The sequence below is a fragment of the Misgurnus anguillicaudatus genome, chromosome 13 (genome assembly GCF_027580225.2).
Source record: "Misgurnus anguillicaudatus chromosome 13, ASM2758022v2, whole genome shotgun sequence".
Classification (NCBI taxonomy): domain Eukaryota; kingdom Metazoa; phylum Chordata; class Actinopteri; order Cypriniformes; family Cobitidae; genus Misgurnus; species Misgurnus anguillicaudatus.
Genome location: NC_073349.2, coordinates 15,666,981 through 15,910,773, shown reverse-complemented (window position 1 = coordinate 15,910,773; position 243,793 = coordinate 15,666,981). Strand labels below are relative to the sequence as shown.

Here is a 243,793-nt window from a genome sequence, read left to right as displayed (position 1 = left end):
TAAAGAAATACTGCAAAACTTTAGTAGTATGAAATGTCATATATTTCCAAAACAGCAATTACAAATTTAGGGAAGTGAAGGATGCCATTCTTAAGGATCTGGAAGGAATTCATTTTTTGCAGCAAAAATATATGCATTAAATAATTACTTTTAAATATGCGTTATGTGTATAGTAAATGTTTGAGAATTAAATGTCAAAGCCATAAAAAGGACAATTAATTGTCTCGGCAAAGTCCTAAAACAGGTATTTAACAGTCATCCGAATTTCATAACTGTGACAGCCCTCTATTGATGATTGACCTCTATAGTAGAAAAACAAATACTAAGAAAGTCAATGGGTACCATCGTCAACTGTGTTGTTCACATCATTTATCAAAATATATTCATTTCTTTCAACAAAATAAAGAAACTCATACAACTTTAGGGTGAGTAAATAAAGACAGAATTTTAGGAAGAACTATCCCTTTAAGATGAATGCTCTGAAATATTACTGATGACCAGTTTGCTTAACTGCAGATTTTATTATCTTCATCAATACATTTTAAAAACAATGGTAGCAAAGAAAAGACAATAAAAGCAAGAAAACGTTTTCAACTTTATTCACTAACACACTAAGTGCTCCCATTACAGAATAAAATCACTTTTACTGTAATGTTTTTTTTTTCGGAGTTTAACAAAGTAGAAAGAATACAGAGTGTATGTATGTTCTACAAGGTGTACACCAGAAGTCTGCCAAAACATAAAAAATAAAATAAAAAAAACTATGTGCAAGTTCCTGAACCTCAACCCAAACAGACACTAGAGAGGCAAAGGGATATCCCCACTGGGAGAGGTGGAGTTCAATAAACAGAACAACTCGCTTTAAGACCTTGGCCATGAAAAGGTTTTAATTTGAACAAAACCCATCAGCAGGTGACATCAAGCCAAGGCAGTATTTGGGGGAAAAAAGCAATGAACTGTACGTTTACTGTATGTATCTGTCAATATTTTATTCAATGTGTTCGAACACAAAGCAAGATGGTGCCCACAAAGTGTATCATGAGGGCAGGAAGTGTGTAAAAGATGACTGATAATCAGTTTACAGATATATTCATATTCATTCACTGAAGCCGTGTGGTTAGAATGACCAGTTTAAATAAGTTAGTCAAAAAAGTTCACATGCTCCCCATCAATATTTATTGTTTATTTCTAAAGTTATCCAGCCTAAGATTGAACCAGACCCTAGAGCGCTCAACCAATAGGAAAGAGGGGTGTTCGAAATATAATACTTGTATTATCCAGTAACTGATTAAAAAAATACCATCACCCCTCTTGTTGATTTTTCTTTGGGTTCTCCAAACATACAGATGCTTTCCATTTTGCTTTGAATTCCCAGTGAGCCCCCTATCGCTCCTCCAGCCTGTCCCTCCCGTCCCCAAGAACCTTATCAGCGGATAGTGTATCTGACATAGGGCACCTCTACATCCTCTTCTGTGTCGTCATTGCAGCAGAGCTCAAAAACTAGTGCTTTAACATGCTTTCCCAGTTTCTTCTTGGACACCTTGGTCACGATCTCAGTCATCCTATGAAAAACAACAGAAGTTATGTTACTACTACAAACATCCACATTTCATGACAGATCTCATCAATTCGCCTCTGATTAGAAGTCGTTTTGTTCCGCAAAAATTCAAATGAAAGACTTACGGAAGCTCCAGCCTTTCTTTCAGCTTTGCTGCAGGCATGAAGAACGAGTAGAGCATGGAAACTCCCTGAGATAGCATAGTGATCTCCAGTTTGTGTTCATTCTGAAGGGAGAAGAGAACAGATTGGAGGCTGTTTTATTGACACAAAGGGGCATTTTCAACCAACAACTAGAAACGTTTTAAATGTTTTGGGGTCCTGAAAACACAAATTTAAGGAAATGACGCTGTTGTCGTTTTTGTGAAAATCCATGAAATATAGATATATAGGCTGTTGTTTACATCAGATTTCACGTGAACGTCTTGTAATAGAATATGATATAGAATCTGAGGACACTGTATGAGATGGAGCCGCAGCGGTCATGTCAGCTGGGGGTTCAGGTTTTTTTTCAGTAAGTTTCACATTCTTGTGCCGGCTTGCTAGGTGTTTGCTGGGTGGTAATTTTTCGCTGTAGATAAAAGTTTTATTCCCATGCAGAGTGTACAGCGGACGCTGATGTTTTTGTCACCTTTAACTGGGTTAAACTCAAAGTAATGTTGGTACTTCCAAGCATTAAACGCTGCATAGTCTTGTTCTCTTCCGCACTCTATGTTGTCTCTTCATGTTCAACACTACACTGACTGACGGCGCTCACAACGTCATTGTCACTCGACTCGCGTCACAAACCGAGGTTAAATATCGCAGTAACGCAGCCTGCTTACGGGGGAGTAACAGTAATCGAATTACTGTTTTTGCAATTGTAATCCCTTACTGCACTTGTTACTTGAAAAAAGTAATCGGATTACAGTAACGCGTTACTGCCCATCACTGTTAATAAGGTTCATCTGAATGTCAGTCAGTGATAAATGCTGTAATGCAGGGATCTCAAACTAATGGATCATTTTATTAACAAGTTCTCAGACACAGTATTAACTTTCATAGTTCCATAATTTTAATCCATCGACTATGGTAGTAATATGTGGAAAAACATTATTAAATAAGTGAAAGTGACCCTAAAACTTTTGAATGGTAGTAGGCTATTTAAAGGAACAGTATGTAAGAAATTTATATCAATTAATCATAAAATGGCCCTAGACATTGTAAGATTAAAAATATAGGAATGTATTACTTGGTCACAACTTGTCACAACCCCCTGTGCTGATAGTGATCAAAGACTATTGTCACAGCTGTTTATTCAATACAGTGGGGGTTAAAGGTGGTCTTCTGATTGGTCAGTTTGAATGTGTGAATCTCTTTCTTCTAAACTTTCTTTCTCTGTTCTCTATCTTATCAGGTAATATCTCACATACATTGGAAACAGTCAATTGTTTGTATTATTTACCATTTCATGCATTTATAGTGTAACCATTTCAATTGTAACTTTAAGTCAGTACTGTAATTAAACCTTTTCATTTACAAATCTGTTGTTTAGTTTAGATTTAAGGTTAATACTTAAACGCTCCATATTGCAATACAATATATTCGTACTCTAGCAACGCATATTGTGTCCGAAACCCGGGAACGATTGCAGTTTTGTAATCCTTCCGAAACCTGAGATCCCTTACAACATTAAAAATCATTTTCATTTCAAATACTTATATCACTGACAACAGTGGTCTGGCCAGGATATTGTCATTTGAAAAGTGGAGTTGCAGCCCTCAACTGATGTTTATGTTGTCATTTTGTGTATTGGCCACCAGTTGTGTGATTGCAGTACCAGTTTTAGCCACAATCCTACATACTGTTCCTTTAATGACACATAAGATAGTTGGACAGAAACATTTATATCAAAGCTCTATTTGTAATTGCATAGCAAGCTAGAGTTCTCAACGGGCCTGAAAATTACAACCCGACCCGGCCCGTGGCTTTTAAAGCCCGGACCCGATGTAACCCGACACATCAACGTGAATTATCTGTCCGAACCCGACCCGCGGCCCGACGCCCCCGACCCCCCCCTGCCTTTTTTTCACATACACGTAGGCTATTATCATGACCAGCAGACGGAAATTCAAACCAAGCTTTAATGTTCACGCCTTTTAACAATACAAACAACTGAAACAATAAACTTTAAATATAGGCTATATAAATATGCCTAAAACTCACACAATAATAAATAAAAAGAACTCAAACATGTACCCAGCCAGCGGCTTCTCCTCCTGTAGTAGCAAGCAACGGTGAATTCACCTGCGGCAAGTTTACTTTTCTCCATCTCTTCTTCTCCAGGCAACAGGCGTGCACGCAGTGATAGCAATAAGCTCTGGGGCGGATCCGCAACGGATCTGCTCTGAAGCGGATCCGCAACGGATCTGCTCTGAAGCGGATCCGCTCTGAAGCCGGCAGCTCCGGTCTGGATCCGTTGCTGATCCACCCCGGAGCTTATTGCTATCCCCCGCCCCTCTCTGTGATGCATGTTGCAGCAGCCAGACCAGACTTTCTTTACGGTGAACAACAGTGATGATTAATAATTTTTTTCACGGAGCGTAAAAGATTAAGCCCGAGGTCCGACCCGACCCGACTCAGTTGCTTATATTTTTGACCCGAACCCGGCCCGAATTCGCGGGTCCCGTCGGGTTTGTCGGGCCTGCCCGACCCGTTGAGAACTCTATAGCAATCTACATAAATCATATATTAAATACTAGCATACTACATCATATACATACTCATTATGAGACCAATAGCTGCCTACATACTTTTATCTATTGCACGTTTCTTTTCCCCTTTTTTAACACGTGAACCTGATTTTTCTAATCCGTAGTTCAGTTTGTGTTGCATTACATCTCCTGTTCTCTCTCCCTATATGGTGTCACTATTGGAAGCTGTGACTTGACGCAAACTAACCCCGCAGCTCCCCCGCAGTATTCTGTGTGACAGCTCTTCTCTGGGCGAACACCAGATTCACTGATCGCATAATAACAATGATATAATTCGACATGTGACCGATTTAAATCTGATCAGGCATTACGTTTTCCGGAATGTGCGGCTCATGGTTGCATAGCTGCGAAAGACGGCACGTGCTTTGAAGGAAGAAGTGCATTGACTGGCGTTTAACACGTGTTTTTGTGACGTGCAAACGGCCATGGGACGCTGTAATGTATAGAAATATTGGAAATGTGTTTAGAAGCCATATCAGTTATTGATCAAATACATACCACAACATAAATCGATATTGAATTATTGTTCAGCCCTACATAATGGTGACGTCTACTCACAAAAAGTCAATGGTGCTCAAAAACGGTTTAGTTGCAAATGCTGCTTAAAATATCTTCCTTTGTGTTCAGCAGAAAAAAGAAATGTATACAGGCTTGAGGGTGGGTAAATGACAAAATTTTTATTTTCACTATATTTGGCTGCAGTATGACCAAAGCCAATGAGCATCGAACATAACTTACCTTGAAATAATCCAAGAACTGTCGCAGTGTCATTTCTTCTCCATTGGATTGTATTCCTTTCACTTCGAAACGGTCCCAAAGTGTCCAATCAATGTCATAGTACTGCAAAAAAATGTTAAAAGGTTAAAATAATTCTGCAAATACTGCTGCAGTGGCCACCATATTAAATGTCACTCTGTACCTTGTGCTTAGGGGCAGCTATGGGCTCAGAGAAAGCGAAGAAAGGCAGAGCAAGGTTCATGAAGCCATTCTTGTACGATTCAACCTTCTTGTGGCCCTGAACGATTTTCAGCAGCTCTAGACAGACGAGACCCACAACGGCGGCTGTTGTCGTGGCGATGGCTGGAATGATTTTTCCAGCAATGAGTTTACTCTGAAATTAGGAAAAATAAAATCAAGATCTGCAATGGTGGGAATTTAAGTGTAATGCAGTTAAGACAAACAGTTTCAAGGACTCGCACCTTGTGTTTATCTGCAGGAGGAATGTCGTAGTTCTCCGCTCTCAGATTGGAAGCCGCTACAATGAAGTCCATGTGGAAGTTTGTGTCATCGTCCTGAGCAAGAAAATTATTGGCATTATTACTACAAAGTTCAAGAAAGCTCTACTGGCTTGGAGACTTGGGCTGCAAGTGGTACCTTTTCAAATTCAATGGCACAGAGTTTGAACTGAGAAGTCTTTTCTGGGGAAGGCAATATTGTCTTTAGTTCTTCAAGTCTGGAGTCATCTAGAAATAAACCATTTGGGATTATCACCAAGATGCATTCAGCAAATACCATTAATAACTATAATGAGCGATGCGAGGTGAGTCAAAACTTGCAGTGCTTAGCAGAACAAACTAACAAAACTAACCAACTCAGCAAGTGTTCAATATTAAATTGTTCCCCACTTACCAACAGATGCATGGGCACTCTGCAGCTCCTGATCGGAAACGTGGATTTTGACTCCTGACCTTGGGGTGAATTCAGGCACTTTGATTTGCTGCAGCAGCTTGGCCAGAGCTACCCGGTCTGTGGAGCCTTCCATGCCATACGACTTTGCATACAAGTTAGCCGCCGCCAAAACGTAGTCCATGTGAAGATCCTGTGAATCAATCACATATTCAAAATTCATCTCCAGTTTGCCTTGTGCATTATGCTTTTATAAAGAGAGTCGCGGTGATAACTTACATTGTCAGTGCTGAACTCTAAAGCATGAGGACATCTTTTTGGACCAGACCAGAACGGTGCCCCAGAGCTAGTAAGCTGTGAAGAAATTAACGAAATTGAATAAACGTATGCATTTATGTTTTTAATGTGTGCATGGTCTTTCCATTGGGGCACTATACATTTGCATTATAAAGCTGAAAAGAACCAGAACCAGGACATTAATTGATAACTCAGATTCTGTTTTTGGCTGAAAGAAAGTCACACCTAAGATGGCTTAAAGGATTAGTCCATTTTCTAAAAAAAAAAAATCCAGATAATATACTCACCACCATGTCATCCAAATGTTGATGTCTTTCTTTGTTCAGTCCAGAAGAAATTATGTGTTTTGAGGAAAAAAATCCAGGATTTTTCTCATTTTAATGGACTTTAATGGACCCCAACACTTATCAGTTCCAATGCAGTCCAAAATTGCAGTTTCGAAGGACTCTAAACGTTCTCAAACGAGGCATAAGGGTCTTATCTAGCGAAACGTGTCGTCATTTTTGGCAAGAAAAATAAAAAATATGCACTTCTAAACCACAACCTCTCCTCCTCCTCCGGCCGTGTGACGAGCCAGTGCGACCTCACGCAATTGGGTAATGACGTGGAAAGGTCACGTGTTACATATATGAAACGCACATTTGCGGACCATTTTAAAGAATAAACTGACACAAAGACATTGATTACTATGATTCCACATACAACAACGTCTGAACGGTCCTCTTTCTCCACACTTGTAAACACTGGGGCATAGTTTCGCATACGCCATATCCGTGACCTCTTGATGTGATGACGCATTACGTGAGGTCGTGCTGGCACGTCAAAGGACCGAAGAAAGACGAGAAGTTGTGGTTTAAAAGTGTATACATTTAATTTTTCTTGCTAAAAATGACAATTGTTTCACTAGATCAGACCCTTATACCTCGTTTGGGATCGTTTAGAGTCCTTTGAAACTGCAATTTTAAACTGCATTAAAAAAACTGTTAAGTGTTGGGGTCTAGGGCTGCAACGATTCGTCGACGTTGTCGACAAAAATCGATTAACAGAAATATGAATATCATTGTCGACGTTGTCGCCAGACATGAGTCGCACATGCGCATTAGCTTCTCTGCTCAGCGATAACACACAGAAATGGCAGCGTCCAACGCAGCAGATGCGCGTACCAAAACATCTGAGGTTTGGGAGCATTTTAGCCTGGATAAGGTGAATAAAAAGATTACCTGCATGGTTTTCAAAGCAGTCTTTGCATTTCACGGCAGCACCTCGGTCAAGCACGAACATTTAAAGAGAAAGCACGTCGGACAGTTGAATTAAACAGAGTTTGACTTGCCTCGGTAAGATTTAAATAACATGGAAGCCAATACGTTTTGTTTTGGATGTACATTGTACATTTTATATGCGTATTTTCGCTTTAAAATAAATAAATAAAGGATTTAACGTTATGCCCGACTGTGCCTGACAAAATTTTAAATTAAATGCATGCAGTCTGATGTTTTTTTTATTTTTCAGAAATCTCGTTTTTTGGTTGTGCATTCAAATGAATATCAATTCAACTGCAGTTGGTTTGTTTTGATTTATACCTTCAAAACTTAAAAAATACAGCATATATATATATATTTATATATATATATAAATATTAGGGCTGTCAAAATAAACGCGTTAACGCAAATTCATTTTAATGGCACAAATTTTATTAACGCGCGATTAACGCAACACGCAATTTCTGTTTGACCCACAGCTGGATGAATTGAGAAGCAGCAAGTAACCGGCGCTGTCTGAGTCGGAGCTTTTCATAAAAATAAGAACATTAAGCTCTCGTCTAGCGAATTCAATGCTCTAAATGGTCATTAAACATCTAAAATTATCTTTATCTGCACGTTTCCTGAGAGGTGTACCGTCTCAAATCCATATAAAGCAAAGATGCGTCTTCTTTCACTTTTTAGTTTCGTTTTTAAAGCATTCAGAAATGATAGAAAATAGACTGCAGGACTTACTTGATGTTAAAATAATTATTAAGAGAGATAAAGTTCGGGACCTGATTGATGTTAAAAGAGTTATTAAGAGTGACAAGGCTCAAAAGCGATGTCTGACGCGCATGCACACAAACATGCGAGTGCGCGACCCAGATATATATAGACATCTTACACAAAATTACAGTTTTAAAAATATCTGTTTTGACAAGAATTCACGCAGGTATGACCTATAATCTGTTATATCTGAAGTGAATGTTTGGTTAACTGTTAAGGAAAAGTATCTGTTGTGTCATTATATTAAACCCTTGCATTAGCCTACAGGATCTTAAAGCGGTCTGTCTCAATGTCAAAATTAAACAATAAAAGAAAAACATATGTAACATATATTGATATTGTTTTTGCTCTGCGTAAACAGGTGTAGTTATGTCATGCTTTATCAGATTCCAACAATTGTTCCAATGGTTTTGAAGTTTTTTAATAGAGAATGTTAAAATAATTTGCTCATCCCAACTCAATTTGCCAGCACAGGTCACAAATGATGCAGCAGCAAACAGAAATGGAGAAAGAACAAGGTCTTCTAAAGGGAAAATCATGTATAAAACTATGGCTGATGGTTCTGTTGAAAATGTAAACAGGCTGTTGTAGACATACATTTTCATATAGCATATATATTGACCAAATCCATGCTGATTAGAGCATTAATAACTTGAAAGTGTTACATTTAGGTAAATTTAGAAAAGATAAAAATAATTTATTGACAGCACTAATAAATAAAATAGCTGAAATACATAACTTCCTTTTGGTAAAATCATAGTAGCTAGCTGCAATTATTAAAAATGTAAAACTTGTTTTCATTAAATGTAAAAAAAGTTCATTGAACTACCCCCTTCTTTCTTGTTTACTATCATTTTCCACAGAATTAAAGCAATCTCATGCTTAATTTTAGAAAAAAAATATTATTATTCGATTAGTCGACTAATCGTTTCAATAGTTGGTGACTAGTCGACTATTAAAATAGTCGTTAGTTGCAGCCCTATTGGGGTCCATTAAAATGAGAAAAATCCTGGAATGTTTACCTCAAAAAACATGATTTCTTCTCGAATGAACAAAGAAAGACATCAACATTTTGCATTATTATCTGGATTTTTATTTCAAGAAAATGGACTAATCCTTTTAAAGCCAAGTAAAATATGCGCTAATTTTCATTTTGGGATAAACTATCCCTTTAATGGAGCATACACACCAAACGCAAGTTCAACAATTTGCGCGACTAGATTCCATACAAAGTTAAAGACGCGATCAGACGTATCCTTGCTCGGGGCGATGCGAATGACGCGAATTGGGCGGCGCGATTGCCGCGAAAACACGTGCTATTCGCCTCAAACGCGCAAGTTAAAAATATTCAACTCAAGCGAAAAACTCGCATGACACAATTTAAATCACGCGGGTAATCTAGAGCGAGCAACGCGATGCTATGCGTTTGGTGTGTACGTAGCATAAGGCTTAATAAAGATCCTATTCTATACAGGATAGGCAAAACACCATCTCTTATGACAAAATAAACAGTCTAATGATAAATCACGTAAAGAGCAATACAGGTAACTCTTACCTGTTCTGGAGGGAAGTTGTGCAGTAGCTGACGGATGTTGTTGTTATATTGACACTGCCAGTGGTTGCGGGCCCAGGCCACGCAGTCCTCCCAGTTTCGTGGCTTATCTGTCACCAGGCTTTTATACACGGCCTCCAGTACCTCCAGAGGCTGAGCTCCAGGCAGTTTCAGAGTGCGCTCCATAAATTTCGGGTCTCTGGTGAGATATGATGATGATGATGATGATGTATATACAGCTTGATAACTAAAACTGGAAAGTTCTGGGGGTTGTTTAGGCTGCAGAAAACTTACGACAGATACTGCTGGGCGTTTTCAGCAGGCTGTTTAAAAAGTCCCTCGAACTCATCACGCGCCCACTGTGGAAGAGGAGGTGGAGAAACATTAAGGGTCAGCAGCTCTTTAAATCCATCTAAAGGTTTAAGCAATGTTAACCGTTTGAGAATTTCCACCACTGAATTAAACACACACCCTTACCAAATTCCCATCTTTCAAAAGACATGGAAACAGAGCTGTGGCAAAACAGCATAACCATGAAGTAAAATTTTTTTGTAAAAATATCTAACGGCTTATGAGTGAACTGAATGACAGACAGGCTGTTAAATAAAATCATTCTGCGTGTTATTCACCTGGAGATAAAAACAAGACTGCAACACTCCAAAGAAACAAGTACATAAAAATAATGATTGTTACCTGAAGGGTGTGCTCAATCGCATTAGGGAAGTTTTTGAGAGTGCAGATAGGAATAGATTTCTCCGGAGGATCCTGACTGGAGCTGTATGACTCTGTGAGGAAGGGAATGACCACCTGAACATTCCCCTTAGTGCCTAAAGTGCCAGACTCCAGCAATGGCTTACGGTAGTACACGCATCTCCGGTCCATATACATACCTAATAAAGGAGGAATTATGTCATCGAACCTTTCATTTTAGCTGCATCTATACAATTTTTATTTATGCATACAGAACAGACATCTACTACAATGTAAAGCTACAGTATTCTAGAACACCATGCAGAAACAGACCAGCATTTGAAAAGCATGGCCTTTATGGTTGCAATTTAAGATCTACTCATACCGGCTATGCAGAGATAACTGTGTGCTTCTTGACTAAACACTTCTGTGGTGGTGTTCTGAAATTTCACTTACGGGCATCGACGTTGTCAAGAGCGTTTGCCACTCCGTCTAGGGTATCGAAGAAGTCATCATCATAGACCTTCTCTGTGTCAGGTCCTACACGGTTCTGATGGCTTGTGACACGGACTGACGGGTTCATCTGCTTCACGGCTGCAGCGGCCGTATCGCTCTTCATCTTCTGCTCAGTAAAGAGACATCGTAATTGTGAGTCACTTGGTTATAGAAGTCACAGCACCAACATTCATGATAAAAATCAGACAAAATCATTCTGCATTCAATGTTTCACTAGACCCGTGGTTCTCAAACTTTTTCAGCGTGCGGCCCCCTTTGTGTACGGTGCATTTCTTCGCGCCCCCCCCAAAGAAAATTTATGACAAAAAACTTCTAAAACATCACATTTTAATTAAACAAACATTAAATGATACAAAGTTGTGCTGCCTTATTTAAATTTTTTAGGTTTAATTTCACAGAAATCATGATAAATTAATGTATTTTATAAAATGTCATAAAACTGGGGCCTCCCTGGCACCATCTCGCAGCCCCCGGATTGGGAACCACTGCACTAGACAGATCTGCACCAACAAACAGGAGTAGCATGATATTAAGGAAAATATAATAGCAATAACTTTCTAAATAATACTATATGCAATATGATAATGCTTCAAGTTGGTATTATTAGGGGTGAAAATAATACATCGCTCTCGGTCCTGCCAGTCTCTCTGCATTGACTTTACATATATGTTTTTGGCTGGATCGGACATCGGATCGAGGACTGACAACATGACCGATCCAATTCCGATATGTGCATTAGCCGTGGTTGTTACTGACAAGCTATTAAAAGGATAAAGTATTATAAAAGCACCATAAACGTTTTATGCACTATATTCAAAGTCTTTTAGTACACTCAATAGCTTCATGCGAAGGAACAAACGAACATTTAAAGATATTTAAGTTCACAGAAACACTGTAAATTACTCGCAAACTGGTTAATCCATCGGTGAAGCGGACGGATGAAACGCGTCTTTCACACACGCACACAAGTCTTAGTAAGCCGTTGGAGGGATGCAATTCACTATGTGCCGAGCACACGATGCATCTATTCTCGGTTATAAACTTTCCATTGCGGTGCGAGGATTCCCATGAGAGGATGCTTCAAGGGCATCAATTCTGCGCCCAGAATGTGCATAAAAAGTCCGGTCAAAGTAACGCATAATTCCCAAAATACCCATCTGCACACCTAAGCTTTTTTGACTATGACAGTTTTACGCAATTAAGGAAAAAATATTTAGAATACATAATTGATCAAACATCCAATGTGTTTTCCTAAACACTGTCATGATTATTATTTACGAATGTTTCCTGTTACTTGTAAATCATTTTAAATGATTGATTTTAACATTTAAAATGATACTAGATGATACTAGCAGAAAGCACTATACACATTTAATTACAATAGTATTGGGCAGATATCGGCATCGGCTGATATACGGAATTCTGGTATCGGAAATAAAAAAAGTGGGATCGGGACATGCCTATTGTAAACCATACTGATATTGCACATCATATCATAGCAGTAGTAGTTTATATTAATTGCACATCAATTAACAGTTTTTGATTGAGTCTGTTTCTGTCGTTTCATCTTGTGTTATAAATCCAGCGTGAGTCAATCATCTGTACATCTCACTCCCTCTCTCAGATACAAAATAGCTTTATTGGCATGGTAAAAATAGTCCTCTCTCGCACGTGCAGGGAGCTGCGCTCTTACATTTGTTTGTAGTAAGCCTTTTTTTATTTGTAAAGTAGACCCCTCAATAAGCAACACTGACATCAGTGTCTACCAAAGGAAATAACCATCAAAATCACAATCAATTCACACGTTATTTGTAGTAACATTAGACAACACTCACTGAGACATCCCATGGCCTGAAGAGAAACTGACGATTGAGGTTTGACTTCTCTATGGTGTCCATGTCTGTCACTATCACCTCCCCACCACCACTTGCAAGGCCCATCATAGCAAAGTTTTTTAGCAGCTCACAGCCAATGGCACCAGCACCGACCTGAACACAGAAAAAGATATAAAAACTCAGCAGAAAGTAAAAGGGCTATTTAAAGGTACTGAAACAGTGTAAATGTGATTTATAGCAGTTAAAAAAAGCTATTTGACTCTTTGTAACAATCACCTATTTTGATAAACAGCTTTAATTCCTTACCAGAAAGTATCGCTGTTTGGCTAACAACTCTTGGACCTTGGAACCAAAGACAGCAATCTGACCATCATACCGGCAGTTCCTCTATAAAAACAAAAACAGACCAATAAACAAAACTTTCTCATACTATTAAACCTATAGTACAACCCATAAATCCATACATCATACTCTTAACCATCTTGAGTGGGCTAAAGTGTGAAAGTAGCTCTACTGAAAAAGCACTTGAAGATGTATGTAAATGTATTAAATGTGTGTTAGAGGAACTCACAGGTGCACACTCTTCCTCTGTAAGAGCAGCTTCTTCAGCTTCAGGTAAACACTCCAAAGCATCAAAATACAGCCACTGATTGATGGGCATAAACTTCCCAGTGCAAGCCTGTGCATGTGAGAGTAGCAATAAATAAAAGGCAATGACAGAACATGTGTAACAACTTTTCAGATTTAGTATAGGTAAGGTTAATGCAATAACAGGACACTGTATTACCTTCATAACTTCCTGGGCAGCGAGCCCACCAATGAAAGCATTGACAGGTGCCAGGTCTCCAGCAGCCACACAGGCCAGCTTTTTGATAACTGCCTGGTCTAATTGCTCCTGCTTGGCAGATCCGGTCTGTGCAGTATTCACCTCCTCGGCCAGAGTCACAAGCTCGTCCGCATCAGCCTGCAGTACACGGAAAATACGGAATTAAAAGTTAAATATGAGCTTGATTCTCCAAGTCACAAGTCTGGCTTTATAAGATTTACAATTGACCAAGACCTTGCGTCCAATATTTACTTTTTTGCATTTGGCAAATACACAGATGCTGTTTTCAGTCAAGTTTCTACCGTTTCTAGTGCTCAGCCTGATTCCAGGGCTTTGGTTGACGTCCGTGTTTCTTCTCAAACGCATGTAATGCCTGAAAGCCCAAATGCAGTTGGCCTGGACGATCGAATTTGGCAAAATCAGTCATCAGAAACTCCGGATCAGCCAAGGAAGAGGGAAGGGATTTCTAGGAGACAAAGCAAGCAAATTAATTAAACAGAGTATTCACTTAAAAAAAAAAAAATTCAGCACATTAGTCAGGCATCAACTTACAAATGGAAACTTCTTGGGCATCTTGACCTGTGTGACAATACCGCCTCTCACATAGTCTGAGAAGGAGCTTGTGTCACAGATGCTGAAGGTGTAAGGACCTGATGACAGAAAACATTAGTCACACACAGCTTTCAAGACTTGGGCCTGGTTTCACAGACAAGGCTTAGCTAAAGCCAGGACTAAGCCTTAGTTAAATTAGGATATTTAAGTAAATTAAGTGTGAAAAAACTAAACATATAAAAATGTGCACATTTTCAAAGATGATGTCACTATCTACCTAAAAAGTTCAGAGCTTATTAATCTCATCACAATGTCTACAGCTAAGATGTTTTATTCATCTTCGTGCCACCTATTGGGGGTGCAAGAAAATATTAGGGATGCATAACGATTAATCGCGATTAATCGTGAATAGACATTTTAATATTTATGTATAATTTATATTCTATACAAATATAAATACTTAATATAATGTGTGCATATTTATATATACATACATAATTATTATACACTGTTCACACAAACATGATTTAAACAAAAACATTTATTCTGCTATGGATTAATCACGATTAATCATTATGCACCACCAATTGATATATGCAAGTATCGTGATATTTTATTGGCAATACGGTTTCGACCATCAAAAAATGCAATAGATTCATAGCAGTTGTTTCGTTTGGTCATTTCGTTGTAACATCCCGACCACGTTAGCATTCTTTTTATCTCTGAACTTAAACAGTGACAGAAAGTACTTGCATTGGGCCAACTACAAGTGATGTCTTCTAAATGACAATATTTCACCTTGCTTTATAGTACCGTAAGTCCACAACACATCGCATTGCAATGCGTGTATTATGATACGTATCGTATTGTGAGATTTTTGCTGATATACAGCCCTACTACCTATACGTAGTAAGAATAATTCAAACAACTCACCCAGTGTTTTGATCTCAATTGGAGCATGGTTGTTTAGCTCCGTCATGCCCTGCACTTCTGTGAATGTCACATGGTCCCCACTCTCGAACCCATGCCGTGCTTCATCCAGACATGTGACCACACCAGCACTGTCCTTTACACGTGAACACAGCAAAAGATTCAGATGACCAGGTGTTAAAAAAAAAGTATTTTTCAAGCCACCATGACTCAGTGTAACTTGGCACAGTCTTTTGGCTCATGTTACCTTTGTGATCATTGAGATCATAGCGCTCAGAGGCTGCTCTCCATTGGTGTCCAGCACAATCATTTCCTCTCCAAAATCACAAAAGAGTTGCCTATTTGATAAAAGTATGAAAATCACAAAAGACTGCATAATTGGGTTAATGATAATATTATGTAATACAGTTAGGAGCATGTCTTACCCAAACAGCCCACGTGTGTCTGCCACTATTAACTTGATGTTGTTACTGTGGCAGAACTCCCCGATGCGCATCTGCTCTTCAAGACTGCAGCTGGTAAGCACCACAACCTGGCCGATCAAACATACGCCAACCAAGTTAAACCCAATTAATCATTAACCATCACAAAGCAATTTGTGTGTTACTTTGTGTGTAGTTAGGGGGGATTCGATAACTACAGTACCTGAAACTGGGTCAAGTAGTCATTGGTGAGGTTGCCAGTGTAGGCGGTTACAGGTACATAGCTGTTCAGTTCTGCTAGTCGACTCTGGCTGGCCTCTGCACGGTTCTTCCCAAGATCTTCCTCACGCAAGTAAAACTAACATAAAACACAAACAATAGGTTGGTTAAATTTTAAACTGTATGTTGTAATTTGGTTAAGTCAAAGCCTAATCAAGCTATATTGTGCAGCCGCACAAGGCACGTTGTTTTTTTTGCTTTAGTCAAAGACATTTTTTGGCATACTTGCAAAGTTTAAAATTAACACTGTGCATTTATGGTTATGACTTCTAACCAATCACTAACCTGTGAAGAAAGGTCTCTCCACTCAGCCACGCCCTGATCGTGGACGGTCACAGTCTTGACTCCGCCCAGAATTACATTCTTTGCAATCTCTACACCCAATCCTCGCAGCCCTGAGATCAGAACATTGGAGTTCTGCATGCGCTTCATAGCTTCATGGCCCAGTACGTACCTGAGAGATGAACGATAAATTTAGCAGCCACTCACGTGATCATTCCTCTGTTATATACAAGAAAAGAATAATGAAATGAATCAAAAGGAGATGAGGAAACTCACAGCTGTCGGGAATACAGGCCCTCGTCAATCTCCGCATCATTTCCATTCTTAGCCATGCCCTACAGAGACCAGAACAACAGCAAATGCACTTTAGATAAAGAGATGCACATAATAACAGTTACCACCCTTTACCTAGAATTAAAATCATTTTGGAAACAAGAGTTATGAAAAAAAAAACATACATTAGGCAAAATATAATTGTGTCACAAAACCAATTTAAAAGCCTTGATCATTTCAGTCAAGCGATCCTGAACATTTGACTGGTAGCGTATATGGTTTGATTTAGGCGAACATACGTTAGCTGGTGTGTGAGACAGTTCGGTTCTGACAGAGTTAGAGGAGGAGCAGTGGGATCCCGTCTTCGTCTCTGATCCTGACACGCGACGCTTCTTGGACAGCGGCGAGCTGGACATCTAGAAGGTATAACAAAACTCAACCTCAGTCTTGTCCAAATAAACAGATTGAGCTTGTTGATTTATTATTGTATACAAACGCTGCAGATCACAGAGTATTGCCTATAGACTAGGGATGCACAGAGACAGATTTCTTTTCGACACTGCTTTTTACTCCATGTTTAAAAATATTATGTTGTGAAATCCTAGAAGTGCATCGGGTGCATTTTTCCACTCCTTTTGATTACCAGCAGGAATTGATTTGCTGTTCTGATCATCAGCCGTTTTTGAATAATCGACCGATGGCAGATAAGTGGGAGAACTTGATTTTACCTTGAGATACAGATTATAGGCTGAATTATTGGTGCGTCCCTACTACAGACGCATCATAAAAACCATCTTATTTTGGGTTCAAGCCGTAATGCGTTTTCTGAATAAAAACAAATCAATAAACATTTTAATGGAGGCTTAACAGCAGTTTACAAGAATTTGCTCTGCATTTGATTTTGCTCTAGGACTTGGCAAAACCTATGCCACAAACATAGAAAAAGTTGTCATGCAAATAAACTAAAATAGCAAAATCAAATATCTCCTGGATGAATACAGGTGTACTTCCGATGTTTTCCGGTCGGTACACAAACAATATTAAACCGCTTTGTTATTAATATTAACACGCATCTAAAGGTGTTTTTGCTGGATCGGGTATCGGACTAATAATCGCTTATGAACTGCGCCCTGGAAGCGCAAAAGCGAAAAGGACAGGATGATTTAGAGGATTAGTCCATTTTCTTAAAACAAATCCAGATAATTTACTCACCATCATGCTATTCAAAATGTTGATGTCTTTCTTTGTTCAGTCGAGAAAAAAAAATGTTTTTTTTTTTGAGGAAAACAATTCAGGATTTTTCTCATTTTAATGGACCCCAACACGTGAAAGTTTTAATGCAGTTTAAACTTGCAGTTTCAACGGAGTTTCAAAGGACTCTAAATGATCCCAAACGAGGCATAAGGGTCTTACCTAGCAAAACGATTGTCATTTTTGACAAGACAAATAAAAAATATGCACTTTTAAACCACAACTTCTCGTCTATCTCTGGTCCTGTGACACGCTAGGGCGACCTCGCGTAATACGTCATCATTTCAAGAGGTCACGGATGACGAATGTGTAACTACGCCCCAGTGTTTACTAGGGGGAAGAAAGAAGACTGTTGCGACGTTGTTGTATGTCGAATGATACTAATTAATGTCTTTGTGTCAGTTTATTGTTAAAAATGGTCCACAAATGTGCGTTTCATACATGTAACACGTGACCTATTGTCACTACGCAATTACGTGAGGTCGCGCTGGCATGTGATAGGACTGGAGATAGACGAGAAGTTATGGTTTGAAAGTGCATATTTTTTATTTTTCTTGTAAAAAATGACAATCGTTTCGCTAGATAAGACCCTTATGCCTTATTTGGGATTGTTTATAGTCCTTTGAAACTCTGTTGAAATTGCAAGTTTAAACTGCATTAAACCTGTTACGTCCATTAAAATGATAAAAATCCTGAAATGTTTTCCTCAAAAAAACATAATTTCTTCTCGACTGAACAAAGAAAGACATCAACATTTTGGATGACGTGGTGGTGAGTAAATTATCTGGATTTTTTTTTAAGAAAATGGACCAATCCTTTAAGCTCAGACTGAAAAGATCATGTGTTAAAATAACATTTAATACACATCTACCACACTGCTGAAATCAGGGTTTCTGCTAATATCACCAAGTCATATTGAAGACTTTTAAAGACCTTCTTGAAACCATTATGAATTGACCTCAAAAAAAGTTGCAGTGGTCTTATTTGTTGTCATAAGGAAGCTAATTATATTTAGACTAGTAAAAGAAGAAACATTTTAATGAGGATTACATGGAAATAGAAAAATTAAGATTTTTTTAATGATCTAAGAACTAGAACACAATACTTTTTTCACACTTAAAAAATAAATACAGAAACCCTGTGAAATATGCTCTTATATAAATGAGTTATTTCAGCACTGGACAGTTCCTTGAATAAAGAATATAAAATAAATTGTACCAAGAAGTCATTGCATTTCATTTCAAGTCTATTAAACAAAGACTAAAAATACACAAAAAGAGGAAATGAACATTCTCAGATTGCCAAAAGTCACCGATGATGGCTGACACTTACAAAAACCATCAAGAGAAAATAAAATTCTTGTAAAAGCACCAAGCTGCTTTCAGATAAAAGTATATACGTTTAAAAATCCTGCGTTTTTTCCTAATAGTGGAATTAAAATAAGACAATGTTCCTTTCATGCATACAGTGAAAGAGATTTCTGCTGCAAGATGAAGCTCTTTAGCTATAAATAGCTCACGGACAGAAGTGTTGTTTTTATTGTGGAAAGCTCGTTCACCCACTGGCTTAACAAAACCGCTGATTCATTAAAACACAACTGCAGTGTAGTGTTTTTACAAACACAAGCTCTATTCAGCTCGTCATCCATATTGTTATTAATATATGATATGATATTAAAAAGGAGTGGTGCGCCTAAGCACACATCTGATGAAATATTTACAAGATCCACTATTTTTAGTAGTGGGCAGGAGTCAGAAGAAGGAGATCCACAAAAAAATCTCAAGTAACTTATCATTTTTCCGGATTCAGTTCAGCTGTATGCGAAACAGACAGTAGATTCTAGAAACACTACCACTCACGAGCTGCCATTAAGCGGAAATACCGCATACAGGTGCGATCGTGCATATCACGTTTGCATTATAACCATGGTACAGGATACTTGTCATTTATACCTTACTAACAAAGTTAGATTACATACGTGTCGTGATCGTATAGTGAACTTATTATACTGACATATTCTGCCACATCAATGACTTCTCCTGTCATAACAGCGAAGACTTTGTTAACGTTCAGATATCGTTAATCATTTGTATCGTGTAAAATATGACACTTTCAAGCAGAATATAAAAATAAAAATACATTACTCATCGCAAAAGAAATGTCTATGATTTATAAATATTAACTTCACTTTTCAAGCCTGGAATAAAACACTTCCTATAATGACCATGGCCTTTAAATTAAATCTCGCAGACTGAGCATTCAGTTACCCACCTCTACCGAGTGAAACCGAAACGAATAAATCCGTGCCTGATATTATTCAAAATATAACGACTACGAGAACAAATAGATCTACATCAGCTGTTACACCCGTTTTGTGCGTTTCGTCAATTCACTTCCCTAGCGATAAAAAAGAGAAACATCACCTGCAGTGTCAAAGCATCAAATATAACGATTACATTAAACAGAGGGACAGCTGCTAACATGATTAACGTTACCCGGATGATCTGATTTACCCGGAGCATATACAATAACATTTCTTAAACACACACCGGACTACTAGCTAACCTGCTAAGTTATATGCCTTGTAATAGTTGATGTATGCAGTTTGCAGTGGCTGGTCTGAGGCCTAGCGCACTACAGTCACAAGTTCGCATGCTAATCAGTGAATGAAACAACTCAACGCTTTAACAAACGACACGATTTAATCCATTCCGATTATACACCATGTAATAATACTGTGTCTACGCTAGTATTGACGATGAAATACGCCCTAAAACACACATTAGTGTAGGCAGCTGCTTGTACTGAGTGTTAGCATGCTGAGAGGAATGATTCGGCTCTTACCAATAATCCTTCTCAGTCCACGCTCAGTGTCAGCAAACCGCTCCTCGTGTGAAACTAACTTAGATGGTGCGGATTTCAGGCTGATTTAGATGAGAAGGAAACGACAACAGCACGAACAGCGCTGGGCGAGATGCTGCGAGTACCTGTCACTATCCTGCCGAGTCACTGTCGTCCGGTCTGCACCCTGTCTGTATCGCGTTTCTGGTTTTGTTTCAGCCAACGGAACAAAACCAAAATGGCAGCTGTGGCAGAGGGGCGGGGCCTTTCGGATAAAAGGAACAGGAAAAGGCGGTGCTGCAGAGAGTACTGCAATCCTTTGCAATCTCTCATCGGCTGCCCTGCCTATGACACTCGATAAACCCCGCCCCTTTTAAGTACGCACTGAATAAAGCCGGGACATCAGAGTTCTAGAACTGACGCACTGGTGCTTATCGAAATGAACCATATACATTCAGCTACGTATAAAAGTATTAGCCCATAAGGATGTAGGATATTTGCAATTTACATGCTTTACCCTCAAACCACCCCCATGACAAAATATGGTACTATACTTTAATATTTCTGTAATAAAAAGTAGTAAAATTCCAGGATGCTTTACAGTTTTGAACCTTACCATAGTAAATAAAGTATGCATGCTACAAAATATGCTACACTTTATCAATTCAATATAATTAATGCTACAGAATACTATAGTATATATTAACAAAGTGATTACTTAAAATGTAATTACTGTAATATACTACACAGGGCTCCAGACTAACTTTTTTCACTATGAGCACAGTGGCCCCCAACTGAAAATGTTATGGGCGCAACCAGAAAATTTAGGGGCACAAACTGTAAATCAACATGCTATCCAAATATTCAGATTTCTATTAATTTTCACTGTATACTAATAAATACTTTAATGATAAATTCAGAAAGTACAATGTGCTGTTTTCCAATTCAGTGTCACATCACAAAAAAAGGTAAAACACAATTTACTATTTTCAGTTTATGCATAAAGTAGGCTACAGTATTTTTATGTGTGCAATTACAGTCATAACCCTGTGGTAAACAAACACTGCATTTGTGTACATTGTTTACTCTAAAGAAACTAATGCTGATTTAAGAAAGAATGCAAAGGTCCAGGTTGTCTTGACAAACAAAGTGCATCACCTGCAAAACTTTGATAATTTTCTCTACAATCAATCAATAGCTAAACTAAATACACATAAGGGTTTGGTTATAACCATATGTTCTTTGTTATTAACAGCCTGTTGTGCAGATATACTGGCAGCATGTTTAGTCATCTTATGGCATGGCAAACCTCACACCAACTTGCAAAAAATCATGCAAATATGCAGAATGAGACAGCAAATGAGAACATCTTATTTGATAAACAGATGTTTATAAGACATTCACTGAACAAAACCAACAAAGCAGATATTGCACTATAGTACTCTACAGAAAAGAGTATTAAAGGGATAGTTTACCCAAAAATTAAAAATACTGTCATCATTTACTCACCCTCACGTTGTTACAAGCCCGTATACATTTATTTTTTCTAACATGCACGAAGAAAGATATTTTGAGGAATATTTGTAACCAAACCGCTCTTGAGCCCCATTCATTTCCATAGTATTTATTTTTTTCTACTATGTAACTAAATGGGGCTCCAGAACGATTTGGTTACAAACTTTCCTTAAATATCTTCATCTTAATCAGAAAAAATAAATTTATACAGGTTTGTAATAACATGAGAGTGAAAAAATTATTCAACAATTTTTATTTTTGGGTGAACTGTCCCTTTAGGGCTGTTTGATTGTTAACATTACCATGAAGAAAACCATTCAACCTGCTGACTTTGTAAAGAGCAGACATGCAGGGGTTCACCCATGGTTGTTGGTGACAGGCATAGTGGTTTAATAAATATCTGTAAAACTCACTTATCTAATGTTAAATAAGTACCACCTTAACGTAAAGATACTTCTGTAATATTCCTCATAAGACAGAAGACCTCTATGCTACGTCTTAAAGCCCCACGTGTAAGATCTTACCTGTTATACAACACTGCATCAATAACCAGCAAAAACAGTGCTTTTTCAAGGCAATGGCTGCTAAATTATGGGTTAGGCATGGGCTTTCTTCTTGTAAATGAGAGGAATAACCGTTGGGGGATGGGATGATCTGACAAAGGCCCAAGTGGGCCGCTTATTCTCGTCTGTGATGCATTCAAGGAGCAAATGTGAGAGATCTCACCCTGCCTGTGTTACCTTTACAGAAGGTACATATAATGTAAACAACCCACAACGCATGGCATCTTTCTTCCGCCAAGGCACCTGCACCTTGAGAGTGGAAATAGATCAGCCTGTTGTGTGAGCCACTGTAAAACACCACCTTAAGATAAAACTACCAAATAGCAATTTTGCACGCTTTTATAATAGAGCATGGCGGCATTTCAAAAAGCGTCAGCTACCTACACAGCAAATCGTTTTACAGCACAGACTTGCAGAGACTACTAATGCACAAGGCCAAATAAACTCGCTGAGGTTTAAGGATAACTGATCTAGCCGGAGAAGAAACAACGCAGTGACTGAGTACCCCAAATTCAGGCAAGTTTGATGAAAATTTCGCTGTATTTTCCAAGTTAAAAGCTTGAATGGTTGTCTTTCTGATTAGTCTGAAGATTGGCGACAAGCATGAATACTAAGTGTCAGATTATCTGCCTATCTATTAAAGCTGCTAGCTTTGGGGGGAACGATGCGAGGAAGCAACACGGACATGCCGTAAACGTTTCGCGAGGCTCCACTGATAACATTAGCCTGTGAAAACGAAGCTCGTTAGCTTAGCACATTCTTCATCCACTGCATGAAGGAAATCTGAAAAATAACCGAAACCATATGACGCGAGAACTCGCCAACTTTGTGCGCAAAGATAATTCTTATCTTTTAACCCTGACTCATAATGCAAGCATGGGGCGCATTGTCTCGTGCATGCCGTAAGCTTGCTCTTCCTTAAGTAGCCAGTATAGATTTACAGACAAATTGTGGCGTCCGACTAACTGGCTAGTGGTAAAAAAAAACTTGGCTGTTGGTAGCGGCAGTAGTTTTCTTACGGACACGTTAGCTATTTAGCATTAGCTAGGCACATAAGTATGCAGAACTCACCACATCCGATATTACTTGGCCTCTCCACGGTACTGAATAAAGAAATACCTCGCAGGCAAAAGATAAACAACAAAAAGCGTCAAATCAAACCGTTTCGGTAACTTTATCACTGGAAGTGGCGGGAGCTCCGTGACTTTCCAGTCTTAGGGGAGGCTGGACGGTTGCCTAACCGGCTATTCCCTGTACCGTTAACAGTACTCTCTCAGTTCAGCAAGTGTTCTTCAGTTCAACAGCATAGTACCAACATGTGCAGAGTTTGAGTTAGGAATGTACTACTATTCAAGATACGGGGAAACAACACAAACAAGGTTTTATCTTTCACAGTGTAATACATGCACTCGGTAGATAAAAACATGCTGCAAGTTAATAAAAATATATGTAAAACAACCAAATTTGGTAAAAAGTCAACATTTTTATATAGGTAATGAAAGACCACAATAACGGCTTTACAATTCCCCCCATGAAGTATCCCAATAGGCTGGCCCAGCATGTGGCTCACGCTGTACACTATGGGAAACGTAGTTTTTTAGACGTTCTCGTTACAAAGTGTATAAAGCATTCGACTTTTAATTTGTATATCATTAAATACCTGTTCACACAACACGTTAAGTTTAACTTAGTCAGTTAAGATTTCGCAGAACATACAAAACTCTATGGATGTAAATCAACAAGTATCGTGTTAGCCCTTTGCACGGTGTCTTGAGAATTTTTAGCATACTTGACCCTGCTAAAAAATAAATAAAACCATTACAGAAAATTCTAATGGTTTTATTGGGAATTTTATCGGTTCTAATGGAATATGGCCCAAAACACACAGTGTATTGGTTTTTGTTGGTCACTAATGGTATGTATTGGTTCTATGTATTGGTTCTAATAGAATATGTATTGGTTCTAATGGAATATGGCCCAAAACACACTACAGTGTATTGATTTTTGTTGGTCTCTAATGGTATGAATTGGTTCTATGTATTGGTTCTAATGGAATATGTATTGGTTCTAATGGAATATGGCCCAAAACACACTACAGTGTATTGGTTTTTGTTGCTCTCTAATGGTATGAATTGGTTCTATGTATTGGTTCTAATGGAATATGTATTGGTTCTAATGGAATATGGCCCAAAACACACTACAGTGTATTGATTTTTGTTGGTCTCTAATGGTATGAATTGGTTCTATGTATTGGTTCTAATGGAATATGTATTGGTTCTAATGGAATATGGCCCAAAACACACTACAGTGTATTGGTTTTTGTTGCTCTCTAATGGTATGAATTGGTTCTATGTATTGGTTCTAATGGAATATGTATTGGTTCTAATGGAATATGGCCCAAAACACACTACAGTGTATTTGTTTTTGTTGGTCTCTAATGGTATGAATTGGTTCTATGTATTGGTTCTAATGGAATATGTATTGGTTCTAATGGAATATGGGCCAAAACACACTACAGTGTATTGGTTTTTGTTGGTCTCTATGTATTGGTTCTATGTATTGGTTCTAATGGAATATGTATTGGTTCTAATGAAATATGGCCCAAAACACACTACAGTGTATTGGTTTTTGTTGGTCTCTAATGGTATGTATTGGTTCTATGTATTGGTTCTAATGGAATATGTATTGGTTCTAATGGAATATTGCCCAAAACATACTAAAGTGTAGTGTTTTTTGTTGGTCTCTAATGGTATGTATTGGTTCTATTGGATCTATGTATTGGTTCTAATGGAATATGGCCCAAAACACACTACAGTCTATTGTTTTTTGTTGGTCTCTAATGTATTGGTTATATGTATTTGTTCTAATGGAATATGTATTGGTTCTAATGGAATATGGCCCAAAACACACTACAGTCTATTGTTTTTTGTTGGTCTCTAATGTATTGGTTCTAATGGAATATGTATTGGTTCTAATGGAATATGGCCCAAAACACACTACAGTGTATTGGTTTTTGTTGGTCTCTAATGGTATGTATTGGTTCTATGTATTGGTTCTAATGGTTCTATGTATTTGTTCTAATGGAATATGTATTGGTTCTAATGAAATATGGCCCAACACACTACAGTGTATTGGTTTTTGTTGGTCTCTAATGGTATGTATTGGTTCTAATGGAATATGTATTGGTTCTAATGGAATATGGCCCAAAACACACTACAGTGTATTGGTTTTTGTTGGTCTCTAATGGTATGTATTGGTTCTATGTATTGGTTCTAATGGAATATGTATTGGTTCTAATGGAATATGGCCCAAAACACACTACAGTGTAGTGGTTTTAATGGTAAAAGCTAATGGTTCCTATTGGTATTTTAATGGAAGCCATTAGAATTTTCTGTAATGGTTTTATTGTTTTTTTCAGCAGGGGATGAAAGGGTGGTGTTGTTTTTTATTTCTTTTTTGACAGTTTTAGTTGTTTACAGTTATGTTTGAATAGACTTCGAGTTTACAAAAGAACAGTCTATTAAACAAGATGGTTTGATTTAAATTTTATTGAAATTTTCACATAGAGTGCAAAAAATAGCTTGGAAGAATATTCACATCACCAAAACTATATAATATTTGGGAAAGTGGAAGCCACAGGTACATTTCAAACACATTTGCGAGGACTTTACATACAGCTTTTAGATATTTTAGGATAGATTAGCAAAATTATTGTACAATGCATTATCATCATAATTTGAGAAAAGATAGCAAGGGGATGAAAATTAAACATATATATGGACACATATAAATAAATAGACAAATAATAAATATATAAATATTAGTCTAATATAAGTTATGACCAGTTCTTGTTTTCTTGTTCTGTCTGTATTTTAATGAAATATACTGTATGGCAAAGAAAGATCTGTACAACTTTAGAATATACAATATGAAAGATAAATAGTCTGTTGAATTGTCTGTTGAAATAGTAAATAGCTAAATCATCAATAAATCATCGACACATGCACTGCTTCACAATCTTAGAGCAGAAATCCAAGATGGATGAAGTGATGAAAATAAAAACATCCCTCAAAGTCACTACTTGGCAAATGCTGTGATTCTCTCGACACAGGACATGATGCCAACTTTTTTGAAATTTAAATGTAATTTGATGTCAAGTTCAATTGATTTTGCATCCATGTAAACCATATGAAATTGCTTGCGTTCTCCACAAGACATTACAGTTATGCAGTCATTACTTGCTATGATCTTGTTATTTACAGCCATTGAAAGTGTCCTTAACTGTCAGATATCTTAGTAGCTTGGTCTAATAATACAAAATATAGTTCCCTTTTGTTTGCATTAAACCTGAAATCCACTTTACACACTAGAAAAGCTGCTTATCATTCCAATACAATCGGTAAAATATCTCGGCTTCAACCCTAAAACATCACTGTGCAGCCCCCAAAGATATGCTCTAATTCCTCAGCCAAAAAAAATTGTTTTAGTTGGTTGACCTACTTCAGTCGTGAACCTACACGTTCTCCTGACTTACATATTTACAGCCCTTTTCCTGACACACTTCCCCTTGGTGATTGGCCAGACCGCATTGTATCCCTCTGGCCGTCACTGTTAGCCTCATCAGGAGTCGGATGGCTGTGACCCTGGACATGACTGGGTGGGGATGGTGGTGGATAAGAGGGAGGAGGGATGGTTAAATGTGGTAGGGAAGGCATCGCTGGGCGTGGTGTGGTGGGTAGAGGTGGAGGGGTTGAATGATGATGTGATCGAGGACGGGGTGAGGGTGAAGAGCAGGCACTCTTAGCTTTCGGGAGGGTCTCGGGATGGTCGCTGATCTGCTCTAGCAATGAAGGCATGTCTCCCTCAATCTTCTCAAGCACGGCAGCCATTTGCTTTTCAATTTGTTCAATCACACTGTCCATCTGCCAATCAGAACTGGCTCCGCCCCCTGCTTCATATGCAGCCGCGCCACTAACAGAATATGTTGGACAATACGGCTTCCCGTATCCAGAGGCACCACGGACCGTCTCCTTATGATCCTGCATGAATACGGTTTTATCACGGCCGAGACTTGAAGATCCGAATCCCCCGTATGTACACTGAGTTTTCACGGATTGGCTACTTTTGTCTGTTTTTCCTTTCTTTAGCTCTTTGCTTTTAGGGATAACCTCTCCGGTAGCTCCTATCTCTACTGGCTTCTCTGCTACGGCCTCTGGAAGCTGTGTTTGACACCAGCTACTCGTAGTTACATCCTGCATCGCGTTTTTAACAGGCTGTTCCTTTCCGATCGATACTGTACCAGTTTTAGCATCAAAGCCACGGTCCAATGAAAGATTTGCAGCCATCTTACGTCGATTTGGAGTGTCAGGAAAAGATGATGATTTCTTCTCAACCGGTTTGGGCTCTATAGGAACAGTGTTCTCTTTGCTCTCCGAGGTTTTGATGGATTCGGTAGGTGCTCGTTTTTGACTCACTTCTGCTGATGGTTTCTTCTGGCCCGCAACAAGTTTCTTTTCTTGCGTTCCTTCTGCAGTTTCTTTCTTGTTCTGCTCCTCTCTTTGTTTTAAATTTAAATTCGATTTGGACTCTGCAAGTTCTTCCTTTTCTGCTTGTCTGTGTCCTGCTTCTTGATTCTCCATGGGTCTGCTTTCAACTGTCACTTCATGGGACACGTTCGCAGCTGAAACTCCACTTGCGTCTATCTGTGTTGCTTTGCCATCAAACCCATCCGCTTTGACCCCTTCACCATGGCCTTTTACTGCTCCATCCGCTGATAACATTTCAGAAGCTCTGAGACGCTGCATGAACGTGGTGACACGAATCGCTTTCTGTAAGCGAAATGAAGAAACAGCAAACACTTAGTAACCAATAAAGTATAAGTAACAGGAGGTCTTCTTTGCTATGGAGGTCCAATGCATTGTTAACAGTTCTGGTAGTAATTTTCACTCGCTATCTCGACAAATTTTGCATTTAGCTCATTTGTCTACACAAATTCTTGACACATGATATAGTGGATGGATTGTTCCTATAGTTTAACAGTTAGAGCAAGCATGAGTTAAAGGGATAGTTCATCCAAAATTGAAAATTCGGTCATCATTTACTCACTCGCAGGTTGTTACAAACCTGTATAAATTTCCAAAATGCTTTTTTGCATAGTTGTGTTTGACACATGAAAACGTCTAGGGTTACGTATGCAACTGTTGTTCCCTGAGAATTGAACAAGGCGCTGCGTCTCCCTTGCCATACTTCCTGCATCCCTGTAACGCCGTCTTTGGCAATATTTTAGATAGCGATATACTTCCTGGCTCCCGCGTCACCCTGTCTTTGTCGTTAAGCTAACCATTGGTTGAATTTGATATACACATTCAGACGCACTTACCCTATGGAGGGGTCCCCAAAGTGTCACCGCAGTGACGCAGCGCTAGTTCCCTCAAAAGGGAACTTTAACAATGTATCTTAAAAGGTAACACAATGTAACCTTGCTCTTACTTGAAATGTGTCCCCACATTTAGTCCTTGAATTTGATGGTATTGGACCTGGAAAGTTCTTGAAAGGTCCTTGAATTTGAAGTTAACTAAGGTGTGGGATTTTAAGCAATGTTTGTAACCAACCTGTTTTTGAGCACCATTGACTTCCATAGTATTTTTCTCTCCTACTATGGAAGTCAGTGGTGCTCCTGATTACAAATATCTTCCTTTGTGTTCAGCAAAACACAGAAATTGATACAAGTTTGTAACAACCTGAGGGTGAGAATTGCCGCATACACACCAAACAGAAGCATTGTGTTCCTAACTCTAGAATAATCGTGGGATTTAACTTTGTGTCATGCAAATTTTTTCCTCAAGTTGAATATTTTCAACTTGCATGTAAGACGTGTTTGAAGCGAATAGAGCGTGTTCGCGGCAATCGCGCTGCCCAGTTTGCATCATTTCTGTGCAAGTTTGCATCTATTCGTGTCTTTGCATTGATTTTGTATGTATTCTTCTCGATAGTAGAATAGTTGAATTCGCTTCTGGTGTGTATGCTCCGTAAATGATGACAGAATTTTAGTTTTTTGGGTGAACTATCCTTTTAAATTCCCAGGGAATGCACACGTACTAATAAAATGTATACTTGGAATGCACCGTAGGGATAAATGTGTGTGCCAAATGCATAAATGTAAATGTAATGGTTTTGGCTGTTACATTGCATATAGCACATAGAGACACGAGGGCTGCAATTTTAAGACAGCGTGCTTAAAGTTAACACCTTAAAAATGTGTCTGAAGACCCTGCACCTGAAATAAAACTTAATCTATTTGACATAAAATGCAATCAAAACGCTGTTCGTTGGATCTCAAGGTATTCAATAAAAAAAAATGTATAGCATTTTTCACAGTTTTGCATCATAGCAAAGCAGCTTTACAGTTAATCCAGATTAGTATAGACAAATATATAAAAATGAAATGAAGATACAAATGATACAAAATACAAGTGCATTTGCTGTACCAACTGCAAAAACAAAAAAATTGACTGTTATATTTTTCATAGTGCTATCAAACAATCCCTTGTATTAACATTTCCTAAAAAATTTTTACATTCGCAGTAGGCTACTAACTGTAAAAAAAGTAGAAATGCAATAAAAAGGTAGGATTATCATCAGACACAAACACAAGGACAACTCTTCATACGCACATGTGACACTACTACAATGAATAATCAATCGAAATATTTGTCTGAGTGAATGAAAGCCTAACTGGAACTCCAGCTGGAATATTGAGGACACTGTGAGTAGAAGCCAGACAGCGTATGACTGAATGCACATGGGACCAGCTGGGCAGTGATACATTTGTTAGTTACTGGTGTGCAGATACAGGGAGGCTTAAGTACAGGCAGAGTCTTTCCAACAATCAGACTTGAACTACATATTTCCTGCATGTTGTATGAGGAAACAGGCCAGGCCATGAGACACTGAAGCCATGTACTGTCACATAAGAGGAATGGGCTATAGAGGAAATATGAGTGGCCAAGTCAAAAATTGCTCTATGTGAAAAGAATCGCTGCTGCCCGAGATTAACAGTACCTTCAAATCCTGGGTATCATGCAAGGAAAAAGCAAACATGAATATAAAAACGATCAGAAATTATTGGTACTACCATCTTTACAGTTAAAGCCCAGTCTCTTATCCAGTCTCTTATCCATGATTTGTTTGCAAAAAAGTGATATTATAAGGAACGTAAAAAGTGTGTGATGTTAGATTTATCTTACCCTCCATTTGGCCTTTGCAAAGTTTTTCTCAAATTGAGCACACACGCCTTCTTTCAGATTCTTTTCTGAAGCCCCATTTCCGGCGATCCTGTTTTAGAATACAAGCAAAAAACATTTAGCTGTCACATTTTCTCTGTCACAAAGTTGTTGTGTTTGTGAGCCTACTTGTTTGTACAATAAATGTATGTGGAAATCACATATCAATCACTTTGGGATGAGTTGCAATGCAATATGAAAGTGTGACACACAAATATCACTGCCTGACCTCACCAATCTACTAAATAGCCGTGATTGATGTATCTATGTCTATAAAAGGTACAAAAAGGGTATAAAAGGAATTTTCTGTCACTGGGGTGGTAGCCACAAAGGTTCATTTTGTACCTTTAAGGGTATTTATCATATGGCAATGTTGTACCTTTTGGGGATCAATTATACCCTAAGGACCTATTGTGTACCTTAAGGAACAATTTTGTACGAGTCAAAATTTTAGGGGTACAAAACAGTAAAGGTACACAATAGATCTTTAGGAGACATTTCACAAGGCTTTTTTAAGATGTGAAATAAATCGTCGGTGTCCCTAGAGTACATATGTGATGTTTTAGCTTAAAGATGCAATTTGTATTATCTGCGCGCTAGATGCTGCCAGATCAAATCAATAACAATGGCGTTGTTTAATGACGCTCTGAAGCAGCATGGAATTATGGGATTTGTAGTCTTTAACTCAACCGCTGATGGCCATCAATCAGACGCGAACGAGAAATCACGTTGACGCATAAGGTAATCAAGTCTTATAAATGTTGCGTTTGATGACATTGTTTATTTCATTACGTAAGTGATGTTCAAAACTAAATTGTTAGTCATAGATGTTACAGTATTAGTCCAAATTCGATGGTTAACACAGCACAGAATTAAGTTTTCAACTTACAATCTACAATGATTTTTCACATAATGTATTGACAGTACAAATCTTAATGTTAAGTGTCTTAAAATGACCATTTATATTGCTGTACAATACCTCTTGATGTGCATATCGTCCGCGGGAAGACGCGCTGATTACAATCTAAGTTACACACTAATGTTGTGATCAATATAATAGCATACGTTTTTTGAAGGTTTACGAATCAAAACAACTCACCCATCGCGTAAAACACAAGCAGGATCAGAATCTCTGTCTAGTTAAATGTTGTCGCAAAGCTCTCTCTATCCAGATGCAACACCAAATTGATCCTCATTCTTTCTCTCGTTTTGTTCCAAACTCATCTTGGGTCATTTGGTTCGCCCGTACGCTTACGGGAGCTGTCTTTGCTGACAGACGGTAAAGAGTAATCCATAGTCCATATGGCAAGCACGTAGCCCGACAGGCGCTAACGCATAGTTCCGCATAGTTCCGCATTTGTCCACGAAACTGGCTGCATCCGAAAACTCAAGGCTTGTTGAGCTGCCTCATGAGGAAATGAGCTCAGAGAAAGGCTTTTGGACGCACTTCAAAGGCAGCATGTTTGAAATATAAACAGAGAGCGCCTTTGTGATAACTAATCACATATTTGAAAACTACAATACTAATTTTGTCGCTAGAAATGCAATTAAAATGTGTAAAAATACGTTTATTTACACAAAATTTGTGCTCCAGTCGCTTCCTTGGCCGCCATTTTATTTTTTCGAACTCGACCACTGTTGTCATGTGGTTTTTACGTCAGTAAAGGCGGTGACAAAGGGTCACATGTATATTAACGTCATTGACAGGAGACTGCACTGCCCCGTGTCAATGTTTTGAATGGAATTTTCTCACGATTTACAAGTAGTTGAAAACATTACAGATATTGATAGTAATCAGCTGGACAAAATATATAACACTGGCCTAGTGGTTTTTGGACATTTTACTGCAAATATCTTACCAATTGCACCTTTTAAAAATATCATATAGATAATTTATTATAGCATGTTAAAATTTTGTATGTGTAAGCAAAAATGTGCAGTTTTTGGGTGTGTCCTTCTAAATGCAAATGAGTTGATCTCTGCACTAAATGGCAGTGGCTGGATAGTGCAGATTAAGGGGCGGTATTATCCCCTTCTGACATCACAGGGGGAGCCAAATTTCATTTACCTATTTTTTCACATGTTTGTAGAGAATGGTTTAACAAAACTAAGTTACTGGGTTGATCTTTTTCACATTTTTTGGGTTTATAGAAGCACTGGGGACCCAATTATAGCACTTAAACGTGGAAAAGTCTGGTTTTCATCATGATATGTCCCCTTTAAGGTACCGTAATAGAAGGTATGCATTGACGTCACTGTTGAGTGGCAAACGTTCAACAAAATGGCTGGTTTTCATAGTGGCTGCTGCGAAAATGCCAGTAAAACTGACTATTATCAGCTTAATTTGAATTTAATTGGCCTTGATAGCAGAGGTGGAAAATACTTGAATTATATTAGTTACATTTTCCAAGCATCTGTGCTTTATTAGGGTGTTTGTATTGGGAAAAATGTTACTTACTACATTCTAAAGCATTTAATCATACTGTGTATTCTTTAATATTGCATATTTAAATTTATTTAATACCTAATTACATTTAAATTGTGTAATTTTACTTGAGTAAAAGTACAATAATGTACTTAAATATTAAATGTAAAACAAAAACTTGTATTTATGAAATGTAGAGTAAAAATTATGATAATATGCTTTGCAATGTATTTTTTTTCAAAGAAAAACACTGATAAAATATAAATACCTAAAAAAATACATTTAAGTATAAAGTAAAACCTCTACTTGATAGTGACCCTAGCAACTTATCAACCCACCTGTGGTCAGTGGACGTTGGAATGAACGATCAATTTAATTCTCCTTTCTGTGTTTTTTGTCAGTCTGTAAAACGAAAGCTCCGAATTCTTGTTAATCTGTTAGTACAGTCTATCGTACAACAGCTTTTTCCCATTTAGACACATTTTCACTGTGTTTTCATTGATTTCACACTGTACACTAATTCTGCCGCTCTGTCTTTTGCCACTCAGTGGGCGTAACCAGAGTCATTTTCGCCAAAGGTGACGTCACGTGCATACCCTCTAAACACCAACGTTGTATTATGTTTAGTATACCTGTAAAGGTACAAAACGGAACCTTAGGGTACCACCCCAGCGACAGAAAAGGTAAAGTTTTGTACCTTTCTTTCTGACAGTGTATGGTCCACGTGCTTTAAGCCATGTAGTGTATTTGTGTCTTTACCATTCATGCAAAAGCGCTTGTTGTGCCGTAATTCTCAACATCTGGTCGACCTCCATCAGTCTGCATACCAGCTCTTTTGCTGTGTGACATGACAGAAACAGATTCACGTTTTATAGCACAAAAATGATCTTTTAGACAGGATAGGATTTTCTCAGATCTTGATCTCAGTACCAGCAGGTGAGATGTCGTCCCAATACGGCGAATCGAATTCGAATTCTCCAGCAACAATACGGCAGAAGATGATCCTGTTGTGCATGTCGGTGTTCTCCTCCTCAGTTTCATCATAGAAAGGGGGGTTTCCAGACAGCCTAAAAATTAGTTAATTAGTTATGTGATTTGTATTGTGTCCTGCTGTTTTGCATTACACATCCTCACAGGCATCATTAAAGTGGTATTTATATCAATCAAGAGGTGCAAATTTATAGAAGCAATCAAGAGGTGCAAATTTAAAAGTTAATTCAAAATACATAATGGAAATAAAAATCACTGATAATTCAGTCTCAAAATGGTATATAGTGCAGTAACTTACAATATGTACATAATGACCCCAACAGCCCAACAATCAACCGGCCTTCCATACCGATGACGAGCCACCACTTCAGGAGCTAAAAGGTCAAAATGAGAAACAGATATACAGTATACATATAAATATAAAAAATCAGATTTGATCATATATAAAGATCATTTAATAAATAATCAATAAATAGATACCCAAGTACTCAGGTGTTCCGCAAGGCTCCGTGATCGAGCCGTTCTCAAACCTGGACAGGTAGAAATCCCGCAACACAACTTTGTTGTGGTTACTCTCTCTATAATACATTAGGTTTTCCAGCTACAATGACAAAGAAGCGCAGCATAAAAAAATGATGGTTATGAAAAAAAAAACAATATTTCATATACAAGTAATAACAAGAATGACAGGGTGCTAAGCCAAAATATGATTACATTTTTACTCTTGGATGTGCATAAGAGACCACAGAACATCTTTTACCTGTTCACAATGTGAAAAATGAGCTCTATTATAACTGTATCATCCCTGAAAAACACTGACAAGCTTTTACAATAAATATGCCGTGTTTGTTTTATTTTTAGCCAAAAAATACCTTGCTATTGATTTAACACTATCTTAGTAACATCTGCAAGAATCTAGGGTAACACTTTACAGTAAGTGTTTTTATTAAGCATTTATTAATTCTTGTTAATGTTAATGCAGTTATTCTTGTTAGTCCATGGTTCATTTATTACCGGTGTTAACAGTTACAATGCTTGATTTTATAAATATATTAGTAAATGTCGAAATTAACATGAACTACACAAAAAAATATTAATTTAATTTACTCAATTTTTTTAAGGTAATTGGTCGCAATCAATTTATTTAAGTTACATTTAAACAAAAAAATTAGACAAACAAAACAAAACAAAAAACTTTTGTTTAAATGTAGCTTAAATAAATTGATTTATATAAAATCCACCCCCTAGTTTGATAACCACTGTCTTAACATCCAGCACATTTCAGATGCTAAGTGCTGCAAGAATTGCAATATGTGCACTAGATGGCACTACAAACACATGATGTGAAATGACAAACAGTCTTATAACTTTAATGACTTTTGTATGAAGCATTAGAACCACAGGAGAATGCAATAGTGTTTATTTCTTTCATATTTGTTTTGCACATTAAGGACACCCACAGGGAGAATCTGCAATATTACATTCGTACAGTGTTATGAGTCAAAGAGGACTTGGCGTTTGATTAATAAAACTGATTATCATTTAATAGTCTGTAGATCAGCACGCGCACACGTACACGTACAAAAACATCCCGAGTACGCACATAAACATTAACATATGGAAATGGTTAACATCGAGTTACAGCCTTTGAATCTCATTTTCATGTTTCTTTGAATTAAGCAGGGAAATATTGCAAATGCATTGCACATCTTTTCTGTTTAATTTACACACCCAGTTGTAGTTCAGTGAATGGCTTTTCGAGCACAAGCAAGATTATAATATAACTGCAAACTTACCTTTAGGTTCCTGTGGACTATGTTGAGCGAGTGAAGATAAGCCACAGCTTCTAAGACCTGACGGATTACATTGGCCGCATCTCTCTCTGTGTAGTTTCCTTGATCTAAGATCCAATCAAACACATCCCCACCTGTGGCCCTGTCACAAACACACAGTCAAATAATGTTGATAAAAACATAAATTATATGAACGAAAAATTATTCCACATTTTGTGCATTATTTATGTTAGAATAGTTACAAAACCGAAAGTGTCTTTTCTTCATACTTTTTTTTTGTGGAAATAGATTTGAGAAAAATGGTCCCAGTTGTGCCTGGGGAAGTAACAGTACACCCTAAAAAGGTCTTAATATGTACCATGTACAGATATGCATACATTTGGTACCAGTGTGTATCTCTGAGGTACAACCACTAAATGGTTTCTAAATGGCATCGCTGCAAAGATTACCCTTTAAAACCTAAAATGCCCAAATGTGCCTCTTTCAAGAAGCAATAAAAAGTGTGCAGTTTGCATGACACATATATTTGTTAATGGTATATGGTCATAAATATTTTAGTAAATCTACATTTTACATCGAATTTAAAACTAAATCTAAAAAGTATTAAATGTGAATATGGAGCTGAATATTTAGGTGAATTGTACAAATGTGAAACACAGTTTAAATTCTGCATGTGAAGAGCAAACGCACCAGCGCAACAGCTGACAGAACTGTGATGCTCTAAAACTGTCAAGATATTCTGTTTTCAGAAAAACACCTGTCTTCCCCAAAGAATACCTACTATATTAAAAGTGTGCACCTGATTTCTTGTGCTTTAAAACACAAGCTTTATACAATATAGTGGTTCTTGAATCTTGCACCATAGGATCCAAAGTGTACATGTTAAATGTACAAACAGTATGCGGAGCTCAGATGCAAAAGCATAACGCTACCTCCATCAAAAATGAGTAAATTATATTACCTGAATGCTCTCAGCATGTACCCTATTATATGTTCATCAAATACTTTCGCTTCAAATCTGCTTTTGCTTAATCCTGGCCTAAGGCCATTAAGGGGCGGTTTCCCGGACAGGGATTAGACTAGTCCTAGACTTAAACACTTTTAAGAGCTCTCCAAACTGAAAACAACTTGCACTGACATATCTTAAAATACATCAGTGCCCTTTGTTTTACCTCAAAATGCACACAGGAAATGTTTTTAGTAAGGCATGTTTATTAAAACTAGTTATATTTCCTAATTAAACTAAGGCCTAGTCTTGGATTAAGCTAATCCTGGTCCGGGAAACCGCCCCTATAGGATTAGTCAATTTTCTTAAAAAACTCCAGATAATTTACTCACCACCATGTCATCCAAAATGTTGATGTTTTTCTTTGTTCAGTCGAGAAGAAATTATGTTTTTTGAGGAAAACATTTAAGGATTTTTCTCAATTTTAATGGGCTTTAATGGACCCCAACACTTAACACTTAACTCAACACTTAACAGTTTTTTTCAACGGAGTTTCAAATGACTCTTAACAATCACAAACGAGGCATAAAGGTCTTATCTTGCGAAACGATTGTCATTTTTGACAAGAAAAATAAAAAATATGCACTTTTAAACCGCAACTTCTCTTCTTCCTCCGGCCGTGCGACCTCGCGTGATTGCGTAATGACGTCGAAAGGTTACGTGTTACATATATGAAACGCACATTTGCGGTTCATTTTAAACAATACACTGACACAAAGACATTAATTAGTATCATTCGACATACAACAACGTCAGAACGGTCCTCTTTCTCCACACTTGTAAACACTGGGGCGTAGTTTCGATACGTCATCCTTAACCTCTTGACTTGATGACGTATTGCGTGAGGTCATGCAGGCGCATCACAGGACCGGAGATAGATGAGAAGTTGTGGTTTAAAAGTGCATATTTTTTATTTTTCTTGTCAAAAATGACAATCGTTTCGCTAGATAAGACCCTTATGCCTCATTTAGGATCGTTTAGAGTCCTTTGAAACTCCGTTGAAAAAAATCTGTCAAGTGTTGAGTTAAATCAGGATAGACAGGAATTATCTAAAAAAAAAAACTTTTTTACAAATTTGTTTAAACTGTCTTTATATATCAATACATAAGTAAAATGTAAGTACTCTCAAAAAGAGAGTATAAAAATCGAGTGTCTGTAGACCTCTCAACACAGCTCATTTTTCCATTCACTCCACCCCCTCCCTTCTGGGTTTCTTCTAAAGCCACGCCCCTAAAACACATGAACGTATCCTATTATCCACAATCACCTAACTTTATCACTATGAACATACAGTGTTTTGCATGGAAGAGTTTCCGTGATGAAAGCATTGTTGACTCTGATGAGGATTACACACCGGAGACAATACCGCTACAGCATCGTCGACTCGAGGGAAAGCCACGCGATATTTACTCTCGTTTGATTTTTTCGTTTAATCCCTTTTTTTCCTTGTTTACCTTCGCTGACTGCATATGCAGGTACTGTGAGTTCTGAATGCACTTTCTCTGCCGTACTTTTGCTCTTCATAGAGTCCCTCATGCACGTTCAAATCAATCGGGTGTGCGCATGTCTGGGCAGATCCCGTAGCAACAGGGGTGGTGCCATGGTCGCGCGAAAGAGTGATAGTCGCGCAAGCCAATCATTTGTTTCGTCCCGAATGGAAATAATAAGCGGTGTTTAAAACAGTCGTGAGAGGTCTACAGACACTCGAGTTTTATACTCTCTTTTTCAGAGTACTTACATTTTAATTATGTAATGGTATATAAAGACAGTTTAAACAAATTTGTTAAAAAGTTTTTTAGATAATTCCTGCCTATCCTGCCTTTAAGTGTTGAGTGTTGGGGTCCATTAAAGTCCATTAAAGTGAGGGAAATCCTGGAATGTTTTCCTCGGGAAACGTAATTTGTTCTTGACTGAACGGGGAGGGACATCGACACTTTGGATGACATGGTGGTGAGTGAATTATCTGGATTTTTATTTTAAGAAAATGGACTAATCCTTTAAGAAATACCTGTTGAAAGAATCTATTAAGAGTTTAATATGAGAGAGAGAGAGAGAGAGAGAGAGAGAGAGAGAGAGAGAGAGAGAGAGTCCTTGGCCTCTTGAATGGCACTGTAGAAACATGACTGATCACAGCAAACAGAGGTCAGACTCACAGCTCTTGTATGATGAAGAACTCTTTCCTGGTCTCGAATGCATCAATCAGTTGGAGAATGTTTGGATGTTTGACCCTGAAATAAAAACATCACGGCAAAGGTTTGAATAGAAATTTTTCTCTCAAATTAATACTGAAAAGTACTTACAAAACAGTGAGAAAGGACAGAGAAAAATCACGCCAAGGGCAGAACATACAGTACAGTGTCTCAAACCTTCTTTCTCCCTATTTCTCCCGCTTTTACTCTTAAACATCATGTTTTGTTTTGATTGAATACACTGATTTTAAATTTGTGGTCCCAGAGACTCCAATGGTGCGTGTAAAAACAATAACTGTAATTAGTATTGTTCCATCCAAGTCTTCTAATAAGTTCAGCTGACTTAATCAAAACCCAGCAGGTTAAAATTATTGAACATTTTCCCCACTGTTTGCCATGAAGAATATTTTTGAATAAATGTGATTATTAAGTGACATTATTTTTCTTCGGGGTCAATGTTTTTTTTTTACTGATCTAATAGATATCTGAACATTAAAATACCAAATATAAACACCCTTTAAGTCATCTCAGATGGTTTGGGACGCATACAGGACACGACTCGCCCAAGTGTAAATGCATCTGGTTGTTCAGGCGGGAAGAATAGATCAGGTTTTTTCCATTTCACAGAATCACAAAATTGCAATCCGATCAATCAACATGCATGAAGTGACTATTGCAAATACGCCCAATTTTAATCCAGAAAAGAAAGATGGCATGGAAAATATAGTCAAAATAAACAACAGGAGTATATAAAGGATGTATTTAAAGGAAGACACCACAGTTTTTCAATATTTTTATATGTTCTCACCTCAACTTAGATGAATTAATACATACCTATCTTTTATCAATGCGTGCATTTTTAATCTTCGTACAGCGCTTCGTGAATGTGTTAGCATTTAGCCTAGCCCCATTCATTCCTTAGGATCCAAACAAAAGTTTTATTTTATGCCACCATACTTACTCGTGTAACTACTCATGTGTCTTTAAATAGGGAAAACTTGTAAGTGTTTGGTGGCTTCTAAATTCATCCCTGTTTGGATCCTAAGGAATGAATGGGGCTAGGCTAAATGCTAACACATTCACAATGCGCTGTACAAAGATTAAAAGTGCACGCATTGAAAAAAGATCAGTATGTATTAATTTGTCTAAGTTGATGTAAGAACATAGTCAAATATTCAAAAACTGTGATGTTTTTCTTTAAACATTGTAAACACTGACCACAACAGGAGAAAATACAGAATGACATTTTTTATATCTATTGTCTCTGAGACCCCAAACAGATTAGCAAAACTCATAAAGTATCAACCAGACGCTTTAATGATAAACATATTAAAATGGCCTTGAGGTCCGTCGGACCCAGGACACAACATAAAAGGTTAAAATCTCTCTCATATGAGCCTTCTCGCAAGGTCTACATCATCTGCCGATGCTTTGAGTCACCGCGTACATTTTTAAGATCATGATCTCGTTCTTGGCAGCCTTCCGCACTTTCCTGCCATCCTTCTTGAGGAATTTCTTGCACACGTAGACCTTGTCCGTCTGCCGTTCTTTGACCAGACACAGCTCACAAAACTCTTTCCTGCGGAGAGAAATTACACCGAGTGACGCATTTTGCACTCCGGTAAATGTCAGCGATTTCTACCCATGTAAATGGCTCCCATTAAGTCCAGTGTAATGTCAAACACCTCTGAATGTGGAGATGTGCGTTGCAAATGAGTGTTTAATGAGGTCTGTAAATTGTCTGTGATTGATAGATTGGCTTTTTATTAAGGATATAATGACAGATCCATGCACACTCACGCCTTGAGGACCTGTCCAATCTCGTATTTGTCGGTGATGTCAGACAGGCTGCTGTATGTCCGCCCATCCCGCAGAGCAAGGCACCTAAATGGCATGACAGCATCCACCTGTCCAGAGGAGAAAAAGAAGCACGTACAGATCAGTTTTGATAAAACTAATGCCATTCAGTCTAGATGAGGACAGGTCCTTACACTCTCCTTTCCTCGCCAGGACAGAATTTTAGAAAAATGTTACTATTTAAAGGATGTTATATAAGCTACAGCATTGTCACTAAAATCTAAAAACAATTTACCTGTTAACTGGCACTGTCCCTTGAGCGGTACACCTGAGTTTACTTCAATGTTTTTCATGTAAATGAAATGAAATGAAATTTATCACGACAAACTATTGTTCATATTTCAAATCCTTTAAGCAGTAATAATAATGCAGTAACTGTAATTTATTAATTTGTGACAAGAGTATGCAGCAAACCTCATTTTTGTGATCATTTTATTCATTATAATAAACTGATATAAAAAAAATTAAATAATTGTTATTAAATATTTTCACCTCCAGACACTTCTTTAAAAAACTTTAAAGTGTCTTCTTTGAAACAAGACCAAAATTAGGCTTCTAGACCAAAAAAATGCCTGAATTATAACAATTTGAAGGGGAACATCAAGGGTTAAACTAATCTATAAATATGCGAATGAGTCCCCGCTTCTGATCAATCCCACAGCTCAAACAATAGATATGAATATGCAAATTAGTCTCCACTCATTCACACCAGCTTGGACCATAGATATATGTACATAGATGCAACATTTGTCAGTTTCAGACACATAACTGCTAAGTCCGGTTTCACACAATGCATACATCAGGGCTAATCAACCAATCTGGCCCGCAGGTCATCTTTGTCTGATTTAAAATCAGTGTAGATTATTTAAAGAAAACTTTTCACTGTAGCTACACAACAAATGATGGCCGATAAACCGGAAGGAGAGTCGCAAAAGAGCTGTTTGGGGTGTCAACCATCTGCGAGCGCGTAATTTTCGGATCCGATTTCAGCTTTGGATGCATTAAAAAATAAACTTGCAGACACGCAGACCGGAAGTGAAGTATTTCAGTGTGTTCCAATCACTGTGTGCCAGGTAAAAATGATTAATAATTATTAATCCTTTTTTGTTTAACTTTATCAGTAACTGTTTATTGTTTCATTCATTTGCATTCATTTATTTATTCCACACTATGGTGAATATTCGAAAATTTGAATATTCGTAGACTATCGACAATTGGCCAACAGTTATATATAAAATAGTCGACTGTCATGGCGATAGGGGAGAGTGGGGGCGAAAGTAAAATTTTTCCGAAAAACCTAATTTTAAAAGATGTTTTAGACAGAGATATATTTTTGCTGTGTTCAATAACTCACAATTGTGGTATATCAATACAAGGTGAAATGAAAAAAAAACAAGGTAAAAATGTAAAACAACTTCAGTATAATTTCACTTAGTAGTGAGACAATAAGTAGTGAATTGTTACTTTCGACCCCACCTGCAGGAACGAAAGTAACACACAGGTGAGGTAACACAACAAAATAAGATAGATTTTTGTGTTACAAGTGTTTTTATTAAATATACATGACTATGACTTAATATGTAACTGCAAACATATTTTGTAATTTATCTTTGTAAAAAATGATGGAATTACATTTTCGTTTTAAATTTCAGTTTTATCAATTGTTTCAAAAGCAACCAACAGTACAAACATAAATGGTTGAGAATAAAACATTTTTTCAACAGTTTGAACACTGTGATAATGAAATTAAATCAAATAAGAATAATATCCATTTTTAATATATACAAAAGTATTAGCTGCGGGACAAAAGTAACAAGTGTTACTTTCGTCCGACAGGATCTCCTCACATTTAAACACGATTTACTTTTATTTTGTAAAACTCAAAGAAGTCAAACTTTAGGATGTGTTAGAGCACTAAATAACCTGTAGATTGATCAGTAATGTAACATATGAAACGAGAAACACAGCGCATTTACAGCCCAGTCTCATGAAATTTCGTTATATAGTCACGTAATTTTTTGATTCTTTTTTCGTGATATTATCACGAATTTTCGCGTTTTTTCGTGATCGTATGGGGAGTTCCGGTTTTTGTGTGATTGTCACGTGTTGGTTGCTCAACTGCTTTGTCCTATCTTCTTGCCATTGTCGCTTCGGTTTAGGGTTAGATTTACATAAAATGACATCCCTACTCAAACCCAACTCTAACCCTAACGCCAGGTGACATATAAAAAAACAAATCAGAAAAAATAGTATAAACTAATACATAAAGTGACATTCTAATGCAAGCACCAAATCTAACCCTAAACCGAAGCGACAATGGTTTGAAAATAGGAAAAAAACAATACGTGATAATCACACGAAGACAGGAATTCGTTATACGATCGCAATTTTTTTTTCCTATTTATATCATATTTGTAAAAAAGGCATTCAGGAAAATATCTAAATAATATATAAATAAAAACCTAAGCAACAAACAAAATAAAATAAAATGTTTGTGTCAGATTCTTCAAAATTGATCTGTATGACAGTCAAGTGAAAATACTTCAACAGATGGTTGAGAGGATTGATTTCTCTCTCCTGGGAAGATCTTTAAGACTCAAATGCTGATGGTATCAGTGAGAAAGAGCCTGATAGAAGTGATGAAGTTCATGAGAATACAGAGCACTGAACTGCCGGCTGTGTAATCCAACTCCTGCCTAATCTCTAATCCCTCACATGGGTCTATGCAAAGGAAACGACAGAATACAGACGGAGAGGTTTGGGTAAAATATTACATAACGACAACATTGTGAACATGCTGAATTAATGCTGAGGTCTATCCTATGCGAAGCCATGAATGTTTTCTCTCTTTGTGATAAGAAGAGAAAGCGAAGGCAAAATACTTAGCCAGCTGTTCATCCTGAAGCAATAGCAACAAGGCGTTCACATAACAACAACTTATTTGTTGTTTTGCAAAGCTATTTCTGCTACCTGCCTTCTGTAAGCACAAAAACAACCTGATAAAAGACAATTAAACTGATGCCAATATTTTCCGAATGTGACAGGCGTGTAAGATATAAAAATTTTAATAAATCAAACATAACAGCCAAAAACACATTACAGCAGAGTCCTGACGATGATGTGGCTCTTGACTAAATTAAGATTGCCACATGGAACATAATGTTTTGCGATTATAAATCTACATGGTAATAATTCCTGTAAGTATAGCAACAATAAAAATGAAAATATAATAAACTGCTATGAGGTTTACATTCTTAAACAGACAAACGCAGAGTAAATCACATTTTTAAACCGCCAGGGCTCTTACTTTCCACCTATAGGCACATTTTAATACTTTATCCATATTGCATGAAGATGCTTGCTGACAGAGGTGTTTAAAACGAGATGGCTTCCCTCCGAATATGCATGCAAATACAGGTGGTGACATGCTTACATTAGGATATTAGAAGATGGGAGTTTGGGATTGGATCGGACGAAAGCTATTATTTGTTAGTTACAAACGCGTGCACTGCCTTATGGGACTCAGGTGTAAGATAAACACAAGATCAACTGACATCATTCTCTCAAGTGAATCTTGTAGGCAAATTTTCATTAATGACTCATTTCAGTATGTGCACACATGCAACAAGGGAACGAAGAATAATGAGCGATCTAAATTTCTCACATTAGATCCGGCAAAAATGTATGTGGTTTAAATTGGGGGCCCATGCATATTCATTATGGCTATTTTTAAACATCTAACACATGCCCAACCCTTACGTGCACACACCCATGTTTCACTTTGAAATTAAAATTACAACATTTTTTAAAGCTAGAGTCACTTTAAGTGAGAAAAATGTCCAAGATATTTAAAACGTGGAAATAAAAAAGCCCCTCTGGACAGCTCTTCAGTTTTTGTAACCTTTTGATATTTAATAATCATTTGTGAATCTACTTTCTAATATAGGTTTGGATAACGTAGTGATAATTTTAACTAAGTACTTTAATTGAAGTGTTTGACTTACATGGACAACGTATCCTTACCAACTACCAAGCTTCTGTCAGTTAACATTAAATGTAAAACCCCTGTGCAGACACACATACACTGTAAAAAATACTTCATGTCAACAAAGATGAGTTGTCACAACTTATAAAATATAGTTGAGAAAAGTCAACTTAATTTTATAAGTTATAACAACTCACCTGTAGTTATAACAACTCATCTCTAGTCAAGATAAATAATAGTACGTTGAAATGACTTGTAAATCCAAGTTCATTCAACAAAAAAAATTTAAGGCAGCAAAGTATTTTTTACAGTGTACAGACTAAAGGGTAACAATTTACTCTAAGGGGTGTTCATAAGACTGACATGACACTTTCATAATCATGACATGACAGGTGCTATGAACACGAAGGAGATTTTATACATGTTCATTCACTTTTTTTAATGCAAAGATGACATTGTTTGAGATGTCTTTGTTATGACAACTTGACCTTAACCAATACATCATAACTTGTTATGACAACTTGACATTACCGGGACAACATTACTGACCACTTTTTACCACTGATACAAATTAAATTTATCATTAAGTCTTAATACTCTGTCATATAGTTTTATAACAGCGTCATAAATATTTTTCTTGACCTCAACTACAGTGGAATAAATAGAATTTGTCATTAAAATGTCATTAAGTGTTAATACTCTGTCAAACAGTTTTATAACAGCATCATGAATATTTTTCTTGACCTCAACTACAGTGGAATAAATAGAATTTGTCATTAAAATGTCATTAAGTGTTAATACTCTGTCAAACAGTTTTATAACAGCATCATGAATATTTTTCTTGACCTCAACTACAGTGGAATAAATATAATTTGTCATTAAAATGTCATTAAGTGTTAATACTCTGTCATATAGTTTTATAACAGCTTCATTAATATTTTTCTTGACCTCAACTACGTGGTACAAATATATTTTGTCATTAAAATTTCATTAAGTGTTAATACTCTGTCGAATAGTTTTATAACAGCGTCATGAATATTTTTCTTGACCTCAACTACGTGGTACAAATATATTTTGTCATTAAAATTTCATTAAGTGTTAATACTCTGTCAAACAGTTTTATAACAGCATCATGATTTTTTTTACGTTTCCTCCAGGTGTTAGAGAAATAAAATCAATTATTCAATAATAATAATAATAATAATAATAAAAATTATAATTAAAATTGATAAAATTATATTTTTATAGAGACCGATTCACCTAAAATTAAATGAAAACAGTAAAATAAAGGGTTAAGCCATGCAGCGTTGGGTCTATATCCCTGAAAAACATATCGCACAAAACCAGTTACTTACATTAAATTATTTCAATGTTTTTTAGTTTTTTCTATGTCAGAAAATTTCAGAATCCTCTGTGTGAGGAAGAAAAAATATTTTTTAGTTGTCAGTTTTATTTATGTATTGTGCACTTACATAAAATATAATATTTTGACATGTCTGTTGCATTTTGTTAAGGTATTTAAATTTATTTGACATGGTACTTACACTTATGACAATTTAATGACAAGTTCAATTTGTACCACTGTAGTTGAGGTCAAGAAAAATATTCATGATGCTGTTATAAACTAATGTAATTTTAATGACATTCAAATGACAGTTGCAGCCCAGTCTCACGAAATTGTGTTATGTAGTCACGTAATATTTTGATTATTTTTTCGTGATATTGTAACGAATTTCCAAGTTTTTTCCTGATCGTATCACGAATTTCTGTTTACGTGTAATTGTCACATATTGGTTACTCAACTGTTTTGTCCTATTTTCTTACCATTGTCGCTTCGGTTTAGGGTTAGATTTACATAAAATGACATCCTTACCCAAACCCAACTCTAGCCCTAATGCCAGGCGACAATGGTTGAAAAATCGGAAAATATAAAAAATACTTCAGAATTTTTTTTATAAACTTAAACTTAAAATTGTACTTAAAGTGACATCCTAACGCAAACACCAAATCTAACCCTAAACCAAAGCGACAATGGTTTGAAAATAGGAAAAAGTAGTTGAGTAACCAATACGTGACAATTACATGTAGACAGAAATTCGTGACACGGTCACAAAAAAAACCCACGGAAATCTATGACAACATCACGAAAAAAGAATCAAAAAGTCACGTGACTATATCATAACACTTTGTGAGACTGGTTAGACAGTTTAACGTAATGTTAACCCATAAAGCTACGTAGTTTCTTAAGTTTGATAATTATTCTGCTATGTCATGTTTATGACAGATTTATGACAAGTGATGTTGTATTGGTTTTAAGTTGTCACAACAAAGACATCCCAAACAACGTCATTTTTGCATTAAAAATTACGTAACTAAACAAATTACACTTTATGACAGTTGTCATAAACATGCATAAAATCTCTTATGTTCATGACACGTGTCATGATTATGAAGGTGTCAAGTTAGTCTTATGAACACCACTTCAAGTAAAGTGTTACCGACTAAAGATATGTGATTGTTACTTTTGGGGCTACTGCAAAATCACAAACCAAGTATTTTTTAACGATTCTTATACCAACTGTTCAATGTGTAATGTATCTGCTATGTTGTCTTATTTTGTATTTTTGTTAATGATGTCACTTCCTGTTGTAGTCCCTATCCATATTCTTTTGTAGTTCTGTCCTTGTACACGATGATTGATTATGTTATGTATATATAATCCAGTGTTTCATGCATCTCTTGTTGGTTATTGTTTGTATTGTGTGTTGTGTTGGGGCAGCATTCATTTCATGTTTATGTATTGGATTTATTGACTGTGTTACACTTTTTGATTTGTTAAACGTCCCGTTACAGATACGTTTTATGTTTCTACATTATTAACTGTGAAAAATATGCCCTCATAAAAGCAAAAATGCCTCTAAAAACAATTCCAGGAAGAAAAAATGAATAAAAGATGTAGTCTGAAGGCAACACATCCACCAGGGACTAGGTTCAAGAAAGAAATGGAGACAAAGAAAGTACCAGTTCCTAAGACTTTTCTACAAAGACCTGCTGCTCTCAACAGATGCCTCCCTCCATCATTAAAGACCATAAGAGGGGAGACAGGTATCCTCACCATCACACGTCCCCAGGATGCTTCTCTATAATGGCCCTTTCTTCTCTCTCCTGTCGGTTCTGTTCTTATTAAAGCAATGAATCTTCATCTCCAGAGACACACACATTAAACACCAGAACCAATCCCACAGGATAAATGAGAGGAGTCTCACTATTCAGAAACCGTAACCACATCCACACAAACCTGAAGAGCAACAAGCTGCTGAAGTTCAAAAGTCACAAAAAGGGAAGATTTCCCTTCTTCTTCCTCTTGTTTAATCTGGTGCTAAATTACAGCATGTGGTCCTGCTTTCTTCACCTCACCATAGTGACAAACACCATAATCATTATCATCCTGCTGGCTTCATTATGCATTTAGTGTCCTGTAACAGAATCTTGGCACTAGATGAAGAAATATTTGCCAGGGCTTTGGATAAAATCCTGAAAACATTAAGACACTAAATTAGTAAGGCATTGCATTCAGCTTCTTAATTATTGCAGATATATGCAATGTTTACATGCACTTTGATGTCCATGACACATTGTGTATATATTACCAGTTTTTGTCTGATCTGATTACAAGTGCTGGTCAGTGTAAAAAAAAGCAAACCGGGTCTCACACCACTACCGACGAGGTATTCAGCATAAACGCAACACTGAACGACATCAGAGCAAACTATTCACCCATACATCAATCCATTTAGCTAAAACAATGCTTTTAAACTTTGCTGGTTATGTGGAAAAGTCAATACAAACGCATAACCAAGACAGAAGACAATCCAAAATCAATAACATTTTTCACCGCATTCCCGATTTCTTGGAATTAACCATGGTGTAAATGTACAGTAAATGGGCCAGGATCAACCCCACCCAGCCTGAGTCAGTCCAGCTGGGTTTGTGCTAAGAGCAGCTGGATGCTTCACAGACCAGAGAAGGGTGGAGGGGAGACGGGCTCTCATTCACAGACAAGATGCTCATCCGAACTGTCTGCTCCTCAGGAGGGAGGCTCAGAAAATCTGGTGCTGATGCAAAAGGACAGCATCCACACAGGGCACCGAAGGCCTGCATTAAATCAATCTTCTACCCTTCAGGTAGAATGCTAGGAATTGAATAAAACTGATGGCTAAAATTTTGATTTTTGGCTCTTTATGCAGGTCATACATGATGTATGTGACCAGACTGTGTGTGTGTGTTGCCCGAGCTGAAGAGTCACCGAAGCATATGTGGTCAGCCTTAAAACAGGAGAATAGATAAAAAAAGAAACACTGTTAGGTTGGAAAAACACATACACTCACCTAAAAGATTATTAGGAACACCATACTAATACTGTGTTTGACCCCCTTTCGCCTTCAGAACTGCCTTAATTCTACGTGGCATTGATTCAACAAGGTGCTGAATGCATTCTCTAGGAATGTTGGCCCATATTGATAGGATAGCATCTTGCAGTTGATGGAGATTTGTGGGATGCACATCCAGGGCACGAAGCTCCCGTTCCACCATATCCCAAAGATGCTCTATTGGGTTGAGATCTGGTGACTGTGGGGGTCATTTTAGTACAGTGAACTCGTTGTCATGTTCAAGAAACCAATTTGAAATGATTCAAGCTTTGTGACATGGTGCATTATCCTGCTGGAAGTAGCCATCAGAGGATGGGTACATGGTGGTCATAACGGGATGGACATGGTCAGAAACAATGCTCAGGTAGACCGTGGCATTTAAATGATGCCCAATTGGCACTAAGGGGCCTAAAGTGTGCCAGGAAAACATCCCCCAGACCATTACACCACCACCAGCAGCCTGCACAGTGGTAACAAGGCATGATGGATCCAAGTTCTCATTCTGTTTACACCAAATTCTGACTTTACCATCTGAATGTCTCAACAGAAATCTAGACTCATGCGACCAGGCACATTTTTCCAGTCTTCAACTGTCCAATTTTGGTGAGCTCGTGCAAATTGTAGCCTGTTTTTCCTATTTGTAGTGGAGATGAGTGGTACCCAGTGGGGTCTTCTGCTGTTGTAGCCCATCCGCCTCAAGGTTGTGCGTGTTGTGGCTTCACAAATGCTTTGCTGCATACCTCGGTTATAACGAGTGGTTATTTCAGTCAAAGTTGCTCTTCTATCAGTTTAATCAGTCGGCCCCTCTGACCTCTAGCATCAACAATGCATTTTCGGCCACAGGACTGCCGCATACTGGATGTTTTTCCCTTTTCACATCATTCTTTGTAAACCCTAGAAATGGTTGTGCGTGAAAATCCCAGTAATTGATCAGATTGTGAAATACTCAGACCGGCCCGTCTGGCACCAACAACCATGCCACACTCAAAATTGCTTAAATCGCCTTTTTTTCCACATTCTGACATTCAGTTTGGAGTTCAGGAGATTGTCTTGACCAGGACCACACCCTTAAATGCATTGAAGCAACTGCCATGTGATTGGTTGATTAGATAATTGCATTAATGAGAAACTAAACAGGTGTTCCTAATAATCCTTTAGGTGAGTGTATATTATTCAAATAGCACTTCACATACTTTACAAAAACACATACTCTGTTTTACAAGTTTTTATATCATGTAGGCGACGGAGAGGTATAGTTATTATTAAATTACAGCAGGTACAACACTGTGATGTGGCATTTTATTCACTGTAGACAGAAGCCATCAAAGATTTCATTCATCTTTCAGCTTGGGATTTCTACTCTGGTCTCATTAACTTTAACTTTTACCCATGATGACACAAACACGTTTCATTGTCGCGTTGGCACAATTTATAATAAGGCACTCCTGTGGCCCTGTCCTCTCTTCTGCTCTATGCAAATGTCCCTTTTTTGAGCTATTTGTCTACTCGCTGCATGAGAACATGCCCCGCCCAATTATAATCACTGATCTCTGCACAGCTCACAGATCCCTCATCACTAAGCCATCCGCGAGCATAAAATACATCCGCATTTTATAATAAGCAGACTTTGCTCACCGCAGCAATATAAATGTACAGCATCGTCTGCAGGTCCACATTTTTGGCAGAATTATGGACATGTTTTGAAATCTAGCTACGAAAAAATGCAAATTAAGCCCTGTGGATAGCAAACTAAAATTCACCGAAACCCGTACCGCTTGCGTCATAGAGGAGACCCCGAGCTGTGAATAAGCCAAAGTTTTTTACTCACATTAAACCCATCAAATGTAACCAAACCCATTAAAAAGCTAGACAATAGACTTTTCTCCACCCTAGTACAGCGGGAGACATGACTGTTGCACCGATTTGGAGTATAATGAGTTTTTAAAGCATGCTGACACCCTGGTAAAACGGCCCTTCATGAGACCCTTCTTCCAGCAATTCTGGTGCTTTTTTTACCACGGATGCCCGTGTCCTAGCAGAATCTAAATGAGGTCCCTAGGGTCCCGCTCAGCCAGGGCCTGATACAAGACATCCGCATCATTACTTTTCCCTGTCTCTCTTCAGGCGGCTCTTTGGCTATAGATGCCATACAGTATATCTCCCAGTGGGAACACCGTGGAGCTAAAACAGGAGTTTGAGTGTGTAACCTTTGGTCAATAGACACCTGCGGATAAAAGCAGGCACTGACTGAGTAAAGGGAGAAGCAAAAATCAATTGTGACTAGTAAGCAAGCAATTGCCAAAGACAAAGATATTACCGCATGAAAGCTACAAATGCATGCTGCAGAAAACATTTAGCAAACCGGTAGCTTGATGAATAACTGGCGTATTTACTTTTGATGAATTATGAAAGAAGACACAAACAGGTTTGATGAAGTGCTGGTTGGGTAAATGTGTGTTTGCTTGCGATTGTTTATGATTTATGCAGCAGTATTGAGTCGATTACGGCTGTGCGGCGATAACTCAAGCTTGCGTGTCATGATGAGAAAATTATTAAGGTTACCTACACTTGCATACCAACTAACTTGACTTTGGGGGTGTTTACTCCTGGTATTAAGAAGCATTTTGGTTGATCGGATCACAAGTTGGTAAATACAGGTGTAAAACGTTTAGAAGCACAGATTGCTTTTGTGGTTACGTCGCTTATTTGGTCGAATGTGTTCGAACAGCCACAAAAGGCTGCCTACTCTTTGCCTATTGATTTAATGTAATGAAAAGAGCACAATGTTTTCACATCAGTCGAGTGAAAGTGAAGGTACAGCACAACAATACTGTATATACACTCACCTAAAGGATTATTAGGAACACCATACTAATACTGTGTTTGACCCTTTTTTGCCTTCAGAACTGCCTTAATTCTACATGGCATTGATTCAACAAGGTGCTGAAAGCATTCTTTAGAAATGTTGGCCCATATTATAGCATATTGCAGTTGATGGAGATTTGTGGGATGCACATCCAGAGCACGAAGCTCCCGTTCCACCACATCCCAAAGATGCTCTATTGGGTTGAGATCTGGTGACTGTGGGGGCCATTTTAGTACAGTGAACTCATTGTCATGTTCAAGAAACCAATTTGAAATGATTCGAGCTTCGTGACATAGTGGATTATCCTGCTGGAAGTAACCATCAGAGGATGAGTACATGGTGGTCATAAAGGGATGGACATGGTCAGAAACAATGCTCAGGTAGGCTGTGGCATTTAAACGATGCCCAATTGCCCCTAAGGGGCCTAAAGTGAGCCAAGAAAACATCCCCCACACCATTACACCACCACCACCAACCTGTACAGTGGTAACAAGGCATGATGGATCCATGTTCTCATTCTGTTTACGCCAAATTCTGACTTTACCATCTGAATGTCTCAACAGAAATCGAGACTCATGCTACCAGGCACATTTTTCCAGTCTTTAACTGTCCAATTTTGGTGAGCTCGTGCAAATTGTAGCCTCTTTGTCCTATTTGTAGTGGAGATGAGTGGAACCCAGTGGGGTCTTCTGCTGTTGTAGCCCATCCGCCTCAAGGTTGTGCGTGTTGTGGCTTCACAAATGCTTTGCTGCATACCTCGGTTGTAACGAGTGGTTATTTCAGTCAAAGTTGCTCTTCTATCAGCTTGAATCAGTCGACCCATTCTCCTCTGACCTCTAACATCAACAAGGCATTTTCGCCCACAGGACTGCCGCATACTGGATATTTTTCCCTTTTCACACCATTCTTTGTAAACCTAGAAATGGTTGTGCGTGAAAATCCCAGTAACTTAGCAGATTGTGAAATACTCAGACTGGCCCGTTTGGCACCAATAACCATACCACGCTCAAAATTGCTTAAATCACCTTTCTTTCCCATTCTGACATTCAGTTTGGAGTTCAGGAGATTGTCTTGACCAGAGCCATACACCTTAATGCATTGAAGCAACTGCCATGTGATTGGTTGATTAGATAATTGCATTAATGAGAAATTAAACAGATGTTCCTAATAATCCTTTAGGTGAGTGTTCAGTACAATACACATTCAGACGCATGGTTACTCATGATTTAAAAGTCTATTGTTTTGTGTTTTTGAGTATGGGGTGCATTGTATGACTCAGAAATTAAAACCACCCACATATTTAGAGTATTAATATTGTTCATTATCATATTATTTTTTAGCCTTTAGCGACCCAACAATATATAACACAGTTGGATCTCTAAACTGCCCCATTAGTAGAAAGCTGTCCTGATATTATATTAACAATAACAAAATAATGCAATAAAGAATGTTTTGTTGTATTTTTGACATTTTATGTGGTATCAAATAAAATCTGCACTAAATCAGACACTATAATAGTCAAAAGCACTATAAAATGTCTAAATCTTTCTGTCGCCATAACAAAAGAAAAATCATTAAAATATTTCATATTTATGTAATTAACATAATTTTATTATCTAGAATTTTAACTTCTTGAAATACTACCTTGTAGGAACACTAACAAGTTGGAGGTCCCCTTTAAAACAAATGAATGATGAGGAGGGCATGAATGACAACCGAGTTGCTGAAGACCCAAGGTGCGCATTTAACAGTAAAACCTGTAATGTTCCTTTCATATAAACCTAAATTACTAGTTTCAATCCTACCAACAAGCATCCAATCAGAATCAAGTATTCCAGACAGCAGTGTAATAGTCAGACATTATGACTCTTGCTAGCACCATGTGCCAATATTCCTTCTAAAAAAAAACAACGTATGGCGTAACACATCTGCTTACAAACGCATGCATGTGAACACGGGCCCTTCGGCTGTGCTCCACTCACTTTATTGGTCATTTCAGAGCTTATAAAATTGGCCTGCCATCTGATATATTTAATGGCAGATCGGGGAAACTTATGGTGTAATAATTATTGATTGTCTCTGATTTATAAGTACCCTCTCTGAAACGTAATGCCGAGGCTGATCGAGCTGCTATAGCATAAGTGCATGTAAAACATTTAAACTACCTACAGGCATTCACATGCATTGCAATACACAGACAAACACACACACAGACAGACACACACGCTTCTGGCACTCTCTTTCACCAGCTGTGATACTAAACTAACACTGCAGACTGTTCAAGATTCTGTTTGAAAAACGTCTTAGCTATTCATCTCTCTAGTACCTTATTACTGTACACTTGTGCAAAATTAACCATTGAAGAAGTAGCAAAACCTTTTCCTCCCAAATCTGAGTGAAATGAATGAATGCAATTTAAACAGTTTGTGTGCATACTGTATTCCTCTCTATCTCAAAGCTTTGATCATTTACACTTTATTTCCCCAGCTCTCCCTCTCCTTTGTTTTCAAATCAAGAACAGGCACAAGCACAATTTTCAGATTCAAATCAGCACTGGACAAAGGCTTTGTTTTAAAACGAAGGTTGTTATACAAGGCGAATTTGGCAACAGAAATGGACAGCATCTGTTATGCACGACCAATTAAAAACTGTTATGTCATTCATTGTTCGCCACAGTCACAAAAATGCAAATTGAAACATTCAACTAAAAGACATGCTGAATATTTAACAGCACAAAGGTGTAAAATGACCACAAATTAGATTTCTTTAATATCACAATTATTTCTCCTAGACATCAATGAGATTAAACAGAGAGCAGATGAAAACTTTTGCTCAAGTCTCCTGCAAAGAAATTTCACCTGAGAAAAATGTGTCTATTATAGTTTCAGATCTCAACAATGTCACAAACTGAACCCAGATGAAAGTCAACATTTTTAAAGATTTCAATATAAACTAATTTCTCATCAAATGTAGCCAAATCCAGATTATATTTTTTCTTAACTCATTCACCGCCATTGACGAGTTATCTCGTCATTTATGAGTTCATATTTAAGTAATAAATATGCCTTTCTGGACGAATTTCAAAGTGAAAGTGTAATACCGCTTTTATCCACCAGATGGCTCCAAACCGAATTAATCAAAAACGGAAGTTAAAAAGATTTAATGATTTATTTTAACTGCCTTTATGTTTGATAGTCATTCTGAGTCTGATGTCTAACATAAATTCCTTTACAAAAACGCAATTTTTTAAGCTTTTTGCTCAAAATGTTGTATTTTTGAAGAGAAATAGTTAAAAAAAAGAAGTAGAAAAAGTAAATATATAATGAAACGTTTTTTCCCCATTTTGTTTGTTTGTTTGTTTGTTTATTGTTTGTTTGAAAGCAGAGGGTGTGTTCTTTAATTTGATATAATTTGTATGTTTATATATTTATAGAAAATAATTTTTGGTGGGCAACTTTTCTCAAAAAGGCTGGCGGTGAATGAGTTAAAAGTGGGGTGCACGATCTCTGAAAGCCAATGTTGATATTTGAAATCACCTAAACAAACACGCCCCTACTCCAATAGAATCTGGACCTTTTTTGATAGACCCGCCCACCACATACGCAACCCAGACAACGATATCAGTTAGTAGACATGCCCCTTACGGACGGTACATTCACATGGGGCGAAAGCGTTTATGCTTCACAGAAGGCATGTCTGAAGGATGGGCAACAGCCAATCACAGTGGCCGCAACACATGCTCCGGTCTTCCATAAACGTAATTCCATAAAATTGAATGGGAAGCGTTAACACTTACCTTGGGTTCACATCAACCGCGTTTGAGGTGTCAAAATATGCTTGTACCGCGTCTAGTTTGCCGCTTGAACATTTTGAGTTTACTCGCTTCATTCGTGTGTGAAAGCCTCGCGTCATATTCAATTCATTGAGACATTCACGCAGAAATCCGCGTCATGGGAGGGCCTTCCATAGGCTTCTTCTACGCTTGCTTTCTGTAATCACATCACTACTAGAGCAAGCTTCTGAAATCGCTGTTAACCCGGTGCTTTTTTCCGCCAAAGTTCAAATTTTTCAACTTGCGCGTCTCCAGCGGCAACGCTCAATTAGCGCCATTCGCACAAACTAGACGTGTGAATGAGGCGGAATCGCGTCTACTGCGCAGCGCTCAACGCCTTATTTGCGCTGCGAGACCTCCAGACGCGTGTCAATTAGGGCTGGGTTTCGATTCAAATTTCAAGAATCGATTCGATTCCGATTCTCAAGATCTTGAATCGATTATCATCATTCGATTCGATTCGATCTGATTCGATCTTCGAGATTTAGATAAGTGTTTTTGAAAAAAGCCAGAAATGGTGCCAGATAGGGGTGGGGGGAATGACCAAAAATCGATTCCACGGAATGAGTCATTTTATTTCACGGTAACGGTATATTTCATGGTATACATGTTTTTCAGTTTATATTGGTTTTGGATTATAAAAATGTGCAGTTATTTGCCACTCACTATAGCTTTTAACTGCTCACCACAGTTTTAAAATATGGACAATTTAAAGTAAATAATGTTACAGTGAAAATGCCCAGATGATAACAACAGAGTCTTGAGTTATTAATTTTATAGACTATTGAAGATATAGTATGCATTGTATTTTGTATTTATGCATACATTACATTAAAAATAGGCAATATGTAAAATCAATAGGTATAAATATATGCATAAACCTACAGACAGGATAAATACCTGTATATGAGAGACGGATCTCTAGATATAGATATTATACATATGACAGGTGATATGATGTGATGAAGTCTGTTTTAAGGTCTTGACGCTCTTTACTTTCTATTAGACCTTAACATTTGCGTCTCTTTCTCGTCTTTCTGATCAAAGATATTTGTACTATAAGCGATTTAGGCGTCAAACTATATCGCTCCAGCAGCGCACGTGTCACTGATATAAACGTGAGTTTTGTCTTAGCTTGCTTAAAGTTCAGAAAACTTTACAACTATTAGCATTATGTGCGAGAAGAACTCTTTATTTGGCGACCCGATGCGCGCGCCTCAAGAAACCTCTGCCCGTCAGAGACCGGCTGCATGAGCACAGAGGGAGGGAGAGAGAGAGAGTTTCGCTGGAGACACGCGGTGGATTCACTGGCGCTTATTATAAAAATAACACAAATAACTCGTTCATTTGTTATGAGTGGATTATTTTACATATAGATCGCAGCTTTGAGGGTTTCTGGAGTTTTCAAAACAACCACTTGCTTAACGTTACTGACCGCCATGTTCGTTGTTTTAATGTCCTCCAACCTCGCGCGCATGCGTGAATTCAATGATGCAGCAAGTTTAAGTTATTATTAAATCGATCCTCTGAGTTACGGATCGATCTTTAGAAATTAACATGAAAATCGATTCAGAATCGGTGAATCAATTTTTTTTAACACAGCCCTAGTGTCAATGCGTCTTTACATTGACTTACCATTGAAATCACTCGCGCTTGACGCCTCTACCACGGCTGGTCTGAATGCAGCATTACACCGCGGGTGTGCATTATTTTCCAAATAAGTTAAAGGACCGGAGTCATTATTACGCTTATACCACCATAACCACAAACACTGCTCTGGTGCTTATTTTTTTTTTATAAGTTGGACAAGTTACGTTTGCCGTTTACAGAAAAATAATCAACACCCATGAAACATTTCTTAACCAATCAGAAAAAAGCATTTCAACAGCCCTGTGGTATAATTGCATTTATCCCTTTTATCAGAAGAGACATTGGATGAAGCCGAGCAGACGAGAAGCGGTGCTCTACATTACACTTCATCTATTAATCCAACAGGATCTTATGAAAAGAGCCAATGGAAGAACTTGCCAACAAACGAGAGCAACTGATCTAATTCACACCCGAAACAAACTTTTAAGCTTCAGACACCTTGATGCAGTTGCAGCGAATTCAAAAATAGCTTTGCGCCATTTAATGAAGTTAAAGCTATATGGACATACCACATGATAAATAAACAACACATTTTCATACACGTCGAGAGGTGAAAATCTGGGATAGGAAAGATCTTATAATGCGAGTTTTAAAAACATAAAGTTTGTGTGTGCGTGCCCATTTGAGTACAGCCATGTCTTCTGAGGAGAATTGGGTCAGGCAGACTCCTGGGAGAATCAGAGGGAAACGAGACAGAATGAACAAGAACAAGCAAGTCAAAAGAAGACAGCGGGCATGAGGGACGGAGTGAACAGCGTAGAAGGTTATAAGTGAAGGATAAATGAGAGAGAGGAAGAGAGAGAGGAAGAGCAAGCGAGAGAGAGGTGGATGATACCAAGGGAACAACAACAGCTCGGCATCAGTTGCAATGCTTTATGTGTTAAATGCTTTGAGGCTGAATCTCACTGACAGTACAAAAACAATCGGGGTGAATGTGGAAGTGTCGTATCTATCTCTGCAAACCAGAATCAGAAAAGTGGCAAAAAGTTGCTTTTTGGCCACACTACACGCAGAATGAAAACATTTACTAGGCATCATAAGATTTTTACTGGCCATGAAACTACATTTTTGTTTTATATGTCTCATGTGTGTCTATGAAAATGCACAGATGTACTATGTGTCTGTGAAAATGCCCCTATTTGGCTGAGAGTTTTTATGTGTGTACTTTTAAATGCAAATGAGCTACAGCTCCTCACTCCCTTACCAACAGACAGTGAACGCTTTTGGTTAAAAATAGATCTGATTCCTGTGAACACAGTCTGAGACAATAGTATCTTTAGCCACATTAGTGCTACAACGTGCTAAGAACATTTGTGGGTGGGGCTTTGTTTGTGTGACATCACATTAACCAGAGAATCAAAACAGCATGTCTAATAAGAATGCTTTGGTTTAATGGGGATAAAAAATTAGAAAGGAGGTGGATTTTTTTCATTGCAGGGTTGTTGTGTTCACACAGTGCCAACACACATTTATGTCCAAAATTTTTCATAGTAAAGCTGCAATTTTAAACTTTTGCCTCTCTATCGCCATCTCTGTTTGAAAAGGTTACTTTGCATACTCATACGTGTATTAAAAACAACGGACATTTTCCACAAAATCCAACACGATATCTCAACTTACAAATGAATATTAAAAACTTACTGTTGTAAATCGGTTGAACGTAAGGAAATATAGTTTTCAACCGGTGTGCCTTATAAGTCTTAAAAAGTGAAGCCTCTGGCTCTTTGATCGCCTTCTGGTGGCTGGCTGTAGTACAAGTCATAAACCCCGCCCTCCCCATTCAAACGCATGGGACTCTGCTCTAAATAAAAAAAATTTACACTTCCAATAAAAGATGGTTTTGGTCCTTTCAGGTAGTTGTTATCACGCTGATATATGTTCTAGTGTTAAATTTTGTGTTGAGTTTCATTTTAGCTAGTAATTTAATGTTATAGAAACAGGGCGTGTCGTTATGATTGACGTGGTTGAATTGGGCGCGCGAGCGTTTGGACGGAAGTTTGATACCGCGGCTCTGCCTCCTGGCTCCACGGACGATTCCTTCTGCGCATGTCTTGGCTCCAAACTGCCGTTTTTACGTAACATGGCGGCGACCATGGTCGGACATTTTTGGCTTTAATTCATTACAATGGAGGGAGGCGACAACGCGTCGTCCATCTTTTTTTACAGTCTATGTTTTCAACACAGATTTATGATGTAAGTGCTCAGTAAAAATGTTTTGTTTATTTTTAATTGCAGATTTAAAAGTAGTTTGTGTCTGTATTTCATTTGAATTATTATCTTTGTCTACATTGCATTATTTTTGTGTCATTGGTGCCATCCTAACCGGTCAACCGGTGCCTGTTACAGAATCTTGAATTTGTTTCTGGTGATTTAAATTCAGCAGCTAAATTACAAGAATATGTAACCACATTGATATTTGGAGTTATGACAATACACTAAAACAATGGTGCACCATCTGTACTATTTTTTTTATTTCATTGGTTCACATCCCTATATGTGTAAGCCATGTGTTATTTAACAATTATACAAATGTTACTGCCAACTGGATAGCAAGTCTGTTTAAGTTACTTGCCAAGCCTGTTTGTACTTACATTTGGAGAGTGCTCATTTCGAACCCTGGATCTAAAGACCAAAAATGATTCAAAAGTGTCGTACAATAAATACAATAAAGACTCCACCGACACGACATACAGCTCTCCAACTCAATTCAAACAGTAGGTCCAATTCCAAATCGCATACTTATGCACTACAGTATCCCATTTTATAGTATAAATACTAGTGCAAGTAGTGTGTTCACATTGGATATAAAAAAACTGTACAATTTAAGTACCCGAATGATGCACCATTCAATTGAATAAATTAAGTTTGTAAAGCTGGATGTTTCACATACTCAATGGTTGCAGTTTTGCATACGTGACGGAAGAGAGGTGGGGCTATTAGAAGCAGTGAAAGGAAACTTCACCTGTGGAGACGATTATACTTTAGTATACTTAAGTGCAAAGCAGATAACACTGGCATTAAAAGAACAATGTAATAGATTTTTATTGACTTGTATTATAAACTATACGTATGACATCATTTGTGCTCATCTGTGAAACCGCTTATACTTTCGCATTGTAAAAAACATTAATTGTTCCATTTGGGATGACACTACTCTTTAAAAATTCATACACCAGATGGTTGACTACATAGTGCATAGTTTAAGTGCATAGTGTATGACTTGTCATTTAGGACACAGCTAGTGTTGTGTTGCCCAGCCAAACCCTCCACACCTCAATGATTATAAAATAAGATTACATTTCTGTCCCTATACTGTAGACTTTGACACTACTGGGGTAATTAGTTTGTGGCTGGAATAGATTAAATATTTAGGTATGAAATATTTAGGGCCCTCCAGTGGGACTGAACTTCAAATGGAAATCTCGCTGACCTTCCGGAAATGTGCTAAGTAGAGAAACTAGGAATGCATGTTAATATGTCCAGCCCTCATTTCAGTGCATGTCCACAACAACAAATAGACGATAGATATCTTGGGCTCAGATGCAAAAGCAGCTAAACGCCACCTCTGTCAAAAATTATATAATGATTTTGACCGAATGCTCTCGGCACATATAATACGTTTACAAAATACTTTCGCTTCAATTTTCGCTTAATCCCGCCCTCAGGCCATTCAGAAATACCGCTTTCTTGGCAGTTAAAGGAATATTCTACTCATTTTCAATATTAAACTATGTTATTACCTTAACTAAGAATTGTTGATACATCCCTCTATCATCTGTGTGCGTGCACGTAAGTGCTGGAGCGCGCTGCGACACTTCGATAGCATTTAGGTTAGTCCCATTCATTCAATGGTACCATTTAGAGATAAAGTTAGAAGTGACCAAACACATCAATGTTTTTCCTATTTAAGACGAGTAGTTATACGAGCAAGTTTGGTGGTACAAAAGAAAACGTAGCGCTTTTCTAAGCGGATTTAAAAGAGGAACTATATTTTATGGCGTAATAGCACTTTTGGGAGTACTTCAACTCGGCGCAGTAACACCCTCCCTCTCCCATTATGAGAGTGAGAAGGGGAGCTGACTTTTCAGGCGAGTCGAAGTACTCCTAAAAGTGCTACCACACCACAAAATATAGCTCCTCCTCCAAATCCGCCCAGAAAAGCGCCACGTTCCACTCTGTACCACCAAACTTGCCCGTACAACCACTCGTCCCAAACAGGAAAAACGTTGATGTGCTTGGTCACTTCTAACTTTATCTCTGATTGGTACCATTGAATGAATGGGGCTAAGCTAAATGCTATCGAAGTGTCGCAGCGCGCTCCAGCACTTACGTGCACGCACACAGATGATAGAGGGATCTATCAACAATTCTTAGTTAAGGTAATAACATAGTTTAATATTGAAAATGAGTAGACTATTCCTTTAAATCCGTTAAACGGCACAACGATTTTTCTGTAAAGTTTTGTAAACTCCGAAGACTTTTTTTACACAAATTTGTTAAAAAATGACAGTAAAGGGTGACTGGAGACTTTTTATAAGTGGAGAGATTTGCATGCACTTAGAGGGTTTTGCAGCTAAAGACATTCAAAATGTGTTAAATACCAATGATACCATTCAATACCATTTCAATTATTGACTAATGCGACTTTCACATAGGACGCGGTGTGCGCTCGCTATGAAACCCATTCATTTCAATGGCTTGCGCCATGCCAGGGCGGTTTGTTGTTGCGTCAAGCAAAGCGCGAGCTCTGTGACGATTACCTGCGCGGCCAGTAGAAACGGGGCATCCAAACAAGCACCAAACTCAAAATGGACGAAAAACTTATACTGTTTGTTTCGGAATTCCCAGAGCTTTATAATACAAGTTTACGCTCCTACAGAGACATCGGAAGGAAAGCCGTGTCATGGAAACAAGTAGCAATTCAAGTTGGCATGCCAGGTGTGTTTTAAGTCAGGTAGCTTGATGTAGGTAAGCAGCTTAAAGTTACGTGAAATGGAGACGGGCAACATCAGTCTCTGTATTCCTCATCCACTATTTAACCCAAATATAAACACTGTAATAATTTACTGAAAACTCCGCCTACTTCGGTCTGGCCAGCAGAGCGCTAATCGCTAAACCCAGTGGCAAGCACAGCGCACACCGCGTCCTATGTGAAAGCCGCATGATAGTCAAGGTCAGATGCACTTAGAGGGCTTCACACCTATTCATTTTTACATATGCCGTATAAAAATGACGATCAACAGGCTGCCATTCCTGCAACAAAATTTCTAAGCTGAGGTTTCACATATCACATATTTTTATTATTCAGTGTATCTTGTCATTAAAAAAGCTTTTAAAGCAATGCATGAACATTTATTATTAAAATTATGAAAATATTTTACAAAAAGAAATATTGAATATAAAAGGCCGTCAACTGTAACACAGAATACTCAGTTTTAGATATGAATGATTTTCTATGGAGGGACATGTTGGTACGGTCTACAGCATCAACATCAGAGGCCGCGAAAAAGCAGCAGAGCGGGGAAATGAAAGGAGGAGAGAGCAGAAAGGCAAGTGTGAAATATTCAGCACTGAACTCTGCTCCCGGTGAAGAAAGAGCGAGAGCGAGAATGATTGAAATAAAGATAATGCGGCCACGTTACACAAACTCTCCGTCTCATTTATCCTCTTTGTGCCCACAGAGAAATTAACCATTGCGCTGATAACTTTCCCACACTGTCTTAAAGGATACTGAACAAGTCATTAGCTTTTTGTTATACAGATTCTGATGTTTGCCCCCTGTTGTTTGAATTATGAAAACTGTCCTGCTTTATGGGCATCCCATATGCAAATGATCATGTCACAGCACTGCGTCGATGAGAAGAAACACATTGACTGGAAGTCACAAGTGTGGACCAAAGAGGAAAATGAATCAGCAGGCGCAGACGAATGGCCAAAGTCACATTCACTGCAAGTGCCCATCTGGAGAGTTTGGCTGTCTGCTCTCACTGTAAACTGTGATGGAGCCAAAGATGCCTCTGCCACATCGACACACAAAAACTAACAGATTACCCTCATCTCTGCTACTCAAACCACAACGGGAAAAAAAATCAGACTTATGAATCGCATGAATGACGATTCTGTGTTTTAAGTAGGTGGATTTCTGAATATAGGTCAGTCGAAGACATTGCGGTCTCCGTTCCATCTACTTCCCGTTGTATGCACTTGATACTCCAATAATCTGTTGCGCAATACGTCTCCTCTCTGTTAGAGAACATTGCAATCTATCGTCTCTGCTTTCTCCATACCCAGACCATTAGATCAGACATCAAAGGTTTGGTTATTTAAAGTACACCCAGAGAGGGACAGCACACAGCAGTGTGTGTGCGTCGACGGATGAATGGGTTTTAAACAGAATACATTAACAACAGAGAGTGTGCGTGTGTGTGTGTGTGCGTGTGCATACCACGCTACAACAGTTGACATGACATCAGGTAAGGATAAATGCTTTCGTCCTAACTGTGTTCCTCAAGGTGGTTAGAAAGGACAAGATAAGAGTTATAAAAAGACCTGTATGAGGGCTAAAAACATGACTCTGATTCTGAATGAAACAAAACATGATTTGACCGTGCATGCACAGAAACTGTATATTAAAAGCATCAATCATTTCATTTCACAGTTGAAAGAAAAATCGTTTTCAATCATTTTCTTTGATTTTTTGCCTCTACCTAAGATCATTAAGTCAATGTAATTTTTAAAGGGCACAAAGTCTAATGTACCGCTGCTGAATTATTTAAAATGCTACTGAGAGCTTGAAAGTAACTAAGTTATAAGCAGCAATTCAAAGGACACAGTCTTGAAATAAGACAGGTTCACCATTTTTTCCACTTGTCCAGTGTTTTTAACATTTACCTATTGACATCTTAATTTTTTTCACATAAAGATGACCTAAATATGCAACTTAAGTGAACGATGGGCAAATATCTGTACACCCTAAAAAAATACTGGTTATTTTCAAAAAGAGACGAACTCAACCCAAGGGGTTGTAATTTAAAGGTATAGCGGAAGATTTTCGTTTTCCGGGTGAATCACCTCTGATTCATTCTGATTATATGTTGACGTATAACCGTCGTACGTGCTCGCCTCTAGGTTCGCTTTCTGCACATGCGCACTTCCACGTGTATGTGTGTTGTGCTACGGTTTCAACCATTCATTGAAGGTCGCGTTCTCACTGTGTTTTTTTTTCAAAATGTCTGAGGGTCGCAAGAGAAAAAGTGTCTACGAATTGTATGACAAGAAGAAAGGACTATAAAGAAAGAAACAAGACCAGAGTGTTTATGGGAGGCTATTTCACACGCTGGCTGCTGGCGTGAGCTAAAAGGACAGGTTGGGCTTCCCACGCGAAGTTTCTACTGGAAAGGTACATTTTGTCATGCTATTTGGAGAAATCCATTTAAAATCACTGCTAGTAAAAGTTGATGTAAGCTATGATTAGCGATGCTAGCCCTGGCACGAGTCACGAACCGCACAGACACGGTAAACATGCCGACAGCAACTTGTAAACAGAGCGAAGAGAAGAACTAAGCTCATGCATGCTCTCTCTCTGTCTCGTGCACACGTTTAACAGGCGTTCCCTCTCGGGAGGAGGGAGAGTGTTGCGTGTGCATTTTTTTTTTTTAAATATGGATGGACTGTTCTTTTAAATAATTCTGGAAAATCTTCCGCTATACCTTTAATTTAACTTATTACACGGCTCTCTGGAATGCTTGATTCTGATTGGTCAGTTGAGACATTTGCAGGTTCGTTCTTTTCAAATAATAACCGCTCCAAATTGATAACGCATAGCCGGACTACTTGCACGAGTGAAATCGCTCCGCGCCAATAAAGATCAATAAAGATTACTGTCTGTTTGGCGCCATCTTGTGACAAACACTGGACAACCACGACAAGACACAGACAACTTGAGACTGAACCTGACAAAATAGAGCATGACAGCTACGAAGCCAACACACACAAAAATACAGAATGGGGATTAAAACTTCTCAAAGACTGGCTAAAAGAGAAGAAATGGAGACAGACAAGTATGAAGCAGCGGATCTTAATAAGGTATTACGATCATTTTATGCATCTGTGCAAAGTTTCGCGGAAGGACAAAAATGTTAATTTAAAACAAATATGCCAATAAAATGTTTAAAATTCATATTCATGTCCAGTTTTTTTTCTTATGTGGCAAGTAGCCGTGTAATAAGCGGGATAATGTAGAGGCAGCCGGTAGTTATTGGGAAATAAGCCCCTTCAGTGTGATACAAGACCCTCCGCTTCGCGTCGGGTCCTGATCACACTGTCGGGGCTTATTTCCCAATAACTACCGGCTGCCTCTACATTATCCCTTACTTATGCGAGGTTGTTTCAACGCAAAATGCTGGGTTGTTAAACCATTTGGTTAAATAGACGTTTTTAGCAGTAACAACATTAACAAAGGCTTTTGTGGAACTCCGCTAAGAATCAATAACAACAAAGTCCTTTTAGAGTAGTTTATTTCTGATAACAAGCAAAATAAAGTAGATCACCTAACGGTACTTTCTGGACTATAAGCCGCATCATTAAAAAATGCATCATTAAGACGAAATAACACATATAGGTCACAGTAGACTATACGTCGCGTTTATTTAGAAAATTATTTCACAAAATCCAAGCCGAAGAACAGACATTTAATCTGGAAAGGCAAGTGGTTCAACTAAACAATAGCAGACAGAACAGCAGGCTGAATAGATGAACGTTAAAAGTAATATTATCAGTTACTTAAACGATAAACCATAGCATACAGAACTTACCTGGAAGGTTGAATAGGCTAAATTAACCGAACAAGCCAACTAGGGTGAAGTTTGCATACTCGTCATTCCGCATCACTGAATCTATTGAATTACATAAATACAGAAGCAGCATATGGTGAACTCTCGCGGCTATAGACGGTAATGTTGTCTCTTGCCTCATAAATGTCTAAATTAATTCATACTGATTTACAAGGCACACCTGACTATAAGACGCAGCACCAGCCAAGTTATGAAAAAAAAAACGCGGTTTATAGACCAAAAAATATGGTAGTTGATATTTCATAGCTAAAGCGTATAAAAAAACGACAGTGAGCTAACGTCGCTGTGTAAATTTTCAACATGGTAAATGCTAAAACTAGTTGTTCAGATAGAAAGAGATGTTTTCCATTTTGCGGGTGGTAAAACTCCTGTGGTCATCTTTCAAATTCATTGAAATTTCACGTTCACTTGTAGTTTAGCAATTAAACTAAATGTCTATTACAATTTTAAGAATGTTTTTACTGTGCACGTCACCTGAGGAAATCCAAAGTTGCGTCGAGCAGAACCAAGATGGCAGCCACGACAGCGGAGATAGTTGCGTACCTACTATAATGTTTACAATGTTAACTACAAACCGGCTGCCAAACCTGCCTTCTCGTAGCGGTGATCCATGATGTCTTTAGGAAACCAAAACATTGTTATTTTCGATGAGGTATTTGATCCAGAGTTCAGTTTAACCACTAGTCAGACCATTAAACAAACAGAAAACAGAAGTAGGGGTGTGACGGTTATTATATAACCGTGAGACCGACGGTTATAGTTGAACACCGTCATTAGAACTCTATAACCGGCAAAACCGTGTTATTAAAATATTAAAAAATATATATCATAAAGAATGTTTAAAAACTAATTAAAAACAATTGTCAACAGTATGTGTTAACTTACACGCTCCACCATGTTATCACATCACGCAATGAAAAATACAGAGCGGAGCAGACACTGACAACGCGCTGACATACAGGAGAGACCAGTGCACTTTTTGGTTACTTTTGAGATTAAACAATATTAAACAAAGTCTCACCTTTCAAATAATCTCTTCCTTCTATTTAATTTATAGAATCAAATAAACATGAACGACCATAATATGTTTTATCCGCGGAAAGCCTCCGCCCCGCTTTTCAAGTTCAAATCCTCCCATGTTAATCTAACTCTCCTGAAAGCACATTCACTGCTAGTTGTCTTGCTGTTAATTGTAAATAAACGTAACGCAAGTAGCTAATCAGTGTCTAGTTTATTCAAATGCTGGTTTCACATCGCAAGCATGAGCACTGAGCAGCGCGTATGCGGAGAGCGTTTGCCGCGCGTGGCCATTGTGCTTTTACATCGGCTGAGTTTGCAGCGCATATGGCGCAGTTTAATAACAGTATAACAATCTCAAGTTCACATTACTTTATTTTACATGCATTTATGGGCAAAACCTCTTCAAGACGCTTTTTAATCCACATTGTTTTCGTGCTGTTCTGGTCCGTGTAATGACAGATATAGACACAATTATAGACATTAAAAGCCCATGGCACAAATCTGTTTCTCTGAAGATTATTATGATAGATAGAGGATTCATTTATGCTGGGCAAAGAGTGACAGCGCAGTCTTCTGGCAACAGTGTGTTTTTTAAATATTTAATTGCTTTCTGATAAATTTCTCAAAGTCATTGTTTAAAACACATTGGCATCACATTCATGATTTTATGGTAAAATGACACTTTCGCGTCAATCCACGAGCATTTAAACAAGCAAATTCCCCCCCTGGACGGTTATGTGACGAACCGTCACATTTGACTCAGGTCATAACCGTCATCACCAATTCTGAAACCGGCACAGCCCTAAACAGAAGTAATGTTCCGACCAGACACGTAACCACACAACGCACGTGCCTCCGATGATATTAACATTTTCTGGGTTAATTTAACTCAACTGCTGTGTTTTCCCTTTTTTGACCCCACGCTCGGTTGAAAATAATCCACCACTTTTCAAAGTATACAAAGATATTGGTTATAACAAAAGCAATTCTATTACTATAAATAAGGGACAATGCAGCACTCAATATGGCTGCTCTGGTGACAGAAGTCCCGCCTTCAAGTTAAAACATCAAATCATCAATCGATAAAGAGTGGTGATTCTCTGAGGAAAGGGCTCTATACAGAGTGTAAACACATTGTTTTCTATGAGTATATGAACACCGTTGCCGACAGGTGGCGCCTGTCCGCGGCGCCCAGCTTTGACTTAGGAAGTTGCTCAAATCCCTGTCGCGCCACAGAGCACCACTCACATAGTTTAACATTAAATAACATCATATTTGTCCCAAATCATTAAAGATTAACATTGGCTGCTAACGTATATTTTGCATTTTGAAGTAGACGCTATCTGACTAAGCTCGCAGTATTTAATGTGCACTTCCGGTTTACGATACCTCAGAGTTGTCCTAGACGCGACTCAAAGCGGCACTGAGCTAAGCTGCGCGTCAGGTGTGCGACCCCCTTGAGGCACTTGCCAATCTGTATGCAGGCGCAGTAGCTGAAACGACTCTGATAAAGGTGCTTAAGGATCTCTTCACAGAAATGCAATATAATATAAAAATATTTTTAACACTGTTTTGTGTGGCGGTTTTGAATTCATGAATGTCAATTTTTTTTGACATTTGAAGGTGCATTGTGTAACTTATAGAAGGATTGCTTGACAGAAATGCAATAACTATATTATCAATGGTGTATAAAGACCTCACGTAATGTACTGTATTGTTTTTATTACCTTAGAATTAGCTGTTTTATCTACAAACAATACGGGTCTCCTCTCCTTACATGAAAGTCACCGTCATGTTTCTACAGTAGCCCTAAACGGACAAACTGCTTTACAGAGCGTGTTTTGTCCTGACATTGTCTCAGACGACGACATGTTTATCCTGTGGTAGCTTCTCTTTGCATTTGCAGATTAAATTGTTGGTCAGAAATATGTTATTTAAATGTGAATTTAGCAATTCAATTTATAACTTACTGAAGTCCTTGCGAATATGGCCACCTAGTGACTCCCATTAAGGCACTTTGATGTATATAAAAATTGCTATTAAAATCAATACAATGTTTGAGATTATAAAGACGTTTAGCCTACTAAAGTTTTCAGGTTTATTAAAGGTGTAATGTGTTTTTTTTAGTGGCATCTAGCAGTGAGATTGCAGATTGAAACCAACCTCAATTTCGAAACACAATAGCTGCTACATAACAAGCATGTCGTCGTCTGAGACAACGTAGTGACAAACACGCTCTGTAAAGTAGTTTGTCCATTTAGGGCTACTGTAGAAACATGGCAGGGACTTCTATGTAAGAGGACCCGTGGTGTATGTATATAAAACCAGCTCATTTTAAGGTAATAAAAGCAATACAGTTCATTGTGTAAGGGTTTTATACGTATATTACATTGGATTTCCTTCAAGAAATCCTTTTAAAAGTTACACAATGCACATTTAAATGTAAAAAAAAAAAAATGATTTCATGAATTCAACACTGCCACACAAAACCGTGGTTAAAAATAATGTCCTAAGACTGTATTTCCTACTTGTATGCCAATTGTTTTTAAAACATCTATTACCACCCAGAAAATATTTACAGATGATAAAGTATTGTAGAGCCTTTAGCTGTGCATAAGCTTAAATGGATTATAATGAAACTGCGGAGACTATTTATTGTCGCTCGTGTGAATCACAGATGGAATTAGACTGGCAGACATTTATATTATAAAGGCGAAAACAACAGCAGTAATTTAATTTTAAATATTGCAGTGTTTCTTTCATTTCCTCCTTAAATAAATAAACAAGAAACAAGAAGATTATTGTTGAGTGATGCTAAAATAACAAGCACCTTGATAGCAATGCTTTCATAATGAGGATGAAGATGGCAAAAGCTTCATCGCTCTCTATTCCCCATCTCATTCTCCATTCTTTTTCTCATCCGCCTCTCCGTATCCTCAAGCTGAGAGTTACGGGGGACAAAACAGGGGAAGAGTCCTCATCTCTGATTTATGTTTGTTTCTCTGTCCCACTTGCATTTACAACACTATGAATGCAACAGAAAGCGTAGCTCATCACAAAAGCACACACAAGGACTTTCATTATGATGCGGAACGCCTCAACTTGCATGTCTCGATTACAAAGCCTTGTTTCCTGACCACCCCCACCTTATCGCTTTATTGTTTTGTATTGTATCATGGTGGGATAAGTGGATGCCGCTTCTATTGTCACATGCAATCGGAAACAAAATTATGCGGGGGAAAGGTGGCCGAGCCGGTGGAAAGCTCCTCTGCTCGGATCTTCCTCACCCAATTGGCAAAAATTATAGGAGGCAGATGATTAAAAGTAATTTGACCAAAAGAAAGTGCCAACTCGGATGTGCTTGCGTGAGAGAGATGGAGTGTGTGTGTTAAGACGGAAGGTGAATGACCCTCGTAATGGCTTAGCTGTCCGCGTATCTCAATTACACCGTAATTGCCGCTCGGTCCTCACATAATTTTCACTAATTTCTGTTGAAGGGGCAGTCGTAACACTAACTTGCATGTGCTGTGCTGGTATTAAGGGACGACTCATAATCTGTCTCCACGTCTGTATATATTAGTAAAAAATAATTATATTACATTATCTTTCCATAATATGTTTGTCAAGAGCGCTACAGGGGGTGGAAATGATTATCAACATTGTTACAGTGTCGACTTATGGCATCTCAGCAGTGCTGTAATCTCAAAAATAATCATCTGGAGAGAGTTCACACAAAGGCTGCGGAGATCAACCTCGGCTCCTTTCTCTTTATTTATCTCTTTAATTCATACTAATATTACCTATACTGAATATGTATCATACTAATACATATTTTCTCTTTTATACATGATACAGATGCATGCTGTACACTCTCAGGAATAAAGGTACAAAAGCAGTCACTGGTGCTACCCCACGAGTGCATATTAATACCTTAAAGTTACATATTTGGTACCAAATATACAAATATCTGTACTTATAAAGTACATATTAGGACCTTTTTTATCGGGTGACAGCCATCACAGTGACAGCTTTTGTACCATATTTCTAAGTGTGAATACACCAGGGGTCTCCAACATGGTGCCCGCAGGCACCAGGTTGCCCACACGAAGTCTGTGAGTTGCCCGCCAAAGCACATTGGATTAATAGCCTCAATTTAATATATTTTTTCATATGTTTTGAGGGTATACAGTACACATATATGGCCCTGTTTGTGAAATCCATGCTAAAGTCTCATCATCTTATTATAAGAAGAGCATCAAAGTTTGATTTCAACAATTGATTTAACTATGTTTTCAATATTTAAAAAGACCTTAGTCAATATTACAGTTATCAAGGTTATATTTCCACAGAAAGCTCTTTAGGATACTGTACTGTCTTTTATAAAACAGTTATTAAATGTGTCTGCTTGACTCATATAGTCCTAAAATGGTTGGCTACAAGCTCCTTGTCTGTATATGTTTTTACAAATACATTTTTCTAATTTTATTTTATTTGTCATATGGGAAAGTGTTTATGCAGATTACACAAATCCATCTAAGAGATCATTAGTCGAATGCTGATGTGATTAACAAGTGTTTACTTCATTTGTCTAAACTGCACATCTGAGCTTATTAAAGAATATTGGGCAAGATATATATACACCTAAGGTACAGTTAGTATGAATCTAACTTAAAAGTGTGTATCTATAAGCTCAAAAAAATTTGTTCAATCAACTTAATTTAATTAAGGAAAACATTCTCACAAAATTAGTTTAGGCTTGTTTAACAAGAATAGATTAACTAAGGGACATTATGATATTATGCAGTGCCCGAATATAGTCCTCTGAAAGTTACCAAGGGGACTATTTTCAGGCGCTGCGTAATATCATTGCGCCTGCCCTGCTGCAGCTAATCAAGCCATCAAAGTGCTTGATTATACGCCAGAATAAGAGTATAGTTTCTAGTCATATCGGACTAGAAAATCGCAACTTTTAATTTTCTGTCAGTCTTAGTACATGCTAGCCTGGGTGCCAGACGATCTTAGCCCCGCCCACCACATTTGAAATACGGGGGAAGATCGTTCTGGGGATTCACCGTTGAGGAGCTACTATGCGAATACCAAAACCGGCCGACGAATCCAATTGTGAGGGCGGGCTTTATACGATGATGGACAGATGATCAACAGTAACGTATCAACCACGTCACCAAAGAGCGCGTGTGTTGAATGGCTGCCGCTGTAGAGTTCAGGGGCCTCATGTATAAAGCATGCGTACGCCCAAAACAGGGCTGGAAACGTGCGTACGCCAGTTCTCACGCAAAGGTTGTGATTTATAAAAAAATAAACTTGATGGGAGAATGGGATTGCAAGGTTGGATATTAGGATGATTCATGTACACACACTTGCATGTGATCTGTGATTTATAAAGGGAACATCGCTTTGTTTTATAAGTCTTCATAATTTTTGGTGTATGCCATTTTTGGCTTTTGTGCGTACGTAGACTTTTAGTAAGAATCCCACGCACAGTTTTATACATGAGGCCCCAGATGTGTGGATTCTGACATTGAGTCTGTTCTAAAAGATATCGACAGAGCATTGATTTTAAAAGAGGAACAGTCTAACTCAGACTTAGTATAATTACAATGATGTTAGTATCATTGTAGCGAAATTACTAGCATTTCGGTCAGGCTGCTAAAGACGCCATTTCAACATCACACACTCCGTTGCTCTGATTGGTCGTATGTGTATTCAATTGAGTGCAGAGGCATTTTTCGGTTGAGACACGCCTCATAATTTTAGCTCAATGGAGCGGTATCAGACTCAAATTCTGACTAGAATTGAGTATGACAACGTCAGGCTAAGTACATGCTACAGAAGAGTCAAGTTTTAAATAGGAAAAAAATCGAACTCTTTGGTTATTTTTGAGCGTGATGCTAATGGTCTAAACAGATTCAATGGATTATGCTATGCTATGCTAAAAGTTGTACTGCCAGACCCGGAGATCTGCTGAATGGATTCCAAAATGGTAAAAATCAAATATTTAACTTTAGGGAAGCTGGAATATGTTTTTTTAGTGTAATATGCGCCCTTTTAGGAACAAATGTGTACTTTTTACAAAGGTACCACCCTCCCCATTAACAGCTTTTATACCTTTAATTCTGAGAGTTTAGTTGATACCAAATTCCTGCAGTTTCTGTTGCTTATTGAAAGCATTGTATTAGCAATGCAAAGGTTATAGGTTCGAATCCCAGTATGCATGTAATTGGTAAAAAGATCTGCAAAATGCATAAACGTAATACTTTTGAAACGTCAACATGCTCTGTAATGCTATTTTAAACAAAATGTTCAACAAAAAGTGTTGTCTTTTCGACGGCACATGTATGCATAATTTCACTGAATATTTTTCAGAAGAATAGCTTTGTGATGAGTCTCCAAAATTAAATTACATAAATGGCACCATTCAAGAGGTGAAAAGTGTTGTGTGACACGGTGTTAATGGGCATGTCTATAAATAACCAATTCCATATAGACAGTCCACATTGAATATGACTCATTGGTTGTGATTTCCCTCCACTATTGTTATGGTGAAATGTAATATATTTATAGCATTTATTCCACACTGTGATAACAGGCTTTTCGAGAAATGTGAACGTGGCAGGATGCTTTAGCCGAGTTTCTCCACTGTCTCGCTCATGGCTGCCTGAACTTTCTCTCATAAGTGGTATAATTTGTTGAGTATATGGGGTGATAGAATAAGAGGGTTTGAGAGCTGTATTGATTTAGAGTTTTTTCCAGTAGGAGCGCAGATAATGATGCTGACATTCGCGTCGAGTGTCGCCTTCAATTCACATCGGTTACTTATATAATGACAAGGACGTTACAGTTCTCTTGATCAAATGTCACTTTGTACCAAAGTTGTCTTTCAGAGTAAAAGCTATAAAAGAGTGAAATTTCATGGCCATCATACTGTACCTCAGCTGGGATTTGGGTACAAGCAATAACCACGACTGTGTGCAAACCAGAATAAATGTAAAGAGGTAACCAATGATGAGATTTTATTGCTACCTTTGTAAGATCAGACCAGACATAAGCCCCCCAAAAGTTGATTTACTGAAGGGGGATAAAATTTTCTTTTTGTTGCTGCTGCATTTTTGTAATTCTCTGTTTTTTTTCTTGTAATGCAGTTCTTGTAATCCTATATTCATACTAGTAACTTTTATTGGATTTATCCACCGTTTATTTTCTCTCTCGCTCAATATTTTGGCAAATTCGAAATGGGGTCCATCACAGCCATTAACCATTTATAACAGATCTGTTGTAGAGACTTAGCATTTGTGAAATGTTGTTAATGAGTGTGAGCTGGGAAATCCTGCATCATGCTCCAACGTGATAAAAGGATGTGCAATATTTCAGTCGGGTTCACAGCTCACCTGTGGGTGCGTCTATCACATTCACAAACACCTCTTTGGCTGCAAATACTCTTTAAAGGGATAGTTCACCCAAAAATGGAAATTCTGTCATCATTAACACACCCTTATGTAGTTCTAAACCTGTACACATTTATTCTGTTGAAAACAAAAGAAGATATTTTCATAAAAGAAGGAAAAATAAATACTATGGAAGTCAATGGGTACCGCCAACTGTGCACGTACCCTTCATTTCATCAAAATATCTTTTTTTCGTGTTAAACATGCATAATAAAGAAACGTTTACAGGTTTAAAACAACACGAGAGTGAGTATGACAGAATTTTCATTTTGGGGTGGGTGAACTATCCCTTTAAGTGTGGCATGGGGTAAACAATCTCTGTTCAGCAGCTACGCAGCTAAAACATCTAGAAGATTCTTCTGCGATTTTGACATGCAAATAATCCAGATTGTTCTCAACAGACACATCCTCACACAAAAAGTGCTAGACTGACTAAACAAAAACTGTCATCAATGTGTCACAGCAGCAATAAAGCATTAAAATGAATGTTAAAACACAATAATGAATAATAAAGAGCAAAAGATGTGTCATACTTCAATATAGTGTTGATTTAAGTGTTATAAAACTCACGTCAAACCTATATTACTTTAATTTATTTAAATATAAACTACTAAACACAACTTATAAGAGTTCACAAAATAAGTGCAGCTATTTGAAATGTAATATTTCTTAATGTGTGTTAATATTTATATATGCGTTCCCCACTAACACAATACTCACGCACGCACAACCTTGCTGTGGGGTTTATTGACCCTGAATTTCTCTCCATCCTAAAACATATTCTCTCGAGTTAAGCCTACTTGTAAACAAACTGTTGAATGGCCGAGCAATGAGAAGGACAGCATAACAAAAACAAAATGTTTCCAGATCACTCATGTTGGGTGATCTCACATTTAAGAGCAAAAAAAAAAAAAACATTAATATGCCCATGATATGTCAAAATTACAATATTACAAAATGGTTACTTCACAAAATAAAATACTGTAGCATATAGTACATAATAGAAAATGGTACAAAAGCTGTCACTATGGCACCATTTGGATCTACTATGTGCCGTTTATGTACCTCTGGGGTACCAGTATGTACCTTTGAGGTACTAGTGTGCACCCTTTACGCACAAATGTTTACTTTTTTAAAGGGTGGTGCCCCATTGACACCTTTTGAACCTGAGAGCGTAGTAAATTGTTGTCCAAATGTTATATTATATAGTAATGACCTCACTTTGTTAATGTATGCTGTAGTAGTCTGTAGTAATAACTGTAGTGAAGCGATACTATGTAGGGAATACAGTAGTATACTATAATATTTACTATGGTAAGGTTCAAAAACACTACCTAAACATTTTACAGCAGTTTACTAATTAATTACTTTATAATGCATACTAAGAATATTTTTCACCTAAGACTGCATACATCACAGTGTAAAACCATTCAACTTTTTAAATATTTTTAAAATAATATTTTCTCAATAAGAGTTGCAAAGCAAAGTGATTTTTCTCCATTCAAACTCAGAATGGTACAAAAACTGGTTTCAAAAAGTACTACTACTAACGTTACTCAAAGAGTCCACATTAGTAGGCTACGTATATATTGGTAAAAAAATAGGACCTTGATTTCTGAGAGTGTACATCTTATTTCTTTGTTTTAGTCATAAGGTATCATGTTAAACAACTTTTAGCTGTAGACTAAATACGGTCAATGGATTTATAATTACTTCAGGAATAATTGGAAAATACAACACTCGGGGCAATCGTTCTTCAGACAGAGCATCTCTTTACCTAACCACCCATTTCCCAATGCCTCATTAACCTGCAAATAAATATAGGCTAAATATAACAGCAAACAATAATAAGAATATTGGAAAAAGCGTCTGCTTAATTCCTTAATGTAGGCTAAGGTGAATATGCTCGACAGGTTAGGTTTTATAACGCATCTTCACGACCGCTTGTTCAACTCTAACCAGTGAACTTAACTGACGGCTTCATTCAAATAAACGTCCAAAAAGGGCTTATTTTTAGCGATAGGCTACTATAAAAGAACCATTTTGGGTTTTCCAGAGAACCTTTTATGCAATCTTTTAGTAACGTATTTTTAAGCGTGTAACTTACGTAGTTCTCAAATAAACAAACAATAACGTGTTTGTCTCAAATGTACGTCCGGCCTGTTTTACCGCGCTATTTTTTATTCAGGTTTAGAAAAGACATAAGAATGACTACGGCGTAGCAAAATATGTAAAGTTGGTTTACCTGCTCGGGTTGACACAGAGTACTCGCGGGCAGTGTAACAAAATCCAAACTTTGAAGACTGAGAGCCCAAGATCGGCTGTTAACGGCTCGTGAATGACAGACGCATTAGATGAGCGCAGATCTGACAGGACTGTCGGCGCTCAGTCCTTCCCTCTCTCTCTCTCTCTCTCTCTCTCTCTCTCTCTCTCTCTCTCTCTCTCTCTCTCTCTCTCTCTCTCTCTCTCTCTCTCTCTCTCTCTCTCAACCCCAGAGAAATAAATAATCTCTGCTTTCATCTGGATCACCGAATCTCTCTCTTTCCCTCCCCTTCTCTCTCACATTCACACACACATTTTTACTGTACACACACAATAGGAATTTAATGATCGCACTGTCTAAAACGCACACAAGCAGGTGTGTAAAAACTACATGATGCTCTGAACACCTCCCAGTACTGCGTTCTTGTATAGACTATCTTACTTGCTAGCAACGCAAAGACCATGGGTTCGATCCCAAATGTAAAGAGTGAGTGCACTATATATGCTACTGTTTAAAGAGCATGTCGATTATGTTTTAACAGGTTTGTCATGCACTTCGGCTTTTGGTATTGTTTAGTTTGCCAGTATCTCCACAGGCGGTGAATTGCAGTGACTAGCAGATTGCGAGCGACGGGATTACGACATCGGATTAAAGCGCAACAAACATCATTTCATTATCTGCGCATCATTTGAAAAGCATGGCGCAGTAATGAAAAGCTCTCACTCGAGTCGAGTGTCCAGTTTTGTTTTTTATAAACACTCCATCACCCCATAGGCCACAGTGGGCGACTTTAGTCTATTAATGTGCGGTAACAATCGACAAAGAGTTTCTTAATGACCCATTGTTTTTATGGTGTCATTAAAGCTTCAGACATACAGTAGTCATCCACAAATGAAATAATACTCTCAGCATGCAAAGGCCATGGTTTCAGCCCATTATGGAGTTGATCAGTCAACAGAGGAAAGAAGTCGTCGCTCTTTCTTATAGCCATTATTGTGTTTCGAAAAGCTGTGGTCTTCTTAATGGGATGAACCATTGGACCACACAGAGATCAGGGCAGCAATGCTGTACAGGGTCTTTAGTGTGCCAATGGGATATGGACAGATGGCTGTGTAATTACGCAGGAACTAACCCCTGTGTCCTTTCTGCTTTTGAACACGGATACGCTCAATTATTGTTGTTTTCTATTTGAAATACATAGAAATAAAAAAACACATCACTCTTTGGTACATACTGATCTAACAACTTTAAAGATAACTTTCTTATATTTACGCATTTGGCAGATGCTGTATGCAACTTTCAATGCATACAATGTATAGATTTTTTAAGAGTATATGTGTGTTCCCTGGACATAACTCCAATATAACTTAATGATGTTGAGGAATTAAGCTTGGGTGAAGATTTCTCCATGCTACAAAATGTGGTTTGCTTTCATATGTCAGAAATAAAATATAACAATGCTTTGTTAAGGCAGGGTTGCTTTGACCCGTGGTCCATAAAATCAAAAGCTCTATAAATAGCAGTTGGATTTTAAGAGGGGAGAAAATGGCCTCAATGGCAGGCCTGTGTGAGACAACCTATAATTGGACCGCAGGCACACCCATTGAGCCCACAATACAGTGTCCTTAATTCTAATAATTAAATTGCTCAAATGAAGTTGCAATACAATCGAAGTAAGAGATACCAAGTTAAATATGCAGGTTAATATGTGATAAATGTCATCTATATATTAGGAATGAATGATTTACAAACATTCACCAATGTGTTCATGTATTTCTGAATTAGGGATCAAAGGACATTGGCAGTCTAACAGCATTCATCATGCATTTTTCCCGCATTGCTGCTAACACGCATCTGTCTTTTTTCAGATAGACTTTCAGGGTGAAATTTGACTTTCGCCTACACAAGTTCATACAGCGGCCTTGGGTTTGTGTGACAAAGCCATCTTTTTAGAAAAATTATATCCTTCAAAAATAATACAACTCTGCAGTAACTCTGAATATATGCGCTGTGAATGTGTGTTAAAGATTGATAGGTTAAAACGGTTTCTATGAGACAAATAGCAAAATGGACCTTATATATATACAGATTTAGATATAAGAAGCTGTTGCCTCGCTACGGTGAATGTAAAATATATTAAAATCAAAACAATTGATAATTTTACTTTCTTATAGTCTTATACAGGATTTCTGATTAAACTGAATTGTTGAATGTTATCATTCTCAGGCTAATGGGTTATTGGTCACGTGTACTGGATGACCTTAATTATGAAGCTATATTGGAATGGGGATGTAGGGCAGGGATTACGCTTACATTAATGGAGTACAGAGGTAAGTCATAAAAGGAAACATCCAGTGTCACTTTGATGTTGAGATCTATGCTGTAAGATCATCCCTGATCCAATAACCGACACATTCACACAGTGTCTTCTTTGTGTTACTTTAAAGTTCGTAATTGGGCTGTTCAGTAAACCTGGTTTGAGCGTCTCTAACCCAGCACGTATTGATTGAAGCGAGCTGTGCAGGTTCATTAATCATTTGGACATATAGCTGAAAAAGTCTCAGATATATGGGACACTGCGTGATGGCTGATATTTTGGAAAAGGTGAAATTTATTTTGAAGACTTATTCAAATTTACGAGCTATTTTCAGACTTTCATGTGCAAAGCTGTCTAACAATCTTACAGACAGAGGTCTCCAATTAAACTCTCTCCTCTTATTCTTAGTCTTATTCTGTACAAAATAGTGGGTACATTTTTGGACATATGCAGGCATATTCAACCAGAAAGACATACATTTGATTTACTTTTGTTTTGTTGAATGAAAAAATGTACGTGTCCTGTAAATGGAGCACTGTTGCTTTTGCTTACATTCACATTAAGTCTCCAGTAGGCATGGGCCGGTACGAGATTTTGGCGGTATGATTGATAACCTTAAAGGATTAGTCCATTTTCCCAAAAAAAATCCAGATAATTCACTCACCACCATGTCATCCAAAATGCCGATGTCCCTCCCTGTTCAGTCGAGAAGAAATAATGTTTTCCCGAGGAAAACATTCCAGGATTTTTCTCACTTTAATGGCTTTAATGGACACCAACACATAACAGTTTTAATCCAGTTTAAAATTGCAGTTTCAAAGGACTCTAAACGATCCCAAACGAGGCATAAGGGTCTTATCTAGCGAAACGATTGTCATTTTGGCAAGAAAAATAAAAAAGATGTACTTTTAAACCACAACTTCTCGTCTTCCTCCGGCTGTGTGACACGCTAGCACGAACTCACATAATTGACGTCGAAAGGTCACTTGTTACATGAAATGCACTTTTGCGGACCATTTTAAACAATAAACTGACATAAAGACATTAATTAGTATCATTCGACATACAACAACGTCGGAACGGTCCTCTTTCTCACACTTGTAAACACTGGGGCGTAGTTTCGCATATGTCAACCGTGACCTCTTGACGTGACGACGCACCACGTGAGGCCGCGCTGGCGTGTCACACAGCGGGAGGAAGACGAGAAGTATTTTTTATTTTTCTTGTCAAAAATGACAATCGTTTCGCTAGATAAGACCCTTATGCGTCATTTGGGATCATTTAAGGTCCTTTGAAACTACGTTGAAACTACATTTTTAAACTGCATTAAAACTGTTAGTGTTGGGGTCCATTAAAGTCCATTAAAATGAGAAAAATCCTGGAATGTTTTCATCAAAAAACATAATTTCTTCTCGACTGAACAAAGAAAGACATCAACATTTTGGATGACATGGTGGTGAGTAAATTATCTGGATTTTTTTTTTTTTAAGAAAATTGACTAACTCGTTATACATTGAAACTGGTAACCGGCCCATGCCTAGTCAGCAGTAATTGAAGTTTTTTAGGAGCATCAAATCTTTGACATGGTCTTCTCAGTCAATAATAAAGATATCAAGATTATTTTCACTGAATGTTATTTACATCATATAGGATGATTTAATGTAGAAAACAGTAAATCCTAAAAAATGATATTAACTGTGTTTTGACATAAAGGGTCACATTTGATCCTGGCATATCCTAAATATATAATAAGATTCAAGAATTTACTAAACCTGTTTTAGAGAAACCTTATGCTTTTGCAAAGACATGTAGAAGACACAAATTGTGAATAAATGCATATAAAATCAATGTCTCTTTACACAGAGAAGTCTCTCCCCTAGGTTTTAATAGTCACTAATAAAAAGAAGTTTACCCTTAAGAAAGAGAACCCACAAACTGGGTCAGAGTGAAGATACTTCAACTGTGGTGCTTTGGCAAAGACTGTCTCATTCATGCACTATTAAAAAAAGGAGGCAAATAGGAATGTAAGTTCATGGTCATAACTGGAACGAGTCACATTAAATCAATTGGCCACTTTTTTCACACTTGTAAAGGTTGAAGAGTTAAAAATAGCACAGTGAATTTTCTTACCTCCGGCTCTTTAGATATCTATCTATCTATCTATCTATCTATCTATCTATCTATCTATCTATCTATCTATCTATCTATCTATCTATCTATCTATCTATCTATCTATCTATCTATCTATCTATCTATCTATCTATCTATCTATCTATATACATTATCTAAAATCATTGTTATTTTATCTCAGGCGTCAGTCTTCTTTATATTACACCTCAAATCAATTTGCCTGTAACAGGTTTCTGCATAAAAACATTTCCTTCACACACGTCCCACTCAAGGTTCTTGTTTTGTATCCAGTTTGGCTCATCAATTTTATTTTGCGAGAAATGTCAGCGCTAACCTTTCACTCTCACGCACACATGCACACCATCGGCGCCTTCTTTAGTGTTGACTGAGACTACGGTGCATCCTTTTGTATGTTGTTTCCTTCAAACTATTCTGCTGACCTTGAGCTTGTATTATCAGGGGAATAAAAGCTCTGCTGAAGAAGATCAGAGTCATGGTACGGCTGTATGAGGGCCACTGATTGAAATCGGTTTCTATCAAGCATCGTGCTTTAACTAGATTTGATATCAAGCAAAAGAGACCGAATAAGAGAAAGTCTCATTTATATTACTGTTTTTGGACTGAGGCCTTGAATACCAAACTGTCCCTGAAGTGAATGTGCCGCAACTCACCACAGATAAAATCGTCTGGAAAATAAAAAGTGAAGTGGGCATAAAGATCTGAAAGATATGGAACCTATCAGCAGGTCTTAAGTTACAGACAGAATTTTGCATAATGCGCAGAAGATGTGAAGACTCGGTCGAAAATAATTCATATTTCAAAAGTCAGGCCTAAATAAATTAATTTTTCATTACGCATGGAAAAAGTTCTAGTCAGCTAGACCGTCGCCAAACTGCACGGAGATCAGATCCCATCAGCGGTTATGAAATCGACAATACCATTTCAATCCTTTGCCCTCTTTAAGAATGATGTGCAATGAATAGTCAATAGGCTTGAATTTAATTAACTGAATTATTGATCTACCTCCATAAATAAAAAATGGACTGGTTTCCAATATGCATAAGAATATTGAGATATATATTTTAGCAGGTAAAGTGATAAACAGACCATGTTTATGGTTCAAGCCATTGGGACAGAGCAGGGCACAGATTGCTTTTGTGGCCAAGGACCAAAACAGAAGCTGAGTGAAGAATGATCCAACTGTGCATCGGTCCGACCCACTGAGATGACCCTTACATAAGCATTGAGGAAGACCTGCAGTATATTACACCATTAATTGAACTTATTGCATCACCCTTATCCCATGTAATCCAGCTTTGGCACATAACAGTGAGAAGCTGGAATTAATTTTTTGTAATATCTATAGCAGATACTTACAAGTTGTTAAATTCAACGACATAAAAGATGGCATGAAATCTCGTCAAGAGTGCAGGTTACCCTTCTGTGTTAAAGGGATAGTTCACTTTAAAATGACAACTCTGTCTTCATTTACTCATCCTCATGTTGTTCTAAACCTGTATGAATTTCTTTTTTCTGATGAACACAAAAAAGATATTTTTGAGAAATGATGGTAAACACACAGCAGTAAGTGACCATAGACTTCCATAGTAGGAATAATAAAATATGATGGAATTTAATGTTTACTGTCAACTGTGTGCTTACCATCATTTATCAAAATATTTTCTTAGTCATTTATCACAATACTTTCAAAATATTTTTTTCCTACTATGGAAATCAATGGTCACTTACTGCTGTGTGTTTACCATCATTTCTCAAATCTTCTTTTGGTTTTATTAGAAAAAAGAAATTCATACAGGTTTGGAACAACATGAGGATGAGTGAATGATGACAGAGTTTTCATTTTAAAGTGAACTATCTCTTTAACGTATTTCCTGTTAAGTGACAGAGAAGCAATCTTTTCTCTTTTTATTTTTGCTATGTTCTAAAAAAAGAGAAGGTCTGCAAATAAATAGCATGTAGGTTAACATCTTGAACGTTAGGGGAAACAAAACTTTCAGGGCTATAAAAAACTGTTTCTGAATATTGGGGGGGGGGGCATGCCCCCCTCACTATTTATTGTGGTTATGGCCCTGGGTTAAATGCTACAAACCTCCACTTTTGAATTGATGTGTGAACCAGCAGATGTTTCTTTAATGAGATGAGGCAACCAGCAGATATATTTCACCACCAGGTTTTTTTCAGAGGTATTTTCACTCCCTGTGTTATTTTTGGCATTAGTTTTCAGGCCAAACTTTCATTGCAGAAACATCTCATCGTTGGCCCCACACGACACCCTTTTTATAACACTGCCATCTAGTGATGATAGACGACTACTTCTTCTTAAATCTACGATTTTTTTTTATCTCAAACCAAATTGAGTGCCATTTAAATTACTGGAGAAGCTAAACTTCACATACATTTGTTCATACATATGTGACCTTGTCTGTAAAAAAACATTTAAGTCATTAAGTTTTGATTAATTGTTTTTCCTATTTATTCTTTTTAACACATTTTAAACTTTTTTTAATTTATTAAAATCACATTTATTTTCTTTTAATTGTTATTTTAAATTCTCATGTATCCTTGCTTTAATTGTGATTATAAATGTTTCTTATTTTTACACAGATTATTTATATGTAAAGTAGTGCTGGGCAGATATTAATCACGATCAATCGCATACAAAATAAGTGATTTTTGGCATAATATATTTGTGTGTAATTACTGTAAAAAAATTGCTGTAATTTTGCAGCTGGTTCCCAGTAACTTACTGTAGAAGATGAAGACTGAAAATATTTCATCTTCATTTAACTTTGAACAAACTGTTGCCACTAAATAACATAAATGTAAAATCTACAGTAAGTTACTGGCAGCTAGTTGCCAGTAATAGACAGTAATACTGTAATTTCTACAGAAATTTTTACAGTGTATTTAACCACACACACATGCATATATTTATTTCAGAATTTTTTTATTTATATATCTTTTACATATATATTTTATATATATCACTTTTATTTTGTATGCGATTAATCGCGATTAATATTTGCCCAGCACTAAAAGCACTTTGAATTACTATTGTGTATGAAATGTGCTATACAAATAAACTTCCCTTGCCTTTTCTACATAAGATCATCCTACAAAATATAAAGGACATTCTGTAAAAATATACCTTTATATTGACTATTAAAGGCCATAAAAATTTGATGCTCCTAATCTTACAATTAAATTATGAGACTATAGCCTTTATTTCACACACAGAGTCATACACTCTAAAAAATTTGCTGTAATTTTGCAGCTGGTTGCCAGTAACTTACTGTAGAAGATAAAGTCAAAAAATGTTTCATGTTCATTTAACTTTGAACAAAATGTTGCCAGTTTGAACAAAATGTTGCTAGTAAATAACATAAATGTAAAATCTACAGTAAGTTACTGGCAGCTAGTTGCCAGTAATACCCATTAATACTGTAATTTCTACAGACATTTTTTACAGTGTATGTGTTAGCAAATGTTTAGTCATTATATCAAGCAACATACAGCAGAAAATGCAAATACGTACCCTAAATCCACAATATTGATAAGGTCCTGTGTGACTATGTTAACAACAAATAATTCAACTAATCTGTATTTCACAAATCCTATAACACAGAACCTCAATGACCTTAACTACACAATCAGAGACTCAGATGTTGACTGAGACCCAAACATAAGCCAGCTTCAGCACCTTTGAGGGAAACTTTAAACAGTTGGGCAGCTGGAGAAACCTTTGAGTTCATGTAAGACCTTGAATGATTTCAATAGACATTTTTTGCATTCAGTTTATGCTGTGTGCTGCTGCTTTTGTGTGCCTGACCATGACCATAGGACTCCACTTCAATAAACATGCTCCTAAGGCCAGGGTTAATGTTTTCAAAAACCTAACAGAGCTATATATTCATTTGAGCATCTGTATGCCTGTCTTCTTCAGAACTATACTGTAAAGCACAAGGATAAGGATGTGTTAGCATCCCATACAGAAAAAAAAAGAAAACATTTCTCCTGCCAAAAATATATTTTAAATATATGCTAAATACATTTTGTAGAATGTTATGCTCAATTTAATATATTTTTAAATTTGGAAATATATTTAGTTTAACCTTTATATATAAACATATATTTCAAAATGTATTTGAAGGGCAAACAAAAAGCCTATATTTCAAATTTTACATCCCATATGGCAAAAAAGTATTTTTGTGCCTAAATATATTTTAAATATATGCTTAATACAAGTTAATTTTATAAAGTATATTTTTGAAGTTAAAAATATATTTAATTTTAACCTTTTTAAAGCTGTTATGTTTACAGGTTCGTAACATAAAGTTTACAGGTTCGTAACATAAAGTTTTCTTCCAATGCGACGTGAATATATTTCCTTGGATTGAAATATAAATATATTTTTAATGCTTTAAAATGTACTTTTTAAAATATATTTCAAAATATAAAAAAATTGGCCAAAAAATATATCAGTGAAAAATATATTTTTGAAAACATATTCCAAAATATTTTTCAGCGAATATATATATATTTTTGGCCATTTTTTTTATATTTTGAAATATCTTTGAAAATATATATTTTTTGCCGTATGTGATAAAATATTAATGATTGGTGTGGATGACATAGTTAAGTACACATAGCTGTCATATGTTCGATCATAATAGGGATAAAACTCTCCAAAACGGCATACCAGCAAGACCAGCATATGTTGTGTTTTGGTGCTGTTGACCACCAGCTAAACCAGCATAGACCAGCATAATTCCCATGCTGGTCCATGCTGGTTTGATGCTGTTTTTTCAGCAGGGCAGTTTATGATCTGACAGACAGCAAACTACATTTCCCATCATTCTCTGTTGCCATAGTGATAACTGAGGTGTGAAATGAACCTACGCAAGTTCTTTTACCAAAATACTTACAATTTCTTTCAGTTTCCCATCCGTCCCTTTAGCTCTTTTATATGTGCTTTTTGCATTCCTTAAAATCTTCGTTTTGTTACAGCTACGTAAATAAGTCTCTCTCTCCACAGGAAGCAGAGCGGGAAGGGGCAAAGCTTCTCTCTCCCTGTAGGGGGCAGTAGAAAATCAACCCAAACTGTCTCCTCTGTCCTCTTCTTTTAGTCAGACTCGGTTCCCATCCCCCATTTTGATTCTGCTATGCGGACAAGCACAGGCCTCCATCAGCCTCTCATGTTAGTATACACTTGTAAAAATAAAGGTGCTCTACGGTGCCATAGAAGGAACATTTTGGCTAAATGGTTTCATAACAAAACCTTTACCATCCAAAAAACCTCTATGTTTCACAAAAGGTTTTCTGTGGTGAAAGAATTTAAAAAGCTAAGAAAGAATTGGTCTTTTAAAAACCTATGACTGAATGGTTCTTTTGGGAACCAAAGTAGGGGATCTCTGTGAAAAACATTTTAAGCACCAAGTTTAGGGACAATAAAGAGACTGTTGGAGAAGAAAAGTCAGACTTCTGTATAGAGTAGCTGCTGCTTAAATAAAACCCCATTGACTGTAAATGGTCCATGAGATTTCAAGTTTTAAAAATTAAAGTTGGCACATTATTACCTCATCATAACTCAAAATATTACACATCATTAAAATGGCTTCATTTCATTATACATTTATTTCTCTTCTCCACCAGAACTAATGCTAATAGTCTGGGGTACCCAAACTGGTTCCTGGAGGGTCGATGTTCTGCAGAGTTTAGTTCCGACCCTAATCAAACACAACTGAAGCAGCCCATTAGAAACTCACAGTGCTAAAGCAAGCTGGAGCAAAACTCTGCAGGCCCTCCAGGACCAAGTTTGGGTACCGCTGCAATAAAACAATAACAGACTTATAGACCTTTACCACTTACAACAGAAAGAGCACTACAGGTAGCACAGTCCTCTAACATAGCAATAGCAATTATATTTTACTCTGAGGTAAAAAAAAATCATTTTGCAATTAAACTTACACTTACATTTTACATACTCCTAGAATAAACGTGTATTGTTTTCATTTACAAATTTATTTTGGTGAGTCTAGACTAAATAAAGTTTATATCCATCTAGGTGGAACTTAAAATAAAAGTTTGTGAACCCCTGCTCTAACATACAGGAATCAGGGTTCCCACACCTTAGTTAACTTCAAATTCAAGGCCCTTTGAAGGACTTTCCAGGTCCAATACCCTCAAATTCAAGGACGAAATGTGGGGACACATTTCAAATGAGAGTAAGGTTACATCGTCTTACCTTTTAATATACATTGTTAAAGTTCCCTTTTGAGGGAACTCGCGCTGCGTCACTGCGGTGACACTTTGGGGATGCCTCCAGGGGTAAGTGCGTCTGAATGTGTACATTAAATTCAACCAATGGTGAGGTTTAATGACAAAGACAGAGTGACGCGGGAGCCAGGAAGTATATCGCTATCTGAAATATTGCCATAGTCGGCGTTACAGGGACGCAGGAAGTATGGCAAGGGAGACGCAGCGTCTCGTTTCCTTCTCAGGGAACAACAGTTACATACGTAACCAGAGATGTTTTCGTGTGTCAAACACAACTATGCAAAAAAGCATTTTGGTATGAATCAACATTCGCATACAGAAGATGTAAGCATTTAAAGCAAACAGTTTAGCACGTGTGCTTAAAAAGTCTAGAATTTTTATGACATTATCCTACACTACACAGGGAATAATATAGACTTTTTTCCAGAAAACTTCTAGCATGAAATAGATTCAAGCACTTTTCATGACCTGTATCTATGTGTATATTTTCAACTTTCGTGGGAACCCTGAGGAATCCTTGTGTCCAAATGCTGTGAGGGTTATTGAGACATGGACGCTCAAATTTTATTAAAGTCAAAGCAGAAATTGCAAGATGTAATTACCAGATTACTCAAATAATAAATGAAGTCATCCTTATGAAAGAAAAGACAAAGACACTAGAGTCTGGCCCGGGTTAGAAGCATTGTGAAAAGGACAACACAATAGAGTTTATTCAGAAATGCTTACAGTGACAAAAACAGAATAAATGGGAAAAACGAAACATAAACTGGAGGTCACATATTTAAACATACACAAAATTAAAGTGAATACCAAGGGTCCATCTTGATAAAGAAAGTGTAACTGTTGAAAGAGGAAAAAAATTGCATTCAGCAGAAGCTGAACCAAACACAGTTTAGTCTATTTAACACAATGCTACAGTGGTCAATCAAATTGCCGCTCTCTCTGAGGTTAGGCCAGGCGTAGATGAAAGCTGCACTTAACGTAAAACACAGGTTGATAAATATATTTATAAAAAAGATACTTCAATTATAAACAGGCAAAAGAAAAGCAAGAGATTATGCTCTTTTTCAAATTGCATTTTTATACTTATATATATATATTTTTTTAGCAAAATGCTATACATTTTTTTAAATAAACGTAAACAGCCACCAAAGCCACATCCATTGTCACATCCGATGTGAACCAATGTAGAACATAAGACTGTTAAGTGTGAGCACAAAAAAGTATAACCATTTTTTTTAATAAGCGGGAACACCTACACATCTCCTTAAAACACTGTACAAATATACACTACCTTTTCTTTATGTTAACATACCTGTGGCATTAATAAACACATTAGTGACATAAATGTTTCTGCTTACGTTAAAGAAACTAAAGGCAGATCATGTTTGGTGCATGTTCGGTATTTTCCTTCCCTATGGAGCGCCCACCCCCTGGCTTCAGAATTGAAATGTTCATACTTAACAACTGCAAAATATGACTTTTTGCCTTTCAAATGGCTTTAAGATATGAGGAAGGAATATATCCTTACAGCTACCATCTGTAACCAAGGTCCAAAAGTTCAATGAGGCAGCGTCGTTGGTGTAAGTTAAAAATTATGCAAAAGTATACGTAGATGTGCATTTTAAAAACCCTGTCCTGGGATTAGACCTGTTGCTTGGTTCTCTGATTTCGATTGTTCAAGCTTGTATGTGATACCTGACTGGCGTTCTCCTTTTTGCCATCTATCGGCCCATAACCGTTTTCGGCGTGGGTTTTGTCTTTGATGTCAGAGTCACTCCCATCCACTGTATTATCGATCTGTGTTTCTTCACTACTACCTGACTGTTTAACAGCATTTTCATTATCACTGTCCGAGTCCACAGCGATTGCTTCTGAATCGACAAGTGCTCCTGGTTTTAAGGTGCTCTTTGTTAAATCATTTCCGTTTGCGTAAAGCGAGGCTTTGGCAGCCATCCTTGTTAACGTCTGCTTTTGTTGCGGGTCACCATTGGCTGTAGCTCTTTGTTTCAAGCGAATGGCATTCGCAGATCGCCCTATGCGAGTTCTAGAAGTTCGACTACTCCGTTCATGTTCGTGGCCCTTAAAATACCACTTTGAGTCAAAGTTCATGGGATGTTGCGAACGTATAACCTCTTCCATTTTAAACCCAAGTAAGACGCGAACGTTTAGTGTCTCGCAGTTAAACGTGCATCTTCTCCGACGATTCGAGAAGTGGCTTGCGATGTCAGATTTCCAAAGCCAGAGGCTGGACGCAAGCTTCTCTATCTCTTGTCGAGTCGGGTACGGTTGCCTGTTGAAGTACTGAGTAAGGAAAGCTTTACGTGCTTCGTATGATTCATTCTCATGACCCTTTGGGTCCAAGGCGAAGACTACGGTGTCTTCTTGTTTGTCAGCTGATGTTGGCGGGCTCTGCTTAGGCTGGTCATCTGTCTCCACTCTTTTTTTCTTTGGCTCAGTTTGGTCATAGTTTGCTAAACCCGCCCTTTTGAGTCCAGCGCCTTGGGCCTGCATAACTCTGGGGGACGGAGAGGGTCGGCCGTTTTGACTTTTGCTTACCCCGCGGCAATGCACTAGATGCAAGGTGATCGTGGAAGCGGTCATGTTACTAGTGTAGACACCGAGGCAATGGATGCACTTGTAGGTCAATTTCTTTTCCACGGGATGAACCGTCTGTATAACTTGATGCCGTTCACGTAAATGGTGAGCTAGAGAATCGGAGATAGGTCCTTTAAGAATAGAAAAACAAAGAGGACAAAGCGTTTTTCCGACATCTTTCTTGTAAGGTACAGCAGTTTGGGTCATAGTCCGTGTTGGTATGACGTCTATTGAGGCATCTTGAGGCATCTTTGGGACGTTATTTACTTCAGAAGTTGGCGACGCGTTGTTTTGGGCGTGAAATGCCACGGATTCTTCGGGAGCATCTCGCATGTTATAAGTGGTGACGATCAGCTGGACGTTTTTTGGATTACCCTGCTGAAGTGTGAGGTCGAAAGTAAGGGGAGAGTCCGTACGTGGCCCCACGGATTCGTTGGGATGCGCCGCTCGCATGTGCGTCACCAATTTTTCAACATCATTGAACGTGGCTCTGCAGTGTGGGCAGGATAGGCCATGAATCAGCATGTGGTTAAGAAGTGTGTCGCTGGTTAAGTATCGGTTGCAGTATAAGCACTTGCTAGTGAAATTGTGTATTTTCATTATGTAGTTGGCCACCGCCGGCACCTTTTCAGCTTTGTGCTCCTTTTCGAAATGTGAGCTGTAGACGTTTTCCGGAAAGAGCTCATTGCAGATGGTGCAGATCTTCCATTTTTGAGTATAAGATGTGCCAATGACGGAGTTGCCTTTCTTAGAGGTAACAGATGATGATACGGTTGTAGCCGCTGCCTGAACGCGCGAGTTCAGCTGAGGAATCTTCAGTATAGCGGTGGAGGGTGATGCGGAGACGGCGCTGCGCAGACTGCTGGCAGTAATTTGAGGTTTGTGTGTTTGAGACTGCTGAGGCATTGGCACCTTTTGTCCTACGATGTTCTGGCCTGGCTTAAGACCAAACGCACCCTGTTTCATGTGAACACCTGACAGGAGCCCAGTTGAGTTCAAACTTCCTTTTGGAATGATAATTCGACTCAGTTGCTGAGCGGATAAAGGTCTCACTCCGGGTGTCACTACTGCACCCTTTGCCATTAAACCAATGACGCCTTTCTCCCCCTGAACCTTAGGAGACATCATAATTACAGGCTTTGCCCGAGGTACCACTACATTGGTATGTCCAATCATGGCAGTCACCTGATAGCCAATGCGTTCATGGTCTTCAATGACGTGCTGCACAAGTGCTTCATAAGTGCGTGGTATAAAGAGGCATCGTTTGCAGTGGATGGCGTTGCTTGTGCTGTTGGCACCACCAGTAGAGCTGTTGGAACTGGCATTGCTCCCTGTCCCCGTACCAGAACCTGCTGTTTTCCCATTGGGTGGTGTCGCCTTCTCACCTGGCCTAAACAGGTATGGTGCCGCTACGTGTTGGAAATGTTCCCGGTAGATATGTTTCCGGACGACATTATATAGTGGGTCCCTGTAAGTGCATTTCTTACAATAGTACACCGCCTGTTCTACATTATCACGCTTTTTATCCAGGCGTGCACCGTCCTTCAAGCCGACCCCCACAAGTCCTCCTGCATTCTGCCGAACCACATTAGGCATATGAAACAGTCTAATATGCGTCTCCAAAGTCTTTTTGTTTCCATTGTAAGTGCAATACGGGCAGTTCAGGAGAATGCGATTTTCAAAGTCCTCGCTGTGCACATTACGAAAGTGACTCTTGTAGGCGGAAAAAAATTTCGAGGAGAATGTACATCCTGAACAACAGAATGGCTTCGAGCGGTACTCCTGAGAAGACAAAGACGACAATGAGTCAGGAAAACTGACAAAACAGAAAAGATTCTGCTTTGATTTAGTATGATTTTAGAAATTACTCACTTGTGATTTGGTCATCGAGGGATCCCACATGCACACATCGTCCCATGTGGTGTTCTTAATGTAGAACTCATTGGGAACAAAGTCTTTATAGTCCTGAGAGAGAAAAGCAGCAGCACAGAGTGAAAATAAACATGGTATGATGTCTCATTACAAAAAGATCAAAAGCTACATAAAAGTCTTATTTTATTTATAAAAAGAGATAATTTACAAAGAGACATTGCAAGCATATTTTAAAAAATTAGTGCAACTCCATATAAATCTAGAAAACATTTTTCTAAATCTAAGATTTCTCGAAGAAGTAAGATTCTCAATATAGGTTTGCCCTGACAAAAGTTTAAAAGCTTCAACCAAACAGTCATTTTGCCTAATACAGCACTAGCCTTAAGTACATTTAAGGCATTTAACGGTACATTTAACTTGTGTAGCCCAAAAATCTGATATACTTACATCAATATGCTCCTTGCAAAACTCAAAGCCAATGTCGCCCAGCACTTTTTTCACATTTTTTCTAGCTTTCCTTAGACTGGTGAGGTTGTTGGCTGGGAGTTGAAACATTCTGCCCACCTAGAAACAAATTAATAAATTAATTCATTTGGATCCTCATATATGCATCAAATATAATTCATGATAATTACAATGTTATTACCATATTGTTATATGTTAACGTCACTGTTGTTAGGGCTGTCACAATTATTAAATAATCGTCTCATCGCAAATGTTCAACCTCATCGCGGTGATTTCAGATCACCGCGATGATTGCACATCTCTCTAAAAAACACAAGGGGAGCCGTATCTGAGACCGTATCTGATGGCGCTCTTAACTGACAGTGTAACGCGATACATTGCAAAGCCATTCAATCCAGTGGAAGAAACGCCATTTAAAGAATTGCTGCAAAACTTTGATAAGCAGTATGAACTGCCAGGAAAAAACATTCATTTCCAAAACAGCAATTCCAAATTCAAGGAACCGAAGGATGCTATTCTTAAGGATATGTAACGAATTGATTTTTTTGCAGCCACTACAGACATGTGGTCTAATATGGCCTTAGTAGAATTGGCTATTATTTAAAGGTGTAGTGTGTAAATTTTAGCGGCATCTAGTGGCGAGGTTGCGAATTGCAACCAACGGATTAGTCCACGGCTCACCCCTCGCTTTTGAAACACATAGAGAAGCTACGATAGCCGCCACCGGACAAACATGTCATCGCTAGAGACAACTTAGTAAAAAAGTTTGTCCGTTAAGAGCTTCTGTAAAAACATGGTGGCACAAAATGGCGACTTCTATGTAAGGGGACCCTCTGTGCATGTAGATAAAATGTCTAATTCTAAGGTAATAAACACATAATGGTTCATTATGAAAGGTCTTTATACACCCCTGATAATAAAGTTTTGTATATTATTTTGCATTTCTGTCAAGAGATCCTTCTGAAAATTACACACTGCACCTTTAAGGCCGGTTCTGGTTAAGTTATTTTGATTGCATTTTTATTTTCAGTTATTTTTCATATACTTTATTATGTTTTACTTCTTATGAAGAATTTTCAGTTTTTAAAAAAATATATGCATTAAATAATAACTTTTAAAATATGTGTTATGTGTATTACTATTTACTGCCATGTGTACCTTATTTAAATTAAATATTGTGCAATCACAACAAAGTGTGAAAATTAATTCATGAACAAACAAAAAATATGAGAAAAATTAAAATGGCAAAGCAATAAAACGGACAATTAATCGTCATAACCTTTAAAGCCCTAAAACAGGCAATTAATCGCCACAATTTATTAGGCAATTAACCGTCAGCCAAATTTCATAATCGTGACAGCCCTAACTGTTGTTCAACATATATCTCATATATGACCCGTTTTGAATTGCAATCATCTGAATGAACCCCCAGATAATTTTTTTATGTGGTGTAGTATCTAGATCTAGTAATTCATTTTACTATGATCCTATCAGACTGGCCATTAACTGGCAACCAAATCCATAGCATGAACATACTGTCTGTAGTATTTAGTCCCTAGTTTATCATCACATGCTTAAATGGTCACTAAGGTGAGGTAATGGCCTAAAGCAAAACAAACAAGTCAAGTACCTCTTTACAGCCTGGGCTAATGAGTTGCATACTAAATATAGAATAGAAAAGCTAGCTTACTAATGCTTTTTAAAAATGATCATAAAACCGAAAAACTAACACACATCCAGTTAAGCTGTGTCTAAGAGGCCTAAATCTTTCTTTTTCACATCAAAACTCACTGCAAACCACTGTATTGAGGTCAGAGATCATCAAAGGTCATGAGGCAGATGCTGGCTGTACCAATGACAAGCAAACCCTGCATAAACAAGGATCAGCAATGGGTGCTCTCTCACTTTGGGTAAGGCGTTCCTCATCTTCTCCCTGACTCTATAGATGGCGCTAGAGGACAGTTCACCCTCCATGTTATATAAGCCTCTCCCTGTACTGCCTGCCCTTTCCCGCTCCCTTTTTTGTGCTGTCTTCTGCATTATAGCCCTGGAATGGCGCCTCCTATTGAGGTAGCAGCAGAGGCCCGAGTGTGAAAGCTACATCTGCAGTCTGCTTTTGGTGGAGCTGATTCCTTACTATAAAGATGTGTTTGTGTACGGACAAATGAAATCTACAAATATGAGATAAACAATTCATTTTAAACAGAATGCCAGAGATGAAAGCCTGTCTTGAAATGAAACCCCCTTTCAGGATCTCAATGCAATCTGCTCATCCCTAACCAAACAAACGGTTACATCTGAAAAAGTAGTATTGTATGAGTTATACTTGTGGACAAAATACAACATGATAAATATAAGGAAGGTGTCCAACACAAGCAATACAATTCCACTGGCTTTGAGTTCGAATCATGCCATAAAAATGATTCATTATTTCTATACTGCAACTACCTGAATGCAAAGGATAAATGTTGGCAAATATATAAAAACAGCACTGTCTGTTTACAAAGGCATAATCACCTATTATGATAAATTACACAATGCAACAACAAATCAGGTGGGGACAACACAACGATGAGAAAAACAACACAGATCAGATGACCATTTAGTGAGCAATGAGTCGCACGTTGGTCTATTGACATGATCTGGGCAGTGTTTGTCAAGCAGGGGTCCAGAGCCCACTGAGGGCCTCAAAAAACCTCCATGGGGTCCACATGAAAACCACTAAAGTATACTTTAGTAGCATTTACCACAGTAACCTGTAGTAAATTGTGGCACTGTAATGTATTATAGAAATAACAACACTTTACTAAAGTGATTTGATAAATTGTAGTACATTCTATAGTATACTAAAGTAGTATACTAGCTGTATACTAGTGTACTATAGTAAACACTAAAGTATACTACAGTATTTTTTCAAGTGGAGGGCATTAAATTATTAAAATGGCATTAAATAGCATTAAAGAGCTAAAAAGCAAGATATTTATTAGTGTTTGGTTATTTTTATAATAAATAATACATCTTTCTAGCCATGCCAAGCTCTTGAATATTTTACTAGGTAGAAACAGTGAGTAGGGTCCTTAAAATATTGTTGTGGACAAAGATTAATAAAGTCAAAAAGGTTGAGATCCACTGAATAAAAACCTAGTAAAAAGTGCAAAATGAATAAACATTATTATTATTAAAACAGCACGCGCTGAGCTGATAGCAGCACTACGTTTTAGTTGACAATGAACCCTTATTGAGCCTCACTGTCAAAACAATCCAAGTCTGTGGATGATAAAGACCACCGCCTGTCTCAAAGCCTCTCAGTTACACTAAACTGTCCAAACATCAAGGAAACTTTCCTTTAATCTGCGACCTGCTGCAGCGTCCAGCCTGCATCGCATCAACGTGCAGCAACTGCATGACACACGCGACCAGCTAGATTTCTCCACCTGAGGTCTGCTGTTAACTGGTTAGCCTGCTTATTGTTTACTCTGGTTCGGTTTACACGCTGCTGGAAAAGACTTTACCTGACCCGGGCTCCCGCTTTGTGCTAGCGCGATCTCACTTCCCTTCTTCGCGCTCCAAGCGTCTCGTCGTCCGCTCTACGGGCGGACACACCACGCCGAAAGAGGGAGCTCGACTCCTGTCACGGGCCGACCCAGAGCTGTCTGTCTGGCGGGGATGAACTGCTGCATCTAGCGGCTCCTGTAGTGGCTTTGGTTGAGAGCGGGTATTAACATAGAGAAAGGGAGCGAGACACCGAGCGCCCGCTGGGTTCACGATGGATGCACGGACGCGCAATGACGATATAATTGACAACAATTAACGTAATCCGCCATCCACTTATAACAATACGACCCGGTCCAGTACCTACACGATCCAAAATGGCGTGTGAAAACGGGCGGAAGTGACATGCGTGTTTGATTAGCATAAAAAAGCTTTGTGCCGACAGACATATTTTGGGTCTGGGAATTTGTGGGGAGAGGTACCGGGCGACCATCAAATCAATTTGTAGTCATAAAGTAATTTAATTGCTTACCTGAATTTCACAGAGACTCCCACAAGGGTGTCTATTTGCGCATATGGTGTTTTATTCAATTGTGCTGTAATAGTTACCTAAATGACACCAATAGGGGGCGCCACCTGGTGAAAGTTGATTGGATGGAGGCGTCTGCGTCAATTCTGCATCTGGTATCTAACCCCGCAGAGAGTCGGATGTATACAGTGCCTCAGTACCCACTGAGCAGTAGTATGTGCTCAGGTGGTGGCGCTGTAACTCACCGGGACTACTTCTGGATGTGAAGTGCTGGGGTTGCAGACTGAGCAATGGTGATTTCCCCACCCACTGGCCCTTGAGCACTGATAAACATTCAACCCAGCCTCTGGCCCATGAGCTCTGGAGTTGTTGCCCCACCCTGCATGTCCCTGTGCACTCAACTTGATGACCAGGGCATTGAACTCATTTTGAGAAGTGTCTTATATACTAGTCTAGTGTGTTCTGCACACTGTATACCAATGGAGAAGAGGAAACAATTTTTTCTTTTGGAAATATCATTAGGGGTTAATGTCAACCACGCGGAAATGACTCATAGGTATACCGTATGGTTTTCCAGTGACTGGACGAATTTCAGTGCATTTTACTAAGCAGCATTGGTTTGCATCTGTTATTATCAACACACGATGTCCCAAATCTTATGTAGCTAGATTAACTGCATAATCCAAAAGATGTTGAAAGACATTTTATTGCACTATATAAAGGTATAAAAATGTTTCTAAAGCGGTGTTTGGGCTTTCCAAAAAATACGGATATCTCACAATGTAAAACACAAATGTATTAACTTTTTTTAACATCTATGATGTTTATTTCAAAATATAAACCAAAATGATCCAAGACACAAATAAAGCAGTCAAAGCAAAATATCCATACAAAAGCTCTTGTTCTTAACATCTAACCATGTGTGCTTTCATATCTGTGGATTTTGTGGCAAAAAGCCACAGAAATGCAACTAACATTTTGTCATTAATTCCTCAGAGAGCATGAATGTCAGGTGCATTGCAATGATGATAAGCACTGATCATACATTAGAATGCTAAACAAAACCAAATGAGGTCAAAGGTCATGTAGTGGCAAACAGTGTGAGCAATCCTTTCACAAACGACACGATTTCATTTCCACCTAACTTGGACTCTCCATAAACGCGATCCACAAATGAAATAGGAACCTGTGTGACAGATACATAAAACATCAATTCAGTAAAGCATATAATAAAAGACTAGGTACTACAAATAGTTAATACATGCACAAACTAATAACAGAACAGATGTTATAGTAATTGTGCAAAATTGCCTTATTCTTATGTAATTACACATTAATAAGCAAATTATAAAAACAAGATGATCATGACTTTTACAAAAAAAATAGGAAATGACAGAAGTATGCTGACCTCTCCAATTGTATAGCCCAGTTGTCTAGCACGGATAATCATCTCCATTTGAAAAACATAGCCTTTTGACACACACTGCTCTACCAGTTTTTCCAGTACCTCTTTCTTATAGAGCCTAAAACACATAAAAGACAGTTTAATAACAATATAATAAACAATTCATTCATTTAATGGAATATTTCACTTTCATAAAAAAATCGGATAATTTAATCACCCCCATATCATCCAAGATGTTTATGTCTTTTTTTTTGTTCAGTCGAGAAGAAGTTTTTTAGGAAAACATTCCAGGATTTTTTCCATATAGTGGACTTCAACAGTTTACAGTTTCAATGCAGTTTAAAATTCAGTTTTAAATGAGGCATAAGGGTCTTATCTAACAAAACTATCATCATTTTCGTCAAGTATTTTTTAAGCACAACTCCTCGTCTTGCACTAGCGGTGTGACCCGCCAGTGTGACCTTAAAGGAACACGCCCACACTCTGGGAGTTCAGCCCACTCACCGCATCCCCCAGAGCTCGACAATACATACCCTTTTCATCTCCGTGCGCTCTGCAACTCTGTCTGACGCAGCCCCTGCTAGCTTAGCTTAGCACAAAGACTGGAAGTGAATAGCTCCAGCTAGCAAACTGTTCCCAATAAGTGACAAAATAACACGAACATTTTCCTATTTATGTGTTGTGATTTGTATAGTCACACCGTGTACAAATAACAAGGTCATATGAGACACAGCCATCTTTTAACAGTATACATACTGGGATCCAAGTAGTAGTGCTTCGCCTTCTGAGAATATAGTTCCCAGTATGTATACTGTTAAAAGATCGCTGCGTCCCATGACCTTGCCATCTGCACACGGTGCGACCACACAAATCACAACACACAAGTAGGAAAATGTTTCCGCCATTTGGCACCCATTGGGAGCAGTATGCCAGCTGGAGCCATTCACATCCCGTCCCTGCGCCAAGCCAAGCCAGGGGGGCTGCGCAAGACAGCCACAGCACGCACGGAGATGAGAAAGGCATGCATGGACCCATCCAACTCCGGGAGATACGGTGAACAAGCCAAACTCCCAAAATGTGGGCGTGTTCCTCCAAGTATTATGTAATCACGGTGAAAGGTCGCGTATGGCGTATGCGAAAGTACCACTCCAGTGTTTACAAGTGTGGAGAAAGTTGACCGTTCCAACATTGTTGTATGTGGAACGATACTAATTAATGTCTTTGTGCAGTTTATTGTTGCAAATTATCCACAAATATGAGTTTCACATATGCAACTTGTGACCTTTTGGTGTGATAACCTAATAATATGTAAAGTCATGGAGAAAATTCTGGAATATTTTCCTCAAAAAAATAAATTTATTTTCAACTGGAGAAAAAAACGACATAATCATCTTGAATGACACGGGGGTGAGTAAATTATCAGGATTTTTTTTTTTATATAAGTCGAGTAATCTTTTAACATGTCTAAAGCCCTATTCTGACGGGATTAGTTTTACGGGGGTAGATGGCGTGATGTAATTTTACGACAGGACGTCTGTATTATTGATGGTCAATTTGCACTGGATTGGAAATCTCAGTAAAACAGTTTGAAGTGGGAGGGGTAACTCGATTACGCAGCATGTCACCTCTCACTTCGTCACGTGCACAATACCTTGCTTCCTGATATCACATGTGCAAACAAAATGACACAGACGAGGAAAACTCAAAACACACTGTTTAATTTCAGCTTGGGGAGAACGTCAGTTTCAGAAACAGTTCTGTGCTTTTTTTAACGCCTGTGTCCTGGTATTCAGGAACTGACTTGCCACTGACTTGTTTTTTGACCTAAAACGCAAGTAAATGCTTCTTTAAGCGCTTTTATATTTGAAAGAAACCCGCAAAATAACAGGAAATGACGAAATTTATGTGTATATTTATAGCCGGCCTATTCGCACTGGATTAGTATTAGAGGTAATTTCTCCCGGCCTTTTTACAAAAAGTAAAAGTCGCCGTAATGATTACTGACATGGAGCATTCAGAAAGGACTAAAATCACTGAGAAGCTTCGATAAAAATTGCTTTACCCCACCTCCCTATGGTAAAACTCTGAATAGTACTTAAAACTTACCTAAAACTCCCTGTAAGATCAGATGCTCCTGGTCTGAGTAGCACTTGTGTGATGAAGTTTGCTCCTCGACTAGAAATAAAACAATAGTCATTAGATTTTTCTCAAAGAAGGTAATTTAATGCGAAAAAGCACTCGCAATAAACCTTTTCACACACTGGCTTCTGTTACGCATAATAATTGAAGTTCAACATCATTTATAGATTTGTGTTTGTCAAATTTGCAATGCCTGTATTGTTCCTCAATTCCAAATTGTAGACCATGGTGTTATCAAAGCTTTAAGAGAATACATGAACTGATAAAATATCAACCACACCCCCTTAAATGTTGTGTGTCCAACATTCTAGATATACAGATGAAAATAAGATGGGTAAGAATTGCATCAATCTCCTAAGTTTAAAGCCACACACCTGATTAGTTTTCTGCGCAGGTCCCAACCATAGACTCCACCATCTCCTCTGTATCTTGTACCGGACACCAGGTCATATCCACCTTCTCTTTGTTTTCTGAACAGTCAACACATGCATAGGATTGGATGGTGTTAGAACTGAATTTATGAATACATTTGGGGTAAAGATCACTTTCATTTTTAATTTGTGTGCCCTAGTGTCCAGAAGGCAGTGACATTCCACTTTTTTTTGAAAATATGCTAATTTTCCAGCTCCCCCAGAGTTAAACATTTCATCTCCACCGTTTTAGAGTCCATTCAGCTGATTGTTGCGCTTAAAAATAACCAAACAGGATATTTTTCCTATTTAATATGCCTAATTCTGGCAAAATAATCAAGGACTTTGCTGATGTAACATGGCTGCAGCAGGTGTAATGGTATTATGCACTGCCCAAAATAGTTATGCCAGAATGAGAGTATAATTCCTAGCCATATCGGCCTAGAAAATCACAACTTTTAATTTTCTCTCAGTCTAAGTACACGATGTAACTACAGAAGAGTCAAGTTTTAAATAGGAAAAATATTGAAACTCTTTAGTTATTTTTAGCGCAATGCTAATGGTCTAATCAGATTCAATGAATTATGCTATGCTAAAAGTGGTAGCGCAAGACCCAAAGATCAGCTGAATGGATTCCAAAATGGTAAAAATCAAATGTTGAACTTTTTTTTAAGGGGAGTGTCCCTTTAAGATGGTACCTTTTTAAGGCACTTGATCATTTTTGCCTGTTTGTCAATCACTTGGAGGTACATAGGGCTGTTTCTGGAGTATTTCATTAATTTGATAAAGACCCTTTGTGCTTGAAACAACATCTTTAAGAAGTCTAATAACAAATGTATAGGTTTGGGAGCTGTGGTGTGCCGACCTCATCTAGTTTTATTCTGATATACGATTAGATCTGGTAATAATATTCATGCAAAGCTACACTAAACAATATCACAGCAAAAGCAAAAGGTAATGTAAGTTACTGTTACTGTAAGGTAAATGTTACTTACTCAATAAATTCTGGAATAAATTTTGGCTGTAAAAAAGAAAAACAAACGCATTGTGTACACAGATGATCCACAAAGTTGTTACTTACTAAATGCTGCTACAGATTTATTTTAATTCAAAGCAATATAAAAAAATATAAATTGCAGCTTACATGATGTGAAAGATCTGCATCCATGATAATAACAAAGTTTCCTGTAGCATGTTTAATGCCATGAATGTAAGCAGTTCCTGAAATGATATTAATGTGTGAGTAACTTTACAACTTTCTCTTTAGGAAGTACTAAATAAACAAACATTAGCCAACATACCTAATCCAAGTTTTTGTGCTCGAGGTTTCAAGACCTAAAAAAGTATCAAGTTTAGCCAAACTTCATTATACTAACAATAAGTTTGCAAAAGTGTGTAAATTTAGGCACAACTCACAATCTTATCAGATCCGTAAATCTTTTGCAACTGCTCAGCGATCTGCAGCGTCCCGTCTGGACTGCCATCATCAATGACTATAATCTCGTAGTTGTAGCCACTGCATTACAACATACAAGTGATGAGACTTTTATTCGTGATATAAAAGATAAAAAATAATGTTTTATGAATCAACCAAATATGTGCTTTTCTTTTATAATAAGTTTAGAGTAATCAGGTGGTTCGGTTGTCATGGTGTTGACACTGACAGCTCATCATTTAGAAGCGACGTTACAATCTGTCCACTGAACTTGATTTTACCGAGGAACTCTCTCATAGACGAATAACAACAGAATTACCTCTCGCCAAAGTACTTCACCAACAACCATACAATCAATGGCAGGTTTTCTCGTTCATTGTAGGTCGGCAGCAGAACAGAATATTTATCAGCCTGCTCCCGGGTCTTCGTTTTGCCTCTCCGGTTCGCCATGTTGGCGTCTATGACGTCATATAAACACCGGATGTTTTCCTTAAAATGTCCGTGGAAATCGCCTACTCAACTATTTGGTTCCGCAGCAGATATAGCAAAGGACAACAACTAAATATACGATACGGTTTTATAGTTATTTAACTAATACTAGTACTGCGAGTAAAAAAATATGTTTATAATAAAATTATTTAATTACGACTTTGCTACAAATAGGGATAAAATGATGATGTTTTAAAGGGGACATATCACCAAATGTTGACTTTTTTCATGTTTAAGTGCTATAATTGGGTCCCCAGTGTTTCTGTTAACCTAGAAAATGTGAAAAAGAACAACCCAGTAACTTAGTTTTGGTAAATCATTCTCTGCAATGATATGTGAAAATCAGAAGGGGATAATATACCGCCCCTTAATCTGCACTATCCAACCACGACACTGCCATTTAGTGCAGAAATCAGCTAATTTGCATTTAAAAGGACACACACACACACACACACACACAAATGGCACATTTTTGCTCACACCTACAAAGTGGAAATTGTAATATATAATAAATTGTCTATATGGTATTTTGAGCTAAAACTTCACATACATACTCTGGGGACACCAAAGACTTGTTTGACATCTTAAAAATGTCTTGTGAAATGTCCTCTTTAAAATAATTAAATTGTTGGATAGTTTGCCAAAAAAATGAAAATTCTGTCATCATTTACACACCCTTATGTAGTTTTAAACCTGTATGAGTTTCTTGATTCTCTTAACAAATAAAAAAAAATGACGGTAAGCAGACAGTTGATGGTACCCATTAACTTCCATAGTTTTGATTCTCCTACTATGGAAGTCAATGAGTACCGTCAACAGTGTGCTTACCATCATTTATCAAATTTTTATTTTTTCTTTTGTGGGCGAACAAATAATAACAAATTCAAAATAAAGCAAAGCAAATTAATTAATTTGTCTTTATTGAAGAGATATTTAGGCTATTAGAAATGTTTGGCTCACACTGCACAGATATCCAGTTAAATTTCCGTTGTGTACATTTCATTACTTTATATTATTTTGTAGTAAATTTAAAGTGTTATGATTTTTACTGGCACAACCATGGACAGAAATTACCTCAAACCACAGTTTTTTTCAATCTCAGTTCAATTTCATACAATCTGTACATGAACACTAAACAATTAGTAAATAAACAAACAAACAATTCACGTGTATGATTAAATAAAATAATGTGGACAGCATATATGTAGAAAAGACAAATAATATAAAATCACAGTGTATTTCATAATAGCATACTGCTTTGGCAAAATATAGCATATTTTCTATAAAAAAAATACTTAAAAACATACAGAGATTAAAAAACTGGAATGGAAAGTATTTAAACCAATATGCCTTCAACAATATACATTTAAAACACATGTAGTGCATTAAATACAATAATATACAAAAAGTACAATATTCTTAGTGCGGATTCTAGCTGTTATTCAGTAACACACAAGTTACTCGTCTGGTAACCGAAATGTCTACCTCTATAAAACAGAGTCTGAGTGTGTTGTGACCTCATCATCTTCGAGCAGAACATCAGTGCAGTTCTGCACAAGAATCTGCTGTTGTCCTGTAGCAGCGGATCAGACTGAATACCAAGTAACACAAACAGGAGTCAAGAATGATCCGTGCTTTCTTTGATGATCTCAGTATGGGTGTAAGATCAGTTATCATTTAGGGACAGACTCAATGTTCAGGCTCATTTAAAGTCATCCCCTGGCAGAATCGGCTTATATGTTACATCCCCACAATGCCTTTTCCGAAAACATGGGGAAAGATGATTGTGGCAGTGCTGAAATAACACCCAAGTAGCTTCACTGATTTCTCAACTCAAGGCTGGTATCCAAAGTATGGATCCTCTGTGCAATGAAAAAAAAACAGTATTATACCCACAGGTAGCTTTTTCAGATTTGCATTGTGGTTGCAATGAAAAGTATTTAAATATACCTGCAGCAGGAGCTCCTCGATAACATCCACTGTTGTCACATGTACCAGGAGGGCCCATTTCACCTTGCTGCCCCGGTGCTCCTGGAATACCTGGAGGTCCTGCTTTACCATCTTCTCCTTTGGGGCCTGGTTCACCTGTTTTGCTTTCACCTGGAGGTCCTAATTAATTACAAAAACAGCGATGAGGTAAATACTTCACTGTTTAAAGCAATCCTGCAAAGTAGTAGGAGTGCAAAAGGTCATGGGAAAACATGGGTGATTCTCACAAAACCATTGAAACACCACGGCACTAATGATTTTAGCTTTAAAATGTGTAATATAGTAACATTAAAAAGCATCAGAATTAACACAATACTGTGTTCTACCTTGCACAATGTGTGATTTCAACATAAGAATTTATAATTGTAAATTTTATCTCATTTTCTGCTGAGATTCTCATTACCGTAATGTGTCCGGCTGTGTTGAACATGCGTTATGTTGCAATTTAATCAAATGAACACAAAAATATTAAGAAAAAAAATAAATGGATGTTTTGCTAGACTACTTTATATGACAGAAAAAATATTTACAGAATATTCATGTATAATAATAATGAAGAAAAATTAGGAAAATGATGTGTCCATGCCTGATGTTCTCATCCTCCGCAACACTTTTTGAGAACAGTTTAAGCACACATACAGAATTTTAATGAAGTTTGATTTTGAGTGACCAAGCACATGGACCAGTTACTTCAAGATGGCTACCAGGTAAGATCATTTTTTTTACAGTTAATTTGAAATATTGTCTTGTCAGAATGCTTACACAACATTTTGATTATCATTACCGCAACAGATGCTTATTAAATGTTAATATAATTAATAGAAGCATAATACTTTGATTTTAAATGCATGTGCAGAATCTCCAAATTATGTTCTTTCAGGTTTGTCATGTCATTTTGAAAATATGTCAGTGTTGATGTTTTCTGACTGTTGTGGTAATGAGATTTTTTAGGACTAATTTTTAAAATTATGTTACAAAAAGTGTTAAATGATAAGTAAAAGTTTTTAAATTAATGTTCCCATTTACTCCAGACTTTGTTTTTCGATGTCTGGTGGGAAAAAAAAGTAAATTTAAGCAATTTTTACATTTTCATGCTTGACATTTTTAAAACCAAGTTTTCGTGAGAATCACCCACATATGCTGAAAGAAATTAATAAAAAGCATCTACCAAATGCATAAATGTAAATAGGACTGTTTTGAGTGTGTGTTTAAATACATTACCTGCAAGTCCTTTTATTCCTTGTGGTCCCAAGACATTGGACCCCGGAGAGCCCTTCTCACCAGGCATACCTCTGCGCCCTAGAAGTTATGCAGAATAAAAAAAAATTTAAGGTAATATGTCTTATCACAACAACACATCACATATCTTAAGTTAGCCTAGCAGAAACTAAAGCACAAGGCTTACCCTGTTCACCAGGGTATCCAGGTTTCCCAGGCCCCCCTCTGGCTCCTTGTCTTCCCTGAGATCCGCGTGATCCAGGCGGTCCTCTTCCCCCCGGTATGCCTGGCTCTCCTGGTGGTGCTACTGGTTCCTGGATGGGCACTGGCTGTCGATTGATCTCATTCAGAAATGCATCCAACTTCAGCACCTCACCTAAAACACGATCAGCTATTATTACTCTGATTAGATGAAAAGAGATAAAAATGGGCAGAATTTCCTACATACTGTGTACAAGCTTTTCACAGGCTTGTGTAACAAGTTGATAGATCATGGCAAGAGACTGTGGCTCTCCCTAATGAAAGAAACAATTATTGAAACGCAAAGGTTAAGTTTTCACAAATGGCATGTAATTGAATGAAAAACATCAACCCACCTTCTCTCCTCTTTCACCTTTGCTTCCAGGAAGCCCCTACAAAAATGATGCATTAAACTCTTTAATCTGGAACATCAATTCAAAACATTTTCTACCAAATATGTGGAGGAGTTGTACTAACCGTGGGCCCTACAAGACCAAATGGCCCTCTCTCTCCCGCTGGTCCTGGATGGCCAGGCATACCTTGAAATCCCTAAGAATGATTCACACAGAGATATAAGTGACAGGGTTCCCACACCTTAGTTAACTTCAAAATTTAAGGACCTTTCAAGGACTTTCCAGGTCCAATACCCTCAAATTCAAGGACTTAATGTGGGGACACATTTCAAGTGAGAGCAAGGTTACATCGTGTTACCTTTAAAGATAAATTGTTACTCGCACTGCGGTGACACTTTGTGGACGCCTCCAGGGGTAAGTGGGTCTGAATGTGTATATCAAATTCAACCAATGGTGAGGCTTAACAACAAAGACAGGGTGACGTGGGAGCCAGTAAGTATATCGCTATCTGAAACATTGCCAAAAATGGAATTACAGGGACGCAGGAAGTATGGCAAGGGAGACGCAGCGTCTCGTTTCCTTCTCTGGAAACAACAGTTACATACATAACCCGAGACATTTTCATGTGTCAGACACAACTATGCAAAAAAGCATTTTGGTATGAATCAACATTCGCATACAGAAGTTATAAGTATTTAAAGCGAACAGTTTAGCACGTGTGCTTAAAAAGTCTAGAATTTTTATGACATTATCCTACAATACACAGAGAATAATATGGATTTTTTCCCCAGAAAACTTCTTGCATAAAGTAGATTCAATGACCTGTATTTATGTATCTAGATTTTCAAAAACTTCCCAGGGCCTTGATTTTTTTCCCCCCAGATTCACAAAAGTTTCAAGGATTTCAAGGACCCGTGGGAACCCTGAAAATGCTATAAAGCCTGCAAAAGTGTGTAAGTAATGCTGTCTTACTCTTGGCCCTGTAATTCCTGGAGGACCGATGTTACCCTCCAATCCTCTGGTACCCTGCAGGGGATATATGAAGAGGAAAAATAATGACATGACTGAACATAATGCAAAAGATGATGCTAGCAAAATCAAAGTCATGGGTTTCGATTCCCAGAGAACAAAAAAATCAGACAAAATGCATTGCTTGAATTCATAACAAGCTGGTTTGTATAAACGCAACTGGCAAATGCACAAATGTACTGTAAAATATCATTAGTTTAAAATGCCTTAAGGTAATACCTTAGGACCAGGGCTGCCCTCTTCGCCTTTTGGACCAGGAGGCCCTGGTAAACCCTGCAGATAAAACAGAAAGAGTAGGTAAGAATACTATTAAAATAACAATACTGCTATAAATAATTTTTTTTACAATAATACAGACATATTGTCTTTACCGTTTGTTAAATCAATATTTACTATCATACATTTAGACATAAAACAATGTTTCCTTTTTCTGTTTCATCTGTGTTGAAAGTTTTTCTGTAAAGATGCTTTGCAACAATGCACAATATGAAAAGCTCTATAGAAATAAAATTGATTTAATAGGAAAGAGAAGATGGATATTAAAGCCTACCTGACTACCAGGCCTTCCAACCTCTCCTTTTTCACCTCTCGCTCCCGGCGGACCCTTTGCACGGATAAAGAATAAGAGTTTTAATCTGCTCACATGCATTATGGATTAAATACTTTAAGACCTAATATAGACTCTATATATTAAATCTCTTTATAAAAAACATACCACTTTTCCCATTACTGCTATTCCTCGTGGACCAGCGGCTCCAACAGAGCCAAAGTTGCCCTCAGGTCCTGGTTTTCCCGGTGGGCCAATTTCACCCTGGTGAGAGGCATAGAACAAATACTTTGTGCATTAACCCTGCACTAACCAAAACATGACCAATTACTTATAACAACTGTTTGTATGACAATTATTTATCAAAAACAGATTAGCCAAATCTTATTCTCATAACAGCGAAAGCTCTACCATACCTTCTGTCCCAGGTCTCCTTTCTCTCCCTTCTCTCCCCGAGGACCAGGTTTCCCCTGAAGAACAAGGATTGGGCTCAGTTTATATAGCAGGCATCGGACCTCAAAAAGGTTTTTATTGTCTCTTTAAGGGGGGTGTAACCATATATCCACTGTTTTATTAACAAAATTTACAAACACAAAACTTTAAAATAAATATATGAACAATGAACACAAAACACAACTGTTTTAGGGGATTTAAAGCTATTTTATCCATTCATATATATTAACACTGTTTTACGGTACATTCACAAAGGGCAAAGCGTTACCACTTGACAGAAGGCTTGTCTGAAGCGTGGCCAACAGCCAATCACAATGGCCGCAACACATGCTCCGGTCTTGCATAAACGTAATTGGCTGGCTCGCACTAGGTTATTTGCATAAGGCAATCTGATTGCCTGACGCACGCATTGGTGCTTAAAAAGTTGAGAAATGTTAAACTTCTGCCATAAGCAATGGCAATGACGCGAGGTTGACAGATACACAATTTAGTTGCATGACGTCACCCTTTAAAGGATTAGTTAATTTTCTTTAAAAAAATCCAGGTAATTTACTCACCACCATGTCATCCAAAATGTTGATGTCTTTCTTTGTTCAGTTGAGAAGAAATTGTGTTTTTTAAGGAAAACATTCCAGGATTTTTCTCATTGAATGGACTTTAATGGACCCCATCACTTAACAGTTTTAATGCAGTTTAAAATTGCAGTTTCAAAGGACTCTAAATGATCTCAAACGAGGCATAAGGGTCTTATCTAGCGAAACTTTTGGCAAGAAAAATTAAAAATATGCACTTCTAAACCACAACTTCAAGTTTACAAGTGTGGAGAAAGAGGACCGAATGATAGTAAATAATGTCTTTGTGTCAGTGTATTGTTTAAAATGGTCCGAAAATGTGCATTTCATATATGTAACACTTGACCTTTCGACGTCATTACGCAATTACGTGAGTTCGCGCTGGCGCCTCACACATCTGGAGGAAGAAGAGAAGTTGTGGTTTAAAAGTGCATATTTTTAATGTTTCTTGCAAAAAATGACAATCGTTTCGCTAGATAAGACCCTTATGCCTCATTTGGGATTGTTTAGAGTCTGCAATTTTAAACTGCATTAACTGTTAAGTGTTGGGGTCCATTAAAGTCCATTAAAATGAGAAAAATCCTGGAATGTTTTCCTAAAAAAACATAATTTCTTCTCAACTGAACAAAGAAAGACATCAACATTTTGGATGACATGGTGGTGAGTAAAACATCAGGATTTTTTTGTTGAAAATGGACTAATCCTTTAACATGAGATAAGCAGAAACATTGTGTGTTATGTGAGCTTTAAAATGTATTGTGTATAAGTGTCATAGACTCACAGGTGGACCTGTATCTCCAGGTGCTCCGGGAACATTGCTGGTGCAGGTGCACGCGTAAGCAGGTTCTGGACAGCTCTCCTCATCCCTCTGGAAGACAGAGAATGACAAAAGACCAAAAACATAAACTCAAAATATGTGTTTTTCATGAATCGATATGATTCATAATCGATTAAGCCTAAATTATTGATGTACCTGTGAGGGCAGATCACAGCAGTCATCTTCTGATGGCCAGGTAGTGTTGCAGACTATTTCAAAAGACTGCAGCTGAAACTACAGTAAAACACAATGTAAAAGGCTTGAAAAAGGTCATTAGTACTGTATGTGTACAATAAAGTGATGAACGTTTCTGATGAGGATATCAGACTCACAGCTGCAGATCCACTGTGAGGTCCGCGTGTCCTCACTAGCTTGCCCAGCATTTCAAAACCATCAGTGGGCACAGTTCCCAGTGGACGGGCAGGTCTCTCACCCACCCGCTGACAATCTACAGACAGTGATACGCTCACCTGATTGACGGACAAATGAATCTGCCAATCACATGGAATAAACAGAACGGATCAGGAAAAACTGACTTCCTAAAAATATTAGTTTTAGAAAAAATATACAATTACATGCATTAGGCTGGGGTTCGTCTGACACCAACATGCAACGATAAAGATCTCACACAAACCTTATGAAAGCTGCCGTAAAAGACAGAATGAACTTGTGGCTGGTCAAAGGTCAGTTCTTGTATCTCCCCTCTATAGTCCAGACTAAAATACAGCAACGACTTCTTTACAGCTGAAAAACAGAATGAAGAAAACTGCATCTCATGAACTTGGCAATGGATATCACTACAGCATCAAAAAATCAGCTATGCCATCCATAAGCTGTACTGTTTTTGGATTCAGTACTTGCATCCAATTAATTATTCTTAACTTACGGTCCAGCACCACTCCCATCTTAGGTTGAAAGTCATTGTCGGTGAGCTGCCAGAGGGCGAAGGGCTCCTTCGGTGAATCCTGCAGCAGTCTGAAGGCCATGCTGATGGTGTGTTCTGGAGAAAAGCCAGCCGGGTGAATGAAGCTGAGACACAGATGTACACAAACAGAAGCCGTGAGCTGTGACTAAAGCTGTTTATTAATACGTGTATGTTTAGGCGTACGTGTCCCTGTGTTTCTCACCCAGTGCTTTGGGTCAGTTGTACGTCTCTATAGAGGGTGTAACTTGGTAAGGTGTTGAAGATGAATGGTTCAGCTGCAACCCCTTCAACGGTGGAGTGAGCTCGCTGAGTCAGACCAAATGACTCCATCATGTTAAAACCTAAAACATGCACAATGCACAATAGAGTTTTTTTTATTTTATGCAAAAATTAAAATATGTATCTGCAAATTTACCTGCAGATCTTACCTTTAACTACATGATTTCTGACTACCATCTCAGGACACACTGAGAGAGAAAGAGAGAGAGAGAGAGAGAGAGAGAGATGCATTGTTTCATTTAAAACCTCTCTCATTTTTGATATTCATAGTACGGTTGTAATTGTGTATGGTGTAAATAAGTGTCAACATATTTCATTTCAAATCTTACCCTCCCTTTGTATAGGATGCAGTCTAGGGGGAACCTGAATCCTCACTGGAGCGGTTGCTTTATGAGAGAATAAAATGCAATTATACAACTGAGAAAAAATAACAGCATTTTTATGTTTGGCTGATTTATTGATTCTAACCTGTGGGGTGAAGAATAGTGACACCAGCGCCCTCTACTGTTCCCAGACGAGAATGAACACTGATGCGATACACTGTTTCAGGCTGTAGCTCAGAGAAACAGTGACTGCTGCTTGAGGCGTCCACTGTCTCCTCCTTAGTCTGTTTATCTGAGGCCAAACATACGGAGAATGTAAAAATAGACACAAACTAAAATATGTTTTTGGTCTAAATCACACATTGGGGTGCAAAGTTTAAGACGTGTTTTTGTAGCTCAACCAAAGGCGGAGTTTCGCGTTTGTGCTTGGGATCGTCTAGTGGCAAACACGGGTACTGCAATACATTAAGATTAGAGAGAGAGTGAGTCTTCATGGTTTTTAAATCGTTTAAAAAATGTAAACTATCTTAGCCTTAAGTTACTCAGTCTACTCATTAAAATTGGACATACTCATACTTCATACTCATTAAGATTAGACAAATAAAATATGAATTGTCATATTTCTATTTCATTAATAGCTCCGACAAAATCATAATTGGCTCTGGTCTGCCCATTACCACATTATAATGATAAGATTGAAAATCAACTCTGGAAATAAATACTTTAAAAAACCAAATGTTTAGCTTGATATAAAAAATAAATTATTTCAAATTCTGCACCATTTCTGCACAATTTCTGATATTGTTATTATATACACACACACACACACACACACACACACACACACACACACACACACACACACACACACACACACACACACACACAAACAAACAATGAGTCTCATTCACTAAGCATGCGTACGCATGAATTTGTTTGTGAAATGTGCGTATGGACGTTTTAACTAACAAATCATAAATCAACAAAAACGTTCATATTAAAATTTATTTTAAATGTTTGCAATAACGCAAGAACAACTAAGACCACACGTAAAAATAATCCTATAATACTTATCTGTGTTATATATTTTTTTCCTTGTTCATGATTATTGGGTACGTGTGTTCTAAGTTTTTGCATACATTTAAAATACATTTTAGTATAAAAGTGATCATGATTCGATCGTTAAAACGCCTGTATGCACATTTCACGAACAAATTTGTGCGTACGCATGCTTACTAAATGAGACCCAATGTCCTTTAGACCATTTTCTAAACTGAGATTTGGACAAAAATACAGATATGAGTTTTTACAGCATGGTATGAGTAATTTTATTTCATGATAACAGTATAAACATATCACAATGTTCATCTTTCTCCATGATTTTTGTCTCACATGCAGCATCGTGATTTTTAGGTAATAACGCGTTGCACTCTGTCTCTATGCACAAAACAGAAAAATATATTGTGGTGGACATTTTATTTTGTTGCAACGATATATACTATCATACCGTCCAGCCCAATTGAGACATTCTGAAATTATTTCAATCCATCTTTTTACTCAATTTTTTAAGCAGATAACAAAATTTGTAATGATAAATAAGAAAATCAGCAAAAGATGAAAAGCGATTTTTGTCATGTTTTGTCGTGTTTGTGGTACCTCTGAGGGCCTGGATGACTATGCGATAATGGCTGACAGCAGGTACAGGCCTCCAGGAAACGCAGATACTTGAGTGATCGGACCGCACGACACTGACGCTGCTCACCCGCAGACTAGCTGTTGTTCGGAAAGATAAATGTACAATGTTAATGTCATCATTTATTACAGTGGTAAAGTTTTTGATGTGTGATTGTGTGACATACTGGTCCTCCCCTGAGCTGTGGCACTCCCGCCCTCCCTGTTACGGTACTCGGCAGTCACCAGGATACTGTAACGCGTGTCGGGCTGCAGATTCTGCAGCAGGATGCGCTTCTCGCTGCCTGGCAATGACACCTAGAAACAGACAATCATCTACTAGCTGAGCTTTCCTGTAGCTTAAGTGATAAAAGCAGAACCAATGCAAAAGTCATGGGTTTGATTCCCAGGGTGTGCACACATTCATGTATAGCATACATGCACTGTAAGTTGCTTTGAACAAAGGCATCACCTATATGTGTAAATGCATTTTATTATTGCTAAAAATTTAATGCATCTGCAATGGTTTCCAATTATAATAAACAAGCTGGTGTAATAAAACACTCACTGTGTTCTCCTTTGCGTCCCCGGTGAGGGGGGTGTACGACACACGATACTGCAGAGCGTGAGCATTGGGGGGAACCCAGGTGACCAGCATACTGACTGCGGTCTCTTCTGAGATGGATAAACTGCTGGGACCGCCTCCTGATACTAACACAACAAAAATGTTTTAATATGTGTATTCACATAGTTCTAGCAAAGGCAAGGCCATGCATTTTATTCTCAGGGACCACTTCAACTGAAAAGTATAAATTGAAAAGACTGCAAAATGGATAAATGTAAATATGTGGGTATACTCACAGGTGCTGTATCGTATTGCCACTGCCTCACTCTGAGCCCCATCAGCATATAATGCAGACAGTGAGATCTGATATTCATTGTCCTCCTCGACCCCTTCCAAAATAGCACCCTCACTATCCCCATCTACTGTAAGCTGGAATATAGCCATACGTGTTTTATGTTCATCATCATATATAAAACACATAATTCATATTAAAATTCAGCTAGAGGAGCATTATGTTAGTAGCACCAAAGGTCATGGGTTTAAAGGACAAGTTCGGTATTTTACACGTAAAGCCCTGTTTTTGGATTGTTTATGATGTAATAGAACGGTTTTGACTGAAATTTGGACATATGATGCTGGCCCGAGAATTTTCGGGTGTTTCTTATATCACCTCCAACCTCTACAATGGCTGTATAGGTGCACTAGAACAATCCTTACTAAAATGCATTAAACTTTCATTTACAAAGACGTGAAACTCACCGAGTGGTCAGGGGTGTTCACTGATATGCTCACACAAAAATCGCTGCAAAAGATGCTTTCCTACAGGTTTTATCGTAGTTTATGTCCAACTCCATTGACTTGTATTAGATGTGCTGTGATGTACGGTATTACTCTGCGACGGGAACGTTGTTCCTATTCTTGCAATTGGCAAAGGTGGATTATCGCCACCAACTGGGCTGGAGTGTCTATTATTCAAGCTCTCAACGGAAGAATATACGGGTGTGAGGCGTTTGGAAAAATAGGTCCACAAGTTTACAACGAAAGGTAAAACACCTGTTGGAAAGCATCTTTTGCAGCGATTTTTGTGTGAGTATATCAGTGAACACCCCTGACCACTCGGTGAGTTTCCCGTCTTTGTAAACGAAAGTTTAATGCATTTTAGGAAGAATTGTTCCAGTGCACCTATACAGCCATTATAGAGGTGGGAGGTGATACAAGAAACACCCGAAAATTCTCGGGCCAGCATCATATGTCCAAATTTCAGTCAAAACGGTCTATTTCATCAAAAACAATCTGAAAACAGGGCTTTAAGTGTAAAATACCGAACTTGTCCTTTAAGGCCCAGAGAACACACATACTGATAAAATGTATAGCTTTTTGTATTGCACTGTAGTTTGTTTTGAATAAAGGCATCTGCCAAATGCATAAGTGCATAATGTTATAAATCAGGGGGTTTTAAACTGTAAGTCGGGACCCCATAGTGAAATCAGGTGGGTCGCGCAAAGTGACTCGGTTATTGTAATCTGTGTTGCCAGATCCATGTAACAAAACCAGGCCAATGGCTATTTGAAATTAGCCCAAATTTCAACAACTAATGAACCAAATCTTTCCATGAATCAACTGCAGAAACAGTTTAAAGAGGACATTTCACAAGACTTCAAATAATATGTCAAATAAATCGTTGGTGTCCCCAGAGTACGTATGTGAAGTTTTAGCGCAAAATACCATATAGGTTATTTATTATAAAATGTTAAAATTGTCACTTTGTAGGTGTGAGCAAAAATTTGCCGTTTTTGGGTGTGTCCTTTAAAACAGTGGTACTCAAACTTGTTCAGTCCCCCCAAAGAAAATTTATGACAAAAGTGTTCTAAAACTCAACATTTTAATAAAAAAACATATTACATTATATGAAAAAGTGATTTTGGTTAGAAGCCTTATTTTTTAGGTTTAATCACACAGAATTCATGATAAATAATTTTTTTATGTCATAAAACTGGGGCCCCCTGGCACCATCTTGTGGCCCCCAATCAGAGAACCACTGATTTAAAATGCAAATAAGTTGATCTCTGCACTAAATGACAGTGCTGTGGTTGGAAGGGCAGATTAAGGATCAGTATTATCCCCTTCTGACATCATAAGGGGAGCCAAATTTCAATGATCTATTTTTTCACAAGCTTGCAGAGAATGGTTTACCAAAACCATTTTCAAAAAAAAAAAAGTTACTGGGTTGATCTTTTTCACATTTTCTAGGTTAATAGAAGCACTGGGGACCCAATTATAGTACTTAAACATGGAAAAAGTCAGATTCTTATGATATAAACTATTCTCTTTTAAAAGAGAACAAATGTATTTTTGTATTTCTAAATGTATTTTCTTCTGCATATTTCTATAAAAAATATTTTGGTGGTCCTGAGATAGATTATGCCGTCTTAGTGGGTCGTGGGATAAAAAGTTTGGAACCCCTGTTATAAATGATAGCAAAGACAAGTGCTGAATGTTGGAGCTGACCTGTCTGAGGTCTCCTCCACTAAGGGAGATCCATTTGATGAGGTACGAGACCACGTCATCCGCCGCAGGTTCCCATCGCACAGTGATGTCACTGCCAGAGAAGTTAGTGACCCTCAGATCTGAAGGAGCCGGTACCTTCACTAAGAGATGGATGGATAGAAGATGCTTGTATTTCTTTACATCTCATTTAAAAAACTACTTGAACGCAGGACATCCACATACTAACATAAGCGAGGAGCAAAAACTTGGCAGACAACAACAGTTGCTAAAGTGAGATAATCCGGTAATATTACTTAGGTGGAGCTTAGCACAAGGAATTTCAACATGCATGTAACTTACATGTAGTGACATTGGCTGTGACAGGAGTGGATACGCCTTTCTCATAGAGCGACTGCACTGACACCAGATACCTTGATAATGAAGCGAGATTCTGCAGCAACGCTGTGTTCACTCCACTGACTTCCACCTGAGAAAGAGACAGCGAGACAAAGTGAGATGAGAAAATGTGAGATAAAGTAAAACTCGAATATGAAAGAGACTACTTTTCTGGATCTGCTAACCTGTTTCACATCACTGCCATGATTGGTGCTATAGATGATACGGTGGGAGGGAACGTCGACAGCTCCAGGGACCCATGTGACCTTCAGAGTGCTGTGACTGACCATGGGAAACTGCAAACTGAGAGGAGTCGGCAATGGAACTGGAGGGGGGATGTAAATAAGAGAGAGGAGAGGAATATTTATACCCCACAGCATTCTTGCTTTGTACTAAATGTAAGTTTGAATAAATAATAAATGTGTATTTACAGGTGGTGCCGAGGGCAGTGACTGGATCGCTGGGGTCTTCATCATATAAAGCATAAAGAGTGACTGAATAATCTGTGGATGGCATCAGATCCACCAGCTCCACATCCGTCTGAGCAGGTCCAAATTTTACCTGCCACAATAAAACAAGCACGGGAAGACGTTGTAACATGTTCACTTTACTGTCAACACTAAATCACAGGGTTCAGACTCACTTCTTTGGCATCATCGGGTTCTCCATCAGTGAGTGCCGAGTACAGCGCCATGTACTGTGTGGCTCCTGCAGCCGGCTGCCAACGTACACGCAGACTGCTGGGGGATGATGCTGTGACCTCCAGAGCTTCAGGCATGGCCAATGGCAATGTAGGATAGGACTATACTGTATTATGATACACTATAACAGTTGTAACGGGGTCCAAAAATCTTTTTTTACAAATAGACATTTATTTATAAGCATAACACATTATTTGGTATTTCACCCTTTTGCTTTAATGACAGCATGCACTCCAGCTGGCATAGGCTGGCAAGTTTGGGCATTAATTTGAGAACATTTCAATGTGCATCATGTGTGCTTCTATATGTACAAGCAAGTGACTTAATGTGATTATGTATTTGCATTAAATCTGTAAAAAAAACTAAAATTCAGGTTTACATTAGATTTTTAATTTCATATGGTCTCAACAATAATAAAAAAATGAAAATCAATTTTAGGTGCCGAGACTCACATGTAGTTAAGGTTCCTCTTAGAGCAGAACCTACGTTGTTCTCATAGACAGGAAAGATAGACAGATGGTACTGTGTCTGTGAAGTCAGTCCTGTCAGCAGTGCTGTTGAATCTGATCCATTCACCACCATCTGCGGGCCACAAACATAATCACATGCATATGAGTTTAATAACACATTCAGAGTGTTCCTATAGATACAAACACACTGTCATTCAATGTTGTCTGACTGGGATTACTGTAGGTTAGTGGATATATGATTGTATGAGATGTTTTCCTTTTAGTCTAAAGGAATAAAACATTACCTTTAGCGGTTTTTTTTTTTTTTTTGAGATAAAAACATTAAAGTTGATTAAAGTTGTCTGTATGGGGCTTACAGGATATCATTTAACAAATGGATCTACTGTAATGTCTTTATATGAGTTTCACACAGCGACATACTATAAGTCTCAGCTGTCAGCAAATCTATTACATACAACATTAACTTCAGTAAAACAAATTGTCCTGTAGGGGACGCCAACAAACTTCCTGAATTGGATGAAGAGTTCAGAAAGAGTTCAGCCAAAATAATACTGTTTACTAAACCTTATATGTTATTTCAAACAAATGTATTTTTCTATAAATGCAAAAGGCAAATTTTAGGGACAGCCTCAGTCACCAATTTACTTGTATTTGGGACAATTAAAGTTAAAGTTGACTGAAGCTGTCAGCTCCAAACATTCTGCCAAACCTTCACATTTTGTGTCTTAACCTGTAAAACCCTAGGTTGCAATATTACAACATCAGTTTAAAATCTAATAAAGTATACCTGTACATGTTTTTTTCTCTTTAAAACTACATTTACACAACTTAAAAAGTCCTAATGTTTCACCTTGCAATGATTTTGAATGATAGACTTTGTAAATAGGTTTGCTTTGCTGGCCGTGAACTTACAAAACCTGCAAAATTGCCTTGAGGAACATAACCTTTTTTACTGGACTAAATAAATCAACAATCATGTAAGTAAAATGCCTAAAATATTTATTTCTGTGATTAGTTATGTGTCTAGATCATGCAGACTTTAAGATACAGCTGAATGTTTTGATTATTTAAGATTTTAAGCTTGTTTAGTCAATGTTGTAGTTTTACAACGTTGGGTCTGAAGGGTACCAAAATTAACCTGTTCACCTTGCACATTACATGAATTAGCTGTCCTTCTAAAGTGTTAAAATTTTACTTTTTTATCATTTTTTGTAGCAACAAAATATAATATTGATGCTAAATGTCTATTTTGAGTTTTAATCAAAGTTTTAAGATTATTAAATAAGTTTATAGGAAATCAATAATTTATTTGAGAATTTGAAAGTATTTATGTGCCAATATTTGAAACATTTTGTATCTTATTGTTTATAAAATATTTTTAGCTGGTCCTGTTATCTTGTCTGGGCTTTGTTTGCTCAAATATCTGTTTTCTGCATGACGGTCAGGTGATAATGTTTTGGAATGTATAGGTGATATTAGCATTATAAACAGCGGACAAAAAGCTTCCAAGACAGTATTGGTGAATTCTTTGGAATGGGTGAATCCTTTAAAATGTAGAAATGTGATTGGAAATGAGTTGCATCAAGATTAATAAGCATGAAAATAATCAGTGTTTTTTATTTCAGAATTCTACCAGCCATGGCTGTCTTATCTACAATGTGGTCAGAGGTGTAAAGTACTCAAGTAAATGTACTTCGTTACTGTACTTAAGTATTTTTTGGGCTACTTTGTACTTGTACTGAGTATCAAAAATATAAGCAACTTTTACTCTCTACTCAATTACATTTTTGATTGGGTATTTGTACTCTTTACTCCACTACATTTGAAATGACACTTAACGTTACTCGCTACATTGTTTATTCGTCAAATAAAAACGAGACGAAAGTGTCAGAGGGTGATGATGGATAGAATCTGTGGTCGCGAGGTACGCACACACACAACGGGACCTCATGTGGCGCCACGCAGGGCAATCGTATGAAATCAAAGTACTGCGAGAGCGAATCAAATGCATATGGAGAAGTCTGGTCTCGCGGTACTTTGATGTCAAACGCTGAATGGCTTGCGTTGAGCCACCGTAGCGGGACATCTGCGTGCTGCGTATGTCATAAACTGTAGAGAAAAGTTAGCGTCTTATCTGAGAGAAGAGATAAAGCGCAAACATATGGATGCATATCACATTTGCTTCTGTCAAGGGACCCTTTGTTAAACATGTGATGCTGCAATCAAAACAAAAGTGAAGCGCGATTGCAGGAGGGTCATCCCGCAACTCAAAGGCAAGCACAAATGTTTTATATACTCTGATGCTACTTTATCAGCTAACCTGAGCTGGTTGATATAACTTACTATATAAGCCAAAATAAACCAGCGATGTCCTGTACTGATTGCCTAAGATTGATAATAAGTGTACAATTTCACTGTCCTCAAGTATGCTGCAATGTATTTACTGTAAAGAGGGATGCATGACTGAAGAAATGTAGTGCACTTAATGTGAGATAGTGGTGTTACGTACTGTATTACATGTGTTTTCAATTAATCTTTCAAATGAACAACTTCACGTTTTTAATATGCACATTTCTGTTACTGTATATTAACTGTAACAACCTACTGGACTCTAATACTGGAATTTTTGATATATTTAGATTATAACTTTTTTAGGATTGGCCTATAAGAATATTTGGTAACACTTTACAATAAGGTTGATTAGTTAACATTAGGTTGAACAAACCATGAGCAATACATTTGTTACAGTATTTATTCATCTTTGTTAATGTTACTTAATAAAAAGTTAAGCTTTAATTGTTTGTTCATGTTAGTTCAGACTTCAGAGTGCATTAACTAATGTTAACAAGATTTTAATAAAGTATTAGTAATTGTTGAAATTAACATTAACAAAGATTAATAAATGCTGTATAAGTGCAGTTCATTATTAGTTTATGTTAACTAATGTAGCTAACTAATGTTAACTAATGAACCTTATTGTAAAGTGTTACCATATTTATATAACAACAGTTAGGCTATATATTTTTCAGCATGGCACATTTAAGTCCACAATGACACTAGACTTAAATTATATGGGTTTAAATTAATTTTATGTAGACTAAAATCTCATGGCATTTAGTTGAATAAAATTAGACTAAAACTAAATGAATTCAGATGACAAAAATAACTAAAACTAAATTAAATTTTAGTCAAAAGACTATGACTATGTTTAATTTTTCATCAAAATTTTGAGGTGTTAGATTTCTTTTCTATATTAGGAAGTAAAACCTCATAAATAAACGTTCTTGTTTTTCACTGACCTACAATGTCTCTTTGTGTTGAGGACTAGTGCATCTTTGAGCCAACATTCAGTACGAGTAAAAATACTTAAGTACTTTTAAATTGGGTTAATTTAATACTTTTACTCAAGTTGTATTTAAATTGGTGACTTGTAACTTGTAGTGGAGTAATTTTTACAGTAAGGAATCTGTACTTTTACTCAAGTATGGCTTTCAGCTACTCTTTACACCTCTGAATGTGGTATAATGTCATTTATATCATATAAATTTGAAAAAAGTGACTTTGAGATATAACTGATGAGGAGGAATGTGGTGATGCCTCTCAACTATAAAAGAAAAATTTAAAACTTGGACTGTCTGTCCATATGATGATAATTTGGACATGATGCCAACAAAACCAAGCCATTCAAGAACAACACAGACCTTGCCCCATTACAGGTATTACTGTCTGAAAAAGGATTTTATTAGTCTCAAGACTGATAGTTCTGTTATTGGCATGACTAATGATGCCACCTCCTTTCATATATCACTGGAGAACCTCCGAAGGTTTGCGGTAGAAGACATGATCACGGCTCTGACAGATAACACCAATGAGTACAGTTTCGAAAAGAGAGAAGTTTTCATAAACAACAAAATGGGATTACTATCATTGAACATGTCTGTAAACACAGCTAAACACAGTAAACACCAGTTATCTTTCAGTTTTCAGGTTTTGTAAATACAAACTGAGCATATTTTTATAATAAATGATTTTTCATAAAAATATGGTTTTGTCTGGTTATTATGTATTGTGTGATTATATATATGTATATATATATGATACTATTATTGGGGTACATAAGCAGTACACCCTGCAGAGTAACTCTTAGATGTTATTTACTGTACATTCAGACAGTGAGTGAAATCAAAGCAATTCTGCTACAAAGGCCCAATGCTGTAATATTACAACATTTCCATAAAAACTTACCAAAATGTCAAAAATGTCAAAACCCAATGATTTTTGCATTAGAGGACTCCTACAACAACATATAAAAGGTTAAATATTTTTTTCAAAGTTTTTTCTATATTTGGGTCTTACAGGGTTAATGAGCATCTATGGTTTGATTTACATGTGTAAGTTTGTGTTAGTACATCATGTTACCGATTAGGGCTAGGTATCGATTCAGATGTTCCAGATCGATTCAATTTCGATTCACAAGCTATCAAATCGATTCGCTTTCGATTCTCGATTCAATTTTCGATTCCGGATCTTGGGTCGGTTTTTATATTCAATTCTCAATTCAACTCAATGAATATAGATTTAATACAAATACTATATAAATAAAAAAGAACAGTGAACATAAGTTTACAAGTGGGTAATTCATAAAAAGAAATTAAAAGCCACAACACTATCATCGCCGTCTTGCTAGCGAAATCTTAAATGCCTCCATACCTCTTACTTTTTATGTGAAGGTGGCATCAACATCGATGAAGCATGCAAAACCGCCATTTTAAGGACTAAATGAAAGAATGACAGGCTCACCTCTCGCTCCTTGGTAACATCGCACAAGGCAAAAGAGGGTGACATCTAGTGAAGAAGACTATTAATTTGATTAATGTTAATCTTACGTTCAATGTTTGCAGAAAACATATGGGGAGGGGAATCGATTCTGCTCTTTGAGAATCGATTCTGAATCGACCACGTTTTAGAAAACGATTAATCGAAAAATCTTTTTTTTTTTTTTTGCTCAGCCCTATTACTGATATGCAAAAGGTACAAACCCCAAAGTAAATAATGACGCGAGTTATTGTCTCCACATAAATCTTTTCTTGGATTACAAAAAAACCCCACGGATTGTAGGCAACAGTTTACTTCCTGAGCCTGTTGACGTGGACACGACCGACATGATTATAATTCCTCCCTAATTTAACTCCTGTTAGCATTGCTTTGTGATGGTAAGGAGCGTCACATTTCCGGCTGACGTCAGAGGTATTCAGGCCAATCCCAACATATGTAAACTACAGATAAGCTGGCCAATCAGGGACACAGTGCTTTTCAGATCAGTGAGTTTTGTACAAAATCAGAGCGTTTGAGGAAGGCAGGGATATCTGGAGCTACAAAAATGTACGGTATGTGGAAAATAATGTGTTTTTAACCATAAACCACACAAACACATTGCATTATACTAAATACATAAAATCACTTTGTTTTTAGCAATGAAATAGGTGCTCTTTAATATGACGTCACACAAACAAAGCCCCGCCCACAGCCACTGACTGACTTATTAATTTTACCCAAAAGTTCCACACGTGTTTGTTAGCACATTGTGGCACTAATGTGGCTAATGATACTATTGTCTCAAACTATATTTACAGGAATCAGATCTATTTTAACCAAAAGCGCTCCCTTTTCTGTCTGTGAGGAGCTGTAACTCATTTGCATTTGCTGTAACTCTAAGGGGTACATGCATAAAAGGAGCGTTTTTTGCTCCCATCCAAATAGGGGCATTTTGAACACTATAACAAATTATCTATAATGTATGTTAAGCTAAAACTTTACAGACACATTCTAGGCACACGTCTGAGACTTATATTACATCTTGTAAAAATAGGAATAATATGTGCCCTTTACGTTCAAGTGATAAATCACAGTATTTTTTCTTAAATGAAAGACTCGTCTCACCTCCTTCAGACCCTGTCCTTCAGATGTGTGATAAACCAGTCTGTATTGCTTTGGAGTTTTGCTAGGTGGTATCCAGCGCAAACGGGCCTCCCTTGAACCTACTGACTCGTACTGTAGATCAGTTGGCCTGGGGTAGGAAAGAACTGGGTCCTCAGTGGGCCGCTCCATTCCTTTTCAGCAGAAGACACACACATTTCTTTGCATTTTGAGTATGTATACACTATAAAGGGCAACCTAGGGTAGATATTTGTTGGCGGTCTGCTCACTAAACAAGCGTGCACTTGTGTGATCGACTCACTCTTGGCTTTAATACGGTCTTCAATCTTGCCACAGAGGATGCGTGCCAGTCTTCCAACTAGTTTGCTGAGTAGAGGAAAATCATTCACATTATACACATTGAGCTCGAGAGGCTCTGACGCCACCTGCCTCAATTCTGCCTCATCTGCATTTTTCACACCTAAAAAATTATATAGAAAGAAAGATTCAATATATATATGACCCTGGGCTACAAAACCAGTCGCATGGGTATATTTGTAGCAATAGCCAATACATATAGGGGCGGTTTCCTGGACAGGGTTTAGATTAATCCAGAACTAGGCCTTAGTTATATTAGGACATTTCAGAAGTTTTTACAAACAAACCTTACAAAAAACAATACTGCTGTGCATCTTAAGATAAAACAATGGCACTGATATATTTTAAGATATGTCTGCGCAAGTTGTTTTCAATTAAAACAGCTCAAATATGCATTTTAGTCTGGGACTAGGATAAGCCTTGTCCGGGAAACCGCCCCATAACGTATAGCAATGATGTTCTCACCTATAGCAATGATCTCCACGCCAGCGTTCTTCAGCCGGTTGGCTGCAGCGATCGCATCGTCCTGAGATTTTCCATCAGTTAGCAGCAGCAGGAACTGTGGTGTGTTGGGTCGAGCTCCGGCCTCCTCTTTTAGATTGTTTTCAAGAGCATGAATGAGAGCCTGACCTGTGATACAGACAGCCTGATGGTAAACTAACACAGGGTAAACTGGTAATGAACGGTAAGGGTGTAAGATCTACACTCACCTGTGAAAGTGTTGCCTCCCTTGTATCTGAAGTTCCTGATGGCGTCCAGTAGCGGCTCTTTGGAGGTGAAGTTATTAAGGTTCCACTCTGTGCGTGGATCTCCACTGTACTGCGACAATGCTAAGACCACAACAACAACAAAAAAACTTGAAAGATTTATAATAATGCCACAGCAGTAACACATACAACCAGAGCCGGCGCCAGACCATAACTGACAGGGGGGCACACGGCTTCCAACGGGGGGCACGCAATTAGCAACAATAACTTGCAAAAACAACGCATTAAAACAACAAATACAGTGCAAGCACACACTTATACAACTGTTACAGACTGTCACTCATTACAGGCTTGTTATAGACTGTCGCTGCACTCGCGCTTTGCTCGACGCAACAACAAACCGCCCACGCGCGGCGCAAGCCATTGAAATGAATGGGTTTCATAGCGCAGCCCAGCGCACATCGCGTCCTAAGTAAAAGCCGTTATGAAAGCCGCTTTACCATAATCACGTCGCAATGCTGTTAACGGTCTATAGCCACACTTCACATTTAAGCTTACGTAAATTAAAACAACGCTAACTTACCTTTAAAAAAGCTGAAGCCGGCGTGTGCGAACATTAAACTTCCTTAAAACAGTGTCCTGTAGATTGGAAAATTCCACCTCGACCTCTAATCTCCGAGTTTGAGCCAATCGGTGTTTGCATGAAGTCAGATGGAGCAGGTGGTGCTGGTTCGTTCTAAATGTTCTAATATCCATATTTTGCACGATCCATAAAATGCCGTGAAAAAACACGTTGCTAGTATCAAGTAACAAATATGCTAAAGCCTAATGACGCATGAGACCCGGCAATACATCCAATCAGAGAAACTGGTCTATTTTTATTAAAGAAAACATATATCAACTATATTTTCCTCATTTGATTACATTAAAAGTCTTGAAACATTCAATGTTTAATTTATTTTAATTATTCTTGATATATATTAAATTAATCAAAAACTGTGTAGGGGGGCACAACAACCTGTTTGGGGGGGCACGGCCCGCGAATGCCCCCCCTTGACGCCGGCCCTGCATACAACACAACATCACAATTATGAATTTGTATTGTATGTTGTGAATCTCTGACACTGCAATATGCATGGATCAAAACACAATACTGGTCCAAAATCACATGTCCACCTTTCATTGAAATACATATTTATATAAATGTAAAATTTAAACTGGGTCCTTAAAGGACTATTCCAATTTTTTTTTTTTAATTCCAGATAATTTACTCACCACCATGTCATCCAAAATGTTGATGTCTTTTTTGTTCAGTCGAGAAGAAATTATGTTTTTTGAGGAAAACATTCCAGGATTTTTCTCATTTTAATGGACTTTAATAGACCCCAACACTTAACAGTTTTAATGCAGTTTAAAATTGCAGTTTCCAATTACTCTAAACGACCCCAAACGAGGCATAAGGGTCTTATCTAGCAAAACATACACTTTTAAACCACAACTTTTCATCTTCCTCCGGTCCTGTGACGCGCCAGCGTGACCTCACGTAATTGCGTAATGACGTGGAAAGGTTGCATATATGAAACGCACATTTGCAGACCATTTTAAACAATAAACTGACACAGAGACATTAATTAGTATCATTCCACATACAACACATCGGAACGGTCCTCTTTCTCCACACTTGTACACACTGGTAGTTTCGCATACGTCATCCGTGACCTCTTGACGTGATGACGCAATTACGTAAGGTCGCGTCATAGGACCGGAGATAGACGAGAAGTTGTGGTTTAAAAGTGCATATTTTTTATTTTTCTTGTCAAAAATGACAATTGTTACGCTAGATAAGACCCTTATGCCCCGTTTGAGTCCTTTGAAACTGCAATTTTAAACTGCATTAAAACTGTTAAGTGTTGGGGTCCATTAAAGTCCACTAAAATGAGAAAAATCCTGGAATGTTTCCATCAAAAAACATAATTTCGTCTCGACTGAACAAACAAAGACATCAACATTTTGGGTGACATGGTGGTGAGTAAATTATCTAGATTTCTTTTAAGAAAATGGACTAATCCTTTAAGACATTAGGAGACAACCCAAGGTGATATTATCACTTATTTGTGATGTAAATTGAACCACCGCTATGAAAACAACCGTATGCCCCTTTAAAAAAGCACCAAATTAAGCCATAATTTGTTAATGTAATGCCTAGACCAGTATTGTGTTTTGACCCATATATCTATACCAAACAGCTCACCTATCTGCACGCCCTCTGGACTGATGTGAAAAGGAACAGCCATGCCCTCCAGGAAGTCACGGACCTTTCTGAAGTTGGTGCGGCCGATGCTCCAGGATCCATCTACTAGCAAAACAACATCTGCTTTTGCCCCGGCACCGCACTCAAACGGCTTTCTCGTGGATACAGCTGGAACCAAATTGATAAAATGGGTTAACATTTAAATAAAGACAAGAGATTATAAAGATTCTTTAGTCTGTGCATGTTTTCATTTATTGCTGTAAGCGATGTATTGCAAAATGCATTTCATATCTCTACTCCTACACCACCAAGCTATTGTTACACCCATTTTGCAAAATCATGTGTGTCGGCATGTACAGTATTGTTTGTGTTCCTACATGGTGCATTCCTGTCTCCATGTGTTTTTGATGGGGAAAGGAGGGAACAAATTTCAGGCCTGAGGGCCCACAGAGGACCCTGATAACAGCCTGCACAGTGTCATTATCTCTATTTTGCACCTAATTCTGTTATTAGGCCTCTTATATACAGACACAGACCATTAGCTCTGACCCCTACAAGCTCCCTTTATCCCAGCTGTTCCCGTTCCTGCTTGTTTACTACACAGATGTGACAGCTATCCAATAAGAGAAGAAAAAATCCTGGTTTTTCACGTCTACTTTACTCCTCCCATACAGAATTACATCAGCATGATGTGTATTATGAGTAATACCTGTGACAGGTTGGGTTGGGGTGGTTTTCCTTGTTTTGTCAGTGTTAGTGATCTCCTCTTTTACAGGCTTCAGTGGGTTTTCATCTGGATCACTTTTATCTTCAGTCTTGGATCGATTCTTGTCCTTCTTCTTTCTCTTGTCTTTAGCACTTTTATCAGTTTCTGGCTCAAGCTCAGGTAAAGCTAAAGGCAGGAGAGAAAAAGCAAAACAAAAGTACACTTAATCCAATTTTCATTAAGATATCTGAACATATGAGTACATAATCATCAATACATTTTAATGTAGTCGTAAAAAAATAAACTCTGTTTTAAGGTTGTTCAATTATTTAACTGGCAAACAAACAAATACGTAAATATGCATGAAACATAATAAAGCAGTGATTTGTTGACACTTAAATACTGTAGGTGCGGACAGTGATGATGGAATAGTGATCCTGTCTGTGTTCCCATACTCCACCTAGTTTTAAATGTATACTCAGTACAGATGTACAGCATCACCTCCATGTCCTGTCCCGCCCCCCATCCTATTACTGCAGTATTGATTACAGGTGTATGGGGTAAACGGACTCTTATTTATAGGTTAAGTCAAGTAGATGGCCCATCTTTACCTCCACCAGTAAATCGTGTATAATAACAGGGAGAAAACAGAACAGAAGGTGGTCTGATACTTCACTTAGTAATAAGGCCTGATTTACACATCCTACATCCTACTAGACGAAAAGTTGTGGTTTAAAAGAGCATATTTTTTATTTTTCTTGTCAAAAATGACAATCGTTTCGCTAGATAAGACCCCTATGCCTCATTTGGGATCGTTTATAGACCCTGGAAACTCCGCTGAAAAAAACTGATAAGTGTTGAGTTAAATATTAAATGTTGGGCTCTATTAAAGTCCATCAAAATGAGAAAAATCCTGCAACGCTTTCCCCAAAAAACATAACCTCCTCTCGACTGAACAAAGAAAGACACCAACACCCTGGATGACATGGTGATGAGCAAATCATCTGGATCTCTCCTTCAAGAAAATGGAACATTCCTTTAAGAACCATTTCCATGTAAGATGGAAAGGCATGTTTAGTTTAATATTTACATTGACATTTTATATGATATTAATTGACAAAAATGTTTGATAGTCAAAGAAAAGTATAAACTATTTTTAGGTACTGTATGAGGACAATAAGAATTGCAATAATACTAAACATTGTATTCTATGTATTAATATATAATAATTTTCCTGTTTTCTGTGGTTTCTTTTCTTTGTCTTTCATGCACAGCTGCTTTAAACAATGCAACATTATAAAAGCGCTCTTTTATATATAGATAAACTTAACTAGATGTACATGCATTTGGAAGCAATGTTAACTCCTATAAGATGATAACATAACAGCATTTTAATATAACATTATTTGTTTGTGTTCGACTGAATAAAGTAAGTCAAATCTGTGATAGCATTTCATATTAGGTTGAACAATTTCTTTAAATAACCTCAAATAGCGTCTAAAACCGACTTTCAGTCAGACTTATTAAATAAAAAGTGCTGTTTGTGTGTGATAAATGTGCATGGTTCATTCCTGAGAAACTGATGATGGGCAATATTTGCAGGTCCTTTACCTGTAGTTGTTGGTTCTCTGTAAAGCACTGTGGGCAGGGCTGCAAGAGCCTCTGTGATGTCATCATCCTCACCAGAGCCAGAACCGATGGAATGTGTTTTCTTCTTCTGTTCCCTGTTCCCATTGCGAATCAACTCCTCCTCACGCAACCCATCAACTGAGACACCCCAATAGAAAAGGAAGAGGAGAAAATGATGAAGCAGTAAAGAGAAAGCGATATTACAGAGCAGAGAAATCAAAAAGTGGGACTACATAAAACAGTGACAAGATACATAATGATTAAGAAATTAAGAAATCAAACCCACCATGACCTTTGCAGTACAAACACACAGTCCTACCATTCGAGCTAGAGAGTAATCTGGTTACTCTCTTAGATTGCTAAATTCTATAAACATCCTTATATGACACATACAGCCAATGTAATGTCAGATTCAGATGGAAAAACTGAGTGGACGCTTTTATGCCATAACAATGAAATAATCCTCCACAGACAAGCAAGCAAGGCCCTCCAGCCAAACCAAACGGCCGGCCTGTCCAGACCTGCCCAGCTCGACACATTAACCTACTCTCCCACCCAACACACCATCTCATCCCAAAGTGTCAGCGATATCTGGAATAGTCATCATCTTTTGATAATAAAAACATCACCCCAATATGAATCATTGTCTGGAATACAGTCTGCCAGTTCTATATTGCAATGATTCAATCTTTGATACTGTAAGTGTGCTACATTTTAGCACATAAACAGATCTCACATCTCATAATCTCATCTATTCCAGGCTCTCCAGTAAGGCATTTTATTATCTAATATCAAATGTCTATCATGGTGGTTGTGATTTCTGTTTAAAGGGAATTCCAAGTTTCTCATGCTTGTGAAGACACAAGCATCATTCCAAAGTTTTCCCTCAACGTTAGTCACAGCCTGTAATCCATCAGGAATCTACCATTAGACAGTTTCAATTACAGACAGCTCCCCACTTAAACACTGTGTGTTGGTGTGTATGTGTTATAAAAGGCCTGTTACTTGGGTTTGTGTGTTGACAGCTTATGACAGCTGGAAACTACTTCAATTGACATGCAAATTTCAGGCACAAATGCAGTGCTTAACTAGAGAAATGATCCCACCTCCAACAATATTTAAAAACAAGCAAAATGGATTTGAATAAAAGTATAACATTTTGGAATGTACCATTTGTGGTGTGGATATGAATGATTAATAATCACAAATCACATGGCTTCTAACAGAGAGACATACAATTTCCAAAGCAATCAGATCACAACATTCCCAGAACACCTTCACAACCAAATAGGCCCATTATCGTGATGAGATTTCACAGACAAAACCACATCTCCTAAACCCCATTTACACAGCACTTTGGTCCCAGAAAATTTTCATAAAATTGGCAGAGAGGCTTCTGTGTAAACACAAACACTTTCTATAAATGTTCTGGGATCGTTCCCGTAATGAGGACCTAGTAACCTTCATGGAAAGCATTCTGTGTTAAAAAGAGGCAAAAACAATGCCGTAAAGGGCTCGTTAAGCCCGATTTATAGTCGTGCGTAAGTTCTACGGCGTAGCTGCGGCATAGGCTATCCGTAGCCTGTGCGTAGCTCTGCGTAGCCTGACGTGCACCTCGCAAAAATTTTAACAGCGCGTCAGATCTACGCGGACCGCAAGCGCTGTGATTGGTCCACCAGAACCCCTCCCATCAGGTAAAAAAAAACGCGTCATAGGTATTTTCGTTTGTGACGGTGAAAACAAAGATGAGCCAAGTTGAGGAGTGATTTAACTCAAATTGCAACAAAAGTCACTGTTTATTTACTCAAATTATACACAACAAGTTGCTGTTTCTTCTTCGTTTGTGGGTTAACTTGCTAAGCTTCTTCTTCTTTGACATTCGCGCTGCTACTGTGGTTACACGCCTGGTTACTGCCAACCAGGGGTCTTCACGCGTGTTTGCACGTCGACGCGGACGACGACACAAAAGTATAAATGAAAACCGACGCGGAACCTACGCCGTCGCAGCTACGCCGTAGGAGCTACGCACAACTATAAGGGGCGTGCGTAGTAAGAACACGCGAGTGATCGCAACAAAAAGTTATGGTTCAACTCTTTAACACAGGGATTTAAACGCAATTCAACATTCACAATGAGAAATGTCGGCAAACTGGACTGAAGCAGAGATCAGGGAGCTTGTCACTATCCGCGCTGAAGCTGAGATCATTCACCAGCATGACAGAACAGCGCATCACGTGCTCCTTATGACCTTGTCATAAACAAACACGCACGCCCGTGGTATCACAAGAGAAAAATGAGAGATAATTAGCAAACTTCAGACGCTATGGAAAAAGCCTACCAAGTGCAGGACTTTAAATACGTCACGTGTCGTTACAGGATCTTAACGATATGTGTGTCAATGCACGGATTCCGGAAAATAATTGGCCGTGTGAATGAACTAAAAATCAAACAATCCTGGTCAAATCCCGGGATGCATTTTCCGTAATCTCTGTGTGAAAAGAGCTCTAGTTACATCCTAAAGTCCAATTTTTACTTCTGCGTCGGTTGCACACTGTAGCCTACAAAGCCTTTGGCTTTGCCTTGAAACTTTAAAGGAGTGGTTTAATGGTATTTCATGCATTCTGACTTATTAACACTGTTATAGAGTTGTTTCCTCATGCTAAACGTAGGCAAAGTATCAAAAAAGTAGATGGGCGTGTTACAGAGTATTTCTGTGCCGAATGCACTCCGCCAAGGTGCGTCCAAATTTCGGAAAGTTTTCTCAGCTGACGTTTCAGGGGTTTCTATATGACTTCTTTTTATGGGCTCTTCCCCCGGAAAACCCCACCCACCAGTCAATTAGCGGGAGACGCTAGAACTAACAAACATCACATCACGTGACAGCTTTGTTTAATTTTAAAACTCAACAATGGCACAAAAGAAGAAGTGTGTTTTTGGATGTAAGGAGAAGAAAGCCAGCCTTATGGAAACAATGGATATAGTTTGTTTGTCCGGGGCAGCAGTGGAGTTCTGCGTGTGTGTTTGATGCGCTGGATTTTATTGAAAAGTCCCAACCGGGTCACGAGTTGCATGCAGTAAGTAAGACCTTTGTCTTAGTTTGGAAATATGTAGTGAATCATAAGTTAAACAGTGTTGTATAAAGTGTTCCATGGCTCCTCCCGCGGTAGTAACTCCTCCTTCTTCAATTTTTTGTATGTTATCGGAAAGAATCTGTAAAGCGAATCTTTTATAAATCTGATTAAACTAAATAATCTTCGGAAATATAAAGGATGTGATACTACTCTATAGGTACTCCAGATTAACATCAGAAAAGCAGAAACGCCATACTGTATGTTATGTAAGCTTTAACATGCCCATGGACATTGCCCACTAGCGATGTGCATGTGTAATTGCACGTCAACGCGAACAATGACGCAAAATTATAAGTCCAACCTTAGAAGTCTCTAAGCTTCCTCGTATGCATACTTGACTAATATCTCTGATGCAGTCATGACCTGTATCCTGCTTTACTCTCTGATTAACCTTCCTTTCATTCCTCCCATCCACGCTCTCATTCTTTCATGCCACGCCCACTAAAAACTCTTACTGGTGAAGCGTCTCTTGGCTATGAGTTTTTCTTGTGTTCCATTGAGCACCAGGACTTGCAGCAGATATTCCTGTCTGGAGTCCAATCCTGCCACTGTCGCTCGACCACGTATGGTCGTCAGCATCAGCTCTGGCTGAGGAACTTCTGGAAAAGACACAGAAAAGGATATGAGGAGGACACATATGAAAGCGTCAGATAGAAATGACAAAAAAACAAACAAATACTATGGCGAAATGACGAGTCGCGTTTCGAGGTGTGCTCTTCTATCTGTAAAATTTTGGGCTGTTCGTGTTTTGAAGACGGCAAAGTGTACATCCTTTTGAGTGGCAGCAAAAGCAGCCAATCAGCGTCAAGTGCTTGCAATTCATAACGAGGTTGCCCGTTAAGTCCGAAGGGATGCCAAATAGGAGCAAAACCACGTGTTAAAAATCCCCCACCCTAATATAGCTTTCTAAGAGATGTTTTTAGAAAGCTTCTATGTCATTACAGATCCAACCAAAATGTTGTTGTCAACATGTCAAGGATAAATACCCCGTTCAATCATCCTATGCCACCTTCAATACATTATATTAACACATTAGGTAACAGGAGAAACTACGTGTTACCACAATCTCTTTATCAATATCCTCAAAGCAGATAGTACAGTGTAGGATTTTATTATTATACATTAAAGCTGTCAAATAAAGACTACTGATCCATTTCTATCCGTCTCTCCCGGCAGCAAAGCGGGGCGTGTGTAGTGTTTGTTTTACTGTGTGAACTTACTCAAAACTGAAACAGACCTGTCTGAACTTACCTAGCTGACAACAGAGGTGGAAAAACAGATAAGAGAGACAAAGAGAGGCACAAACAGGGAGAGAGAGAAGGGGAACGGGTTCGAGGGAAAGATAGAGACAAATAAAACAAGATACAAGATAGGATTGCCATGTCAGGCAGAAGTGATATAGACTGACTTCAGGCCTCATTCCGTCATTGCTGAAAAATCCTTCCCATTCCTCACCTGTGCACTTACTCATGGAGACAGGAATGTACTACACTATTCATTCTGAGGAAAATAAGAAAGAAAGATAGATGGCAGAAGGAGTCAAGGGGGACGGGATTTTATGGGTCTGCAAAGAGGATCTCTTCAAACATTGAGAAGACCTTTGCCCACATTCTGTTTTCCAGGTCCAAGAGTTAAAATATGCAATTTGACAACCCATGGTTTGTCAGGTAACCGAAACATGCTTCATGGTAACATTTAAATCACTATTAAAGGGATAGCTCACCCAAAAATGAAAATAATGTCATTAATGACTCACCCTCATGTCGTTCCAAACTCATAAGACCTCCGTTCATCTACAGGACACAGTTTAAGATGTTTTATATTTAGTCCGAGAGCTTGTTGACCCTTCATTGAAAATCTATGTACGGTATACTGTCCATGTTCAGAAAGGTAATAAAAACATAATCAAAGTAGTCCATGTGACATCAGTGGGTCAGTTAGAATGTGTTGAAGCATCGAAAATACATTTTGGTCCAAAAAGAACTAAAATTACGACTTAATTCAGCATTGTCTTCTCTCTCGGGTCTGTTGTGAAGCGCATGCGCAAGACTAAATTGACATGACTGCAGTGACGCGGCTGACGTGTTATCTGGTGCGCCCCAGCTGTTTTTTTTTTGTACGCCTGGGCTTCGCTTACAATCTGAGGGAGACGCACACTGTAAGTAAAAAAAAAAAACTTTGCAAACATGTCTGAGGATAACACGTCATCCGCGTCACTGCAGTCACGTGACTTTAGTCTCACGCATGCACTTCACAACAGACGCGGAAGAGGAGACAATGCTAAATAAAGTCACAATTTTTGTATTTTCGATGCTTCAACACATTCTAACTGACCCACTGATGTCACATGGACTACTTTGATGATGTTTTTATTACCTTTCTGGACATGGACAGTATACCGTACATAGAATTTCAATGAAGGGTCAACAAGCTCTCCGACTAAATATAAAACATGAACGGAGGTCTTACGAGTTTGGAACGACATGAGGGTGAGTCATTAATGACATTATTTTCATTTTTGGGTGAACTATCCTTTTAAATAAGTAATACTTTAATGCACCATTTTTAGTAAAGCTGCCTTGCAGCATGCACCATAGAGAGTGCTTTACAAATTAAAATGAATCACCTGTAATGGGCCGTACTCGGACCTTGTAGCCCTGAACTGGACCTTCTGCTTCCTTCCACTTAATTTGCAGCCGATCTTCAGACAGAACGGTCAGTTTCAATCGACCTGGAAATGTATACAAAGACAATTTTTGTGTAAATGATGGACAAAACCAAGCTTGTAATTGCCAGGGAAAATCATGTCTGTATAAGAGATTTTATAGGGGTGATGCTCAGAGACGGACGTCTTTAAAGATCAAAGACTTCCTCTATAGCTTCTCAATGCTTTTTTCCTCAATGTCTAATATTAAATATTCAGTCTTCCTTTTCTTCCATAACTGTTCTCTCGCTCAACTCTGCCCTCTTGTACTCGGCCTATCTGCATAATTTCCACATGCCAGCTTGCCACAATATCCCTCTTTCATGTTGCATGCTGCTTCCTTCTCTCTTCCCAGCTGTCTGCGAGCGCTCAAAACAAGCCCTGTGATTCCCTGCAGGGTAACAGGGGTTGAGGACCACCGGAAATCTGCATTTCGGTGGGGTTGAAGGTCAGCCTAAAGGGGCAGCTTGCATGTAACGTCATGATCTGATGGGAATGACCCCAAAAGTACAAAGATCTTTGTCCCGCTTCACTGTAGTGTCTTTAAACTATAAATTGTGGTTTCCAAATTAACAGGTTTTATTCAAATTAAAAATATGATTTGAATGCATTAGGTCACCATTTTGAAGGATAGATTGTGGCGGAAATAGCTGCTTAACGTAACGATGCTACGTTTTGACTTTTACAGTGCAGCAACAGATAAATAACTACGCTGTGTATAACTGGCAGCGGATCAGAGTCGAAAAGAAGCCTTCCAGCTGACACAGCAGCGCCACCAACCCAGAAGTCAACAAATGTGCAGCCAGACAAAAACAGTGGGGAAACACACGCTGCATGATTTCTCAAGGGAGGACAGAGATAACAAGAACACATAAATTATTCAGAGTATTTTTAAGCTAAACTTCTTTCCCAAATGTGGCAAAGTCTACTGTTGGTTGTGTGCAGTTGTCTCCGCAATGTTGCACAATGGCCTTAAGCAGTAAGTCTATTTTTGTTGATGTAGCAGGAGAGGCGTTCTGCACGCCAAGAATTTTCTTCCCTTGGGGAAAGCTGGTACTTCTTTAAATGTACAACCACAATTGAGATTGAGTAAAAATGTTACACTATAATTTGAATATGGCACTAAAATGTTAGTGACTCTGCAGCTAAATTTTCTTTATTGGTGCATGGTGTTACACGCAACACATTTTTCCAGCATGCGCGTTGGTGCCTTTGGCTGGACGTAGAGGAATGCAGATGACATTTCTCAAACAGAACAACAGCTACGTGTTTTTGTGAGCGTTTCAGGAGCATCATAAATCAGTGTACCACTAATGTCATCCACAAAATACACAATAATAAGAGATCTTGATATATGAATGGCTTTCCAAAAGTAGTCTCCCAGATCAAACCGAAATATTTCGATGCTTTAACTGAAAAGGAGACATGCTATTTTGTTTCTGTCTGTATGACTGATACATTTCACGACTGTATATCATGCTGCAATGCATGCTTTGCATTTTAATAGATAAAAATGAAATATAAACATGAAAGCACCAGCATTCTTCATAAGTGCTCACTTTTTATGATGCACACATTTGTATGTAAAACTACAGGGACAAACGTACATGAGCATGTTCTTACAATCGAAAAAGCAACATGGTAGCAATTTTACAAGTGAAATGTAAAACTCAACAGTATGTAACCTTGGGTATGAACTTCAGAAACCAGCATCATGAGAACCGTCATCAGGATGAAGAAGAGAAGAGAACTGTGGCCTGCCATGATTGTCAGATCTGTGGGAAAAAAATGTCACTTTGAGGATGCTGAAAAACTGAGTGTGACTTTCATTTATTCCAAATAAACATCATAGGCAGAAGTGATAATAATAACAACATGGCTGTGTTTGAGACACAAGCTGTGATGCAGCATCATTTAATGTCTGGCACAAAGCTTTAAATATACCTTTTGCATAGACAACAATGATCATTACGGCCCACTAAAGGTAATTACAAGACAAGGGGAGGAAAACAGAAAATTTTTCTAAGACGTTTCTTGACAGTTGCCAAAGTTCCCAATAACGTTATGCCAAAAGTGTCCAGTTTTTCTAATATATGAATGTTTCTTGGTTTTGTGTTTGTTGGAGAAATGTTACAATCTATCATTTAAAAACATTATCACAATGTTATGTTTTAATATTCTAGCATTGTTTAAAATACATGTTTTGTATATTTTAAGTTATTTCAATTTTTGATTATTATGTAAATGATAGAGAAATATTATATTTTATTATTTTCAAACTGTTATTAAACGTTATTTCAGAATGTTCTGTAAAAATATTGCTGTAGAAAACACTATTCAGTGTTTGATTTAGTTGGACTCTTGACCTTTGACTTTTAGGTTGTTATAGTTTTATTCTGGCTGCTTTAACTGTATGTGTTTAAAACATGCTTTTATGGCAAAAAAAACTCCCCCACAATGCAATACCAAGTTGATGCTTAGTATCTGATGGTAAAGATCATCATTATTTAGTAATCTAAGGTTTTGTTTAGCATTAAAAGTAATTTTTTCTCTGTCAGTAATGTGATACAACTGAACAAAATCCAGCACTCTCATAGCAGTTTGTCATTCTGAAGGATTTTGAAACGCTATGCACACAAAAAATAACCACTTGTATAATTTAGACACACAAACATCATGAATCTGTGAATAAATCTCAACAATGATGACAATTAAATGAAAAGCTTCTTGCTGCAATGCATGCTGGGTATCAACAAAGTACAAATCTCATCCACAATTCCAGGAATTTTTATGGGCATGTTTCAAAATAAAAGGTCAACAGTCCAACTAAAACAAACACAGATCACCATAATGGCAACTAAAAGCATCTAAACATTCAAAAATAGTGTTTTATAACATTTTTTAAATAATAAAATGTAAATGTTTCTCTATCATTTACATAACAAGCAAACAAGTTCTTAAAGTATACAAAACAGGTGTTTTAAACATTTCGAGAACACTAAAACATGCAGGGCTCAACATAAAGGACTGCCTGATGACCCAGGGCCACTGTGAAAGACGATTGTATTTTCACTGTTTTGCTTTACACTCCGTCACTAACATATATTTTCTGCCTGTGGTCGTTTGTCTGCATGTATTTTATGCAATCTGCATATGCAAAGTGTTGTGAATGTTAACTTCTCAGCAATGTCATGAGCTTTATTTAAAATTACTATTTTTATCTTTTTTTTTGGTGGGGCCAGTGAAAATTTGGCAGGGCAAGTGAAAACCTGAACCACTGGCCCGATCGGGCCAGTATTACAAATTATTTGCATTGAGCCCTGACATGACATTTGAAAATGATAGAATTCCTCTAACATTCACTTGACAAAGATTTTTTTTAAAGTAGCCATGAAATGGAAGTAGCGATTGTCTTATTTTCTCCGTTGTGACATATATCCGAGTGAAATGGCTTCTGAAATCATAAAAGGTAAGGCTGGACTTTTGGAAGATGGGTCAAATTGCTATTTGCTAATCGCTGCCATCTATTCCGAGACCCCGCCCACCTGCCATTCCATATGACCAGAAGTAAAAAGAGATTGTTTTGAGGAGGGGATATGCGTTTTAGATTAAGGATTATGATTACATATTATTTTTTTAAACAATGAAGCTCACAGATAAGTAATTTGTAAAAAACTCACAATATTCCAAACAAATTACAGTTTTTCATTTAAATTTCATTGCAACTTTAAAACATTAAAAAACTTTCATCATTTACTCACTCTCATGTTGTTACAAACCTGTATAAATTTCTTTGTTCTGATAAACACAAAGGAAGATATTTGAGAAATGTTTGTAACCAAACCGTTGGTGGACCTCATTTACTTCAATAGTATTCTTTTTTCCTACTATGGAAGTGAATGGACGGTTTGGTTTGGTTACAAACATTTATCAAAATATCTTCCTTTATGTTCATCAGAACAAAAACATTTATACAGGTTTGTAACAACATGAGGGCGAGTAAATGATGACAGAATTTTCATTTTTGGGTAAATTAGCTCTTTAATGTTGGCATAACATTATTGGGAGGCAACTTTCAAGGAATGGTTTTAGTTTTAAGTTTGTTTTGCTGGGTAATAGCTCATAACTACATAAGTGAATTTTTGCTTGTGTGTCTGCAAAATCTGAAAATAGTCCTTGCATTTACTGCATGCATTATGCAGATACTTTTATCCAGATTGACTAGTGCATAGTGTTCTCTAGGTTTTGACCCACAATACACAATGCTCTACCATGTAAGCTACAAGAAATGTAATCATGTTCTTTATCTAAGCTTATAGTGGATAACTGACTCACATTCATTAAGAGTTTAATACACACCAAAATCAGTTGAGCAAACAATCTAAGAAATGGTCGTACATGTGAAAACAGACCTTTGAATGAAAATGCTAAGATTATTGACACCAACTTTTAATTAAACCGCTCCCTCCTTCCTTCAGGCCAGTATATGACTGAATTCATGCATTGGCTTGTTGTATTAAAACATTAAATAATTCGGGACCTCTTAAATCAACGCTGATCTTTGCCACACAAGTGTTATACACGTGCATTATAAACGCTGAAAGTAAACGAAGTGCGCATTCATACAGGTGAGACACATTTAAATAAGCTATACGGTAACTTACATAATAATAAAGTCAGTCAGGTATGTAGCCTACTACTACTACTACAACTACGGCGAATAAAAGTGGAAACTAATAGTTTTTCCAAGTATGTACATGTTTGTTGTTGTGTATAGAGCCAAGCACAGATATGTTTTCCTGTGGTAAATAAATGTAATCTACCTGAAGTTGTGATCTCCTGTCCGCTTGTACCTGGCGCATTCCTCACACAGGTAAGAGATGTTAACACATTGAGTCCCGGTTCACAAACTTCCCATTCGTACTCGTTTTCACGTCTCTTCACTGAGGTTGGTGTGAAATCTGATACGGCTCTCCTGTCCTCCTTTTGTGATATTGAGGCGGGGTGTGTTTCAATCCTAGAAAGTTCGGGCGCATTTTTAAACATCATTTGCTTTTGTACAATTTGTGTATTGTTTCCGAAACTGTCTAGGCAGGCAGCCCAACACTGAACGTGTAACAGATTTTAAAGTTTCGATACTGTTTCCTCTCAGTGGATAATTAATTATTTACTTTATCATAATATTAAAGCACACTCCAAAAAAAGGAGGCGTGCTTTTTATGCTATTTAACACATATTTTTATTTTTTAATAACATTTTTAATTTAAATTTTTTTAATATTTTATTTAATAAAAGTACAAGTTGATTGTGTCTATTTGTCCAAAAATAACACTGATTTTGTTCCGTTGATTTTAAGTGTAGTGACTACAATTTACAATTTACTACTTAGTAAATAAGTATACATGTGTGGCAGCTAGGTCTTGTTAAAACATATTGAAAGCAGCATTATCTGTAATTGTTCACAGCGTTTCTCTTCGTAATTGTTAATAATAATATTAAATTCAAGAGCTTAACAGAAGGCGTGAGGTAGGAACTATTAAAAGTTGCTGTAAATACAGCTTAGCTTCACTAGAGGGAGCACTGTACCGTGCCACGCTACACTAAGCCCTGCTACTGTGTCTCAAATCGCTATTCTTTCACTTCTTTACTATTCCCCATAACATTTGAGCTCAGTACATATGGCAAAGTGAACCACAATGAGTCAATGAGTGACTGATTTCGTACACTAACGTAGTTATAGACATTTTCATCATGATTAAGATTACGTCTATCTTGTATTAACATCTGTGTAGCTTTTAATTGTAAAATTGGTTTGTCATGCTTATTATTGCATTTGTTGATAATAAAGAGAACAACAATTGCTTGCTACAGTGCTACATGCCCTTTTAAAAAGTAGCCTACATTTAAAAATTATTTCAGAAAGAAAACTATTGTCACATTTATTCAATTAGTTTTTGATTAAATATTGATTTTATATTTCCAGTTTAAAATAATGAACAACAGTATGCATAACAAATAAACCTATAACACTGACATCAACAATGTGGCTGTAACAGGGAGTTCAACAAGTACACTAAAATCAGAGTTCATTTTGGCTAAAAAAGTTAACAAATGTAGGGAATTAAGTTGTTTTCTAGATAAGAGAAAAGTTTATAGCGTTCATCTTGTGCAGAAATGTGACTCAACCTGTAAAAATGCAAATCATTTTTTATGTAACCTTGATAACTTTAGTACACAGCATTAACAAATCCATTAAATGAAATATTTAAGTACATTCGTTTTATTAAAAATATGTTGAATTGATTTACATTATATTCACATTCTTTAACTGAAAGAATAACTGCTCCAGTCCCCACAGCAGAAAAATAATCAATGTAATTTTCAAGGTCACTTAGAGATCGGTCCCTCAAGACTGAAGTATTTTTCCCCTTCACATTTCAAGCCCTCCTATCTAAAGAACTGTGTCTGTCTGTATTTTCTCTGTATCAAATAGAGAAATGCTATAGCTACACTAAGGCTGTAGCTCATCATTTCTGGGTCAAGTATTCATGGTCAATGTGACCAGCAAACAAGGCACCTTAAAACAGAACATTTCATTGGTTTATTCAGGCCTCCTCACTATAGAGATATGACATTCATATACAGTTATATAGTCTAATAAAGAATTTCATGCTCCTCTTCATCATTGGTGTCTTCATAACAATCTCCTTTTGTCTGAAGAAGTGGAAGCTCAAGATCTAGGTTGTCTCTTCCTGGTAGCTGTCTCACCATGGGCTTAGTTCCTTAAAAAACACAAAGACATGCATACTAAGGACACAGACTTCACCAGACCAGCAACCAGTGATTCAGGATGCCTGTTGTGCAAGCAAGAATCACAATAAGTGCGTTTACATGCACAGAATAAGCGGATAACCAGCAAAAATCTGCTAATTAAAGAAAATGTTTTACGCATTTACATGGCCCCACATGTTATCAGTTTATTATGCATAATCGGCGTAAGACTGTGCATGTAAACGCACTCAATGATGCCATTTTAACTACTTTTACTGTGTTTGATTTTAAAGGGGACATATCATGAAAATCGGACTTTTCCATGTTTAAGTGCTATAATTGTGTCCCCAGTGCTTCTATCAACTTAGAAAATATGAAAAAGATCAACCCAGGAACTTAGCTTTGGTAAATACCGCCCCTTAATCTGCACTATCCAACCACGGCACTGCCATTTAGTGCAGATATCAGCTCATTTGCACCTTAAAGGTCACACCTACAAAGTGGCCATTTTAACATGCTATAATAAATTATCTATATGATATTTTGAGCTAAAACTTCACATACGTACTCTGGGGACACCAAAGATTTATTTAACATCTAAAAAAAGGCTTGTGAAATGTCCCCTTTAAGTCATAATTCCTAATGTCAACATACTTGAGACATGTTCAGTTAAAACAACATTTGAATTAGAAATATCTTATATCATACCCCCTTACAGTAACATATTCAGGCAAACAATATAAGCTAAGTCATACCTTTGTTATAATATGTTTTAAGGCCAATATGCAACGAAATGCCAGACAGACAGACAGCAAAGCCTAGCCAGTTCACTGTGCTCATTTTATCTCCCATGAACTCCACTGCCAGCAGCAGAGTGCAAATTTCCTATAAAAAGAGAGACATTATATTAGTAGAAAAATGATTGGGGTATCTCCTTCATAAGCCTTGCCTTATCTAATTGAATTTAATACAATTACAGACTAATAAACGTTTCAAAGGTGTGCCACTTTCTGTAAAACCCCAGCTACATTAAGTAATTTCTATAGTTTACTGTTTTCAACATGAAATCATCTTACATAATGTAAAGAACGTTCTGTGAAAATATAACCCTGATATATTTAATATTGACTCAGTAAGGTTATGCAAAAGAGTGAAATCAAACTTTAATGCTCCTAATCTTAGTACCTGTAGATTACAGGACTTAAAGGAACAATATGTAGGATTGTGGCCAAAACCGGTACTGCAATCGCAAAACTTGTGGCTATAACTGGTACTGCAATCACACAGCTGGTGGCCAATACACAACATTAGGGCTGAACGATACATCGAATTTTCATCATCATCGCGATATGAACTCACGCGATGAACACATCGCAACAGACAGCCTTGACGCGATGAATGAAGGGAAAACGGTAAGCGCAAGTAATGAACGTTTGACCCATCACGTTTAGTCCTGAAGACATGCCCTGCGTCCCAAACCGCTTACTTCCATACTATATTGTAGGCGAAAAGCACTACTTCTCGTACTCTTTGCATACTATATAGTATGGAAGTAGGCAGTTTGGGACGCACTGATGGTTTGCGCGTTCATGCTATTAGGCCAATCAGGGGAACCCCCAAGTCAGCTACGCTCAGATTGATTTGTGAGGTGTCAGTTGCGACGCTGTGCCTGTTAGCAAAAACGATGGCGAGAAAGGAGAGAAGAGTAAGGAAAATGTGTTGTCAGACGAAGACCTTGTGGTGAAAAGGAACAGCACTTCAGCTATATCATGGAATTATTTCGGATTTAGGAGAGATGACGCCGCAAACTCAGGTACTGTGGAAGCGGTGATTCACATATTGCGTCTATTGCGCGCTCAAGTTCATTATTTCAAATGTATGTGAACTCTGGACGCGCCGTGGTCGGGACTCGCACGCGGTGCGACGCACTCGTTATTTCCAGGTATTTCAAAAACATTTTAACTTTTCAGAATGACACAAGTGCAGCGTGCAGGTCATGTGACAATAACCTACGTATCTAGCGTTTTCCACGCGTTTTTAGGCGCGACACGTGAATGGCCCCTAAAACATGAAAAAATATAAAATATTTATCGCAACTCACATCGTCATCGCAACATTAAACAATGTCATCGCACATCGCAACTTTTCCTCACATCGTGCAGCCCTACACAACATGACAACATAAACATCAGTTGAGGGCTGCAACTCCACTTTTTAAATGACAATATCCTGGCCAGACCACTGTTGTGAGTGATATAAGTATTTGAAATGAAAATGATTTCTTAATATCTAGTGACATATCAGGGCCATTTGATGATTAATTGATATGAATTTCTTACATACTGTTCCTTTAAAGGTGCTGTGTGTAGATTTTAGCAGCATCTAGCGGTGAGAATGCGATTTGCAACCAACGGCTGAGTCCACAGCTCACCACCCCATTCCGAAATGCATAGAGAAGCTACGGTAGCCGCTAGGGCTGTGTATTAGAGGTCTTCACGGGTCCACTTAGATCCGAAAACCCGAGGTCCGACCCGAGACCCGATCGGGTTCGGGTCTAAAAGTTTCACATGTGCCTCGGACACGGGTCGGGTACAATAATAGCAGCATCAGTTCTCGGGTAATTTAAAAATGAATGTGTTTTTTCTGAATGGACCCGAGAAGACCCGAACTCTCTCGACTGTGTGCGTTAATGTCCTTTTCAAACCTCTCATCTGTTTGCCAAGAGCGCTTGCGACATTGTGTGGTTGTCGGAAGGTTCATTTTCGTTGAGACAAACATGTCAGTCAATTATAAATGTACATTTTAGCGGTTACGTTGGTGTCGTCGTCAGATAACAAGGTAAAACGAATGGAGCAGCTCGCCAAATTGGTTGCAAGGCCACCGGAGTTTCTTTCTGTCTGACTGCTGCGCGTGGGTCTGCAGAATGCACACACGTCAGTGCCGTTTACATTCGGTTCCAGTCGGGTTTAAAAAAAAATTCACTAGTTCGGGTCAGACTCGGGTCTAATTTTCTCGGGTTTGTCTCGGGTCGGGTCCTTCGTTAAATTTTTTTTATTTATGCATGTCGGGTTCGGGTATGAAGTGATTCTGGTCATTTCGGGTCGGGTACATTTCTTTGGACCCGAGAAGACCTCTACTGTGTATGGCCAACAATTTCCCGATGCGATACAAAGCCACGATACGATACGATGCAAGACTATTTTGAATTACATTTTTGTTCAGAATTTAGTAACATTATTATTATTATTATTATTCTGTTTATAGTACATTGAATGTTGTGTTTTTGCCCTTCATTTATTAGCTTTTGGGGTAACTCAGAAATACTTAAAATCCCAGAGTTAGTACTTAACTTATGTTTTTTCAAAGCAGTTTTACAAAGATAGTGCCTTACTCTAGGCATTATATAATATTTGTCTCTCATTTAATTATTATATATATGAAAATATGTATAAACATGCAGTCAGACTATTTAATAGAAATCAAATTATTAATATGACAGCTATAGTTTGAAGTAGCGTTGTATCTCTTCCCTAGACGTACGCTTTTCACATGCATCTCTTTCGTTTCTTCTCAAATGCGTTATACTGTTTAATGAAAGAGTGTCTAATAAAGCCCTTTGCAGTAGTATAGGCTAAGATATCTGGGCTTTCATACTGAACTCATTGATTTTAAATACGAACGCGCGCGAGAGAGAAAGCGCAAGCGAGACGAACACGGAAAGTGAAAGTATACCCTTCTACCTTTCATTCTACGTTCTCCGCAAGTCACATGCGTCCATATGGATCACTGATCAACAGCCATTCGTCACGTTACTTTCAAAAGTGCCTCCGAATCGATACAGAAGGTGCTGTATCGATGCGCACATTGTCAGGCGATTGCGACGATGTATCGTCGTATCGATATTTTGAACACAGCACTAGTAGCCGCCACAGGATGAACATGTCACCGGCTGTAACAACATAGTGACGAAAAGCACTCTGTAAAGCAGTTTTGTCCTATTAGGGCTACTGTAGAAAGATGACCAAAATGATGACTTCCATGTAAGGGGACCCGCGGTGTATGTAACAACTCATTCTAAGGTACTAAAAACAAGACAGTTCATTATGTAAGGTCTTACACCAATGAAAACATTGTATATTATATTGCATTTATGTCAAGAGGTCCTCTTAAAAGTTACACACAGGTGCACCTTTAAGACTGGAATTGGCTGTGCTGCTGAGAAATGCTTAAACATGTTAAAAAATTGAAAGTTTAAAAACATATACATTTAAAAATAAAACAAAAATTATTACACAAACAAAAAGAATTACCAAGGTATATTCTTACCTTAAAAATGCCTGCAATGGACAGTGTAAGACTTGATGTGCGGGACACAAGCAGGAACTCGGAGAAGCCCAGCCCAAAGGCCAACACGCCACCCACAGCCAACGTCACCAGACTGTAAAGCAGGTGGGAGAGATCACTGACCCGAAAGAGCTTCTCTGTGGTGCTCACGCTAAGCCCTGTTCATGCAGAACCCAGCACACATATACAAGCAGGGGGTTACAAAAAACATTTTTGTACGACTTAACCTGCAGTCTCTTTGTACTATTACGCATTAAACTGATATATATTAAATCATGTTAAACGCAATAGAAATAAATGCAGGTATTTAAAACTGACTGACCCTCATTAGCCAAAAACAGAGGAAAGAGGCCAATAAACATGAGCGGCTGCAGGTGGTACATGGTGTCAATGGGGTTCTGAAGGCCTGTGTGCCAGAGAGAGGGACGCAAGTAACACAAACACAGAATCAATAACATGTTAAAGTAATTAAAACCCCCTGTTTTTTTGACAAAAACATACCAAGCTCTGCTTTCTGCATGAGGACCTGAGTCAATGTCCAGCGGATGCCACCGATGAAAGAGGCCAGCAGGACCATGAGGAAGCCCTCCAGATTAAACTGGGTGGACTTGAGTGTAAACATAAACAGACCGCTGGCTATCAGCAATACCACCAGGATCAGGAATGGATTCTGTGAGGTTAAAAAATATTTAATAATGGCATATTTAATAATGGCATATTTTACCAATGGTTGGCCATTAGTATTAGATCAGAACTCTTCAAACCATCTAAGGGCAAGCTTGCAAAAGTACCAAATGTTACACTCATACTTTCCTGTTCTTCAAGATTAAATAAAAAACACTAAGTGGATAAAATAATACGTTGTTCTAATTACGGTATGTGGAAGGACATGCAAAAAGCAGTCTTTATATTTTAGTCTCACTGTAGGACACTTAAGAAAGCTTTTACAGTGCATTTAGCAAACTACTTCAGCCCTGGTCTGGAACATGTTCTAGAAACATGCCACATAATAGAGATAAATACAGTAGAATTGAAAAAAAAAATCCATTTAATGGCAAACTACAACTTCCTGTAATAATGATAAAGGCGCTTGCTTTGATGACTGAAAAACTTTGCACCTTCAGACTTTTATATTTATGGTTTTAAAGCAATAAATCACAGACATTATCTAGCTATTAATCAACAGATCTACTCTAATGTCATTGATTTCAAAAGTATTTACCCACTTAAATTTGACATTTAAAATCCATCCAAAGCAGCAGCAGTTCACCTGATGCTCAAGTGGTCTCACCCTTAATTATACAGAAGGCTCAATATAGTTTAAACTGATGAGTTACAAGAAAAATCACCCCCCTTACAGTCGTCATGAAGGGCTAATTAGTTATATAGACCAAAAACACTTATACCAGACTGTAAACATGTTTATTTCTGCTGTAAAGTTGAGCATTTTAACATGGGGGGTCTATGGGATTGACTTCCTTTTGGAGCCAGTCTCTTTATGAAGCCGTGTTGGCTTCATAAAACAGACCTTGCACTGGTTGCTGGGAGCTTAGACAATGCGCGTCCCCGCGTATGCCTTTAAAGCGTAACTAAACCCTAAACCAACTTTTTTTAGTTAATGATCTGTAAGAATGGGGCTTTAATAGTGCTGTTTATTGATCTGAGTAACTTTTTTGACATTTGGATATGAAATGTTTCACTGCTACAATATATGGTGTAAAAATGTCTAAGTGCTGCCCTCTTCAGGTTGAACGGTGGCTACTGCAGTTGAATTTTCTTATTGGATGTTGGGTCCAAAAAATACCTTGTGACGCAAGCAGGTTCAAGCTCACCACGCCCTTGTTACGATCTCACCACACACTTGGTACGAGCTTAGTTTGTCCCCTCTATATCTGTTGGGGTCTGCTCACTTTTCTTGCATTTTATTGCCAGTGGGTGGAGTCAGGCTTTGACCAGGGGTTTAGTTACTCTTTAACCACAGTGGTAATGAGCAGTGTTGGGAGTAACGCATTACAAAATATAATATATTACAGTAATATATTAGTTTTTTGCTGTAACGCAGTAATATAACTAATTACTAAAGAAATGTTGGTAATATTGTACTTGTTACAGTCTTAGTAACGTGCGTTACAACAATTAATTTCAAAATTCGACTGTGTTATTGTTATTTTTTATTTTTGACCAATGTTTTGCTTAAAACATGTTACAAAGACTGTGAACTATGTAGTACTAAATTGTGTAGTTACACCGTTAAACAGTTTTTCCACATTTCTGTGTTCAGGATTATTTGGGCGGGGCTAAAACGGAAGTTGAAAGTTGAGAAAGACTGAAGTATTCCCGTGATTGGAAAGCGCCGACAGTGGACACGCCCCCAGGGTTTAAGACAGAGAACGCTGCTTATTTTTCTCAAGTTTTTGATAACTTATTTAATTTAATTGTCATATTACTAAAATTTGGCTTGGTGGTTGCTAACATATTTATCTGTCGTGTGACAAACTCAGAACACATACTACTATCTCTTTACATGGACTTTAAACATGCTGATTATAATCTTTTTCTCCGTTTTAGTATAATACTTTAATCCTTAACCTAAGGCTCAAATGTACATTCAGTGCATCTTAAACTTACCGGCTCTTCCAGTTTAAAGACCAGGGAGAAAAAGAGAATAAATAGTACAGCTGAAGACTTGGTCATGGTGTACCTAAAAGAAAAAAAAGGCTTGTAAGTGGCACCTATTATGCAAAATCCACTTTTACAAGGTGTAAGGATATAAATGTGTGTTTTCAGTGTGTGAACACATCCACCCTACAATATGAAAAAAATCCACCCACTCCTTTAATCCCCAATACACAAAAGCAGTCTCATTTAAACACCATTTTGATTATTTTGTTAATGTGATGTCATATTGATAAAGCCCCACCCACAGCCAATGACTGACAGTCCTGCATTACCATAGTTTCGGCCCTCAGCGAGTTGTACCACCATATGTCAATAGTGAGATACTATTGTTTCAGACTGTATTCACAGGAATCAGGTCAATTTGAACTGAAAACACGGTTTCGTTTGCGAAGTCAATTTTAAAGGGTACATTTCACAAGACTTTTAATATGTAAAATAAATCTTTAGTGTCTCCAGAGTACATAATTTAAGTTTTAGCTAATAATATCATATAGATAATTTATTATAGCATGTTAAAATTGACACTTTGTAGGTGTGAGCAAAAATGTGCCGGTTTTGGGTGTGTCCCTTTAAAATGAAAATGAGCGGATCTCTGTACTAAATGGTAGTTTTGTGGTTGGATAGTGCAGATTAAGGGGTGGTTTTATCCCCTTCTGACATCACAAGAGGAGCCAAATTTCAATTACCTATTTTTTCACACGCTTGCAGAGAATGGTTTACTAAAACTACGTTACTGGGTTAATCTTTTTCACATTTTCTAGGTTGATGCATGAGGGACCCATTTATAGCATTTAGACATGGAAAAAGTCAGATTTTCATCATATGTGCCCTTTAAAGATATCAAGGTTATACTTTCACAGTTTTATATAGGATGTATATAATGTAGAAAACAGTAATCACAAAAAATTACTTAAGCCTGTTTGGAGTTTAAGTATTACAGATGAATAATCAAACACTTTTCTAAATATTGTGACGATAAGTACCCCCTTAATCTATATCAGTGCTTCTCAAATAGTGGGGCGGGACCCCCAGGGGGGGCTCGAAGCAACACCAGGGAGGGCGCGTGAGACCCTGGGGAAAATACATTTTCAGGAAGTGATTTTTTTGCACCGTCACTTTAAGACATTACACCCCAATCACGCTGATAAGCTGCTCGAGTTTTTATTATTATTTATTGATTATATTTAATTTAATTTTTCAGTATCAAATGGTCAAAAAATATACTGTAAATAAGGATAGATTTTTTTATTTCAGGCAAATTGATGCATTTTAAGTCTTTACTGTTACAGACTAAAAAAACAATGTTAATAAAGTTATTCTTTGTTGTAAGTTGATTGATATTTCTTTTTTTGTGTTTTCTTTAATGTTAATAAGGATACAATGTTTTGCATTTGTGTAATTTTATAGACAAATTATACTATTTACAGTCACGGCAGAGAGTTGGGGGGGGGGGGCGCGCAATGTTTACTTCTTCCTGGGGGAGGGGGGGGTGTGTGACAGAAAATAATTGAGAAGCACTGATCTATATGGTTATGGCCCAGACACAGCCTACATCATATGATGCATCACTTTTTTGAAAATTTAAATTATTTTGTTCTTTAAAATTTACAACTGTTTTGAATGTACAAGTTTTTAACCTTCTTATTTTCATTATACTGTACTTTGAAGAAATATCAATACAGTGCTAAATTTGAGGCATTGTTAGAAAAATGAAAACAATGGAAAATGCTTACAAACTGATAGTGATAAAAAGGAAGCTCCAGTTGGATAGTCCAATATCCAGCGTTGTCGCCAATGCTGAAAAAGAAAAGATAATATAAGCTGAACTAAACTTATTCTTTATTTTTTACCAATTATCAGACTATATTAATATACTCATGGTTCACCGTTTTATACTTGGAGATAATGTATACTACAATGAATAAAGAGCTACCTTATATTTAACATGTTTGTTGATATATGACCATTTTAGAGAATTGTATGATTTTAACATTCTAAGGAGGGCTTATTTCTCTCTCCCCCTTAAGGTCCCATATTCCTGTTTTTTCAAAGCTTTGATTGTGTTTATAATGTGCAATAAAACATGCGTTCATATTTCGCGTTTAAAAAATGCAGGATTTTTCACACAATTTACTTCTCCATAGCGCTTTCACTGTCCTAAAAAATGGGCTGATGTCTTCCTTTTTCTATGAAGTCCCTCCCTCAGAAATATGTAAGGAGTTCTGATTGTGTAGCTGGTCACAGATCTTTTCACACTGCGTGATTATCTGGGGTAGCATTCAGTCGCTGCTGTGTTGACACTGCACAATGGATCGGCGACAGGGGGTTTCACAATGCATGACTTTACCAAAAGAAGAATCGCCGACAATTTTGTCCCGGTCCACAATCTACGTCTCACAACCGAACACATGCAAGAAGTGACAAGGAAAAAAACACGAAGTCACGCTTGCAAGACTGGAGTTCTCATGTGAGACGGGAATATTATTATACATGGTAGCCAGCAAGAAGCTTGCCATACAAATTGCACATGCGCCTAATTGCAGCAGGATAAAGAAAACAAGATTATGAAGGAAGAAATGGTTGGGGAGACTCCTCCCCAAACTTCCAGCTGCCCTGTATGTTGCTCTCTCATTGGCATGGGTCACCAATTCTGCCCCTGGAGGGTCGGTGTCCCTGCAGAGTTTAGCTCCAACCCTAATCATACGCACATGAAGCAGCTATTTAAGGTCTTTCTAAGCATTCTAGAAACTTCCAGGAAGTTGTAGCTAAACTTTGCATGACACCAGCCCTCCAGGAACAAGTTTGGGGACCCGGACCCCTGCTTGTAGATCATCACTAATGTTATTTTCAGTCAGGACACATTTCACACGGCATGATTGTGAATCGCCGACAGGTCCAGATATCTAGCATGCCAGATATGTCACGTTGTCTACGACTTGTCTATGATTCTTTCATCTTTGATAGTACACATCTTTTGATTGTCACTCAAGTGAACGAGCACCGATTTGCCTGTGATTTCTGGCATTTGTCAGCAATTTATCGAAAGCTGCCGGGTGAGTCAAAATCAGGGCTAAAATCCTGCAGTCTGAACTCCGAATTAGTGTATTGTGAATCGACAACAGCTTAGCTTAGCTGGCGACTGGCGTATTCCTGTGGGCGGAGCTTAGTCAAAAACTTAGAATAGAGGGTATGCACTTCGGCGAAAGTGACTGCGGTTACGCCACTGAGTGGCAAAAAGTCTGAGCAACAGCATTAGCATAGCGCGAAAAATGCTTTAAAATGGGAAAAGTAGTTGTAGACTGTGCGAACAGATTCAACAAAAATTTGAAGCGGCCTTTTTTCATACTGCCAAAAACACGCAAATGTGAGTAAATCAGTAGCAGCTGACGTATGTCAGGTATGTATTATTTTGGGATAAAAAATCCAATAAAAATACACCAATGAATACTCTTGTTCTGTGTAATTGCAAAGTTTTGTCAGTGAGCCTTCATTAAAAAAACTTCCTCATGATGAGCCTTGTGTTCTACAAAGGTGAGATGGTTTAATAGTGTTAGGCAAGACTAACATTTATATCAGGAAAAGCAATGTCTGGCCATAAGCCAATGTCCACAGACTATTGTTTGTTTGGCAAGTTGTTAGGGTCACTGTTAATTTAAATTAAGCTGAAAATAGTCAGTTTTACTGGCGTTTTCGGAGCAGCCGCTATAAAAACTAGCTATTTTGTTACATTTTTGCCACTCAAGAGGGCGAGCTCCGGCGTGGTCATGTAGAAAAGTGAAGTCGTTCCATACCCTCTATATTGACGTCATATATCTGGGAAGTAGAGGGCTGCAAATTCCAATCAAGAAAATATATGGCATTGAACTTTGATAATTTTGCAGGCATTTTTTATGCTCCAATAGCAACCTTACGCACCAACTAAAGTTTGAAAAATGGGATCACGAAAAAAGGCCCCTTTACAGGAATTCTTTTCTGTGTGTGATGTGAAAGAACTTGGCCTTTACAAAACCAAGACAACAACCCCACAGGACAGCTGTAGGCTGAATTGGAACACAAATTGGCCCACCTGTTGGGGCCACTTTAGAAAGGTACACTTTCCAGGAAAGGGTGACTCGAGGCTTTTTGCTCCAGCAATGCATGGCAAAGCGTGTCAGCGTAGAGAAACAGAAAATAATGGTGAGGTGGACCAGAGTCATGAACAAAGGAAAGTGGAAGTCCTAAAATAAATAAAAAAGACAAGACATGTAATCAGACCCACCATTTAAATCAGCCACAAGGATGCTCTAAAAACCTAATAGGTAAATATATATAAAAATATTTAAAAATCAAAAAGCAAGTCCTTCATGAGCCACTTGTTGTAGAAAGTTATGCCAATGGAAAACACATAGTAGAAAAGCACGAGACCAACAGTGCACAACGCCCTGCAGAAGAACTGCATCGGCCATGACATCCTGGACAGTCCGGATACAACAAACTGTGGCTTTCTTCTTCAGGCAGTTATGAATATATTTAGTGAGGGTCGTCAATGGGAGCCACTGTATGGTAACATATGTTAAGTCAAACTTTGAGTAGTTAACGTACAGGGCCAAAGTTTGATCTGCGAGAACCGCATTGATCAGAGAATCGTCATGTTAAGGATTACAACACAGAAAGCTGTTTCAACTTATATAAATTGCACAGCACATTGTTTTGTAAAAAGTATCGATTAAACATGAAACGTGTTACGCAGTAGTTAAAAATCTGTATATAAAATCTAGATTACATTGTGCTTGACGCTGGTAGATCGCGATCACTGAAAAGCAACTTGACTGATGCTGTGACAGTTCTCACGTGCTGAATGTGGCATTTAAAGCCAACTACTTTTTAGCTAAGTTCAAAGATCAAACATTTTCTTACCTCACTGTTTACATAGTCCTTGTAAACGAAACGCACACAACATTAAACACTATGTAACCATCGTGTATGCCTTTGCATAATCTCAGAGCATCTTCAGGTGGCGATTCTTCCATATACTTGTGGCATTCAAATAAGTTAGCTGTTTTGATTTGTATTTGAGCCAACAAGCACCTCTGTTTAGTGACAACTACTACTTCTGTCTGTGACGTGGCGCGTGGCTCTGCTGACGCATGCAGTGCATCCCGGGAAATTTAGATTTGCAATTCGAACAAATGACATGTTTTTTACTTTAATGCAAATATTCTTAAAATCTTCCAGAGCTATTATGAACTAGAATATGGATCTTTAAATTATTTAATCTTGCGCAGTAAATAGGCGCGTTGTCAATATTTGATTCATCCAGAACTCTAGGTGGCGCTAGTGGTTTTAATGGCATGTGACAGTAGCGCGTAGAATATCACTGAATGAACGTTACTTCCGGTTCCTGCATTTGCTGTTTGGTGGCGTTTCTAGCGTTTGTTGGCATTTTCGGCACGTACGTTACACATAAACACTGGATTATTAGTCTTGTTAATAGCAGCATTGAGTATTTAAGTCATACAAATGCAGTAGGAAGAGTTATGTTTAGGATATTAACATTTTTTAGTTTGTTCTTCATCATAGCTGAATTAGCGGTCTGTGTTTCGTTTACAGAATGGCTGAGGAGGAGGAGGATCCTGGATTTGAAGATGATGTAGAGGACGGAGGTAACGGCGTAGACTCTGGCCAAGGTAAAAGAAAGCGACTTTTTTCGAAAGAGCTGCGCTGCATGATGTACGGCTTTGGTGACGATCAGAATCCATACACCGAATCTGTGGACATACTGGAGGATTTGGTCATCGAGTTCATCACGGAGATGACCCACAAGGCGATGTCTATAGGACGACAGGGTCGTGTTCAAGTGGAGGACATTGTTTTTCTCATCCGCAAGGACCCTAGGAAGTTTGCAAGAGTGAAGGACCTACTTACCATGAACGAGGAGCTAAAGAAAGCTCGCAAAGCTTTTGACGAGGCTAATTATGGATCTTAATGATCGCCATTATATGTTAAGCTGTCATTGTTACCTACAGTCATCCCTAGTATTTGTATTTTTTATGGGACTGTATGTCATGCACGAACATGCAGGTAACAGACTGCATAAAACTATGTTCATTGTATTCTATGTTTTTGTCTATATCACTTTTCATTTTATTGAACAATAAAGATACAAATTTAATGTTAAAGAAGCATTTATTTTGTTGTTTTGTTAACCTTAGGAAATATCAAAAATATGGCTGTCTCTAATTATATGACGACATTTACGACGTAACGTAATACAGTAGGCTGAGTAGTGACACTTTGTCAAATGTGACGTTTTATTTCAAATAGGTGCTAATGTTGGATGTTAACCCTAGCAATGTATGCCAGGGAAGGGGTCTTCAACCTTTTTGTAAGCAAGAGCTACCACAATAGATAAAACAATCTGGAGGGCTACTTTTTTATATAGTCTACTCAAAACTTTAGTTTTACTTGATTTTATTTGATATGTTTTATCGTTGTTTAATATGTTAACATACAGCTAATATAAAAAATATGCAATGAACAAATATTATAAATTTAGGGTATTAATAGAATTTGCTTTGGCGGGCACCATGTTGGAGACCACTGATGTATGCAATAACAACAAAATTATTTAAAAAAAGCATGTTGTGTAAATTAACTGACAGATTCTGTTTTGTCAAGAAAGCATTAAGACTTAATATATTCTTAAAATATGAAACTTGATATTGAGGATGAAAACATTGAGTGCATTTAATTTTCATGCATGAGTTTATTACAGGCCGAAAGAGACTAATAATTTTAAAAAGTCAGTTTTTTATTACTCTAGGCAAAAGTGTGAGTTTACCTAGTTTGTCTTTCATGACAATGATTTGCATTGTAGTTAAAAGAATACTCAGCAGCCACTGACGATATAAAACAAAACAATTTACTGATTTACACATTTTTCAGCACAAAATGTCATCCTAAAATGTCTTTTTCCCTTATATGAGCTAATTCCTTAAAGATAATTAATTGAGAAGCTGATCGCACACTTGGCAGAAAAATAATGTTTAATTGATAAACAAATCCGTACAAATCAAAATGTCAGACCAACTAAACATGAGTATGTTTTATTTTTTATTCTGTTTCAAGCGTTTTATTCTTAAATACAGTGGTGGCTTAAGCATTGGTCTATGCAGCGATAACAAGCTGCTGATCTAGATTAAATCTAGACTAAACACCCACTTAAGTGAAGTCTACCATGGCATGTGCTTCTAGTGTACTGATAGCCAACATACATGATGAACCTATAAACACACCGCAGCTTGGCTCCTTGGGTCTTGTATGAGGGTCAGTGGGAGCCCAATATAAAAGGCATTGTGGGCTGAACCTTGGCAAACCCCACATAGGTGTTTTTCTGTCTGTCTGCTGAAGAGGAAGACGAAGGGTTAGATGCAGTAAGGCAGAGAGTGGACAAAAGGGGAGATTGAGTGGCATTAAGAGTTAAGTTTCAGTCTGCAGGGATGAGAGGGGTAAGGAATGTCCATGAGTTTCTGTTTTACTGCACGTTCTCCATCATCTTGAGGAATTCTGGGAATAAAGACATACAGTTTTTTAAATATATGATTTAGGAATTCATATGTACATCAAAATCAAATGATAAAACCACCATACCATCAAAGTCCAGCATGCCGTCGTTGTTTTTGTCTCCTTCTTTAAGCAGCTCATCAATCTCTTCCTCTGAGACGGATTCACCAGTGCTACGGATGATCTCGGCAAACTCATCTCTGTCGATGTAACCATCACCGTTCCTGCAGAAAAACAGTGTTGCGTATAATAAAGTAAGCCTGATGCTAGGTCTGATACAAGTACACAAAAACATCAGATGACGTTCCTGTCCAGCACACGGAAGCATTCAGCCAACTCTTCCTCAGACTTGCCAGCCTGGTCCTCCTTAAGGAGTCTCACCATCATGACCAAGAACTCCTCAAAGTCAATGGATCCGCTGCCTTTAAGTTTACAGTATATAAAGTACATTAGCCATTGCAGTCTACATGCTTTCCATGATTAATTAATAACACACACAGTATGATGAATCTGTCAAAAAAATCACATTTTCACTAATATAATAAAATTTGTTTTAAAATGCAATATTTATAAGTCCTGACACTTTGCTTACCGTCTTCATCGACCTCCTCGATGATTTCTTCCAACTCTTCTCTGGTTGGATTCTGACCCAGCATCCTCATCACGGTACCCAACTCCTTGGTGCTGATATCACCGCCACCATCGGTGTCGAACATGTCGAAGGCAGCCTTAAACTCTTTGAAAGGTACAAAAATGTCATTGTAACAGATACACGCGTAGAAAATCTAGTGTGAAAGATATAATTGTCCACTTACCGGCAAGCATCTCCTCGCTCAAATATGAGCGCGCCTCCTGTTGCGCGTCAGTCTGAAACAACAGGGGTAAACATTACAAGGCTACCGTATAATTTTGTTCTGAACATATAATTTTGCTCATTATATTGTATCTAAGTATTTATATAAAAAAATCGCTAGTCTGTCTCTTATTATTATTTTTTAGATTCAAATCTTCTCTGTCAGTAGTCTAGCCTAGCATATAAAAATAGCGGAATTTTGTTTCTTTAAATATGTACTTTTTTTCTAAGTTAATTCTTTACCCATAATTGGTTTAAAACAATCCAAAAATATTTTTTATATCATATTTCAGATGTGATATTTTCTGTGTTCACGTTTGTACTTATATATTCTGCAACAAAATGACCAGAAAACGATTAGTGAACTAAATAGTCAAAAGAATCCTTATTGTAATGAGGACATTTGTTTTTTGCACCCATCTCCGTTGGGTCATAGGTCAACAGCAGTTGCTGTCTTACCCCTGCTGGACGATTTTGTAACTATTTTAAGGCTCAACAAATTACCCCCCTCAGTCAAATGACTGTACATGGTCATTCTGAAATAGAAACCCTGGAATGTGTCGCCTAAGCTTTTAGTTAACTCACTAACCTGCTGACCATTTACATATCAAATAGCAGTAATCTATATCTACCTCCATAAACCGTCTGATATCTGAGTGACACCTTTATTTTTAACACTAATTAGACATAGTTTTACAGATATTTACATAGCTTAATATAAAAAATGCAATTAAATTATCCTGTAAGAAAATTAACTTTTAATTACATTTTTTTTAAATTACCAATTTAAATGGGTAAACAATGGTTACTGTACTGAGATCCTAGTTAATTTGTATTTACTAAAACATGTATAATATATATAATAATGTATTATAACAGACATTCTAAAATAAAGTTTTTGAAAACAAAGAAACCAAAGTGTAATGTACCATTTGTAAGTTTTTACAATGCTTTTCAAACTACATGGGAGCATTAATAAATTACTATTATTATTAATGGATGCCTTTTTTGATAAATGCAATTCTAGTATCTAATTCTTTTTTTACACATTTCCATTAGCAAAAATGACAGCTTAAATGTTTAATATCTTACCATGGTTGTGGATTAGTTTTCCTCACTTATATCCACGAGACAAGCAGTGGTCAGCGTGCCAGCACCCCAACAGAAAGACTAGACATCAAGTGACAGTTCAGACACACTTTAAACAGGCCACCCAGGCCACACCCACCACCGGTAACAGGCCTCCAGATTTAGAACTCTGAACTTTTAGGGCTCGGATGCTCCCATAAGCCAATCGAAATGTAAAATGGGTACAATCAGCATACAGTCTTTATAAACAAGGACACTGGGAAATTATAACTGATGCATTCTGCTGTATTTACACCAGATTATGCATTATGCTAGAAGGAAACACATTGGGATAATTGATAAGAGAATTATACATTGCCAAAGGTGACACTTTACTGTGAAGATATCTATTACTGTTGAAAACTTTCTGAAACAACACTTTCTGCACTAACAAACTTTTTGATTGTTAGTTAATTAAAGTTAAAATAGATAATAACGTTCTAGTAAAATTTATTATAACTGTTTATAAGTTAATTCTTGGAGGAGAGAAAGAAATTGAGCATTTTCCCTCCTGTGTACAGATAGGATTTCATGTTTAAAATGGTTACACCCAACAGTGTTCTGCACCCCCACCCCTCTTTTAGTGAAGCTAAGAAACCCTAAACCTCTTGAGAAAGTGCTGTACTGCAAAATGTTTGCGTGCTCTGAATAGCAGATTTAAATCTCCACTCCACCCCTCCCAAAAACTAAAAACACAAATGGTGGCATAAGACACCAATATCTGCCACTCCTTGTATGGCATGTGCTTCCTGAGTTAGGAATCATAAAGACGTGGATTGGAGAAGGATTTAGAGGGACCTCGGAGGAGGGGGTTGCCGACTATATACCATACGGTGGAAATGGAGAGATTTAAAATCTGAGTTTATGGGGTGATGTGTACCATGCAGTCTGCAATCTGAATTATCTCCTACTGGATGGTTATGAGCTATGAGCTAAGCCTATGGCACCTCACCATTGCAGCTTTGGAAATTGCATTCACAGCTCCGACATGAGATAATACATCTATGACCTGAAGATAAAGACAGGGACTGTACAACTACACAGTCCAGCCGCTGGATCCCTTGGGTTTCCATCATATGAAGACAATATGGACACTGCCTGCTTTCTTACCATGAGAACATATATATGTGTATAACATGCACGCCTTTGTTGCTATGGCATACAAATTTTATGTTTAGGAAACAAAACTGATCTTTTTCATGGCTTTGCTTGAAAGACCCAGGAAAGGTAAGTATGAAAATATGGGTGAAAAAAAAGATAAACTGTGGCATTCATTTATCTAAAGGATGGACAAACGTTATGGTATTGGAGGGGGGTGTTGGTTGGGTGCGAAACAACATGTCTATTTTTTCTGATGAGGAGATGATGGGGTGGGGGTTTAGACCACACATATCTCAAAACATATCTATTCACCAGCTTTTTCACCTCACCTCTGCCTAGTGTTTTGTCATTATGCATATACTGTATGTATGTGTATACATGTGTTTTGTCTTGTAAGATATTTGTATCTATGTCTGTTGATGTCCTTATGTTTACTTTATTGAGCAGCGACCTTGAGCATGTGAAAGGGGCTTTATAAATTAAACGTATTATTTTTTATTAGCTATAGACAGGTTAAGCAGCAACCACATAAACAAACGGCTTTTGTGGACGAAACATATTTTCCTGTAGAATCAGAGTCCTTGTACAGTAGTTTATTTCTGATAAATAACCTTCATTCATATTCATCATATCTAAAGCGTATCAACTATTACACTTAGCTAACATTACTGTGGAAAATGAATGTATGCAATGTAATACTGTAGCTGCAGCAGGTCCTCGAATTCTTCCCAGGCTGCTAAATCTCTCCGCACAGTTGTGGTCCATGCTTGTCATTTCCTATCGTCTTTAGCAAACCAAACCATTTTATTTCAACAAGGTATTTGTTTCAGAGATCAGTTTAGCCACTAGCCAGCCGATAAATAAATACAAAGTGGAAATTCACTGTGGTTCAGGCGCGAAAATGTGAAAACATGCATGCGTCTGATGAAACCATAGCATCTATTACATATTAAGATTCGTAACAGCCCTACTTTATGCGATAAAAAACATTAAAGATGCACTCAAAAAATGCTGGATTATTTTAAACCCCAGAGTTGGATCAAAAAGGGACAAACCCAACCCACTGGGTTGTAATTTAACCTACATCATGCTGGGTTTGTTGGGTCAAACATTTTTTAGTCTAATTTTAACTCAACCGTTGAGTTTGTCCCTTTTTTGACCCAACATTGAGTCGAAAATAACCCAGGTTTTTTTTGGAATGTGACTCTAAATGTTTTGCATTCAATGATTAAAGTAATATTCTTAGTCGAATATGCACACTTAAATAAGTTGATTTGCCACAACAAGTCATATGGTTTTTTTTTTAAATAGATTTACTGAGATGCTGCTAACATGAGCTACACTCTAAAAAATGTTGGCTTGTTTTAAACCCAGTGTTGGGTCGTAAAAGGAACCTTTTGGGCTAAATTAACCCAGAAAATGTTTACATTTGACCCAACAATGGATTAAAACAACCCAACATTTTGGGTTGAAAGAATCCAGCATAGGTTGAATTACAACCCAAGGAGTTGGGCTGTCATTTTTTGACTGAACACTTGGTTGGAAATAACCCAACATTTTTTAGAGTGTAGAAGGCAGAAGAGAGGCAATTCTTTATCACCATGACAACAAAGACATAAATCCTAGACCGTTTCTAAGGTAAATATTAAGGCAAGGTCATCTTAAGCACTTCTTGAAAGGAAATGGAAGGCTTGACAAAGTCTTTGGAAGAAGTAAGTGTAATGGAAGACAGCTGGAGGCATAAGATGATAGGTGGGGTAAGTGGTTTCCTCTGAAATGGTGGGCATGGTTATTTATAAGTACCTTCACAGTCACAATCTCCAAGAGACACTGCCAATAGTCCACCATCAAAGCAAATTTTTTTGCATTATTGCTAAGTATTGAAACCTGGGAGATTGTGTTTTCGCTGCCATCTTTTTCTTTTTGAAGTTCTCTGAGCTTCTTCTGATATATCATTAGGGATGAATGGGATGGAAGGCAATTTTGCTTTACTGTACATTTTCCATCATTTTCAGAAACTCTGGAATGACATAAATAAAAAGACAGATGCAATGTATCGTCATTCATTTTATAGCTCATACTTTTTTGTCAAAAATCAGTTAATTTGCTAATAATTTTAGATGACTAAGATACACTTAATACACAAATGGTCCTTAGATGTCACTGGGACAGTATCATTTAAAAAGGTCCTATAGGTACCACTTACAGATTTGGTCCACAAATATGTAACTTTAAGTGTAAACAAATATGTGTAAGGTACAAACGTGTACCTTTTAAAAGGGTACTGCCCCAGTGACCGTTTCTGTACCTTTATTTCTAGTAATTGAATTAGAAAGGTTTAGTTCGGTGTTTTGCACTTGGAGCCCTGTTTTCAGATTGTTTATGGTGAAATAGAACGGTTTTGACTGAAATTTCGACGTGTGCGGCTGCCCCGGGAGTTTTCGGGTGTTTGTGTTTCGCCTTCCACCTCTGCGGTGGGTTAGTGGGTGAGCTGGAACAATCCTTTCTGAAATGCATTGAACTTTCGTTTACAAAGACGTGAAACTCACCGAGTGGTCAGGGGTGTTCACTGATATGCTCACACAAAATCCAACAGCTTTCCAACAGGTGTTTTAGCATTCGTTGTAAACTTGTGGACCTATTTTTCCAAACGCCACACACTCGTATATTCTTCCGTTGAGAGCTTGAATAATAGACACTCCAGCCCAGTTGGTGGCGATAATCCACCTTTGCCAATTGCAAGAATACAAACAAAGTTCCCGGCGCGGAGTAATACCGTACCTCACAGCACATCTAATACAAGTCAATGGAGTTGGACAAAAACTACGATAAAACCTGTTGGAATACGTATTTTGCAGCGATTTTTGTGTGGGAGTGTCGGTGAGCACCCCTGGCCGCTCGGTGGGTTTCACGTCTTTGTAAACGAAAGTTTAATGCATTTTAGGAAGGATTTTTCCAGTGCACCTATAAACCCATTATAGAGGTGGAAGGTGAAACACAAACACCCGAGAATTCTCGGGGCAGCGACGTATGTCGAGATTTCAGTCAAAACCGTTTTCATGGGCGGTCTGAAAACAGGGCTTTGGGTGTAAAATACCGAACTTGTCCTTTAAATAACTTTGATTGCACCAAATGCATTGTTTTTGTAGCCTATAGGTTATGGGTTCGATTCCCAGAGAAAACACACTTTAGATGAAAGCATCTGCCAAATGCATAAAATAAAAATAAAAAAGTTTGTGTGGGTATTTGTATGGAATTATTCAGCCTGATCTCACAGGAACTTATTTTACGAGTTGGCTAATTCGAAGTATATCGTACAAAAACATTTATCAAAATGTATTAAATTTAATTTATTAAACAATTATCATAAAAAAACAATAATGATACCTCGCCTCTAAGCCCAACATCACAGGTGCGAGAACAAATTGTACTAAAGGGTACCAGTGTGAATGATCAATTAAGAAGAATTGGCCAATTCATAAAATATTGTAAATAAATAAATATTAAATAATTTCTGTATATGTTTTAATATATGACGGCAGTAATTAGAAAAAGTTTTTGTTCAATAAAAGTAAAAAGATTTACCATCAAAGTCAATTTTTCCATCTTTATTTGTGTCTGCATCTGCCATGAGTTCATCGATGTCTTCTTCTGCTATTGGCTCTCCGGTGGCGTGCAAGATTGCTCCAAACTCCTCACGATCAATGAAACCATCTTGGTTTCTGTTTATTAGAGCAACGTTGAGAAGAAATCAAATCCTAGAATCACTGAGAACAGTTTCATATCACGCTTAAAACAACAAGCTAAGCAAGCAATAAACTCCTCTAACAAAAAACGAGACCAAATTGATCTTTATTGAAATATTATCCTTCACTCCATAACCACTTTAGCCTAACATGTCTGTGCGAGATTTTCAACAATCACACCTTATTTGTATTTCATGTAAAACCAGGCAGCCCTCACCTGACAGTCATTATCTATAATTGTAAACCAATGTGTGGTTAAAGCCCCACATATTTCTATGCCTTTCAAAGTAATTACACACTGTCATCTTGACGACTGAATAGAGTTTGTAGCTGTAACAGTAGAAAAAGAGCAATAAGATAGAAGATGAATGATATCTGTTATAATATCGCAAAGCCTTTTTGTTTACCAAAGCATCCATAAGCTTAATTATGCAATAATAAATCATTCACACTGTCAGAAAAAAATTGTCAAATTGCGTACCGAAGCAATCTATGGGCCATTACTTGTTCAAAAAAATCCAGCATTGCACCTAAAGAGTTTATAGTAGTAGGCTACCTCAGATGTATTGGCAACAAAGAGAGCAAATTAGTATCTCAAAGGTACATGTAGGTATGAAATGTATATATTTATACATTCACCTAAAGGATTAATAGGAACACCATACTAATACTGTGTTTGACCCCCTTTCACCTTCAGAACTGCCTTAATTCTACGTGGCATTGATTCAACAAGGTGCTGAAAGCATTTTTTTTAATTTGGGCCATATTGATAGGATAGCATCTTGCAGTTGATGGAGATTTGTGGGATGCACATCCAGGGCAAGAAGCTCCCGTTCCACCACATCCTAAAGATACTCTATTGGGTTGAGATCTGGTGACTGTGGGGGGGCCATTTTAGTACAGTGAACTCATTGTCAAGAAACCAATTTCAAGCTTTTTGACATGGTGCATTATCCTGCTGGAAGTAGCCATCAGTGGATGGGTACATGGTGGTCATAAAGGAATGGACATGGTCAGAAACAATGCTCAGGTAGGCCGTGGCATTTAAATGTGCCCAATTGGCACTAAGGGGTCTAAAGTTTGCCAAGAAAACATCCTCCACATCATTACACCACCACCACCAGCTGGCACAGTGGTAACAAGGCATGATGGATCCATGTTCTCATTCTGTTTACGCCAAATTCGGACTCTACCATCTGAATGTCTCAACAGAAATTGAGACACATCAGACAAGGCAACATTTTTCCAGTTTTCAACTGTCCAATTTTGCTGAGCTTGTGCAAATTGTAGCATCTTTTTCCTATTTGTAGTGGAGATGAGTGTTAGCCGGTGGGGTTTTCTGCTGTTGTAGCCCATCCGCCTCAAGGTTGTGCATGTTGTGGCTTCACAAATGCTTTGCTGCATACCTCGGTTGTAAAGAGTGTTTTTTTTCAGTCAAAGTTGCTCTTATATCAGCTTGAATCAGTCGGCCCATTCTCCTCTGACCTCTAGCATCAACAAGGCTTTTTCGCCCACAGGACTGCCGCATACCATTCTTTGTAAACCCTAGAAATGGTTGTGCGTGAAAATCCCAGTAACTGAGCAGATTGTGAAATACTCAGACCGGCCTGTCTGGCACCAACAACTATGCTACGCTCAAAATTGCTTAAATCACCTTTCTTTCCCATTCTGACATTCAGTTTGGAGTTCAGGAGATTGTTTTGACCAGGACCACACCCCTAAATGCATTGAAGCAACTGCCATGTGATTGGTTCATTAGATAATTGCATCAATGAGAAATGAAACAGGTGGTCCTAATAATCCTTTAGGTGAGTGTATATTTATTAATGTTTTTAAAAGATTTTATTACATTCATATTGTGGACATTTTTTCTAATAATATCTTCAAAAATAAACTACACAAAGTATTAAAGAAATTCAATCTTTGCCTTAATTAATTTTCATTTACAAGAAATATGTAAGTACTTTTTCTCCATAATTAATCATTATCTTTACAGATGATAAGCTAAACAGAAATGTCTGAGATGCATCTCATATCTTGCTTTCTTTATATACAACCACAGCGTGTGAGGCAGAAGGTCATTGAAATTAATGAGAGCTTCGCTGTGTGAAATTGTTTCATTTATATGGTCGCATTTGCCCCCTGTTGTGCATGAAAGATAAATCTGATAATAAAACCAAATATCTTTTTAATGCTGCTGAGAGCATTACTGCAGGTGACTTACTTGTCAAAGACACGAAAGCATTCAGATAGCTCTTCATCAGACTTCCCCGCCTGGTCTTCCTTTAGCTGCTGTACCATCATGACCAAGAACTCTTCAAAGTCAATAGTACCACTGCCTGAGAATGCAAAACCAAGATGTGATGACACTAAATTGTGCATTAACAAAGTCGCAGGTTGATTCGTAAAGAATGCATGCACTGTATGTCGGGTAAACTCACTGATGTGAGATATAAGCATCAGCTGAATAAATTGTCTGAAAAGTGGCCAAAATATGTACCCCAGCTGTCACTGTGGCGGTAAGATATTTGAAACTAACCATCTTCATCGACTTCTTCAATGATTGCATCCAGTTCTTCTCTGGTTGGATTCTGACCCAGCATCCTCATCACGGTACCCAACTCCTTGGTGCTGATATCACCCCCACCATCAGTGTCGAACATGTCGAAGGCAGCCTTGAACTCTTTCATCGGGGTTTACAGAAAAGAAATTGAATGTACAGGTTGTACAAGCTGTATAAGATAATTTAAAATTAAACATTCTTAATCATTTATAATTTTCAAAGCAGGATGTGTGTATTTTGTGTCACAGTAATGCACCTTTAGAGAAAACCCTCAGAGCTGGTTTGTACCCCTGAAGCCCAATGTAATGTAAAAAAAACATGCTGGGTCCACACACTCACCAGCAATCATTTCTTCGCTCAGGAAAGAGCGAGCGTCTGTCTGTGCATCGGTGGGCTGAAAAGAGAACAGTATGAAATAAAATCAAATAATCAGTGTAATCCTAAAAAGTGTAATGAATGATTTTTTTTAGAATTTTACAACAAATTATACACCATGTGGGAAGTGGGAATTGTTTCTTAATGTCATTTTGCCATTTATGGTCCCAAGGCCAATTTTGGAAGATGTATGCAATCAGCTTCCCATTGGTCATGAAATTATTAGTTTGAAAAGTCTGCCTGTGTTATTCTTCTACAAATAATCCATTTGTTATTTATTTATTTAATGCAACAACGTGCAAACAAATGGAATAATAAAAATATCAGTAACACTAAATGTATTACCTTAATTGCATGTATTAATCCATGTTAATGATTGTTAATACCATTACAGTTATTCATGTAGGTGCATGGTGTATTAAATCATTTTAACAATTACACATTTTATTTTAGTGAAAATGACATGAACTAGTAAATTCTGTCGAAGTATTGTTCATTGTTAGTTCATGTTAGCTAATGCATTAATTAATGTTAACAAATACAACCTTACTGTAAAGTGTTACCAAAATAACTGATATATTGTTGTCGCGGTTACGTGCCAGAACCAAAGTGAACTTCATATGTATTTATTTTTTTCTGCCTGACTAGTGGCTAAACTGATCTCTGAAACAAATACCTTGTCAAAAATAAAATGTTTTGGTTTGCTAAAGACGAGGGGAGATGACATGCGTGGGTAATTCTTGTGAAATTAGACATTTTGATAAAAAAAAGTAAATGCTATAAAAATAAGAATACAGTTACAAACATCTCTTCACGTACTATTTTGCACGTGATTTCAAATGACATCATACAAACCAATTTAGTTGTTTTTTCCACATTTAAGGGGAAATTTTCATTACCGCAACATGTCCATGAATGGATTTGGGTTGTTTGACATGAAAATATTTATAATTAAAACATTTAAAAAATAAAAAGCTTCAGTGCATGTTATACTATAAACATTTACAGTAAAGAAACATGTGGTATTTGGTGATCATTGGTAAATGTAAAGTCAATAAGAAGGAATATAAATGTGTCCAAGACCAATTTTCTCATCCTCCGCAACAATTTTCAATCATTGTTTAAGCCCTCAAGAAACTAACATTTAAAAAAAAATTTGTTTGAAAGGACATAATTGACTGTGACACTCAAGATGGCTACCAGGTAAGCAGCTCTTATTTTTTCTAAAAGCTGAAATTTTTTTGTCATAGTACCTAGACAACTTTTTAGTTCTCATTACCGAAATGTAATATCATGTAATGACCATTTTTATAATGATAATCTAAAAAATGTAAATAATTCTATAGAAAATATTTTTTTATCCTCTAAAAATAATGTTTATAGTAAATTTAAGAATCTTCTAGACAAGAATTCAAGGACCATAGCTAACACTGTAAAATGTTATATTAATTGTACACAGTAACACTAGCTCAGTGTAATAGTTGAGACGCATTAGATTTGATATATGAACAAAGATAATTTACTTGTCATTTATTTCCCATGTTATCAGATATTAACTACTGTAAAATGACTCTGTTGTTATTGATTCTATGTGGAAGTCTACCAGAAGTTGCGTTTAGTGCACAAAAACTGTTTGTTTATGTTGTTGTACTTGCTGGATTTTTACAAGATGTAGACAATGTGTGATACATTTTTAGATTCATCAAGGGCTCTGAAACAACTGTACTCACCCACTTCAGCACTCTATAAACATTTGTTTAATATACAGTGGAAAAGCGTTGGCCCCATTCCTTATAAAAACATTTTTTTGCACGTTTGTCACACTTTAATGTTTCAGATCATCAAAACAAATTTAAACTTTAATCAAAGATAACACAGCATGCAGTTTTTAAATGAAGTTGGGTTTTATTATGAAGGGAAAATAAAATCTAAAACACCATGGCCCTGTGTGAAAAAGTGCTTGCCCCCCCTCTGTTAAAACATAACTTAACTGTGGTTTATAACACCTGAGTTCAGTTTTTCTAGCCACACACAGTGATAGTAATGTGATGGTCTGGTGTTTGAAAATAGTCACGAGATATTGAAAGTTATCAAGGGGACTATTTTCGGGCGCTGCGTAATATCATTGTGTCTACTGCACCCATGTTATGGCAGCAAAGTCTTTGATTATTACTCCAGAATGAGAGTAAAGTTCTTAGCCATATCGGCCTAGAAAATCACAACTTTTAATTTACATCGGTCTTAGTACACGATGTATCTACAGAAGAGTCAAGTTTTAAATAGGAAAAATATTTGGTCATTTTTGAGTATGATGCTAATGGTCTAATCAGATTCAATGGATTATGCTAAGCTATGCTAAAAGTGGTAGCGCCAGACCCGGAGATCAGCTGAATGGATTCCAAAACTGTAAAACTCAATTGTATAACTCTAAGGGAGCTTGATAATAAGCCTATTTTCAAAAAAGTGAAATGTTCCTTTAAAATTAAATTTGTTTCATGATCTGAAACATTAAAGTGTGACAAGCATGTATGCAAAAACATAGGCTACATACATCTCCACTGAAAATACCAGTATCAATTTTCATACTGGGTTGTTATGCTGAATATTGTTGGTCTGGCAGGACAGCCATGCCAAAAATGCTCAGTAAAAGATTCATGCAGGTCAAGCAAGAAAAACATGGACAATTGCTGGTCTTCATGCCTATAAATCCTGAATAACAGTTTAGTACTTAACACAAAATGGCAACACAAGAGTTAAATTACCAAGATAGCCTCTAAATCCTATATGTTTCTATCTTTTTTTGAAGACCTAGATTGCCACTTATCCCCAGAGACGATATTGACAGCCAAACATTCAAGCAAGCATTACAGCGAGACATCACCCAGAAGATCACCAAGGACAAGACTAAATTAGACTTGAGACAATCTACCAACCAATTGTAGTAGCTTGCACACTGAATACATATTGGTACTGGCTTCACTACTGCAGAGCAAAAGCCTGATTGCTAGAAAAACAGCTAGTGTATATACACACTACACATAACTTACATGTGTAAATGTAGTATGTGTTAAAAGTATCACACTACCCACTGCATATCACATTTGACATTTTGACAACAGTTTCTCTCTAGTTACTGTAGAAATTGCATCTAAATTACATGTATGTATGCTTCTTTCTATCATTTCGACTAAGCATGCGTGTTATTGAATCATCCAATCCTATATTTCATCTTTACAAAATACTCAACCAGCCATTGAAAAACATACATGTTACATGATCCATATCTATTCTAGAAATCTTACCATAATGACAGCTCAAAATGTGAAAACAAATTTGGTTCTTCCAAAATAAAAAATCTTCTATCCAGCAAAATCCTCTAGGTACTCAGGCTCCAGGCTCCACTAATAAAACCTCTCCCAATTTCACCTTCTAGAAAATGACCAGGATTGGACAAGAAACTTCAGACATTGACTTTGTCAACCAATGTCTGTGCTTACCAAAAGCAATACCCCACCCTTTTCCTTCATCCCTTTCTAATCCATCTCCACCTCTATGTGCCCTTCATTGCCCCAAATTTAGCCGAAGGATAGACGAGTGATCTCAATGGCATTTCTCCCCTCGAAAAAATAAAAAGGGAAAGCAATGAGAGGTTCTTTAAGCTTCGGATAAACAGAGATGCTAGATGCATCACGTGCTGCTATCACACGCCTGAGATGTGCAAGCTTGGATCACTTGCATGCCTCCATTTCTTCACCTTATCTGTCAATCATTCCATTCATTGATCCTTTTGGCTGTGCATGTGCTGATGAATTACTTTGATCTGAATCACAGAGATAGTAATAATACACACGAGAATAACACATTAGAAAAGATGTGACTTCATACCGAGTGTTGCCTGTCACCATACACACGATATTCATTCAAATTTGTATTTGAGAGCTATCACACCTATTTATAGGATTTATGACAATAAGTTGTTCATGTCATGTTAAAGTTTGACCACTTATTTTATTAATATGAAGTTGGAAAGGGAAATGCGTACAGGCACCTGCAAACTCATTATAGAGGAAACTGGGAATGTGTTGTTTGTAACATAGTGCTTGTTAGCACTATGTGTCTCAAACGGTGCAAATTAGTGTCAGTTACTGTACTGTACAGTGTGGGTAGTGACATCAGTATTATGAACCCACCCAACCCACTCAACTTCACTTAACATGGTATCATATAAAAGTCCATTAAAATATTAAATGTTAAAGGTGGAGTCGGTGATTTGGAAGCCTGATAGCATTGAAGGCATTTGATGATTCCACATTCCCTGCAAATTTGTCTATACAGGAATGGACAGTATTTTTGATATGTATTTTAAATACAAAGTAGTATTTTGTAATTTGTATTTGATATGGTTAATGAAAATGCCTTTGTATTTTGTATTAAAATACTTGAGTGTTTTGTATTTTTAAAATACTGTGAAATACTTTGTAAGAAGTCTACATGATGACATCATGGAAAGCAATTAAATTCAGATTAAATTTCTGGCTACATTTAAAACTAAACATATTAATCATTTAATAATTGTTGAAATTATAAAATGTTTGTTTTCAACTGCTAAATAGGTGTCCAATGATTTAATAAATAAATAATTGATTGCTGAGTATTGTACCCCTAGTTGAAGTAGCTGTTTAGTAGGATCATGATATTTTGGTTTGCATACCTTTGAAGAAATGACTGCCTGACACTATATTATACGATTTATGATAACAATCAAATTATAGTTAGAAACTAGTTGCTATGAATACAGGTGCCATCAGTTGTCTTACTATGAATTACTTGTTTGTCAATGTTGCTAATGCAAAGTAGGCCTTTCGTTACCGGTTGCATACGTCAGATGTTTGCATGACTCAATCAGAGTCAATGTAATGGTGAAGCAATAGATCACATAATCCAACTGATGGAAGGTTTATGAAGAAACTTCATGGTCTCATTTTTTTGTATTTTCAAATTTGCAAAAAAAAGTAGTTTTTACAGTAGTATGTTGTGGCTGCTGCATTTTGTAGTTTATTTTTTATTACTCTTAAATCTAAGGTATGTATATATAGACGGTTTCATCGGACACATGTGCGGTCATGCGATTGCGCGTCTGGTCAGAACTCTGGTTTCTGTTTATTTATTGGTCTGACTAGTTGCTAAACTGAACTCTTAAACAAATACCTCGTCGAAAAAATCAAATGTTTTGGTTTTTCTAGGTAATCTAAGTTTTGTTTATTTTGCTTGTTATATAAATAAACTACTTTAAAATGACTTTATTGTTATTTATTCTTAGCGGAGTTTACCGGAAGTTACGTGATGACCATGAAAGCCGCTTGTTTATATTGTTAATGCTGATACTGTCTATATATATACTATAAACTTTTCAATTTCTAGTTTAGATAAGATAAAGATTCTTTATGTGTGTTTTTCTTTATATTAATAATTTCTTAAATCTTGTTTTGTTCAGTTACCAAGGTAACAGGGACACCTATGGCAACTAAATGAAATCTGTCCTTGTCCACAAATGTTCCCAAGTCAAATGAAATTTATTATTTGTAATGCTATACGTGCCATGCACTGCATCTAAAATCATCAACTTCCATAATTTATAGCAGGTGAAAATCATGCAAGGCGAACAGTTTACAGGAAGTTACGTGATGACCATGAAAGCCGCTTGTTTATATTGTTAAAGGAATAGTCTACTCATTTTCAATATTAAAATGTTATTACCTTAACTAAGAATTGTTGATACATCCCTCTATCATCTGTGTGCGTGCACGTAAGCGCTGGAGCGCGCTGCGACGCTTCGATAGCATTTAGCTTAGCCCCATTCATTCAATGGTACCATTTAGAGATAAAGTTAGAAGTGACCAAACACATCAACGTTTTTCCTATTTAAGACGAGTAGTTATACGAGCAAGTTTGGTGGTACAAAATAAAACGTAGCGCTTTTCTAAGCGGATTTAAAAGAGAACCTATATTTTATGGCGTAATAGCACTTATGGGAGTACTTCGACTCGGCGCAGTAACACCCTCCCTCTCCCATTATGAGAGTGAGAAGGAGAGCGGACTTTTCAGGCGAGTCGAAGTACTCCCAAAAGTGCTATTACGCCATAAAATATAGTTCCTCTTTTAAATCCGCTTAAAAAAGCGCTACGTTTTATTTTGTACCACCAAACTTGTTCGTATAACTACTCGTCTTAAATAGGAAAAACGTTGATGTGTTTGGTCACTTCTAACTTTATCTCTAAATGGTACCATTGAATGAATGGGGCTAAGCTAAATGCTATCGAAGCGTCGCAGCGCGCTCCAGCGCTTACGTGCACGCACACAGATGATAGAGGGATGTATCAACAATTCTTAGTTAAGGTAATAACATTTTAATATTGAAAATGAGTAGACTATTCCTTTAATGCTGATACTGTCTATATATATACTATGTACTTTTAAGAAAAGCAAATAAATTAAGTACAACCAATGTCAAAAATATCAGCATATTACACAAACTTAATTAAAATAGGTAAAACACTAGTTAATGTCTTCTGATTTATTAATTAATTTTATTATTATATTATTAATGGTTTTTGGTTGTTCTTTTATTCCGTGAGATGAGGGCACGAAACGTTTATTCAATCAACGCCCACTCAATTTCGTTTGGGCAGCTTTAAGGCACAACATACTTACAAGCATCAGTCTTCTGAACAATAGTAACTGCAAAACTCAAAAGAAGAAACAGAAACTCTTCCATATCTCGAAGATAAATCAACATTAAACATTAACAAGTTTTTCTTTTTAGTTAAAAACACATTAAAAAGAGATTAAATTGAAATTATACTCTCCAAATGCAGTCCCGTGCAAAGCATGCTGGGAATTATGAGTCCACTGCCTAGTTAGTTATGTTTAATAATAAAATCACATAGTTTCAACACAAAATTATTAAGTTAATTTCCTTCTTACAAATTTAAGTGGATTATACATGATAAAATGAAGTTGAATTTACTTAATGATGATGTTCATTTAGAATTACTCAAATTATTCTGTAATTTTAACTTATTTTTGATTAAAAAAAAAAAAAAAAAAATATATATATATATATATATATATATTGTAAAACAGTTTACTCCTTTTATTTAGTTAAATCTACAAAGGCACAGAAACACTTTTTACAGTGTAGGTACTTCAGATGCAGGGATGCACTTTTGTTTGCTGTCAAACAGTTGTGACCACTGCCATGTTTGTATGTTTCATGTCGCACATACAGTGAAAACTCTCGCACAATGTTAATAGTGTAATTATAATGCAACTAAAACAGGAATACTCTAAATTCGTCTAAATTTGATTTGTGTATACTAAGAATATGACTATAGCCACATTAAATTAAATAAAAAAATGCAGTTTAAATAGTAGTTTCTTAATCAGAGTGTTGTCTTAATCGAGTTAATATCGTTTTATTGTTATCCATGTAAACATACTGACTGATTTTAGCCTGGATTTCACAGACAGGGTCACATTTTAAGAATTCAGCAACAGGTGTGTGACACTGCCTCCATGAAATTACAAATAACTATTGGCTCCTGCCCTGCTTTTTGATGATTTAACGTTATCAAAATCCATAACTCTAAAAGTAGAGGTTTCCATAAATGTACCTAGGTGAATTTGATAATAAGAATTGTTGATTGCTATGATCACAAATCATTCAGTGAAGAACTAAGTGTCCTGTAATCACTGTTTATAATCCTCAAGTAGTGTAAGTCTACTGAACACTATCCAGCCCTGCCTCAATATCCTTAAGAGAGACTGTGATGGTACAAGTGAAGTATACGTAATCCTAGGGGCTCAGTTTATTCTCCATGATGTCACCCTAAGAACTCCAGGAGGCTAAGCTTCGCTAAATGACAGCAACAAATGCAAAGACTGTCTCTGCCATCTCTTGAGCTCTCCTCCTCCCAATCTATTCTTGGACATTCTTAAGTACAGCAGCTGAATCTTAAAGAACAAGTAGACATGAGCGCACTAAATAAGGAAAGAGCGAACCAGTGTTAATTTTGACAGCAGAATTTGTTTTAGCAATAGTCTTTTGACTAAGATGCTATTTAGTTTAAATCATATTTGAGTAATCTGAATTGTTTGTTTTAGCCTAGTCTTAGTCAACTAAATACCATGAGATTTTTGAATGGGTTTAAATGTAATTTAGTTAAAGTGTAATTGAACGTGCCATGCTGTCAAATATGTAACTGTTGTGATATGACTTTCTTTAGGACATATAAAATATTTATAACCTTAATATTTCCAGTCCAGTAATTAGATATAGGCTGTATTAAGGTATAGATATAGGACAGTAGGATATATAACCAGTAGGATATAGGACCTTCCAGAAAGTTTTAGATGTCTCCTTATTTAAAACACCTGAACCAACTCATCAGCCTCCTTCCAGAATGTCACCCGATCAAGCCAATAATTTAAATCAGGTGTGTTAATTAAGGAGACATCTAAAACATTCTGGAAGGGGGTCTTTGATGACCAGGGTTGAGAAACACTGATATAGGACACCTCTGACATTTATCTCAATGCGTGAATATACCCTACATTGTTTTTACACACACACACACACACACACACACACACACACGGGATAGTGGACCATGAATGAAAGGTATCAATTTATTCAAATCGATAAACCTATTTGTTTTGAGTCAGTTGACTCATTAAGTACTTTTAACCAATGATCATTCACAGCTCGCACTTGAATGCTCGGTTTGTGCCCAATGAGGGAGATATTTCAATGATTTCAACAATCATTAATACTACACTGAACAAAATTATACATGCAACACTTTTGTTTTTGTCCCCATTTTTCATGAGCTGAACTCAAAGATCAATTTTTTCTATGTACACAAAAGGCCTATTTTTCTTTAATATTGTTCACAAATCTGTGTTAGTGAGCACTTCTCCTGTGCCAAGATAATGCATCCACCTCCCAAGTGGATATCAAGATGCTGATTATACAGCGTGATTATTGCACAGGCGTGCCTTAGGCTGGCCACCATAAAAGGTGCAGTGTTCGGGGGTCCGAAAACCAGGCAGTGTATGCCATCTGCCCTGCACAGTGAAAAGCCGGATTAATTCCTGAAGAGACCACCTTTCCAAAGTGCCAGACGCCATTGAATTTGAGCATTTTCTCACTCAAGTCGGTAACGAACTGCAGTCAGATCGAAACCTTGATGAGGACGAGCATACACGTAGCTTCCCTAAGACAGTTTGTGCAGAAATTCTTTGCTTATGAAAACCGATTGTTGCAGCAGCTGTCTGAGTGGCTGGTCTTGGAGGTAAAGATGCTGGATGTGGAGGTCCCGGGCTGGTGTGTTTATGTGTTTACACATGGTCTGCAGTTGTGAGGCCAGTTGGATGTATTTACAAATTCTTTGGAGATGGCTTATGGTAAAGAAATTAACATTCAATTGACAGGCAACAGCTTTGGTGGACGTGTGGTCAGCATGTGACATATGTGGCATTGTGCTGTGTGATTAAACTGCACATTTTAGAATGGCCTTTTATTGTGGCCAGCCTAAGGCACACCTGTGCAATAATGATGTTGTCTAAATAATCAGCATCTTGATATGCCAGTAAGGTGGATGGATTATCTTGGCAAAGTAGAAATGCTCACTAACACAGATGCGTCCGAAAAGCTATAAAATACTGCCTTCGGAGGCAGCATTCCCAGGCATGAAGGCATCAAGACATGTCCGAATCCAATGTTAGGTTCATTTCCTGTCTCATGAGACACCTTTATTGTCCTCCCTGCTAAAAAACAGCATAGACCAGCATTATTCCCATGCTGGTCCATGCTGTTGGTGCTGGTTTAGCTGGAGCAGATTTAAAATAATGGAAGGCAGACTCTCTCTCTTTTTCTCTGTGTGTGTGTGTGCGCGCGCGCGCATGCATGTGTGAGAGAGAGGATCTTTAAATACTGTGGCGTGTATTTTCCCCAGAAGAACCAGCAGGAGACAGGATAGCTTTCACACAATACCCAAACTGGACTGTTGGTTTATTGCCTGTATTTGTCCAGATTTGTATCCTTAACTCCCACGCGTGCAAACAAAAAACATAAAGCACAATAAAACAATACGTCTAACGGTACCACACAGCAGTAAAACCAAAAACACATTGTTTTTACCTTTTTTATTCCCTCCTCCCGCTTACATTTCCCCATACTTTACACCCCCCCCCTTAAGTGCAGTCATTAGCCTACTTCCACATAAACACATTATTATAAAGAGCAACCGCGGAGTCCTCGCCATATGACAGTCACTTCATAAAGAAAAAAAAGAAAAAACCCATTAATGATAATTATTTGTACAATGCAGGGCCGTGCACAGACCTTTTGAGGGGCATGTGCTGAAACTGAAAAAGGGCCCCCTTCCAAATAAATAGCACATAATAATCGTCTTAAAAACTTATATTTATTCACTATTAATGACTGAAAAAAATCACTATTAATGAATGAAAAATTACATTTTATGACAGCTTGTCATTATACAGTGCAAAGGATATCTGGCCTTCTAGAAGTAAAGTTGGCTTTAACAATTTGCCTCTGTCTTGAGTCTTCTGTTTGTGAATTGCTCTTGTGTACTCCCTCTTATTTAATTTTGTAATATATTAATTTTTATTTTTTGCCTCTGCTTTGCTTTAGGGCTGGGTATCGATTAAGATGTTCCAGATCGATTCAATTTCGATTCACAAGCTATCAAATCGATTCAATTTCGATTCTCGATTCAATTTTCGATTCCGGTTCTCGTGTTGGTTTTTATACTCGATTCAACTCAATGATTATAGATTTAATACAAATACTATATTAATACAGAATAACAGTGAACATAAGTTTACAAGTGGGCAATTAATAAAAAGAAATTAAAAGCCACAACACTATCGTTGTCGTCTTGCTCGCAAAATCTAAAATGCTTCCATACTTTTTACTTTTTATGCGAAGGTGGCATCAACGTCGATGAAGCACCTATAACCGCCATTTTAAGCACTGAATGAAAGAATGACAGGCTCCTTGGTAACATCGCACAAGGCAAAAAAGAGAGTGACCTCTAGTGAAGAAGACTAGTAATTTGATTAACGTTAATCTTACGTTCAATGTTTGCAGAAAAAAAAATATGAAAAAAAAATCGATTCTGCTCTTTAAGAATCGATTCTGAATTGACCACGTAAAAAAAAAACACGATTAATCGAAAAATCGATTTTTTTTTTGCCCAGCCCTACATAGATAAAGTTCAATAAAATTTGTTTGAAGAAAAATATTTTTTAGCTATTCTGTTTGGTTTTATGAGCTAATTTTTTATTATTTGGTTAACATGTTTATGTCATTGAGAAGATGAGGAAATAGGAGATTAAAGATCAAAATAGGAGTTTATACTTTACTATAGCCATACCATTAGCATATCCAACATGTATCTGCCTACCTGGCAAAAACTGTGTGGAGTACCAGGGACCTTGGTCTCTTGAAGATGCACTAAGGTGGGTTGTTCTCTCGCATGCACTAAACCTTCCTTCAAATAAGCCAGCAAAGAAAAAATTAAAACAAATTTTAAAAATTCTAGTCATTCAGGGCTAACTTTTTGTTATTAGGCGAACTGTAGCCCCTGAAAGAATATTTTGAGCACACCTTAAATCAGCCTGTAATTATTCAAATTTTTTCTGAAATAACTGCATTATTGAAAAATACTAAATAGACTTAACTTTATGCAGTTGATTTCAGAATAAAAAGTTATGAACCAAATAATCATACAACCTCCTTGACTAATTCAAGGCATAAGATACATACAATAAGTTATATCCAGATAGCATATTGTAATGAGATGTGTGGCTTGGCAATATAGGCTACATACTTGTATCCTTTACACGTTTCTCATCTTCTTTCCAGTTTTCCTTAACTGGGCATCTGATGTCTAACGGGGCATTCACACGGGGCGTAAGCGTTAACGCTTACCATTCACTTTTAATGGGTGACGTCATGCGTTGCCGAACTGAAGTTTGGATCCGTCTGGGCCGCGTCGTGCCGTTGCTCGCGGCAGAAGTTGAATGTTTCTCAACTTTTCAAGCGGCAACGCGTGCGTCAGCCAATCAGATCGCCTTATGCAAATAACCTAGGCAGAGCCAATTACATTTATGGAACACCGGAGAATGTGTAGCGGCCACTGTGATTGGCTGTTGGCCACGCTACAGACAAGCCTTCTGTTAAGCGTTAACGCTTACGCCCCGTGTGAATGTACTGTAACTGTGCGTTCACACCGCCACCAGCGAAAGTGGCGGAAGGCAGAAACCTCCGCTTGAGTGGAGATCAGAGAATGCATTCGAGCATCAGAGCGTCCACTAATCTTTTTCTATAAGCGTCGTTGGGCAGCCAGAGCATTTTTTACACTCTAGCCGGTGGCAGTGTGAACGTACAGTAACTGTACCTTGAAATCAGTTACTTGAAATCAGTTCAGTTCAAGTAACTTGAAATCAGTTCAACTTTATGGTAATGAGCTATCACACGGTTTAGCGGCAACCAATCGGAAGGTGAAACATTCTGACTAAACCATTGGCAAATTGTTAACACATACTTTGCTATTAACAAAAAGAAATTCTTTGAATAATCTAAACCAGGGGTCTCCAACCTTTTTGTGAGCACAGGCTACTTTTTTGATTTAGTCTACTCAAAACTTTTTTGTTTTACTTGTTAATATGTTTTAGTATTGTTTAAAATGTTAACACAGTGTTTCCCACAGAATTTTGAGAGACTGTGGTGCTGACGTCACATACTAATTAACATGTTTCCGACGTCATCGCGACGTGTTTGCCGTTGGTCTAGTGTTGGCACCATAGACTGTAAAAAAAGATGGACGTAGTGTCCGTGACGTCACCCATGGGTTTCTGAAGATCATTTTTGAAGCTTAAAGTAGTGCTGTGTCCGAAACCACCTACTTCATACTATATAGTACGTGAAAAGCAGTAGGCGAGGCAAGTAGTATGTCCGAATACATACCCTACTGAAAAATCCAGCTAAGACCAGCATAAGCTGGTGAGCTGGTTTTAGCTGGTCTCCAGCTTGGTTTTAGCTGGTTTTGCTGGTGTAGGAAGCTGGTCTAGCTGTGTTTTGGTCACTTTTTAAGCTGGTCTAGCTGGACTTAGCTGGTCAGGCTGGAAGACCAGCTGATCCACCAGCATGACCAGCTTTGTCAGGCTGGGAGGACCAGCGTAAATCAGCCAAAACCAGCTACCAGCTTATGCTGGTCCCAGCTGGATTTTTCAGTAGGGTAGTATTCAAAAACCTACTACTCCCGGTTAGATTTTCCTGTGTGCATACGATGGACACTTTACTATCCCATGATGCCCCGGGAGAGGAGTTATCCAACAAAGAAGAGGCATGCAGCTGTTTTCGCGCTGGAATGACATGACGTGATGACAACGTATGTCACATGGTATAGCAACATGGCGGATGTAGTATGTCCGAATCTCATTCGTACTACCAGGATTCATACTATACAGTACCTATTGTTTTAAAGGCAAGTAAGTAGGTACTTCATCTTATTCAGTAACTAAAGTACAGTATGCCGTTTCGGACGCAGCCTAGGAGTCTTTACAAAACCGTTGCCATCTTGGTCGTGCGTCACCTCGCATCACTCGTGGATGTCCGAACATAGGTAAAGAGGCGGGACGTGGGTGAAGCTGAGGTGACTAGTTGCTAAAACCACGCCCACCTAGGTCGACTTCAGTGACAGCAGTGGCTGTTCAACCGTCACTCAAGTGGCTACGCCCTTAATTATGCAGAAGTTTAAGGCTTAATATAATTTAAACGGATAAGTTACAAAAACATTCACCCCCTCACAGTTGTCATGAAGGGCAAAATTAGCTATAGAGACCAAAAACACTTTTTGTAGCAGGCTATAAACATATTTTTTTCTACTGTAAAGTTGGCCATTTTAACATGGAGGTCTATGGGAATTGATCCCCTTTTGGAGCGAACGGTGGATGAATTGCAGTTTAAATCATATTGGCTTCATCAGAGAGACTGGACGGTTGCCCCTCGGTTGGCACTTAAAAATCAGTACTCTGTCTAATCTGACTGCCATTGTTTGTTAAAGAGGCCCTTCCACATAAAACCGTTTTTACTTGTATTTTTTATATGTGTTAGGTCCATATGTGTTTGTGTTGTGTCGTGAATGTGAAAATTAACTTCCACCTCCTCTGTCAGCTCTAGCCGAGGGACGCGAATTCATGCTGCACACGCGTTAAAAGGGTTTATGATAAAAGTCACGTGTGTGTGTGAGTAAAACACTTTAGTACTATGTGTCACTATCAGTTGCGGCCGGGATTTCTCTTCAGAGGCACGCGATTCACGCGAATTCATGATGCACACGCGCGTCGAAAGGGTTTATGTAATAGACGTTTGTGTGTGTTTTTGTGTGTGTTTTTGTGTGTGTTTTTGTGTGTGTGTGTGTGTGTGTGTGTGTGTGTGTTTTTGTGCGTGGGTTTACGATAAAAGACACGTGTGTGTGTGTGTGTGTGTGTGTGTGTGTGTGTCAAAAGGATTTATGATAAAATATGCGTGTGTAAGAAAGACACTGTGTCTTAAGACACTCACTTAACATGATTAACTGATTACATATGACATCAAAGTGAAAGTTAGTTTGAACGAAAAACTGTTATCCAATCATAGCAGTGGGCGTATACTTCCAAGTCGTCAATGCAGCCCGCCCATTAAAACGGATAATTTCTCTAACCAGCCTCAAAACCAGGGTTCAAAATGGCCTATTACTTATTGCTTTTGATGTTTTTGGATGTAAAAACTATATGCAAACGTCATGAGTAGACCTCAGACAACAGTATAAAACAATAACAACGACAGAGGAAGGGCACCTTTAATAACACCTCGTGTTTATTCCAACCAGCTGTTACTTTAACTACTGCTAAACTCATAAACCCGACATCGTCTGACAAAATCACCATAAATTTACATTGAAGAGCTGATACGAGTTGATTTTGGCTATATTACCTGTGTCTCTCATGCAGTACTCTTCTCGTCTTCTTGTGAGCGCTTTCAATTGTAAATGCGAGTGATAGTATTATTGTATATCGCGTATAGTGCCGCCACAGACAATAGGCTTTATACCCAGCTGCACTACTTCCTGAACTTCAGCCTGCTCCTTGTTTCCTGTCTGCCATTATTGGACAAACTGATTAATACAGGTGTGCCTGACCTCAGTTGTCACAACAACAATACACTTGGATTAATCTGTTTGTCCTATAATGGCAGACAGGAAACAAGGAGCTGGCTGAAGTTCAGGAAGTAGTGCAAGTGGGCATAAAGCCCATATATAAAGGCTAGATGGCTCGTCCGCGCTGCTGGCCAATTGAGTGCAACGTCCGCATTTTGGCGGCCATCTTAGGACAGGGCGCTCGCTCACTCGTAGCATTGAGTTTTAATTATGCAGGTACTTTTAAATGACCATAACTTGCTTAATTTTTTACCGATTTTCAAACGGTTTGGATTGTTATAAAGGTCAAAGATGTATCTATGACACTGCATAGCATACCTATACTAAAAATAAAAAATAAATTCATGAAACATGTTAAAGCATCCAGAATTATAGCCACGTTAATAACGTTTGTAAAAACCCAAACCGTTTGAAAATCGGTAGAAAATTGAGCAAGTTATGGTCATTTAAAAGTACCTGCACCATTAAACTCAATGCTACGAGTGAGCGAGCGCCCTGTCCTAAGATGGCCGCCAGGTGATGCCGTTAGGGACTCCGCCTTGAGCCATCTAGCCTTTATACATCTATGATAAAGCCTATTCGGAGTTACTACAGAACACGTGAGGACATACCGCACTATAGGGAGGAGAAAACTTGCACACAAGCACACGCAGAGAACCCGTGTGTGGAAAAAACACTGCTGCTAACCTTTCGTTAAGTCATGATAAACTAGATCACCCGTCTCTGTCAGTCGTACGTAAAAAAGGCAAGTAGACGAAGAAATGCACGTGGAAAACAGCGCCAACTTTTAATTATTTCACTCAGTGTTGTGTGAGAGGCGCTGTCAAGGTGCTGCACGAGAGAGAGAGAGAGAGAGAGAGAGAGAGAGAGAGAGAGAGAGAGAGAGAGAGAGAGAAAGAGAGAGAGCACGAGACGCGCTCACAACAATGAATAAAGCCATTTAAATAGAAAAATAAGAATGTAAATGGTAATCATGAAAAATCTATTCGTGACAGGCGGCTATCTAATAAAAAAATATGTTATACATTAATATTAAAATTGAGACTATTAATAATGTGCTTTGGCTGGCACCTTACAGACTATGTGTGGGCTACACACACCCGTTGGAGACCCCTGATCTAAACAATTAATAGGTATTTGGTAGAGCATTGCGTCACCAAAGGTCATGGGTTCGACCCATGGTGTTGCATACTGAATTTGTACTATATGGGGAGGCTGCCTACTCAATTTGTATTGTACTGTATATCTTATCCATGTCGCTTTTGAAAAAAGCGCCTGCCAGATGCGCAAATATGTAAATGTAAAACATCACAAAAGACCGAATATCGTGTTATCTAAAATTACTGTAGCAAAAAAATTGACTTTAATTACAAAATTACACAATTATTCTCTGCCTTTTTTTAAAGGAGCAATTTAAATGCCAATCATGTCTTTGTTCTCATTGTGCTTTTGAGATTAATTAAGCCCCACCTCTGTAGAAGTCACTCACCTGTCCGCATCTGCAGCGACTCGCACATCTGCGTGGCGAGCGTGCGCTCATTAAGCATCACCGCGCGTGTCCTTAAAACCCCCGAAGCTATCACTCAAAGCGCACAACATCCATCACACGTGGATCCTTATCACACCCGCCGTCCAGATGCATCTTAAACATGCCATACCATGCTTCATGCTGTGGGCTGTTGCTTCTGGCTGTGCTACACAGCTGGACGTCAACATCAGCACATTTGACAACCTCCAGCTGTTGGACCACGGACACTGCCTCTTCAGATCCATCCTGCCATCTGATATAGCAGTACAGGTACTGGTTTGTGTTTTTGTGATGATGACCATCATCTCACTTTTTGTGAATCTTTGCACGTTGCTTAGTATTGGAAGTTCAGAAGACCGATCCTGGGAGCCAAGGTTCGCTCTGCTAAAAAATCTTATTGTGAGTGACGTTTTGCTCATTGTCACCCAAGGTCCGACAGTGACATATTGCCTGCTGCAGAAAACCACGTTGCATTACGGAGCTTGGTGTCTCATGCAGTTCTTCATTAACACAATATGCGTTTTCTGCACTGTGCTTACGGTCACCTGCATGGCTCTGGAGCGTTACCTGTACGTGTGCCATGCCATCTACTACCTGTATATTTTAACCACTAAGCGCCTTCACCTAATAGTTGGGCTCACGTGGTTTATTTCAGTAGGTCTTTCTGCAGTAACCACAGGATTGATCACTGCAGGACATAAGCCCTCATTGCTGGGACAACCGACTACGGGACTCCTTTGTGAACCAGACACCATAGAGACACATCTGGGTTTCCCACGGGCTCCAGCAGTCTTTCGTAAAGTGGTAGGGCTTGGTTTGACCATTATTTGTGTCTTTTCATATTTTTTCTCATATCTGAGGATGTACCAGGAGGCAAGCTACGCCGTACAACCGTTCCAACAGGTAAACAAAAGGGCACGCAAAACCGTGCTCTTCTACTGCTCCATGTTTCTACTTCAGCTGCTCCCCATCTTTTTAAAGATTGTGTCCGATGCTCTGTGGGAACTTCAAGGCACCATAGCGATGATCCATTCACTGAATTACCCTCCGGGCTGGACCTCAGCAGGGACTCTGCACATCATGTTGGTGGTCATGCTGCAAGTGCCACCTTGTATAAATCCTCTCATCTACGGTTTGCATAACAAGGAGGTGAGAAAAGCTCTGCCCAGGTTGCTGTGGTGGAAACAACAAAGAGACCGTGCAGGGATTACAGATAATCAATAAAGGCAACTCTTGAGATCTTTCAAGAGGTTTTTAGTCCTTTGACAACATTTTAAAGACGCCGAGTGGTTTGAGAGGATTAAGAATGAACATGTAGCTTTTTTGTTTTATATGCGTAACTCTTGTCTTTTTAAAGTTTATTGTGAAAAATAGTTATTTAAATGCAATGTCTTAAGCCATTACCTTAAAATATATGTACAGAGTGCAAATATATTGTAAACTATTATTTAATAAAATGCACAATAGAGTACCTTAATGCAAGATGGATATATTTGTAAACTTTACACTGAATATGCATTTAATGATTTTATTAATGTTGTTTTATTTACATCGAATCTGCCTTCTTAAATGTTTTTGTATGTTTTTTTTTTGCATCTGTTATGCATAGTGCTGATGTTTATTTTTTGAACTCATCATTCAAGTTATTTTTATACTTATTTCACTATTTACCATAAATATAAACATCTGCAGTGTGCCTGTGAAGACCAGTTTTGGTATAACACAAGATCCTAAGTGGTATAGGTATAAGTGTATATACCAAATGTAAATGTATAGCCTATAAAATGTATACACTCTTAAATTCCTGGTAATATTGTAAAGTATCATGTCGTTTACACTGATAATACCACAATACTGAGGTATTATGAGGTATTAGCAAAGGTAAACCTTTTTATATAAATGCCAGTATGACCCCTACTATGATAAAATACAGGTGCTCTGATGAATTGATAAACTTAATATTTTTGTATTTAAGAGGTTTTTAAATGTGCAGGTGGGAAGCATATTTTAATTGTAATTATTGTGTTATCATTTTGTGTAACAAGGCTCTCTTTAGATGTGTTTCATTTTTTTGACACCTACTGTATGAAAATAATAAATGATACTGTATAAAAATGATAAATATGCATGAATATACATGTAACCTTTTTCTTTATGGGGTGTTCAAATTGGTAAATTGAGATTTTTTTTACTTATGTGGAAAAGTAAAATAAAAAGTTTTGTAAAATGCTCACATTTTTGTGTTTGCTTGCTTTAGATGTATTTCATGTAATGATATAAATATAATAAGGTGCCATAATACAATATATACATAGATAGATAGATAGACTTTAAGATTTCATTATCTTTTTCAATTAACCTTGTGGTATCTCCATAGAGATGTCTGATATTTGCAGTTCCTGTGCTTATTAAACCATTGGAAATGAATCCAATTATAAAACTGTAATGATTAGATAGCACAAATATCTCAGCGACCACTACACTTACTTCTTTTGACACAAATATGTTATCCTCTAGCATCACATATTCTGAAGTCCCTGCCAATATTACATAGCAACCACATAGCAGCGGCAAGAGTGGTCTTCAATGAGCCAAAGCGGGCGCGCGGCACTCCTCTCTTTGTCAAGTTACACTTGCTTCCTATAGCAGCTTGCATCAAATTTAAGGCTCTGCTCCTGGCCTTTAAAACCACCACTGGATCAGCACCCCCTTACCTTCACTTACTTATAGAGCCTTATTGATCCCTGCGCTCTGCCACCGTGCGATGGCTTGTGGTGCCATCTCAAAAAGGGAAAAAAAACACTAGCGCGTACCTTCTCAGGATCTGCTGACTCTGTAGCTGTCTTTAAGACTCGGCTAAAAACCCATCTCTTCCATCAATACCTTACTTCCTAATAAAGGACTTACTATCTTTCTCTATTTTCCTTTATCTGTACATTTCCCTTGTCTATGTATACTGTGTTGGACTTGATGAGACTATTTCCAGTGCACTTATGTATTGCTGTTCTTGTGTTGCTACAGTATAATTGCTTCTATTGTTTACCTCACTTGTAAGTCGCTTTGGACAAAAGCGTCTGCTGAATGACTAAATGTAAATCTTCATGTACCACTTTCACAACAAGATTAGCTTTCAACATAATTGAGTTACAGTATCACCTGACATCTTTTATTTCATGTATCTGTTTGGATGGACCAAAACTTTGTTTCTAACCAAACTGATCAGAGGCCCCACTGACTTCCATAGTAGGAAAAAAGAATCCTATGGAAGTCAATAGGGCTTCTGATCGGTTTGTTTACAAATATTCCTCAAAATATCTTACTGTGTTCATAAGAACAAATAAATGTACACTGTAAAAAAATTCCGTAGAAATTGCAGCTGGGTTGCCGGTAATTTAGCGTAGATTTAAATTTATGTTTTTTGCTGGCAACATTTTGTTCGGGGTTGGATGAACATTGAACATTTGCAGGTCTTTGTCTTTACAGAGGAAATCTGAAAGAACGGCATCAGGCAAAACATTCTGGGAAACAAAATCTGAAGCAAAAAAACAGAAAAAGGTTGATGATGATTTCTGGTTCCCAGAATGCTTTGCATGAGGCTGTTATTGTATAGTTTTATTCTGTAAAGATTTTATTCTGTAAAGATAAAGACTTGTTGATGTTTAGGGTGTATTTGACTTTGAACAGACTCTTGCCAGTGGATAACATAAATTTAAATCTACGGTAAATTACCGGCAACCCAGCTGCAATAACATTTTAATTTCTACAGATTTTTTTACAGTGATACAGGCTTCTAACAACATGAGATTGAGTAAATGATGACAGAATTTTTTTTTTTTGGTGAACTATCACTTTAACAGAGGGTTGCGTGCTCTAAAAGTGTGCAGTGTGTTCATGGTTTAATAATCCAACAGGTCGTTCACCAATGTAGATAAGTGTAGGAGAGCTTCCTCTAGTGGTTATAAAAAGCAACATGTTCTCCAGTTGAGACTGTCCTGTCCACTTTAAACCAGGGCTTTGAACTAGATTTTTTTCCTAATTGGTTTGCTCCGAAAAGAAACAGTATTTTAATGTTTCCGGTTCAACCCTAATTGACGTTCCTGAACCGGGTACAACAAAAAATTAAAGTTCCCGAACTGGATAATAGCGTTCCATGTCTTTAAGACATTAAACTTAAATTATTAGTCTACATCATTTTCTTCATAATTATTGGACAAACTGATTAATGCAGGTGTGCCTGACCTCAGTAGTCACAACAACAATAATCAGACACACCTGGATTAATCAGTTTGTCCAATAATGGCAGACAGGAAACAAGGAGCTGGCTGAAGTTCAGGAAGTACACTCTAAAAAAACAAACGGTGCTATATAGAACCAAAACTGTTGCTTTGGATCGCAATCATAGAAGAATCGTTTCCAGTGCCATACAGCACCGGTGAAGCACCTGTGCAGAACCATATAGGGGCCATATAGAACCACTATAGCACCAAATATGGTTCTACATAGCACTATATGGTTCTACACAGGTGCTTCACCGGTGCCACATGGCACCAAAAACGGTTCTTCCATGACCACGAGCAAAGAACCACTTTTGGTGCTATATAGCACCATTTGTTTTTAGAGTGTAGTGCAGCTGGGCATAAAGCCTATTCAATGAGGAGAAGATACAAATAAACACTTATCATACAATCATATAGGAAGTATAGTTAAACCTAAACCCAACAATGAAAATGAAAACATTATAATGGAAAATCGATTCTGAGTTGGTGTTACAGAGAGAAAATCGTTATATTACAGAGTAAATTACGGTCTTCCTCTCAGGTGCAAAGAGACAAAAGAACGAGGAAGCGATGAGCCATTATGGAACGAACTGCACTTAACTTCATACAGTGAGCATATAACAGGAAGGGAAATAAAACAGACACATTCTCTCATGCACAAGAGAGAAAAACTTCACTGAGACCAAAGTCATGGATACAGGTAAGAGTTATGATTGCAGTTATATTTCCTTAGTCTTTTATAGATCATTAGTATCAGCTAATGTAATATCAGTATTTAGAGATACACCTAAATAAAATAATCCTGAGCACTGAATTTAAAGATAAAGTATACTATGGAAGTCAATGGGGCCTCTGATCGGTTTGGTTACAAATGAAGAGTTTGGTTCCAAAACGCAATAAATCCATTTTGACAAATTTCGGAAAAAATGTGTTTTCTATACCAAGAAAGTGACAAGATGAAAACCACTATTTTCTTTTACAAACTTTCACATACCATATTTAGGTTATAAAACATTAAAAATTCAAATCCATAACTTGATATTCAAAGATTTATTATAAAAACGAATTATTTTTTCCATAAAATGTAATAAATCCATGACAAGTTTTTATTCAAAATGCTATAAATCTATTGAATCAATCGCCTATATAAATGTGCATTCATCTTTGCCATGTTATATTCATTTAGTTGACTAGTTGTAAACACTAATTAAAAATATAAACATTAATGTCATTAATCAAAACACTTTGTCATATTAAGAACACTGTCATTGCTGTGGTTATACTTGGAACGTCGTCGCTGAATTTTTTTGACAGCGATCGGCTGTAAAATGTTTTAGTCCTGCTGGATTTTCGTTTAACTTTGAGTAAAATTGTGGAAAGTTTTTCATAAGTCCCCCTGGGATGAATGTGTTAGCATGGCAGAAATTTGATGCTGTCGGCCCGGGCAAACAATAAGCATTCGTCTCCGAGTGCCTCTTGCGTAAATTATTAGATGTTGATGGCTTACGTTTCTTTCCCGTCACAGAAAACCATCAAAGGTTTATCAATGCTTTTAAAGTATTATTTTGTTTTTGTTTGTTTGTTGATCACGACGTACAAAGTAGATGAGGAAAACTAGATTCCGTGTACAATGGCTCGCCATTGTTTGTTTACATTGCGTGAATGGTGCGCTGTAATCTGTGGAGCGGATTTATGGCATTCTGTAGATAAGGGGGAGTGGTGTTTATTGCATTTTGGGGAAAAAGGGAGAAAAGATGACAGAATAACACGGCGGATATTGGATTTTGCGTTAAATTAACAATTTACTTTTTTAATACTGACCTGATATAAAACTGATTCTGGCAGTAACTCATTTTTTTCAAAAATGGCATTTATTGCGTTTTGGAACCAAACTCTTCAAATATTCTTCAAAATAACTTCCTTCATGTTCATCAGAACAAAGAAATTTATACATTTTTGCAACAACATGAGATAAATGATGACAGAATTTTCATTTTACAGACAGGGTCCCATATAATATATAATGCATGTAGAAATGAAAGTAAAGAAGCAACACTTTATTTCTTCTTTAAACGTCTTTAAATGTTAACTGTTGCTTTAGTTTAATTTATGTAAACATTTTTGTATAATTATGCTAAGAATTTAAATATTTAAAAAATATATATTTTATAAAATCAACAATGCTTATTCCATTCTATCTAGCATCGATGGAGAACAAATCGGATGCATTCCAGCAACAAGAACCCTTTATTAAAAAAAATCTTGAACGTTTTCCTTCTTCTGTCCAATGCCTGATATTTATCTGCAAGTTACCTGCTGCCAGAGGTGTCCAGTCAGTACACAGCCATGATTCATTTCAGGTCAAACTACCAGCGCAATGCAATGTCCACCAGCTCCGTGTACGCCTGTGCATGCTATTACAGGAAACGAATAGACTTCCTGAACCGTTTGCACTTCTTGATCCAGAGCGATACAGTTTGTTGTACCTCAAGGATGACGAGAGGTATGAAATTTATGACGACTATCAGGTATTGCAAACTTTGGATGCACCCTGGTTTCAAAGTGCTGAGGGTCTTCAAACCCTCTGTGTCACCGTGTTGGCTCAACAGACTGCCTGTGAGGAGAGAATTCACTACCAAGGCATTCTGAATGAGCTGATCGGCTATGATTTGGACTTGAACGCTAATCGCTTAAGTGAGCTTTGCTTTACCCGTAGAAAGTTTGCCACACCGCGAAGGGAAGAGCTGAAAAAACGGGATCCAGTGATGTATACAACTGAACCGTGGACGACTTCCACGACGCTTCGTATGGATGAACAAGATCAGGTTCAGTGTAAACTCCCAGTGACCCTTTATCACAATAATTCAAGTGTTTCTATTATAACTAGCATAAAACATACACCCAGTTATCTCCTCAAGATCGTATGGGAATCATTACCAATCATTATGGTTGACCGGTCATTTGACAAGTGGTCTGTTGATTACGTACTCAAAGTGTGTGGCAGAGAGGAATTCCTGAGTGGGGAATTTATGCTTTCGGACTTCTTATGGGTCAGGCATTGCCTGAAGAACACGTTGGAGCTTCATCTCTCAGTAGTCGCCGTTTCATCCCTCCCCAATGACACGGTACAACAAGAGTTTTGGCCACTGGTGGACAGTCTCACGGGTCTCTCAATCTCCCATGAGGAACTTTCACTCGCAGGAAAGGACGTAGAAGAAATTGTAATGATGTCTATGTGGGACTGTGACAGAAAATTCAGAGTTAAACTCGTGGGGTTTGACATCCCAGATCTTCCGAGTAAGGTACCTCAGTTTGTTCACGTGGAAGCCACCATAATCTATGGCGGCAAGATTGTGTCATCGGTTTGTTCAGCTTCAAAAGAGTTTGCAGATGAAGTGCTATGGGACACCTGGCTAGACTTTGATATTCTTATCAGAGATATCCCTTATGGAGCTAAATTAGGCTTTACCATAAATGCCGGTGTCGTGGAAGTCACAAAGTCAAGCTCCTCTAAAGTCCCTGACTGCCAGAAGGAAAAAGTTAAAGTGTTGTATTTCGTAAACCTCCAGTTGATTGACCACCGATCTCTCCTTAGCCAGGGCCCACACACCTTGCATATGTGGCCCTATCTAGAATGCGACGAGGGAATGTTTACTTATAAAGCTGATAAGCTTTCTACTGCCACTAACCCTGATATGGCCAAATCGATGGCTATTACATTTTTGTTGGATCGCTACAGCTTCCCCGTTGTCCTGCCCAATACCAAAAGCTCCTCTGGTGTTTTCTTACCCTGTAGTGCTGCATCTCCTATATCAGAAACATGTTCCCCAGAACCTGGAAAACATCCCCTGAGGTGGGTCAAAGAGGAAAGCGTTCACTATACCTCAAATTTACCACAGTTTCTTCGCAAAGTGGACTGGATGCAGCCAAGCGGTGTCCAAGATGTCCGTTGGCTCCTGAGTCACTGGGAACCAGAGGACATTGAACTATCTGTGGCCCTTGAGCTTCTGAGTGTGGATTATGCAGATGTGATGGTCAGAAGATTGGCTGTTCAACGATTAGAGATGCTGAGCAACGAAGATGTGCTTAAGTACCTGCTGCAACTGGTTCAGGTAAAAAGCCACTGGGTTTTCACAGATAGTGTCACATGTACAACACGTTTCCTAATTATGCTATTTCCTTTAGACCCTTAAAGTTGAGCCGTATCATGACAGTTGCCTGGCACGATTTCTCCTCAGAAGGGCACTCAGGGTAAGCAATTTGTCATCTTATTTATTGGCCTTTGTATCATTATGAATATAACACAGTATTACCTGCCAGAAGATGGTGCACTGCTTGTGTTCTGCTACACAGAGCAAAAGAATCGGCCATTTCTTTTTCTGGTACATGAAGAGTGAGGTGGCAGAGTGCCCGTTTTTTCGGGAACGGATGGCTGTCTTACTAGAGGCGTATCTGATAGGCTGTGGGAAGGCCATGCTGACAGAGTTCCAGCGTCAAGTACAAGTTGTCAAGTGCCTGCATAATGCTGCCCTTACAGTGAAGAGCCTTTATCCAGATAAGACTGATCTTCCTCCTACAGGTAGTAGTAATTCAAACACCTATCCCCTATTTGTGTCAGTGGTATTGCTATATATCTGTACCTACATGAAAATGTTTGTGTATCAGCTCCTCAGAAGCTCCAGGAGTTACTGGAGGAGTGTGGTTTACCCTCCAACTTCCAGGTGCCATTTGATCCTCGAGTCAGAGCGGGAACCATCATAGTGAGTTTCTTGCATGGTTAAACATTTTTAATGCTCTTTCTTTATGAGCTTCTCTATGTTTGGCAGTGGCGGCCCGTGACTGCTCTTCCGAGGGGCGCAAATTCAAAGCATGTGTTTGGGGTGTCATGTGTGTTGCTTGTGTTTTCAAAATATGTGTTTGTTGTGTCATGTGAACCATGTGCATCACATGTTTTGTCAAAATAAGTGCCTGCTGCACACGCATCAAAACCGTTTATGATAAAAGAAACGCTCATGCACGTTCACAAAATACACGCAAGACACTCCCTTAACAGTAAACTCTGATTACACATGAGATTATGCGAGTATCTGGCAAACGTGAGCATATATTTTATAATAAACCCTTTAGACGCGTCTGCAGCAGACACTTATTTTGACAAGACACGTGATGCACACAGGATCTCTCGACACGCAGAACAGATATTTGAATTTACGAACCACACACATGACGGGCTACATACATGTTGTGACGAACTTCGCATTGAGCGCCCTTGAAAAAAGAAGTCACTGGCCGCCACTGATGTTTGGTGTGCTCTGTGCTGTCTATTTACAACTCAACTTGATCCCAAACTAAACCTTGTACATGACCCCTCTAAAATGATTCCCTGATTCAAACCGTTCCCCACACAGCTTAAAGAATGTAAAGTGATGGCGTCGAAGAAAAAGCCGCTTTGGCTCGAGTTCTGCTGCACAGAGTCAGAAGCTCCAGCCTCACCACATGTAGGCATTATCTTCAAGCATGGAGATGACCTTAGACAGGACATGCTCGTCATTCAGGTAAATAATCAACCAATGATAAATGTGTTAAATTAATTGTAATTCAGAAATTAACATTTTACACAAATTGTTTAGACACTCATGGTGATGGACTCAATTTGGCAAGAGAAAGGTTTAAACTTAAACCTCGTGCCCTATGGATGCATTTCAACAGGATACAACATAGGTACATGATCAGTGTTCTTAGGAGTAAAATACAGAAGTAAGACCACATAAAACCATAAACAAATATTAACAGAAACTCAATAAAGTTATAGGTAATTATTACACCGCTCTGTAAAATACTTTACTCTGATTGGTCAATTGCAACATTTAGTGCTATATATATATGAAGCAGTCTAAGAAAACTGACGTTAAAGTCATTTATTTGATTTTCTGTTTACTACATGAAGATGCTGTTTCTCGGACAGGCCTTAGTTATATAAGACATTAAAGTAGTAGATACAGTGGGGGCTCATGACTGCTCTTCCGAGGGGCACTAATTCAAAATAAGTGTTCGAGTGTCATGTGTGTTGTTTGCGTTTTCAAAATATGTGTTTGTTGCGTCATTTAAACCATGTGCATCACGTGTTCTGTCAAAATAAGTGCCAACTGCACACGCGTCAAAACCATTTATGATAAAAGAGAGGCTTACGTTCACAAAATACACACAATACACTCCCTTAACAGTAAACTCTGAATATGCATGAGATTATGCGAGTATCTGGCAAACGCGAGCGTCTATTTTATCATAAACCCTTTAGACGCGTCTGCAGCAGGCACTTATTTTGACAAAACACGTGATGCACACAGGATCTCTCGGTGTGCAGAACACATATTTTGAAAAAAGGAATCACACACATGATGGCCTACATACATGTTTTGACGAATTTTCCATTGAGCACCCTCGAAAAAAGAAGTCACCGGCCGCCACTGAGTAGATACAAACAAACCTTACAATAAACAATACTGGTGTGCATCTTATGACAAAACAATGGCACTGATATATGTTAGGAAATGTCATTACAAGTTGTTTTTCAGTTAAGGGAGCTTCAACATGCATTTTAGTCTGGAACTACACTGTAAAAAAAGTCCGTAAAAATTTCAATGTTATTGCGGCTGGGTTGCCGGTGGTTTGCCGTGGATTTACATTTGTGTTATTTACTGGCAAGAGTTTGTTCAAAGTTAAATAAATTTTGAATATTGACAGGTCTTTATCTTTACAGAATAAAACTATACAATAACAGCCGCATGCAAAGCATTCTGGGAACCAGAAATCATCATCAACCTTTTTCTGTTTTTTGCTTCAGATTTTGTTTCCCAGAATGTTTTGCTTGATGCTGTTTTTTAGTTTTACTCTGTAAAGACAAAGACTTGTAAATGTTTAATGTTCATTTAACTTTGAACAAAATGTTGCCAGTAAATAACATCTACGGTAAATTACCGGCAACTCAGCTGCAATTTCTACGGATTTTTTTTACAGTGTAGGATAATCCCTGTCTGCGAAACCGCCCCTATACATAATATAAAGAACATTGAAAATATAATTATATAACCATTTACATTTTTTTAATACAGGTATGATTGAGATTGTACGAAATGCAGTCACTATCGCTTCTGTCCAGCGGAGTCAGGGAGGCGTAGCGGGGGCATTTAAAAATAATGCTTTGTATGACTGGCTTGAGAGAAAGTGCTCATTACAGGAAAAAGTAAGCTTGTTAAATCTCTCATGGGAGCCTTCATTTCCCTCTCCACTGCAATCCTTTTTATTATAGCCTACTTGGCATCATGTGAACCAAGAAAAATAGTCTAAAGTTTAATAAGCATCTGAATTTCTTCCTTTTGTTTTGTTTTAAACTTCAATGCAACAGCACTTTCAGGCTATAGAGAAGTTTGTGAACTCGTGTGCTGGATACTGTGTGGCCACATATGTGCTGGGTATAGGGGACCGCCACAATGACAACATTATGATAACAGATCAAGGTAAAAGTTTTGGTAGAGTATTGTGTTAGCATTGCAATGGTTGTGAGTTTAAATCTGCCAAAATTGCGTAAAATGTTAAAGGGACACTTTTTAACAATTTTTAGCTCCCCTAGAGTTAAACAATTGATTTGTACAGTTTTGGAATCCATTCAGCTGATCTCCAGGTATGGCGGTACCACTTTTAGCATAGCTTAGCATAATCCATTGAATCTGATTAGACCATTAGCTAGTGTTGTAGTTCTCGAGACCGGTCTCAGTCTTAAGACCGGTCTCAAGATCACTTTTTAAAGGTCTTGGTCTCGTCTCGGAACCGCATTTTTACTCAATCTTGTCTCGGTCTCAGACAAAGAGTACTCTGAATTTTATTTCAAGACCGATCAAGACCACAACTGATGGCACATCACAAATTTATTTATCATTAATTTTATGCAGTTTATTCAGGTTTGGCATATGATGTTGTCATTGTTTAAGCATTGTTTAAGTTTCTTCCAATGACAATTTGTCTAATTTTATTACTAAAGTGGATGGCAAGCCATGGAAAGACAGTTCAGAATAAATGGTTAAGTTGATTTCAGCTCTTAAAGGTAGGGTAACACATTTTGAAAAATGCTAACGGTAGCCGCTTAGCAATGAAATCGTGATCCCACCCTCAAGTCAAATCGCCATCCAAAGTCACGCCTCTTTCAAAACACATGAACACGCACAGATCAGACGGTCACATCTCATGTTTCATTCACCAGTGAGAAAACTTTGCAGTACAAAGTGAATAACACTTCCAAAATAACCAACATAAACAACTGTTTAAATCAGAATTAGTTTAAGCACACGTTCGGTTGTGTAGACGTAGTAACCATATTGTTACGCTAATACGTAAACTAACACAAATTTCATAAGCAACACAATGTTTCATCAAAGTAGAATATCTGAATCCATCTCAATACAAACATATCGCATACCTACCTTACCAAAATAAACAGTGCAACGACCCTTTCAGACCCTTTGCCTCCTGCAGCTGTTTGCATATTGTGGTAAAGCAGTAAAGTCACCAATGTTCATTTGGGTTTTTGCTCTTTGCTGATCCAGGCAGTTTTTGCTGTTGTTGTTATAAAAGATGCCTTTAGTTTTGTGGCTCCTGTACAGGTTGTCAATTCAGCAGAAAAAATTGCTGTTCTCACTGTTTACAGACAGGAGGTGAGCACATGTGAACGTGCCGATGACGTATGATGTCTGAGTGGACTCGCTTGCGCGGCGGGCATTAAAATTGCGCTTACGTATGAGGGACAAAAAAGGAAACGTTCGTTCGGACCGAAATCTATGATTGGTTGAACATTTTTTTGGTCCTACGCCTCTCACAATTTCTACAAATACATTTAAAGGATCAGTATGTAGGATTGTGGCCAAAACTGGTATTGCAATCACAAAACTTGTGGCTAAAACTGGTACTGCAATCACACATGTGGTGGCCAATACACAAAATGACAACATAAACATCAGTTGAGGGCTGCAACTCCACTTTTTAAATGACAATATCCTGGCCAGACCACTGTTGTCAGTGATATAAGTATTTGAAATGAAAATTATTTCTTAATGTCTAGTGACAGATCAGGGCCATTTTATGATTCATTGATATACATTTCTTACATACTGTTCCTTTAAACAACTTAACACAGTGATTGCTATCAGGATGTGAGGAGACTTTTAACCAGCATAACTAAAAATGTTTCAGGATCAAATCTGTTACCCTGCCTTTAAGTGTTGGTTCACTTTTATTTGCTTATAGAAAAAGATAAATTCCCACATATCTGCAATGCCTTTGATTATTTTATCAACTTTACTGATGGCATACACACACACGCACGCACGCATCAAAATGTCCCCACAAGGTCACAAAAATACTGGTATTCTTATCTTTGTGGGGACAACATTATCCCCACAACGTGATAATTACCAGGTACACACGCATATTCCACATTTTATCATAAGTGTTTTAATGCAGTGACTTGCACTGGTCTTGACTTGGTCTCGGCCTGTGTTGGTCTTGACTTGGTCTCGACCCTTTAAAGTCTTGGTCTTGTTTCCGTCTCGGCCTGTCTTGGTCTTGACTTGGTCTCGGTTTAGGTGGTCTTGACTACAACACTACCATTAGCATTGCGCTACAAAAATAACCAAAGAGTTTCGATATTTTCCTATTTAAAACTTGACTCTTACTAAGACTGACGGAAAAACAAAAGTTGCGATTTTCTAGGCAGATATGGCTAGGAACTATACTCTCATTTAAGGACTTTGCTGCCGTAACATGGCTGCAGAAGGCGCAATGATATTACACAGTGCCCGAAAATAGTCCAGTGCAATTAAAAGTTACAAAGGGGACTATTTTCAGGCACTGCGTAATATCATTGCGCATCCTGCAGCCATGTTACGGCAGCAAAGTCCTTTATTATTACATCAGAATGAGAGTATAGTTCCTAGCCATATCTGCCTAGAAACTTTTATTTTTCCATCAGTCTTAGTACACAATATAACTACAGAAGAGTCCAATTTTAAAAAGGAAAAATTATCAAAACTCTTTGGTTATTTTTGAGCGCGATGCTAATGGTCTAATCAGATTTAATGGATTATGCTAAGCTATGCTAAAAGTGGTACCGCCAGACCCGGAGATCAACTGAATGGATTCCAAAACCGTAAAAATAAAAAAATATTTAACTCTAGGTGAGCTGGAAAATGAGCATATTTTAAAAAAGGATCCCTTTAAATCCATTCACAACCAAAAAGACGTAATTGCATAACCAGTGAACAATAAAAAAGTAGTAATAGAGAAATGGTCTGTTTAATTATTCAAAATATAATAACTGATTGTTGGAATAATTGATTCATATCACATATTTCACACATTTAATTTAAGGAAAAAGAGTATTTTGGGTAAAGTTAGAGATTAATTACAAGGCAGGTCTCACAACTGATGATATGATATAATTAAAACCAAATGTAACAGAACATTTAAAAATAACTTGGACATTAATGGATAAACCAGTATTTAAAGGAATAGTTTACCCCCCAAAAAAATGAATATTATATGAAAACTAAAATCATACAGTTTGTAGAGCACTATGTGAACAATTTTCACTAAGTCCACTAAAAATGTGTTATTACCTGCTTTGTTTTCCTCAGGAAATTTATTCCACATTGATTTTGGACACATTTTGGGAAACACCAAGAGCTTCATGGGGGTGAACAGAGAAAGAGTCCCCTTTGTCCTGACCCCTGACTTTCTTTATGTCATGGGCAGAGTAAAAGGTCGTCCTAGTCTCTACTTTCAGCGATTTAGGGTATGTTCAGTTTCACTGTGTTTCTTCAAAACCTTTTTAATGTAGCAGGGTCAACCACATTTATTTTCTATTATAAGTGTTTATATATATATATATATATATATATATATAGAAAATTATAATATATTTTTTTATATTATAAGAAAACCTTTCTTTTCTCTCTAAAATAATGGAAAAAGTTGTTGCTTCTCAGTTGCATGCCCATCTGACGGCACATAACCTTTATGAGCCCTTTCAGTCTGGCTTTCGGCCACTGCACAGTACTGAAACAGCCCTATTTAAGGTTCTTAATGATCTCCTCATAGCTTCTGACACTGGTTCTCTCAGCGCTTTCCTTCTATTAGACCTCAGCTCAGCTTTTGACACTGTAAATCACGAGATACTCCTGCCGCGGCTTATAGCAATTGGGATTACTGGCACAGCCTTTGACTGGTTTTCCTCTTACCTATCAGGGAGGCAACAATTTGTTGTATACCATAAGCACAAGTCATCCATCAGATCTATCTGTTCTGGTGTACCTCAAGGCTCTGTTTTGAGCCCTCTTCTCTTCACCATTTACATGTTACCAATTGGACAAATTATCAAACAATATGGGTTTAACTTTCACTGCTATGCTGATGACATTCAGATTTATTTCAGCATACCTCCCACCTCAGTGTTTCCACCACCTGCATTAACAACCTGCATCAAGGAACGCAAGCATTGGCTTGCAGGAAATTTCCTTAAATTTAACTCTGATAAAACTGAAATTATACTGATTGGCTCTAAATCAGTTGTCTCTAGGTTCTCCAGTCAGCAGATAGATTTGGATGGTGACTTGATAATACCCTCTACGACTGTTCGCAATCTTGGTGTTCTTATTGATTCTACTCTTTCATTTAATGACCACATTAGTAAAGTGGTAAAGACCTACGTAATATATCTCATATTTCGACCCTCACTTAGTCAGCAGGATTCTGAAACAATAATACATGACTTTGTCACATCCCAACAAACTACTTTATTGCCTTTCTGCAAAAAATATCAAGAGATTACAATACGTTCAAAACTCTGCTGCTCGTCTGATTACACATACTAGAAAGTATGAACATATCACTCCAATCATACATCATCTTCATTGGCTTCCAGTCTCCCTCTGTATAAACTTTAAGGTACTAATTCTGACGTACAAAGCTCTCCATAGCCTTGGCCCTACATATTTATCCATCTTACTCCAGCCTTATGCTCCAGTTCGCTGCTTACGCTCTTCTAGTGCAGGACTGTTGGTCACCCCAAAGATCAATCTAGTGACTATGGGAGCAAGAGCTTTTAGTGTTGTGGCTCCTAGGTTGTGTAACTACCTTCATCAAGTTATCGTCAAGCAACCACCCTTCTCCACTTAAAAAATCTCTCTCTCCCCTTACATTATCCTTGTAAGCTAATATTATTGTACTTTCATGTTTGTATATGTTTATCTTGTCCTATCCTTGTAAAGCGACTTTGGGTGTTGAAAGGCGCTATATGAATAAAAATTATTATTATTATTAAATGTACAGTTGAAAGAAAAAGTATGTGAACCCTAAATTGGGCTTACTTGGATTTCTTCATAAATTGGTCATAAAATGTGTTCTGATCTTCATCTAAGTCACAACAATAGAGAAACACTGTCTGCTTAAACTAATACCGCACAAACATTATACGTTTTCATGTTTTTATTGAACACAACATGTAAACATTCATAGTGCAGGGTGGAAAAAGTATGTGAAACCCAAGGCTAATGACTTCTCCAAGCTAATTGGAGCCAGGAGTCAACCAACCTGGGGTCCAATCAATGTGATGAGATTGGATGTGTTGATTAAAGCTGCCCTGTCCAATAAAAAACACACACCAGTTTTGAGTTTGCTGATGTGAACCATGCATTAGGCTTGCCGCGATAGTCGGTGAAACGGTGATAACCGGTGCTTCATCCTCTCACCGGTTATATCACTTGCACACCGCGACACCGTCTTTCACCGTCGTTTTGATATTTTCGTGTAACTAAATCATTTAGTTTCGTTAGAGAGAGCAAACACTTACAACTGAATGTGTCTGTTGTCTGAATTCAGCAGGGCTGAACGCGCGTCACGTCACAGAGCAGCCGCAGGTGTCAGATTTTATTTATTTCTGTCAGAGTTTGCAAGGTGAGCTGACTGACCAGATTATGACAGAAGCCGCGTGCTTTGCTCGTTTTTGCATAATATACATATATGATGTTTAATATAAGCGAGATCGTTTTGTTGTTGTGTTTTTCATCAAGAAAATTATTAAACCCATCATCAAGCAGCGCTTTTATGGAGAAGTAGCCGGTTGCTCTGCTTGGGACTGGCGGGTTCTGTGAGAATTACATGCGCACATTGACTCAAGCACTTAAGTAAACCAGCTGTTGCACTCACATTGCACGCAAATTCATAGGCGATTTAACGCAGCTTACGCAAGCGATGCATTTAAACAGTTGCGTAATTCAAAAGTGAAAGTAAAATGTGCACGTCTGCATGCACATTTATAAGCCCCTCCCACTCGGTGATACCGGGATCACCGAGTTTGTGACGCGCTGATTAACCGGTGCGAAAATTACGTCACCGCGGCAACCCTACCATGCATCGCACAAAGAGCTATCAGAAGACCTACGATCAAGAATTGTTGACTTACATTAAGCTGGAAAGGGCTACAAAAGTATCTCTAAAAGCCTTGATGTTCATGTGTCCACAGTAAGACAGATTGTCTACAAATGGAGAAAGTTCAGCACTGTTGCTACACTCCCTAGGCGTGGTCGTCCTGTAAAGATGACTGCAAGAGCACAGCGCAGAATGCTCAATGAGGTGAAGAAGAATCCTAGAGTGTCAGCTAAAGACTTACAGAAATCTCTGGCACATGCTAACATTTTTGTTGACAAATCTACAATAAGGAAAACATTAAACAAGAATGGACTTCATGGGAGGACACCACGGAGGAAGCCACTGCTGTCCAAAAAAACATTGCAGCACGTTTGAAGTTTGCAGAAGAGCACCTGGATGTTCCACACCACTACTGAGAAACATTCTATTGACAGATGAAACCAAAATTGAGTTGTTTGGAAAGAAAACACAACGCTATGTGTGGAAAACAAAAGGCACAGCACACCAACATCAAAACCTCATCCCAACTTTGAAATATGGTGGAGGGGGCATCATGGTTTGGGGCTGCTTTGCTGCCTCAGGCCCTGGACGGATTACTGTCATCGATGGAAAAATGAATTCCAAAGTTTATCAAGACATTTTGCAGGAAAACTGTCCGCCAACTGAAGCTTAACAGAGCAACAGGACAACGACCCAAAGCATAGAAGTAAATCAACAACAGAATGGCTTCAACAGAAGAAAATACGCCTTCTGGAGTGGCCCAGTCAGAGTCCTGACCTCAACCCGATTGAGATGCTGTGGCATGACCTCAAGAGAGCGATTCACACCAGACATCCCAAGAATATTGCTGAACTGAAACACTTTTGTAAAGAGGAATGGTCCAAAATTTCTCCTGACCGTTGTGCAGGTCTGATCTGCAACTATAGGAAACGTTTCGTTGAGGTTATTGCTGCCAAAGAAGGGTCAACCAGATAATAAACCCAAAGGTTCACAGACTTTTTCCACCCTGCACTATGAATGTTTACATGTTGTGTTCAATAAAAACATGAAAACGTATAATGTTTGTGCGGTATAAGTTTAAGCAGACTGTGTTTCTCTATTGTTGTGACTTAGATGAAGATCAGAACACATTTTATGACCAATTTATGAAGAAATCCAAATGGTTCACATACTTTTTCTTTCAACTGTATGTACTACATGGTATAAGGACCTTTGTAAAGGCTGCTGTCCCAGTGACAGCTTGGGAACATGTATGTCCATTGTTTCTGACAGTGTAGCACACAGCATAAAGCCTGTTTCAAAACATTGCATTTAGAAAGCTTGACATGATGCATTTAATACACAGCCTTGTCAACAATGGCTACGGTTTGATCAAGGCAACTAAATGTAATTGTACCTGAGCTTCAAACAGAACCCATCTGTAAACCTCTATTTGTTTTGTTTTTCTTTTTCTTTGTAGGACACCTGCATCAACGCTTATCTGTCCTTGCGCTCTCAATCCCGCCTGCTCGTCACGCTCTTTTCTCTCATGCTGCTTACAGGAATTCCAGAGCTCAGCACGTCGCAGGACATGCGCTACCTACGTACCGCGCTGCAGCAGGATCAAACTGAGGATGAGGCTCGCAATCACTTTCTGCAGCAGATCGCCCTCTGTGAGCAGAAGGGATGGACCGTGCAAGCCAACTGGTGGTTTCACATGATGGCTGGAATCAAATAGAGTGCAAATGACATTAAAAATAGATTTTAAACCTGAAATGAAGTTTATGAAATAAAAAATGTTTTAAAAAATGCTATGTTTTATTAGACTTTTTAAGACAGCAGACAACTTCGTGCCAGATCCACTCCGGATACGGGCCAAAGTTAGCAGCTCTGGTGCAGTTCCGGTGCAGATCCGGCCAGAGGCTGTCTGCTGTCTTGCAAAATATCTGGGTTGCCAATGAACCGTATGCAAAATTATGATAATAAACATGTTAACTCTTTTGTACAAAGGTAATTTCTTTAAAGCACATAAGATGCTTTTTGCACCATTGTTCCGGGATCACACAAATCATCATGGCAGCTTAAATGTATTCTATCAAAAAAGCAAAAAATAAAAACTTGTCATTCGTACAAAATACAAACAATATTTTTAAGTGTGTTGGCTACTGCTACAGTATGTGCTACTGTATGTTTTTTTCTTTATCATTTAAACAATATTGCAAAACTCGAGTCACAAATAAGAGAAAGGCCCTTAGATCAGTTTTTTAGGATGGTACTCACTAAAAACAGTTGGGTTAAAAATAACCCAATAAATAACCCAATGGTGGGTTACTATAGCACCGACCCATTGTTGGGTTATTTTAACCCAATGCATTGGGTAGAAAGTTTTACCCAATTAGTTGGGTTATGAAATAACCAATTTGTTGGGTTATTTTTGCAATTCTGTTTTAACCCCATTATTATTATTATTATTATTATTATTATTATTTATTACTATTATTTGCTTTATAAATAAATACAAAACTTACAAATACATTTATAATGCTTTAATTTCATTTAGTCATTTGCACCTGCATTTAAATGTATAAATACATACATGTATAGAAGCATAAATACATACACACATACATAAATATATACATACATAAATAAACAAAAACATAAGAACAAAACAAATCTACTCAGTCTTATCCAACTAAAAACTGCTTAAAAGCATAGTTCACACATTTTGTCATCATTTTCTCCCTCTCATGTTGTTATAAACCTGTATATAAGTCTTTACTTTGATAACCACAAAGGTATATTTCAAAGAATGTTTGAAATCAAACCGATTATGAGCCCCATTCATTTTCATAGTATTCTTTTTTCCTACTATGACAGTCAATGGGGCTCATGATCTGTTTGGTTTCAAACATTCCTCAAAATATCTTCCTTTGTGGTCATCAGTACAAAAAAATGTGTACCGGTTTGTAACGACAGGAGAGGAAGAAAATTATGACAATTTTCATTTTTGGGGAACTGTCCCTTTAAGCAGGTGACAGTGTGTTCAGGAAACATCACCTGGTACAAAATGTATTGTGTGTTACAGAAACTACTTAACAGTAGTGAAAGGCTTGGAATACTCTGTATAAAATGTAAAAAAAAAATATTAAAGCACATGTCAACTGCTGGTCTTGCTCCTGGGCCATGCCTCCCTACGATAACAAAGGCTTGTGATTAGTCGAATTCATCCCATAGTAAGACATGGGGTCTTCTTCATACCTCCTCCTCCAAATACTGAATTATGTTTGTTTTCTGACCTGAAGACAGAATTTTCACAATGTAAATATGCTGCACACATAAACAGGATAAAAAAAACTAAGTGTCATAAATGATACTTACAGGTTGAAAATTAATAAATGTTTGCTTTGCCTCTTGGTACTGTAGGAAGGCTGAATCATCTTTCTGGCCATTTTGTAAGGTTTTTAATGCAACATCTCCAAGAATGTCTACATTTAAAGAAAATAATAATTAATTAAATCTCAAAGCAAACACATCTGGCACGCTGAATAAATACTTTACTTTGACAGTAGATGGCGCTGAATTGCAAATTCAACCGTTACCGGGGTTACAGTAAACAGTAGACGTGCAGGATTAAACAGCGCTTTATCAGGGATTATACTGAAGTAAGACGACAATAAAATGCCATAGAGTCATTTCTGAAGACATTTACATTCAGAATCACATTTATATTACAGCTCTGTGTCTATAACACAGACCGGCTAAAAAAATATTTTGAGCAAAAAACTGCCGGTTGAATCCCTTACAAAAGTTAAAAAACGGTTTTTACTACACTTTACACCAAAAAGCATTGTCTGTTACAGAAAGCATGGTTAAAGCAATATGGCAATCAATACGTCATGAAACTAACTACTAAAAGAAGAGATGATACATTTTCGTAAGGGATCATGCTGTTGGTGCTGTTTAGTATTAAAATTAATTGCGATGTCTCTCTACGTTTATGATGGCTTAAAAACTCGTTTGGCATCGGTAACGGTTAATGAATGGAACAGGTGTAACGGACAAAAACTAGACAAAAGCGTTTTTGTACACTTTTTTAAACGTGGCTGATAGTTTACTGTGTGTTAGAGCTTAAAGACACTTTGTAGCAAATAAAACATTACACAGAGATATATATTTTAAAACGTACCTCTCGTGTCTGTCCGCACTCAGCAGTGGCACCTGTTGACCATTGAAATTCAAAATGTGTGACGTGAGCCCGAATTTAACCCAACTCTCTGGGTTGTTATGGAAATAACCCAATACAAGCTAGGAATAACCCAACAGAACAACCCAATATGTTTAACCCACCTATTGGGTAAAAAAATAACCCAACGGTTTTTAGAAAATTTAGAGTGTACTGTGAATAAGAGGGATAACACCAAAAAATGTGTTTGCTATTTATAGCCATTGCCTTTAGAGGGCATCCTGGCCCACATTCACCCCACGTGCTTTTTGGTCATGATACAGCAGAAATAAAATACTTAACAATAACAATGCTCCTAAACAATATGTTTTGTTTATGATTATTATATTAGTGCATATCTGTCAGTCCCACCACGCTTACTCTACCAGATGGGGTTCTGTTGCTTTTAGGGTGGGTGTGTAGAGAAGGGAGGGCGTGTAGGGGTGTTGTTACTGCCGGCGGTTTGGGGGGTATGGGTGGGAGGGTGTCAAGTCTGTCTGAGAGACTGTTGCCAGACAGGCGAGTCTCCATCCTGCATCTCATACTGGCTCCTTCTCTCATTCTCATCTTTAGCATGCTTTTGTTTACTTCATTTAAATATATTTTGTTTAGTTATAGTGTTATAACACTAATATTTTATTGTTATCTCACATTTTACTTTTTTCCCCTCCGTCACACACACAAATACACATACATGCCAAGACTGCATTACTGGCACGAGTGAGCACATGGTTAGACCATTGACTGTCTGCAATGGGATGGGACTGTCTTTACTATACCAATACACTTAAAAGGTAAGACTTTACCATTATTTTTATAATTACACATAATTATATACCGTATACAATACTGTTTTTCATGTTTTTACATTGACTTGTCCAGCATCTTCCTTCGGGCCAGATGTTAGATGCACAAGGATTTCTAATCATTCTTTATGCAAAATATAATGAAAATGTAAGTATTTTCTTACAGTTATATATATATATTTTGTTTTATAAAGCAATAAAAAACATGAAGTTTAATCTATTATTTATGGCCTTAAATAAACTGCAAAATACATATACCGGTACTGTATGTTATGGTGATGTGCACTCTTCGCTTAAATAAGTTTTGTTTATTCCAGTAAAACATTTTTAAAAACCCTCTCCGTAGCACCCTGCGTTTAAACTTGCACCGTCATGTGCACAAGGTCACACCCTCAAAAAACACAAGGCAAATGTTTGGTCCAACCCAATTTTAATATTGTAAAAGCTCCAAAAATGAGGATGCATCAATGGGCGAGTCAGATCATATCTGTGCTGTGTGTGTAGACCTCGGTTACTAAGTGAACATGGAGGACCCAGTCAAGCAGTAATGGTTTCCAGTCCTGAAAAGATGACTGCAGTTCAGATCTGACTGTTTAACCAGCATCCCCCAAATTCCAAAATGCATTGCGTGTGTGCCCTGTTTATATTTACTCCATCTCTATAGGTTTAATGTCAGTTTCTCTGATTGGTGAACTATTTATCAGCTTTTGGATTGTTTAGGCACCCTGAAAAACCCTCACATGAAAGTTATTATAGTAGCTCAAGTCATGTTTTTGTAAATTTGATTTGATCTAATTCTTCTTCCGTGTACAGCAGGATCCGTAATTACATTCACTAAAGTGAGAAAATACTTATTCATAGTGGTTATATGTGGAAAACTGGTATAAAAATATATTAGCACATTATAAAATAGCACATTATTAATCAGCAGCACCTTGCAACTTGTGCCCCCACACATTTTTGTATCACTGAGAACATTTTGAATAGTGATTTTTATATACTTAATGGAGTTTGGAAATGTGCTACATGTGCTGGTATTTAGACTTTTTTAAGCAAAGGTGAAGATGCATGTCTTTAGAGTTTTGATAAAAAATACTTTAAAGGAAAACACCACCGTTTTTCAATATTTTACTATGTTTTTACCTCAACTTAGATTAATACATACCTATCTTTTTTTCAATGCGTGCACTTTTAATCTTTGTACAGCGCCTCATGAATGTGTTAGCATTCAGCCCAGCCCCATTCATTCCTATGGCTCCAAACAGGGATGAATTCAGAAGCCACCAAACACCTCAATGTTCTCCCCATTCAAAGACATGAGTAGTTACACGAGTAAGTATGGTGGCACAAAATAAAACTTTTGTTTGGATCCATAGGAATGAATGGGGCTAGACTAAATGCTAACACATTCATGAAGCGCTGTACAAAGTTTAAAAGTGCACGCATTGAAAAAAATAGGTATGTAGTAGCCTCTTATGGAACGGCTGAAATTCCACAAGGGGGCATATTTGTTTCTCATACGTTGCACAATAAACGTGAGATTCGAACGAATGTCCGTCAGTGAACTAATTGTATACAGTATTTATATAGTAATTCGGTCAGAAACGTCAAGATTGTGAGGCGAAGAAATCGTTTTGGATTAAAAGGCTTGGATATTCCATTTCCTTGGACTTTTGGGGATTTATGAACAATTTGTTTTGGACAATTTCACCGAAGCGGATAAAGGGAAGATTTTCAGGGTAAGTAAATATCCTAAATCGGTGCCGCCCGGTTCAGGTAACTAACTAGATTACAGTTTTATGACTGCTATAAATCATATTATGCTTTGTGTGTGCGCTTAATAGAATCCCGAGAGTCTAAGCTTTCAAACGATGTGCCGCATGAGCGTATATTTTGAAGATGTAATTCAAAGTTACAATGACGTTTATGCAGCCTCACGTGCAAGGGAGGGGGTGTGCCGTGTACGGCACAATGATCCTTATCAGGTTAATTAATCTAAGTTGAGGTAAGAACAGTCAAATATTGAAAAATGGTGGTGTTTTCCTTTAAGGTTTTTAGAAGATAGTTCATTTAAATCAAAATAACCTTCATTTGTGCTTTAAATGACTGCAGACATGTGGAGATTTGTGTGCACACCAGAGGTGTGCTTTAAAAAAAACTCAGTTTAAGTACAAGTGTGACTAACTTTACCCAACTCATAGTAACAGAAAGACGTCTCATTGACCTTACAGTCTCATCTTACACAGAGTATATAGACCGTTTCATTGGACGCACGTGCGGTGACGCGACACGCGTCTGGTCCAAACTTTACTTCCGTTTAAGTTTTTTTAACGGTCTGACTAGTTGCTAAACTGAACTCTTGGACAAATACCTCGTCGAAAATAACAAATGTTTTGGTTCCCTAGGTAATCTATGTGTTGTTTATTTTGCTTGTTATATAAATAAATTATGTTTAAAGTACTTTGTTGTTATTTATTCTTAGGGGAGATTACCGGAAGTTACGTGTTGACCACGGACGCCGCTTGTTTATGTTGTTACTGCTGAAACCGTCTATATGAGACCCCACTGAAGTGATGAAATTTTAATTAAATCAGAAAAACCCAATGATCATACTGTGTGTCAGATTGTTAAAAAGAACTAAAAAAAGTAAGTTACCAGGTTTAACCAGCTTTAAAATGTTAAGTTAATTTAAAGGGATAGTTCGGCCAAAAATTATATTAAACCCATGATTTACTCACCCCGAAGCCGCCTGAGATGCATATGTCCATCATTTTTCAGACTAACACATTTTCAGTTATTTAAGAAAATGTTTTAGATCTTTCAGTTAATCAAATGTGAAGTTATGGGGTCCATGTCCTTCAAGTCCAAAAAATCTGCATCTATCCTTCACAAAATAAATCCAAACGGCTCCACGACAATAAACAAAGGCCTTCTGAGGGTAATCTGCGCGGTTTTGTTGTAGAAATATCCACATTTAAAACTTTATAAACCAAAATAACTCGCTTCCAGTAATGCCACCATCTTAGTCGTGTCCGCAAGTTTTAAATATGGATATTTCTACAACAACACCGCGCAGATTACCCTCAGAAGACCTTTGTTTATCATCCTGGAGCCGTTTGGATTTCTTTGGGGAAGGATATATGCACTTTTTTTGCACTTGAAGGACGTGGACCCTGTAACTTTGCTGTTAAGCAGCTGAAAGATTTAAGACATTTTCTAAAATAACTGCAAATGTGTTTGTCTGAAAAATGATGGACATATGCATCTCGGACGGCTTCAGGGTGAGTAAATCATGGGTTTAATATCATTTTTGGCCGAACTATCCCTTTAACTTAAAAAAAATTAGTTAACTTTTTTTAAAAATTTGTGTCAATGAATATTTTTTAAGTGAAAATTTACATGCAGTTAACTATTTTAAGTTTTTAACAGTGGGTATGTACAAATGTTAGTGACAGTTTGTGCATTGCTTGATGTGAGGCTCAGGCAGTTTAAAATTTGATTTTTTTTCCCAAGTGAAAATTTAAGGTAAAATAAGAAAATTACATCAATTGGTAACACTTAAAATATTTAAACATTTTCAACTTAAATTCTTCAATTAAAGCAAAACTAATTAACATATATTTTTTAAATTGATCCAACTTACTTTTTACAGTATAGGCCTACTTGATAAGATAGTATGGAATAATTGAAGACGGGCCGTTATGCAGCATGATGCGAAGCCTTGGGTATGCATTATTTTCAAATAATTTAAAGGACCTGAATCAATTTCTCTGCTTATACCACAATTAACGTACTACGGACATTGGTCTGGTGGTTATTTTGAGACATTTGACAGGTTAGGTGTCCGTTTATTAAAAAACTAATGCATACCATTTCTCAACCAATCAGAATAGACTCGTTTTATAAATACAAATATATTAGCATGCAATAAAAAAAATAATATAAAAAATTAGGGAATACCAAACATGCTTTTAAGAGTGTTTAAAATTCATAATTTTCCAAGTCAATTTTTATTCAAACTTTTATGCTGATGATACAATTTGTGAAATGTCTAAATTAAAAAAGACAAATTTTTCAACTCTATTGTATTGTTACATTTTCAATTTTCTCTATGGAAATATATCTTTTTGATTTCAATATTAAAGCATGTTTATGTTCATTCTTCCCGCTCACACAGAGTGATGTCATGCTGATTTTGGGAGCTCCTCTCTTTTCTGCTCTGATGGTCCATGGCTAAGCTGCTCTGACACACACAGCGTCCCTCACAGGGGCCCTCCGGTTATAACAGAGACACATCAACTAACATCAACAATCTGCATGCTGTATGGGAACGTCCTCATGAAGCGATCCACATATCAGTATGAGTATATAGACCGCTGTTAGTATTCAATTTATTTGTATATTGCCCCTTCAAATGCATTTGCATTATTTATTAAACTGATTTAATGATGCTTCACAGAAATAGACCTCTGTTGTGACTCTACTGTGCCTTAGGCAGCCCGACTGATTTCTTCTGGTGTTCAGAGTGGACTGGAGCTTTCTAGCACCATTTGAAATCGGTTGTGCTGAAAGGGAAACTGTGGAAGTGATATGTATGGGAAGTTTCTCACATGAGCTGCTAGATATTAAAGATATTAAATATAATGCAGAAGTTATATGGAGCATGTTAATGATGCTTTAATGAAACTTAAAATCTTCATCTATTATATAAATAGAAAAAACATCTCTTTTGTGTTCACAGAGAAAAAAGTCATACAGCTGTGGGATGATATTTCATTTCTAAAACTATTAGATTGAAGATGATATTATCTCACCATAATATTAGCTTTCATCTGTATCCCTCTTTTTGTTCCTAGTCAGCTTTAGTATTAACAGAGCATGTTTGGACCCGCAGCTGTGGAGTCAATTATTAAACACACGCGGACACATCACTTCTGGGCCAACACATACTATCCCACATTCCCTAGGAAATGTGTCAGAAGGGATGGGACATCTTCATTCCTTAGAGGATTCAGGTGCTTTCTGTCACCTGGGTAACTGAATCTCCATGGATGTCACAACTACCCCGCTGCCTGAACCGAGTTGCACGGCACAGGCAGTATCTGTAACATTTGATCTTATCAGCTGGATGTTACGTTTACGAGAAGTGGCAGTAAGAAAGATATATATAGGTAAGAATGCATGGTGTTTTTTGGATTTTGGCTTCTTACAGTTCTGTCTATAAAATGTGTTTATTAATTTCTTTTTTAAAGCTTGCTAGCATTAAGTTTCAACCTATAACTAAAGATACAAGATGCTACACAAAGCCATAGAAGGACCAAAAATGATATGGCATCGCTGGAAAAAACTATTTGTAGGACCTTAATTTGTATAAAGTGCAATAGAAGCAAATTTTTTTTCCATCTTAGGTCATGTCGAGATAAGAAATGTCAGCATGTTTTACATCTTTTCATCTTTTTATTGGTTTTGACTGAAAAGCATCCTTTGCTTGCCTGTACTCGTGCTGTCCAAAACCCTTCAGAATAATGGATCAAAATGTGAAGAAAGACCAGCTGGAAAATCAATTGATGCATGTTGACTGCAATCTAAAGTGCAAGGAATATCTCATCAGGTCTGGTGCCTAAATCACAAGATTACAATGTGTTTTATTTGGTGGTAGTAAATCAAGTTGCATTTCATTTAAGCGAGTATTGTAATTATTTGATCAGCTGGTAATCTGTCTTTCAGTTTGTTTGGCGAATCAACAGCTGAGTATTTTCTCAGCCCTTCCTCTCGCCGGTCAAAAGAAATACCTCATTGGTTTTCCCAGCTACAAGATGACATGAGAGGTATGACATTTCACTAAAGTGTTTACAAATTAATATAAGAAATACGTCTAACACAGGTAAAAAGAAAAAAAAATGGTCAGAAATGGTCCCAAGCTCTCACTGGGGAAGTAAAGGTCCTAATATGTAACATTTAGGCACAGATTTATACATTTGGTACCAATATGTATATGTGTTGAGGTACTAATATTAACTATTTTGTATTAATATGCACCTCTGAGGTACTAATAATGAAGTCTTTTGGTGCAGTGGTGTACTATTTGAAAGGGTACCGCCCCAGTGATATTAAAGGTAGGGTAACATATTTTGAAAAATGCTAACGGGCCGGTCTGAGTATTTACTGGGATTTTCACACACAACAATTTCTAAGGTTTACAAAGAATGGTCTGAAAAGGGAAAAACATCCAGTATCCGGCAGTCCTGTGGGCGAAAACGCCTTGTTGATGCTAGAGGTCAGAGGAAAATGGGCCGACTGATTCAAGGTGATAGAAGAGCAACTTTGACTGAAATAACCATTCTTTACAAACGAGGTATGCAGCAAAGCATTTGTGAAGCCACAACACGCACAACCTTGAGGCGGATGGGCTACAACAGCAGAATACCCCACCGGGTACCACTCATCTCCACTACAAATAGGAAAAAGAGGCTACAATTTGCACGAGCTCACCAAAATTGGACAGTTAAAAACTGGAAAAATGTTGCCTGGTCTGATGAGTCTCGATTTCTGTTGAGACATTCAGATTGTAGAGTCCGAATTTTGGCATTTAAACAGAATGAGAACATGGATCTATCTTGCCTCGTTACCACAATGCAGGCTGGTGGTGGTGGTGTCCCCCCATCCTCATGGCTACTTCCAGCAGGATAATGCACCTACTATTACATTGTAATCTGATATCATATGCAATGCATTTTGTTAATGCACTCATGCAGTGTGTGGTCTGTGTTATTAGATCACATGAGTGCAGAAGCCCTGTGGGATGCTATGAGACGTCACTCTACTCAGATATTGCAAGAATCAAATACAGAGCCCTCAATGGTGATCAGCAAAAAAGTTTCTGTTATTTTATTTACTTCTAATAACTTTGCTTACCTTCATAATAAAACAAGCAGCAACAACATATTTTGTTCTTGTTCGTCAGATTGAGAAAAGGGTTGTGGATTGGAAGACGCTTAAGAAACAGGACCATCTGAAGCACATGGCAGGAATCAGATGCATGTTTCGTTCTGCACAGCGTAATCAGGCCATCACAGCTCTCCTTATGCAAAGTAATCCTCGGTTTGACCCTATCTGCTCAGAAAAGAGCAAACTTCACTGAAGCAGTATGAGAAATACTTATTGCAGAGTTTTGCATTTAGTTTAATACTGTTGATTTTGTTATGCCATTTAATGGGATTAAAGAGTGTTTTTGTGAAGAGGTTATTTTGTTTTCTGTAAAAGTCATTAAATATGTTAAGGGTTGATTACACTACAAAACATTTTTTAAATTTAATATAATATTTAAACATATTTAAGTAAGCATTTGTACTTCCCTCTACTACCATAGGGGGGCAGTAAGTTATAGTATCTTGGTTCGTTCTGGTTTTGTAATGTGATTGAAAAGTGAGTAAATCATGGGATATTTCTTTATTTGTGAGTGAACTATTCCTTTAACATCTCTTATTCACACATTCACACATGAACAATAACAACGTGCTCAGATAAAGTCTTGGTGTAAACAGGGACATTGTTGACAATCATCTGATCTGAATGTTAAAAAGTCTCCTGATCTACCTAAACTAACCTGGGAATGTAATAGGAACTCATTAAAACTACTGTATATGGAATGAAACAAATGTTAAAAATAAAAATCTAGCATCTTTAACCATGCTTTGCATGAAAAGCTATGATTTTCTCCAATTAGTGTTTTAGTACACTGGTTCTCAACTACAGTTTACAGCTTTTGAATGCACTTTTAATTTATTTACTTACCCTAATACGACAACTGGCCTTAGTTCACATAAAAAAACTTGTCATAAAAAGATTTATTTAAAACACGAAACCTGAGGTAATCATACAAACACTCTCTTACCTGTTTATAACCGCGATATCTGAACTCCTCCTCCCTCAGTGCTGTCTGCTGTTGAACAGGTGAACGCGCAGCTCGTTCGCGGGAGGGGGAGCGTCGCGCGGTTTCATGTTAGTGAACACACAGGTAAGCGTGTATGGCCGTTGTATTTCTAACATTTTTTAATGAATTTATTCATATTCTCTTACACTTAATATTTCCAGTTAATACGTTTAAAGCTTGAAAATCTTTTGATTGGTCGTTGTATGCAGTTGACCAACTTCAATAAATTCTGCTATCATCTTGTCGTTTCTTTAGAGTTACAATTTGCATGTAAAAGGAGTTTTGTGCTTTTTAAAACGTTTTGGTGTTCATCAAAAAAGCAAATTTTATCAGGATCTAATAGATTAATAATATACTAAATGACAAATACTGAAAGGTGCATTTCTGTGGCACCCGTTTCTTTTGGTCTCAGTCAAGAGTATAGACTCGTTTTGAACACATCTGTGTGAGAAAAATAATTCTGAGAAAGAGCAAAAAAAATATTTATAATGCATTTATATGAAATCATCGGTTTGATAAGACTGGAAAATGCCAGATTCACTACATATTAAACTGTGAAACGAATTTGGAGTCTGGGAAAATAGTTATTTTGTTTTGTCATTTAAATCCTATCATCTTCAGATACCTTCTATGTTCCAAAACATTTCCTCCACACCTGCTTAAAAACCCAAAATCTTCTTTTATTTACTTTTATTTCTTAAATTTCGATCTGCTCTGTCCATTTTTACAGTCTGTGTGTACGCAACTGTAAATGATGGGTGACGTCATTTTAGAGGTGATATCGCATTCCAAGCAATATGACTCTTTATATTTTTCAAGCCAACTCTGACTAGTAAGATTATTACTGATCTACCAAGCCTATTGCAGATCTATAGCAATTGCAATAAGAATGCTTATTTGTTTTGAAACTGTTGTGTTAGCCTTTATCCTTTAGACATATTTAGTTATCACCTTTGTCCTTTATAAAAGCATTTAACTTGAAAGTAACTTTGTACCGCTGTTGCCATTGGCCATCTCTGGGTTAATAAAACCCTGCATTCCTTGCATACGGATCTGTTCTTTTATACTTTCACTCTCTGTTGCAGACGTGTTTTTCATACTGTAAAATGTGCATGCATGAACTAATGGAGATTCAGGAACTGCCTGGATGTGGACAGACATAGTTTCATTATTGTAATAATCTGTTTATTATTTTATGAAATTTAAAGAATCTTAAGGGCTGTAAGCTGTCACATGACAATATAGCACAGCTCGAGTCATAACATGGGAAACAATCCGTGTTTCTGAGTATAACTTTAATCGGCTCTCTTTTGACCTTTAGCCTCATTGCTGTGGGTGATAGTGAAGTTCAAGGAGTTCCTTTAACTCATATAATGGTTTATAACTGATTTTTATTTTTTATAATATTTGGCGACAGTTACATCCACTAATTATGTTGATATTAGCAGTTGCACATTGAGATCACTGTAGTTTAAACATATAAATTGGGAAATGCTTGATTGCATCTGATGCATTTGCAAAAATTACTCCCAGATGCAGTAAAAGCTGTCAAAACATATTCTGTGTCTCTATGATAGCTCTGCTGGCTGCTCCTGCTCTCTGGAGCTTTATTTAAAACGTCAGTTGTCTGATTGTAGCTTAGGATGTTAGGATTTTTGAAGCAGCATCAGTCGATGGAAAGATAATTGATGATCACATTGAATCTTCATGTCAGAGAGAATGAAACGTTATGCATATCAAAACAAGAATTGCCTCAAAATATACACACAGCAGTGCAGTACTAAGCCATGATAATTTTACCCTTGTGTGCTTTTATGTTTTTATAATAATTTGCTGTTAGGAGAAATGCCGTCATTGGGCATGTTATACCGGACCCTCTCTGTGAAATCCAGGCAAAAGTCGCAAAATCTACTCTATCAAAGTTTGATTTGACTCATTGATTCAACATCATTTCAATCTTTATGGATAATGTAAAAAAATTATGTTAAAAACACAGTACAGCCAAGGTCATGGGTTAAATCCGAGGGATCTCACATGCTGATAAAAATTATTTTACAGTGTTGGTAACTAACATGATCTAGATATAAAAATGAGTAATATTTTGTCATAGTAGTATTTCGATACATGACCTCAAGCTGAGTAAATTGTCTTATGACATGTGTTGAATAATATCCTTCTCTCAGTCTGAGAGGAATGCTAAAAATGATCCAGTTCCGGAATATCGCTCATCACTTCACTGAATATTCTGGAATGATGCTATCAGGAGTGCCTGGTCCTCTTCTCAGTCTTTCAGTCTTTTATGATGTGTATTAAATTATCACCAATTAGCTCAATTGGTAGACCATTATATTAGCAGCAGCACAAAGGTCATGGGTTCGATTTCCAAGGAACAAACATATAAAAATGTATAGCTTGGATGCCATGTTAGTCGCTTTGGATAAAAGCATCTGTCAAATGCACAAATGTAAATAATAAGCCAAATTATTAATTATAATGAGTCAGTTGGTTTATAAGACAAATATGTTACACTTTAGTCTGTGCTTGATTGTGAAAGTAAAGAAGGGAGTTTTGGAAATTGCTCTTCATGACTCATTGTGGATCTGAAGGTGAAGTGCTTAGTCAGGGTTTAAGTTTACTTTTGGCTACTGTTTGGTCTCTTGCTCCGGAAAGGCCGGAGGGCGTGAGTGAGCTCACCTGAATGTATTCAGGTTGTATGTTTAGAGATTAACCCTATATATAAGGCTTTAATTTGCTGTCAGCCAGGTGCTGCTGTTTTGGACTGATATTTAATATCCCTTGTAATAGAGACTATAAAAACGCACAATGCATTGAGAGTTTATGGCATTGATAAAATTACCCAAATATACATTATTATGTGGTTGTTGATGGCAGAAGATGTCTTTGATGGTCATGCACCAACAGCTTCAAGGTCTTTCAGAGAATGTAAACATTGATTTATTAATCACAGTTTTCCCTCGAGCTATGTTATTGTAAGGTTCAGGTCATTCTGACATTGTGTTCAGTGTTTACTTATACAAGCTGAGCCGAATCACAATGAATACTGGTCTAATCTTGTACAGATTTATGGGAGGGAATAGAGGCTTTGGATTTGGTCTGTACATGTCTTCCACCCTTACCTCCTATTGTGTTTTTATGTTCATCCTCATAAGAGACTTGTTATGTTATTATTATTTCTAGAAAACATGTACTGTATTATTAAACTGTTTTTCCTAAAAGTAAAACAAGCAACATTTTTAACCCTCTAAGCGCGTCTGACATGTTTTCTTGTAAATTACAATTTTTTTATCTGACTCTTAATGGTTTCTGTCAACAAACCTGTATTTCCCAATGGCCTGAGGTCAGATTAAGTAGATTTTAAGAAAAAGTATTTTATAAACGTACTGTATAATACGTGCCAAGACCATTCGGTTAATATCATCCTATTTATGACGGAGGTGGCGTTTAGAGACTTTTACATCTGAGCTCCTCAGTTGTTGCTGGCTGAAACGGCTTAGTCTGTCTTCAACAAATTCAGCTTTATGGTTGAATTTAAAGCAAACTAAACTGTAAGGAAACTGTACGTGACACATAAATGGATTTACACAGCCAGATATCATGGAAAGTAAACAGATCATATACATTACACTCTCAGAAAGTACAAGAAGGTACAAAAGTTGTCACTGTCAAAAGTACACTTTTTTACCTAAAGGTGCATACTGGTACCTCAAATGTACATACTGTATCTGTACCAAATAGGAACTTTTTAAAAGGTAAAGTCCTAGTGACAACTTTGTACCTAAGAGTGTATATCTATGACTTCATATTCCCTTCTATGTGTTTGTTTTGTATTTTGTTTTTTTAATGCAAACTTTTCTATTTAGTTCATTTAAATAAAGCTACTGTAATATACATTTGCCTACAAGTTTTTTTGGGGTTTGTCTAGGTAGGACTATAGGACAGGTTTGGACAAGGAATTGTAATATAAATCTGTGTCCTTCCTTTTCTGCTTGCCTGATATACAATCAGTCTTAGTCATACGGGTGGAAAGGACTGCTATCAGATATAAATATATTTGTTTAATGTATTAGCTATTTTTTACATCCACAATGACAGAGAGTGCCATTTAATATGATACAAATGATACAGTACATAAAAAGCATTTGATACTTCGTATACAGGTGTTTAAGGTTAGGATTAGGGTCAGGGGTTACTTTAGTGACTGGGTTACTTTAAATGCCTAATGTAACAACATGTATTTACACAATCTTTACACTTATACATTTTTCTTATATAAGTATATAATATAGACATAATAAAGACACTAATATTAAGTTTGACTACTGTGTGTTGTGTCTATAGCTCAAAACAGATGTCATGAACTGTCAAAAGATTGTTATCAGAGAAAGGGTCCGTGAGCTACATACAGTATTTAATTTTCTGATAAGGAGTGAAGAAAATGGTTGTTTGCCAAAAACCTTTGTCGATACTTGTTTTGAATATTTTGTTTTATTAGAAAAATAATGAATGTTTAGACATTCCCTTTATCACTTAAATGTTAGTAGTAATCAGTGAGTTATTAACTGTGCAATAAATTTTACGTGGCAATGTTACACCCTCACCCCAAACCAAAACAGAGAGCTTATAATTCCTTACATTTTTACATATAGCGCTTTTCTCAGTACTCAAAATGCTTTACATATGAACGGGGAAATCTTATAAATGACATAAAGATTTTTTTGCAATCTCATGGCAATTCATACGTATTTTTAAAGGTGGCTGATTTGTAGTAATTCATACAACCACATTCATACATTTTTGTACGATTTGCTTTTGCACCTGTGACTTCAGGGATGAGGGTGGGGTTTCAAGGCTGTTTATATATATATATTAATCATAAGCTTTTGTATGATTCGGTGCGAATTCATACGAATTAGCCAAATCGTAAAATACATTTGCACTCCCATAAGATCAAGCTGGTGTGAATGTGTTGGAGTTTAGTTATGTATTAACATTGACCTCTATAATATACACTCTAAAAAAATGGTGCTAAGTAGCACTAAAAGCTCGTAATCATAGGAGAACCATTTTTAATGCTATATAGCACCTGTAAAGCACCCATGAAGAACCATCCTGGGGTGATATAGGACCACTATATCACCAGATATGGTTATATAGCACAATATGGTTCTACACGGGTGCTGCGTACATAGGTGCTATGTGGCACTTAAAGTGGTTCCCTTATGATTACAAGTCAGGGAACCACTTTTAGTGCTATTAAGCACCGTTTGTTTTTAGAGTGTACTGTATCTGGGTTACTTAGTGTTAAAGGGGCCATGGCATGAAAATCTGACTTGTTTGTGTTTAAGTGCTATGATTGGGTCCCCAGTGGTTCTATCAACCTAGAAAATGTGAAAAAGATCAACCCAATAACTTAGTTTTGGTAAACCATTCTCTACAAGCACATAAAAAAATAGGTCATTGAAATTTGGCTCTCCTTATGATGTCATAAGGAGCTCTTATTATAGTAATACCACCCCTTAATCTGCACTATCCAACCACAGCACTGCCATTTAGTGCAGAGAAAAGCACAATTGAGTTTGAATTGCAACAAACCACCATCGTTGTGATCAGTGTTTGAATTTCATCAGCTCATTTGCATTTTAAAGGACATACCCAAAATGGCACATTTTTGCACACACCTACAAAGTGGCATTTTTAACATGCTATAATAAATTATTTATATGGTATTTTGAGCTAAAACTTCACATATGTGCTCTGAGGAGAGTAAAGATTGATTTGACATCTTAAAACAGTCTTGTGCCATGGCCCCTTTAATGTTTAAAATGCACATTGCTTACGCAATGTTTGATGTACGTATTGAAAATTTCTACAAAGGGCGGTTTGAGTACTTTACTGAGCAGTAAATACTGTAGATGTGTGCTATACTATATACTGTAATTTTTATCAGAAATTTCAGTAACAGTAAAAATTCCTTTGAGATGTTAAGTGAAGTTCATGTTTGATGTGGTAATTAATGATTAACTATATTAAACTGCATTACAGAGAGATGCTGTTATCAGAAGTCTTCAGCTTCAGTTAAGCATCTCTGTCAGGTTTGTACCCTCGAGTTGGGAGTATTGGAGGAGAAGGTGTGTGTGTGGTCAGAAAACCCAAAGCATGACTACCCCCCCACTGTACCCCTTAACCAGCTCAACGCCCCCTAAAGAATGGTTCAGTGCATTCCCTCAGCCTAGATACGGGCTACCCCTTTGACAGCAGAATTTGAATGAGAATTGCTTTCATTCACTTCATTGCTGTGGTGACCGAGTCGGGGGGACGGCGTTTCGTCCACTCTGATTGGTTTTCTTTGGTCTGGAAAGGCCAGTTGTGCTTGTGAAGTTTTTGGGTGCTTAACTTTACACTCTTTGCAAGAGAGATTTTATCAGCTTGGTTACGTGAGTACTGTATTTCTTGTATTGTAAAAGTAAATTTTTTTTGATAAAGACTATAAAGTCCATACAGATGTAGGCAATGCACATGTCATGCTGGTTTTATCTCTTTGCTTTGTAATTTACATGGCTTTATCTAGTTATGCATCTATATCTTTTTAGATGTGAGTGTGTTGTTGGGGTCTTATTCTGTGAGGCATGATAACTGTCCTGTGATGTTCTATCTAGACTGATTTTAAGGAATGTGATATTTGTACTGTACAAGCAAATTACATGTACTGTTGTTTCTGCATTGTAGAAAATGTGTTTAAAAGATGTTTTCTTTTACTCAGATTATATCATATATCAGTAAAATATTCTGCTCTTTCTAGTAGTTACTAAGTAAGTATAAGAGGATTTGTTGCCTGTGAAGTGTTTTTGTTGCTGGAGTACTGGTGGCTGTGTGGGAAAATAGGGTTTGTGTGGTATTGTGTGGTATAGCTGACCTGTCAGTCCTCTCACCACCACCAGACTAAAGAAGGGGCCCAGTGCTCCTCTAATGATTTAGATTATTGTTTTTTATACTGTCAAAACTGTGTATTCACAATGCAGTTTTCTATACAGTCAATATAGCTCTCACATAGACTGGTGAGCCATATTTTACATGTGTGAAGTATTATGTATAGCTTGCATATATTAGTTATCTTTGCAGGCCTTGCTATTTAACATTGTTTCATAATGTTTGGAGACAGTTAACACATTAATAACTGGGTCATAGATGTAGCACTGGAGTGCATGCTGGGTGAGCACAACAATAGCATCATGCACTGAATGATGACTGTCAATAGTTTGAGCTGCACTGCAAGTTACTGCATTGATGTGGTCAGACTGGTTAAGTTCTTTTTTCATTGATTTACCCATAGTCCTGTTTGTAAGTGCTCAGTTGAGTAGTATATATAATAAATGGCAATCATGAACCCTATTAAAGGCCCCGTTCTCCTTATGTTTTTGAAGCTTTGATTGTGTTTAAAGTGCGCAATATAACACGTGTTCATGTTTCACGTGTAAAAAAACGCATTATTTTTCACACAGTTCTCTATAGAGCTGTTTTCACTTTCCTAAAAACGGCTGATGTCTTTCTTGTTCTATGAAGTCCTTCAGGAATACGTAACGAGTTCTGATTGTGTAGCTTGTCTAGTGTGTTGTGATTCGACAGCAGCTTAGCTTAGCAGAGCCGTTGAGCCAAAGCTGGCGACTGACGTATTCCTGTGGGCGGAGTTTAGTCAAACACTCTTATATTGACGTCATTCAACCGGGAAATAGAGGGCTGTAGTCCAAACCGGCCATTCGCTGTAGACTTTGAAAGGGGAACTCTGTTAAAGAAAATCTATCACCTGGCAGTGAACTTTGAGTTTTATAATTTTGCAGATATTATTTATGCTCTAATAGCAACATTACGAAGGCCCTGTCCTCCTCAGAGTCCACACTTTGATGACATCATAGAGTGCAGACTTTAGGGACCCTTGATGCGAGTCCAGGTGGGTGCACCGGAGTCGTATTTTGGGACAGACTCGAGCGTCACGCTTGGTCTGTTTGCTCTTTCGCAAGGGCTTCTGGGTTGGTAAAGTGCGCGAAGCCTGCTGCAGTGCGGGCTTCCCCGGAGACAGCATCAAGGGGGCGCTGATGAGCACACTTTAAAGTGTAAAAATGACAGATGGGACACTCTACAGACTCGTAGACTAAGCAGGCATGCGCAATTTAAGCCCACGAGACCGAAAGTCCACATTAAGTGCGCAATTTGGGACAGGGCCACACTAACTAAAGTCTGGCTTGCTCCACAACATCTGTTAGCTTAGCTTAGCATAAAGATGGCGGCTGATCTTTTTTTTTCCGTCTGTGTTTGTATATTTTCGTAATTCCCACCCACTGATCTGTAATAGGTCTGTAGCGTGAGTGGGTCCCACCCATAGCCCCCACCTTGGAAAAATGAGGAATGAGTGTCTGTAGTCTTACACCTTTGACAAAGATACAGCAGTTCTTTCTTTTAATGACGCAAAATGACGATTTTTACATCATTGAAAGAAGGAAGTGCAACACTGAAATCTTTATTTCTCCCATCTCAGGGGAAACTGAGAGAATGATGCATGACCATTCAAAAACGATACAAAGCTTAATGCAAATCGGTGAAGTGTCCCTTTAAGAATTTAAAAAATTGAAGTATTACAATTATTTAACATATGTGACCATGTCTAATACTCATACTCTAACTATGAGATTTGGAGCATCCAGGTTTGATTTCACATTGATTTCAATATTTGACATGACCTTACTCGGTTAATATTAAAGATATTGAGGTTATTTTTTCATAGAATATTCTTTACCTTATGTAGGATGATTTTATGTAGAAAACAGTGAATCACAAAAAATGACTTTTAGCTGGGTTTTTATAGATTGGGTCACATATTTTAACATGATGTAACAAATATTAGCTTGAATCATGAAGTTGGATTTTTACATTTTTGTTTATTTATTTATTTTTTACATTTACATTTTCAGGTAACTTATGGTTGTTTCTTTATTGCAAAACTAAAAATGCATATTTGTGCATGATGTTTAATTTTATTTTGCAAAAGGGGGCAAAATTGTAGTTTATTGTACGTACCTTCATAAACTGTCAGAAAAAATAAAAATAAACAGCCCTTAGCTGTAGTACTTATTTCACCTAAAGATAGATAGGTACATATCGTTACCAAATAAATGGTTATGCCCCAGTGACAGCTTGAGGCCATTTTTTTTTACCTACTGTAACAGTGTAGTTTTATATCGATTTCTTAAACTTTTTCCTTTGTATTTCAGGTCTTTGGATATCAGCTGCTCATGTTCGTCTGATAACCAGCGATGATGTCCAGATATTTCATTATCCTGATTCTAGGTAAGCCACTGATGACATCCAACGCACCAGCATGCTGGACATTTTCACTCTATCTTCCAGACATCAGACAAAAATCAGGATTATAAAATGACTGATGACAACTCAGATAATCCAGTGTGTTTATCTCCAGTGTGGTGAGCGGTACATAAGCCTTTTAAAGAAAGTGAAGTTCAAACACACAAACCTTCACCTGCCCCCCACGCTGGAGGTCTTTCATTGTAGCTCTCACTAGAGTCCCTTTCAACACAGAACAATCTTGAGTTAAACAACAAAACATGACCAGCCTGTTACCCTTCTCTCTTCAGTAGCATCTGGGCCTGCCCTTTCTCTTCTTTAACTTTCTGAAGAGAAGTAATCAAAGGCATTGTGTGTTTGCTGCTTTGTGTGTTATAATGCAACCGTACACCTGGGGCTTCAACATGCAAGAAAATGTCCCTTCAGTGTATGGGATTGTAAACCGCTGTGGTGGCCACCCTGCACCTATGGACACATGGGCCAGATTTGCGAAACGGATGCCACTTTTGTGAGTGGCATTTGTGGCATGCATGCATAGGTGCATGCATAGGTGCTAAAGCAATGCAAACAGCATTTGCAAATATACAACACATTCAGCAAACCCAATTCAGTTTTTACATTTCTCCTATGTTGGTCTTTGGACAGTTTATACAGGGTATATATATATATCTCCCAAGGGTTTTATCCTCCTAGGACTTTTTTTCTCCCGGCTAAAAAGGTCCAGTTTTTTCTCCTAGGGGGTTTTTCAACCTGGGGAGTCAGCCTTTATTGGCTTAACTTAGCACACTCTTCTATACGTTACATTAGTAATATGCTCGCTTATAATGTTGATTCATAGCCGCAGCAAATTCTGCTGCTTATGCTATCTGGCGATTTTTCTGTGTTTTTCCCTGCTTCTATTAATGTAAAGCTGCTTTGAAACAATTACCAATTGAATTGAATTGAATTGAAAGTTTGTGTTACTGAAGAGTGTAGGTCACAATTCTATCTGTTTATGTCTCTCTATCTATGTTTTAACCAAAAACTGTCTCTATCTCTACCTTTTATTAATGCCATGTCACCTAATGTTCTCCTTTGCATTATATTCTCAAAGTGTATAAAACTCAGAGTATTAACAATATAATCTGCTATTTACCAAACACAGCATAAGGATTTAATCACCCTCAAGGGGCTGTTTAAAGGTGCTAAAAGAAAGATAGGGGAAGATGAATTATTTCAGGGTTAATACCAAGGGTTTCAAATATAGGATTTATGGTGCAGAGGTTTGCACAAGTGCTTTTGACACCTATAGCCCCTGAGCTCATGCTGGTGATGCAGGTTCACATAGGTTGTATGTTCGAATTACCTTACATACCTTCAATGTACTAAAAGTTGCTTTAGATAAAATTGTCTGCCAAATGTGTACATGTAATGTAAAAGTACTTCCAGAGGCATTTTCTTGGCAAATATGAAACCAAACATGTAAGTTATTCTTTCTGAGGAATGTAAAAAAATAAAATAGTACAGTATTGATTAGTGTAAATTAAAAAAGGTATTTAACACAAAACTTTAAATAAAACATTAATTTATATGGAACAGAAAACAGAAAAACGCAAAGCTAGAGAGACAAATGTGTATGTTTGAATGGGGGTGACATAGAAAGTAAAAAGTTCATTAGCATCTCCATTGAAACATTTATGAGTAGAGGAAGTATTGTGTGCCTCACAATGAATGGAATGATAACAGTGTAGTGAATAGCTATTAGTTGTGACTATACTTGTTCACCACAAAAATAGTCTGGCCCATTCTTTTATTGCAGCACAGCACAATTGCTATCAGTCCATCAGTTTATTTCATCAGGATCCTTATGTGCTCAATCATCGTTTATTCATCCAGATGACTTAATGCATGTGCCACAGATAAATTGCTACATTTAAATGAACAAAATAAATAGAAATAAGTGCAGCAAAATTGGCTCGGTTCCAAATTGTACTGAGCTGTCTATCTAAAAACATGCTTAGACGTAATAGGTGCACTTTGAACACAAAGCCGATTCTAAACAGCAAAATGCTATTTCTATTTAGCTATTTTTTTAAGTTTAAAATAAAAGTTGTAAGTGCTTTCAATTCAGTTGCTTGTGAGATGCTGACTTAAAGAGTAGACAGCGAAACCATGCAGCCATTGTCACCATGATATTTGTAATAACGGCAGATGTTTATGGATCTGTGTTTTCACCAGTTGCATATTTAAAGTGTCAGCTTTAACACCCATTTAATGTTTACCAAGTTTTAAAGGTTCCGTCTTCCTGTGTTTTTGAAGCTTTGATTTAAAGGAACAGTATGTAGGATTGTGGCCAAAACTGGTATTGCAATAACAACACTTGTGGCTAAAACTGGTACTGCAATCACACAACTGGTGGCCAATACACAAAATGACAACATAAACATCAGTTGAGGGCTGCAACTCCACTTTTTAAATGACAATATCCTGGCCGGACCACTGTTGTGAGTGATATAAGTATTTGAAATGAAAATCATTTCTTAATGTCTAGTGACATATCAGGGCCATTTTATGATTAATTGATATAAATTTCTTAATTACTGTTCCTTTAATGTTTCACGTGTAAAATAAACGCAGTATTTACTTATGACTTATCTCTATACCGCTGTTTGCACTGCAAACGGGCTGATGTCTTCCTTGTTCTATGAAGTCCCTCCTTCAGAAATATGTAACGATTGTGTAGTTTGTTTAGTGTGTTGTGATTCGACAGCAGCTTAGCTTAGCAGAGCCGTTTAAGCTTAGCTGGTGACTGACGTATTCCTGTGGGCGGAGTTTAGTCAAAAACTCTTGCTTTGATGTCATTAAAGCAGGAAGTAGAGGGCTGTAGTCCAAACCGGTGTCATGAGCAATTCGGTCCCCCCTAGCTATTCGGTCTCCCCTAGGACCCCGATTGGTACCTAGCAATAATGCCTGTTCAAAAAATTGTCATTGCGATATTTCGTCTGCGTTAGCGGACTAGCAAAGCTAATTATGTTGTACAAAATAGAAGCATACAATTTTTTTTAATAAAAGTTAATAAAAAAATAATATAATAAACTAATATTCATGTTGCAGACACGTCAGTACTTTTGCGTCATCATCTGCTTTACAAAAACAATACTTTTTTTTGTAAATTATTAACATACCTTACAAAATGCATTTTTTTAATAGTAAAAGTGTAGTAATCATGGCTTATAAATGATAATTTTAATGTGTGATTCAGCTATGTAGTAATCGTGTTTTGTATAAGTAATTTATTAACTTTACACAGTACAAAAGTGGAAAGGGTACAGTATAATAATCTAAATAATAAAATGACACAAGCAATGTGTAGATCTCCCACCTATAGCCTTATTTATATTCTACTATATGAAACATATCATTTAAAAGACATAATTTTAATTTTACCAAGGTTCTAACTACATTAATCATAACGCGATTTTGTAAGGAGCTAAGAAAACTACCCATGAGGAGTTTTTCAGCCAATAGAATCACGCGGGGGTCCTAGGGGAGACCGAATTGCCAGGGGGACCGAATTGCTCATGACACCGGCCATTCGCTGCAGGCTTTAATAGGGAAATTCTGTTAAAGAAAATATATCGCCTGCCAGTAAACTTTGAGCTTTATCATTTTGCAGGTATTATTTATGCTATTATAGCAACATTACACACTAACTAAAGTTTGAAAAATGGAATCAGGAAGAACGTGACGTTTAAATGGGATGAAAACAGAATATGTTCTAGTTATCTTAAGTTTGAATATGAATGATATTGCAGATAGCATTTATTTGACAACATGTTTTTATAAATCAGAAAGCAGTGTTTAAAGTTTAAAGACAAAATTTGAAGCACGTGTGGAATGTTGTGGAAATGATAACAGCTTTAGGTTTGTGATTTCCATAAGTGACTTTTAAAAGATATGTTAAGTGATGGCTAGAAAAACATGCGTAAATAAAGGGCTTCTAGTCAGCAGAGACCAGTGTTTTTTGTAAAAAAAAAAGTAAAAAAAAAATAGTGCCTTAAATCATTATGGGTTTTTTAGTCAATGAAAGAAACGGTGGAAAAAAACATTTGTGTATGTAAGAAATACAGTCTTATGGGCTTGGAAATGACATAAGAATAAGCAAATCAAGGCAGAACGGAGAGATAGCATAGATTTGTGTTGTTATTGGCACAGTGATTTCCTCTGGCACAAACGCTTGTGTTTTTTCAGGAGTTGTGAACTCATTGCTCAATGTGGGTCAGAGAGGATATGTGTTAATGATTGGAGAAGGAATATGATCAAGGTGTGTGTGTGTTCGTGCGTGCGCGCGCGTGCATGCTTGCGTGTGTGTGTACATGGGATGTGGAATGTCTCCTTTAGAAAACTATGTATATACTAAAGAGTGAACTCTGGCATACACTGTATATAGACAACATCTATTTACTGTACATCTGTATGGTATAGGGTGCAATGTTTAGACCGTCTAGGGCATAAGCCCCTTATTGTACTATTATCAGCTGGGATCTCTATAAAGAAAACAATATCTGGCGATCTAGATAGTGATTACGTTTCATTTCAAACAATTATGACTACTGGTACCTTGTCTGTTCCTGCATGTTCAATATCAGATTTAAGTTCACATTCCAGTGAAGGGTTTCACAATTTTCCTGCATTGTCTGTGCTAGTCATTTTTCTATTTATAATTCATACTGTAATACATTGTTTCACCTTTTAGACGACTCTCTTGAATTCTAGTTTCTGATTGGGCAATTGTGGGATAGATTGGATGTATGTTTGGTATACTATATATTTTATTGTCATATCACTCTGCAGTCAACTAATTTGTCAGTTATTTACAAATATCATTGTAAGATATTAAATAATTCAAAATTTCACGTCAGTATATTTAGTTCTTAGCTGTATACTAAGAACTTTCCTTCACATCAGGACCCTCATCACCCTGCTGGGTCTTGAGTTTCAGATATCATTGTTTGGAGATGATGGCAGGATGGGGTTGTGTTGGGTAGTGCAGCACATGTGAGGACTCGTCCTTGACATGAGGAATGGCATTCCTTAGCTACAGATGGGCATTTTGTAAGGCCTTGTGTCAGATACTTTTACACCTGGATTTTTTCTTAATGAATGACATCTCCCTAGCGTGTCATTCCTGTGCTACTGTTTCTTTACACATGCACATCTGTCAGTGAGACACTGTTGTTATTGTGTATTCAAACACGCAGACAGGCAGCTACAGCACATTGTAAAGAGTTATAACCAGAAATGTCACGAGGGTAATTGCAGGCAGTCCATTATTTCACTTCAAATTTTCAGAGTAGATTAGTGGGTAACAAATCTGTGCTGAAATAAAGGCAAGATGTCAGTCAGAACAGCATCACAGAGCAAAGTTTTTTTTGATGCAGAAGTTGGTCCATTTGAAATATGCTTTTGTAAACCATTGGCTTTTTAATGTACATTTGTGTCTTTGATGCCATTTTATTCATGAGTACAAATAAGACCAATAATGGGCCCGAGCTGTAAGATAACAAGATTTGGTTTTACTGTAAACAATTTGTACTTAAAATTTTCTTATAGATTTAAGAGGAAATCATCAGTACATATTTTACGAGTTGGCTAATTCGTATCAATTCTTACGAAGTTAATCGTGCAAAATCTTACGATTCTTGTTAAAGGTGCAGTGTGTAATTTTTAGAAGTATCTCTTGACAGAAATGCAAAATTTTATACAAAGCTATATTATCAGGAGACCTTTCATAATGAACCTTTATGTTTTTATTATCTTAGAATGAGACGTTTTTATCTACATACACCGAGGTTCCCCTTACATGGGAGTCGCCATTTTGTGCCGCCATGTTTCTACAAAAGCCCTAAACGGACAAACTTTTTTTACTAATTTGTCTCCGACGATGACATGTTTTTCCGGCGGTGACTACCGTAGCTTCTCTATGCGTTTCAAAAGCGAGGGTTGAGCAGTGGACTGAGCCATTGGTTGCAATTCGCAACCTCACCACTAAAATGTACACACTGCACCTTTAACTCTTTCTGCGCCATTGACGAGATATCTCTTCAATTAAGAGAAAACGCTTCCCCGCCAATGACGAGATTTCCCGTCTTTCCGCAATACCGCTATTATCCACCAGGTGGCGCACTTCCGCAACTTCTACAACCCGGAAGTAGCGCCTCACATGAAAGAGAAAGAACTCCGTGTATGTTTTAAAGATCGCTCTGCATCTGATCTCTATCAAAAGTCCTTCGCAAAAATGGAATTATCTCAGCTTTTTACTCAAAATTGGGTGTTTTTGAAGAAACCTACCCATGTTTGAGAGGTGATTACAAGAGAACTAATGAAGGTAGGATGAAACGTTTTTTTTTGTTTGAAAGCAGAGGGTCTGTTCTTTCATCTGATATATTGTTTGGTTATATATTTAAAGAAGAACATTTTCTGGAAGGCATTAAACTTTTGTGAAAATCATGAAAAATGCTGGCGCTGGCTGGCAACTTTTTTTAAAAACGCTGGCGGGGAAAGAGTTTAAAAAAAACAACGAAACCGAACCCCTAACCCCGCTCCTAACCCCAACGTCACAGGGTTCAAGGCAAATGTACCAAAACTTATAAATGTGGTCTAATTAATACGAATTAGCCAGCTCATAAAATATGTACAAATTCTTGTGAGATAGCGTTGGAGTCATCCATGTTTACTGTATCTGATTTTCATCACATAATTGTATTGAAACTGTCAATATCTCGTTCTCTGTTTTTTACATGTTTGTTTTGACAAATTGTGATCGAAAGCACACATTTCCACAGTCACATGTTCGCCTCTGCCAGTCAGAACATGAGAAGTCAAAAAGATAAAGTGTTAAACACATCCATGACCTCAGGGAAGCTGTTTTGATGGAAAGATCAGTGTCAGGTCTCATAAGGCAAAGAAACTTTGTGGAAAATTTTTATTTTTTGTGGGTGTGTGGCCTGTGAAGACAGAACCATGCTCTTTTATTTTTAGGTTCTTCGGATTCCTGTCCTATAATTACAAAACATAAACTCCAAACATAAGCCTCCAAAACACCACCTATCACAACCCAGAAAACAAGTGAGATGAATGAAGTGAATGAAATTTGCAAAGACTTTTGTATGCATGAGAATCCCCAAGGCAATGTTATTGCTTTATGGAGTTATTTCAGTAACTTCTCGGTTACAAGATTCCTTAGAAAAACAAATTATTGACACACAGTAAGAGTATAGAGCTATACAAAAATCGATAGAATAGGTCAGTGGTTCTCAAACTGGGGCCTGGGGGCCACGAGATGGTGCCAGGGAAGCCCCCAGTTTTATGACACTTTATAAAATACAAAGAATTTATTATAAATTCTGTGTTATTAAAACTTAGAAAAATAAGGCTACTAACCAACAGCACTAGTGCTTAATTTAATATTTAGTTTTGTTTAATTTACATTTTAAGTTTTACAATGTTTTATGTGAAACATGACTGTTACAGCCTATAACATGACTGTTTACCCAGGGAGAGTCAGATGTGTACAGACCCACATTCCAAATTTCCGAGCCTTTGTTCTGCTCTTATGTGTAATTTTACAGTATGTTACTTTTAACAATAAAACCATTTACTTCCACAAAACGTTCATACATTGGGTGTATGCAGGATGATTAGGTTTATGGCACCTGTTTTTCATTTTTTATGTGGGAAGTGGCCAAGTAACAATACTGTCGTAAGCTTATCTGCATGCTCATGCAAGGACCGGAGCCGTGCTGAACATTTGAATGATTTACTTTACTGTACTTTTAAACATCTATTTTCATTTCTGAAAACTCTAGGGTGACTACACTGAATATAATATAATACAACACTGTAAAAAAAATCAGTAGAAATTACAATTATTGCAGCTGGGATGCCGGCAAATCACCGCAGACCCAAATCCATGCTATACACTGGCAAGAGTTTGTTCAAAGTTGAATAAATTTCAAATATCAACAAGTCTTTATCCTTACAGAACAAAACTATACAACAACAGCCTCATGCAAAGCACTCTGGGAACCAGAAATCATCATCAAACTTTTTCTGTTTTTTGCTTCAGATTTTGTTTCCCACAATGTTTTGCTTGATGCTGTTTTTCTAGTTTTATTCTGCAAAGACAAAGACTTGTAAATGTTTAATGTTCATTTAACTTTGAACAAAATGTTGCCAGTAATAACATAAATTTAAATCTACGGTAAGTTACCAGCAACCCAGCTGCAAATTTCTACGGAATTTTTTTTACAGTGAATATAATTTTTGATTTATCGATAAACAGACCAGAAGTTAACTTCGGGCCAGGCGGGTGACTGTGGCAACAAGCGCGCATCCAATGAAACGCCTATATTTCATAGAGTTTACCTTATTCAAAAACATAATAATAATTCGAAAATTTCTGTTTCATACTAGTCAAAATGATCACAAAATGGTCCCTAGCTGTCACTGGTAGCGGTACCCATTCAAAAACTACACTTTTGCACCTAAAGAGTTCATATTAGTAGCCCAGAGGTACATATTGGTACCAAATGTGTACATATCTGTCCCTAAATTGTACATATTAGGTCCTTTTTAAAGGGTAATGCTCCAGTGACAAATTGGGGTCATTTTTTGACCATTTATTTTTGACAGTGTAATCAAACATGAGCACACTGTTGCTTAATTTTTTAATGCTAGCGAATTCAATAAAGTTTTATCCTATGAATATTCAGTGTAAACACAGCTATTCCATTTGTTTTTGTAATTTTATCTGACGCTTTACGAGTCCACTGTCCTTCCCTCATTTACTCTCAGCATTCATTTTCTTATTCTCTCTTAAAATTACAGAATTGTTATTTAGACATAGTGGTGTGTGCAAAATGTGCCGGGGACCCAAAGTATCCACCTTCTATCCGTGAACCTATTAGAGGCCACTGATCCTCAAGACCTGATGAGAAAGCATTGAAAACCCCACAAAATACCAGTACCGTAATGGTTTGAACCTTCAAGTTCAAAATCTGCCTTGACCTCCCACACCTAATCCAACTGTGTCAGGTAATCCCATAATGAGCCGTGTGGTTTTGAAAGTCAAAGCAATGTGTTTTGAGCCCTGTCTTTCCAGAGGTAACCATGTGGAACAAAGCCAGTTATTTTCCCACTCAAGGGGAAACCAAACACTCTTGCTTTGATTGTGCCGCATGCGTGCGATGAGGTCATCAAACAGAAGCCGCACGGGTTGCATGCCATGTGTCAATCAGTGACTGTGATATGTGTTTGTCTTTTGTATTATCTCAATGAAGGTTCAATTGCAAAAACAAAATGTTTATGATCATCTATATGTCTGTGTTTTCTCAAGTTCTTCCAGTGGTGGCCCAGGAACTGCCCTCGGCCCCACAGGGATGCATGGAAGGTAGCTGTTATCCGGCGACAGGGAATCTTCTTATTGGCCGAGCTGTTAACTTGACTGCTACTTCCACCTGTGGTCTGGATGGACCTGAGCAATACTGCATTGTCAGTCATCTACAGGTAGTTTTATCCAGTTTACTAATTTATACAGTATAAATGGCATGTTCATGGGTCTTTCAAATCCTAATCCTTGCTGGGCCCCTCTGTAAGTCCTTCTGGCTCATATAGACCCACAACTCTGTGTAAATGATGGCGTGATCTCATGCAGAGTAAACAATGTGCTGCTGCTCTCAGTACCTGCATGCATGGCCTTGCCCTGCAATTTGTGCTAATGGAAATTATTTGTCATATGATGATAGATGTGCAGTACACACAGCCCTTTAAATCATGTAAGATGTTTTTTAAGCACGAAAACTAGGCATTCATCAGTAATAACTATGCATGTGACTATGTGTATTAATATGACACACTTGTACATTTGATTTTAGCTTGTTTCACGTTTTGCTCACTTACTTCACCACATCTCTCTCACCACCATAAAATCTCCCATGTATGTCTGTGGCTTTTTTGTTCGATATGTGGGAAGATCTCATATTCATCCCTTACATCTGCCACTGTTTGCTTTTCTTTTTCATCGTGAAACACACCCCCTTTTCCCTCAGGTCTTTGTAAATCATTTCTTTTCCTCATAAAATGTATTTCATGACTTCCATGTATGTGTAATGTTCGAAGGTGTAAAAATGTCTGTTTGAAATCTTACGCTCGCTTAGTTTTAACACTTTAAAAGCAGAAAATTGACACGGAAATTAATTACCTGCCCAGCGGCTACACACATCTCAGACATAGAGAGGACACCCATTTTGTCCTCGGTGCAGGTGTTACCTGTCAGCGCCTGTCAATTTATTTGTCAGTATAGTGTCTACAGCATTCCCCTTTTTTCCGTTTGTGTTGTGATACATACATCAAAGAGTGTCGGCTTAAATAAACTGCTCTGTTTGTTTATAAGCGGTATTGCTATTGATCCTTTAAACGCACCTAAAAGGTTGAGACCACCATGGGTTTTAAACAGACAACCACTTAAACTTAAAGGGACACTTTTCTTTTTTTTTATTAATATGCTAATTTTCCAGCTCCTCTAGAGATAAACATTTGATTTTTACCGTTTTGGAATCCAGTCCATTCGGTACCACTTTTAGCATAGCTTAGCATAATCCATAAAATCTGATTAGACCATTAGCATTGCGCTTAAAAATAACCAGAGTTTCAATATTTTTTCCTATTTAAAACTTGGCTCTTCTGTAGTTACATCGCGTACACTGTCAACAATAAATGTACAAAAGTTGCGATTTTCTAGGCCGATATGTCTAGGAACTATACTCTAATGCCTAATAATCAAGGACTTTGCTGCCGTACTAGGAGTGCACCGAAATTTCGGTCGCCGACAATTACGGCCGAAAATGGCATTATCCGTTTCGGGCTGAAATAAAAAATCCAACCGAAAATGAATGTCAACCGCGCCCCTCCCATCTGTGCGCTAGCGCTTGGGTTTCACTCGTGGTGATCAGTTGTCACAGACCCCTCCCCTTCGAGCTCAAGCAGGTTTTCACTCACGGTCGAGCTGTTTGTACGCGTCTGCAAAGATTAAGCATGTCTTGATGTGTAAACTTTAGAGAGAGTCGCGCTAATGTGTCTCATACTGTAATCCATTAACATACATTTGGCAAATAAGCAACGAAACACAACGTAACAGTTTTATGTGGAGCGACTGTTGCGCTGTTTGGGATTCACCCTCGGTTTCAGTGTGTGAGCGCGTTTAAGTGCCCTCAGTAGTGCACATACGAGAGAAACGCGTTTAAAAAAAAAAACAAGCAAACATAAAATCTCTCTGTTATTGATAGGGCACATATAAACAAAATTATCTCCACAGTATCCTTTTTCTAATAAAAACATTTGTTAATGTCTTAAGTGTATGTATAGATTATAGTCAGATTAACCTACTTAAGTCTGTGTCATTAATGTTAATCAAACAACCCATGACAAAGAGACAAATAGCTCTAAAAAATAATAATATATTTAATTTATTGTGTTATGATTCATTTAATTTGATTTCTGTACCTAATGCTAATTTCAGACCTTATTAATGTACAACTTTGTTCTTTTTTATAAATGTTTGCAATTTCTTTATTGTTTATTAGATTTTTCCCAACTGCTTTTTGCTGATCTGAAAAATAATCTGATCTGAGCCTCAAAAACTGTAATGTTCTAAACTGTGAGTTTTTTTATCCGTCACACACCCCTAGTAAAGTTAGTACAGTGATAGCAATGAATGCAATTGTACTAATTATTGGCATAATAATTTCTTTCGCTGTTTCGGTTTTGGTTTTCCGGACTTGGTTTCCTTTTTTCGGTTTTCGGTTTCGGCCAAGAATTTTCATTTTGGTGCATCCCTATGCCATACCATGGCTGAAGCAGGCGCAGTGATATTACGCAGCACCCAAAAATAGTCCCCATGGCAACTTTCAATAGTCAGGTTAAAAATAGGAAAAATATCGAACTCTTTGGTTATTTTTGAGCGCAATGCTAATGGTCTAATCAGATTAAATGGATAATGCTAAACTATGCTAAAACTGGTAAAACTCACCTCTTAAAATAGTTAAATTTTCAGGTTGTACGATCCCAAATACTTTACTAAAATATGACAGTAATTATTATTTCTCATGAATTTTTAAACTTTAAGAAAAAACATTTGTTGTGGTAGGTGGAGGAATTAGAAATGTTTTTGCAGGGCATTCCTGTAGTTCATAATCAAGGAGATCACTGCTAATCCTATTGTCGGCAGCTCAGTCTACTTCAGTAACTGTGTGTGTCATGTGTTATATCATTTAGCACGGTCTTGTAGATGTAATGATATCCATCGCCTGCAGAGTTTGTGAACATCTGAAATAGATACTGAGGTTCTTCTTGCTGTGACATTTCCGCAAGTGCTTCAGAAACACACGTGTCTCTGTGTTTTAGCCAGGCCTGTGCTGGAAATTTTGTTGCCCTTGACTACAACCCAGCCTAGACAAAGGGATTTGGCGTTCTTCCATGTTAACTCTCATGTTCCGACCTGAATCCGGGAGGCTCGTTCCATTTTCCTTCCAGGTTGCCACTCATTCTGATGGCACATTGTGCCCAGGCTGTGACACAGAGATTTTGTATCTTTTGACCGTTACTTGAGCCACCAACACCAGCTGAGAGTTTTAGTCATTACAAATGAGGAGTTTAAGTGCAAAACCCTCTGATGTGCGTCTGACATGTTTTCTTGTAAATATTTTTTTTATCAAGCTTATGTTTAGGTTCACTTTAATGGCAATGTAAAGGTTATTAGTCAGTCAGTAATTGAAATGCTTAAAGGGGGCATATCATGAAAATGTGACTTTTTCCATGTTTAAGTGCTAAAATGGGGTCCTCAGTGATTCTATCAACCTTGAAAACATAAAGAAGAACAACCCAATAACTTTAAACCATTCTCTGCAAGCATGTGAAAAAATAGGTAATTGAAATTTGGCTCCCCTTGTGATGTCAGAAGAGGATAATACCGCCCCTTAATCTGCCCTATCCAACCATAGCACTGCCATTCAGTGCAGAGATCAGCTCATTTACTGTAACATAAAATAACATCCAAACCCGAAAACGTTTAGCATCTGAGCTCCTCAAATGAAATGCTAGCTGGAAAAGGGACAAGGGTTTCCTAAGTACTTTTTGCAAGAATTAGCATTATCTCTCTCTTTTTCTCTCTTTTTTTCTAGGAGTCAGATAAGTGCTTTATATGTAACTCTATGGAGCCATACGATCCATATCATCGCCGAAACAGCCACCCAGTGAAGAACGTCATCTACCAAAGAGACAACAGAGGAGAACTCACCTGGTGGCAGTCTGTCAATGGTTTGTGAGTTTTAAATGAAGACATGCCTAAATTTGAACTGAAGTAGTAAACATGTTACAGAATTGTAATTTTAATGTAATGAGGTAGAATTGAATGTGCAAGTATGAGGTTAAGTAAATATTTGTGTGTTGTGACTATGTTTGTGATAAGAGGTTGATTTATTTGTGTGTGCAGGGGAGGAGAGTGTCAGTATCAGACTGAATCTGGAGGCAGAGTTCCACTTTACTCATCTCATTATGAAGTTTAAGGTATGTACTGTATGTGAATTGGGCATAGGCATCGGAAATATTATGTGTCCCACCCACTTTTTAAGACCAATAAAATCTATATCTTGAATGTGCTGTAACTTGCATTGGATTTAAGCATAAATGTAAATGTACAATAGATCAGTATCACAGAAAGCAATCTTCATCGCTGTTACCAGATTACTTCAGCTCTGTCAGACTTTATCTGCTTCTGTTCGCATCTCCACAGACGTTCAGGCCCGCTGCTATGATGATTGAACGTTCTTCTGATTTTGGTCGCACGTGGAGGCCGTATCGCTACTTTGCCTACAACTGCAGCAGGACGTACCCAACAGTCCCCTCTCATTCCCTTCGGTACATTAATGAGGTCATTTGTGAGGAGCGTTACTCTGACATTGAGCCTTCTACTGAGGGAGAGGTGAACAGTATTCATACACATGTTTCACACGAGTTTCATTCGATACACAGTATTCACTTAGAATCATACTAATACTGAAAATTGTGTTTTTGTCTTAGGTCATTTACAAAGTGCTTGATCCTGCAATTCATGTCAAAGACCCATACAGTCTTGACATACAGGGTTAGTGCAGTACTGCATAACACTCCTATTAAAATCACGGTAGAAAATGCAGCCATGCAGTAAAAGTTTCTGGCCATGCATTTTGCATTATTATTATTATTAAAGGAATATTCCCTTTTTTTTAAAAGAAAAATCCAGATAATTTACTCACCACAATGTCATTCAAAATGTTGATGTCTTTCTTTGTTCAGTCAAGAAGAAATTATGTTTTTTGAGGAAAACATTGCAGGATTTTTCTCATTTTAATGGACTTTAATAGACACCAACAATTAATACTTAACTCAACACTTAACAGTTTTTTTCAACGGAGTTTCAAAGGTCTATAAACGATCCCAAACGAGGCATAAGGGTCTTATCTAGCAAAACGATTGTCATTTTTGACAATAAAAATAACAAATATACACTTTTAAAGCACAACTTTTTCTTTAGGTCAGGTCCAGCGCGACCTAACGTAAATGCGTAGTGACGTAGGGAGGTCACGTGTTACATATATAAAACGCACATTTGTGGACCATTGTAAACAATAAACTGACACAAAGACATGAATTAGTATCAGTTGACATACAACAACGTAGGAACGGTCCTCTTTCACCACACATGTAAACACTGGGGCGGAGTTTCGCGTTCGTCCTCTGTGACCTCTTGACGTGATGACGTATTGCGTCGGGTCACGCTAGCGCATGACGACCGGATCTAAATGAGAAGTTGTGCTTTAAAAGTGGATATTTGTTATTTTTATTGTCAAAAATGACAATCGTTTTGCTAGATAAGACCCTTATGCTTCGTTTGGGATTGTTTATAGTCCTTTGAAACTCTGAATAAAACTGTTAAGTGTTGAGTTAAGTATTAATTTTTGGTGTCTATTAAAGTCCATTAAAATGAGAAAAATCCTGCAATGTTTTCCTCAAAAAACATAATTTCTTCTCGACTGAACAAAGAAAGACATCAACATTTTGGATGACATGGTGGTGAGTAAATTATCTGGATTTTTCTTTTAAGAAAATGGAATATTCCTTTAATAATAATAATATTATTATTACTGCTATTATTATTATTATTATTAGTATTATTATTATTATTTTAACCTCTGCCACTGGCAGACATTTACTTTATAGTTTTACTTTATTACTTCAATCTATTTTATGCCATCAGTGTGACCTAAAATTTATTGGTCTGTTATTTAACAGTTGTTTTATAAGTTGCTGAATTTCATTTAATGTCCAACGCAGATTAGTTTTGTGCGACAAGGAGCTGTCAAATCTTAAGTGCACTAACAATCTACCCTCAGATTTGTTGCGGATCACTAACCTTCGGATTAACTTCACTAAACTGCACACTCTGGGCGACAACCTGCTGGACCGACGGCCTGACGTGCTCCAAAAATATTACTACGCTTTGTATGAGCTGGTTGTGCGTGGAAGCTGCTTCTGTTACGGTCATGCATCAGAGTGCTTGCCTGTGCCCGGGGTCACCACCAGAGATCATGGAATGGTGAGTGTGGAATTATGGGAGTTGATGTCAGATAATAAACTTCACAATGCTTCGTGCCATTGGTCAATTATCCATGCCTTTTTCATCTCTTCTCTTTCACTGGATAGATTCATGGGCGTTGCATGTGTAAGCACAACACAGTGGGATTAAACTGCGAGCGCTGTAGAGATTTTTACCACGATGCACCTTGGAGACCAGCAGAGACTGATAATGCACATACCTGCAGGGGTAAGATACACATATACAGACCCATAAAATATGATGAATCTGTAGGTGTGAACCTAAATGTCAAAATGTTCAACTTTTCCCAGAATGCAATTGTAACGGTCACTCTAACCAGTGTCATTTCGACATGGCTGTATATTTGGCGACGGGGAACGTCAGTGGAGGCGTTTGCGACAACTGTCTTCACAACACCGTGGGCCGCAATTGTGAGACATGTAAACCTTTCTACTATCAAGATCCAGCTAGAGATATCCGAGATCCTGCTGCATGTATCCGTAAGTTAACTCACTGCTTTCGACTATTCGTAATCAAAAATCCCAACGCTTTCAGATTCAATTGCAGCAACGTAAGATTTTTATTTTAAACGTGTGCAGCCTGTGACTGTGACCCCGAGGGCTCTTTAGAGGGCGGAGTTTGTGACAGTCACACTGATCTGGATCTGGGTATGATTGGCGGTCAGTGTCGCTGTAAGCAGAACGTCAAGGGTCAGCGTTGTGACTACTGTAGAGAGGGACACTATGGACTCAGCATTGACGACCCACTGGGATGTCAGCGTAAGTGTGTGTGCATCTGAGTTTGACTTGAGAGTATTCACAATGTATGTGCTGATATTTACTTTAGCCATTGTCATTGGCAGCATGTAACTGTGATCCTCGTGGCATCACAACGCTGGGGAGCCCGTGCGATCAGATCAGTGGAGACTGTTCCTGTAAAAGATACGTGACTGGCCGCTACTGCAACGAGTGTTTGGTAATAGTTTTATTAGTTTTAATAACTTTTTAAACGATAACTATCCTATTGCCTTTATATGTTAATATATATTTATCCCATGGTGCTCTGGAATGTTTGATTCTGATTGGTCAGTGATGACATTTCGAGTTTTTAACTGTCTGAAACTAATAACAACCACATATGTGTACTGCGGGTCCAGTTTAAAACTTACAAATGAATTAAATATAAATATGCGAAACTAATAACATATATGAGACCATATATACAAAGATTAAAGCCATATTGTACGTGCATCTTGTTTGAACTTTTTCTTTTGTTTAAAATCACTAGGAAGCGTTTCTCATTACATTTCTTACAAATGAGCTAATAAAATATTTTTAAAATCACATTTTTTTATCCATATATTTACTTGCAGTATATGCCAAGTAGTCAGAAACGATAATGTTATAAGGAGGATAATGTACATCAAGCTGGTTGTTATAGCAAAAAAACCTCTTCAGGGTAAAGTAAGACACTAATGGTAGTGATGTTACATTTGAAGCGAGGCTTCGGAGCTTGTGTCGAGCAAAAATGGGCGTGCCAGATGAAGCTTTGATTCGAAGCTTGTGTTGTTAACGTTAAAATCATGTGACCAATGACAAACGAAGCTTCACTTTCTGCTCAGTCACGTGCGCGCTTCGCGTGTCAGAAGGTTTAAACCCGAGTTTTTTGCCTTATTCACATTTTGGTCCCACATAATACTGTATCTAGTATTGTATTTACTTATACTTGTGTGTTATTATGTGCGTGTGAACATTATTCTGTACAATACAGTATTGAATCATAAGAAAATTAACTCGTACTGGAATTTATTGCCACACTTTAATAAGTAAATACATTTATTATATTGACCATTCACACACATGTTGTCTAAGCTTTTTTTGTACACATAATATTAATATTCATCTGAATTTCATCAGCTTGTTGCTTCATTGATGGAGCTTTTTCCAGAAGCAACTGCTGTATGTTTTATTAACCAAAAGATGGCGCTGTTTTCGACACCCTCGTTGAGGCTTTAAATCATGGTTCGAAACAGTAAGAAAAGTATCTGTGCTTTATTCGAGTCTTCATTTCCCCATCACTACCTAATGGTGCATTCACACCAGCTGCCGTAGAGGTGGCAAAAAATTGCGGCTATTCGCACATAGTTGGGCGCTTGAACATTTGAGTTTACTGAGATTCCGCTGAGACTCCGCTCGCTTCCTGTAATCACGACACTACTACAGCAAGGTCCTGACTGGTCAATGCCGTGCGGAAATCCGTGGAAGACGCCAGATGCCACCAAGCTTCCATTGAAATCAATGAGATCGTGTCACTCTGCTACTGCTAGTCGCTTATAATGTGAATGTACCTTCACGCGGAAATTCGCATCATAGGAGGGGCTTCTGCGACTCTACGTCACGTCACTACTAGAGAAAGCTCCTGAATGGTTAACGTGGCACGTTTTTCCGCCAAAGTTCTTCAACCCGTGCGTTTCCCGCGGCAATGCTCAATTCGCACCATTCGTGTGAAGTAGACACGCAAATGAGGTGGAATCGCACCTACCGCGCTAAATGCCTTAATTTGCACCGCGAGACCTCCAGACATGCGTCAATGCGTCTTCACATTGACTTAACATTGAAATCACTCCCGCTTGACGCCTCTACCGCGGCTGGTGTGAACGCAGCATGATCGTGTCTTTGCATTGACTTAACATGTAAATCACTCGCGCTTGCCGCCTCAACCGTGTCTGGTATGAACCATGTATAAGACCGGATCACCCTGTCTGGGTTTTTCTTATAGGTTATATACACATTAAATTGCATTCACTCACTGCATTATACTTAAATTAAAAATGAAAGTAGTATACAGATATGAATTTTTATCTTCTAATGTCAGATGTTTATGTGCTTGTGTATATTATGGTTTGTGTGTACAGCCTGAACACTGGGGACTCAGTAATGACCTGACTGGTTGCAGACCCTGTGACTGTGACTTTGGTGGAGCAACCAGCAACAGGTGAATCACTCGTGTGTTGTGTCTGAATGTAAATACATTTGCTTAGCAGTTAAACAGTGTCTGATTGTGACTTATATGCCAATATAAAAGCCCTGTATTGATCTGTGTTATGATTAGGTTTGGTACAAACTCAAGGGCTTACATAAATAATTCACAGGACTTTAAACACATGACTTTTTTATTATTAAAAAATATATATTTGCCTTGATTAAAGAATGGTTATTTTGTTTATTTTCCAGTTGTCTCTTACATCTGTTTCCATTGTGTTTCTCACATTCAGTTGCATAATGGACAACGGTCAGTGCGCCTGTCGGCCTCACCTTATTGGCCGGCAGTGTGCCGAAGTGCAGCCAGCGTATTTCTGTGCCGCTCTGGATTATTACAAATATGAGGCAGAGGAAGCAATTGGGCACCAGCCTGATGACATCACACTTCCAGTGAGTATTCCTCAAATAGACAGTGATCAAGTTCCTAAAATCTAAACACCCTGATGCTGGCATTTTTAATGTTTATTGTTTTAAATTGTGGTAGTCTAAACTTTCAAACGGCATGGTATATTATCAGGGCACTGCTATAAATCTTTCTATTGTTAAATGAGAAACTGGCTGTTCTGCTGTGTGAGGTGATGCTGGTATTATGGGTTACGCTAAGTGTTAAACAGGGTCAGGCATAACTTTTAGAGAAAGTGTCCCTTGTGTCCTTTTAAACAACTAATCTGCCATTTCTTATGATAACTGTAAAAGCCTTTCACTATGTTATATTGAAATTGAAATGAGAGCTTTTGTCAGATATGTTAAATATAATTTGTACCCCATGATGCTTTACTGTGCATGACAGCAAAATAGCTTATAGTGTCATGTCATTTTATCATCATATTACACTTACAGTATTGTACATTAGCAGGTACATACCAAAATATTGTCATCTGTTATCCAAGCTGCGGTCTGTTGCTAGCTTTGGTTAAAGTGCTGCACTGCAAAAATGCTAAATAATAATACTGAGTATATGTGTGACCCTGTTTGATTTTATTTATTGGTTTTAATCTTTGACATGTCCTTACTCAGTCAGTATTAAATATATCAAGGCCGTTTTTCTTCTTGTTTTAAGCAATAATCAAATTAGTTTAAAATCAGTATACTGTATTACAAACATCCTAAACTTAAATTTATCTTTTTAATAATCGGACACTTTACTAGAAAAACAATAAAAATGCTGAGTGCGGCACTTTTTTGCATTGGTTGTCGGACATTTCTGCAGTCTGGGATTGTATAGGGTTTGAGGATGTCATTCAGGATACGCTTCGCTGTTTTGCACAGGGATGGTTACACACAGAGACCCTGTACTATAGTGCACGCACACAACCTGCAGAATTTTGCTTTGTGTCTATGGCTGAAGTGACCCAGAATAAGATCAGAGAGAAGCAGAGATGCCAACCTGTCAGACAGCGTTATTAATGCCTGCCACACATGCATACGCTAGTATTGTCTGGTTCTCACTGTCTGTGTCTTTACCATCATCATTCACACTGTGCCACCTCAGTCACTTGTCAGAACAGCTGCAAAGTATTCAAACTACACATACTGCTTACTACATACTTTATACTGTGCCGTATG

At 37.6% G+C, this 243,793-nt stretch overlaps 13 protein-coding genes and 2 long non-coding RNA genes across 24 annotated transcripts in view; 5 read left to right on the top strand and 10 right to left on the bottom strand.

Moving 5' to 3' along the window:
* Window positions 1-583: 583 nt before the first annotated feature.
* uba1 (ubiquitin-like modifier activating enzyme 1) lies at window positions 584-23,885 on the bottom strand. 5 transcript variants are annotated; one of them, XM_055187896.2, is made up of 26 exons: window positions 23,659-23,885; window positions 16,717-16,833; window positions 16,421-16,479; window positions 16,148-16,316; window positions 15,807-15,941; window positions 15,587-15,693; window positions 15,409-15,499; window positions 15,165-15,297; window positions 14,232-14,329; window positions 13,999-14,145; window positions 13,641-13,817; window positions 13,425-13,532; window positions 13,160-13,240; window positions 12,854-13,006; window positions 10,959-11,124; window positions 10,506-10,702; window positions 10,107-10,171; window positions 9,816-10,011; window positions 6,216-6,290; window positions 5,940-6,129; window positions 5,685-5,773; window positions 5,510-5,602; window positions 5,230-5,421; window positions 5,049-5,150; window positions 1,684-1,784; window positions 584-1,562 (listed from the first exon to the last, which is right to left on the bottom strand). In XM_055187896.2, the coding sequence occupies exons 2-26, from the start codon at window positions 16,831-16,833 to the stop codon at window positions 1,427-1,429; spliced, it is 3,177 nt and encodes a 1,058-aa protein (XP_055043871.2). In that variant the 5' UTR covers window positions 23,659-23,885; the 3' UTR covers window positions 584-1,426. The 5 variants fall into 5 exon arrangements, with proteins under 5 accessions (XP_055043871.2, XP_055043872.2, XP_055043870.2 ...); XM_055187897.2 differs by lacking the exon at window positions 23,659-23,885 and adding an exon at window positions 20,656-20,795; XM_055187895.2 differs by lacking the exon at window positions 23,659-23,885 and adding an exon at window positions 20,513-20,774.
* Window positions 23,886-26,109: 2,224 nt separating this feature from the next.
* camkvl (CaM kinase-like vesicle-associated, like) lies at window positions 26,110-77,681 on the bottom strand. The gene is made up of 11 exons (XM_055188682.2): window positions 77,473-77,681; window positions 41,073-41,179; window positions 40,720-40,851; window positions 39,237-39,311; window positions 36,081-36,219; window positions 34,765-34,885; window positions 34,583-34,658; window positions 34,225-34,361; window positions 34,054-34,132; window positions 30,834-30,921; window positions 26,110-28,415 (listed from the first exon to the last, which is right to left on the bottom strand). The coding sequence occupies exons 2-11, from the start codon at window positions 41,165-41,167 to the stop codon at window positions 27,126-27,128; spliced, it is 2,232 nt and encodes a 743-aa protein (XP_055044657.2). The 5' UTR covers window positions 41,168-41,179; window positions 77,473-77,681; the 3' UTR covers window positions 26,110-27,125.
* Window positions 77,682-88,902: 11,221 nt separating this feature from the next.
* Window positions 88,903-97,247, bottom strand: adnpb (activity-dependent neuroprotector homeobox b). The gene is made up of 4 exons (XM_073875165.1): window positions 96,682-97,247; window positions 93,152-93,268; window positions 92,705-92,797; window positions 88,903-92,614 (listed from the first exon to the last, which is right to left on the bottom strand). The coding sequence occupies exons 2-4, from the start codon at window positions 93,257-93,259 to the stop codon at window positions 89,879-89,881; spliced, it is 2,937 nt and encodes a 978-aa protein (XP_073731266.1). The 5' UTR covers window positions 93,260-93,268; window positions 96,682-97,247; the 3' UTR covers window positions 88,903-89,878.
* Window positions 97,248-98,049: 802 nt separating this feature from the next.
* dpm1 (dolichyl-phosphate mannosyltransferase subunit 1, catalytic) lies at window positions 98,050-103,065 on the bottom strand. The gene is made up of 9 exons (XM_055188237.2): window positions 102,899-103,065; window positions 102,561-102,660; window positions 102,446-102,479; window positions 102,289-102,365; window positions 102,140-102,165; window positions 101,109-101,204; window positions 100,702-100,770; window positions 98,599-98,713; window positions 98,050-98,376 (listed from the first exon to the last, which is right to left on the bottom strand). The coding sequence occupies exons 1-9, from the start codon at window positions 103,027-103,029 to the stop codon at window positions 98,272-98,274; spliced, it is 753 nt and encodes a 250-aa protein (XP_055044212.1). The 5' UTR covers window positions 103,030-103,065; the 3' UTR covers window positions 98,050-98,271.
* Window positions 103,066-103,973: 908 nt separating this feature from the next.
* On the bottom strand, window positions 103,974-140,599 carry LOC129430355 (collagen alpha-1(XX) chain). 2 transcript variants are annotated; one of them, XM_073875156.1, is made up of 42 exons: window positions 140,349-140,599; window positions 137,211-137,300; window positions 135,448-135,552; window positions 133,277-133,420; window positions 129,673-129,828; window positions 128,065-128,247; window positions 127,356-127,523; window positions 125,108-125,227; window positions 124,863-125,027; window positions 124,342-124,500; window positions 124,044-124,213; window positions 118,092-118,215; window positions 117,576-117,727; window positions 117,364-117,493; window positions 117,118-117,257; window positions 116,897-117,023; window positions 116,558-116,697; window positions 114,346-114,478; window positions 114,053-114,195; window positions 113,673-113,802; window positions 113,470-113,586; window positions 111,959-112,105; window positions 111,820-111,876; window positions 111,640-111,678; window positions 111,414-111,552; window positions 111,173-111,315; window positions 110,921-111,030; window positions 110,619-110,777; window positions 110,443-110,520; window positions 110,251-110,337; window positions 108,861-108,914; window positions 108,613-108,708; window positions 108,448-108,501; window positions 108,117-108,170; window positions 107,841-107,894; window positions 106,993-107,064; window positions 106,872-106,907; window positions 106,724-106,790; window positions 106,463-106,651; window positions 106,279-106,356; window positions 105,019-105,177; window positions 103,974-104,930 (listed from the first exon to the last, which is right to left on the bottom strand). In XM_073875156.1, exons 1-42 carry the CDS (start codon window positions 140,572-140,574, stop codon window positions 104,902-104,904), a joined length of 4,923 nt encoding a protein of 1,640 aa, XP_073731257.1. In that variant the 5' UTR covers window positions 140,575-140,599; the 3' UTR covers window positions 103,974-104,901. The 2 variants fall into 2 exon arrangements, with proteins under 2 accessions (XP_073731257.1, XP_073731258.1); XM_073875157.1 differs by having other exon boundaries at window positions 133,277-133,417.
* A 1,185-nt stretch (window positions 140,600-141,784) lies between these two features.
* On the bottom strand, window positions 141,785-154,448 carry slc35h1 (solute carrier family 35 member H1). Its single transcript, XM_073875158.1, has 10 exons — window positions 154,216-154,448; window positions 153,661-153,854; window positions 153,386-153,538; window positions 151,053-151,116; window positions 149,269-149,341; window positions 147,142-147,310; window positions 146,963-147,046; window positions 146,623-146,798; window positions 143,052-143,181; window positions 141,785-142,307 (listed from the first exon to the last, which is right to left on the bottom strand). The coding sequence occupies exons 2-10, from the start codon at window positions 153,767-153,769 to the stop codon at window positions 142,180-142,182; spliced, it is 1,086 nt and encodes a 361-aa protein (XP_073731259.1). The 5' UTR covers window positions 153,770-153,854; window positions 154,216-154,448; the 3' UTR covers window positions 141,785-142,179.
* A 150-nt stretch (window positions 154,449-154,598) lies between these two features.
* Window positions 154,599-156,865, top strand: taf13 (TATA-box binding protein associated factor 13). The gene is made up of 2 exons (XM_055187512.2): window positions 154,599-154,750; window positions 154,909-156,865. The coding sequence occupies exons 1-2, from the start codon at window positions 154,680-154,682 to the stop codon at window positions 155,282-155,284; spliced, it is 447 nt and encodes a 148-aa protein (XP_055043487.2). The 5' UTR covers window positions 154,599-154,679; the 3' UTR covers window positions 155,285-156,865.
* Window positions 156,389-158,939, bottom strand: tnnc2.2 (troponin C2, fast skeletal type, tandem duplicate 2). The gene is made up of 6 exons (XM_073875159.1): window positions 158,807-158,939; window positions 157,677-157,728; window positions 157,454-157,597; window positions 157,172-157,283; window positions 156,949-157,088; window positions 156,389-156,864 (listed from the first exon to the last, which is right to left on the bottom strand). Exons 1-6 carry the CDS (start codon window positions 158,807-158,809, stop codon window positions 156,833-156,835), a joined length of 483 nt encoding a protein of 160 aa, XP_073731260.1. The 5' UTR covers window positions 158,810-158,939; the 3' UTR covers window positions 156,389-156,832.
* Window positions 158,940-160,171: 1,232 nt separating this feature from the next.
* tnnc2.1 (troponin C2, fast skeletal type, tandem duplicate 1) lies at window positions 160,172-170,095 on the bottom strand. Its single transcript, XM_055187510.2, has 6 exons — window positions 169,930-170,095; window positions 166,592-166,646; window positions 166,229-166,372; window positions 165,914-166,028; window positions 163,529-163,665; window positions 160,172-161,963 (listed from the first exon to the last, which is right to left on the bottom strand). The coding sequence occupies exons 1-6, from the start codon at window positions 169,930-169,932 to the stop codon at window positions 161,932-161,934; spliced, it is 486 nt and encodes a 161-aa protein (XP_055043485.1). The 5' UTR covers window positions 169,933-170,095; the 3' UTR covers window positions 160,172-161,931.
* Window positions 170,096-182,987: 12,892 nt separating this feature from the next.
* On the top strand, window positions 182,988-185,674 carry LOC129431358 (olfactory receptor 2AG1). The gene has a single exon (XM_055189210.2). The coding sequence runs from the start codon at window positions 183,554-183,556 to the stop codon at window positions 184,667-184,669; it is 1,116 nt and encodes a 371-aa protein (XP_055045185.2). The 5' UTR covers window positions 182,988-183,553; the 3' UTR covers window positions 184,670-185,674.
* A 2,473-nt stretch (window positions 185,675-188,147) lies between these two features.
* LOC129431339 (phosphatidylinositol 4,5-bisphosphate 3-kinase catalytic subunit gamma isoform) lies at window positions 188,148-203,448 on the top strand. 2 transcript variants are annotated; one of them, XM_055189189.2, is made up of 11 exons: window positions 188,148-188,422; window positions 189,925-191,834; window positions 191,908-191,973; window positions 192,076-192,301; window positions 192,388-192,482; window positions 193,131-193,277; window positions 193,353-193,443; window positions 194,835-194,965; window positions 195,128-195,239; window positions 198,408-198,565; window positions 202,740-203,448. In XM_055189189.2, the coding sequence occupies exons 1-11, from the start codon at window positions 188,413-188,415 to the stop codon at window positions 202,896-202,898; spliced, it is 3,105 nt and encodes a 1,034-aa protein (XP_055045164.2). In that variant the 5' UTR covers window positions 188,148-188,412; the 3' UTR covers window positions 202,899-203,448. The 2 variants fall into 2 exon arrangements, with proteins under 2 accessions (XP_055045164.2, XP_055045163.2); XM_055189188.2 differs by having other exon boundaries at window positions 202,658-203,448.
* On the bottom strand, window positions 202,768-214,111 carry LOC141369289 (uncharacterized). Its single transcript, XR_012372896.1, has 3 exons — window positions 214,003-214,111; window positions 213,124-213,321; window positions 202,768-202,901 (listed from the first exon to the last, which is right to left on the bottom strand). It is a non-coding gene; the product is annotated as an uncharacterized lncRNA (long non-coding RNA).
* Window positions 203,709-205,556, bottom strand: LOC129436674 (uncharacterized). 2 transcript variants are annotated; one of them, XR_012372895.1, is made up of 3 exons: window positions 205,367-205,556; window positions 204,559-204,665; window positions 203,709-204,476 (listed from the first exon to the last, which is right to left on the bottom strand). It is a non-coding gene; the product is annotated as an uncharacterized lncRNA (long non-coding RNA). The 2 variants fall into 2 exon arrangements; XR_012372894.1 differs by lacking the exon at window positions 205,367-205,556 and having other exon boundaries at window positions 204,559-205,067.
* On the top strand, window positions 205,878-213,541 carry LOC141369288 (uncharacterized). 2 transcript variants are annotated; one of them, XM_073875155.1, is made up of 7 exons: window positions 205,878-206,356; window positions 210,386-210,586; window positions 211,065-211,379; window positions 211,730-211,819; window positions 211,936-212,036; window positions 212,984-213,069; window positions 213,173-213,541. In XM_073875155.1, the coding sequence occupies exons 4-7, from the start codon at window positions 211,734-211,736 to the stop codon at window positions 213,347-213,349; spliced, it is 450 nt and encodes a 149-aa protein (XP_073731256.1). In that variant the 5' UTR covers window positions 205,878-206,356; window positions 210,386-210,586; window positions 211,065-211,379; window positions 211,730-211,733; the 3' UTR covers window positions 213,350-213,541. The 2 variants fall into 2 exon arrangements, with proteins under 2 accessions (XP_073731256.1, XP_073731255.1); XM_073875154.1 differs by having other exon boundaries at window positions 210,386-211,379.
* lamb2l (laminin, beta 2-like) overlaps window positions 214,098-243,793 on the top strand; it is a 44,426-nt gene continuing 14,730 nt past the window's right edge. The window contains exons 1-14 of one of the 2 annotated variants that reach the window (XM_073875153.1): window positions 214,098-214,225; window positions 223,426-223,501; window positions 232,893-233,062; window positions 236,734-236,869; window positions 237,045-237,118; window positions 237,345-237,533; window positions 237,632-237,695; window positions 238,984-239,186; window positions 239,294-239,414; window positions 239,498-239,686; window positions 239,786-239,965; window positions 240,049-240,161; window positions 242,101-242,180; window positions 242,461-242,617. In XM_073875153.1, coding sequence (XP_073731254.1) covers window positions 223,468-223,501; window positions 232,893-233,062; window positions 236,734-236,869; window positions 237,045-237,118; window positions 237,345-237,533; window positions 237,632-237,695; window positions 238,984-239,186; window positions 239,294-239,414; window positions 239,498-239,686; window positions 239,786-239,965; window positions 240,049-240,161; window positions 242,101-242,180; window positions 242,461-242,617 — 1,710 coding nt within the window. In that variant the 5' untranslated portion in view covers window positions 214,098-214,225; window positions 223,426-223,467. Of the gene's footprint in view, window positions 214,226-220,537; window positions 220,597-223,425; window positions 223,502-232,892; window positions 233,063-236,733; window positions 236,870-237,044; window positions 237,119-237,344; window positions 237,534-237,631; window positions 237,696-238,983; window positions 239,187-239,293; window positions 239,415-239,497; window positions 239,687-239,785; window positions 239,966-240,048; window positions 240,162-242,100; window positions 242,181-242,460; window positions 242,618-243,793 lie in introns of those variants that run through there. The other variant, XM_055188570.2, reaches the window with a different exon arrangement.

Bases quoted from the DNA above. Each gene is read 5' to 3' on its own strand.
- uba1 (XM_055187896.2), bottom strand. From the start codon at position 16,833: ATGTCCAGCTCGCCGCTGTCCAAGAAGCGTCGCGTGTCAGGATCAGAG. The intron at 14,330-15,164 runs GTGAGTTGTTTG...TTCTGTCATCAG, and splicing joins AATTGAGATCAAAACACTGG to GTCCTTACACCTTCAGCATC. The intron at 14,146-14,231 runs GTAAGTTGATGC...TTTGTCTCCTAG, and splicing joins TGCCCAAGAAGTTTCCATTT to AAATCCCTTCCCTCTTCCTT.
- camkvl (XM_055188682.2), bottom strand. From the start codon at position 41,167: ATGCCATTTAGGTGCCTTGCTCTGCGGGATGGGCGGACATACAGCAGC. The intron at 39,312-40,719 runs GTACGCGGTGAC...TTTTTATTTCAG, and splicing joins GAGATCATGATCTTAAAAAT to GGTCAAACATCCAAACATTC. The intron at 34,133-34,224 runs GTACTGAGATCA...CATGTCACACAG, and splicing joins GGACGACATCTCACCTGCTG to CAAAAGAGCTGGTATGCAGA.
- adnpb (XM_073875165.1), bottom strand. From the start codon at position 93,259: ATGTTTCAACTCCCAGCCAACAACCTCACCAGTCTAAGGAAAGCTAGA. The intron at 92,798-93,151 runs GTAAGTATATCA...TTTCTCTCTCAG, and splicing joins TTTGCAAGGAGCATATTGAT to GACTATAAAGACTTTGTTCC. The intron at 92,615-92,704 runs GTGAGTAATTTC...TTGTCTTCTCAG, and splicing joins CCTCGATGACCAAATCACAA to GAGTACCGCTCGAAGCCATT.
- dpm1 (XM_055188237.2), bottom strand. From the start codon at position 103,029: ATGGCGAACCGGAGAGGCAAAACGAAGACCCGGGAGCAGGCTGATAAA. The intron at 101,205-102,139 runs GTAAGTAACATT...TTGACTGTTCAG, and splicing joins TTTATTCCAGAATTTATTGA to AAAACAAAGAGAAGGTGGAT. The intron at 98,714-100,701 runs GTAAGTTTTAAG...TATGTGTTTTAG, and splicing joins GATCTTACAGGGAGTTTTAG to GCTCTATAAGAAAGAGGTAC.
- LOC129430355 (XM_073875156.1), bottom strand. From the start codon at position 140,574: ATGATGTTTAAAAATGCGCCCGAACTTTCTAGGATTGAAACACACCCC. The intron at 114,479-116,557 runs GTCAGCTCCAAC...GCTATATTCCAG, and splicing joins GTGGAGGAGACCTCAGACAG to CTTACAGTAGATGGGGATAG. The intron at 113,587-113,672 runs GTATGTCACACA...TCCGAACAACAG, and splicing joins CACAGCTCAGGGGAGGACCA to CTAGTCTGCGGGTGAGCAGC.
- slc35h1 (XM_073875158.1), bottom strand. From the start codon at position 153,769: ATGTCATGGCCGATGCAGTTCTTCTGCAGGGCGTTGTGCACTGTTGGT. The intron at 151,117-153,385 runs GTGGGCCAATTT...TTTCTTTTTCAG, and splicing joins TTCTAAAGTGGCCCCAACAG to CATTGGCGACAACGCTGGAT. The intron at 146,799-146,962 runs GTCAGTCAGTTT...CTGCATGAACAG, and splicing joins TCTGTTTTTGGCTAATGAGG to GGCTTAGCGTGAGCACCACA.
- taf13 (XM_055187512.2), top strand. From the start codon at position 154,680: ATGAACGTTACTTCCGGTTCCTGCATTTGCTGTTTGGTGGCGTTTCTA. The intron at 154,751-154,908 runs GTACGTTACACA...TTTCGTTTACAG, and splicing joins TTTGTTGGCATTTTCGGCAC to AATGGCTGAGGAGGAGGAGG.
- tnnc2.2 (XM_073875159.1), bottom strand. The intron at 157,598-157,676 runs GTAAGTGGACAA...TACCTTTCAAAG, and splicing joins GAGCGAGGAGATGCTTGCCG to AGTTTAAGGCTGCCTTCGAC. The intron at 157,089-157,171 runs CAGGAACGTCAT...ACTGTTTTTCTG, and splicing joins GAATGCTTCCGTGTGCTGGA to CAGGAACGGTGATGGTTACA.
- tnnc2.1 (XM_055187510.2), bottom strand. The intron at 163,666-165,913 runs GTAAGTCACCTG...TCTAATAAACAG, and splicing joins TGCTTTCGTGTCTTTGACAA to AAACCAAGATGGTTTCATTG. The intron at 161,964-163,528 runs GTAAATCTTTTT...ATGTCATTCCAG, and splicing joins TGGAAAAATTGACTTTGATG to AGTTTCTGAAAATGATGGAA.
- LOC129431358 (XM_055189210.2), top strand. From the start codon at position 183,554: ATGCATCTTAAACATGCCATACCATGCTTCATGCTGTGGGCTGTTGCT.
- LOC129431339 (XM_055189188.2), top strand. The intron at 191,835-191,907 runs GTAAAAAGCCAC...TATTTCCTTTAG, and splicing joins ACCTGCTGCAACTGGTTCAG to ACCCTTAAAGTTGAGCCGTA. The intron at 198,566-202,657 runs GTATGTTCAGTT...TTTTCTTTGTAG, and splicing joins TCTACTTTCAGCGATTTAGG to GACACCTGCATCAACGCTTA.
- LOC141369288 (XM_073875155.1), top strand. From the start codon at position 211,734: ATGGATCAAAATGTGAAGAAAGACCAGCTGGAAAATCAATTGATGCAT. The intron at 211,820-211,935 runs GTCTGGTGCCTA...TCTGTCTTTCAG, and splicing joins TGCAAGGAATATCTCATCAG to TTTGTTTGGCGAATCAACAG. The intron at 212,037-212,983 runs GTATGACATTTC...CTGTGTTATTAG, and splicing joins GCTACAAGATGACATGAGAG to ATCACATGAGTGCAGAAGCC.